This window comes from Bufo bufo, chromosome 9 (genome assembly GCF_905171765.1).
Source record: "Bufo bufo chromosome 9, aBufBuf1.1, whole genome shotgun sequence".
Classification (NCBI taxonomy): Eukaryota; Metazoa; Chordata; class Amphibia; order Anura; family Bufonidae; genus Bufo; species Bufo bufo.
In genome coordinates, this window is record NC_053397.1 from 62550234 (window position 1) to 62804237 (window position 254004).

At 44.6% G+C, this 254004-nt stretch overlaps 1 protein-coding gene across 1 annotated transcript; it reads right to left on the reverse strand.

Moving 5' to 3' along the window:
• Positions 1–29047: 29047 nt before the first annotated feature.
• LOC120978990 (calcium-activated chloride channel regulator 1-like) lies at positions 29048–155567 on the reverse strand. Its single transcript, XM_040407475.1, has 14 exons — positions 155409–155567; positions 150452–150592; positions 150188–150338; positions 134554–134662; positions 131346–131517; positions 131036–131263; positions 127847–128071; positions 100964–101144; positions 91571–91677; positions 50038–50259; positions 44237–44507; positions 35556–35723; positions 34836–35075; positions 29048–29502 (listed from the first exon to the last, which is right to left on the reverse strand). The coding sequence occupies exons 1-14, from the start codon at positions 155565–155567 to the stop codon at positions 29048–29050; spliced, it is 2829 nt and encodes a 942-aa protein (XP_040263409.1).
• Between the last annotated feature and the right edge of the window lie 98437 nt (positions 155568–254004).

Sequence of the window (254004 nt, forward strand, 5' to 3'; positions counted from 1 at the left end):
GCCAGGTACAATTGTGGCCAGACAGGGCCCACTACTGGAGGACGAGGAGGACGAGGATGAGGAGGAGGTGGAGGAGGATGAGGATGAAGCATGTTCACAGCGGGGTGGCACCCAAAGCAGCTCGGGCCCATCACTGGTGCGTGGCTGGGGGGAAACACAGGACGATGACGATACAACTCCCACAGAGGACAGCTTGTCCTTACCTCTGGGCAGCCTGGCACACATGAGCGACTACATGCTGCAGTGCCTGCGCAACGACAGCAGAGTTGCCCACATTTTAACTGTGCGTACTACTGGGTTGCCACCCTGCTGGATCCCCGGTACAAAGACAATGTGCCCACCTTACTTCCTACACTGGAGCGTGATAGGAAGATGCGCGAATACAAGCGCACGTTGGTAGACGCGCTACTGAGAGCATTCCCAAATGTCACAGGGGAACCAGTGGAAGCCCAAGGCGAAGGCAGAGGAGGAGCAAGAGGTCGCCAACACAGCTGTGTCACGCCCAGCTCCTCTGAGGGCAGGGTTAGCATGGCAGAGATGTGGAAATGTTTTGTCAACACGCCACAGCTAAGTGCACCACCACCTGATACGGAACGTGTTAGCAGGAGGCAACATTTCACTAACATGGTGGAACAGTACCTGTGCACACCCCTCCACGTACTGACTGATGGTTCGGCCCCATTCAACTTCTGGGTTTCCAAATTGTCCACGTGGCCAGAGCTAGCCTTTTATGCCTTGGAGGTGCTGGCCTGCCCGGCGGCCAGCGTTTTGTCTGAACGTGTATTCAGCACGGCAGGGGGCGTCATTACAGACAAACGCAGCCGCCTGTCTACAGCCAATGTGGACAAGCTGACGTTCATAAAAATGAACCAGGCATGGATCCCACAGGACCTGTCCATCCCTTGTGCAGATTAGATATTAACTACCTCCCCTTAACAATATATTATTCTACTCCAGGGCACTTCCTCATTCATTACTATTTTTAATTTCATTTTACCATTATATTGCGGGGCAACCCAAAGTTGAATGAACCTCTCCTCTGTCTGGGTGCCGGGGCCTAAATGTGTGACAGTGGCCTGTTCCAGTGGTGGGTGACGTGAAGCCTGATTCTCTGCTATGACATGAATACAGATTCTGCGCTGACATAAGGCCAGATTCTCTGTTACGGGACCGCTCTCCTCTGCCTGGGTGCCTGGGCCTAAATGTGTGACAGTGGCCTGTTCCAGTGGTGGGTGACGTGAAGCCTGATTCTCTGCTATGACATGAATACAGATTCTGTGCTGACATAAGGCCAGATTCTCTGTTACGGGACCTCTCTCCTCTGCCTGGGTGCCTCGGCCTAAATGTGTGACAGTGGCCTGTTCCAGTGGTGGGTGACGTGAAGCCTGATTCTCTGCTATGACATGAAGACTGATTCTGCGCTGACATAAGGCCAGATTCTCTGTTACGGGACCTCTCTCCTCTGCCTGGGTGCCTGGGCCTAAATGTGTGACAGTGGCCTGTTCCAGTGGTGGGTGACGTGAAGCCTGATTCTCTGCTATGACATGAAGACAGATTCTGCGCTGACATAAGGCCAGATTCTCTGTTACGGGACCTCTCTCCTCTGCCTGGGTGCCTGGGCCTAAATGTGTGACAGTGGCCTGTTCCAGTGGTGGGTGACGTGAAGCCTGATTCTCTGCTATGACATGAAGACAGATTCTGCGCTGACATAAGACCAGATTCTCTGTTACGGGACCTCTCTCCTCTGCCTGGGTGCCTGGGCCTAAATGTGTGACAGTAGCCTGTTCCAGTGGTGGGTGACGTGAAGCCTGATTCTCTGCTATGACATGAAGACAGATTCTGCGCTGACATAAGGCCAGATTCTCTGTTACGGGACCTCTCTCCTCTGCCTGGGTGCCTGGGCCTAAATGTGTGACAGTGGCCTGTTCCATGGGTGGGTGACGTGAAGCCTGATTCTCTGCTATGACATGAAGACAGATTCTGCGCTGACATAAGGCCAGATTCTCTGTTACGGGACCTCTCTCCTCTGCCTGGGTGCCTGGGCCTAAATGTGTGACAGTGGCCTGTTCCAGTGGTGGGTGACGTGAAGCCTGATTCTCTGCTATGACATGAAGACAGATTCTGCGCTGACATAAGGCCAGATTCTCTGTTACGGGACCGCTCTCCTCTGTCTGGGTGCCGGGGCCTAAATGTGTGACAGTGGCCTGTTCCAGTGGTGGGTGACGTGAAGCCTGATTCTCTGCTATGACATGAATACAGATTCTGCGCTGACATAAGGCCAGATTCTCTGTTACGGGACCTCTCTCCTCTGCCTGGGTGCCTGGGCCTAAATGTGTGACAGTGGCCTGTTCCAGTGGTGGCTGACGTGAAGCCTGATTCTCTGCTATGACATGAAGACAGATTCTGCGCTGACATAAGGCCAGATTCTCTGTTACGGGACCGCTCTCCTCTGTCTGGGTGCCGGGGCCTAAATGTGTGACAGTGGCCTGTTCCAGTGGTGGGTGACGTGAAGCCTGATTCTCTGCTATGACATGAATACAGATTCTGCGCTGACATAAGGCCAGATTCTCTGTTACGGGACCTCTCTCCTCTGCCTGGGTGCCTGGGCCTAAATGTGTGACAGTGGCCTGTTCCAGTGGTGGGTGACGTGAAGCCTGATTCTCTGCTATGACATGAAGACAGATTCTGCGCTGACATAAGGCCATATTCTCTGTTACGGGACCTCTCTCCTCTGCCTGGGTGCCTGGGCCTAATTGTGTGACAGTGGCCTGTTCCAGTGGTGGGTGACGTGAAGCCTGATTCTCTGCTATGACATGAAGACAGATTCTGCGCTGACATAAGGCCAGATTCTCTGTTACGGGACCTCTCTCCTCTGCCTGGGTGCCTGGGCCTAAATGTGTGACAGTGGCCTGTTCCAGTGGTGGCTGACGTGAAGCCTGATTCTCTGCTATGACATGAAGACAGATTCTGCGCTGACATAAGGCCAGATTCTCTGTTACGGGACCGCTCTCCTCTGTCTGGGTGCCGGGGCCTAAATGTGTGACAGTGGCCTGTTCCAGTGGTGGGTGACGTGAAGCCTGATTCTCTGCTATGACATGAATACAGATTCTGCGCTGACATAAGGCCAGATTCTCTGTTACGGGACCTCTCTCCTCTGCCTGGGTGCCTGGGCCTAAATGTGTGACAGTGGCCTGTTCCAGTGGTGGGTGACGTGAAGCCTGATTCTCTGCTATGACATGAAGACAGATTCTGCGCTGACATAAGGCCAGATTCTCTGTTACGGGACCGCTCTCCTCTGTCTGGGTGCCGGGGCCTAAATGTGTGACAGTGGCCTGTTCCAGTGGTGGGTGACGTGAAGCCTGATTCTCTGCTATGACATGAAGACAGATTCTGCGCTGACATAGGGGCCAGATTCTCTGTTACGGGACCGCTCTCCTCTGTCTGGGTGCCGGGGCCTAAATGTGTGACAGTGGCCTGTTCCAGTGGTGGGTGACGTGAAGCCTGATTCTCTGCTATGACATGAAGACAGATTCTGCGCTGACATAAGGCCAGATTCTCTGTTACGGGACCGCTCTCCTCTGTCTGGGTGCCGGGGCCTAAATGTGTGACAGTGGCCTGTTCCAGTGGTGGGTGACGTGAAGCCTGATTCTCTGCTATGACATGAATACAGATTCTGCGCTGACATAAGGCCAGATTCTGTGTTACGGGACCTCTCTCCTCTGCCTGGGTGCCTGGGCCTAAATGTGTGACAGTGGCCTGTTCCAGTGGTGGGTGACGTGAAGCTTGATTCTCTGCTATGACATGAAGACAGATTCTGCGCTGACATAAGGCCAGATTCTCTGTTACGGGACCTCTCTCCTCTGCCTGGGTGCCTGGGCCTAAATGTGTGACAGTGGCCTGTTCCAGTGGTGGGTGACGCGAAGCCTGATTCTCTGCTATGACATGAAGACAGATTCTGCGCTGACATAAGGCCAGATTCTCTGTTACGGGACCTCTCTCCTCTGCCTGGGTGCCTGGGCCTAAATGTGTGACAGTGGCCTGTTCCAGTGGTGGGTGACGTGAAGCCTGATTCTCTGCTATGACATGAAGACAGATTCTGCGCTGACATAAGGCCAGATTCTCTGTTACGGGACCGCTCTCCTCTGTCTGGGTGCCGGGGCCTAAATGTGTGACAGTGGCCTGTTCCAGTGGTGGGTGACGTGAAGCCTGATTCTCTGCTATGACATGAATACAGATTCTGCGCTGACATAAGGCCAGATTCTCTGTTACGGGACCTCTCTCCTCTGCCTGGGTGCCTGGGCCTAAATGTGTGACAGTGGCCTGTTCCAGTGGTGGGTGACGTGAAGCCTGATTCTCTGCTATGACATGAAGACAGATTCTGCGCTGACATAAGGCCAGATTCTCTGTTACGGGACCGCTCTCCTCTGTCTGGGTGCCGGGGCCTAAATGTGTGACAGTGGCCTGTTCCAGTGGTGGGTGACGTGAAGCCTGATTCTCTGCTATGACATGAATACAGATTCTGCGCTGACATAAGGCCAGATTCTCTGTTACGGGACCTCTCTCCTCTGCCAGGGTGCCTGGGCCTAAATGTGTGACAGTGGCCTGTTCCAGTGGTGGCTGACGTGAAGCCTGATTCTCTGCTATGACATGAAGACAGATTCTGCGCTGACATAAGGCCAGATTCTCTGTTACGGGACCGCTCTCCTCTGTCTGGGTGCTGGGGCCTAAATGTGTGACAGTGGCCTGTTCCAGTGGTGGGTGACGTGAAGCCTGATTCTCTGCTATGACATGAATACAGATTCTGCGCTGACATAAGGCCAGATTCTCTGTTACGGGACCTCTCTCCTCTGCCTGGGTGCCTGGGCCTAAATGTGTGACAGTGGCCTGTTCCAGTGGTGGGTGACGTGAAGCCTGATTCTCTGCTATGACATGAAGACAGATTCTGCGCTGACATAAGGCCAGATTCTCTGTTACGGGACCTCTCTCCTCTGCCTGGGTGCCTGGGCCTAAATGTGTGACAGTGGCCTGTTCCAGTGGTGGGTGACGTGAAGCCTGATTCTCTGCTATGACATGAAGACAGATTCTGCGCTGACATAAGGCCAGATTCTGTGTTACGGGACCTCTCTCCTCTGCCTGGGTGCCTGGGCCTAAATGTGTGACAGTGGCCTGTTCCAGTGGTGGGTGACGTGAAGCCTGATTCTCTGCTATGACATGAAGACAGATTCTGCGCTGACATAAGGCCAGATTCTCTGTTACGGGACCGCTCTCCTCTGTCTGGGTGCCGGGGCCTAAATGTGTGACAGTGGCCTGTTCCAGTGGTGGGTGACGTGAAGCCTGATTCTCTGCTATGACATGAAGACTGATTCTGCGCTGACATGAAGCCAGATTCTCTGCTATGGCATGAAGAGACTGATTCTCTGCTGACATGAAGCCAGATTCTTTGCTATGGCATGAAGAGACTGATTCTCTGCTGACGTGAAGCCAGATTCTCTGCTATGGGACCTCTGTCCAATTGATATTGGTTCATTTTTATTTTTTTTATTTTAATTTTAATTCATTTCCCTATCCACATTTGTTTGCAGGGGATTTACCTACATGTTGCTGCCTTTTGCAGCCCTCTAGCTCTTTCCTGGGCTGTTTTACAGCCTTTTTAGTGCCCAAAAGTTCGGGTCCCCATTGACTTCAATGGGGTTCGGGTTCGGGACGAAGTTCGGTTCGGGTTCGGATCCCGAACCCGAACATTTACGGGAAGTTTGGCCGAACTTCTCGAACCCGAACATCCAGGTGTTCGCTCAACTCTAAATATAGAGCATGCTGCGATTTTCACGCAACGCACAAGAGATGCGTGAAAATCACCGCTCATGTGAACGGCCCCATAGAAATGAATGGGTCGGTATTCAGTGCGGGTGCAATGCGTTCAACTCACGCATCGCATCCACACGGAATACTCGCCCTTGTGAAAGGGGCCTTAGGGTTTAACCTCTGGGACTCCCAGTGATCAGGAGAACAGAAGTCCTGAAGTGCCGCATGAGAATGGAGTGGTAGTGCACATGCATGGACACTACTCTTTTCACTTATATGGGACTGCATTCTCGTGATTGATGGGGGTTCCAGTGATTGGAACCAAGTAGATAATTTTACCCCATCCTCTAGATTTGTTACTAAAAACAAGTGTCTTCCTGTTGCTTCATGTTCACCTAGTCACTAACTTTGTTTGGGCAGCTACTACGCAGCTGCCTTGCATCTGAAGTTGGTTCTGGTTATCATTTAGCCTTGAAATCAACAAAATAAATAATTCAAGAGAACAGAATACTGCTTTATTGTGACCGGAGATTCTCCAAATCCTTCCCTCAAATGGCATATAGAAGTCACAACCATTAGGAAATGTATACATTTCATTTTTAGCAGCATACATCGGTAATTTCCATTGATCAAATATGAAAAAAGTGCACTGTCCATAAAAATCAGAACTTATCAGTCCAATGTACAAGAAGACAGTTTGTCTAGAGGTGGAGAGATAGCGTGCCCACATGCTGAACCAGGTGGACATGCTATCTCTCTACCTCTGGAGGAACTGTCTTCTTGTACATTGGACTCATAAGTACTGATTTGTATGGACACTGCACTTTTTTATATTTGATCAATTGGAATTACTGATGTTTCCTGCTATAAATATTGATATAAAATGAACACATATACCTAAAGGTTGTGTCTTCTGTATATCGTCTACACTTGCCTAGTTAATAAAGGTGGAGTGCTGATTGTTGATTCTTCAGTATTTATATCCAAGTCTCATTTCATTCTGGTTGTCAGACATAGAGTTTGCCATGTGCATTTTCCACCAGATTCTATTGTTATGATCTTTTTCTTGCTTAATTTGTATTCTGGAATCTGTAGTTACACATAGTCTAGTGTGTTTCTGTGTTTTTTGGAATCTGTAGTTCCACTGAATTTGGTGTGTTTGGAATTTGTTTGCTGCTGTGTTGTATTGTATTGCCCTGGTTGTGTACAATTCAAATAGGGTAATTGGTGGAGAATTATTGCTAGTGGAGTAACTCCATTAAAGGAAATCCTTGTCTTTAGACTGGTCAAAAGTCTGGAATAATTCAAATATTGTTAAGGCAACTAATGGGTCGGTGGGAAAACAATGGAGATGATGCAGACCAAACACATCCATTGAAGTCCATGGGTCTGTGAAAAACACTGACAGAACATGGCTAACATCCATGTTCTGTCAGGGGTTTTCATGGACCATTGGTGGGAAATCCTCTAGAAATCCTTTTTTAGCTATCAGTTCATGTGGGAATGTATGACACATGTAAGACATAAAAAATGGACATATAGAACAAACACAGACATTGTCATCGACGAATCACAGACCAACTTGTCACGCACATCGTCATGGACGTGTGAAGGATACTTTACGTATATATTTAAATGTCCTGGTCTGCTGTAAGGGGTGAGTTTAAAGGAGTGTGGATCATGAGAAGGAGTCAGGTTAGAGAAAGAGACCGAACCTCTTCAGAGTCAAGTAGGATGCTACGAGCTGCTGTTACGATGGGCTTGAGGAGAGACCGCTATGATGAGATGGATTGCAAAAGGTGCCCACTGAATGATCGTAGGTCCTGGGACAAGCTGAAATGTGACAGACATGCAACACAGACATGAGTCACAATGTCACTGAAAGACTGACCTGCTGTGGATGGAACACAACCAAACTCAATAGATAGGTACCATTATGGTATTAGAATGTACTATAAATTTGTGACCCTCTTTACAAACTGTAAAAGTATGTGCCTCTTTGTACCATTTCCAACAAAACCAGCCTGTATCAATACTTTCTATGGGTTAATGTAACCTGAGATTTATGCAGAGTTTTCTAAGTAACTTGTGAAGTTGGGTTTGTCTTTTTCTATATTATTAATAGTACAAGACACGAAAACTGGAGAAGACTGTTTGATTGACAACTAGATCATGGGGTCTCATTTGTGTCACAGGCATAGAATAATTTCAGTAGAGTACCATCTAAATTATGCCACTGGATCCAAATAGAAAACCACCCAAGATGGATTTCAGCTTCACTCTGTCATAAGAAGGAAGTTAAAAGAAAATTCTCAAGAGGACTAATCACATAGAGAACTTATTGTTTACGATAAGATTAATTTCTTATTTACAAGGTCCAAAGTTAATCTCAGTCTGGAACTTCATTCCTCATGCTTCTTCCTGCTATGATCCAATAGAGAATATATTATTACAATGACCTGTGATTGCTATGAGATGCCTTTATCTATTAAAGTACTGGACTAGTTAATTGAAAACTACAGTATTTTGAAGAGTACAGTACAGAATTCCCAATCTTGGGTTGTCGTCTGTCACCCTAGTTGCTCGCTTTGAGAACAGATCCATTAGCTGTGATGATAATAATTAATAAGAAAATTTAAGTTTTTGGATATGGATCTCACTCTGAAAAAAATGTTGTATGCTGATGATATACGGTTATTGTCAGGAGACGCAGATATGTCCCTTACAAGGGTGCAAGTATCCATAAGAAATCTTGGTTAAATATCAGGAATCAAAATTGATGCCAAAAAATCTGTACTGATGCCCATTTATGTGGAAGGGCCTTCCCACATGTTTTACTTTTGGCTTCTTCAAGATCATGGTGGTCGTTACATCATCGGTAGTTATTACTACTAATTCTTTATACTTGTTTAAAGGGTAGCTGTCATATTTTTATTTATTTGCTAGATTATTAGAGCTAGGCATGTATACCTGTTAGTCTGTCAATGATTGTCCAAAGATCTGTAATTACCTTATAATAACAGCTTTCATTAATGTTCCCTGTCCCTTTCCACTGCTCCCTTAAAAGACCGTTGCTATGGCTCATCTGTCTCCGGCTAGGAAGACAGAGGGGCGGTCCTTCACGCTGCATGCCTGCATTAGGCTTCAGAGTGAGGAGGCGTGTCTCTCAGTAATCCAATCTGATTGGCTGGCAGGGAGCTGCTGGCTACAGCAAGTGTGTATGTGAAGTGAGGGAAGGCAGTTTTGGCCTCAGAGAACTGGCAGAGGAGCTATCTTGAGAAGGTCCTCATATTGTAAAAGTTTAAACAGCTGTAACTAAGAGGAAAAACTCAAGGAAAACAGTGGTATGTGAAGAAACTAAAGATTGCTTTATGCATAATGCTGCTGCAGCAGTAACATATGCTAAAATTGATTTTTTTGGTGAAAACATGACAGTTACCCTTTAACGGTTGATAGTCTGATCCTATCCTTTTTTTTTAGGGTATCTTGTATATCACTATTGTAGAATATACATTATAGAGACTGCACTGTGGTGGATTCTTCTGAATATTGAATCCCCTTTTTATAATTTTTATATTTGTATTTTCGTTTTTCCTTTTTTGGATTTTTAATAAAGTTTATTTTAGTACAAACAGTTGGTGCATCATTTCTATATATTGTAACACCTTCTCTACAGAAGAAGAACGCCATGAAAAAAATAAGTAATGGTAACACTGGGGGAGATTTATCAAAACTGGTTTAAAGGAAAACTGGCTTAGTTGCCCATAGCAACCAGTTAGATTCCATCTTTTATTTTCCAAAGAAGCTCGGAAAGATGAAAGGTGGAATTTGATTGGTTGCTTTGAGCAACTAAGCCAGTTTTCCTTTACTTCAGTTTTGATAACTCTCCCACAATGTTTGCAAAAAAAGACATTAAAAAAACACCACAAAACAGCAATAAATGCAAATGCTTATTCTCTTGTTTTTTTTTTTTTTTTTTACTGAAAACACCAGAGCCGAATTCACATGTGTAGGGACAGTTACAGAGTTAAATGAGGAGATCAATGATTATGTATTGCCAGCACAAAAACATTCAGCTGCCATGTCCACATTACAGTGTACACGTGAGTCCTGTATTCATTATTTGCCAAATAAGATAATCTACTTACCTGGGAAAATTTTATTACAAACATCAGAAGTATTTTCTTCTTTCAACTTGAAAGTACATTTTATTCCGCTTCCCTGATTTTTTTTTTATTGTTATTGCTGCATATTATAAAGGCGTCATATCAGACATTAAGCAAAAAACTTTGACCTTTAGTACCTTTTAAGTCAGTTTTTGTAATCTCTTACATCTCTGACTTCTTCGACCCATAACTTTCTTTCACACTGTATATGGAGAGGCATGGAGGGATAAATCCTGTCTACACCTGATCATAGGAAACACCCTGATAGTGGGTGAACTCTGCACAGGAACCTACCTCTAAGGCCTCATGCACACGACCGTATGTATTTTGCGGTCCGCAAAAAACGAATCCGCAAAAAATACAGATGACATCCATGTGCATTCCGTATTTTGCGGAAAGGAACAGCTGGCCCCTAATAGAACATTACTATCCTTGTTCGTAATGTGGACAATAACAGGACATGTTCTATTTTTTTCCAGAACGGAAATACGGACATACGGAAACGGAATGCACACCAGTCCAGTACACATCTATAAAGTGGTAGACAATGCCCAGATAAATACCAACAAGAAAAATAATGCCCAAGGAGTATAACATATCACACCACTATCAAATCAGTCGGTGTTTACTATAGACGGCGCATGACTGTGTCCACAGGCAGGATAAATAATTGTAGGCGCAGGCAGATTTCAACAATCAAGGACGCCAGTTAAGCATATGCTTATTTTTGAACATCTTTTTTAGAATTGAACGAATCAAAGTTTCAAACTTCTCACGCTTCGTGGTAACGAATTGCATTTTGGCTGCTGCTAAAATGGCTGCTGCATGTGGTAGGACATGGAGCAAGGAACTCTGGGAACGAGAGATCACCGACAATGCCATGCATGCAGCCAATCAGCAGCCACCCAGCCCTGTGATGTCACAGCCCTAAAAATAGCCTCAGCCATCTTGGATTCAGCCAGTTTACAGTGTACTTAGTGCAGGGAGAGATGTCAGCAGGCGCTAGGGACAGTGGTAGATAACACTTTAAAACTTTAACTTTGCTGTATAGAAGTTCAGGGAAAGGATAGGGAGGAATTATTCCACAGTATTGAAGCAGAACAGGGTTCAGTAGGGGAGGTTACAGCCTGGGTAATAGGAATAATCCTATTACACCTTGCTGCCCTCACTGCGGATCCAAATTGCCATTATACAGCTCTGTAATTCCAGCAAACCGTTCTTATTATTGGGGTGCAAGTGCAGTGTCCCACTACGTGGCCGTGGGCAACGCAAACTTGTTTTATTGTGATTTATTTGCCATATATTATGCCTGTATGCTGTAATTGGCTCCACAGTCCAGGGTTAAAGCCTACAAGATTCAGCCCAGAGGTGAGAAGTCCACTTCTACAGCTCGCTCCTCCAGGGTGACCAGTGAGAAGCTGCTACAGCAAGTATTCAAGGGGATTTTTATATTGTCTTAAAGTCAAAGGATAGCAGATGGCCATACTTAAAGGCTTCCCAGGCACCTTTGCAAGCAGGTGTAGGACACAGCTTCTGGCATCCACACCTCCAGTTTAAACCCTGAGGACAGATAGGCCATCTGTCAGAAAAGCACTGGAAAATAGAGGTTCAAGGATTTTGCAAACCACCATCAAGTCAGGTTAGAGTCAGGCGAGAGTTTTCACCAGCCTAAGGCCTCTTTCACACGGGCGTTGCGGAAAAAATGTGGGTGCGTTGCGGGAACACCCGCGATTTTTCCGCACGAGTGCAAAACATTGTAATGCGTTTTGCACTCGCGTGAGAAAAATCGCTCGTGTTTGGTACCCAAACCCGAACTTCTTCACAGAAGTTCGGGCTTGGGATCGGCGTTCTGTAGATTGTATTATTTTCCCTTATAACATGGTTATAAGGGAAAATAATAGCATTCTGAATACAGAATGCATAGTAAAACAGCGCTGGAGGGGTTAAAAAATAATAATAATAATTTAACTCACCTTAATCCACTTGTTCGCGCAGCCGGCTTCTCCTTCTGTCTTCATTTGATCTCTGTGCAGCAACAGGACCTTTGATGACGTCACTCCAGTCATCACATGGTACGTCACATGATCTTTTACCCATGGTGATGGATCATGTGATGACCAGAATGACGTCACCAAAGGTCCTGTTGCTGCACAGAGATCAGATGAAGCCAGAAGAAGATGCCGGCTACGCGAACAAGTGGATTAAGGGGAGTTAAATTATTTTATTTATTTTTTTAACCCCCTCCAGCGATGTTTTACTATGCATTCTGTATTCAGAATGCTATTATTTTCCCTTATAACCATGTTATAAGGGAAAATAATAATGATCGGGTCCCCATCCCGATCGTCTCCTAGCAACCGTGCGTGAAAATCGCACCGCATCCGCATTTGCTTGCAAATGCTAGCGATTTTCACGCAACCCCATTCACTTCTATGGGGCCTGCGTTGCGTGAAAAACGCAGAATATAGAGCATGCTGCGATTTTCACGCAACGCACAAGTGATGCGTGAAAAAATCACCGCTCATGTGCACAGCCCCATAGAAATGAATGGGTCAGTATTCAGTGCGGGTGCAATGCGTTCACCTCCCGCATCACATCCACGCAGAATACTCGCTCGTGTGAAAGGGGCCTAAGACTTTTATACTTCAAGAGCCTAGTCTGAAGCAGTAGCTTTTATATATAAAGACTAAGAGCCTGTTTCTATCTGAGGACTTACATCACCCTACCCCCGTATGCATGCGACTGTATTTTATACATGGATGGCAAAGACTGTTTATTCCTTGGATGTAATGTTACCAAGAGCAATGTTCAGTAAAAGTTCTGAGTTGGATTGCACCATCCTTGTCTCAGTCTCCAATTCCTCAGTTAACACTACAGTAAATGGTTGTACCACCACAAAAGGTACTGGCGTCACGACTACAAGGGACCTTGCCATAGGCACATTAATACAGACCATCAAGGGCACCTCGAACCACCATCTGGCCTGTGTCCCTTACACCAGAGTGTGCCCCAGAGAATCCTTGTGCCGTTCTCCTCGTCACTTATGCGAGCCTGCCCAGGGACGACATAACCATGAGTAACCAGAACTGTATGTAACTCGGCCCACCTATTGCTCACACCGTGACCTCACGTATATTTTCCCTGTCGGTCTGGCATACTGCACAAGTGCTGTTTGATACAGCCATTAACAGAGTGTATTACAAGAAAATATTTCTATGTCTTATTTGCCCTTGTGCGGTGCAGTTATATGTTCTAAAGCATTTTTTGGGGTGTATTAGTGGAAAAATGGGCTTATTAGCAGTTGTGTGGTGAAGTGAGAAAATTACAGCCCTTTTTGGTGTGTATTAGTGGCACAAAAATATATATTATTTGCCGTTCAGCAGTGCAGTTATATGTTCTAAAGCCCTTTATTTTTGCGTGTATTAGCGGCACCAAAAAAAAGTATTTGCCGTTGTGTGGTGAAGTGAGAAAATTACATCTTATTAAAATTTTAGTCAAAGGTTTAGTTACTCTTTAAGCCTGTAAGACACTGGATGATTGTTGGACCGATCATCACCCGCGATGATCTGGCGGTGTAATACTGTCGCCGATTACCCGATGAACAGGCAATCAGAATTTTTCAGCAGGTTTAAAAATCATTTGCCAGTGGCAGATCCTGCTGTTTAATCACGGTGTGCTGCAGGCAAACAATGATTCAGTATGGGGATGAATGATGGCATTAGCGATCACTCCTCCCCATGATGGGCATGAGATCGCTGCATGTAATACCAGCAGTCTCCTCTGATAATAAGCTGGTGACTGCCGGGAAGGAACACTTCTCGACAATCATCTGCCTGATTGACTAATGTATTATAGCCCTTAGTCAACATTTTTGCTGCCTGTTTCCAACATTAACATTTTGTGAATGCAGGTAGGTGTTAGTACTTAGGAACTATACGAGATAATTAAAGCAGTGTGATGTGTGAATTACTACTGTTGAGCTGCGGGTAGCCGTGAAGCCATAGTCTTAATCGAACAGAACGACAATCTAGAGACGCAGAGAGCAGGAGGACAGAGAGGAGTGCAGCATCCAATGCACTTGAGAAACAAGCATCCACCAACTTTTCAATTACTGTATCCAGGTTAGACTATGGACGTAACAGCCTGCCAGATGTAACAAGCGCTAGTGTGAAACTAGCCTTACATAGTTTAGTTTGGGGGGTGTTTTTGGAGCTGACAGATTCCCTTTAATTATCTTAGAAAACCTCTTTAAATCACTTTAAACTTTTTATCATAGGTTCAATGAACCTTACTGACTAAAACTTTTAATTTATTTTAAAAAAGACAGTTTTTACCTATTTCTGGATCTTTACGATCCACCTTGGCTCCATCTTTAATAAATGTATCTGTCATTTTTATTGCGAATATCGTCACTTAGAGTATTCGCGAAAATCTAGAATATAGTGCTATCTCTTCATGATCGCGAACATTCTAGATTTTTTTTTCATCAGTAACCTCCCTTCTTGCTTGTGGGCCAATGAGAAGGCTGCAATATCTTTGTCAGAGCTTAGCAACATCCTTAGCAACCAATAGGAAAGTTGCCTACCCCTTACTATATAAGAACCTCCCTAGCAGCCATTTTCTGCTGTTTTTTGCAGTTCTGAGAGAGACAGCAGCAGTGGTGGATTATAATTGGGGTGTTTGGGTCGGCAGTCCCAGGCCCAGCATCGCTGGGGGGCCCCAACACCGACCCAAACGCCCACAAACTATGGCGGGGCACTGGAGCCTCAGGCCATAGGGTTCAAGCCTAGTAGGCCTGAGGCCTATGTGGTGGTAGAAGACCAGTGCGGCGTGTGTCATGACATCATAGCGCGCCTACATAGGGGCACGTGCAGGGCTTTAACATACGCGCGCCTGACTCACCATTCCGGACACAGGTAAGTATTAGCCTTTTTTTTTTTGTGTGTGTGGCAACTTTGGGTGGCAGAGGAGGACATATTACTACAGGGACAGTGGGGGAAAATGTTTCCATGGGGCAAATTACTTAATGGGGGGCAGTGTGGGGGCACATTACTTAATTAAAGGCAGTGTGGGGGTAAATTACTTAATTGAAGGCAGTGTAGGGGTCAAATTACTTAATGAAGGACAGTGTGGGGGCAAATCACTTAATGAAGGGCAGTGTAGGGGCAAATTACTTAATGAAGGGCAGTGTCGGGACAAATTACTTAATGAGGGGCAGTGTGGGGGGTTATTACTTGATGGGGGGCAGTGTGAGGGGCAAATTACTTTGTGGGGGCAAACTACTACATGGGGAACAGTGTGGGGAGAAGTACTACATGGGAGGCAGTGTGGAAGAAATAACTGTATGGAGCAGTGTTGGGGAAATTACTATATGGGGCAGTGTGGGGGAAATTACTATATGGGGGTGGTGTGGGGGAAATTACTGTATGGTGGTAGTGTGGGGGCGTTGCTATTAGGGGACATTATTTTTGGGGACACTATACAGGCATTATTACCTGGAGCACAATATAGGGTGTTATTATTACTGGGGGCACTCTAGGGGACATTATAATTGCTGTAGACACTATGGGGACCTTTGGGGTAATTTATCAAACTGGTGTAAAGTACAACTGGGTTTGTTACCCATAGCAACAGATTCCACCTTTCATTTTTGACAGCTCCTTTGGAAAATGAAAGGTGGAGTCTGATTGGTTGCTATGGACACCTAAGCCAGTTCTACTTTACACTAGTTTGATAAATGACCCCAATTTTGAGAAATCTAGCGTGTCTGTGTAACAAACTCTGTAGAGACGAGATGCGGCAGAAAGATTTTGTCATGGCATTCTGGGTCAAACGGGGAGAAGAGGAAAGAGAAGGTCTACATGACAGGAGATGTCCCTGGATGTAACAGGTAGGTGGTGCTGTATTCCTCTATATGTAGAGCCGGCTCACTACTGTGATCTGTGTCTCATCTTCTCCTCCAAGTCTTTTTTTATCATAATCATATGTATTTTAAATTTGGCAACTAAAATTTAAATTTTTCACCTGCAGTCCTCTGTAACAGCCCAGATAACAGTGATAACTTTCTGTGTGCAGATAATGTAGTAGATGTTCCATGCAGTCCTATGTAACACCCCACATAACACAAAAGTTCAATGTGTTATGTGGGGTGTTACATAGGACTGCAGGTAACAGCTATGACATCTGTACTCAGAGTTATGAGATGGTGGGGGTCAGACTCCTGGCACCCCCACCAATCCGCTGTTTGACGAGACCGCGATGTCCCAGTGAGCGCCGCAGCCTCTTTGCTCCTTACCAAGCACAGCTCTGTCCATTTGATAGCACTGTGCTTGGTATTACAGCTCAGCGCCAATCACTCAGATGGGACAGAGCTGCACCTAGACCATGTGAACAATGTCATATGGCCTAGGAAGAGACCGTGACACTTACGAAGCACCGAAGCCTCTTCATACAGAAAAAAAACTAAAACTAAATTGGAGGGGGGGGGGGGGGGGGGGGGGGGGGGGGGGCCTAGTTGGGTAGACAGCCCCGGGCCTATCATGCACTTAATCCGCCCCATTACTGTGCTCTGTGCTTTGCTGTGTTATTATATTAGATAGTTAGTTAGTTAGCTTATATATATATATATATATATATATAATACAGATAGTTAATGGGAGATAGTCAGTGTAGGCTAGATCGTGATATAGTGTAGCTGATAGGTTCCAGTGCAGGGTGTTAGGTAGTGTGATAGGAATTACTGTTTCTCTGCTGTCCATACATACATTCTACAGACATAGTGCACCAATCAGTAATATCTACTCAGACCTGATAAAATGGCAAGTTGCATGTATTGCGGCAAAAAAATATGCACATCATTAGTGCCGATTTGCGAAAATAATGACTGGAGATCACAAATTCGATAATATGAGAATTTATTGCGAATATTATGCAAAAAAAGTTGTGAAATATTGCGAAAACTAATATTGCCTATGCTGCTCAGTCATTTGTCAAAGGCACATTCCTAACCCCTGGCTATTTCTTTCTCGTACTTTACTGTGATGTCTTCAGAAACGCATGTCTTACCTACTGTAGGTTTACAACTTAATAATATTTAGTTTCTAGTTTCTTCTTGTTCTTACTCAGGGAACGGGAAGAGCTCCAATATGGAGGCAGAACACTTCATGAATTGCCCTGCTTTGGAAAGAACAATGTTTTTTAGTTCTCTAGAACTTTTCTCTGGCACGATCAAAACAGTAGATTATTCTTATGATGTGGTAATAACAGTACAAAGGATAAGAACTGTTTATTGTAGCATTTTATCATGTATTACATGTCATATTCATTAGGCATTTTGTGCCATATGTGCGGATTCGCTCTGGTAGGCAGGTTAGCGGGCGCAGTGTAGAGGCAACAACAAAGTCTTTAACTTAAACAGTTCAGTGTTTATTCACACTTGGCAGGTCAACAAAATATAAACAAAGTCACTTTAGTTTAAATCCTGGTGTTCCATTCTCACCTTGCTGCAGGTACCGCATAAGAAGGTCAAGTTCTTGTGTTCACTTCACACCATGCTGCGGGTACCGCTTAAAAAGTCCCAGTCCTAGATGTCGTTCCCTTGTCCTCCCAAACAGGTCACAGGCATGCATCCAGCCACAAGCCTCATACACAGACACAGCAATAACTCTGAGCCCAGCTGCCTATTAACCCCATAGGGACACAGCCTTATTTCACCTTAAAGGGAACCTGTCATGTGGATATTTGATTATAATCTAACTAATTATATACAATCATTAACTACTAAAAAGTGCCTTAGATGTATTCACTTACTGGTGTGACAGATGGTTACCTCATAATATACACACAAAGATGCCGCAAGCTAATGAGCTGATTGGAGTCCGGCGTGATGTCATTGAGTCCAGCGTATATTTAATTCAGAGCTATAGCCACTCCCCTGCCCACCTGCTGCTGGTTCATATGGAAACAAACTGTCATTCAGCAGCAGGTGGGCGGGGAGAGTCAGGAGCTCATGAATATTCAGGACTCATCATTTTTGTCTAATTTTCCATTTTAACCCATTTTTCCACTAACAAAGCAAGGGTTAACAGCCAAACAAGACTGTATCTTTATTGCCCTGACTCTGCCGTTTACAGAAACACCCAATATGTGGCCATAAACTACTGTACGGCCACACAGTGGGGCGTAGAGTGAAAGGTGCGCCGTTTGGTTTTTGGAGGGCTGATTTTTATGGACCGGTTTATTTACACCGTGTCCTGTTTCAACCCCCCTGATGCACCCCTGGAGTAGAAACTCCCTAAAAGTGACACCATCTAAGAAAGTACACCCCTCAAGGTATTCAAAACCGATTTTACATACGTCGTTAACCCTTTAGGTGTTGCACAAGAGTTATTGGCAAATGGGGATGAAATTTGAAAATTTAATTTTTTTTGCCTTATTTTCCATTTTAACCCATTTTTTCCACTAACAAAGCAAGGGTTAACAGCCAAACAAGACTGTATCTTTATTGCCCTGACTCTGCCGTTTACAGAAACACCCAATATGTGGCCGTAAACTACTGTACGGCCACAAAGCGGGGCGTAGAGTGAAAGGTGCGCCGTTTGGTTTTTGGAGGGCTGATTTTTATGGACCGGTTTATTTACACCATGTCCTGTTTCAACCCCCCTGATGCACCCCTGGAGTATAAACTCCCTAAAAGTGACCCCATTTTGGAAACTACGGGATAAGGTGGCATTTTTTGGGGGACTATTTTTAGGGTACATATGATTTTTGGTTGTTCTATATTACATTTTTGTGAGGCAAGGTTACCAAAAATTGAAATTCTGAAATTTCATCTCCATTTGCCATTAACTGTTGAGGAACACCTAAAGGGTTAATAAAGTTTGTATAATCAGTTTTGAATACCTTGAGGGGTGTAGTTTCTTAGATGGGGTCACTTTTAGGGAGTTTTTACTCTAGGGGGGCATCAGGGGGGCTTCAAAAGGGACATGGTGTCAATAAAAAAGGCCATCAAAATCGGCCTTCCAGAAACCATGTCGGTCCTTTCATTTGCGGCCTCCCTTTTACTGATACAGCAGTTTACGACCACAAATGTGGCATTTCTGTAAACTGCAGTATCAGGGTAATAAATATTAACTTTTGTTTGGTTGTTAACCCTTGTTTTGTTACCGGAAAAAACGGATTGAAATGGAAAAGTGCCAAAAATAGCGTTTTTGGCACCGTTTTTTTTTTTTTTAACCGTGTTAATCTGGGGGGTTAGGTCATGGGATATTTTTATAGAGGAGATTCTTACAGATGCGGCGATACCTAATAAGTCTACTTTTATTTTACAATTATTTAGATTTTTTACTATATTATCCTTTTTGATACAAAAAAAAATGTTTTGTATCTCTAAAGTCTAAGTGTCATATTTTTTTATTTTTTTATCCGATTATCTTATGTGGGGGCTCATTTTTTGCGGGACGAGCGGACGGTTTTATTGGCACTATTTTGGGGGCTATATGAATTTTTTATCGCTTGCTATTAAACTTTTTATTATGTAAAATGACAGAAAAAAATCTTTTTTTTGCACTTTTTTTTTTTTTTTTCTGGACCGTGTTAATCTGGGGGGTTAGGTCATGGGGTATTTTTATAGAGGAGATTATTACCGACGCGGAAATACCTAATATGTCTACTTTTAATAAATTATTTTAGTTATTTTGGGTGTCTCAAGTCTGAGAACCAGTTTTTTTTATCCGATGTCAGTGCTAAATTGGGATATAAATTTAGTACTCCATGGAAGTGTGATACTCCCTGAAGCAACCAATAATGCAGAGGCCCGGATGATCGGGGCACGTGTCACATTGAGTTGTGGTGTCCTTCCGTATCCCCCTCCTGTAACACACTCTGCACCTTTTTTGGGTTCGTCCCTTCTTTCCAGTATGGGGGACCACACCTGGAAAGTGTTGGCCAGGGACGATCCGGGCGCCTACAGTTCCCGAGGTACTCCGGCCTGCTCTTTCCCGGTCCGAAAAGATCAGGGCCTTGAGGACTGCCTCATAAAACTGGAGGAATGTCCCGTTGCTGCCAGCGCTTCGGGATAGTACAAAAGAGTTGTACATGGCAACCTGTACCAAGTAGACCTCAACTTTTTTGTACCATGCCCGGGTTTTGCGCATGGCGTTATATGGCTTGAGGACTTGATCAGAGAGATCAACTCCTCCCATCTACCGATTGTAGTCGACGATACAATCGGGCTTGAGGACCGTTGCCGCGGTACCTCGCACAGGGACAGGGGTGATGCCGTTACCATGAATTGTGGACAGCATAAGGACATCCCTCTTGTCCTTATACCTGACCAGCAACAGGTTTCCAGTAGTAAGGGCACGGGTCTCACTCCTGGGGATAGGTACCTGGAGGGGGAGGGCAGGGAGGCCGCGTTGATTTTTCCGCACGGTCCCACAAGCGGACGTGGATCTGGCGGCAAGGGACTGGAACAAGGGGATACTGGTATAAAAGCTATCCACGTACAGGTGGTAACCCTTATCCAGCAGTGGGTACATAAGGTCCCACACAAGTTTCCCGGTAACACCCAGAGTGGGGGGACATTCTGGGGGTTGAATCCGGGAATCTCGCCCCTCGTATATACAAAATTTGTAAGTGTACCCTGAGGTACTCTCACAAATTTTGTATAGCTTCACGCCATACCTCGCCCGCTTGGAGGGCACATACTGGCGGAAAATGAGTCTCCCCTTGAACGCAATGAGAGACTCATCAACCGCGACCTCCCTTCCAGGTACATAGGCCTCCATGAATTTGGCCCCAAAGTGATCGATGACCGGCCGTATCTTATACAGACGGTCATAGGCAGGATGACCTCGGGGGGGACATGCTGCATTATCGGAATAATGCAGACATTTCCGGATGGCCTCAAACCGGGAGCGTGTCATGGCCGTACTGTAAAGTGGGGTCTGGTATAGGACGTCCCCACTCCAGTAATGCCTGACACTGGGTTTCTTGACCAGGCCCATATGCAGCACGAGGCCCCAAAATGTCCTCATTTCGGCTGCACTGACCCGCGTCCAGCCACCGGGCCTGGCCAAAAAGGAGCCCGGGTGTTGAGCAACGAACTGTTGGGCGTACAGATTCGTCTGCTCCACCATCAGATTTACCAGTGGGTCACTGAAAAAATGACCAAAAAAAGTCATATTCAGTGTAGCCCACTGTGGAAATCTGGATTCCGGATTGGCCTACAAAATCAGGAATCACGGGCTCGTATCGCTCTGGGCTACACCAGACTAGTTCACCGGCAGGGTACTCCGGTGGATTTAACTGGTGGGCCGGGAAACCAGTACGAGGTTTTAACTGGTGGGCCACAGGGTCCCTAACATGGCGATCCCCTTGCTCCGCCTGGCGGCGTCTCCGCCGCCTTGGGGGCTCATCATCATCGCTGGATGATGAGGAGGACGCGGATGACAACAGGAATGTGGGGTCATTCTCGTCCTCACTGGGACTCTCGGAGTCAGAGGCAAGCTGGGCGTATGCCTCCTCGGCCGAGAACATCCAGCGGGCCATAGGGGAGTGTGTGTCTGCGTGTGTATGTGCGTGTGTGGAAATCTTTATTTTGTGTGCGTGTGTGTGGGGGCACGGGTGTTCACAAACTCACCCTAAAACTAACAGAAAAAAAATTCAAAACTAACAAAAAAAAGGCCAAAAAATTTGGGAAAAAAATTCTAAACTGCTGATCAACCGTCCGATCAGCGGTGGGGTGTGCGATGCGCTAACAGTGGCCGGACGCTAAGAGTGCCGGCCACAGTCAGCGTACACAAAAAAAATAAAAAAATCCTGCACCCCAAAAAAGTGGGGGGGCAAGCGGCAGCTGTGGACCCCAGACACCCTAACTTAGGGTGATGAAATCAAAGTTGAACAAACTAACTTTCCCTTTTTTTCCCCTGCCTAACCCAAACTTTCCCTATGCTTTCCCTATGTACCTGCTGTTCAGATGGGGGGTGCTGGGGCACCGATCGGGTCCTGGGTGGCACAGATGGGGCGATGCTGGCATAGACTGACGACGTGCAGGCAGCGCCTCTCTACTCCGGCTCCGGAACACAAAAGGAGGAGGAGAGGAGCTCCTGCATCTTTTGAATCTGCCGCCGTCCCGCCCACAGACCAATCAGAGGCGATCCTGAGTGGTGATGTCACCATCACCACTCAGGATCGCTGGATGGTGATTGGTGGGGTGAAATCACACCATCATCACCATCCTGTTCCGGGTTATCGGGTCTTCAGAGACCTGAATAACCCGGAAACGCAGAAAACCGCAGGTCTGAATTGACCTGCGGTTTTCTGCGATCGCCGACAGGGGGGGGTCACAGGACCCCCTGGCGCATTTAGCCTAGGTGCCTGCGGCAGTGATCGGAACCATACATGACGTACCGGTACGTCATGTGTCCTTAAGAGGTTAAAGAACTCCGGTCTGGTATTTGAGCTCACATGGCTGGAAACCAGCCCAGCTGCACATGTTGGGAGAAAAATACCTGCCTTCCCATACAAAACCCCTCGCTGTGTCACATATCCCCCCCTTTGTTCAACCCTGAGGGGGTGAACACACGTCAGACAGTGTACCCGAGACAGGGCATCCGCGTTCCCCTGTAACCGGCCTGCTCTATGTTCCACTGAAAACTTAAAGAACCATCTGGTGACCCGAGCATTCCTCTATTTGGCCTGGCTCATCCACTTCAGAGGGGAGTGGTTGGTCACCAGACAGAACTTTCTTCCCAAAAGATAATAGTGGAGAGACTTGAGTGCCCATTTGATGGCCAGGCACTCTCTCTCCACTATACTGTACCTGGTCTCGGCTGGGTTAAGCTTCCGGCTGAGGAAGACAACGGGATGCTCCTCCCCGTTGACCTCCTGAGACAATACAGCACCGAGACCTACCTCAGAAGCATCGGTCTGCACCATAAACTCCATTTTAACCCCTTAAGAACCCTGCCATTTTTCGCCTTAAGGACTAGGCCATTTTTAGCAAATCTGACTAGTGTCCCTTTATGTGGTGATAACATTAAAACGCTTTTACTTATCCAGGCCATTCTGAGAGTGTTTTCTCGTCACATATTGTACATCATGACAGTGGTAAAATTGAGTAATTTTTTTTTTATTTATTAAAAAATTCCAAATTTACCAGAAATTTGGAAAAATTAGCAAATTTCCAAATTTCTATTTCTCTACTTTTATAATAAATATTAATACCTCCAAAAATAGTTATTACTTTACATTCCCCATATATCATGTTTGGATCATTTTGTAAATGCCATTTTATCTTTTGGGGACGTTAGAAGGCTTAGAAGTTTAGAAGCAAATCTTGAAATTTTTCAGAAAACTTCTAAAGCCCACTTTTTCAGGACCAGTTCAGGTCTGAAGTCACTTTATGAGGCTTACATAATAGAAACCACCCAAAAATGACCCCATTTTACAAACTACACCCTCAAGGTATTCAAAACTGATTTTACAAACTTTGTTAACCCTTTAGGTGTTCCACAAGAATTAATGGAAAATAGAGATAACATTTCCAAATTTCCCTTTTTTGGCAGATTTTCCATTTGAATCCATTTTTTTTCTGTTTCAGAAAGCAAGGGTTAACAGCCAAACAAAACTCAATATTTATGGCCCTGATTCTGTAGTTTACAGAAACACCCCATATATGGTCGTAAACTGCTGTACGGGCACACGGCAGGGTGCAGAAGGAAAGGAATGCTATACGGTTTTTGGAAGGCAGATTTTGCTAGACTGTTTTTTTTTACACCATGTCCCTTTGAAGCCCCCCTGATGCACCCCTAGAGTAGAAACTCCAAAAAAGTGACCACAATTTAGAAACTACTGGATAGGGTGGCAGTTTTGTTGGTACTATTTTAGGGTACATATGATTTTTGGTTGCTCTATATTACACTTTTTGCGAGGCAAGGTAACAAGAAATCTTTTTTGTTATTTACAACATTCCTCTGACAGGTTAGATCATGTGGTATTTTTATAGAGCAGGTTGTCACGGATGCGACAATACCAAATATAACTACTTTTTTTGGTTGTTTGTTTCAGTTTTACATACCAAAGCATTTAAAAAAAAAAAAATAAGATTCTTTAGTGTCTCCACATTCTGAAAGCCATAGTTTTATTTATTTTTTGGGCGACTGTCTTGTGTATGGGCTCATTTTTTTCGGGATGAGATGACGGTTTGATTGGCACTATTTTGGGGTGCGTAGGACTTTTTAATTGCTTGCTATTACACTTTTTGTGATGTAAGGTGACAAAAAAATTGCTTTTTTTTTTACAGAGTTTTTTTTTACGCTAAAGGGGTTAGGTCATGTGATATTTTTATAGAGCAGGTTATTATGGACGCGGTGATACCTAACATGTATATTTTTTTTATTTATGTAGGTTTTACACAATGATTTCATTTTTGAAACAAAAAAAATAATGTTTTAGTGTCTCCATAGTTTGAGAGCCATAGTTTTTTAAGTTTTTGGGCGATTATCTTAGATAGGGTATGAATTTTGCAGGATGAGATGATGGTTTGATTGGCAGTATTTTGGGTGCGTATGACTTTTTGATCGCTTGCTATTACGCTTTTTGTGATGTAAGGTGACAAAAAGATGCTTTTTTTTACAGTTTTTATTTTAATTTTTTTACGGTGTTCATCTGAGGGGTTAGGTCATGTGGTATTTTTATACAGCCGGTCGTTACGACGTGGCAATACCTTATATGTATATTTATTTTTATTTATTTAAGTTTTACACAATAATATCATTTTTGAAACCCAAAAAAAAAAATCATGTTTTAGTGTTTCCTTTTTCTGAGAGCCATAGTTTTTTCAGTTTTTGGGCGATTATCTTGGGTAGGGTATGATTTTTGCGGGATGAGATGACGGTTTGATTGGCACTATTTTGGGGTGCATATGACTTTTTGATCGCTTGGTATTACACTTTTTGTGATGTAAGGTGACAAAAAAAAATTTTTTTTACACCGTTTTTTATTTTTCTTTTTTACGGTGTTCACCTGAGGGGTTAGGTCATGTGATATTTTTATAGAGCAGGTTAATACAGATGCGGCGATACCTAATATGTATACTTTTTTAAATTTACTTAAGTTTTATACAATAACAGCTTTTTTAGAAAAAAAAAAAAGATGTTTTAGTGTCTCCATATTCTGAGCCATAGTTTTTTTTATTTTTGGGGCGATTGTCTTAAGTAGGAGCTCATTTTTTGCGGGATGAGGTGACGGTTAGATTGGTACTATTTTGGCGGGCATACGCCTTTTTGATCGCTTGGTGTTGTACTTTTAGGCCTCTTTCACACGGGCGTTGCGGAAAAATGTGCGGGTACGTTGCGGGAACACCCGCGTTTTTTCCGCACGAGTGCAAAACATTGTAGTGCGTTTTGCACTCGCGTGAGAAAAATCGTGCGTGTTTGGTACCCAAACCCGAACTTCTTCACAGAAGTTCGGGCTTGGGATCGGTGTTCTGTGGATTGTATTATTTTCCCTTATAACATGGTTATAAGGGAAAATAATAGCATTCTGAATACAGAATGTAAAGTAAAATAGCACTGGAGGGGTTAAAAAAAAATAAAAAAAATCATTTAACTCACCTTAATCCACTTGCTCGCGTAGCCCGGCATCTCCTTGTGTCTCCTTTGTTGAAGGACCTGTGATGACGTCACTCCGGTCATCACATGGTACGTCACATGATCTTTTACCATGGTGCTGTTGTGCAAATGGGATAGACAACAGGTGGAAATTATAGGCAATTAGCAAGACACCCCCAATAAAGGAGTGGTTCTGCAGGTGGTGACCACAGACCACTTCTCAGTTCCTATGCTTCCTGGCTGATGTTTTGGTCACTTTTGAATGCTGGCGGAGCTTTCACTCTAGTGGTAGCATGAGACGGAGTCTACAACCCACACAAGTGGCTCAGGTAGTGCAGCTTATCCAGGATGGCACATCAATGCGAGCTGTGGCAAGAAGGTTTGCTGTGTCTGTCAGCGTAGTGTCCAGAGCATGGAGGCGCTACCAGGAGACAGGCCAGTACATCAGGAGACGTGGATAAGGCCGTAGGAGGGCAACAACCCAGCAGCAGGACCGCTACCTCTGCCTTTGTGCAAGGGTGAACAGGAGGAGCACTGCCAGAGCCCTGCAAAATGACCTCCAGCAGGCCACAAATGTGCATGTGTCTGCTCAAACGGTCAGAAACAGACTCCATGAGGGTGATATGAGGGCCCGACGTCCACAGGTGGGGGTTGTGCTTACAGCCCAACACCGTGCAGGACGTTTGGCATTTGCCAGAGAACACCAAGATTGGCAAATTCGCCACTGGCGCCCTGTGCTCTTCACAGATGAAAGCAGGTTCAGCACATGTGACAGACGTGACAGAGTCTGGAGACGCCGTGGAGAACGTTCTGCCGCCTGCAACATCCTCCAGCATGACCGGTTTGGCATTGGGTCAGTAATGGTGTGGGGTGGCATTTCTTTGGAGGGCCGCACAGCCCTCCATGTGCTCGCCAGAGGTAGCCTGACTGCCATTAGGTACCGAGATGAGATCCTCAGACCCCTTGTGCGACCATATGCTGGTGCGGTTGGCCCTGGGTTCCTCCTAATGCAAGACAATGCTAGACCTCATGTGGCTGGAGTGTGTCAGCAGTTCCTGCAAGACGAAGGCATTGATGCTATGGACTGGCCCGCCCGTTCCCCAGACCTGAATCCAATTGAGCACATCTGGGACATCATTTCTCGCTCTATCCACCAATGTCACGTTGCACCACAGACTGTCCAGGAGTTGGCAGATGCTTTAGTCCAGGTCTGGGAGGAGATCCCTCAGGAGACCGTCCGCCACCTCATCAGGAGCATGCACAGGCGTTGTAGGGAGGTCATACAGGCACGTGGAGGCCACACACACTACTGAGCCTCATTTTGACTTGTTTTAAGGACATTACATCAAAGTTGGATCAGCCTGTAGAGTGTTTTTCCACTTTAATTTTGAGGGTGACTCCAAATCCAGACCTCCATGGGTTGAAAAGCTTGATTTCCATTTTTTTATTTTTGTGTGATTTTGTTGTCAGCACATTCAACTATGTAAAGAACAAAGTATTTCAGAAGAATATTTAATTAATTCAGATCTAGGAGGTGTTATTTTTGTGTTCCCTTTATTTTTTTGAGCAGTGTATAAAGCTGAGTGTATGTGTGTGTGTGTGTGTGTGTGTGTGTATGTATGTATGTATGCTAAAGGAATCCGCACAGTCACAATCACAAAATTTGGCACACATGTACATCAGGTGTCCGGGAAGGTTTTAGACCAGGTCTCAGCTCTCTAGGACGTACTGTTCCTGAGATATTCCCAAAAAATGCATTAGCCCTTAGAAGCTTTGTCACATGACCATTATCAGCCAATAGAAGCTCGCAGGTCCTCCAGCCTCCACATACACAGTTTTACTCCAGGTTTCCATAACAACCCAGCCATTTATCTTCACTGCTGTAGGAGAGCTTTAAAGGAAATCTGTCACAAGGATAATCGCTATTGAAGTAAAACCATGGCCTAATAGCACTTAGTACCTTATTTTAAGATGTGCCTTTATTCCAGCAATAGATGTTTTTATCCTCTGAAAATCCAGTTTATTTGGTATGCAAATGAGCCAGTAAGTTGACCAGAGGGGTGTCACTCTTGCAGGAAGGCGCCAAGACACGCCCCCTGCCACAATGTGTCCACCCTCAAAAGACTTAAAACCCCGCCCCCAGGTCCCGCTAAGCCACGCTCCTTATTTGGTTAGGCCACGCCCCCTCCCACTCCTGAGCCGACAAGGATTGAAAAAAATGAAGGTAAAAATCAAATTCTATCAACTGCAGGGGTGGGAGGGAGGATGACTTTCTCCCTGCAGCTCAGTACAGTGCTGCTGTCTTAAAGTGAGCTGTTCAAAAGAACTTGCCCCCAATCCAGTAAAAGCCACTGTTAAGGGGGCGGGCCCCTGTGGAGGTCGCTGTGAAGGGGGTGGTATGCTGTGAAAGTCACTGTTAAAGGGGAAGGCTGCTGTAAAGGTCAAAGTTAAGGGGGTGGGGGGCAGTGGAGGTCACTGTTTTGGGGGCGCGGTCCTGTAGATGTCATTGTTATAGTGTTTAGTGTTGGTATCTTTTAACGACATACACAAACATTAAATGAAATTGATTAAATATACCCGAGCGAAGCCAGGTCCTTCAGCTAGTTACATTATAAATGTGAATTACATTATTAGTTGCATACATTTTTCTTTCCACAAAAACATTTTCTAGATTCGCATTTTGTCTTACACAGGCACGTTAAGGGTGGGTTCGCACTTGCGTTAGGGTTATAGGTTCTGTTATAACAGAGTTATAAAGGAATATAACAGAATTCGTAAGACAGAATGCAACACGGAAGCCTTTAAGAGGCATTCAATTTTGATCCGTCATAATAGAAGTCTATGGGCAAGCATAACGGATCCGCCTGGTTTCTGTTATGCAGGACGGAAAACAAAGTTCTGTCGACAGGACTTTGTTTTCCGTCCTGTATAGCGGAAACCAGACGGATCTGTTATGCTTGTCCATAGACTTCTATTATGACGGATCAAAACGGAATGCCATTCGTCTTACGAATTCCGTTAAATTCTGTTATAACTCTGTTATAACGAAAAACTATAACTGAATACCCTGACACAAGAGCGAACCCACTTTAACTGGTATATGAGGCATCAACTTCTGATTTATTGACAAATTGAAACCTGTGAAACACAAATTACAACTGAGAGCTAAGAAAATATTATGATGAAACTATTTCTGAAATCGAACATTGTATCATTTGTCTTTTATTGAGATTAGGAAATGGGCACAGATGTATTAATTTTATACAGGTTTTAGGCTTCAGTTTGCTCATTTTCATACATTGCCTTAAGAGAAGCTAGACATTCTATCATACCTAAGGAATGTATTAAAAATATTTTGCCTCAACATTTTAGGCATTCTACAAAATGCTTTACACCTCACCTGTAATATTTATACAATGCAATGAAATTGACATTTTAACATACAAAGAGAGGTAGTTTTCCGTTTCATACTCTCACTTCTGGATTACGTTTCCTTCTTTGACAGCTGACAATGCAGACAGTAATACTTATAATGATACAGATGGCAATAACAGCTGCACACACTATCAGTGTAATTTCTGTTACGTTCAGTCCATCAGAGCTGTCATTAGAGGGGGGATCAGCAGGTTTTGTCAATGGTGTAGTGGATTCAGTTGTAGGAGCTGGTGTTGGGGGGATGAGGAGAGCGGCCTGGGCTATGTTTGATACATCTGACCATTGAGCAACTTTATCAACAGCAACTAAAGCAAAGAAAAGGACAGTGCCATTTTTTATAACAACATTTTGAGGCACAAATGAGAATGTTTCTCTGGATCCGGCAGGTAAGGGAGTAAGAGCGGCAATGTTGACAGGTGCTGATCCAGTAAAATTGGTTCTGAGGTCACTGGGGTTGGTGCTCATTCTTAGTTCATAGCTTGAAGCTGGAGAACAGAGTGAAATAGGTCATTCATATCATATGGTGGAGTCATTTACATTACATGCTGCTACCACATTTAATTTAATTACTGGACAACTCCTTTAATTTTGCGATCTATTTGATTCAAGGGCATTATGTTTTGCCTGATTTGAGGATGAGATGTTGGGTTGTAAAAAGGGGCAGAATGCAAATCCCTAAATACACTGTGTACAGAATTATTAGGCAAATTAGTATTTTGACCACATCATCCTCTTTATGCATGTTGTCTTACTCCAAGCTGTATAGGCTCGAAAGCCTACTACCAATTAAGCATATTAGGTGATGTGCATCTCTGTAATGAGAAGGGGTGTGGTCTAATGACATCAACACCCTATATTAGGTGTGCATAATTATTAGGCAACTTCCTTTCCTTTGGCAAAATGGGTCAAAAGAAGGACTTGACAGGCTCAGAAAAGTCAAAAATAGTGAGATATCTTGCAGAGGGATGCAGCACTCTTAAAATTGCAAAGCTTCTGAAGCGTGATCATCGAACAATCAAGCGTTTCATTCAAAATAGTCAACAGGGTCGCAAGAAGCGTGTGGAAAAACCAAGGCGCAAAATAACTGCCCATGAACTGAGAAAAGTCAAGCGTGCAGCTGCCAAGATGCCACTTGCCACCAGTTTGGCCATATTTCAGAGCTGCAACATCAGTGGAGTGCCCAAAAGCACAAGGTGTGCAATACTCAGAGACATGGCCAAGGTAAGAAAGGCTGAAAGACGACCACCACTGAACAAGACACACAAGCTGAAACGTCAAGACTGGGCCAAGAAATATCTCAAGACTGATTTTTCTAAGGTTTTATGGACTGATGAAATGAGAGTGAGTCTTGATGGGCCAGATGGATGGGCCCGTGGCTGGATTGGTAAAGGGCAGAGAGCTCCAGTCCGACTCAGACGCCAGCAAGGTGGAGGTGGAGTACTGGTTTGGGCTGGTATCATCAAAGATGAGCTTGTGGGGCCTTTTCGGGTTGAGGATGGAGTCAAGCTCAACTCCCAGTCCTACTGCCAGTTTCTGGAAGACACCTTCTTCAAGCAGTGGTACAGGAAGAAGTCTGCATCCTTCAAGAAAAACATGATTTTCATGCAGGACAATGCTCCATCACACGCGTCCAAGTACTCCACAGCGTGGCTGGCAAGAAAGGGTATAAAAGAAGAAAATCTAATGACATGGCCTCCTTGTTCACCTGATCTGAACCCCATTGAGAACCTGTGGTCCATCATCAAATGTGAGATTTACAAGGAGGGAAAACAGTACACCTCTCTGAACAGTGTCTGGGAGGCTGTGGTTGCTGCTGCACGCAATGTTGATGGTGAACAGATCAAAACACTGATAGAATCCATGGATGGCAGGCTTTTGAGTGTCCTTGCAAAGAAAGGTGGCTATATTGGTCACTGATTTGTTTTTGTTTTGTTTTTGAATGTCAGAAATGTATATTTGTGAATGTTGAGATGTTATATTGGTTTCACTGGTAAAAATAAATAATTGAAATGGGTATATATTTGTTTTTTGTTAAGTTGCCTAATAATTATGCACAGTAATAGTCACCTGCACACACAGATATCCCCCTAAAATAGCTAAAACTAAAAACAAACTAAAAACTACTTCCAAAAATATTCAGCTTTGATATTAATGAGTTTTTTGGGTTCATTGAGAACATGGTTGTTGTTCAATAATAAAATTAATCCTCAAAAATACAACTTGCCTAATAATTCTGCACTCCTTGTATGTTGGCCCTGGGTGATTTTTGGTTCAGTTGTCCAGAAAAAAATGAAATGGAGATAGGTTATTCTGTATCTATTGGGACTCGGGATCAACGTCAAGCTGGTTGACACCCTCAACTTTTTGTTTGCCAAAGTTTTGCTACCTCTTGCATTGCTAAAAATATATACTATATATACAGGGTGGGTCATTTATATGGATACACCTTAATAAAATGGGAATGGTTTGTGATATTAACTTCCTGTTTGTGGCACATTAGTATATGTGAGGGGGGAACTTTTCAAGATGGGTGGTGACCATGGCGGCCATTTTGAAGTCTGCCATTTTGAATCCAACTTTTGTTTTTTCAATAGGAAGAGGGTCATGTGACATCAAACTTATTGGGAATTTCACAAGAAAAACAATGGTGTGCATGGTTGTAACTTTATTCTTTCATGAGTTATTTACAAGTTTCTGACCACTTATAAAATGTGTTCAATGTGCTGCCCATTGTGTTGGATTGTCAATGCAACCCTCTTCTCCCACTCTTCACACACTGATAGCAACACCGCAGGAAAAATGCTAGCACAGGCTTCCAGTATCCGTAGTTTCAGGTGCTGCACATCTCGTATCTTCACAGCATAGACAATTGCCTTCAGATGACCCCAATTGCCTTCAGATGGCCTTTTTATTGAAAAAACAAAAGTTGGATTCAAAATGTCCGACTTCAAAATGGCCGCCATGGTCACCACCCATCTTGAAAAGTTTTCCCCCTCACATATACTAATGTGCCACAAACAGGAAGTTAATATCACCAACCATTCCCATTTTATTAAGGTGTATCCATATAAATGGCCCACCCTGTATGTATATATATATATATATATATATATATATATATATTAAAGATGAGCACAAATTGAATTCATTATAAATCCAAAACTTTTGGGATTTGTCCCACACAAATCGCTCAAAATGGTAGCATTTTATAGTTCAGAAAAAAAGAGAAGACTTTTTTGGTCCTTTTTTAACTTAAAAAAAAATCTGACAGCCCAGTGTGTGTTCAAACCAGCTGCTTACCATCTGTTTACCCATCATCATTTATATGGATGTCACTTTGGTTTTTCTTATTCTGTCTTAGCATTAATATGCTGGGAACTGGCTGGACACAGTCCTAGGAGACCTCAGAGTGTCATACACAACTTTTTTGAGGAAATTCCCTATCTCTAATATACATTTTTCAAGTGTAGAATTTAATTCCTTCCTGACACAGATATTTGTTTTTCCGTTATAGTTTTTCATCCTCATGTTTCAGAAGCCAATCATGTTTTTTTTCCATCAGCATACGGATGTAGCAGGGTAACACACATGCTTTATGAGACATGTTATCTAAACTAAATGCAACTAAATGCGTTAAGCAATTGCTTTTCAATGGCTTTTGTTTCAAGGTAATGCAATGAGTTAAGACATTTGAGTTAAGAGTGTGTGTTACCCCTGCTACATCTGTAACTAAGTGAGGTTTGTTTCTGCTGAACAATAATAATAATATAAACAAAAAAAAAAACATAATTTGCATTGCCACATCCATAAAAGTCCAAACTATTAAAATATTGTGGTGAGCAAAAGGGTAACAATGTTTTGAACTTTCGACTTTCAGGCTCCATATGTCACCATCCACTACAGCTTCAAATGTGAGACTACCATCATTTTATAGACAATCATCTTGGCTATCTCATACATAAATTGGACTTGCAACTATTTAGTATATTATTAGTTTTGCAGATTCGTGTCATATAACTGCATTGTTACTGTTTTGCTCCTGGTGTTGGAACAATCTTTTTCTTCTTGTTTACTACAAATTACATCCTGTTCTCAGATTCCCTAATAGCTCAGTGTGTTATTAGGTTGATTCCCAAATGAAAGGTCACAGGTTTGTGCAGGAGCAGCCGGGAAGAAGATTTCCCAAGAAAAGAAAAACAGCATCATCCAGCTCATCGATAGCAGTATCTCAGCCAAGAAAATTGCCAAACTGCATCATGTGAGTGAGTGCCATGACAATTGGAAGAATATGAAAATGAAGTTTGTCCATCCATTCCAAAGCCAAGAGGTGGACATCCAGGCAAACGATCGGAGTCAACAAATCGGCTCATCACAAGGTCTATCAGACAAAACGCAACAAGCAAAACATATGCTTCATACTAGGGAGATCACAGATGTCCATGCAAACACAGTGTGATGCGCATTAAACAAGTCTGGAATGGTGGCCAGGAAAAAAGTTGAAGAAGCCTTAACTTCAATATCGTCATCAGAAGCATCGGCTTAAGTATGCAAAAAAGTACGAACAGTGGACAGTAGAAGATTGGAAACTGCAAATTTGGAGTGATGAGATGAAGGTCAATAAACTGGACTCTGATGTGTGCAAATGGGTCTGGAAGAAACAAGGAAAAGGGGGCTAAAGGATCGAGAAATTGAAGGAATCACAGCCAAAGGCGTTAGACTCTTGACCAGGATCAATGGTGATCTCAGTGCTGAGCGATATGTGAGTATCCTACAAGACGAGTTACTTTGTACCCTCGAGTATTATGAGAACAAAAAGGACAACATAGTGTTCCAGCAGGACAAGGACCTGAAACATACATCGAGATTGGCGAGGAAATGCTTTAATGACAATGAAGAAGAGGTGCTGGATTGGCCCCCCCACAGTCCACAGACCTCAACCTAATCAAACACTTGTGGTTAGAGTTGAAGAAAAATTTCTATTCGTACCCAAGTGACTCAACCAGTATGCATCAAAATTAGGAACATGTAGAAGAGACCTAGGAATAGATTTCGGTCTCAACTTGCTTGAATCTGATCGAGAGCATGCCTAGATGGATACAGGCAGTGTCGAAAGCCAAAGGTGGATTTACAAACTAACTAACAAAATACTAAAAGTTAAAATGTATAATTTTAGCAGCAAAACAGTAACATCGCAGTTACATGACAAGAATCTGCAAAACTAATAATATACAAAATAGTTGCAAGTCCAATTTATGTATGAGATAGCCAAGATGATTGTCTATAAAATGATAATAGTCTCACAGCTGTAGTGGAAGGTGAGATATGGAGCCTGAAAGTCAAAAGTTCAAAACATTGTTACCCTTTTGCTCATCAGAGTATTTTAATAGTTTAGACTTTTATGGATGTGGCAATGCAAATTATGTTTTTGTTTTGTTTATGTTATTATTTAAGAAATAGGAAAAGGGAATAATGTAATTTTTAATTATTTTAAACATTTTTAAAACTTTTCTACTTTTTTTAGACCCACTAAGGGACTTTATAATATGATTGGTTTTACTGTATGGCGCCTTGTTCCTGACAGTACTTGGATGACAGACTTGGGGCTTTCACTAGGTTTCTGGCTGCCATGACAATCTCTTATAACAGGGGACCAATGGGATGACAGAGTTATATCCGATCCTGGCTATTGCAGACGGGTGTCAGCTGAATAACACAACCAGTACCCATTGAGTGGTTGACCTGGCTCATTCCACTCCATTCACACCCTGGAAATTCTGCTGTACAGATGTCGAAAGGGATTAATAAACATATTACTCACCATTCCCCTGGTCCAGATCATCACCAGTGGCAGTCCAAGATAACACAATCGTATCATTATCAATTTTTGCCTCTAAATCACTTATTCTATCAGGTTTATAGAGATCTTGCTGAGGAGGAGGACCACCTGAGGGCACATTAGATACCACAAAAGATCCTCCTGAAGCTGTTCTGCTGAATTCTCCAACATTAAGATCTTCATCTGCAATTTCAGGGCGTGGAGGGTTCATGACAACAGTGCCTACAAAGAGATTTCCAGCAAGAGATCTGTTTTATTTCAACTAATATGGAAATTAGAGGATAATTGAATCATTTGGGTGTACATGGAGTTGGTTTTCATTTGCATTCTCCAGGTAATGACATGTGAACTGTGTCAACAGAATGTCATATGTGCTGCCGTTGATGGCACTGCAGGATGTCAAAGTGAAAATGGAGTTCTAAACATGAGAAGAATATACCTGACAAACAGTGCTGCAATGACTATAACGATCACAAACAAAGCAGAGCACCATGACCCTATGGATCCTATCAGCTTCTCGATGCCAAATGCAGTCAAGAAAGATCAATGATAACTTTGTACAAATTTCTATAACATCAGATGCTCTCTATAACTGAAAGCACGTCTTCTAAATGGTTGCCTGGCGTGCTCTGAAGATAGTTAAATTGTTGAGGAATAATTTTCTAATTTCTATATTAATAAATTGTCTCAAATCTCTCTTACCATTTATTATATATCCTGGAACATAGAGAGCGCGGTTCTTGGGGAGGACCAATCGACTTTTGCCCTTAGCATTGTTTTCAACTCGTACTTTTAAACCATATCTTCCATTTGCTGAGAATTGCGTGAAATATTTTGAATATATTCCATCATTTTTTATAATATCAGGACCTGAAAAAAAGATTATGAAGATATTTACTTGCATTTGTTTGCATCTTGGTTCTAAGGATGTTTTTATTCCCATTGTTACTACTGTAAGAAAATCTGTTGAAATCTAATTATTATTAATCTTAAAGGGGTTATCCTGGAAAAGATAACGATGACCTCTCCTCAGGGTCCCAGTTCTAGCACCACCGCCAGCTATTTCACGGAGCTGTTGTGATCACCAGAGCTCTCATGAGCGCCGTGGGATCCTGGCAGCTTTTCAAGCAGAGTGCTGTCATTATACAGTGCAAGTGCTTGGTATTGCAGCTCAGCCTCATTGATTTGAATAGAGCTGAGCTGCAACTGGGACACGGGAGCAATGTACGGTGATGTCACTGGCCTCAGAAAAGGCCACAGCATTCACAGAGCGCTCAGCCTCTTCTAACAGCTTATAGGTGGGGATCCTGGGTGTTGGACTGCAGCAGATCTGAAATTGATGACCTATCCTAAGGATCGGCTCATAAATGTCTTTCCCCAGATAACCTCTTTAAATATAATTTGAGCTTTTATATTATTAGAAAGCCCATTCTCAAAGAAACTATCAAAGATGAGAAATATCAGTGTTCTTAACCAGGGATGTCAAAAACTGAAATGGCGATATCCCCCCACCACCAATGCCAATTTCTTAACCAAACCCCTCCAGCCCTACTGTTAACAACATACTTGGAAAACATTACATACAGAGCTACAAAACATACAGGGTAATACAGCGCCACATGCTTCTTACATCCAGTGATGTGTTCTCTGATGTAGACGTTCTATTTCTTTATCTTCTCCATTCAGACCAGACCGCCATAATGATTTCTTTCTTATGTGCCAGTACAAAAAATGCTCCCTTATAATGTGTGTCAGTACAAAAAATGACCCCCTTTTAGTGCTGCCAGTACAATGAATTTCCCCCAAAAAATTACCCCTTATAATGTTTGCCAGTACAAAAACAACCTCTCATGTGTTCCGATACTAAAAAATGATCCCTTGCAATGTGCGCTAAGTACAAAAAATGCCCCCTTATAATGTGTCAGTACAAAAAATGACCCCCTTTTAGTGCTGCCAGTACAACGAATTTCCCCACAGTGGCCCCCTTATAATGTGTGCCAGTACAAAAATGCTCCTTTTTACACCCTCAATGTCCCCATAGTGCTTTCTCCAGTTACAAAATAATGACCCCCCACTCCATTGTGGCCCAACAGCATGCTGTCAAATAAAAAAAATAAACTCAAATACTTACCTCCATTCTGCTATCGGCAATGCAGTGCAAGACACAGACCTCTTCTAGTCTGTGCCCTGAGCTCTATGCTGACAGCGATGCAGTTGAATATGTAGAGATAAATGTTTCCACAATGGAAGCGCTCTTTTCCCATGGCCCTTCTGCTGCCCCCCTCTTCCTACTGCTGCCTGAGGCAATCGCCTCACCTCACCTCATTGGAGGTGCACCCCTGCTCTTAACACAGTATCCAGTGTGTAGAAATAAGTAGTCACATTCTATATTCCATATACAGGTGAGCTGTGCAACAATGGAAATGGAAGAATTATTATCTTTGATATTATTTATAGCTAGGAGCACTCCATACTTACCATATTCTCTACAGAATACATGAAATCTCTTGTGTTACTCTTTTACCTTTAAAGGGATTGTCAAGGATTTTTATAACTTACCTCCCCACCCACCCAGCTGTACCTGTGAAGAAATCTCTACTTACCTTCTCTCTACCTATCCGTTCTGGCTCCTGGGCTGCTTTCACTGTCATTTTGGTCCCTACCTGTCAACTTCCACATGGACGAGGTCACCTGCGCTGCTGTAGTCAGCAATGTTGACATGTCCCCAAAAAATTTAAAATAAAAATCCTGGCCAGTCCCTTTAAATTTCACAGCTTATTCACAATGTACTTCATGTAACCAAATCAGTTGCTCAAAATGTACAAATTAACTTGTGATTAAAATAAATCGATTACATCCTATTGTCATTTTTAGCAGGTGGCTAAACCATAAGCAGAGTATTTGCTATTGAATCCTCCTACTGCCCTATGTTGTAGGCAGGTCTAAATTGACAGAATAAGGGCCAACACAAGTAGTCAGAGACAACAGAAGTAGGCAGGGACTAAAATACTGTAGTGTAACACAAAATACTGCCCCAGCAAAAGCAAATAGAACAGTGCAGCACAAAATACTGCTGCCTTCACCACAGTATTCAACTGTATCACCGTCCGGGGGAGTTCAGGAGGACACCTATGGATGTTGGCAAGATGCATAAGTACCTGATGTTCCTAGCATTAATTAATGCTAAGACCATCAGATAGTTCTCTACCTGTCTGGCAGCCTTGAAGAGGGCTCAGGCATCTCCCTGGGCATCCGTCCACATGGAAAGTTCCCTGTAGTGTCCATGGCCAGTCTACCCCTGCCTGCAAGCTGAGAAGGTGCATTAATCTTGTGACCGAGTTGCAAAAGTGACGAGAAATTCAATTTCTTTGGCATGCTCAATTAGTTGGACTTACTGTTCTGTGCTTTTCCAGTATGTGTGTGTGAAAGAGATTCTCCCTTAAGAAATGTCTCTGTACAAACAGGGGCGGACTGAGAACCCTCAGGGCCCCCGGACAAAATAAATCAAGGGCCCCCTTCCAGGACCCACCCATGTTCCACCTTCAGCCACGCCCATGTCCCACCTCCAGCCATGCCCCTATCCCGCCTCCAGCCACGCACAACACTACGAACAAAAGTGCAATAATTTATCAATCTGGGGCTCTGGCTGAGGGCGGCTGACACACAGTCAGTCAGCTCACCTCTAGGTAGGACCTGCGGCTGCACTCCTGCTTCCCGCCGTTGTGGCACCGCTCGTCACGCCCCCGTGGCCTGCCCTGAGCCCATGTTGCTGAGGCAGAGGGCAGTGCCAGTGGCGGCCGGGCTACCTATCACAAGCAGCAGGCTGGGGACAGTGGCGGATCCAGGATTTAAAATTAGTCAGTGAGGTTGCAAAGTTACGCTCAGGTCCTAGTGACCACCTAATTTCAAAACAATTAATAGAATAGCGTAGCAACCTCCTGAGGGATTTCCCCGTTTGTCATATTCAAGTGGTCTCGGGAGGGGCACTTCCAGATTTTTTTCTGTCCGCCGCCACAAAACAATGGTGCTTATAGAACAGACTATACAGTGTAGCGGTATACTGTATAACAAACATATTTCACATGAAAACTTACAATTACTTGACTTGGCCCTTGGGGATCTCAGACTCCACTTCAACGCTTTGGCTGGGGGCTCGGTGGAGCTGATGTTGTGTTTTATCCTAATGAGAAAGATTTCATAATAAGGATTTGGAGAAGGGGCAGAGGGATAGTAGAGCAGGGAGAGGCTGGTGCTGCTACCACGTGGCTCATACCATGGGGGAGTAATAAATCCAACTATAATTCCCCCCCCTTCCCGTCAAAATAATTCTCCTTATAATGTGACAGTGCAAAAAATACCCCCTTGTAATGCCCCCAGTTGAGCTAATGTCCCCATAGTACCCCCATAATGTCCCAGTATAAAATACCCCTATATAGTGCCCCTAGTAAATGCCCCCATAGTGCTCCACACCCTCCTTACTCCTAGTGTCCCCCATAATGTACCAGTATAAAATGCTCCAGTAGATGCCCTCAGTGTCCCCATAATTTGCAAGTATAAAATACCCCTTCTTAGTGCCCCCCGTAGATGATCCCATAGTACTCCTCTCCCCCCTTCCCCATAGTACCCACCATAATGTGTCCCAGTATAAAATTGTACTGTACAGAGCGCCCATATAAAATACCCCTTCTTTGTGGCCTCAGTAGATGCCCCTATAGTGCCCCCAATCATGTCCCAGTATTAATAACAGCCCCATGTGCCAGTATTAATAACAGCCCCCCATGCCAGTATTAATAACAGCCCCCCCCGTGCCAGTATTAATAACAGCCCCCCCGCCAGTAATAGCCCCCCTGTGCCAGTAATAACAGCCCCCCGTGCCAGTAATAACAGCCACCCCATGCCAGTAATAACAGCCCCCCCGTGCAAGTAATAACAGCCCCCCGTGCCAGTATAAATAGCCCCCCCGTGCCAGTAATAGCCCCCCCCGTGCCAGTAATAGCCCCCCTGTGCCAGTAATAACAGCATTGTATATATATAAAAAAAAAAAACACACATACTTACCTCCATGTGAGCGATGCAATGCAGGCCTCCTTTGGCCTGTTTCCCGCGCTGTATGGTTTAGGCGGTGCAGCCTATCAGAGGAAGGGAAAGGGACATGCCTCTCCCTCCCCTGCCGCAGCACAGGCATCTGTATCGCTGTCCTGAGGGCAGCGATACAGATGACTGGAGATGAGCGCTTCCACAATGGAAGCGCTCATCTCCCTGTGGCCCACCGCCGCCAGCTCCGCGCCGCACAAGTGAGGTAAAGGACCGTGCCCTGCGCACACCTTGCCCCTGTGTACAAATGACCAGGACGCTAACTTTTTGGTGTGGGACACTTAGTGGTGCGGGGGAAAGTCTTCTTGGTTGCAACATGACTTTCTGAGGAACTAGTGGTGGGGAGCATGGTCCTTTTTGTCCCAGTAAAGGATTTCTATACATAAGGTAAATTGTTGTCAAGCAACTGTTCAAGTAATTTGTTGAACATTTGTTGCAAAGTGTTTTGCAAGTGTTTGCAAAATGCCATCAGACTGCCACCACTTACTAGTCACTATTATCTTCAGGCATATTGGTTTCAAGGTTAGACTGGCCCTTTGTAGTAGACTCTGGCATGGACCTCTACTAATAATTATATTTATTTATATAGTGTCACCATATTCTGCAACACTTTACAAATTCAGAGGGTTCATGTACAAAACAAAATACATCACAATGTAACTGGCTAATATATAACTGAACCACTAGGAGTGAGAGCGCTACTTGTAAGAGTTTACAATCTATGAGAAAGTGGGGGTGACACAAGAGGTAGTTGATTGTGATATGTAGTAGTCAAGCCATTTATGTACTGAAAGCAGTGGTGTAGGTCGATCTGTTTCTGGTGTGGGGCAGTTAGAAGATCAAGTTCAGGTCTGAGGTGTTGGGGGGGAAGGGTTACTAGAAGAACAGTCAGTTTAGGAAGCTTGATAAGCCTGCCTGAAAAGATGTGTTTTTAGGAAACGTTTGAAGGTAGGGAAGTTGGGAATTGACCTGATATTCCGGGGCGATCATCCCAGAGAGTAGGTGCAGCTCGAGAAAAGTCTTGAAGACCGGAGTGAGAAGTACGAATTATGGAGGATTTTAATCTTGGATCACTAACAGAATGGAGAGCACGAGTAGGGTGGTAGATGGAAATGAGGGAGGAGATGTATGGAAGTGCAGCAATGTGGAGAGTTTTGTGGGTGAGGGTGAGAAGTTTGAACTGTATTCTGTGGTGGATGGGCAACCAGTGAAGTGACCCGCACAGACTAGTATCATCAGTATAGCGGGTGGATAAAATAGATGAAGGGGGTGGATAAATAGATGAGCCTGGCTGCAGCATTTAGGACAGACTGAAGGGGGAGAGTTTAGTAAGAGGGAGACCAATTAGTAATGAGTTATAGTAGTCAAGACAATAATGAATCAAAGCAACAACAAGACTTTTGACCATTTCCACCGTAAGAAAAGGGAGGATTCTGAAGATATTTTTGGGGTGCAGACAACAAGAGCGAGTAAGTGATTGAATATTGGGAACAAGGGAAATATCCAAGTCAAACATGGCACCAAGACAGCAGGTGCGCTGCCCAGGAGTTATGATAGTTGCCGCAGACTGAAATTGAAATATTTATTTTAGGTGGGTTAATAGATGGGGGAAAGACAAAAAGTTCAGTTTTTATTACAGAGAGGACATGATGTTAGAGACAGCTGCCAGACAATTGCTGGTGTTTTGGAGTAAAGCAGGGGTAATGTCAGGGGATGAAGTGTATAGTTGGGTGTTGTTAGCATAGAGATGGTACTGAAAGCCAAATTTACTGATAGTCTGTATGATGGGGGCTGTGTAGAGAGAAGAGTAGAGGACCTAGGACTGAACCCTGAGGAACATCAAGAGGAAGAGTAAAAGTAGCCAGCAAATGATACACTAAAGGAGTAGCCAGAGAGGTAGGAAGAGAACCAGGAGAGCCCAATGTCCTTAAAGCCAATTGAGTGGAGCATGGTGAGGAGGAGTTTGTGGTCTACTGTATCAAATGCTGCAGAGAAATCCAGAATAATCAGTAGAGAATAGTCACCATTCTCTTTTTTCTGTCAGGAGATCATTAAACACTTTAGTAAGGACAGTTTCTGTAGAACGGCAGGTTGTAAGGGATCAAGAAGAGTCTTAGCTTACAAAGCGAGAGTGGATGAGACGTTCAAGGTGTTTAGAGATGAAGGGAAGGTTTTTTCTATTACTGGAGTTATTACAGAATGTTTAAAAGAGGATGCAAAGATACTGTACCAGTAGTACTGGAGTTATAACAGAATGTTTAAAAGAGAATGCAAAGATACTGTACCAGTAGAACTGGAGTTATAACATAATGTTTAAAAGAGGATGCAAAGATACTGTACCAGTAGAACTGGAGTTATAACAGAATGTTTAAAAAAGGATGCAAAGATACTGTACCAGAAGAGTGAGGTTAAATATTGAAATAAGGTGAGTGGTGATAGCTGGGGAGAGGAACTGAAGAAGATGTGAGGGAATAGGATCACTGCTGCAGGTCATGGGTCGAGAAGAAGAGAGAAGCCTGCAGATTTCATCATCTGTTATAAGGTCAAAAGAGGAGAGAGAGAATGTTGAAGTGGGAGGGAGCAGGATTGAAATTTGTTGGGGCCTGGGAGATTATTTCCTTCCAGATATTGCCAATCTTATCTCTGAAGTAAGTGACTATGTCATCAATGCAGAGGTCAGTGACAAGTTCTTAAACTTTAGGGCTTAGAAGGGAATGAAAAGTTTCAAAGAGTCATTTTGGGTTGAGAGTTAAGAGATGAGAGAGGTGAAGTACTTCTGTTTGGCAATGTTCAGGGCTAAATTGTTTTAAGCTAAATTTATAATGGAGGAAGTCTGCTGATATTCATGATTTTCTCCATAAGCGTTCTGCACATCTGGAGCACTGCTGGAGAAAAAGTGTTTCAGGTGTGTGACGGGGTTGCCGTGTTCTGTGTCGGGAGGGTCGGAATGATATTGGAGCTGCTTCATCTAGGGTGGTTTTGAGGGTATGGTTGTAAAGATTGGCAACCAGGTCTGGACAGTAGAGGGAAGAGATTAGGGTAAGAGCTAACTGTAGGGTGTCAGTGAGTTGCTGGCAGTTAATGGTGTGTAGGTTTCTAGAAGTGTGAAAAGTAGGATTGTCGTGAGAAGAGTGAGAAGTCTTAATAGTAAAAGAAAGAAGATTGTGGTCAGAAAGTGGGAAGGATGAGTTAATAAAGTTTGAGGCTGAGCAGTAACGGAAGAATACTAGATGAAGTGTATTGTCCTGTTCATGCGTGACAGAGGACGTAAGTTGTGAGGAGGTTATAGAGAGAAAGTGAGAGGCTGATGGGGACATAGGATCATCAATGGGGATATTAAAATCGCCCATAATAAGAGTTGGTGATTCATGAATCGGTGGGGGGAGCCTGGGGGACGATAGACAACTGCAACTCGCAGAGGGAATGGGCGGAAGAGTCTCATAGTATGGACTTTAAAAGAGGGGAATGTGAGAGAGGGTACAGGGGGAATGATCTGAAACGTGCACTGTGGAGAAAGTACTGTAGTATGCCTACTCCTCCACCATGCCTGTCATCAGGTCTGGGAGTATGGGAGAAGTGAGGTCCCCCGGCAGGGGCAGCAATGTCAGAATGTTGAAGACAGGTTTCTGTAAGGGTCAGCAAGTTCAGAGAGTGTGAGAGGAAAAACTTGTGGATTGTGGGGAGTTTCTAACAAACCAACTGTGTGTTCCACAGTTAAAAGAGTCTGGAAAAAATATACAGTGAATATTGAGGCGCTAAAGTTCCAGCAGAAGACAACCATATTGTAAGCTGATTTTAGAAGTAACAATTGCGGTTAGGGTCTTTCTTATTACTTCACAAATAACCTAATCAACATTACGTAACATTTGAGTATGTTATTATAACAGTATACTGTAGGTTCACCATGTAAGTAAAAGTGGATAGGCACATGTTCTGTATAGAACTGCAAGTTAGATCTCACAGTCATTTTCTCTGGTAGTCCCTAGAGAACTGCAGTCTGAAAGTAGTCAATAGGTCTGGGTACTCTAAGAGCACAGTATTGAGATTACAAGGTCATGGTCCCAAGTGGTGGACTTACAGTTAAATTTTAAATACCATAGCTGCAAATGATTACTTTGCTCCTAAAAATACAGTTAACCACCACCTCTTCTATATATATGAAACTGTACAGTCTTATGATATAGAAGTATTAGCACTATAGTATAAGTACAGTATGCATATTCGTCTGAAGATGAACATCCATTACAAACAACGGGCCATGATAACACTTGGTAAACACATATAGTTACCTGCTCCGTTGTCCAGAAGTTCTAGGGTCACTATTGCTCCACTGACAGGTTCAATCATTGCAGTAACCTTTGCTCCAGTCACAGGCATCAGTCCTTGACTTACTGATGCATAGATAACCATAGGGTTGGGATACTGGTTTGTGTCTTGGTTCATATGAGCATTTACAACGATTGGAGGAACGTTTGCATCTGAAGCTTTAGAATTTACAACTAAACCTAAAACCTCAACGGAATTACGTGAATTGCAGATACTATAATTCCAGGGTCCTCTCTAAAAGATAAGGAAAGCCTTGTCATAATCAAATTTAGCACAATTACCACAACAAAAATGTAAATATTCAAACAGGTACATTTAACTAGTAGAAGTAGCCGTTAGCTAATCTTTTCCATTGCAATGGCTGCAGCAGTGGGAAATATAGTATGACATACATAGGGGCCACTCGCATGAATGGTTGCCCATGTAATAAGCGGCCAAAGCTATGTTCACCACAGCCTACTGTGTCTCATAGTGAAGGTTCTGAGCAGGAACCCCCCTATGTTGTCCATATGCCCACATATGAAGTGAATCAATTGAGTTGTCCCATTGAAGTGAACGGGGATGGCTGAGATGTAATTACATCGTATAAGCGCTGCAGTCTCTTCAAACAGCTTTTAGGCAGTGGTGCCTGGTGTTAACACCCCCCCCAAACTACCACCAATCTGCTATTAGTGTCCTATATATATACACTGCTCAAAAAAATAAAGGGAACACAAAAATAACATCCTAGATCTGAGTTAATTAAATATTCTTCTGAAATACTTTGTTCTTTACATAGTTGAATGTGCTGACAACAAAATCACACAAAAATAAAAAAATGGAAATCAAATTTTTAACCCATGGAGGTCTGGATTTGGAGTCACACTCAAATTTAAAGTGGAAAAACACACTACAGGCTGATCCAACTTTGATGTAATGTCCTTAAAACAAGTCAAAATGAGGCTCAGTAGTGTGTGTGGCCTCCACGTGCCTGTATGACCTCCCTACAACGCCTGTGCATGCTCCTGATGAGGTGGCGGACGGTCTCCTGAGGGATCTCCTCCCAGACCTGGACTAAAGCATCTGCCAACTCCTGGACAGTCTGTGGTGCAACGTGACGTTGGTGGATAGAGCGAGACATGATGTCCCAGATGTGCTCAATTGGATTCAGGTCTGGGGAACGGGCGGGCCAGTCCATAGCATCAATGCCTTCGTCTTGCAGGAACTGCTGACACACTCCAGCCACATGAGGTCTAGCATTGTCTTGCATTAGGAGGAACCCAGGGCCAACCGCACCAGCATATGGTCTCACAAGGGGTCTGAGGATCTCATCTCGGTACCTAATGGCAGTCAGGCTACCTCTGGCGAGCACATGGAGGGCTGTGCGGCCCTCCAAAGAAATGCCACCCCACACCATTACTGACCCAATGCCAAACCGGTCATGCTGGAGGATGTTGCAGGCAGCAGAACGTTCTCCACGGCGTCTCCAGACTCTGTCACGTCTGTCACATGTGCTCAGTGTGAACCTGCTTTCATCTGTGAAGAGCACAGGGCGCCAGTGGCGAATTTGCCAATCTTGGTGTTCTCTGGCAAATGCCAAACATCCTGCACGGTGTTGGGCTGTAAGCACAACCCCCACCTGTGGACGTCGGGCCCTCATATCACCCTCATGGAGTCTGTTTCTGACCGTTTGAGCAGACACATGCACATTTGTGGCCTGCTGGAGGTCATTTTGCAGGGCTCTGGCAGTGCTCCTCCTGTTCCTCCTTGCACAAAGGCGGAGGTAGCGGTCCTGCTGCTGGGTTGTTGCCCTCCTACGGCCTCCTCCACGTCTCCTGATGTACTGGCCTGTCTCCTGGTAGCGCCTCCATGCTCTGGACACTACGCTGACAGACACAGCAAACCTTCTTGCCACAGCTCGCATTGATGTGCCATCCTGGATAAGCTGCACTACCTGAGCCACTTGTGTGGGTTGTAGACTCCGTCTCATGCTACCACTAGAGTGAAAGCACCGCTAGCATTCAAAAGTGATCAAAATATCAGCCAGGAAGCATAGGAACTGAGAAGTGGTCTGTGGTCACCACCTGCAGAACCACTCCTTTATTGGGGGTGTCTTGCTAATTGCCTATAATTTCCACCTGTTGTCTATCCCATTTGCACAACAGCATGTGAAATTGATTGTCACTCAGTGTTGCTTCCTAAGTGGACAGTTTGATTTCACAGAAGTGTGATTGACTTGGAGTTACATTGTGTTGTTTAAGTGTTCCCTTTATTTTTTTGAGCAGTGTATATATATATATATATATATATAAAAAAATGAAAAAATTCCACAGCACTTCCAAGGCGTAAAAAGGTAGAAAAGGCTTTATTTACCAGACCCGCGACATTTCGATCCGCTTTCTGGGATCTTTCTCAAGCAGTGACGATCACTGCTTGAGAAAGATCCCAGAAAGCGGATCGAAACGTCGCGGGTCTAGTGAATAAAGCCTTTTCTACCTTTTTACGCCTTGGAAGTGCTGTGGAATTTTTTCATTTATCTACATTGGAGGTGGATCGCCCCCACAGCCACTGGCACTCCGACTGCACCTTACAGACAGCTGTGCTGCCCACACCTTTCTACTTTATATATATATATATATATATATATATATATATATATTTATATATATATTTGAACTCTGTTTCTCTGATATACATTTCCAAATCTACAGCAAAGAAATAGAACTGACCTGAATAATATTAGTTAATGCATACAGTCTATACCAGGGGTGCACAACCTTTTTTGGTCTGAGGGCCGCATTGTCACATCGCTCAATTTCAAGGGGCCGCAAATAAGAGGACAGTTATTACCACCTCCTGCTAGTTACAGACGCCATGCAATAACCAGTAAGCATTTTCCATTACTAGTGGGGAAAGCACTTATTGGTTAACACTTTAATAACCAGGCCTGAACAGACACTTTTTTTTTGTGATTGAGCGCACGTGGTGGCTCGAACGGTTGTAACTTTTTAATGTGTTGGGAATACTAAAATATTTTTTGCAACAATTTTTCCCTTGATACATAGGCCCTTATAATTTATTTTTTAGATTTATTTTGGGAAACTGTACAAAACATTTTTAAAAAGTTATTTTTTTTCAAACTATAGCTCCTTATTCTTTAATATGCAAACTGTCACCAAAATGAATTATTATAATTAGTTCCCTATTTTGTGTCTGTTGTTTTGTTATATAATACGTATAGTTTCAAGTTAATGGGGCGATAATGGCCACGGTTTTGGTTGATGTGATGTATTTTATTATTTTTTATCTTTTTTAACTTTATTTTAATTTTAATTTTAAAAAGACCTCTAGGGGTCACTGACACTTTTAGTTAATTTTTCACTTTTTCCTTTTTATTTTTTGCTTTTATTTGTATTCTATTAATATTTTATTGTATTATTATTTTTTATAATTGGTTTATTACTTATTATTTAAATATATTTTTGCCACAAAATATGTCCCCCAAGATGTAATAAAAAGACTGTTGGGGGACAATGAGCACTCCACTATTTTGCACTTTTTATTTTTTTATTTTATTTGTATTTTATTAGATTTTTTTATTTTCAATTTTCTATTATTTTTTTTTAAATATATTTTTGCCACATAATGTGTCCCCCAAGGGATTATAAAAAGACTGTTAGGGGACACTTTTATTTAGCAATTTTTCCTTTTACTTTTTTCTTTTATTTGTATTTTATTTTTGTATTTTTACATAATTTTCTATTTTTTTGCCACATTGTATTTTATTTGTTTTTTATTTTATTTGTGTTTTATTTATTTTTTTTCCAATTTTATTTTAAACAAATTTTTTAACTTATATACTTTATATATTTTTTCCACATAATTAGTCCCCAAGAGGTCACTGAAAGATCTTTGTGGACACATACTTTTTTTTTTGCACTATTTCCACGGTAACTGGGGCATCTAAAGGAGCCCCAGTTACAGGGGAAACCAGTCTGCTGTGGGGGCATTGTACACAAGCAGAGCTGATCAGGGTCTCCTCACCCTGCAGCTCTGCACTCCTCTGACCCCAAGCTGGGTCCACGCTGCACATTGCGCCGCTCACCTATATGAGGGGAAGGCAGAAGCGCTGATACACTGCTTCTGCCTTCTCCTCAGCTCCCCCGCTGTCACCGACAGCTGGGAGCAGACCTGCTCCTGCTACAGTGCGGGAGCAGGAGCTGCAATGATCCATCGTGCGGCGCTGCTGGCATAAACACAGCTGATCTCACGATCAGCTGTGTTTCTGTCCAGGAGGACGGGGGCCGCAAGCCTTGGCTCTGGGGGCCGCATGCTGCCCGCGAGCTACTAGGCTTATCCTATTGATGACTGCAGGCAGACTGAGTTTTATCATTTAACTGTATTTTTATAAAGAGGATTTGGAGCTTTTTACTAGAAAAATAGAACAATAACTGCTAAAAGATAATTTAAGAAATGGAGATATGTTAAACTTTCCATGCCGGTCTTAAGTCCATCTGAGCTGCTGGAGGAAGCGCTAAAGTTATGTAGAGACACAAGCTTCTACATAGGTTTGGCGCTTCCTCCAGCAGGCTGTGTGACAGACTTAAATCTACACCAGCTCCCTTGCTGGCTTAGATTTAAACCACTTCCAAAGTAAAAACTGCCATAGAAAATAATCAATGAGCTAGGCCTGCCTGCCCGCTTCCCTACCCACGCCCTTTTTCTTGCTACTTCAGAAAAGTGGTGTTAGCGATTTTGCCACAAAATTGTGTGCGACAAAAACTGCAACTTAAAATGGCTTATTTCTATGTCAGCTAGGGAGTTGTAGATTTAAAGGGTTTCTGTCACCCCGCAAAACTCATTTTTTTTTTTTTGGATAGTTAGATTCCTCATAGTGCGATATAGGAGAATATAATGGTATTACTTACTTTCATGCGGCCGATTCTTTATAAAACGAACTTTTATAATATGTAAATGAGGGCTCTACCAGCAAGTAGGGCGTCTACTTGCTGGTAGCTGCTGCAGAAATCCGCCCCCTCGCCGTGTTGATTGACAGGGCCAGCCGTGATCTTCTCCTCCGGCCGGCCCTGTCAGTAATTCAAAAATCGCGCGCCTCGCGTCATTCGGCGCAGGCGCTCTGAGATGAGGAGGCTCGTATCCTCAGCACTCCCTCAGTGCGCCTGTGCCGATGACGTCTTCTCTTTCGGTGATGTCATCGGCGCAGGCGCACTGAGGGAGTGCTGAGGATACGAACCTCCTCATCTCAGAGCGCCTGCGCCGAATGACGCGAGGCGCGCGATTTTTGAATTACTGACAGGGCCGGCCGGAGGAGGAGATCACGGCTGGCCCTGTCAATCAACACGGCGAGGGGGCGGATTTCTGCAGCAGCTACCAGCAAGTAGACGCCCTACTTGCTGGTAGAGCCCTCATTTACATATTATAAAAGTTCGTTTTATAAAGAATCGGCCGCATGAAAGTAAGTAAGAGCATTATATTCTGCTATATCGCACTATGAGGAATCTAACTATCCAAAAAAAAAAAAAAGAGTTTTGCGGGGTGACAGAAACCCTTTAAGTCTGTCGCACGGCCTGCTGGAGGAAGAGCCAAACTTATGTAGAGGACTGGGCCCCCACATAACTTTGGCGCTTCCTCCAGCAACGCAGAGGGACTTAAGACTGGCCTGGAAAACACCAGTTTTAATAATTTCCCCCTTAATATTTGTTGTAAGACTATTTTAGTTGAAATACAATTGATTACTTTGAAATTAGAAATGGGAAAGTGTTACCTCTGCTGTTCCTGGGATGGCAAGCCTTGATGATTTAGAAGTGGTGTCACTGGCGAATTGTGATGCAGTATATTTAATCCCTTTTGGATCTTCCAAATTAATATTCGGTACCGCAGTTTGCCAAGTTACCAGAAAGAAAGTGTCATTGCCCACTGTGCTATCAATGAAAACAGTGCCATTCAAACATTGAGCCGGTGAAAGACTTGAGGCAGTGCTTTCCAGCTGTCAAAATAAGAAAATTTAATGTGAGGTTGAAGTAATTGAACCTGTGCTGTGAATATGGCTAGAAAGTTATTAGGGCAAAGTGTTATACACAAAAAAATTACGGCAGAACAATGTCCTTATTTCCTTTCTTTTTACTCTTAAGACAGATACAGGTTTATCTCTGGCATGTATACATTCACTTACTTTTGATTTTCCAACCACATCTGCTAGATGTTTGTTCCACGTATCTGCTACTCTTTCAGTAAAATAAAATTTTCACTCATTATTTCACCTCCCCCAACTCATTTTAGAGAACGTTAAAATATTGCTTGTTATGAGAACGAGAGTTCTTGCCTTCCTCTGGATCAACACTGTAGATTAATTCTTCCACCATTTATTTTCACCGATTCATCTCATTCAGTCAGCAGCAGCAGCCTTATCTCCATTATTATGTTATCTATTTTAAATGTTGGTAATTCTACAGTTCTTTCTCTCATTCAAGGTTTTAATGAGGGTCCAACCACTGGTACTCCTATCAGCCCTGAGAAGGGGAGTCGCATTCTCCAATCTGATGGAGTGGCAGGTCAGGCATGCTCCATTCTCTATGAATGCACTGAATATAGCCGTATTGCACTCCATCAGATCGGGTGGAACGGGACCCCCATTCTCTGGATCAGATGGGGTCTCAGCTATTGGACCTCCAGCAATCAATTAGCGATCCCCTAACCTATGGATAAGGGATAACTTTTAAACTTAGCACAACCCTTATAATTTACCCGAAAAGGCTTTATTCCTTTTTTCTGCCCTATCCCCAGATCCTTGCAGTAAGCCCTTCTCTGGTATACACCACCATGGATAACTACCCAAGATTACCAGAATTGAAGACATTAACCATTGTCTCTTTCTTCAGGGAGGAATTTATTGAAATTTGTTTCTGATTCAGCATATTTTTTTTTTTTAACAATTAGTGGCCAAATTGATTCTATACTAATTGAAGTTGCTCAAATTTCCCCTGAAAATTGGTATAAAACACCCTCCAATCTCCTAGGATTCAGATACTCAGATTTTTTATGAAAATGTTATTTCTGTAATGCCTGTAGGTAGGGACAGACATGTACAGAGAGCCCTGACCTGGAACCCAGCCCACTTTCCCTAGCTACTTGAACTTGAAGCCCTAGGCAGCAATACCCCAACTGGTCGACAATCCCTATGCTACTAAAGTGCAGAGACAGACAGACACCAAGAGACAAAGACAACACACAGATATAGTCATACGAAAATGTGTCAGAACCAGGCAGACAACGCAGTGCAAAACAATAGACAGAGAGTAGTCAAAAGACAAGCCAAGATTAAATATCAGACGGGATGCACAGTAGAAATAAAGTGAGACAGAGAGTGGTCAAAAGACAAGCCAAAGTCAAAAGCACAAACAAATTCAAATGATTTCAAGAACTCGGAACCGAGCTAGTGAGCCCCCCAAAAAACTATTACTGGTATATGGCCAGGAAGGGGTTTAAATAGAACACCAAGTCCCAGAATCAGAACCTGATAGGTCATGACTCACACACTTCATTAGTCAGAACACTAGCACACAAGAACAGAACAGCTGAGCAATCAGCCCACAGCACACTCCCGCTGTGGGGAGAAAGAGTATTGCATCCTGTTGCTAAGGATGCTGTCGTGTCACCAGGGGGCATGGCTTAGCAGCGCATCTCTCCCAGCGCAGGTGCTCCAAGGCTGGAGATCTCGCCGCTGGAGCCCGGACAGGAAAATTTGTGACTATCTCTTTTTGTAAATTTTTTGCTAATTTTTGCTCTTTTTGCCCGCCCAAGCTCTTGAATTTAATGAGAGCAATAGAAATAGTGACACTGACATACACAGTTGTGGGTAAATGCGTGTTTGTGTTAACAAACAACATTTAAAATCACACCAACACCATCGCATCTTTTATGCTTTATCATATTAGAAAGCGTCCATTTGGGAGCAAATGTTGTTTGAACCCACACGGTGTTATGGGAAAAATACAGTTACTTGTTGGGACTAAGCATCCAAAAATTAGGCCTCAACAGTTGCAAATCCCTGTTGTTTATGCACACTCACATGTCAATGTAAGAAGAAAGACTGGCTTGTTCTGCAAAAGTATCTAAAAATTATGCATTATTGGGGGCAGAATACCTGCCTGTATTTATACATGAACAAGTATTATTTGTCAGAAGAATGAGTGGTATGTTCGGAACAAGCATGGAAAAATTCTGCCTTTTAATTGGGAGCAGCAGCATTACCGAGTGTCTGTGGGAAGAGTATGGTAATAGTGGTGTGTGGTTACACATGTAGCAGCACAACATGGAACAGTCAAGGCAGTAGATGTGTGTAGCAGAAGTAATTGCGACTGTTTAGCAGTAATGGAAGTGACAGTAGGGGATTAGCAGCAGGGAATAGTGTTGGTAGCAGCAGCATCATCCATACAGTACAAAACACGAACATAGGCAGACAGACAGCACAGTGACATGATGGCAGCAACAGCAGTAGCAGCTATACGGTATGGAACATGATGATAGGCAGCCAGAAAGACATTTTCAGTTTTATGAGGGTGGCAGCAGTAGTAGCCACACGGTACAGAACATAATGGAAGGTAAGCATACAGCGGCAGTTGTATGATGGGGCACTGTTAGCAAGGGCAGATCTCATTGGCCTCAGTCTCAGTAGTGTAAAAATCCTCATGGATCCATGCCTCGTTCAAGTGATGTTTTGTACCCTGGTCAAAGGCAACTTGGTCCATTTGGGCTTCACAACCCATCCTGTTGCTCTAAAAACCCTCTCTGAGATAACATTGGAAGCTGGGCAAGAGAGAAGAGAGAGAGCATGCTGGGCCAGTTCGGGCCACTGTTCCAGCCTGCCTGCCCAGAAGCCCATGTGGTCAAAGAACACGGTATGTACCAGAGAAAGGCCAGAGTCCAGGTAGGACTGAACCTGAGTGTTAAGGCGGTACATTCCCATTTGCTGATTTGCCGCAGCCTGGTGTAGCATATTGAAATTTTCTCCAACGTTTTGATGATACCGAACTGACTGCTTGTGCGGCTTCTGCTGCTTTTAGTAGCAGGGACAGCAGAAACATAGAAACATAGAATGTGTCGGCAGATAAGAACCATTTGGCCCATCTAGTCTGCCCAATATACTAAATACTATGAATAGCCCCTGGCCCTATCTTATATGAAGGATGGCCTTATGCCTATCCCATGTATGCTTAAACTCCTTCACTGTATTTGCAGCTACCACTTCTGCAGGAAGGCTATTCCATGCATCCACTACTCTCTCAGTAAAGTAATACTTCCTGATATTACTTTTAAACCTTTGCCCCTCTAATTTAAAACTATGTCCTCTTGTAGCAGTTTTTCTTCTTTTATAATATTCTCTCCTCTTTTACCTTGTTGATTCCTTTATGTATTAAAAGTTTCTATCATATCCCCTCGGTCTCTTCTTTCTTCCAAGCTATACATGTTAAGGTCCTTTAATCTTTCCTGGTAAGTTTTATCCTGCAATCCATGTACTAGTTTAGTAGCTCTTCTCTGTACTCTCTCCAAAGTATCAATATCCTTCTGGAGATATGGTCTCCAGTACTGAGCACAATACTCCAAATGAGGTCTCACTAGTGCTCTGTAGAGCGGCATGAGCACCTCCCTCTTTCTACTAGTAATGCCTCTCCCTATACACCCAAGCATTCTGCTAGCATTTCCTGCTGCTCTATGACATTGTCTGCCTACCTTTAAGTCTTCTGAAATAATGACCCCTAAATCCCTTTCCTCAGATACTGAGGTTAGGACTGTATCACTGATTTTATATTCTGCTCTTGGGTTTTTACGCCCCAGGTGCATTATCTTGCACTTATCAACATTAAATTTTAGTTGCCAGATTTTTGACCATTCCTCTAGTTTTCCTAAATCCTTTTCCATTTGGTGTATCCCTCCAGGAACATCAACCATGTTACAAATCTTTGTGTCATCAGCAAAAAGACACACCTTACCATCGAGGCTTTCTGCAATTTTGCTGATAAAGATTGTAAGGGGTTACACTCTCAGGCTGGGCGGCGATGACAGATTCTCTTGCAGACCACAGGGTTAAAGTCCAAATGCTGCTTTATTTATCACACTCCGGCAATAAAGGCAACCCCAGTTATAATTCACTGGGTAAGGTGAAGGTCCAGCACCACAAAACATAAATCAAACTGAAAAAAACACCTGCCCGTCTGGGCCCTGGCTAATACAGTGAGGATCCTAGCTCACCTATTGAACACAGGTCACACAGAGAACTCGGCTTCTCTAGCCAGCAGGGCAGCCAGCTTCCCAGGCTTTCTCCAGGCATTCCTCTCCCCAGACTGACAGCCTGGACTGGGCTTTATTTCCCCTTGATGATCCCAGCTGGCTTCAGCTGGGATCCCTCAGGCTAGGGGAAAACCTGTCCTGGATTTTATTTACCTCACCCAGTTGAGGAAGCTGGGTGGGATATACACCCCTTCCAGAACTTTACCATACACTTTTCTGTTCACCTTACCACATATCCCCCCCCCCCCTCTTCTCCAGACCGGAGGTCTGGATATTTTTAGCCAACAAGCAGTGTATCCTGGACAAAGCATCTGCGTTCCCCTGTAATTTCCCCGGCCTATGTTCAACCTTGAAATTAAGATTTTGCAGGGAGAGAAACCACCTGGTCACTCTTGCGTTTTTCTCCCTGTTTCGTTTTATCCAAGTTAAAGGAGCGTGATCTGTTACCAACAGAAATTTCCTACCCAGCAGGTAATATTTAAGTGACTCCAGAGCCCATTTAATGGCTAGACACTCTCGTTCCACTATGGCATAATTTTTCTCTGCTGGCGTCAACTTCCTACTTAGGTACATCACTGGGTGCTCCTCCCCATTTATCACTTGTGACAGGACCGCTCCCAAGCCTGTCTCAGATGCATCAGTCTGGACCAGAAACTCTTTTCTGAAATCCGGGGAAATGAGCACCGGCTGTTGACAGAGAGCGGACTTTAGGCTTTGAAAGGCCTTTTTCTGCCTCTGGGGTCCACTTTACCATTACTGACTTAGGGCCTTTCATTAAGTCAGTCAATGGTGCTGCCATCGAGGCAAAATTCGGTACGAACCGGCGGTAGTACCCTGTCATGCCAAGGAAGGCCCTGACTTGTTTCTTCGTTAAGGGCCTAGGCCAGTCTTGTATCGCCTCTACTTTATTGATCTGGGGTTTAACCAGCCCTTTACCAATAATGTAGCCCAGATATTTTGCTTCCTCTAGACACACTGCACACTTCTCAGGGTTTATGGTTAGGCCAGCATCACTAATGGAGTCTATAACGGCCTGTACTTACCATAAAAGAATGCAAGGACAGTCATCTGGAACATGGCAGCACCTTCTGCAAGAAAGTGTACTTTTCTAAAAAGTGCTGCATGACTAAATTCATCATATGCTCTATTGTTGATCGAGCACCAAAGTGCTCGGGTGCTTGGGCCAAACACATCGGGATGCTCGGGTGCTCTACAGAGCACCCGAATATAATGGAAGTCAATGGGAGAACCCGAGCATTAAACCACGCACCCCCTGCTCTGAAGAGGGGAGGGTGCCTGGTTCATAGGAAAAGTTCAGAAATTAGAAACATAGAAACATAGAATGTGTCGGCAGATAAGAACCATTTGGCCCATCTAGTCTGCCCAATATATCTGAATACTATGGATAGCCCCTGGCCCTATCTTATATGAAGGATAGCCATATGCCTATCCCATGCACGCTTAAACCCCTTCACTGTATTTGCAGCTACCACTTCTGCAGGAAGGCTATTCTATGCATCCACTACTCTCTCAGTAAAGTAATACTTCCTTATATTACTTTTAAACCTTTGCCCCTCTAATTTAAAACTGTGTCCTCTTGTGGTAGTTTTTCTTCTTTTAAATATGCTCTCCTCCTTTACCGAGTTGATTCCCTTTATGTATTTAAAAGTTTCTATCATATCCCCTCTGTCTCTTCTTTCTTCCAAGCTATACATGTTAAGGTCCTTTAACCTTTCCTGGTAAGTTTTATCCTGCAATCCATGTACTAGTTTAGTAGCTCTTCTCTGAACTCTCTCTAGATTATCTATATCCTTCTGGAGATATGGCCTCCAGTACTGCGCACAATACTCCAAGTGAGGTCTCACCAGTGTTCTGTACAGCGGCATAAGCACTTCACTCTTTCTACTGCTTATACCTCTCCCTATACATACAAGCATTCTGCTGGCATTTCGTGCTGCCCTATTACATTGTCTTCCCACCTTTAAGTCTTCTGAAATAATTACTCCTAAATCCCTTTCCTCAGATACTGAGGTCAGGACTGTGTCAAATATTCTATATTCTGCCCTTGGGTTTTTACGCCCTAGGTGCATTATCTTGCACTTATCCACATTAAATTTTAGTTGCCAGAGTTCTGACCATTCTTCTAGTTTTCCTAAATCCTTTTCCATTTGGCGTTTCCCTCCAGGAACATCAACCCTGTTACATATCTTTGTGTCATCAGCAAAAAGACACACCTTCCCATCCAGGCCTTTTGCAATATCACTTATGAAGATATTAAACAAAATTGGTCCCAGTACAGATCCCTGTGGAACCCCACTGGTAACATGACCTTGTTTTGAATGTTCTCCATTGACTACAACCCTCTGTTGTCTGTCACTCAGCCACTGCCTAATCCACTCAACAATATGGGAGTCCATGCTCAATGACTGCAGTTTATTGATAAGTCTTCTATGTGGGACAGTGTCAAAAGCCTTACTAAAATCTAGATATGCGATGTCTACTGCACCTCCGCCGTCTATTATTTTAGTCACCCAGTCAAAAAAATCTATAAGATTTGTTTGACATGATCTCCCTGAAGTAAACCCATGTTGTTTTTCATCTTGCAATCCATGGGATTTTAGATGTTCCACAATCCTATCCTTTAATAGGGTTTCCATTAATTTGCCTACTATTGATGTCAGACTCACTGGTCTATAGTTGCTCGATTCCTCCCTACTACCTTTCTTGTGAATGGGCACGACATTTGCCAATTTCCAATCTTCCGGGACGACTCCTGTTACTAATGATTGGTTAAATAAATCTGTTAGCGGTTTTGCCAGCTCACCACTAAGCTCTTTTAATAATTTTGGGTGTATTTCATCAGGCCCCTGTGACTTATTTGTCTTCACCTTAGACAGCAAACTTAGAACATCTTCCTCTGTAAAGATACATGCATCAAATGATTTATTAGTCATCCTTTCTAGTGGAGGTCCTTCTCCTTTTTCTTTTGTAAAAACTGAACAGAAGTATTCATTAAGGCAGTCGGCTAGCCCTTTATTCTCTTCTACATACCTTCCGTCCTTTGTTTTTAATTTAGTTATTCCTTGTTTTAATTTCCTTTTTTCATTTATATATCTGAAGAATGTCTTATCCCCTTTTTTCATAGACTGAACTAGTTTTTCTTCTGCCTGCGCTTTAGAAGTTCTTATAACTTGCTTGGCCTCTCTCTGCCTAATCTTGTAGATTTCCTTATCTTCATTGCTCTGGTTTTTTTTATAATTCCAAAATGCTAGCTTTTTATTTTTAATGATTTGTGCCACTTCTGCTGAGTACCACAGTGGTCTCTTCCTTTTTTTGCTTTTACTGACAAGTCTAATGCAATTTTGCAAAATTGATGGAAACACCACCGAAATGGTTCGGGAACAGCATGGGGGGGATATCTGGATGCATCTTGGGCTCCCAGGTCGCTGCTGGGAACGATGTTGTCCGATGCTTTACAGACTGACAATAATACGCACAAAACCAAATATAAAATCGATTTTAGAGGGAAAATTGTTAGGAAACATTATATTTACATGTATATTTACTTGTATATAATGTACAAATGCTGCCAAAAATTTGTGGGCATGTAAAACATTTTGTGGGGGGGCGGAGCCTAGCAGCAGAGTCGGATGCACGCACCCGTGTGAGGTCTGCAGAGGATCGTTGGTGTGCAGGCATATTAGCTAAGGAGACCCCTGGGACCGGCAAATCGCTACCAGGGCAAGGAGATCTGGACCGTTTTGTGAGGAAAGCGGGTCCCCAGAGCATGAGCAGAGCTGACAAGATGGCGCCGAGAGCAGAGACGCCGGAGGCTTCCGACTCCGATGAAGGGGACGGCAGTGAAGCGGCTGCTCCTGCTGTAAAAGAGGACTTGCCTGTCTCTAGGGCTTTCATGAGACAGCTTTTAGCGGAGGCACTAGACCCACTGGTCCTGGAGCTTAAAGAACTAAAACAGGATCTCAAGCAGCAAAGTGACCGAGTGGAAGTGCTGGAAACTGCACAAGCGTCCATTGTGGACTTTAACACTGCGATCTCCCATAGACCATGTGCAGGCCCACCTGAACTCTCTGTACAGTCAGATTGAGGATCAGGACAACCGGGGCAGGCGGAATAACCTCAGACTCAGAGGTTTCCCGGAATCCATACAGGCGGACGCCATTATGCCCACGCTGGCGGACTTTTTCAAAAGTTTAATACAGGAGGGCGAAAACCTGGACTTCACATTGGAGAGAGCTCACAGAGCCCTGGCGCCGCCAGGCCCAACTGAACCCCCAAGAGATATAGTGTGAAAACTGAACAGCTTCCAGGCAAAAGAAAGCATACTTAAAGCAGCCAGATCTACGCCGCTTGTCTCTTTCGCAGGCTCCAATATCCTGATATACCAGGACCTTTCACCGCTGACCCTGAGAAAGAGGAAAGCGCTCAAACCATTATTGGACATCTTGAGAGACCGCAAGATAACCTACCGATGGCTGTATTCCTTTGGTCTGCTGATAAAATTCCCAGATAGGACGATCACGGTCAGATCACCAGCAGACCTAAGAAGAATCTACGACAAGCTGGACATTGCGGACCTGCAGATAGAGGATTGGAACCCGGTTTAAGAACTTACTCAGCTTCCAGCTTTGCCATTGATTACCCCCTGGACACCGATGAGTTCGGGGCGACCACAGCGTCAGAGGAGAAGATTTGAGAAACACTGTTCCTGCAGTCCTACACTTGAAAAAGACTGAGTATATATTGCATAAGCCTAAGGTTTAATAACATATGTGCCTTATGTTATCTCTACTTTGCACTTTGGTTAGATTAATGCCATTTAACCCTTTGTTGATCCTGTATTGCATTAGCTGCCTGCCCACCCCTCTAGATCCTCTAGGTGGCAGCCTACGCCCACGATTCTCATAACTACTCATGAGAACCACCAGTTGTTCCTTAAAGGGCTTCTGTCACCCCACTAAACAGTTTTTTTTTTTTTGGTTACTTTTAATCCCTATACTGCGATTTATGAATACATACTGTAATTAATCATTTTGGTTCAGCAGATTATGTTAAAAACGTACTTTTAAAATATGCAAATTACCTTGCTACCAGCAAGTAGGGCGGCTACTTGCTGGTAGCAGCCGCATCCTCCTATCCTAAAGACACCCCCTCCGCATGTTGATTGACAGGGCCAGCGGACGGGATCTCTCTCTGCTGGCCCTGTTTGCATTCGAAATCTGGCTCCTGCGCCGTACCTGTCTTCAGTCGGCGCAGGCGCACTGAGAGGCGGACACTCGCTCGGCCGCTCCATCCTTAATGTCACATCTACACCCGGCGCATTGAGGAAGGAGCGCAGAGCGAGCGTCCCCCTTCTCAATGCGCCTGCGCCGGGTGTAGATGTGATGTCATCGGCGCAGGCGCATTGAGGATGGAGCGGCCGAGCGAGCGTCCGCCTCTCAGTGCGCCTGCGCCGACTGAAGACAGGTACGGCGCAGTACGTTTTTAACATAATCTGCTGAACCAAAATGATTAATTACAGTATGTATGCATAAATCGCAGTATAGGGATTAAAAGTAACCAAAAAAAAAACAAAAACAGTTTAGTGGGGTGACACCAGTGGTTTCATAGTACCTCACCGACTTCTGCCTCTAAAGGGGTTAGCATAGCAATCCACAGGCATGTTCCCTTTGAGGTGCTTTCATCCCTTGTCGACACAGAGGGCAGGTATATCTTTTTTAAGGGAGTAATAGGACAGCAGGTATGTACACTGCTCAAAAAAATAAAAGGAACACAAAAATAACACATCCTAGATCTGAGTTAATTAAAAATTCTTCTGAAATACTTTGTTCTTTACATAGTTGAATGTGCTGACAACAAAATCACACAAAAATAAAAAAATGGAAATCAAATTTTTAACCCATGGAGGTCTGGATTTGGAGTCACACTCAAATTTAAAGTGGAAAAACACACTACAGGCTGATCCAACTTTGATGTAATGTCCTTAAAACAAGTCAAAATGAGGCTCAGTAGTGTGTGTGGCCTCCACGTGCCTGTATGACCTCCCTACAACGCCTGTGCATGCTCCTGATGAGGTGGCGGACGGTCTCCTGAGGGATCTCCTCCCAGACCTGGACTAAAGCATCTGCCAACTCCTGGACAGTCTGTGGTGCAACGTGACGTTGGTGGATAGAGCGAGACATGATGTCCCAGATGTGCTCAATTGGATTCAGGTCTGGGGAACGGGCGGGCCAGTCCATAGCATCAATGCCTTCGTCTTGCAGGAACTGCTGACACACTCCAGCCACATGAGGTCTAGCATTGTCTTGCATTAGGAGGAACCCAGGGCCAACCGCACCAGCATATGGTCTCACAAGGGGTCTGAGGATCTCATCTCGGTACCTAATGGCAGTCAGGCTACCTCTGGCGAGCACATGGAGGGCTGTGCGGCCCTCCAAAGAAATGCCACCCCACACCATTACTGACCCAATGCCAAACCGGTCATGCTGGAGGATGTTGCAGGCAGCAGAACGTTCTCCACGGCGTCTCCAGACTCTGTCACATCTGTCACATGTGCTCAGTGTGAACCTGCTTTTATCTGTGAAGAGCACAGGGCGCCAGTGGCGATTTTGCCAATCTTGATGTTCTCTGGCAAATGCCAAACGTCCTGCACGGTGTTGGGCTGTAAGAACAACCCCCACCTGTGGACGTCGGGCCCTCATATCACCCTCATGGAGTCTGTTTCTGACCGTTTGAGCAGACACATGCACATTTGTGGCCTGCTGGAGGTCATTTTGCAGTGCTCTGGCACTGCTCCTCCTGTTCCTCCTTGCACAAAGGCGGAGTTAGTGGTCCTGCTGCTGGGTTGTTGCCCTCCTACGGCCTCCTCCACGTCTCCTGATGTACTGGCCTGTCTCCTGGTAGCGCCTCCATGCTCTGGACACTACGCTGACAGACACAGCAAACCTTCTTGCCACAGCTCGCATTGATGGGCCATCCTGGATAAGCTGCACTACCTGAGCCACTTGTGTGGGTTGTAGACTCCGTCTCATGCTACCACTAGAGTGAAAGCACCGCCAGCATTCAAAAGTGACCAAAACATCAGCCAGGAAGCATAGGAACTGAGAAGTGGTCTGTGGTTACCACTCCAGAACCACTCCTTTATTGGGGGTGTCTTGCTAATTGCCTATAATTTCCACCTGTTGTCTATCCCATTTGCACAACAGCATGTGAAATTGATTGTCACTCAGTGTTGCTTCCTAAGTGGACAGTTTGATTTCACAGAAGTGTGATTGACTTGGAGTTACATTGTGTTGTTTAAGTGTTCCCTTTATTTTTTTGAGCAGTGTACATTTGGAAGTATATATGTACCGAATACGGCACAGGCGGCCTGGTTAGGAAATACACTGGCACTACTCCAGGGGTTCGCAGAACAATTTTAGGTGGAGATTTGAACGTGGCTATTTTCCCAGACATGGATACTTCCCTCGGGAGGTCATCGATTTCACATGTAGCGTTGAGGTCTATCAGAAGAAACATTACCAACATAGGACTAGTTGATAGTTGGAGGGCCCTTCACCCGAGACAAAAAGACTATACTTATTACTCACCGGCGCACAAATCCTACCAAAGGTTTGATTATATCTTTGTGTCCACCTCACTGCTGCCTTACTGTACTAAGACATCAATTGGCTCCATATTGTTGTCGGATCATGCACCAGTTTTCATGAGCTTCCAATTGACTAATGTCCCAAAAAAAGAAATGATTTGGAGACTCAATGAAACTCTCCTGCACACTCCGCAACATTTGGAGAGCATAAAGGAGAAGATTGAAGAGTATTTTGCTCTCAATGACTCCCCAGAAATATCCCTTGGAACGGTTTGGGAAGCGCATAAGGCAGTGGTGAGGGGACACTTTATTTCCCTAGGCTCATACCTCAAAAAGCGCAGAGAGGCAGACATAATTGATCTACAGAGCCAGATATTCAGGGCGGAATCCCTGCATAAAAAAAGACAGACATCTGAAGCACTAAAGCAACTTGATCTTCTTAGATCACAAATGAAAAACTTGCTGAACACTAAGTCGGCAAAGCTATTCTTGTCAGCCAAGTTTAAATACTGTGCTCATGGCGACAAGGCCTCTAAATTTATGCTGTCCCAACGGAAAGCCCACTCCTATATCCAAAAAATACAGCCCTCTCCGGCACAAACGGTTTACCAAACTGAGCAAATAGCGACATGTTTCACAGAATATTATACCCAGCTACAGTACAGACCAAAAGTTTGGACACACCTTCTCATTCAAAGAGTTTTCTTTATTTTCATGACTATGAAGGCATCAAAACTATGAATTAACACATGTGGAATTATATACATAACAAACAAGTGTGAAACAACTGAAAATATGTCATATTCTAGGTTCTTCAAAGTAGCCACCTTTTGCTTTGATTACTGCTTTACACACTCTTGGCATTCTCTTGATGAGCTTCAAGAGGTAGTCCCCCGAAATGGTCTTCCAACAGTCTTGAAGGAGTTCCCAGAGATGCTTAGCACTTGTTGGCCCTTTTGCCTTCACTCTGCGGTCCAGCTCACCCCAAACCATCTCGATTGGGTTCAGGTCCGGTGACTGTGGAGGCCAGGTCATCTGGCGCAGCACCCCATCACTCTCCTTCATGGTCAAATAGCCCTTACTTTCAAAGTTTTCCCAATTTTTCGGCTGACTGACTGACCTTCATTTCTTAAAGTAATGATGGCCACTAGTTTTTCTTTACTTTGCTGCTATTTTCTTGCCATAAAACAAATTCTAACAGTCTATTCAGTAGGACTATCAGCTGTGTATCCACCTGACTTCTCCTCAACGCAACTGATGGTCCCAACCCCATTTATAAGGCAAGAAATCCCACTTATTAAACCTGACAGGGCACACCTGTGAAGTGAAAACCATTTCAGGGGACTACCTCTTGAAGCTCATCAAGAGAATGCCAAGAGTGTGCAAAGCAGTAATCAAAGCAAAAGGTGGCTACTTTGAAGAACCTAGAATATGACATATTTTCAGTTGTTTCACACTTGTTTGTTATGTATATAATTCCACATGTGTTAATTCATAGTTTTGATGCCTTCAGTGTGAATCTACAATTTTCATAGTCATGAAAATAAAGAAAACTCTTTGAACGAGAAGGTGTGTCCAAACTTTTGGTCTGTACTGTATATAATCTAAGCCTGGGGATATCCACCTCTGAAAGCCAAGCTAAACTCTCAGACATGACGCAATGTCTCTCAAAACTTGAGCTGCCCAAGCTAAAGTGAGAGCAATCACAGGCACTGTCCCGTCCTTTTAACATTGTTGAACTGAGGAAAGCCCTTAAAGACTCACCCCTCCATAAAAGCCCAGGCCCGGGGACGGACTACCGATGAAGTACTACGAATAGAGTTGAGCGAACACCTGGATGTTCGGGTTCGACGAGTTCGGCCGAACTTTCGAAAAATGTTCGGGTTCGGGATCCGAACTCGACCCGAACTTCATCCCGAACCCGAACCCCATAGAAGTCAATGGGGACCCGAACTTTTGGGCACTAAAAAGGCTGTAAAACACACCCGGAAAGGGCTAGAGGGCTGCAAAAGGCAGCAAAATGTAGTTAAATCCCCTGCAAACAAATGTAGATAGGGAAATGATGAGTTAACATAAAATAAATAAAAATTAAACAATATTAATTGGAGTGAGGTCCCATAGCACAGAATCAGGCTTCAAGTCACCCACCAATGGAGAAGGTCACTTACTATTATTTTGACCACAGCACCCAGACAAAGGAGAGAGGTCCCACAGCAGAGAACCAGGCATCATATCACCCACCACAGGAGTAGGCCACCATTTAGTTACTTTGACCCCTACACCCAGACGGAGGAGAGAGGTTACACAGCAGAGAATCAGGCATTTAGATCACCCACCACAGGAGTAGGCCACCATTGAATCAGACCCCGGCAACCATGTCAGATGGCACAAGCATAAGCTTTATATCAATCAGCACAGGAGAAGGCGACTTTGACAGACTTTGACCCCTACACCCGGACGGAGGAGAGAGGTTTCAAAGCAGAGAATCAGGCATTTAGATCACCCACCACAGGAGTAGGCCCCAATTTAATGGGACCCCGGCAACCATGTCAGATGGCACAACCATCAGCTTCATATCAATCAGCACAGGAGAAGGCGACTTTGAAAGACTTTGACCCCTACACCCAGACGGAGGAGAGAGGTTTCACAGCAGAGAATCAGGCATTTAGATCACCCACCACAGGAGTAGGCCCCCATTGAATCAGACCCTGGCAACCATGTCAGATGGCACAACCATCAGCTTTATATCAATCAGCACAGGAGAAGGCGACTTTGAAAGACTTTGACCCCTACACCCAGATGGAGGAGAGAGGTTTCACAGCAGAGAATCAGGCATCATATCAACCACCACAGGAGAAGCCACCATTTAGTTACTTTGACCCCTGCACCCAGGAAGAGGAGAGAGGCACCACAGCACATATTCTGGCATCATATCAGCCACCACAGGAGAAGCCACCATTGAGTTACTTTGACCCCCGCACCCAGGAAGAGGAGAGAGGCACCACAGCACATATTCTGGCATCATATCAGCCACCACAGGAGAAGCCACCATTGAGTTACTTTGACCCCCGCACCCAGGAAGAGGAGAGAGGCACCACAGCACATATTCTGGCATCATATCAGCCACCACAGGAGAAGCCACCATTTAGTTACTTTGACCCCTTCACCCAAACAGAGGAGAGAGGTTCCACATCAGAGAATCAGGCATCATATCAACCACCACAGGAGTAGGCCACAATTTAGTTTATTTGACCCCTGCACCCAGGAAGAGGAGAGAGGCCCCACAGCACATATTCTGGCATCATATCACACACCACAGGAGAAGGCCTCTTTCAGTGATTTAGGCCTTTGGACCCAGACAGAGGAGAGAGGTCAGAGATTAGCTTCATATCCCCCAGCACAGCAGAAGACCGCTTTATTTGACTTAGGCCTCAGCACCCAGACAGAAGACAGAGGTAGCATGGCAGAGGTTATGGCTTCATGTCACCCGTTAGTTTAACCGGCCACTTTCATCTGGTTAGGCCCCGGCGCCCAGACAGAGAAGAGTTTCATTCAACTGTGGGTTTCATAAAATTTGTATCAAATAAAGAAGTGGCCCGTAGCACAACAAGACATGTTTTAGGCAGTTAATAAGGACTACTCTGCACAAGGGAGGGACAGGTCCTGTGGGATCCATGCCTGGTTCATCTTTATGAAGGTCAGCTTGTCCACGTTGGCTGTGGACAGGCGGCTGCGCTTGTCAGTAATGACGCCCCCTGCCGTGCTGAATACGCGTTCAGATAAAACGCTGGCCGCCGGGCAGGAAAGCACCTCCAAGGCATAACATGCTAACTCTGGCCACGTGGACAATTTCGAAACCCAGTAGTTGAATGGGGCCGAACCATCCGTCAGGATGTGGAGGGGTGTGCAGACATACTGTTCAACCATGTTAGTGAAATGCTGCCTCCTGCTAACACGTTCCGTATCAGGTGTCGGTGCAGATAGCTGTGGCGTGGAGACAAAACTTTTCCACATTTCTGCCATGCTAACCCTGCCCTCAGATGAGCTGGCCGTGACACAGCTGCGTTGGCGACCTCTTGCCACTCCTCTGCCTTCACCTTCCACCTGTTCCCCTGTGACATGTGGGAATGCTCTCAAGAGCGCCTCTATCAGCGTGCGCTTGTACTCGCGCATCTTACGGTCGCGCTCCAGTTCAGGAATTAAAGTGGGCACATTGTCTTTATACCGGGGATCCAGCAGGGTGGCCACCCAGTAGTCTGCACACGTTAAAACGTGGGCAACTCTGCTGTCGTTGCGCAGGCATTGGAGCATATATTCGCTCATGTGGGCCAGGCTACCCATGGGTAAGGACAAGCTGTCCTCTGTGGGAGGCGTATCGTCATCGTCCACCGTATCCCCCCAGCCACGCACCAGTGATGGGCCTGGGCTGCCACCCCGCTGTGAACTTGCGTCATCCTCGTCCCCCTCCACCTCCTCCTCCTCATCCTCCTCGTCCTCCAGTACAGTGCCTTGGCTGGCGACTTGTGAACTTGTCCTCTGCTGCTTAAACAAACCTCCCTCTGAGCCACTTCGAACAGACTGGCCCGAAAGTGTTAGAAACGAGCCCTCATCCTCCTCCTCCTCCTCCACCTGGGCCACCTCCTCTAACATCATTGCCCTAAGTGTTTTCTCAAGGAGACATAGAAGTGGTATTGTAACGCTGATAACAGTGTCATCGCCACTGGCCATGTTGGTGGAGTACTCGAAACAGCGCAGCAGGGCACACAGGTCTCGCATGGAGGCCCAATCATTGGTGGTGAAGTGGTGCTGTTCGGCAGTACGACTGACGCGAGCGTGCTGCAGCTGAAACTCCACTATGGCCTGCTGCTGCTCGCACAGTCTCTCCAGCATGTGCAAGGTGGAGTTCCACCGGGTGGGCACGTCGCATATGAGGCGGTGAGCGGGAAGGCCGAAGTTCCGCTGTAGCGCAGACAGGCGAGCAGCGGCAGGATGTGAACGGCGGAAGCGCGCACAGACGGCCCGCACTTTATGCAGCAGCTCTGACATGTTGGGGTAGTGGTGAATGAACCTCTGCACCACCAAGTTCAGCACATGCGCCAGGCAAGGGATGTGCGTCAAACCGGCTAGTCCCAGAGCTGCCACGAGATTTCGCCCATTATCGCATACCACCAGGCCTGGCTTGAGGCCCACCGGCAGAAACCACTCGTCGGTCTGTTGTTCAATACCCCGCCACAACTCCTTTGCGCTGTGGGGCCTGTCCCCCAAACATATGAGTTTCAGAATGGCCTGCTGACGTTTACCCCGAGCTATGCTGAAGTTGGTGGTGAAGGTGTGTGGCTGACCGGATGAGCTGGTGGAAGCAGTGGAGGAGGAAGCCGAGTAGGAGGAGGAGGCTACAGGAGGCAGAGAATGATGCCCTGCGATCCTAGGGGGCGGAAGGACGTGCGCCAAGGAACTGTCCGCCGGGGGCCCAGCCGCCACTACATTCATCCAGTGTGCAGTTAGTGAGATATAGCGTCCCTGGCCGTGCTTACTGGTCCACGTATCTGTGGTTAGGTGGACCTTGCCACAAATGGCGTTGCGCAGTGCACACTTGATTTTATCGGACACTTGCATGTGCAGGGAAGGCACGGCTGTCTTGGAGAAGTAGTGGCGGCTGGGAACCACATACTGCGGGACAGCCATGGCCATCAGCTGTTTGAAGCTGTCTGTGTCCACCAGCCGGAATGACAGCATTTCAAAGGCCAGCAGTTTAGAAATGCTGGCGTTCAGGCCAAGGGCTCGAGGGTGACTCGGGGGGAATTTGCGCTTCCTCTCTAAGGTTTGAGATATTGAGAGCTGAACGCTGCTGTGTGATATAGTGGAGACGCTAGTTGACGGTGGCGGTGGTGGTGGTGTCGGTGGCACATCCTCTGTTTGCTGCTCGGCAGGTGGCAACATTCCTCTCGAGGCGGAAGCCGAGGCAGCAGCGGTAGAGGGAGCAGGGGGAGCCTCAGCGAGTGCCTGGTTTTTAAGGTGTGTACCCCACTGCAGTTCATGCTTTGCATGTAGATGCCTGGTCATGCAGGTTGTGCTGAGGTTCAGAACGTTAATGCCTCGCCTCAGGCTCTGATGGCAGAGCGTGCAAGTCACTCGGGTCTTGTCGGTAGGACATTGTTTAAAGAAGTGCCATGCCAGGGAACTCTTTGAAGCTGCCTTTGTGGGGCTGGGTCCCTGTTGGCGATGTCCAGTAGCAGGCGAACTCTGGGGGCGGCGGCTCGTCTGCTTTGGCCCCCTGCTCCCTCTTTGGCTTCGCTGTTGTCTCGGTCTCACCACTACCTCTTCCTCTGAACTGTGAAAGTCATCGCCACGACCTTCAGTCCATGTGGGGTCTAAGACCTCATCGTCCTCTGCATCGTCTTCCACCCAGTCTCCCTCCCTGACCTCCTCCTGTTCAGTCTGCACACTGCAAAAAGACGCGGCAGTGGGCACCTGTGTTTCGTCATCATCAGAGAGTCGGTGACTCTGCTGTGGTGGTATTCCCATGTCCTCTTCATCTGGAGACATAAGTGGTTGTGCGTCAGTGCATGGTATGTCTTCCTCCACTGGGGAAGGGCTAGGTGGACGCCCCTGGGAAACCCTGGAAGCAGAGTCTTCAAACAGAAGAAGAGACTGCTGCATAACTTGTGGCTCAGACCGTTTCCCTGATATGCTTGGGGGTGATGTGACAGACTGATGGGCTTGGTTTTCAGGTGCCACCTGTGCGCTTTCCGCAGAAGACTGGGTGGAAGACCATGTGGTGAACGTGCTGGAAGCACTGTCGGCCACCCAATCGATTAATGCCTGTACCTGCTCAGGCCTTACCATCCTAAGAGTGGCATTGGGCCCCACGAGATATTGCGGTACATTCTGCCGGCTAGTTGAGGGAGTTCGTTCCCTACTGTGTGCGCCTGGGGCCGAACGGCCACGTCCTCTACCAGCAACAGAGGCTCCACGGACACAACCACGACCGCGTCCTCGTCCCTTAATAGTATTTTTCTTCATTGTTGCGATTCAACTCGCACCACAATGAAATATATTATTTTTTATAAGCAAAATCCCCTCACTGGAATACTTTCAGTCTTTTGACTGTATGGATTACAGATGGAATGACTGTTATATGTGAGTACCGCTTTCTTTGACAGATTCTAGTATGGGTACATATATGTTTTCCCAACCCCAGCATATTAGTTTGCTAATTCCAGATGTATGAAACGCAGGCCTAACTGTATCTAGTATATTGAACGCCAGATAAACTAACTTGGCCTTTTTTAAATAAAAAAAAAATTCCCTCACTGGAATACTTTCAGTCTTTTAACTGTATGGATTACAGATGGAATGACTGTTATATGTGAGTACCGCTTTCTTTGACAGATTCTAGTATGGGTACATATATGTTTTCCCAACCCCAGCACATTAGTTTGCTAATTCCAGATGTATGAAACGCAGGCCTAACTGTATCTAGTATATTGAACGCCAGATAAACTAACTTGGCCTTTTTTAAATAAAAAAAAAATTCCCTCACTGGAATACTTTCAGTCTTTTGACTGTATGGATTACAGATGGAATGACTGTTATATGTGAGTACCGCTTTCTTTGACAGATTCTAGTATGGGTACATATATGTTTTCCCAACCCCAGCACATTAGTTTGCTAATTCCAGATGTATGAAACGCAGGCCTAACTGTATCTAGTATATTGAACGCCAGATAAACTAACTTGGCCTTTTTTAAATAAAAAAAATCCCCTCACTGGAATACTTTCAGTCTTTTGACTGTATGGATTACAGATGGAATGACTGTTATATGTGAGTACCGCTTTCTTTGACAGATTCTAGTATGGGTACATATATGTTTTCCCAACCCCAGCACATTAGTTTGCTAATTCCAGATGTATGAAACGCAGGCCTAACTGTATCTAGTATATTGAACGCCAGATAAACTAACTTGGCCTTTTTTAAATAAAAAAAATTCCCTCACTGGAATACTTTCAGTCTTTTGACTGTATGGATTACAGATGGAATGACTGTTATATGTGAGTACCGCTTTCTTTGACAGATTCTAGTATGGGTACATATATGTTTTCCCAACCCCAGCACATTAGTTTGCTAATTCCAGATGTATGAAACGCAGGCCTAACTGTATCTAGTATATTGAACGCCAGATAAACTAACTTGGCCTTTTTTAAATAAAAAAAATTCCCTCACTGGAATACTTTCAGTCTTTTGACTGTATGGATTACAGATGGAATGACTGTTATATGTGAGTACCGCTTTCTTTGACAGATTCTAGTATGGGTACATATATGTTTTCCCAACCCCAGCACATTAGTTTGCTAATTCCAGATGTATGAAACGCAGGCCTAACTGTATCTAGTATATTGAACGCCAGATAAACTAACTTGGCCTTTTTTAAATAAAAAAAATTCCCTCACTGGAATACTTTCAGTCTTTTGACTGTATGGATTACAGATGGAATGACTGTTATATGTGAGTACCGCTTTCTTTGACAGATTCTAGTATGGGTACATATATGTTTTCCCAACCCCAGCACATTAGTTTGCTAATTCCAGATGTATGAAACGCAGGCCTAACTGTATCTAGTATATTGAACGCCAGATAAACTAACTTGGCCTTTTTTAAATAAAAAAAAAATTCCCTCACTGGAATACTTTATGGCTTTTCACTGTATGGATTACAGGTGGACTGGTATTAGTAGGGGTGACACAAGCACACCCAAGTCCCTGATGTAGGATTTCTATGGCACAGACCACTATTACAAGTGATTAATGGACGTTGGGAGAGATAGTGCTGCAGCACTAGTCCCAAGATGGCCGCCGCCTATCAGCCCAGTAACATGTGCCACAAAATGGTCTGCACAACCTTTAAAAAAAATAGCCTTGGACTGTGCTGCTAAATCGCTATTGGTCTGAATCCCAGGTGTAGATGTCTGACTTGTTTGGAGCTTTGGAATGCACACTGTGGCAGCTTCTGCTGCAGCACTACAAGTCGCAAAATGGCGGCCGGCGGTCAGCCCAGGTACATGTGGATGGAAAAATCACTCTGGCCACTCTAAAAATAGCCAATCCCTATCAAAAAAGCAGCTCAGCTGCAGTTGTTCAGATGAATCACAGGTGGAGGAGATAAATTTGCTTCCAGTTATTCAATTATCCCTGCCTATTCTCGCCCTAGCATCAGCTGCGTCTATCCCTGTTCTATTCACATCGGGAGTGAGCACGTCCCGACGTGCGCACAAGCTTATAAAGAGGCTGAGTCACATGCTGCACTTGGCCAATCACAGCCTTGCCAATAGTAGGCATGGCTGCGATGGCATCTTAGGGCAAGTAGTATGATGCATGTTGATTGGCTGCTTTGCAGCCTTTCAAAATGCGCCAAAATACATGCCGAACGTCGAACCCGTGTCACGAACACCCCAAAATTCGGTACGGACCCGAACTATGCTCGAACTGTTCGCTCAACACTAACTACGAATCCTTCCAAACATCCCTCTTGCCTAGATTCTTACTTGTATGCAACTCACTATGGGAAGGAAGACCCCTGCATCCACATATGCTAGCAGCCCAAATAACAATTATCCCCACGGAAGGGAAAGATCCCTCATTATGCACTAGCTATAGACCGATATCCTTGCTCAATACAGACCTGAAATTACTAGCTAAGATGCTGGCCTCTCGCCTCCAGTCGCTCTTACCCCAGTTGATCCATATGGAGCAAGTAGGTTTTGTCAGAGGACGTGAGGGGAGAATGAACATAAGTCGTCTGATCAATATTATACACCATGCCCACTCTACTTCCACTCCATTAGTTCTTCTCGGCACGGATGTCGAGAAGGCTTTTGATAGAGTGAACTGGTCTTTTATGTGTGCAGCGCTGAAAGCCTTTGGCATACCTGATAGCTTTATTGAGGTGGTAATGGCTATGTATAGTAACCCAAGCGCAAGAGTCCTGGTAAATAACACACTTTCTCCCCCTTTCACAATTAGTAATGGCATTAGGCAGGGCTGTCCTCTCTCCCCGCTCCTTTTCATTCTGTCAGTAGAGCCATTATTACAGGCTGTACGGCGGGATCAAAAGATTCAGGGATTGACCATAAAAGGGAAAACCCACTCCCTTGCTGCATTCGCAGACGACCTCCTTCTCATTATCACGAACCCCATAGAAGCCTTCCCAGCGATTCATACTTTGTTGGAGTACTTTGGATCCCTATCTAATTTTAAGGTCAACCTCTCCAAGTCACAAGTCTTGAACATATCGCTAGATACACAAACACAAACCCTCTTAGAACTGAACACTCCCTTCACATGGTCCAACAGCAGCATCCCCTTCCTGGGTGTGAATATCACTTCCCACTACTCAGAATTTTATGCAGAAAAATTTAAAAACATTCCGCGCAATATTAAAGATCTTATGACATCATGGGACCTACCGTTTACCTCCTGGTTCGGCCGCAGAACGATAGTCCTCCCGAAGGTGCTCTACTATCTACAAGCACTGCCAATCTGTATACCTAGAGCATTTTTCCTACAGCTAAAAGGGATACTGACGCGCTTCCTCTGGAGTAGTGCCAGGCCTAGACTGCCTTACAGCCAAGTGATTAAACCCCAGAAACTAGGTGGTTTAGGAGTACCAGACTTTCTTCTTTACTATAAATCAATCCAGGGCCTAAGGGTCTTAGAATGGTTACGTAATCCGCCAGAGAGGCTAGATGTGGTGTTAGAACAAGACCTAGCGGGACTCCCTTTGCGCTCCCTAGCTTTACTCATAGACAGGAGACCATGAGACAAATAACCAATCCCCTTACACGTAATACCCTCAAAGTATGGTTCGCGGGAGTTTTGGGGAAACTGATATCAGAGCAAACCTCACCACTATTACAAGTTAGAGCTGTTTTGTGGGACTCCACCCCCGAGTTTAGATCCACGTTAGGCGACGGGCCTAAAGCAAATTCCACCCCAATACATGATATATTTTGTACCCACCACGAGGGAGATGAAGTAGCCCTGGAGCATCCCCAAATAGGGAATCTAACCCACTTTCAGTACGCCCACATCTTAAAAGCCACTACAGGGAGACTGTTTCAGAGCCAGAGCACCCCCACTCAATTCGAACAAATGATCTTGGGGAAGAATGAACCAAGTAAGAAAATCTCCAAAATCTATATCTCCCTCCTTGAAGCTCCCCAAACAATTACTCCCCCTTTCATTAGGAGCTGGGAGAAGGATCTAGATATCAAGTTCTCCCCTGACGAAATAAAAACAATGCTATCACAAACCAACAAAATATCTAGATGTGTACGCCTGCAAGAGAATTACTATAAGTTGGTTACTAGATGGTACTATACTCCGACAAGGCTACATAAGATTTTCCCCTCCTCCTCATCGAAGTGTTGGAGATGCTTAGACACTGAGGGCTCATTCATACACATATGGTGGGATTGCCATCTAGTGAAACCCTTCTGGATAGGAGTGTGTGACATTATTTCCAAACTGCAGGGTGGAACTTTCCTGCTTTTGCCACAATACTGCCTTATAGGTCTGAAACCACCGAGTTGTCGCTCTCCACATGCCAACCGCCTACATCAACACCTTCTGGCAGTAGCTAGATTCCTCATAGCCTCAAATTGGAAGTCGAGAATAGTGCCTAATGTCCCCCAATGGATGGCTCGCTGCGATCAGGTGTACCGGTTGGAACAAATAGCACATTGGGAGATTAATAATACCCCTCTATTTGAAAAGGTGTGGGGGTCTTGGAAGAAATTCTGGGATTTTACTTACTTGCAGGGTGTTCGTGTTCGCCATTCACTATAGGATCTACTCAGATCATCACTTTATGACAATACCTAAGCAGATTAAAATTGATGGTAGACCATGCAGATGATAGGAAGTCATTATCTGTCGCTTGTTGATGTTGATGTTATTTATTGCATTATAAAATTACTTCACAATGTCTATGTAAATGTCTGATTCTATGTCGCAGTGTGCGTGAGCACAATTTGATGTAACTCATATGTCTAAGATGATGACATTCTCAATTTTATTTACAATAAAATATTTTACAAACTAAAACATTTTGTGGGCAAGGGCCTGCTGCTGATCTGACCATCTAAAACATTATGGGCAAGGGCCTGCTGCCGCTTTGGTGACTCTAGATAACCTCGGGCCGATCGCACGTCCCTGTGACGCCGACAATCCATTCAGATGTCTGCCCTATCAACTTTCGATGGTACCTTCTGCGCCTACCATCGTGACCATGGGTAGCGGGGAATCAGGGTTCGATTCCGAAGAGGGAGCCTGGGAAATGGCTACCACATCCAAAAAAGGCAGCAGGCGCGCAAATTACCCACTCCCGACTCGGGGAGGTAGTGACGACATAACAATACAGGACTCTTTCTAGGCCCTGTAATTGGAATGAGTAAAGTTTAAATCCTTCAACGAGGATCTATTAGAGGGCAAGTCTGGTGCCAGCCTCCACAACGATCACCCAGTGTGCCGTCAGGCTGAGGATTGTGTTGACCAGACTCTTAGATAGTGAGACTGGACTTGTAGATGAGGGCCTGCTGGTGAGTTGACCCTCTAAAAGATTGTAGGTGAGGGCCTGCAGGTGAGCTGACCCTCTAAAACATTATATGCGAGGGCCTGCAGGTGAGCTGACCATCTAAAACATTATATGCGAGGGCTTTCAGGTGAGCTGACCCTGTAAAAGTTTGTAGGTGAGGGACTGCTGGTGAGCTGACCCTCTAAAAGGTTGTAGGTGAGAGCCTGCAGGAGAGCTGACCCTGTAAAACATTATATGCGAGGTCCTGCAGGTGAGCTGACCCTGTGAAAGATTGTAGGTGAGGGCCTGCAGGTGAGCTGACCCTGTAAAACATTATATGCGAGGGCCTGCAGGTGAGCTGACCCTGTAAAAAATTGTAGGTGAGGGTCTGCTGGTGAGCTGACCCTCTAAGAGGTTGTAGGTGAGGGCCTGCAGGTGAGCTGACCCTCTAAAACATTATATGGAAGGGCCTGCAGGTGAGCTGACCCTGTAAAAGATCGTAGGTGAGGGCCTGCAGGTGAGCTAACCCTGTAAAAGATTGTAGGTGAGGGCCTGCAGGTGAGCTGACCCTGTAAAACATTATATGCGACAAATAAGCATGTTGATATGATGGAAGAGGAGGAGGGGGATGAGAAAAGGAAAATTCAACCATGTACCCTTTTTTGTGTTGGAAGGGGTACATGGGAATTCAGTGTATTCAGTACATTATAAACAACACATTTAAAGTGCCTTTATGTTCAGCCGCTTTCCTCTGGTGGAGTCGAGAAGTCAGGGGCAATCCAGGCCTTGGTAATTTTTATAAGAGTCAACTTGTCAGCATTAATCAGTTGATAGGCGGCTACGCATATCTGTTATAATGCCACCAGCAGCACTAAATACCCGCTCAGACAAAACGCTGGCGGCAGGGCAGGCCAGCACCTCCAAGGCGTAGAGCGGCAGTTCATGCCACATTTTCAGCTTGGACACCCAGTAGTTGTAAGGCACTGAGGGATCATTGAGGATGCTGATACGGTCTGCTATGTTCTCCTTCACCATCTTCCAAAAATTTTCCCTTCTTGTAATACTAGGCCACGCATCAGGGTGAGGGTACTGGCGGGGTGTAATGAAATTGTCCCAGGCTTTGGAGAGTGTTGCCCTGCCTCTTTTGGAACTGCTGTGTGTTCCCCTTGTCTCCCCTCCTCGGTTGGCCAAGGAACTATGGACTCTGCCGCCAGCGTTGTCAGATGGAAATTTTTGGAGTGATTTTTCAACAAGGATCTTCTGGTATTGCACCGTTTTGCTTGTCCTCTCCACCAGAGGAATGAGAGATGAGAAGTTCTCTTTGTAGTGGGGGTCGAAAAGGATGAACAACCAGTAATCAGTGTTGTCTAAAATGCGTATAATGGGCGGGTCGCGGGAAAGGCAGCCTAACATGAAGTCAGCCATGTATGACAGAGTAACAACAGGCAAGACTTTGCTGTCGTCATTAGGAGGATCACTCTCAATCTCCTCCTCTTCCTACTCTTCTGCCCACCCACGCAAAACAGATGGAATTAAACTTCCATGGGTGCTACCCTCTGTAGCGGAGGCAACCGTCTCTTGCTCCTCCTCCTCTTCATCGTCTAATTTGCGCTGAGAAGACGAACTGAGGGTGGTCTGGCTATCACCCTGTGTAATGTCTTCCCCCATTTCCACCTCTTCCACATGCAAAGCGTCGTCCTTAATTGTGAGCAGCAAGCGTTTGAGTAGACACAGAAGTGGGATGGTTACACTGATAATAGCGTTATTGCCGCTCACCATCTGCGTTGATTCCTCAAAGTTTCTTAAAACCTCACAGAGGTCAAACATCCATGCCCACTCCTCGCTTGTGAATAGTGGAAGCTGACTGGAAAGGAGACGACCATGTTGCAGCTGGTATTGCACTACTGCGCTCTGCTGCTCACAAAGCCTGGCCAACATGTGAAAAGTCGAGTTCCAGCGCATGCTCACTTCGCACAACAGCCGGTGAGTTGGCAATTTCCAGCGCTGCTGCAGCTTTTACAGACCGGCTGAAGCTGTCAATGACTTGCGGAAATGTGCACACACGTGGCGAACCTTCACCAGTAGCTCAGGCAAATTGGGGTAGGTTTGGAGAAATCGCTGAACCACTAAGTTTAAGATGTGGGCTAGGCATGGGATGTGTCTGAGCTTGCCAAGCTCCAAAGCCGCCACCAAGTTAACGCCATTATCAGACACAACCATGCCTGGTTCTAGGTTGAGTGGCAAGAGCCACAGCTCAGTCTGTTCTCAACTTCTCTTATCCCCTGCCACAGCTCTGCGGCGGTGTGCTGTTTGTCACCTAAGCATATCACCTTCAGCACGGCCTGTTGCCGCTTCCCTACTGCAGTGCTACACTGCTTCCAGCTACGGACTGATGGCTGACTGGTGCTGCGCGCAGATAATTCGGAAGTTGGAAGTGGAGGAGGATGCGGAGGAGGAGGAGAAGTGGGGGTTGGAAGAAGTAACGTAGGTGCTGGTGGAAACCCTGATCGACGTAGGGCCTACAATCCTTGGCGTCTGTAGCACCTGTGCCATCCCAGGGTACAACTCACTCCCGGCCTCCACAACATTCACCCAGTTTGCTGTCAGGGAAATGTAGCGTCCCTGGCCGAATGCACTTGTCCATGTGTCCGTGGTTAAGTGGACCTTCCCAGTAACTGCGTTGGTCAGGGCACATGTGATGTTACAGGACACATTTTGGTGTAAGGCGGGCACGGCACACCTTGAAAAATAGTGGCGGCTGGGGACTGTGTAATGCGAGACGGCCGCTGACATCAAGCCTAAATGGCAACATTTCCAGGGCCAGTAATTTAGAAAGCTGTGCATTTAGTGCTATGGCCTGTGGGTGGGTGGCTGGGTATTTGCGCTTGCGTTCAAAGGCATGGGGTAAGGACATTTGGATGCTGTGCTGGGACACGGAAGTTGATGTGGTCGCTGATGGTGCTTGCGAAGGTCCAGGTGTAGAGCGGGAGGCCTCCGGGCCTGCGCCTTCGACAGGGGATTGGCCAGCACGTAACATAGGGGAAGAGGAGGCAGTGGTGTGACCTGCAGACACAGTTTGTGGACCCATGCGTTCGTTCCACTAATTACGGTGCTTGGATGCCATGTAGTGGATCATGCTGGTGGTGGTGAGGTTGCTAGTGTTTACACCCCGGCTCATTTTGGTACGGCACAGGTTGCAAACTACTATTCTTTTGTTGTCCGCACTACCCCTTGGCAAGGGAGATTTACGCAAGGGGGTGCTCCGTGGAACAGTTGTGGGCCCGCCTTCTCCCTTTTACCACCCCACTGCCTCTTCTAGCCTGTTGCGGTTCTGCACATCTCTTCCTCTCTATACTGGTGTCCTTGCTCGGCTTTCCACCTTCCCAGGTTGGGCCAGTGACTTCGTCTGCCACCTCCTCTTCTACTTTCTCACTCGGCTCATCCTCCTGACTTGTTGACCTAACCACAACCTCAGTGATTGACAACTGTGTCTCATCCTCTTCATCAATCTCTTGAGACACTAATTGCCGTGGACTTATTGGCAACTGTGTCTCATCATCATCCACCTCATTAAACAGTAATTGCCGTTCCCCGCCGTCATCTTCTTGTGACTGTGGATGCTCAAGAGTTTGGGAATCAGGGCACAAGATCTGTCCCTCTTCAAGCATGCTTGGCAAGAGGGCCAAATCAAGGAATGGCGATGAAAAGAGGTCCTCGGAATATCTGAGTGTGGGATCACTTGTTTGCCCAGACTCTCCATGGTGGGAGGAAGGAGGATCAAAACTGGACTTGGTGGAAAACAGGGTGGTGCTTAACCGACTGGAAGCATTATCTGCTGCAATCCAACCGACCATCTGGTCGCACTAGTCTGACTTCAAGAGTGGCGTCCTGCGCCGTCCTGCAAACTGGGACATGAAGCTAGGTATCGTTGGATGATTGTTTTTCTTGTGCTCTGGCAGCAGGCTCAGTTTCAACGCGCCCAGGGCCACGGCCTCTGCGTGCACCATCAGCATCACGGCCACTTCCCCATCCCTTACTGCTCGCCTTCTTCATATCAAATGTTATATATGCTTGAAAGTATGTCACACGTACAGTAGCGTAGGATCTGGAAGTGTATTTGCCAAAAAATGTAAAAAGGTATTTGGGATGTGGAAATGTCACACAGTAGATATCCCGCAGATAATGTCAATGCTGTCACCAGCGGCCTAATAGAAAATTACAGGGAATTTCACAGGTATTTGGGATGAGGAAACGTTATACAGGAGAGGTACCACTGGTAATGTCACTGTCTGCAGCGTCTACGGAAAAAGTACACTGTATGTCACAGATAAAATGTTTAGGCGCACACTTTACACTGGAGATGTGGCACTAGTAATGTCACTGTCCGCAGCAGACACTATCTATGGAAAAAGTACACTGTATGTCAGAGATATTTTTTGGATGCGCACACTTTACACTGGAGATGTGGCGCAGCTAATGTCACTGTCCGCAGCGGACATCGTCTACGGAAAAAGTACACTGGATGTCACAGATATTTTTGGGATGCGCACACTTTACACTGGAGATGTGGCGCAGCTAATGTCACTGTCTGCAGCGGCCTAACTATTGCACGCTATTTTTAAAAATAGATATTGCTGCCACACACAATAGTCCTTAAAAGGACTTTTGGGTCTGTAAAATTTTAGCTATTTAGCGCAGTTTGCGCTAAAAATAGATATTTCTGCTGCCACACACAATAGTCCTTAAAAGGATTTTTGGGTCTCTGAAAAGTTTTTGTAATAAAAATATTCTTATATCACTCCCTACACTGTCTGTCCCTTCCTCAGCACAGCTCTCCCTGACTAAGACTGAGCTGAACATGCGTCATCGGGTGCTATACATGTTCCGGCCAGCCAATAACTCTAATGCCAGCAGCCAACATGGCTACAGCATTACAGTGAGGGCAGTAATTACCTGTATGTTTATTGGCAAGGAACAAGCGGGGAGGAGACTTGAGCATTGCGCTCGAGCACATGCGGTATTCGGCCGAATACTACCATGTGCCGAGCATTGAGATGCTCAAGCCAAACTGGTGTTCGGTCGAGCATGCTCAATCAACACTAATATGCACCATTTAGGGAGAAGATGTTATTTCCCCCAATAAACCATGGCCATCATATTCTTTTTATTGTTGCTGACCACCTTGCCCCATTGGAGTTGGCAGGGAGACAGCCAGCAGGATATTTGCATGATGCAGACTAGCTAGTGATTGGCTGTGTGGCTACTCTTACACATTTGATAGAAGGGAGAGTGGGAGCAAAACTCTGACCTGCTGCTGTTGGCGGCAGGATGATGTCCATGGAGCAGGAGGAGGTGAAAAAGGGGCTGGTGTGGGAATCAGACCGTGACTAATTGGATGTGTCAAGAGGACCTTGCCTTCTTGCTGCGGTGCTGCACAGCCAGAATGCAACAGATGGCCAACATTCTCCGCCAGGTTTTAGATCTCTGTCTTAATAACCCCTTTACCTGGCCTCTACATAACATTCGATGCATCCACCGCTGGTCTAAATGTAAGAAAATGATAAATGAGACGGGCCTGCCGGCCTGTCCCCTTCAGCCCGCATGTGCCACGCCCCCTTTTTTAGACCTGACGTGATCAGGGAAAAGTCGCAGATTGTGGCTCAACTAACCTTTGTGCCGCAATCTGCGACAGATATACGCCAGAAAACTGGCATATATCACTTAGTAAAGAACCCCCATAGGTTTTATTATCCAAATAAAATGACAAAGATACAAAATAAAAGACTATAACAAAATGTAAACAACTAAAAACAGTTTTTAAAAGTCTATATAATGCATTTCAGGGCTTGGACCATTATTCAGAAGCTGAACAATGATTTGTGTTAGGTGCTTACGGTAGTACAGAGAAGAGCCCTGGAATGCAGGGAAAGAAATGCAGTCGGTTGTGGTGTGCCGAAACCGAGGATGAGGTAGGCCTAAGAAAGAAGAGGGCCCACCCAAGGAAAAGACATAAAAGAAATGAGTTGTAAATGAGTGGAGTGGTGGGAGGGACAAAGCTCAGACCTCAGACGGTGCAGGAGCCAGGTAAGGGGGGTGCCCTAAATAGGCTGGAGGCGGACCTCAGCCCCTCCCACAAATCCAGGCAAATGCCTTAATACTTGTGTTAGGTGCTTACGGTAGTACAGAGAAGAGCCCTGGAATGCAGGGACAGAAATGCAGTCGGTTGTGGTGTGCCGAAACCGAGGATGAGGTAGGCCTAAGAAAGAAGAGGGCAAAAATGGAAATAAACCAGTTTATTTGAAGCCAATAAAACACGTGAATAGCTCAACCCGACATGCTTTGGAAAGCCACTCTTAACTCTTGTGCTGGATTGGGAATGTATCGTGCGTAAGCGGATGACTTCCAGCGTCCCAATTTCTTGATAACATGGGTAGGGATGTTGGCACTGGAGGCCGTGGATGCAGCTCCGATGCGAAAGGAGTGCCCTGAGTAGTTGGCAGCGTTGAGGCCCAGTTGGGTGAGAAATGACCTGACATCGATCATGAAGGTGGTCGTGGTGAGCACCGACCATGAAGTTGGAGTAGCGGTTGAGAGGGTAGGAACTTGTGAAGCTGACTGTAGGTGTCCAGAACCCTCACCGGACACCATTTATTGTGCGTGGGGTAATATGAGATGTTGACGGGTGAATGCTGACTACTCTTGGAGTAGGGTAAGGTCAGGACGTAGTGATCCAGGTGTTTAGATAAGTGGGAGACAAGACGACAAGGTGAGGTTTGGGACGTGGAGGTTGTAGTGAATTCCCCGGGCCTCAGGAACCCGTAGAAGGCTAGGTAAATTGCAGTTTTGATGACAGCGTTGGTATTTGTATCAAAAGGCGTGGCGTCCAGCAAGTCGGATAATGCTTTGAAAACATGACTGTTGATGGGCAGCCTCTGGGCTGGACGTGCGGGTTCCGTCTTCTGAATGCCTCTGAGTATTGTTTTGATTTGGTGGGAGGCCATGAAGCTGGTGTAGTTAGGGTGCAAGATTAGCATATGATGTTGAATGCCAGTAAGATATAGTTTGATGGTGTTGTATGACATTTTGAGTTTGAGGTGGCAGAAAGAAGCAAATCCCAAAACAGACGTCATGATGAAAGGGTGCGTGATGTTGTGCTCTACCAGGAATCTGTTGAATAGCGTGAACGCTCTGTTGTATGTTCTATGTGTATTGACTGATAGTGAAAAGTGGGACAAAGACTGGCCATGCCGCATGATGGCCTTTAGTCCAGAATGAGTTGCTGAAATGACGGGGTGCTGGAGGCAGTGGGTGATGCTGATGGGAGATCCTGATGAAATGCCTGAAATTTGAAGTGAGATAAATTGTCAGCAGCCGAATTGCACACCCCCGGGACATGGAAACAATGCAAGAAAAAATTATTGCAGGCGGCCAGCCAAGTAAGTCTTCGCATGAACCTCATGATTGTGAGGGATTTAGAACGACCTTTGTTGATGATCTGGCAGGTTGCTTGGTTGTCTGAGTAGCAGCGGACCGCCAGATTTGCCCATAAATGACCCCACGCCACGGCAGCCGCTACGATGGGATAGATCTCAAAAAGCGCTGAGGTAGTGGAGAATCCTTCCAGACCCTGGACCTCAGGAGGCCAGCTGCCCCACAGCCAATCGTCCCCAAATATGGCCGCAAAGCCTGTGGTAGATGCCGCATCTGACCAGATAGAGGGGGAAGAGTCCGACAGCTGAGGGAGAAACAAGCTCCTGCCATTCCAGGTGGACAGAAATCTCCTCCACATTCCCAGATCAGCCGCAGCGTGGGCATCCAGGGACAATCTGTGCGAGTCGTGTAGGAACAAGGGGAAGAGGTGCAGAAGCCGTGAAATAAATGAGCGACCCTGGGGTATGATGCGCATGGCAAAGTTCAGGGAGCCCAGCAGGGACTGTAGTTCTCTGCGTTTGCAGGTGCCGAGTTGAAGGTAGCCGTCTATGTGGGTGAGAATGTCCTGGATTTTCCCGGACGGCAAACTGGCTTGCATTGAAGCTGAATCCAACTGGATACCCAGGAAGGTGATGATCGTGTCCGGCCCCTCTGTCTTCTTGGTGGAGAGGGGGACCCCAGTTCCTTGAACAGCTTGATGGTGGCTCTGAGGCTGGAAGGAGGGGAAGTGTTTCCTTCCACCAATAGGAAGTCATCAAGGTAATGTAAAACCAGCGAGCATCTTGCTACATTCAATAGCAACCAGCATAATGCTTCTGCAAACACGTCGAAGATGGCCGGGCTGCTTTTGGACCCGAAGGTCAATCGGGAGAAAAAATAATATGCCCCTGACCACTTGATGCCGTGCAGGTGCTACAGTGTAGGGTGAATCGGTAGTAATTTGAAGGCGTTGGCGATGTCGGTTTTGCTGAGCCACGCCCCCACCCCTGCTTGACTGATGGCCGTGATGGCGTGATCTATGGTGGTGTACTGCAGAGAGAATTCCTCTGAGGGAATGAGGGAGTTGAGACTGGGGTTGCCTGTCCCGTGAGGCGCCGATAGGTCGATGATGAGCCTCTGTTTCTGGGAAGATTTCCCAGTGACGATGCCAATGGGGTTGGTGCGCCATGTGGCGAATGGGGGAGTCTTGAAAGGACCTAGCACAAAACCCTCCGTTACTTCTTGGGCTATGAGGGCGTTAATGGCGGTGGGGTTGTGTAGAGCGGATAGAAGATTGGGACATTCCAGGGTGCCAGTTGGCATATACAGGATGCCCGTGTGGAATCCTTCTGTCAACCCTGAAACGAGTAAATCTGAGAGATGCCTGGAGGGGTGTTGCGACATGAGCGCGGTAAAAACTGGCATGTTGATGGTTGTTAGATACGGTTTTGTAAACATTTTATTTGGACACATGGACTTGGCATGTGCCCGGAAACATTTGGTGCATATATGTAACAACTTACACCCGTTGTAATTACAGGACCCCTCATTGAAATTATTGCAAATCATGGATTTGCCTAGAAATTTGATCGGCCGACCCAGTTTGTCCCGGGCCAGTCTTTCCGGGACCCCGGAGGGACCAGCTGCCTGGGAGAGGCCCTGTCTGACCGACGTGTTCGGGCAGAAATTGGTGGTGTGGGCCGTGGAGGAGCAGTGCGCACAGGCTGGGGTCCTAAGGCCTGCGAAGTGGCGACAGAATATGACCGTGTCGATCCTCGCCCAGTTGGAGCGGACTCCGTACTGGGAGAAAGCCCCCGCCACCTTCGCCGAAAAAGACCTGTGATAGTCATAAAACGCTGACCCTCCGTATTTGTTGCCCAAGTCCACCAGTTTGTGTAAGTAGAGGTCGAATTCCTCCCTTCTGTTGGGGTAGACCGCACAGATGACCTCTCTATAGATTCCGAAGGCCAACACGAATTCGGGAATGGTCAATTTCCTATTGAGCCGGGCATCCCTGGACTTGACCACAACTGACACCCCAGTTCCTTGAACAGCTTGATGGTGGCTCTGAGGCTGGAAGGAGGGGAAGTGTTTCCTTCCACCAATAGGAAGTCATCAAGGTAATGTAAAACCAGCGGGCATCTTGCTACATTCAATAGCAACCAGCATAATGCTTCTGCAAACACGTCGAAGATGGCCGGGCTGCTTTTGGACCCGAAGGTCAATCGGGAGAAAAAATAATATGCCCCTGACCACTTGATGCCGTGCAGGTGCTACAGTGTAGGGTGAATCGGTAGTAATTTGAAGGCGTTGGCGATGTCGGTTTTGCTGAGCCACGCCCCCACCCCTGCTTGACTGATGGCCGTGATGGCGTGATCTATGGTGGTGTACTGCAGAGAGAATTCCTCCGAGGGAATGAGGGAGTTGAGACTGGGGTTGCCTGTCCCGTGAGGCGCCGATAGGTCGATGATGAGCCTCTGTTTCTGGGAAGATTTCCCAGTGACGATGCCAATGGGGTTGGTGCGCCATGTGGCGAATGGGGGAGTCTTGAAAGGACCTAGCACAAAACCCTCCGTTACTTCTTGGGCTATGAGGGCGTTAATGGCGGTGGGGTTGTGTAGAGCGGATAGAAGATTGGGACATTCCAGGGTGCCAGTTGGCATATACAGGATGCCCGTGTGGAATCCTTCTGTCAACCCTGAAACGAGTAAATCTGAGAGATGCCTGGAGGGGTGTTGCGACATGAGCGCGGTAAAAACTGGCATGTTGATGGTTGTTAGATACGGTTTTGTAAACATTTTATTTGGACACATGGACTTGGCATGTGCCCGGAAACATTTGGTGCATATATGTAACAACTTACACCCGTTGTAATTACAGGACCCCTCATTGAAATTATTGCAAATCATGGATTTGCCTAGAAATTTGATCGGCCGACCCAGTTTGTCCCGGGCCAGTCTTTCCGGGACCCCGGAGGGACCAGCTGCCTGGGAGAGGCCCTGTCTGACCGACGTGTTCGGGCAGAAATTGGTGGTGTGGGCCGTGGAGGAGCAGTGCGCACAGGCTGGGGTCCTAAGGCCTGCGAAGTGGCGACAGAATATGACCGTGTCGATCCTCGCCCAGTTGGAGCGGACTCCGTACTGGGAGAAAGCCCCCGCCACCTTCGCCGAAAAAGACCTGTGATAGTCATAAAACGCTGACCCTCCGTATTTGTTGCCCAAGTCCACCAGTTTGTGTAAGTAGAGGTCGAATTCCTCCCTTCTGTTGGGGTAGACCGCACAGATGACCTCTCTATAGATTCCGAAGGCCAACACGAATTCGGGAATGGTCAATTTCCTATTGAGCCGGGCATCCCTGGACTTGACCACAACTGACACCTCGTCATAGGCGTAAGTCTTGTTTTCAACCACGTCCTGGGAGGCAATCAGAAGGGAGGCCAGGTTTACATCCTTACCTTCCAGGATATCCCGTTTCAAGTGCTCAGGAATCATATGCGCCGGGTTGACTTCCTGGTCCTCCACGCTAATGGACGGCGTGATCACCGGTAAACCGGCCGGTGCCGGTGATGCCGCCGGTGGCGGACCTGCCAAGGAGAGGGTCGTGGTGACCGATTCTAGCCTCTCCAACCTGGCGTTGACTGTTGACATAGATGTCATCAGAGAGGCCAGCATGGCATGGATGTCCCCGGTGCCGGACTGGCTGGGTCCTTCCCCCGCATCCCTGTTATTGGTTGATGCGCGCAGCAGCCGGAACAGTTCCGCTTTCCTTGCCGTGGCGGGGAAGGGAACATGCCGTTTCCTCAACTCCGCCGTGATGCGTGGAATTGTCCAGGACCGGATGGACGCTGAACTGGCTAGATCGTCTCCCGGAGTAGCAGTGACAGATCTAGCAGGGGTGCCAGGTAGGGAGAAGTTTTCTAACCCATCCAGCGACATACTAAAATAAAAAAAGTTGATTAGTTTGAGGACACGCGGGATCGTGCTGGCTAGCTAGGCCGAACGGCGAAAAAATTACACTTGCATGGTGACAGATGAGGCCCTGCTAATTGCCAAGTGGCTTTGAGAGGCTCTACCTATGATTTGGCGCGAGGGGATACTGAGGCCACTCGTGGTAGTGGCAGGAGCGTTGGCCTCTCGGTGACTGTAAGACAGGACTAGGGGAAGGGAGTGAAAGGTGAGGCCCTCTCTATGCAACACGCGAGGCGGCTTACTAACGAGGTGGCGCGTTGGGCAGGTGCCTCTGTACGTTTGAGGCGGGGTGTCGGCCTCGCGGGACCACTAACTGCCGGCGAAGCCAAAGAAGGGGGGGTACCTAGTGGGATGATAGTGCCCCTAAAGCCAGCACGTTGACCCTAACGGGACCATCCAAAATGTAAGGAAGATTTTGGTAAATGAGCAGGTGGACGTACCTGGTAGCAAGAAAAAATTCTACACGGTAGTGTAAAATACAGTATAGGTTGACCGCCTGAAAAAGGGGGAGGGTAGACATAACATAGTGTGATGAAATGTGCAAATGCATATGGTACATATACATGACCGGGAGGATCATGGCGGTTGTTCATGAAATGACAGCTTGCGCCTGGTGTGAAAAGAGACCAGCGCGGGCCGTGTGGCCATGCCCAGGCGGAATGCGCGTGCCTGCAATTTAATGGAACATTTTGGTCCGTGTCCCTGCAATTCCCTCCTATTTATTTATTATGACGCAACAAATTTAATATATATTATTTTTTTTTTTTTTTTTTTTTTCCTTGATGACCAGACGATAACTCCTCCCCCCTGTGCTTTTATTGTTATTTATTATTATTTATTTTTTTATTTTTTATTTTTTTTGTTGGGGCTGCTGGGGTGTTATATGACTGGAGGGGCGTGCTGGAAGGCCCCCCCTGCCGCCCGACGGCGGCCCCCCGCAACGGATGCGACGCGCACGGCCGCCGGGACACCGCGCATGCGCCGACGGAATCGCCGCGCATGCGCAGAACCCCGGCCGCGCATGCGCAGACCAGGCACCAGGACGCGGCCGGGCGCCATCGGCCGTGCGGCAGGAGGAGCGGTAAACAGGCAGGAGGCGGTTGGGAGGGGATGTCTGCGCAGCGGTCAGCCCAGAGGAGGTTGGAATGAATAGGGGGTGTGCCGGTTGCACCGCTGCTGGCCCCTGTAGCTGCGCATGAGAATATCCGGGGGGGGGGGGGGCTATGAACGTTGTTGGTGAAGTCAGTGAAACATGAAGATCATGCTTGCAGTTTATATGATTGTTGTGAGGAGTAACCTTTGGAGCATAGGAAAACAAAACCCCTTTATTTTGATCCCATTCGTCCGAAGTCCCCCCACGGCCGCCGGGACACCGCGCTTGCGACGACGAAAATGCCGCGCATGCGCAGACCAGGCACCAGAACGCGGCCGGGCGCCATCGGCTGCGCGGCAGGAGGAGCGGTAACCAGGCAGGAGGCGGTGGGGAGGGGATGTCAGTGCAGCGGTAAGCCCAGTGGAGGTTGAAAATGAATGGGGGGTGTACCGCAGCTGGCCCCTGTGCTGTGTACATGAATACGAGGAGGGGAGGGGGAGGAGGGCATGAATGTTGGATGTTGAGGGGTGCAATGAAATGACCAGAAAATGGGGAATGGGCTGGAACCATCAGGGAGCTGACCGGAGTGACGGTCCTGTGGGGAGACGCCAGAATAGGCACGAGCAATGAGCTGCCGGTGATTGCTGCGAGCAGCCGTGACATGGATGCAGTGTGTGTGAAAAGAACCACAGAAAAAGGGGGGATTTAATCCACGAACCATTGGTCGCATGCTGCCAGAGCTGTTGACCGGAATGGTGGTGCGGTTTGTGAATGAATATGCATGAAACAGGTGTGACAGAAATGAATGCTGGTGACTTGCATGAAAACCGTGACATTGCTGCGCATTGATGAAATGAGATGAACCGGTAAAGGGGCAACCGTGAGGCCCTGCTGACCCGCACGAAATAACTCACAGTTTGACGGGCAAACGCGACCCACAGTGAACCGAGTGAAGCTGGGAAAAGAACAGCAATGCTTCAAAACCAGAACCAGACGGCGACGAAAGCTCTCAGAAAATCAGCGGCTCGCAGGTAAATTCCTCAGAACTCCAACAAGCGACTTCCTCTCACAAAGCTCAGACCTCAGACGGTGCAGGAGCCAGGTAAGGGGGGTGCCCTAAATAGGCTGAAGGCGGACCTCAGCCCCTCCCACAAATCCAGGCAAATGCCTTAATACATGTCATAATGAGCTCTTTACCCCCCTCCTAATTCATGTATTTGAAACTGTTACTACCATTTCCCCTACTGCCACCAATTAGTGATGAGCGGCAGGGGCTATATTCGAATTTGCGATATTTCACAAATATTTTGTAGAATATTCGTCATATATTCGCGAATTTCGCGAATTTTTGATTATTATATTGAGTGCGAAAAATCAGCAATGTAAAAATCACATAATGTAAATTTGTAACGCGAAATACAGGCGTGGGTCACTTTGGCTACATTTTTCAAGCTGTTAGAAGTTTCCTGAGACTGGAGAAAATGGCTGGCACGGCAGAACATTACAATAGCTTTATATGCAGATAGAGTCAAGTCCTCCAATATATTCGCAATTGCGCTAATCGGCAGTGATTAGTATATTTTTTCGCACTACGTGCAACTTCACATTTTAATCTGACTACAGATTACTGATTGGTGCACTAAGTATTGTTGTGAACTTGACATTGCTTCCTTCTCATTGGCCCACAAGCAAGAAGCAGATTCGAATCATGTGTTCAGATGGAAAAAAATGCTGAATATTCGATATAACGAATATATAGCACTACATTCTAAATATTCCCGAATTCTCTAAGTGGCGATATTCGCAATAAAAATTCGCTATTCGAATATTCGTGCTCAACACTACCACCAATGTGGGTACAGGTGCCACTACTACCACCACCACCAACACAGCTATGCAAGGGGTTCCCCGACTCCCCCTGAATCTCCTCCTCAGGGCAGTCCAAAAACTTCTCACACAACTCATCAACAAGGAGACACTCTGACTATCTTCCATAGTGCATGGTGGGGTTTTGTTGCCTCTTCTTAGGAAAAAAGAAGGTGCCCCACTAGAAGGGGACAGTGATGACAGAGCACATGCAACTGAAAGGCTTCTCTGTGGTTGCAAGGAGGAGAATCAGGGGAAATGCCTACCCTTGGCCGCAAGGCATGGTGTCAAACAGAGGTAACCACCACATCCTGCTGTAACTGAGAGGAGAAGTAAGCCATGCAGTTCACAATCTCATCCTCTTTATCCAAATGGGGTGGAGTTATAAAAAACCATAATACCTCCACAGTTTTATAGGTTTCGTTTTTACAGCGTTTTCTATCTGGTAAAACTGACCTATTACTTTCATTCTCTGGGTCAGTACGATTACAACAATTACACATATGTATAGTTTTTCTTGCATTTTAATACTAGAAAATTATTTGGAAAAAAGCTAATTTTTTTCTTTGCATTGCCATATTCTGAGCCCCATAACTTTTTTATTTTTATGTGGGTGCCATTTTTAAATACCCGACAGCCAATGTAAATCTACGTGAGGCGGTCAGGAAGGTCACAAACACAATTCCCACTGCTATTGCCATTAATAATAGTAATAATGCAATGATTGCAGTGAAATGTGGTTGAACTACACGATCTGTTGCAGTAATACTGGCCTTCACTAAAACTCAGATGTGACAATGCAATTTTTTTGTAGAGATGTGAAAAACTCTTTTAAACTATACACCGTGATGCAGTAATACCTTCACTAACACAGTTATAATTTGCGTTACTGATGTCAAATGCGACTTAGTTGCTGTATTCTACCCATTATCTTTGCTGCAATGTCCAAAGTGTTCAGTAATACAGCTATCATAAAGACATTATGATTGCCATATTATTATTGCGGTTAAATAATTGAATTTTTTTTTTTTTACAAAAAATAACATGTTCACTAAAATTCTAGTGTGACAATCCAATATTTTTGCTGTGATTATAAACTTCTTTTGAACTAATCAGTTTTATTTTGAAACACAATATGACATAATCCTGGATTGTACAGGATGTATTATGAGAAAAAACGCATCTGAGTTGAAAAACCGCAACTGAACCGCATGAAAACCGCAATGATGGAATCTTGCTAAAATGAACCCAGGATCCGGATTTTTGAGATTACCTAATAGACTATAAAAGGTGGAGAGGTATGAGTGGCGCTTCAACCACTGAGGAAGGGGTGCAGACGCCCCGAAACGCGTCTGGTGCTAAGGAGAGAAGCGTCCACCTAATCTTTTGGATCTCCGTTGCATGGCCATGCGATAAGAAGTTATAAAGGAGAAATATTTGCATAGAGACCGCTCTACTATACAGACTACGGATCTGACTAAGGTACCACCACTGCCTGTTTAATCCCGCGATAGTACGACGTCATCAGTACGGGACGGCTGACGCTAGACGCCGAAGCAGCCGGCGCAGCTCGCCTCTCGTGGAAGATTCTGAGACGCGGTAGCGGGAGCGGACATCAAGAACCAGGTAGGAACCTTTTTCTCCGAGTGAAGTAGTTGCAGTATACTACCCTGAGCGGCTGTATTTCTATTTATGAACCGGGAAGGAGTGTAATACTATTTACAAACAATCACGGAGCACTATATGGGACATTGAATCCACTATATTGGTACAAGACTTTTTGCAAACTGTCCGTGATAACTACTTTTCTGAGAAGCGGTCTGCGGTCATACAGGGTCCGCTTGTGGCCTTTTACTCTGGACACTTTTCGTGGTACTACCAGTACCAGGAGCAACTTGAATGTTATAATGGTCTGCTGAATTGTGTTATTTATCCCTTGTCAGTGTATACATCGGTACCGATCAGTTTTATTTTCATTTTCTGGTCAATTTTAGTGTTTTTATTGAATCAATTGTATTATATGTATGTGATTGGATCCATTAGGTCCTATTAAATATCATATTGATCCCAATATCCTGTGGTCCGAGTGTTGTGAGTGCTCACTCCCCTTCTTTTTGTAGATGCAGTAGCGCCTTCACTAACATGGTTATGTAGAAAGGATCAGCTAAACGGCCTTTTCTTAACAAGCATGCTCCACAGCGGTACGTGAACAATTCACAAACTGCTCAATTTTCTGAAATACTGCCACCCTAGGCTCAAAAATCGCCCCTTTTACCCATAACAGCGAGGGATATGTGTACAGCCTATTGCACACCATAAATACCCACCACGCCATCCCTTTTATGACCTATGCGCTGCCAATGTCGAAAATGGTAAATGGTTATAATAGTATGACTCGACTGTGTATGTTGACCAAAATGGTTGCATTGGAAAACTTGTGCTAGGTCTGATATAGGCTCAAAAATATTATACTATAGAGCAAACTGAAACATTCACCTGTATAGACCGTTTAATAATATCTCCATCACTTGCTGTGATTGAACTGAAGGCATCAATTAAACCATTTGCATCCACTTTATCGGAGCATAAGAACGTTTTTCCACCTGAAAGAAATCCAGAATTGCATTATTCCTCTGTGCACAGATTATCTGTCCGTTGAAAACCATATGCATGGTACTTGTTATTAATGAGTTGCCATATTTTTCAGACAATATTATTCCTTGGACTAAAAGACATTTCCCATAATAAGGGTCACATGCGCACGACCATATGTTCAGGCTACATCCGATCTGCGCTTTTTGTGGATTAGATGCGGGCCCACTCTTTTCGAAGGGGCCACAAAAGATGTGGACAGCACATGGTATGTCCGTTGTGGAGTGCCACAAAAAATATTTTGCAGACAAAGATAGGACGTTTCTAAAAGAGTTTGAAGAAAATGGTGGCATGCACCTGACTGGAATCCATGTTTTGCGGATCTGCAATTTGCGGACTATGAAACGGATAAGGTCATATGCACAAGCCCTAAGAAGCATGAAAGAAGAGAAAATATTTTTTTTTCTATACATTTCCCATGGATAATATTCAGGTGATATGGCACATGTACACTACCACAGTACCCCACAACATTGCCTGTCATGGAGCCCACACTGCAATGCCAGCATAGTGCCCCACCACATTGCTATTGGTGTGGAGAGGAAGGAGTAAACGAGGCTAGACAAAGCGCAGACCACACCGAATGGCCGTCGCTGCTCTATGATGTTGCCCGCATACCTAAACTGTATGGATATTTCATTGCAATAAGGGCTCGTTCACACAAACGTTTTTTGCGTTCCGTATACGAAACCATTCATTTTAATAGTTCCACAAAAAAAACTGAATGTACTCCGTATGCATTCCGTATTTCCGTTTTTCCATTCCGTTCAAAGATAGAACATGTCCTATTATTCCTCGCAAATTACGTTCCGTGGCTCCATTCAAGTCAATGGGTCCGCAAAAAAAAAAACTCATATGGAACTTACTCCATATGTCTTCCGTATCCGTTCCGTTTTTGCGGAACCATCTATTGAAAATTTTATGCCCAGCCCAATTTTTTCTATGTAATTACTGTTAATGCCATACGGAAAAACAGAACAAAAACGGAATGGAACCAGGAACACTACTGAAACAAAACACTGAAAAAGCCATATGGTCGTGTGAACGAGCCCTAAAGGATTGCAATTTTGTTGGTGAGTGCTGCTACTTTCTTTCTTCTTAGGGCTTGTTCACACGACCGTATGGCTTATTCTTTCGTGGGCTGTTTTTAACGGATACGTTTTTCCGTTTTTTGTTTTAGGAGTGTTTCCGGTTCAATTCCATTTTTCTGTTCTGTTTTTCAGTATGGCATATATAGTATACAGTAATTACATAGAAAAAATTTGTCTGGGCATAAAATTTTCAAAAGATGGTTCCGCAAAAAGGGAACAGATACTGAAGACATACGGAGTACATTCCGTATGTGTTCCGTTTTTTTTGGCGGACCCATTGACTTAAATAGAGCCACGGAATGTGATTTGCGGTCAATAATAGGACATGTTCTATCTTTGAACGGAATGGAAATATGGAAACGGAATGCATACGGAGTACATTCCGTTTTTTTTTGCGGAACCATTGAAATGAATGGTTCCATATACAGACCGTATACGGAACTCAAAAAACGGCCTGTATACGGAACGCAAAAACGTTTGTGTGAACGAGCCCTTATGGAAAGGGTTAACAATTCATCTGCTCTGAACTGTTAAAGAAGCACTCCTGCACATATAATACTAATTCTCCAGCAATATTCTTGCAGTTTAACTTGTTTTATCCCAGCTTAGTAGCATCCATACATTTTGAACCCATTCATCATGGCAGCTGTGTCATGTGATCCCTGTCTGACTACCAGCCCACAACTAGTCCTTTTGTAGACTGCAGGTCGGTCACTACTGTGGGTAAAGTATGGGCTTTCCCACATTAAGCAGTCACATGATGCCGAGAGAGGTGATGGTGAAAAGCGGCATTAAAGAAGTTTTCTGGGATTATCAAATTGATGACCTATCTTCAGGCCCATTTGATAGCAGCTGTGCTTTGTATAACAGCTCAGGGCCATTTACTTGAATGGGATTGAGCTGCTCCTAGGGCATTATCAAATGTGATCTGAGTATACCTTAAAAGGTTAAACCGTAACTTTCAATTACAGTTATTAAGATAAATCGGATGGTAATTGTTTAAAAGAATAATAATGGGGGTGACTAGGTGTAACTAGGTCAGCATATATTTTTTCGGTTCGCTGGGTAGGTCTAATAATCAATGTTGGTGGATGTCTCCTAAGTATCTCTACAGCCTAGATCTGCTGTCCCTAAAAGAATCTGGTCTAGAATCGGGAAAACTAGCGTGGCTGTATTTGAAGCACCCGGCATGTGACCTATAAACGGGACGTCACTGGTCTACAAAGAGGCCTCAGCACTCACTGAGCACCACAGCGTCTCTATACAATGGATCGGTGGGGGTCCCTGGAGTCTGACCCCACTAATCTCATATTGATGACCAATCTGAAAATAGTGTTGATCGCGAATATTCTAATCGCAAATTTTTATCGCGAATATCGGCACTTCGAGAATTCTCAAAAATCTAGAATATAGTGCTATATATTCGTGCAGTGTCCCACTGCCCACGTGGGTACTGCAAAGTTGTAGTGGTATGCTTTGTATGCTTTATACAGTCCTGATCAAAAGTTTAAGACCACTTGAAAAGTGGCAAAAAAATCATATTTAGCATGGCTGGATCTTAACAAGGTTCCAAGTAGAGCTTCAACATGCAACAAGAAGAAATGGGAGTGAGACAAAATTTTTTTTGAGCATTCAATTTAATGAAAACAACAAATAAACTGAAGCAGGCTGTTTTTCAGGTGATCAAAAGTTTAGGACCACATGCCTTTAAAAGGCTAAATCTGTGCAAAGATGTGGATTCATTGTCATTTTCTGTCAGGTAGTCACATGTTGTGATGGCAAAGGCAAAAAAACTCTCCCTTTTTGAACGTGGTCGGGTTGTTGAACTGCATAAGCAGGGTCTCTCACAGCGCGTCATCGCTGCTGAGGTGGGACGCAGTAAGACAGTCATTTGGAATTTCTTAAATGATCCTGAGGGTTAGGCCTCATGCACACGACCGTATTTTTTTGCGGTCCGCAAAACGGGGTTCCGTTTTCCCGTGATCCGTGACCGTTTTTTCGTCCGTGGGTCTTCCTTGATTTTTGGAGGATCCACGGACATGAAAAAAAAGTCGTTTTGGTGTCCGCCTGGCCGTGCGGAGCCAAACGGATCCGTCCTGAATTACAATGCAAGTCAATGGGGACGGATCCGTTTGACGTTGACACAATATGGTGCCATTTCAAACGGATCCGTCCCCATTGACTTTCAATGTAAAGTCTGGAGTCCCTTTTATACCATCGGATCGGAGTTTTCTCCAATCCGATGGTATATTTTAACTTGAAGCGTCCCCATCACCATGGGAACGCCTCTATGTTAGAATATACTGTCGGATATGAGTTAGATCGTGAAACCTCATTTCCGACAGTATATTCTAACACAGAAGCGTTCCCATGGTGATGGGGACGCTTCTAGTTAGGCCTCATGCACACGACCGTTGTGTGCATCCGCGGCCGTTGTTCCGTTTTCCGTTTTTTTCGCGGACCCATTGACTTTCAATGGGTCCGTGGAAAAATCGGAAAATGCACCGTTTGGCTTCCGCGTCCGTGATCCGTTTTTCCAGTCAGTGAAAAAAATATGACCTGTCCTATTTTTTTCACGGACAACGGTTCACTGACCCATTCAAGTCAATGGGTCCGTGAAAAATCACGGATGCACATAAGATAGTCATCCGTGTCCGTGATCCGTGTCCGTGATCCGTGTCCGTTTTTCCTATCATTTTCAATGCAAACTTGACTTAGTTTTTTTTTTCACTTTTCATGTCCGTGGATCCTCCAAAAATCAAGGAAGACCCACGGATGAAAAAACGGACACGGATCACGGAACAACGGAAACCCTTTTTGCGGACCGCAAAAAAAAAAAACGGTCGTGTGCATGAGGCCTTAGAATACACTACAAACTGTGTACAAGACTGCCCCCTGCTGCCTGGTAGCACCCGATCTCTTACAGGGGGCCGTGATCAGCACAATTAACCCCTCAAGTGCCGCACCTGAAGGGGTTAATTGTACTATCATATCCCTCTGTAAGAGATCAGGGCTGCCAGGCAGCAGGGGGCAGACCCCCCCCTCCCCAGTTTGAATATCATTGGTGGCCAGTGCGGCCCCCCCCCCGCCTTCCTCCCTCTATTGTAATAATTCGTTGGTGGCACAGTGTGCGCCCCCCCGCCCCCCCCTTCCTCCCTCTATTGTAATAAATCGTTGGTGGCACAGTGTGCGCCCCCCCCTTCCTCCCTCTATTGTAATAAATCGTTGGTGGCACAGTGTGCGCCCCCCCCCTTCCTCCCTCTATTGTAATAAATCGTTGGTGGCACAGTGTGCGCCCCCACCTCCCCCCCCTCCCTCCCTCTATTGTAATAAATCGTTGGTGGCACAGTGTGCGCCCCCCATCGGCCCCCCCTCCCTCTATAGCATTAACAACATTGGTGGCCAGTGTGCGGCCTCCCATCCCCCCCCCCCCCCCCGATCATTGGTGGCAGCGGGTTACTAGCAATAGTACAATAGTAAAAGATTCATACTTACCTGGGAGCTGCGATGTTCGTGTCCGGCCGGGAGCTCCTCCTACTGGTAAGTGACAGTTCATTTAGCAATGCGACGCACAGACCTGAGGCTGTCACTTACCAGTAGGTGGAGCTCCCGGCCGGACACGAACATCGCAGCAGCAGGTAAGTATGAATCTTCTACTATTGTACTATTGCTAAGTAACCATGGCAACCAGGACTGTAGTAGCGTCCTGGTTGCCATGGTTACCGATCGGAGCCCCAGCGATTAAACTGGGACTCCGATCGGAACTCCGCTGCCACCAATGATGGGGGGGGGGGGAGATGGAAGGCCGCACACTGGCCACCAATGTTGTTAATGCTATAGAGGGAGGGGGGGCCGATGGGGGGCGCACACTGTGCCACCAACGAATTATTACAATAGAGGGAGGGAGGGGGGGGCGCACACTGTGCCACCAACGAATTATTACAATAGAGGGAGGGGGGGGCCGCACTGGCCACCAACCTATTATTACAATAGAGGGGGGGGGGCCGCACTGGCCATCAATGATATTCAAACTGGGGAGGGGGGGGGGGGTCTGCCCCCTGCTGCCTGGCAGCCCTGATCTCTTACAGGGGGATATGATAGTACAATTAACCCTTTCAGGTGCCGCACCTGAAGGGGTTAATTGTGCTGATCACGGCCCCCTGTAAGAGATCGGGTGCTGCCAGGCAGCAGGGGGCAGTCTTGTACACAGTTTGTAGTGTATTCTAACTAGAAGGGTCCCCATCACCATGGGAACGCTTCTGTGTTAGAATATACTGTCGGTTCTGAGTTTTCACGAAGTGAAAACTCAGCTTTGAAAAAGCTTTATGCAGACGGATCTTCGGATCCGTCTGTATAAAAACTAACCTACGGCCACGGATCACGGACACGGATGCCAATCTTGTGTGCATCCGTGTTCTTTCACGGACCCATTGACTTGAATGGGTCCGTGAACCGTTGGCCGTGAAAAAAATAGGACAGGTCATATTTTTTTCACGGCCAGGAAACACGGATCACGGATGCGGCTGCAAAACGGTGCATTTTCCGATTTTTCCACGGACCCATTGAAAGTCAATGGGTCCGCGAAAAAAAAACGGAAAACGGCACAACGGCCACTGGTGCACACAACGGTCGTGTGCATGAGGCCTTATGGAACTAAAAAGTCAAGTGGAAGACCCAAAAAAATTTCATCAGCACTGAGCCGGAGGATCCAATTGGCTGCCCGTCAAGACACTGGACGATCCTCGACCCCAATTAAGGCCCTTACTGGTGCTGACTGCAGCCCCATAACCATCAGACGGCATCTGAGACTAAAGGGCTTCAAAAACAAAAAACGTCTTCAAAGACCTCGTCTCCTTGAACGCCACAGAACTGCTCGTTTGGACTTTGCAAGAGAGCACCAAACATGGGACATTCAAAGGTGGAAGAAAGTTTTATTGTCTGATGAGAAAAAATTTAACCTTGATGGTCCTGATGGTTTCCAACGTTACTGGCATGACAAGCAGATACCACCTGAGATGTTTTCTACGCGCCACAGTGGAGGGGGCGCCATAATGGTCTGGGGTGCTTTTTCCTTCAGTGGAACAATGGAGCTTAGTGCAGGGGCGTCAAACGGCCACTGGCTATGTCCAGATGTTGCAGAGAGCATTCCTCAGGACGGAGGGCCCTCGTCTGTGTGGTAACGACTGGGTTTTTTAACAGGACAACGCTACAGTACACAATGCCCGCAGGACAAGGGACTTCTTCCAGGAGAATAACATCACTCTTTTGGCCCATCCTGCGTGTTCCCCTGATCTAAATCCAATTGAGAACCTTTGGGGATGGATGGATGGCAAGAGAAGTTTACAAAAATGGACAACAGTTCCAGACAGTAGATGGCCTTTGTGCGGCCGTCTTTACCACTTGGAGAAATGTTCCCACTTACCTCATGGAAACGCTTGCATCAAGCATGCCGAAACGAATTTTGGAAGTGATAAACAATAACGGCGGAGCTACTCATTACTGAGTTCATGTTTGGAAGTTGGATTTCTGTTTTGGGGGGGGTTTAGTTTTTTTTTTGGAGGTGTGGTCCTAAACTTTTGATCAGCTGAAAAACAGCCTGTTTCAGTTTATTCGTTGTTTTCATTAAATTGAATGCTCAAAAATTTTTTGTCTCACTCCCATTTCTTCTTGTTGCATGTTGAAGCTCTACTTGAAACCTAGTTAAGATCCAGCCATGCTAAATATGATTTTTTGCCATTTTTCAAGTGGTCTTAAACTTTTGATCAGAACTGTATAACCTGTTTTATGCTGCAGTGCATCTTTATGCATAATCCCTGCCTACAGGTGTGTTAGATTCTATTACACTGAGCCTACCACTAGGGGGAGACAACACATCCCATATATATACTGTATATAGCCCAGCTCAGGCCTAGTTAGGCAGTGTGTGTCTTAGTTTTCAGTCTTGAGTCTTCAGCCCTGAGCTGAAGTGGTCCACATCCAGCTCAGAACTCTGCTAAGAGTTAGTGGACATCAGCTAGAAGTTTAGCTTCAGAAAAGGATATTAATCCAGAAAGCACTAAAGAAATAGAGACCCAAAGGGTTACAGCCATCGCTATACGCGCCTTAGGACCTTTGGAGTTAAAAGTGAAGGATTTACCAGCCTCCGGCAGCCTCACTAACCTGCACTGGGATAATAAGGACCAGCATAGAAGTCCTCTACCAGTAAGCATAAAACCTATATCATTAATAGCCTGAGAGACAGACATCACACCTGTGAGCAGTGTACCTCTTGCAGCTTTACCTCTGTCTCTCTTAAAGAGACTGTATTTCATATCTGGATGTACTAGAGACTGTTTTATACTTGGATGTAACCGTTGCCAGGAGCAAGTAAAAGTTATAAGCTGGATTGTATCATCCTTGTCTCAGTCTAGAATTCCTCAGTTAACACTACAGTAAATGGTTGTACCACCATAAAAGGTACTGGCGTCACGACTACAAGGGACCTTGCCATAGGCACATTAATACAGACCATCAAGGGCACCTCGAACCACCATCTGGCCTGTGTCCCTTACACCAGAGTGTGCCCCAGAGAATTCCTGTGTCATTCTCCTCATCACTTGTGCAGGCCTGCCCAGGGACGACATAACCGTGAGTAACCAGAACTGTATTTACCTCGGCCCACCTAATGCTCACAGGAAAGGAAAGTTGCCTACCCCTTACTATATAAGAACCTCCCCAGCAGCCATTTTCTGCAGTCTTTTGCAGATCTGAGAGAGAGCAGTGTCATTGCTGTGCTCTGTTCTTTGCTGTGTCATTACATTAGACAGTTAGATAGCTTATATATATAATACAGATAGTTAGTGGGAGATAGTCAGTGTAGGTTAGATCGTGATATAGTGTAGCTGTGCAGGGTGTTAGGTAGTGTGATAGGAATTACAGTTTCTCTGCTGTCCATACATACATACATGCTACAGACATAGGGCCAGATTTATCATTGCTCTGACAGCTCACTCCACTTTCACATATGGCTAAAGTCAGTTTTAGCCAAGTCAGATTTATGATCGGCCCTTTAAGACTGTAATAAATGTGGTTTGACAGTAGCAGTTTATCCGTCAGTAAGCAGCTTTACAAAAGTCGCACATCTTTACGAAAATGTCGCACGTTTTTATGAAAAAGTCGCATGTTCTATTAAAAAGTCTCATAAGATAAGCATGGTCCTCACTGGAGTGAAATTGCGACTTTTTTGCGACTTTTTTGAGACTTTTTAAATAGTCCCAATAGTAAATCTGTCTAGAGATTCATTTACATAAGAAAACACGCCCACTTTCAGAAAACTGGCGAGCATAGTGCAGAGCAGAAAAAAGTCGCAAATTTGTGCGCAGTTTTAGCGTTTGGGACTTTTTTGGGACTTTTTCACTCCATTATTCTGACCTGAGCTAATGATAAATCTGGCCCATAGTGCTGTTATGTCACAACAATACTTGACAGACCTGATAAAATGTGAAGTTGCATGTATTGCGCAAAAAATATACGCATCATTAGTGCTGATTTGCGCAATTGTGAAAATAATGACTGGAGATTGTGAATTCTAGAATTAATTGTGAATATTATTCGGAAAATTTGCAAAATATCGTGAAAACTAATATTGCCTATGCCGCTCATCACTATCTGAGAATAGCTCATTAATATGATAATCCCAGAAACCCCTTTAAGGAAAGTGCTACATTTTTTTTTTAAGCAGTTCTGTGTCGTATGTTTCTATGGTCATTACTTGCATTTTATGCCAGTTTTCTGGTGGTCAATATAAGCAAGTTTCCAGTGTACAGAAAGTGTAATATGACTCTGCCAGTCTTAGTAAACCTTCTCCATAGACTTTAGTGATTGCCGGCAGCAGTTACATGACTAGTTGTAGACCATCATCAATGGCGGTCCTGTGGGGACAACCCATTTAATATGGGATCTAATGGAAAAAACTTTGTCAGATTCATATGTAATCTGTGAGATCAAAGGCATACATAATTAGGGTAAGGACTCTTAGATTTCTATGGCTGCCATAATATGCCTCCATACAGTACAACTCAGAGGGCATGTAGTTATATTACACTGGTAGTGCATGAGATCTAGTACAAACTGTAGATTTTTTATAAAAAATAAATTGAGCGCTCACCTGTAGTTTTTGCAATGTCTTGAAGTTTTGGTTCTTCATTAGGTCCGACGAATATTACATGAATTATGGCACCGCTCGCTAAAATTTGTTGGACGCAAGCGTTGGTATCATAATTATCTTCTCCATCTGATAGTAATATGACTTCAGTTCCATCAGATGGGCCATACAGCGCTTTATTTACCTGTGCAGCAACATGAGATATGAAGGATACATGTTAACCATTTCTTTTGTTTTATATGAAGAATATAACATTTAGAAAACATTTTTGCTCCTTTCTCGCTCAGTTTCAGAAGTGAACCATAGTTAACCCTTTCATGGCCAATGGTCATTAATGCCCCAGTGTCCAGGTCAAAATTTACAAATCTGACATGCACCACTTTATGAGGTAATAGTTTTGGAACACTTTTATTTATCTAAGCCATTCTGAGATTGTTTTCTCGTGACACATTGTACTTCATGACAGTCATAAAGTTGAGTCAATATATTTCACCTTTATTTATGAAAAAATCCAAAATTTACCAAAAATTTTAAAAAATTTGCATTTTTCTAAATTTCAATTTCTCTGCTTTTAAAACAGAAAGTGATACATCATCAAATATTTATTACTTAACAATTCCCATATGTCTACTTCATGTTGGCATCATTTTGTAAATGTCATTTTATTTCTTTAGGATGTTAGAAGGCTTAGAAGTTTAGAAGCAATTCTTAAGGCTGGGTTCAGACCTGAGCGTATTCGATATGCGCCGTTTACAGGCGTTTTTATCGGGCGAATTTTGGGGCGTTTTTGTATTTTGGAAACGCGCGTCGTACGCCCCAAAGAAGCTCCTGTACTTCTTTGGGCGTAGGGTGTTTTACAGCGCGTTCGTACGCGCTGTAAAACGCTCAGGTGAGAGCCATGCCCATAGGGAAACATTGGTTTTTGCCTGTTGAGCGTTTTACAGCGCGTAGGAACGTGCTATAAAACGCTCAGGTGTGAACCCAGCCTCAAACTTTTAAGAAAATTGCCAAAACCCATTTTTTAAGTACCAGTTCAGGTCTGAAGTCACTTTGTGGGGCTCACATAGTGAATTCCCCCATGAATTACCCTATTGTAGAAACTACACCCCTCAAGTTACTCAAAACTGATTTTAGAAACTTTGTTAACCCTTTAGGTGTTCCACAAGAAGTAAAGGAAAATGGTGATGAAATTTAAAAAAAAAATTGCCAGATTTTTCATTTTAATCCATTTTATTCTTTAACACATTGAGGGTTAACAGCCAAACAAAACTTAATGTTTATTACCCTGATTCTGTGGTTTACAGAAACACCCCACATGTGGTCGTAAACTGATGTAAGGGCACACGGCAGGGTGCAGAAGAAAAGGAATGCCATATGGTTTTTGGAAGGCAGATTGAGCTGAATTGGTTTTTAGATGCCATGTCCCCCCTGATGCACCCTTACAGTAGAAACTCCCAAAAATTTTGGACACTAGGGGATAAGGTGCCAGTTTAATTGGTACTATTTTGGGGTACATATGATTTTTAATTGCTCTATATTATGTTTTCTGTGAGGCAAGGTAACCAAAAAATGGCTGTTTTGGCACCGTTTATTTATTTATTTTATTACAAGATTCATCTGACAGGGTAGATCATGTGCTATTTTAATAGAGCAGGTTGTTACAGACACAATGATATCAAATATGTCTACTTTCTTTGTTTGTTAGTTTCAGTTTTACATAATAAAGCATTTTTGAAAAATAAATTATGTTTTTGTGTCTCCATTTTCTGAACTCCATATTTTTTTATTTTTCTGCCGATCGTACCATTTTTGGGTACATAGGATTTTTTGATCATTTATTATTACACTTTATGGGGCAAGGTGACCAAAAAATTGGTTGTTGTGGAATGGTTTTCAGTATTTTTACAGCATTCATCTGAGGGGTTAGGTCATGTGACAGTTTTATAGAGTAGATCGTTACGGACAAGGCAATACCTAATATTTATACTTTTTCTTATTTATTTAAGTTTTACACAATAATAGCATTTTTGAAACCCAAAAAATTATGTTTTAGTGTCTCCACAATCTGAGAGCCACAGCTGTTTTATATTTTGGGCGATTGTCTTAAGTAGGGTATAATTTTTTGAGGGATGAGGTGATGGTTTGATTGGAACTATTTTAGGGGGCATACGCCTTTTTGATCACTTGGTGTTGCACTTTTTGTGATGTAAGGTGTTTTAACGGTGTTCATCTGAGGGGTTAGGTCATGTGATATTTTCATCAAGCATGTTGTTACGGACGCGGCGATACCTAATATGTACACATTTTTTTTTTATTTCACTTTAACACAATAATAGCATATTTGAAATAAAAAAATTATGTTTTAGTGTCTCCATCTTCTGAGAGCTATAGTTTTTTTTATTTCTTGAGTAATTTTCTTATGTAGGGTCTCATTTTTGCGGGATGAGGTGACGTTTTTATTGGTACCATTTTATTTGACATATGCCTTTTTTTATGGTGTTTATCGGACGGGGTGGATCATGTGATATATTTATAGAGACTGTCATTACGGACGCGGTGATACCTAACATGTCTATTTTATTTTTTCATTTTTTATAGGAAAAGGCAATTTATTTTATTTTCAATTTACATTTTTATTTATTTATTTTCACTTTTTTTTTATCAAGTCTCACTTGGATCTTGAAGATCCAGTGGGGCTGATGGCTGTACTATACTTTGTAATGCTCTTGCATTGCAAAGTATAGTACTATCAGATTTCCTGTAGATGGCAACACCGGACGCCTTTGCAAAGCGTCTGGTTGCCATGGCAACCATCGGGCACTGCCATCGCAGCACAGCAGCCCCAATGGTTAAGAGAGGGAGCCCCCTCCCTCTATTAACCCCATGGATGCCACTGAATCTAAGGGGTTAAAGCAGATTGTCAGCATATACAGCAGGTGTACCGCATCGGGGCAGGGGGCACAGGATACATGGATGGGGGTGGTACCGCATCAGGGGCACAGTTGGGGGCAGGATACATGGATGGGGACACGCATCAGGGGCAGGCGGGGACAGATGGCGAATGGGAGCAAAGAGGCAGGGATCACGGGGGGTTAAAGGCGCACAGGGAGGGCACAGATGGGGCCCACAGATCCGGGAGCATGAGGGCACATTACCTGATTTCAGGCTCTGATCTGCAGAGTGCAGATCAAAGCCTGGAACAGACACTTTTAGGCTGGGTTCACACGGGCGTTGCGGTAAAATGTGCGGGTGCGTTGACGGAACACCCGCGATTTTTCAGCGCGAGTGCAAAACATTGTAATGCGTTTTGCACTCACGTGAGAAAAATCGCGCATGTTTGGTACCCAAACCCGAACTTCTTCACAAAAGTTCGGGATTGGGATCGGTGTTCTGTAGATTGTATTATTTCCCCTTATAACATAGTTATAAGGGAAAATAATAGCATTCTGAATACAGAATGCATAGTAAACTAGCGCTGGAGGGGTTAAAAAAAATATAATTATTATTTAACTCACCTTAGTCCACTTGATCGCGATGCCCGGCATCTCCTTCTGTCTCCTTCTGTGGTGAGCATTCATTACAGGTAAAGGACCTTTGGTGACGTCACTCCAGTCATCACATGATCCATCACCATGGTAAAAGATCATGTGATGGATCATGTGATGACCGGAGTGACGTCACCAAAGGTCCTTTACCTGTAATTAATGCTCACCACAGGTCCTGTTCAGCAAAGGAGACAGAAGGAGATGCCGGGCTACGCGATCAAGTGGACTAAGGTAAGTTAAATTTTTATTATTATTTTTTTAACCCCTCCAGCGCTAGTTTACTATTCAGAATGCTATTATTTTCCCTTATAACCATGTTATAAGGGAAAATAATAATGATCGGGTCTCCATCCCGATCGTCTCCTAGCAACCGTGCGTGAAAAATCGCACCGCATCCGCACTTGCTTGCGGATGCTTGCGATTTTCACGCAACCCCATTCACTTCTATGGGGCCTGCGTTGCGTGAAAAACGCAGAATATAGAGCATGCTGCGATTTTCACGCAAGTGATGCGTGAAAATCACCGCTCATGTGCACAGCCCCATAGAAATTAATGGGTCGGGATTCAGTTCGGGTGCAATGCGTTCAACTCACGCATCACATCCGCCGGAATACTCGCCCGTGTGAAAGGGGCCTAATAGCGTTTTTTAAACAAAAAATTTATGTTTTAATGTCTCCATGTTCTGAGAGCTTTTATTTTCTTATGTAAGGGCTAATTTTTTGTGGGATGAGGTGACGGTTAAATTGGTACCATTTTGTGAGACGTACGCCTTTTGGATTGCTTGGTGTTGCACTTTTTGTGATGTAAGGTGACAAAAATGTTTTTTTTTTTTACATATATTTTTCTTTTTTTTATGGTGTTTATCGGACGGGGAGGATCATGTGATATATTTAGCCGGTTGTCACGGACGCGGCGATACCTAATATGTGTGTTTTTTCTTTTTTTTCTATTTTTTATTATAAAATCTGGGCATAGAGGCGTTTTTTATTTTTTTACTTGAAACTTTTTTTTTTTTAAATTATATATTATATTTTTATTTTTAAACTTTATTTCTGCCCCACTTTTGGGGGTCTGATCCCCTCTCCAATGCATTCCTATAGTGTTCAAGCACGACCACCGCTGATGGATTGTAGGGTGGTCGTAACCATGAGCGGTGATTTTTACGCATCACTTATGCGTTGCGTGAAAATCGCAGCATGCTCCTCTTTGTGTGTTTTTCACGTAACGCAGGCCCCATAGAAATTAATGGGGTTGCGTGAAAATCGCAAGCATCCGCAAGCAAGTGCGGATGCGGTGCAATTTTCACGCACGGTTGCTAGGAGACGATCGGGATGGAGACCCGATCATTATTATTTTCCCTTATAACATGGTTATAAGGAAAAATAATAGCATTCTGAATACAGAATGCATAGTGAAATAGCGCTGGAGGGGTTAAAAAAATTAAAATAAAATTTAACTCACCTTAGTCCACTTGATCGCGCAGCCCGGGTTCTCGTCTGTCTCCTTTGCTGAACAGGACCTGTGGTGAGCATTCATTGCAGGAACAGGACCTGTGGTGACGTCACTCCAGTTATCACATGGTCCATCACATGATCTTTCACCATGGTGATGGCTCATGTGATGGATCATGTGATGACCGGAGTGACGTCCCCACAGGTCCTGTTCCTGCAATGAATGCTCACCACAGGTCCTGTTGAGCAAAGAAGACAGAAGAGATGCCGGGCTGCACGATCAAGTGGACTAAGGTGAGTTAAATTATTATTATTTTTTTTTAACCCCACCAGCGCTATTTTACTTTACATTCTGTATTCAGAATGCTATTATTTTCCCTTATAACCATGTTATAAGGGAAAATAATACAATCTACAGAACACCGATCCCAAGTTCGGGTTTGGGTACCAAACAAGCGCGATTCTTCTCACACGAGTGCAAAACGCATTACAATGTTTTGCACTCGCGCAGAAAAATCGTGCGTGTTCCCGCAACGCACCCGCACATTTTCCCGCAGCGCCCGTGTGAAAGAGGCCTTATTGTGTTAAAGTGAATTGCCGAGTCCGTAAGAACCAGCTCTATAGAAATATCACATGACCTAACCCCTCAGATGAACACCGTAAAAAAAATAAAAACTGTGCCAAAAAAAGTCATTTTTGTCACCTTACATCACAAAAATTGCAACACCAAGCGATCAAAAAGGCATATGCCCCCCAAAACAGTACCAAAAAAGAGCCATTTTTTGTCACCTTACATCACAAAAATTGCAACACCAAGCGATCAAAAAGGCATATGCCCCCCAAAATAGTACCAATTAAACCGTCACCTCATCCCACAAAAAATGAGACCTTAACTAAGACAAAAAATAAACTATAACTCTCAGACAATGGAGACACTAAAATAAGATTTTTTTGCTTCAAAACTGCTATTATTGTGTTAAAGTGAAATAAATAAAAAAAGTAGACATATTAAGTATTGCCGCATCTGTAACAACCTGCTCTATAAAAATATCACATGACCTAACCCCTCAGTTGAACACCGTAAAAAAAAAAAATTTAAAACAGTGCCAAAAAAGCTATTTTTTTTCACCTAACATCACATAAAGTGCAACACCAAGCAATCAAAAAGGCGTATGCCCCCCAAATTTGTTGCAATAAAACAGTCACCTCATCCCGCAAAAAATTATACCCTAACTAAGACAATTGGTCAAAAAATAAAAAGCTTTGGCTCTCAGACCATAGTCATTTTTTTTGTTTCAAAAATGCTATTATTGTGTAAAATTTAAATAAATAAGAAAATGTATACATATTAGGTATTTCCACGTTCGTAACGATCTGCTCTATAAAAATGTCACATGACCTAACCCCTCAGATAAACGCTGTCAAAATAAATAAATAAAAACTGCTAAAACAACCAATTTTTGGGTCACCTTGCCCTATAAAGTGTAATAATGAATGATCAAAAAATCATATGTACCCAAAAATGGTATCAATAAAACCATCAACTCTTCCTGCAAAAAACGAGCCCCTGCACAAGACGATCGGCAGAAAAATAAAAAAAAATCTGGAGTTCAGAAAGTAGAGACACAAAAACATAACATTTTTCTCAAAAATGCTTAATTATGTAAAACTGAAACAAACAAAGAAAGTAGTCATGTTTGATATTATTGCGTCAGTAACAACCTGCTCTATAAAATAGCATAATCTACCCTGTCAGATGAATGTTGTAAAAAATTAAAAATTAAAACGGTGCCAAAGCAGCCATTTTTTGGTTACCTTGCCTTGCAAAAAACATAATATAGAGCAATTAAAAATCATATGTACCCCAAAATAGTACCAATTAAACTGGCACCTTATCCCTTTAGTTTCCATAATTGGGTAACTTTTTGGGAGTTTCTACTGTAAGGGTGCATCAGGGGGGCTTCAAATGGGACATGGCATCTAAAAACCAGTTCAGCAAAATCTGCCTTCCAAAAACCATATGGCGCATCTTTTATTCTGCGCCCTGCCGTGTGCCCTTACATGAGTTTATGACCACATGTGGGGTGTTTATGTAAACCGCAGAACCAGGGTAATAAATATAAAGTTTTTTTCTTGCTCTTAACCCTCGATCTGTTAAAGGAAAAAAATGGATTAAAATGGAAAATCTGCCCAAAAAGGGAAATTTTGAAATTTCATCTCCATTTTCCTATAATTCTAAAGGGTTAACAAAGTTTGTAAAATCATTTTGAGTAGCTTGAGGGGTATAGTTTCTACAATGGGGTCATTTATTGGGGGTTTCCACTATGTAAGCCCCACAAAGTGACTTCAGACCTGAACTGGTCCTTAAAAAAGTGGGTTTTTGGAAATTGCTTCTAAAATTCTAAGCCTTCTAATATCCTAAAATTACAAAATGATGCCAACATAAAGTAGATATATGGGGAATGTTAAATAATAAATAGTTTATGAAGTAACACTTTCTGTTTTAAAAGCAGAGAAATAGAAATTTTGAAAATTGCAAATTTTTCGAAATATTTGGTAAATTTGGGATTTTTTCGTAAATAAAGGTGAAAGATATTGACTCAAATTTATGACTGTCATGAAGTACAATGTGTCACTAGAGATGTCGCGAACATAAAATTTTCCGTTCGCAAACGGCGAATGCAAATTTCCGCAAATGTTCGCGAACGGGCGAACCGGGCGAACCGCCATAGACTTCAATAGGCAGGCGAATTTTAAAACCCACAGGGACTCTTTCTGGCCACAATAGTGATGGAAAAGTTGTTTCAAGGGGACTAACACCTGGACTGTGGCATGCCGGAGGGGGATCCATGGCAAAACTCCCATGGAAAATTACATAGTTTACGCAGAGTGTGGTAAGTTGAATTCACAATGCGATTAATATAACCTGTATTAATCGCATTGCGATTACAACTTAGATCTGAGTTCCTAATGGTTGTATTGCTAGAATTGACGAATATAACGAATATAGCACTATATTCTCAATCTTGGTTATATTCTAGCAATACAACCATTAGGAACCCAGCTCTAAGTTGAATTCGCAAAGCGATTAATATAACCTGTATTAATCGCATTGCGATTACAACTTAGTCAAATTTGTGACACTGCAGCTTCAGAATGAATCTAAGATGGATGCTGTCCTTGCTTTTTGATAGGCGGTGGGAGGGTCTGGGAGGGAGGGTATGCTGATTGGCTGGAATGTGTCCGCTGACTGTGAGGTACAGGGTCAAAGTTTGCTCAATGATGATGTATAGGGGGCGGACCGAACATCGCATATGTTCGCCCGCCGCGGCGAACGCAAACAAGCTATGTTCGCCGGGAACTGTTCGCCGGCGAATAGTTCGGGACATCACTATGTGTACGAGAAAACAATCTCTGAATGGCTTGGATAAGTAAAAGCGTTCCAAAGTTATTACCACATGAAGTGACACATGTCAGATTTGCAAAAATCAGTCTGGTCCTTAAGGTGAAAAATAGCCCGGTCCTTAAGGGGTTAAACCAGATTCATTGGAATACAATTTCTGAAATTCGTGATATTTTCTACATTCTTGGTAGTAATAGGAAATACACTATGCATTTAATAATGGGAATTTAAAGGGGTATTCAGTAAAATATATTAATGACCTATCCTCAGGATAGTGTTGAGTGTGTCAAAGTTACCAATTTTCTCATGTTTAGTGGTAACGAATTGATTTTCCCTGAAATGGCAGTAAAAATAAAAAATAAATCATATTTATCTCATCCATTTGAGCGCAAATAGGCAGCCGCAGCCATCTTGCTTGAAGATCCTGCACAGAATCTCGTGCACGGTGACGTATCAGGTCACCACGCTGGCCAGTGTGATGACGTCATCATGCGCTGGGCAAGATTTTTTACTGGATCTTCAAGCAAGATTGGCGTGTTAGCCTCTTCACGCTCAATTGGATGAGGTAAGTACAATTTTTTTTTTTTAGGAGAAACCACAAATGCTTTAAAAGGGTATTCCCTTCTTGCTATTTCATCCTCATCTGCAGCCAGCTCTGCTGTTCACTTCCTGGTTTGATGTTTCTAAGGCTGGGCGGGCTTAAGCAGTTTGAGTGAAGGCCGGCCATGCCTGTTTATGACATCAAACTGTGAACTCAGTCTTTGCATGCTCATTCATGTGGATATAATGAGTCCTCAGTCTGGCAGCCTGCAGTGTCTTTGAGGCCCCTCCCCCCTTCTGGGGAATCGTCACTCAGAGAGCTGTGATAAGTGAGCTCAGTAGACAGTAACATGTGGCTTTCCTGCAGTCTAATACAGTTTTATACACAGAACTTGTCTTATCTTTTACAAACTCGATCTGTGTCGCAAAACAATAATTCACTAATATACTTTAGCCCAAAAGCATCTGTCTTCCCCAGTCCCCTACCAGCACTGTGGCTGAACCGCTTCTGATACAGCTTAGCTACATCTGTCTTCCCCTCCCCCAATAGCACTGTGGCTGAACGGCTTCATATACAGCTCTGCTACTTCTGTCTTCCCTGAACCGCTTCTTACACAGCTCTGCTACATGTCTTCCCTGAACCGCTTCTTATACAGCTCTGCTACATCTGTTTTCCCCAGTCCCCTACCAGCACTGTGGCTAAACCGCTTCTAATACAGCTCTGCTACATCTGTCTTCCCTGAACCGCTTCATATACAGCTCTGCTACATCTATCTTCCTCTGCACTACCAGCATTGAGTTTCAATCACTTCAAATACAGCTGTGCTACATCTATCTTCCCTGAACCGCTTCATATACAGCTCTGCTACATCTGTCTTTCCTGAATTGATTCTTATACAGCTCTGCTACATCTGTCTACCTCTCCACTACCAGCACTGTGTTTGAATCACTTCAAATACAGCTCTGCTACATCTGTCTTCCCTGAACCGCTTCATATAGAGCTCTGCTACAGCTGTCTTCCTCTCTACTACCAGCACTGAGTTTGAATCACTTTAAATACAGCTCTGCTACATCTGTCTTCCCTGAACCGCTTCTGGGGTGCTAAAATGTGTGGGATTGTATGAAGGGGGGAGGGGCTGCTGTGTGAGATTGTATGAAGGGGAATGTCTTGTGGAATTATGCTGGGGGGGGGGGGGAGTTGTGTGTGGGATTGTATGCTAAGACTTATTTGCATATTAATAAAATGATGGATTTCTGTGCATCCGATCTGTGTAGTTAGTTTACTATGGGTAAGGGTACAATCCCACACAGGGCCACCCCAGCATATAATCTCACACAGCAGCCCCCCAGTATATACTCTCACACAGTAGCCCCCCAACATACAATCTCACACAGCAGCCCCTCCAGTATATAATCTCACACAGCAGCCCCCCAGTATATACTCCCACACAGCAGCCCCCCAACATACAATCTCACACAGCAGCCCCTCCAGTATATTATCTCACACAGCAGCCCCCAGTATATAATTTCACACAGCAGCCCCCAGCATACAATCTCACACAGCAGCCCCCCCAGTATATAATCTCACACAGCAGCCCCCAGTATATAATTTCACACAGCAGCCCCCAGCATACAATCTCACACAGCAGCCCCCCAGTATATAATTTCACACAGCAGCCCCCAGCATACAATCTCACACAGCAGCCCCTCCAGTATATTATCTCACACAGCAGCCCCCAGTATATAATTTCACACAGCAGCCCCCAGCATACAATCTCACACAGCAGCCCCCCCAGTATATAATCTCACACAGCAGCCCCCAGTATATAATTTCACACAGCAGCCCCCAGCATACAATCTCACACAGCAGCCCCCCCAGTTTATAATCTCACACAGCAGCCCCCCACAGTATATAATCTCACACAGCGCCCCCCCAGCATATAATCTTATGCAGCAGCCCCCCCCCCCAGTATATAATCTCACACAGCAGCCCCCAGTATACAGGTCCTTCTCAAAAAATTAGCATATTGTGATAAAGTTCATTATTTTCTGTAATGTACTGATAAACATTAGACTTTCATATATTTTAGATTCATTACACACAACTGAAGTAGTTCAAGCCTTTTCTTGTTTTAATATTGATGATTTTGGCATACAGCTCATGAAAACCCAAAATTCCTATCTCAAAAATTAGCATATCATGAAAAGGTTCTCTAAACGAGCTATTAACCTAATCGTCTGAATCAACTAATTAACTCTAAACACCTGCAAAAGATTCCTGAGGCTTTTAAAAACTCCCAGCCTGGTTCATTACTCAAAACCGCAATCATGGGTAAGACTGCCGACCTGACTGCTGTCCAGAAGGCCATCATTGACACCCTCAAGCAAGAGGGTAAGACACAGAAAGAAATTTCTGAACGAATAGGCTTTTCCCAGAGTGCTGTATCAAGGCACCTCAGTGGGAAGTCTGTGGGAAGGAAAAAGTATGGCAGAAAACGCTGCACAACGAGAAGAGGTGACCGGACCCTGAGGAAGATTGTGGAGAAGGACCGATTCCAGACCTTGGGGGACCTTAGGAAGCAGTGGACTGAGTCTGGAGTAGAAACATCCAGAGCCACCGTGTACAGGCGTGTGCAGGAAATGGGCTACAGGTTCCGCATTCCCCAGGTCAAGCCACTTTTGAACCAGAAACAGCGGCAGAAGCGCCTGACCTGGGCTACAGAGAAGCAGCACTGGACTGTTGCTCAGTGGTCCAAAGTACTTTTTTCGGATGAAAGCAAATTTTGCATGTCATTCGGAAATCAAGGTGCTAGAGTCTGGAGGAAGACTGGGGAGAGGGAAATGCCAAAATGCCTGAAGTCCAGTGTCAAGTACCCACAGTCAGTGATGGTCTGGGGTGCCATGTCAGCTGCTGGTGTTGGTCCACTGTGTTTTATCAAGGGCAGGGTCAATGCAGCTAGCTATCAGGAGATTTTGGAGCACTTCATGCTTCCATCTGCTGAAAAGCTTTATAGAGATGAAGATTTCATTTTTCAGCACGACCTGGCACCTGCTCACAGTGCCAAAACCACTGGTAAATGGTTTACTGACCATGGTATTACTGTGCTCAATTGGCCTGCCAACTCTCCTGACCTGAATCCCATAGAGAATCTATGGGATATTGGGAAGAGAAAGTTGAGAGACGCAAGACCCAACACTCTGGATGAGCTTAAGGCCGCTATCGAAGCATCCTGGGCCTCCATAACACCTCAGCAGTGCCACAGGCTGATTGCCTCCATGCCACGCCGCATTGAAGCAGTCATTTCTGCAAAAGGATTCCCGACCAAGTATTGAGTATTGAGTGCATAACTGAACTTAATTATTTGAAGGTTGACTTTTTTGTATTAAAAACACTTTTCTTTTATTGGTCGGATGAAATATGCAAATTTTTTGAGATAGGAATTTTGGGTTTTCATGAGCTGTATGCCAAAATCATCAATATTAAAACAAGAAAAGGCTTGAACTACTTCAGTTGTGTGTAATGAATCTAAAATATATGAAAGTCTAATGTTTATCAGTACATTACAGAAAATAATGAACTTTATCACAATATGCTAATTTTTTTAGAAGGACCTGTAAAATCTCACACAGCAGCCCCCCAGCATACAATCTCACACAGCAGCCCCCCAGTATATAATCTCACACAGCAGCCCCCAGTATATAATCTCACACAGCAGCCCTCCCAGTATATAATCTCACACAGCACCCGCCCAGTATATAATCTCACACAGCAGCCCCCCAGTATATAATCTCACACAGCAGTCCCCAGCATACAATCTCACACAGCAGCCCCCCCAGTATATTATCTCACACAGCAGCCCCCCTCAGTATATAATCTCACAGAGCACCCCCCCAGCATATAATCTTATACAGCAGCCCCCCCCCAGTATATAATCTCACACAGCAGCCCCCAGTATATAATCTCACACAGCAGGCTCCCCAGTATTTAATCTCACACAGCAGCCCCCCCAGTATATAATCTCACACAGCAGCCCTCCAGTATATAATCTCACACAGCAGCCCCCAGTATATAATCTCACACAGCAGGCTCCCCAGTATTTAATCTCACACAGCAGCCCCCCCAGTATATAATCTCACACAGCAGCCCTCCAGTATATAATCTCACACAGCAGCCCCCAGTATATAATCTCACACAGCAGCCCCCAGTATATAATCTCACACAGCAGCCCTCCCAGTATATAATCTCACACAGCACCCCCCCTATATAGAATCTCACACAGCAGCCCCCCAGTATATATTCTCACACAGCAGCCCCACAGCATACAATCTCACACAGCAGCCCCCCAGTATATAATCTTATACAGCACCCTCCCAGTATATAATCTCACACAGCACCCTCCCAGTATATAATCTTATACAGCAGCCCCCCCAGTATATAATCTCACACAGCACCCCCCCAGTATATAATCTCACACAGCACTCTCCCAGTATATAATCTTATACAGCAGCCCCCCAGTATATAATCTCACACAGCACCCCTCCAGTATATAATCTCACACAGAATCACCCCCCAGTATATAATCTCACACAGCAGCCCCCCAACATACAATCTCACACATCAGCCCCCCAACATACAATCTCACACATCAGCCCCCCAGTATATAATCTCACACAGCAGCCCCCCAGCATACAATCTCACACAGCAGCCCCCCAGTATATAATCTCACACAGCAACCCCCAGCATACAATCTCACACAGCAGCCCCCCCAGTATATAATCTCACACAGCAGCCCCCAGTATATAATCTCACACAGCACCCCCCCAGTATATAATCTCACACAGCACCCCTCCAGTATATAATCTCACACAGCAGCCCCCCAGTAGATACTCTCACACAGCAGCCCCCCAACATACAATCTCACACAGCAGCCCCCCAGTATATAATCTCACACAGCAGCCCCCCAGCATACAATCTCACACAGCAGCCCCCCAGTATATAATCTCACACAGCAACCCCCAGCATACAATCTCACACAGCAGCCCCCCCAGTATATAATCTCACACAGCAGCCCCCAGTATATAATCTCACACAGCACCCCCCAGTATATAATCTCACACAGCACCCCTCCAGTATATAATCTCACACAGCAGCCCCCCAGTAGATACTCTCACACAGCAGCCCCCCAACATACAATCTCACACAGCAGCCCCCCAGTATATAATCTCACACAGCACTCTCCCAGTATATAATCTTATACAGCAGCCCCCCCAGTATATAATCTCACACAGCACCCCTCCAGTATATAATCTCACACAGAATCACCCCCCCAATATATAATCTCACACAGCAGCCCCCAACATACAATCTCACACATTAGCCCCCCAGTATATAATCTCACACAGCAGCCCCCCAGCATACAATCTCACACAGCAGCCCCCCAGTATATAATCTCACACAGCACCCCCCCAGTATATAATCTCACACAGCACCCCTCCAGTATATAATCTCACACAGCAGCCCCCCAGTAGATACTCTCACACAGCAGCCCCCCAACATACAATCTCACACAGCAACCCCCCAGTATATAATCTCACACAGCAGCCCCCCAGCATACAATCTCACACAGCAGCCCCCCAGTATATAATCTCACACAGCAACCCCCAGTATACAATCTCACACAGCAGCCCCCCCAGTATATAATCTCACACAGCAGCCCCCAGTATATAATCTCACACAGCACCCCCCAGTATATAATCTCACACAGCACCCCTCCAGTATATAATCTCACACAGCAGCCCCCCAGTAGATACTCTCACACAGCAGCCCCCCAACATACAATCTCACACAGCAGCCCCCCAGTATATAATCTCACACAGCAGCCCCCAGCATACAATCTCACACAGCAGCCCCCCAGTATATAATCTCACACAGCACCCCTCCAGTATATAATCTCACACAGAATCACCCCCCCCAGTATATAATCTCACACAGCAGCCCCCAACATACAATCTCACACATCAGCCCCCCAGTATATAATCTCACACAGCAGCCCCCCAGCATACAATCTCACACAGCAGCCCCCCAGTATATAATCTCACACAGCAACCCCCAGCATACAATCTCACACAGCAGCCCCCCCAGTATATAATCTCACACAGCAGCCACCCAGTATATAATCTCACACAGCACCCCCCCAGTATATAATCTCACACAGCACTCTCCCTGTATATAATCTTATACAGCAGCCCCCCCCAGTATATAATCTCACACAGCACCCCTCCAGTATATAATCTCACACAGCAGCCCCCCAGTTGATACTCTCACACAGCAGCCCCCCAACATACAATCTCACACAGCAGCCCCCCAGTATATAATCTCACACAGCAGCCCCAGCATACAATCTCACACAGCAGCCCCCCCAGTATATAATCTCACACAGCAGCCCCAGCATACAATCTCACACAGCAGCCCCCCCAGTATATAATCTCACACAGCAGCCCTCCCAGTATATAATCTCACACAGCACTCTCCCTGTATATAATCTTATACAGCAGCCCCCCCCCAGTATATAATCTCACACAGCACCCCTCCAGTATATAATCTCACACAGCAGCCCCCCAGTTGATACTCTCACACAGCAGCCCCCCAACATACAATCTCACACAGCAGCCCCCCAGTATATAATCTCACACAGCAGCCCCCAGCATACAATCTCACACAGCAGCCCCCCAGTATATAATCTCACACAGCAACCCCCAGCATACAATCTCACACAGCAGCCCCCCCAGTATATAATCTCACACAGCAGCCACCCAGTATATAATCTCACACAGCACCCCCCCAGTATATAATCTCACACAGCACTCTCCCTGTATATAATCTTATACAGCAGCCCCCCCCCAGTATATAATCTCACCCAGCACCCCTCCAGTATATAATCTCACACAGCAGCCCCCCAGTTGATACTCTCACACAGCAGCCCCCCAACATACAATCTCACACAGCAGCCCCCCAGTATATAATCTCACACAGCAGCCCCCAGCATACAATCTCACACAGCAGCCCCCCCAGTATATAATCTCACACAGCAGCCCCCAGCATACAATCTCACACAGCAGCCCCCCCAGTATATAATCTCACACAGCAGCCCTCCCAGTATATAATCTCACACAGCAGCCCCCCAGTATATATTCTCACAGAGCAGCCCCCCAGCATACAATCTCACACAGCAGCCCCCAGTATATTATCTCACACAGCGCCCCCTCAGTATATAATCTCACAGAGCACCCCCAGCATATAATCTTATACAGCAGCCCCCCCAGTATATAATCTCACACAGCAGCCCCCAGTATATAATCTCACACAGCAGGCTCCCCAGTATTTAATCTCACACAGCAGCCCCCCAGTATATAATCTCACACAGCAGCCCCCCCAGCATACAATCCCACACAGAATCACTCCCCCAGTATATAATCTCACACAGCAGCCCCCAGTATATAATCTCCCACAGCAGCTCTCCCAGTGTATAATCTCACACAGCACCCCCCAGTATATAATCTCACACAGCAGCCCCCCAGTAGATATTCTCACAGAGCAGCCCCCAGCATACAATCTCACACAGCAGCTCCCCCAGTATATAATCTTATACAGCGCCCCCTCAGTATATTATCTCACACAGCAGCCCCCCCAGTATATTATCTCACACAGCAGCCCCCCCCAGTATATAATCTCACACAGCAGCCCCCCAGCATACAATCTCACACAGCAGCCCCCCCAGTATATAATCTCACACAGCAGACCCCCTCAACAGCCCCCCCAGCATATAATATTATGCAGCAGCCCCCCCCCAGTATATAATCTCACACAGCAGCCCCAGTATATAATCTCACACAGCAGCCCTCCCAGTATATAATCTCACACAGCACCCCCCCAGTATATAATCTCACACAGCAGCCCCCCAGTATATATTCTCACAGAGCAGCCCCCCAGTATACAATCTCACACAGCAGCCCCCAGTATATTATCTCACACAGCAGCCCCCCTCAGTATATAATCTCACAGAGCACCCCCCCAGCATATAATCTTATACAGCAGCCCCCCCCCCCAGTAAATAATCTCACACAGCAGCCCCCAGTATATAATCTCACACAGCAGGCTCCCCAGTATTTAATCTCACACAGCAGCCCCCCCAGTATATAATCTCACACAGCAGGCTCCCCAGTATTTAATCTCACACAGCAGCCCCCCCAGTATATAATCTCACACAGCAGCCCCCCCCAGCATACAATCCTACACAGAATCACCCCCCCAGTAAATAATCTCACACAGCAGCCCCCCAGTATATAATCTCACACAGCACCCCCCCAGTATATAATCTCACACAGCAGTCCCCCAGTAGATATTCTCACAGAGCAGCCCCCAGCATACAATCTCACACAGCAGCCCCCCCCCAGTATATTATCTCACACAGAAGCCCCCCCAGTATATTATCTCACACAGCAGCCCCCCTCAGTATATAATCTCACACAGCACCCTCCCAGTATATAATCTTATACAGCAGGCCCCCCCAGTATATAATATCACACAGCACCCCTCCAGTATATAATCTCACACAGCAGCCCCCCAGTATATATTCTCACAGAGCAGCCCCCCAGCATACAATCTCACACAGCAGCCCCCCCCAGCATACAATCCCAGCAGCCCCCCTCAGTATATAATCTCACACAGCACCCCCCTAGCATATAATCTTATACAGCAGCCCCCCCAGTATATAATCTCACACAGCACCCTCCCAGTATATAATCTTATACAGCAGGCCCCCCCAGTATATAATATCACACAGCGCCCCCCCAGTATATAATATCACACAGCACCCCTCCAGTATATAATCTCACACAGCAGCCCCCCAGTATATATTCTCACAGAGCAGCCCCCCAGCATACAATCTCACACAGCAGCCCCCCCCAGCATACAATCCCAGCAGCCCCCCTCAGTATATAATCTCACACAGCACCCCCCTAGCATATAATCTTATACAGCAGCCCCCCAGTATATAATCTCACACAGCAGCCCCCAGTATATAATCTCACACAGCAGGCTCCCCAGTATTTAATCTCACACAGCAGCCCCCCAGTATATAATCTCACACAGCAGCCCCCCCCCCCAGCATTCAATCCCACACAGAATCACCCCCCCAGTATATAATCTCACACAGCAGCCCCCCAGTATATAATCTCACACAGCAGCCCCCCAGTATATAATCTCACACAGCACCCCCCAGTATATAATCTCACACAGCAGCCCCCCAGTAGATATTCTCACAGAGCAGCCCCCAGCATACAATCTCACACAGCAGCCCCCCCAATATATTATCTCACACAGCAGCCCCCCCAGTATATTATCTCACACAGCAGCCCCCCTCAGTATATAATCTCACACAGCACCCTCCCAGTATATAATCTTATACAGCAGCCCCCCCAGTATATAATCTCACACAGCACCCCTCCAGTATATAATCTCACACAGCAGCCCCCCAGTATATATTCTCACAGAGCAGCCCCCCAGCATACAATCTCACACAGCAGCCCCCCAGTATATTATCTCACACAGCGCCCCCCAGCATATAATCTTATACAGAAGCCCCCCAGTATATAATCTCACACAGCAGCCCCCAATATATAATCTCACACAGCAGCCCCCAGTATATAATCTCACACAGCAGCCATCAGTATATAATATCCCACAGCAGCCCCCAGTATATCATCTCCCACAGCAGCCCCCAGTATATAATCTCACACAGCAGCCCCCCCTAGTATATAATCTCACACAGCAGGCTCCCCAGTATTTAATCTCACACAGCAGCCCCCCCAGCATACAATCCCACACAGAATCACCCCCCAGTATATAATCTCACACAGCAGCCCCCCAGTATATATTCTCACACAGCACTCTCCCCATTATACAGTCCCACACAGAATCCCCCCTCCCTACATACAATTCTCAGACCCTCCCCAGTAGTTACATCCACCTCTCCAGCACTGTCAGACTCTCTCCTCTCTCAGTGCTGTAGACCTTCCTACTCTGTAAACATGTGGCCGGTGCCTGTGATAACAGAGCGCTTCGGCTGCCGACCCACGTGATTTAGGGATGCCACGTGATATTGTGACCTCAGAAGGTTCTTACAGAGTCTCTGAAGTCTGCCCTGCAAACAGAGTATGAGCGTCTCTGTTTCAGACGGCGTGCTCATTCATGAATGAAATGAGAGGCCGACCACTGGATGGATATGGTTCATCTGCGCAGGCGCTGCCCATGGAATCGTCAGGCAGCTGAGGGCGTAAGTATGGGAGACCAAAGGACAACAATGAGGTAGGAGGGAAAGAATTTGATTAAGAAGGGTGGGCATTTGCTTATACAATATATTTACAAAAATTATCACTGGCACCCTATTAACAGATTAAACTGTGATCATTGTGATGGGAATACCCCTTTAACCTCTTCAGGACACATGACGTACCGGTACGTCATGTGTATTTCCGATTACCGCCGCCCGGCGAACGGTGATCGGAACAAGGTGCCTGCTCAAATCATTGAGCAGGCACCTTGGCTAAATGCGCAGGGGGGTCAATTCAGACGTGCGGTTTGCGGCTTTTACCTGCGGTTTGCGGCGGGCAGTGCCATCGGGTCCCCATGAGGCTGTAGGGGGGACCCGATGGCATGGAAGACAGAGCGATGCCTAACAAAGGCATCACGCTGCCTTCCGGTGACGAGCCAGTGAGATCCAGCCCCCTGGATCTCACAGGCCGGAAGCTGTATGAGTAATACTCACTGTATTACTCATACAGCCAATGCATTCCAATACAGAAGTATTGGAATGCACTGTAAAGGGATTAGACCCCCAAAAGTTCAAGTCCCAAAGTGGGACAAAAAATAAAGTGAAAAAAAAGTTGAAAAAATAAAGTTTTCCCCCCAAAAATGTAAAGTTTTAAGTAAAAATAAACAAAAATTTAATTTTCCGCAAATAAAGTTAAAAAAAATAGGGGGGAAAAAAAAGTATACATATTAGGTATCGCCGCGTCCGTATCGACTGGCTCTATAAAAATATCACATGACCTAACCCCTCAGATGAACACCGTAAAAGATTTAAAATAAAAACTGTGCTAAATAAACAATTTTTTGTCACCTTACATCACAAAAAGTGTAATAGCAAGCGATCAAAAAGTCACACGCACCCCAAAATAGTGCCAATAAAACCGTCATCTCATCCCGCAAAAATCACACGCTACCTATGGTAATCGCCCAAAAACTGAAAAAATTATGGGTCTCAGACTATGGCAAACACTAAAACATGATTTTTTTTGCTTCAAAAATGAAATTATTGTGTAAAACTTACATAAATAAAAAAAAAGTATACATATTAGGTATCGCAGCGTTTGTAATAACTTTCTCTATAAAAATATCACATGACCTAACCCCTCAGGTGAATACCGTAAAAAACTAAAAATAAAAACAGATATTTCTTGTTACCTTGCCTCACAAAAAGTGTAATATAGAGCAACCAAAAATCATATGTACCCTAAACTAGTACCAACAATACTGCCACCCTATCCCGTAGTTTCTAAAATGGGGTCACTTTTTTGGAGTTTCTACTCTAGGGGTGCATCAGGGGGGCTTCAAATGGGACATGGTGTCAAAAAACCAGTCCAGCAAAATCTGCCTTCCAAAAACCATATGGCATTCCTTTCCTTCAGCGCCCTGCCGTGAGCCCGTACAGCAGTTCACAACCACATATGGGGTGTTTCTGTAAACTACAGAATCCGGGCCATAAATATTGAGTTTTGTTTGGCTGTTAACCCTTGCTTTGTTACTGGAAAAAATGGATTAAAATGTAAAATTTGCCAAAAAATCAAAATTCTGAAATTTCATCTCCATTTGCCAATAACTCTTGTGGAACACCTAAAGGGTTAACGACATTTGTAAAATCAGTTTTGAACACCTTGAGGGATGTAGTTTCTTAGATGAGGTCACTTTTATGGAGTTTCTACTCTAGGGGTGCATCAGGGGGCTTCAAATGGGACATGGTGCCCGTATGTCACGACTGTGACTGATCCAGACAGGTCTGGGAGGAGAAGGTCGCAGCGACTTGCTACTCGCGATAGCTTGTGAGTTTGCTCCGTTGTTCAGGGTATGTCATCTGGGTTTTGCCTTGTGAACCTTTTTGTCCTGACTGGGAGTTTATAGGCATCCTTCTCAGGTGAGTCCTGTCTGCCACTCCCAGCTACTATAGAGCTACTGTGGAGCTCTTGTCCAGCGTGGTCTGTCGTGATTGGGATCGCCTTCTCTGCTTGTGACTGGATAAGTCTATCTCTGCTATAGTTTGTTTGTTGCTGTCTTCCCCTGCTGTTCTCCTAGACATGAGTGATGGTGACTAGTGCTCCCATCGGCCTTTCCCCACTCTAGGCTTGTTAGGGTGACTGAGGGTTTAGGCATCCTGCTCGCCGCACGGGTTCACACCCCGTCTAGGGTATCAGGGCAGACAGGTGCCAGCTTAGGGTTAGTCAGGGGTGGCCATACTATTCCCATCCGTAGATAAGGGTCCCCCTTCCCCTCCGTCTGGTGCGACACGACTGCTGCTGGGATAGCAGTCGTGACACCATACAGCGGTTTACAACCACATATGGGGTAATTCTGTAAACTACAGAATAAGGGCCATAAATATTGAGTTTGGTTTTGCTGTTAACCCTTGTTTTGTAACTGGAAAAAAAATTATTAAAATGGAAAATCTGCCAAAAAAGTGAAATTTTGAAATTGTATCTCTATTTTCCATTAATTCTTGTGGAACACCTAAAGGGTTAACAACGTTTGTAAAATCAGTTTTGAATACTTTGAGGGGTGTAGTTTCTAGAATGGGATCATTTTTGGGTGGTTTCTATTATGTAAGCCTCGCAAAGTGACTTCAGACCTGAACTGGTCCCTAAAAATTGGGTTTTTGAAAATTTAAGAAAAATTTCAAGATTTGCTTCTAAACTTCTAAGCCTTGTAACATCCCCAAAAAATAAAATATCATTCCCAAAATGATCCAAACATGAAATAGACATATGGGGAATGTAAAGTAATAACTATTTTTGGAGATATTACTATTTATTATAGAAGTAGAGAAATTGAAACTTGGAAATTTGCAGTTTTTTGCAAATTTTGGGGGAAATTTGGTATTTTTTTATAAATAAAAATATATATTTTTTGACTTCATTTTACCAGTGTCATGAAGTACAATATGTGACGAAAAAACAATCTCAGAATGGCCTGGATAAGTCAAAGCATTTTAAAGTTATCAGCACTTAAAGTGACACTGGTCAGGTTTGCAAAAAATGGCCTGGTCCTTAAGGTGAATAAGGCTGTGTCCCTAAGGGGTTAATATTGATCTTAGATGCTGCAATCAGCAATGAATGCGGCCTCTGAGGGGTCCAATGACAGGGGTCAGCGTAATTGCTGTTTTCTGTCATTGCACCCGCTACTTACAAAAAAATGTAAACTTCAGCGAAGCAGCCAAATCAAATTTTTAAGAACTTTGCTCATGTCTAGTTATCTTAAATAAAGTAAATAGTTTTTCCTGCATTTGCCTACTCAATAGTAATAGGATAGGTCAGGGTTAAACACTTTGATTCAGCCCCTTTTTGGTTTTCAGGATTTCCAGTCGTGCTACAGAGAGGACCTATGTTTTGTGAGTTATTCAGAGCTAGGTCCAAGTTTCAGTAAACCATCATATCTGAGACTATAACTACTCAAGTAGGCTACTAGACCACCAAAAGTGCTACAGAGAGAGAGAGAAAGGAAATTAGAAGGTCTAGAATCTGCAAGGCCATGCATTTGAGTCAGACAGCAAGGTATTGTGCACTTTTATGGCTTAGAGAGATTTTGCTGCTGTGAGCGAAAACACAGCTAATTCACCTTTTTAAATTTGAGACAGTTTGGCCAGTCACGTCTTAAATCTGTACCCCTCAGCTGAGAATTACAGAACCTATACCAAAAACCTCAAATACATTCCTAAGGTTCACCAGACAGACTTTAAAAAGACAAAGTGAAGGAGTACCACAACCCCCATTATTGATGCTATCCATCCCTACATTTCTATTGCGAATGAACTGTGGACTATTGTTGGAACTGTGCCTTTATACTGCTAAATGTATTACTATACCTATTCTGCACTTTAATATAAACAGATCTCCTAATTTGCACAAACTGACCTGGTCACTGACTTCATCACCATTCGCCGGCAATTGCACCTGCATTCACACCCATGGATTACACCCTGACAAAATATTTAACACCAAGTGAAATTAAACTACCACCAGGCAGGAATCTTAACCCCATGGTGTGCCCTTAGGAAAGTAAGGGTACATTCTCCGATCACTGCACGGCCCTAGGTAGCATGGATTGCCATTGTGATCTATGTGTACAACCATCCTTGCTAGGGTAATAACTACCACTCTTATCCTCCACTGCCGCTGTACCCGTAGCCTGCCTCTGCTATAGAAAGAATCATTCATACCTACTACTCACTTCTCTGGTCCTGCATGCTGGTTTCCATCTGTCCATCTTCTGGTCCATAGTTTGTTTACTTCCTCTCAGGCATGGGGATGAACATCTGCTCCACTGCAGCCAGTGACAGGCTCCACAAGAAATACATCACTGACAAAACCAGTTTTTGGCTGCAGTGGATTAGAAGATCATGCCCATGCCAGGGATTAACTAAACACGCCGCAGACCAAAAGATGGACACACGGGAGCCAGCACGGAGAACCAGAGCAGTAGGGAGTAGGTAAGCATGATTATTTCTATAGTAGAGGCAGGTATCGGGCACTTGTGAAAAGTCACTTACTCCTGGACAGCTCCTTTAATGCTGTCTTTCTGTTCTGTCTAGCAGTTCTGAGATGACTACAGGCATGCCCAGTAGTAAATGCCCTCCCCTGGTCTTTAGAGGAGGAACTTACCACTATGCATGTGCAGCACAGTTTCATGCATTGTAACTAAGGGGCCTTGGACCAGCATGAAGATACCTAGCAAAAGGGACAGAAGAGAACACATGAGAGGTGAGAACTGATTTTCTATAATCACTGGAACACTCTTGTTATCGTTCTTTATAGTATACGTGACAGTAGAGAACACAGGAGAGGTTAGGACTGATTTTCTATCACCACTAAAACACACTGCTTATCACTGTTTATAGTATAAAGATAGTAAAGCTGAGAACTGATTATCTATCACCACTAGAACACCCTGCTAATCACTGTTTATAGTATAAGGAAAGGAAAGAACACAGGATAGCTGAGAACTGCTTATCCATCACCATTAGAACACCCTGCTTATTCCTGTTTAAAGTATAAGGGACAGGAGGAAACACAGGAGAGGTTAGAACTGATTATCTGTCATCACCAGGACACCCTGCTTATCACTGTTTATAGTATAAGGACAGTAGAGAACACTGGAAAGGTGAGAACAGATTATTTATCGCCTCCGGAATACCCTGCTTATTACTGTTTATAGTAAAAGGTCAGGGAAGAACACAGGAGAGACGATAACTGATTATCTATTACCACTAGAACACGCTGCTTATCACTGTCTATAATATAAGGATGGGAAGAACTCAGGTGAGGTGAGAACTGATTATCTGTCTCTAGAACACCTGTTTTTCACTGTTTATAGTATATGGAACAGGTGAGAACACAGGAGAGGTGAGAACTGATTCTTTATCACCACTAGCACACCCTGCTTATCACTGTTTATAGTATAAGGACAGGGGCTAACTCAGGAGAGGGGAGAACTGATTATCATCTCTAGAACACCATGCTTATCACTTTTTATAGTATAAGTACAGGGGGAACACAGGAGAGGTGAGAACTGATAATCTATCACTATTATAACACCTTCCTCATCATTGTTGATAGCGTAAGGGACATGAGAGACCACAGAAGAGAGAAGAACTCATTATCTATCACAACTAGAACACCCTGCTTATCACTGTTTATAGTATAAAGGACAGGGGAGAATTCAGGAGAGGGAAGAACTGATCATCTTCACAACTAGAAACCCTACTTATCACTGTTTATAGTATAAGGACAGGGGAGAACTCAGGAGAGGTGAGAACTGATCATCTATAATCTCTAGAACACCTGCTCATTGTTGTTTATAATATAAGGACAGAAGAGAATACAGGGGAAGGAAGAATGTATTATCTATCACCACTAGAGCACCCTGCTTATCACTGTTTATAATATAAGGACAGGAGAGAACAAATGAGAGGTGAGAACTGATTCTCTGTCACCACTAAAACACCCTGCCTATCACTGTTTATAGTATGACAGGGGAGAACACAGGAGAATTGAGTACTGATAATCTATCAGTACTAGAACACCCTGCTTATCACTGTTTATAGTAAAAGCACAGGGGAGAACACAGAAGTGAGTACTGATAATATGTGACTACTAGAACACCCTCCTCATCATTGTTTATAGTGTAAAAGACAGCAGAGAACACAGGAGAGGTGAGAACTGATTCTTAATCACCACTAGCACACCCTGCTTTTCACTGTTTATAGTATAAGGAAAGGGGATAATTCAGGAATGGAGAGAACTGATTATGATCTCTAGAACACCCTGCTTATCACTGTTTATAGTATAAGGACAGGAGAGAACACAGGAGAAGGAAGAACTCTTTATCTATCACCACTAGAACACTCTGCTTATCACTGGTTTTGATAAATATGCCTTTAGATTGAGAGAAAAAAATATATTTATATGGAACATGTCTAAACATTTGTAAATATAGATATGAAAGTTAATAAATTAATTACACAATATTAATAACGGATACATTTTTAAGCTGGAGTCTATACATTTCTACTGACTCTGACGCCACCTCTGACAGCTGATATCCTATGGTCTACATTTGAACCCTCTACTTTAATTTAGTATATGTATTATCCTATTTAGTATTTTTCTAAAAGAAAATCCTATTTTAGTATTTTTCTAAAAGACGAGCCTCATAGTCAATTATGTTTTAAATCTTCTGTTTCACTGGTGGAAGCTCCTGGCAGCCATTCATTTTAACCATGTTGACTTGGGGTGATCTCTAGAGATGGCCCGAACTATTCGCCGGCGAACAGTTTCCGGCGAACATAGCTTGTTCGCGTTCGCCGCGGCTGACGAACATATGCGATGTTCGGTCCGCCCCCTATACATCATCATTGATCAAACTTTGACCCTGTACCTCACAGTCAGCAGACACATTCCAGCCAATCAGCAGCAGACCCTCCCTCCCAGACCCTCCCACCTCCTATCAGAAAACAATGACAGCATCCATCTTAGATTCATTCTGAAGCTGCAGTGTCACAAATTTGACTAAGTTGTAATCGCAATGCGATTAATACAGGTTATATTAATCACATTGCGAATTCAACTTAGAGCTGGGTTCCTAATGGTTGTATTGCTAGAATATAACGAAGATTGAGAATATAGTGCTATATTCGTTATATTCGTCAATTCTAGCAATACAACCATTAGGAACTCAGATCTAAATTGTAATCGCAATGCGATTAATACAGGTTTTATTAATCGCATTGCGAATTCAACTTACCACACTCTGCGTCAACTACATAATTTTCCATGGGAGTGTTGCCATGGACCCCCCTCCGGCATGCCACAGTCCAGGTGTTAGTCCCCTTGAAACAACTTTTCCATCACTATTGTAGCCAGAAAGAGTCCCTGTGGGTTTTAAAATTTGCCTGCCTATTGAAGTCTATGGCGGTTCGTCCGTTCGCGAACATTTGTAGAAATTCGCGTTCGCCGTTCGCGAACGGAAAATTTTATGTTCGCGACATCTCTAGTGATCTCTTTAGACATAACATTTCCATACTATGGTAATACAGAGAGCAGGTGCCTTCATGTACATTACCTGAATGCCAGTCAGAAGTCCAGAACATATATGCGTCCCTCCACTTGCTACTTTTGGCAGAAGTTTTTTTAGCCGCTCACGATCTGCAGTACTTTTTATTTGGGCTAACTGTGATATTACAGTGGAAGAACTTGAAAATGTCACCATTCCAACATAAGAATCAGTCTCGAAAATTTGCATAAGGAAAACTTCTGCAGCCTGGTACAAACGTCCAATCCGATTTTCCTAAAAATAAAAAAAATGCTAAAATACTGTACATATTTATTGAAAATATTACAGAGTTTATCGAATCACATGTGAATAAAATGTATGTCACATGATCAACAAATGTGTCAAAAGAGGGAAAGGCGCTCATAGGGTAGTATGTATTTAAAAGAATTTTAAAAGTAGAATGTGCCAGTGGTTATGCTCACCTTTTGGTGTTGTGCATGCATAGGCAAAACACTCGTGAAAGCGGGTGGTCGGTGCTGCCGGTATCTCTCAGTCCTCATTGATGGAGTGACCAGTTCTCCAAAGGAGTGATATAGTGGACAATGGGGGTGTGTGCACTGTAATAGTACATAGGGTACGATATCTCTTGGCACAAAGACACGACCTCAATGGATAGATGATCAGTCTTTTTTATAATTGAAACACAAGTGACAACGCGTTTCAGAGCTGATACACTCCTTTCTGTCAGCCTCCTCACAGCCTTGAGAAAGGAGCGTATCAGCTCCGAAACGCGTTGTCACTTGTGTTTCAATAAAAAAAGACTGATCATCTATCCATTGAGGTCGTGTCTATGCGCCAAGAGGTATCGTACCCTGTGTACTATTAGGCCCCTTTCACACGGGCAAATATTCCGCGCGGATGCGATGCGTGAGTTGAACGCATTGCACCCGCACTGAATACCGACCCATTCATTTCTATGGGGCTGTTCACATGAGCGGTGATTTTCACGCATCACTTGTGCGTTGCGTGAAAATCGCAGCATGCTCTATATTCTGCATTTTTCACGCAACGCAGGCCCCATAGAAGTGAATGGGGTTGAGTGAAAATCGCAAGCATCCGCAAGCAAGTGCGGATGCGGTGCGATTTTCACGCATGGTTGCTAGGTGACAGTCTATTCACTGTAATTTAGAAAGACTCCTGTACTCCACTTGAGTTTCAGTATAATACAATCGATATGTCATGTGCTAAATGTCTATCGCGCACTTATTTGCAACAATATATATACTGTACGACTATTCTATACTTATTGTGACACTTTATATACCGTAATTTTTTGTACACGTATTGTGATACCTTATATACCTACGATTACTGTACATTTACTGTGATACTTTATATGCCTTTCCAGTTGTACTGAAGAAGGCTATTCAGCCTAAAACGTTCTTTGACTGGAACCACACAAAATAAAAGCTTTATACTGAAACTCAAGTGGAGTACAGGAGTCTTTCTAAATTGCATGTATCTGGTTTGGGAACCATCTCCTAACACCCACGCAATCCAATTGGAGAACTATCCAACCTTATATAGTCTATTCACTGTATTATTTTCCCTTATAACATGGTTATAAGGGAAAATAATAGCATTCTGAATACAGAATGCTTAGTAGGTGATCAATTGAGGGTTAAAAAAAAAATAAAAAAATTAACTCACCTTCTCCTCTTGTTTGCGTAGTTCCCGGTCTCTTCTTTACTTCTTAAAAGATGAACTACCGGCTAGGACCTGTGGTGACGTCAGATCACATGCTCCAATCACATGGTCCATCACCACGGTGATGGACCATGTGATTGGAGCATGTGATCTGACATCACCAAAGGTCCTTTAGCCGACAGCTCATCATTAAAGTAAAGAAGAGATCGGGAACTACGCGAACATGAGGAGAAGGTGAGTTAATTTTTTTATTTTTTTTTTAACCCTCAATTGATCACCTACTATGCATTCTGTATTCAGAATGCTATTATTTTCCCTTATAACCATGTTATAAGGGAAAATAATAACATCTACACAACACCTAACCCAAGCCCGAACTTCTGTGAAAAAGTTCGGGTTTGGGTACCAAACATGCGTGATTTTACAATGTTTTGCACTCGCGCGGAAAAATCACGGGTTTTCCCGCAACGCACCCGCACATTTTCCCGCAACGCCCGTGTGAAAGAGGCCTTACAGTGCACACCCCTCCCATTATCACATGATCAAGACAGGTTTTCAGAATTTGGATGGAAACATGAATACTCCCATAACTGACAACAAAGACCTTGACATAGTAGAAAGTTGCTACATTTTTATTATTCAATGAATAATCTGTGGGCCAGCCACAGTACAGTAAATTCTTCTGACACAACAGAGATACATCAAGGGCATACAGAGATCTCATAGTGCCGCATAGCGAAACTTAGTATGCACCCCCTACCTCACCCAGTTACCCATGCAACAATGAGTACCAGGCAATGCAGGATTCAACATGCAACACTCTAGATTTCTGACTAATTTATATATTTTTTTTATTTAGCAGAAGAAATTTTTATTAAAAAAAATGTAATAAGAAAGTCACCCTCTGCCACTAGAATAGGTACTTCATAAATATGGCGCTCATTCTGAGCAGCATATTTATCAATGTACTTGTAGCAGATAACAGACAAAAATACATTGATAAATCTGCGTCCCTTCTATTACAAAACTGGCTGCCTGCAGCCACCACTAGAGGGAGCTCAGTGCTTAGTAATTTATACAGTTACCATTTACTGGAATGGAAATAATCCTAATGCATTGTGCTCTTCCTAGTGGTAGTTGCATGAAAATTCAGTGTTTTCTTGTCATGAAAAGGAGTTCAACGTCGGGCCCCACTCCCCCAGGTCCCCATAGCAGTTGCATGGTTTTCCTCCATTGAAGGTACTCCACTAAGATGCAGTAAAATATAGAATCAGAAGACTCTAGATTTGGAGAGGTGCTGCCAGGTCATATACTCTGAGGGCATATAATTTCTATCCCAAGAGAAGACAACAGAACAAAAGGACCAAGGCACTCTATTGAGCATTGCAGCCTCTTTGTTCTATAGATTGGCATTCTCAGCACCCAGAATTGCTTTATTCCGACACATGTCTATGAAACTTGAGGCATCTGCTGACAAACACTTGGTTTTGTTGTTAGTCTACATTTAAAACATTCTATAATTACGAGACAGATGCCATAGAGATCACTTACGGCACCCATGCTTCCAGAGACGTCCAGCACTAATGTCGCCACTCTCTGTGAATAATAATGCAAAAGTGTGACTGTAGGGACAGGAATACTGAGGCCAGGATTTGTATTTGTGGACTTCATATCATTGGAGCTCATGATCACATCCCATGTGCTACGGTAATTGCACATTTTATTTTGCATGTTTGGAGCTTCAGTGTTGTGGTTACTTCCATCACAGAACTTAGTGATCTAAAAGAGAAATCACAGCGCTCAGATATTCCAAAAGAAAATGCCTTACACATTGTAGACGTCAGGCTTTACTTATACTTACATCGGGAAGAGCCTGCATGTACATTAATGATTCTGTGACAAACTGAAACTGGTCAGGCACAAAAAGACAACCTGCTTCAAAGAGTCCGGTGTTGGGGTCAAAATCACACGAAGTAACCTGACATGCTTGACATTTCTGAATTTTGTTCTCACCAAAAATATCAACAGAGCACCTGAAAATTACAGTTACAATGCAAAATGTAGTATTAACTCATGTGTTATGTCATAATTATTAGGATACAGGACTAGTCTTAGGGTATATCTTAAATTCCACATTTTTCGTTTTGATTCCATGTGAAAAACAGCTTAAAAAAACCTCTATGTGAACTGGCCCTTACATTGAATGATACCCTGTGCAGTACCCACTGTTGTCATACAGTGTCTCATGATAACTGCTATACAGTAGGGTGCCCAAGGGTCAGTGCTGTATCATGCTGCCACCCCCAAACACCACAAAGGAGCCCTCAAATACTACCGACACACACTGACCAAATGACAGCTCAATACATAAAGTAATCTGAAAACAGTGCTACATTTAAATAATATTGCCATACAATTATTAGCTTTCAGAATTATAGTGTTTGCAAGTCTTGAGGGCCAGGCAATCTGTAGTGCCTTTTGCAATAGGAGAAGCTGATATACTCCCCAGGACACTTGCTGCTTGATATATTATCAGATGTGAGTATTATTTGATGACACAATCAGTTACAGAACACCCAGCTGCTGGACTTCCTACGGTCTGCAGTACCACTGCTCTGCTCATCTGCTCATCTGCTCCCAGGTTCTGGTGGCTCTGATCTGCCTGCATCTCCCTCCTCCCACCCAGCGGGCCAGGCTACCAGAGTAGTTCTGCTGCCTCTCTCCACACAGGCTGCAGCCTGCTTGTTTCCAGCTATGCCTCTCACTGCTCGTAGGGCACGCACTCCCTCTCTTTCTTAAAAGGCCAGCATGTGCGCACCTTAATCTTTCCCACCCAATGGCTCACTACCCTGGGATACTTAAGACACCTTTCTCTATGAGAAGGTGCATGATCAATAGGTCTAAATATGCTAGGTTCCTGCAAAGGTGTGCTGTTTACATTTGTCTGCCCATGTACCGACTTCTACCTATTTCCTGGATTTGACCCTTTGCAGCATGACCTGAAGCTTGCCTCCATCTGACTCTGAGCTTCCTACCACAACCTTTGACTGTTTCCTGGATCGCATAAACTCTGCTGGCCCTTACCTCGACCTGTCCCTGACTACAGTTTTGTCTGATTGCATGATGCTCTGCACTAATATTTCTTGAAATCCATGGGTCAGCAGTCACTTGAATAGAGAATACTCCAAGAAGTAGCAGCCTGGTGGTTCCCGTGCAATGCAGTGCAGATTCCTGTACAAGAGTTAAAAGTTGAAGGCCAAAGCATTGCTGGAGAAGCAATTATTTGGCCTTCAATATAAGGCCCTTCAGACAAGCCCCAAGCTAATTCTTGTCAAGTGACACAGCAGATGCACATCCGCTTCATAACAACTACTGAAGCAATATACTATAAGTATATTTTTACTCAAAGAGTACCTATAATTTAGATAATAGATAAGGTTAACACTATATCTGGCCATTATATGACTTGCATTATGCATTTTTTAGCAGTTTGATTTTACCTCTGTAGGCTCCATCTCTAAACCAAAATTTTCCTGGAGCAAGTTGGTGGGTGGCTAGCTGCTATTTCCCATAGAATATATATGGAGGAAACAGGAGATTTTTCTCCCTATCTCTCTCACACAGAAGCTGCATTAAGACCATATAAGGCATGATGGAGACGTACTGGGCAGTATCAATGTGAATAAAGCACTTACGGGGAAATAGAAAACACATCATGAACTGCAGCAGCTTCTGTGTGTCTCTCAACTTCTCTCACTCAGCTCCATTTTATCCTTTGCCCTCCCCTCCACATAGACTTCTATGAGCAGCATGTGTGTGCTTGTTGGTCTGTCTGCAGCTCCTCCTTTCTCCTTCCCCTCCCCAAAATTCAATTGGCAGCATTTAATTTGACCCTTCAGTGAGCTGAAAGTCTATCTTGGGAGACCAAGATGATTTTACTGAAAATTCAGAGTGAATGAAAATGTTAGGAGGGGGGGGGGGGGGGGGGGGAGAGGAAGATAGGAGCATGATCAGTGGAACAAAATGCATTTTACTGTAATAAGATATATTACAAAGTTTCTTACATCCGTCTGTACTGTGTAATGTTTGTTGAAGGCTTAGTGTATATTTAAACATTGTATGTCTTACCATAGAGGACTTAGCCAATAAGAAAATCCACTATTAGAAATCTGAAAGTGGACAAGCTTACAATCCTATTTCCCAAGGAGCATGTGAGATTTCTTTTTTTATGAGTGATTTCTCAAGTTCTATTCATTTTTCTGACTTGTTGCTAACTTATATATGGCAGGTCGGCAACAAGTATGGGGCAGACAGCAGGAAGTACAGTATGTCCTCAGGATCAGACTACACATAATTTTTTTGTAGTCTGTTACCATGGATACAAATAGGTCTGCATAGGAGATGTGCACCAGAAATAGTTGGGTATTTTAAACCCCTTTCCACCAATTGATATATCATTATCTGTAAAATGTGATTTTCTTTCTGCAAATGGATGAAAGGGTGATGATGCCATATCAGTAGGGTGTCAGCTGTACTGTATACTACAGCTGGCACCTGATGCAAAAGGCAAGGAGTCACTTCTTATTCTGTCTGTTTTCGTAATAGCAACCACCACTTCTAAGGAGTATGACAGTGGGAAGGGGCAGATTGGCACCAATCCAAGGTTAACGATGGGTTATCATGGCATATATGGTGTCTAACAATGACCTCTAGGTCTGTCATGGGTGGAAGACTATATTAATTTAAATATTCACATTTTTGAATGCCAAAAAAATAATGCATAACACAACCACAATCGTGAAAAAAAGAGCAAAAACAATTGCATAATAGCTAATTTTTCCCCTTTGCCTCTGTGATAAAATTATAAAAGTCAAACAATAAATTATATTCACCCTTAAAATAGTGCACATCCCAGAAAATAAAATGATGGGGAAAAAATGAACAAAAACAAAAATGGTTTTCAGTGAAACTTGTTTATTAACCAAAAGTACTAAATAAAAAAAAAAATCGTTGAGTTACGTGTGCCAGGTTTGTCAACTTCATGCAATATATGCATTTAAAAAGCTCACCTTGTAGCCTCCACTTTAAGATTTCCTGCAATATAGTAAGGTGTATCTGAGCTGTACTCATCAAAAACACCCCAACGAAGGTGAGCCCATTCATGGACAAACACTCTGCCTAAAAATTAAATAATAAAAATAAATCAATTTACAAATCTTTTATTTTAATTACAGTATAATATACCTTTACATTTTTGAGAATTATTCTTTTAAAGGGAGTCTGTAGAAAAATTGGCGAGAAGCTTGTGCAGTTTACCACCTGGCCTGCGCATTCGCACTGTAATGACCACTGTGGGCATTGGCACCGTTCCCAGCAGTGCGCATGCACCGCAGCTATCGGCATTCTTCTAGGCATAGCTGGTGCCGAGCCTGGCAGTGAACTGAGCATGCGCGGGATCTCGGCCACTCAACAGAATGGCGCAATGATTACAGGGCGGGCCAGAAAGGGGGGCCCGGGGCTAGGAAAGAGTTAGGCATGCAGCAGGCAGAGAGACCTGGACACTTACTGCCTAAATGCCGCCCCTGGGCACTTGCAAGCACTCAATTGCATATCATTAAAATCGTTTTTTACTGCTTATGAACACCAGAGGCAAAGAACAAAGGTACCATTTGAATCATGTTTATTTGTGCTTCAGCGTTATGTAAGTAGCATAGAAGGTGACATTTTGGTGACAGACTCCCATTAAAGCTTCTTGAATCAGGATGCATAATTTTTAACACTAGTCCCCAACTATAGTGAAATGACATAGTTACATACATTCTCATGTATATTAGCAGCTGCCAGAAACATTTAAATATCATGGATCTGATAATGACTTTTGACAAAAGCTGCGTCCATTCTTGCCTTAGCTCTTTTGGGTAAAGGGGTTCTCCAGGAAACAAAGAAAAAACACTTGAAAATATTGAAAACAAAATGTGTTATCATTAATAAACTCCTAAATTCCTTTAATTATTCATAATGGCTCATTATGTCTAGGGGGCAATCAGTGGAGAAATTAAAACGGCTGCTGTCAGATTCCTTCACATGGAATCTGTCCTAATGACACAGCAGAACAGCCTGTGTCAGAATGCAGAGCACAGAGTAGTAGTCCTATGTAAGCTCTGTTCTCTGCCTGTATCAGCCCTCTAAAGCACTGTACTATCTACAGATAACAGCTCTGATACTCTCTCGTCTGTGTCTGTCTGCCCAGGAATGAAGTTCTCCAAGCTGGAATGAGGACCAGACATGCCGTGGGGGATGTGTGTCATTAGAAAACAAAATGGGCCATTATAAATAAAGGCATTTAGGAGTTTATCAATAATAACATATTTGTTTTCATTATTTTAAGAACCACTTTTAAACAAATTTAATACAATATAGTGACATGTTAGCAAAACACTTCACAGGGAACTATTCATTACACAACCACTGGGTAGCTGCCCATTGACTTATATAGGACAGAAATCTTGTGACACAATATCTTAAAAGCAATGTTTTGAAAAGATGGTCATCCTGTGACTCAGCACATTCTCAGTCAAGAGGAAAGGTACATCTGTGCATGAATGTTGTCAATGGTAAGTAGTTTCTGCAAAATTGTGAAAATGTGCAACTTGGTGATCATGGGGGAATTGAAGCCTCCCATAAAATGTCATATGTGCTCCAAAATGGTGTCAATAATAATTACAGATCCTCTCACCAAAAACAAACCCTCTCACAACCCTGTCAAATAAAAAGTTATGGCACTGTTCTGCCATCTTCCGTTCTCAAGCTTGTTTACTTCTGGCCAGGAACGGACATAATCATGAGCTCCACTGAAACCAATGGACGGCTTTAACAGCAACATCTCACCAAGTGGCACATCACTGATGACAAATGACAAAGTTGAAAGTAGGTGGATAGTCCTTAAAAATTATTTTAGGGATTTTGGTCGCAAGCTCAGGGCAATAACCTCAAAGATAGTATTTTCTGAAATGCTACCAGTACCACGAGCCACACCAGAAAGGCAGCGAGAGATTAGGGAGGTAAACAAATGGCTCAAGAGCTAGTGTAGGAGGGAGGGATTTGGGTTCCTAGAGAACTGGGCTGACCTCTCTGTTGGCTACAGACCTTTACCTTTCCCAACTGGTTCAGGACCTGAATAGAGAGACATCCATACTGGAATTAGTATTAACCATAGACCTGATAGATCAACTGATGTGCAGGTTGGGGGACACCTGGGAAATAATGACCATAAAATAATAAACTTCCCATTGTCATTCAAAAGAGTGTTTCTTCAGGGAGGCACAAAAATACCGAACAAAAGCAAAATTTGACGAGCTAAGAGAGACCATTAGCCTCACTAACAGGGACAATGTCCTCAAAAGTAGAAAGTAAGGCACAAAATGGCACAAACATAGCCTGCGTGTGCCGGCCATATTCCATACCCGGGCTCTGTGACTGAACGCTGCTATCCACCGCAATTAAACCCTCAGGACCTGAGGGGTTAATTACGGAGGATCGCTGTGTGCAGTCATAGAGGCCGGGGGCCGGGTATGGGATATGGCCAGCACACACAGGCTACGTTTGTATTTAAGTATTAACAATATTCATTGGTGGCGCAGTGGCCACAGTCCCCCCCTTCTACTCCTGTTTTCATTGGTGGCCAGCAGCAGCCGCACACAGTGGGGAGGGAGCTTAACCCTTCAAGCATCAGGCCGCTGCCAGGGCAGAGCAGCGTCCAGATGGTTAGCCCCTTCCAGACAGCGGTCCCTAAGGATCGCGGCATGGAAGGGGTTAAACAGTTATGGAGCGCTGTGTGTGTGTGTGGAGCGCTGTGTCCTGATTGGACGCCCCACCATGCATGCCCAGTGCAAAACTGGTGACACACACGGACACAGTGCACGCACACAGGGCTTTTAGTATGTAGGATTACCATAAGAAACTTTATAGTTATCAATGAAAATGTCTAATTGTATTGTTATCAACTGTTTATCAACAGGTAGAATTGTTTATCTCTTCCTGTCTGCTGCTGTATGTCTATGCGACAGCAGCAGGCAGGAAGACAGAAGGGAGATGGCACAGCTCACTTCGCGCGTCGTCTCCCCATACAACTGATCGGTGGTGGTGCCGGGTGTCGGACCCCTGCCTATCTGTTATTGATTACCTATCCTGAGGATAGGTCATCAAAATTAAAAAGCCTGGACAGCCCCTTTAAGAACTCATTTGCATCCCTTTCTTCCCAGAATTGCAGAGGAATATGTATTGCTTATAAGCTTCTTCACACCAATTAAGTCGCTCTCCCCCAAATACTGTTACTATACTGTGGTACTATTTTTGTGTACAGTATAGTTGCACTATTTAAACTGCATTTATCTAAGCTACAGTGGAATTAATTATGTGTATAGTATTATTATATTATGTTCAAATTACAATTGTATTATTTATGTGTCCAGTATGGGGGTATTTAGAGATGAGCAAATATTTGAAAGATTAGATTCTACAACTTCGTCAAAGTTAGCCAAGAAATTTGATTAGTTACGAATTAATTCATTACAATCCGCTATAAATCAGGTATACCCAGGCCACTCTGCCTTGGGGTATGGCCCGATGGAGCGGCCGTGCTGCGGGCTGGTTGTGGCAATGCTGCGGTGAAGAACCACGTGGCCAATTTGCTTGCAGCTGCCTTTCATTTTAAGGCTATTTATACCTTTTATTATTGTTATTATTGCATTGTACTCATTTTGAGCTAAAAATCTTTTTTTTAAATTGTCTTTTATTAAAATATGGAGCCCTTTTTTCTGTACAGAACTGACATGCTCTAACAGAGGAATCTGAATTTTCTTTCTGCTCCGTCAGCTAGCTAATCTGACAGGCTCCTTATTTCTGAAGGTCCTTCTATCTTCATTCAGCAGGACCTGCGCTGAAATCAGTGAAGGTCCTTTTGCAGGTCCTTCAAGAAGAACAAAGAAGAGGATCCCGGCTGCGCGATCAAGTGGATGAGGTGAGTAATGTTTTTATTATTTTTTAACCCTCAATTGACATTGGACTTTGCATTCTGTATTAGAGAATGCTATTATTTTCCATTATAACTATGTTATAATGGAAAATAATAAAGTAAATGGGGTCTCCGGTCGCTCATCCCTCGTCTCCTTAGCAACCATGCGTGAAAATCGCACCGCATCCGCACTTGCTTGCAGATGCAAGGCGATTTTCACGCAGCCCCATTCATTTCTATGGGGCCTGCATTGCGTGAAAAACGCAGAATATAGAAAATGCTGCGATTTTCACACAACGCACAAGTGATGCGTGAAAAACATCGCTCATGTACACAGCCCCATTGAAATGAATGGGTCAGGATTCAGTGCAGGTGCAATGCGTTCACCTCACGCATTGCACCCGCGCGGAATACTGGCCCATGTGAAAGTGGCCTTATAGTTGTTACTATTTCACTGCTTATAGCACATTTACCAAACGCGTTTCGGAACTACATGCTCCTTCAGTGGCCTGCAGTGAATAGTTTCATACATCTTTTTAAAGGGTATTCCATCATTGAGGGGAGGTGCCTTTTTGAAGTCCAAGTTTTGATAAAAAAATTTACTGGATTGGTTCACCCCATGTCCATATATAATATAATAAGGAACACGATCCCCCATTACACTGTACATATCCATATATAATGTTCAAAAAATACATTATAAACAGATGATCAAAAAGATCGTAATATGGGATATATAATAAGGAGCCGCTGTTCAGACTCAAACAATTACAGAGGAGAACATTATCATAATCATATTCTTATTCACATTATATACAAATTTATATACAAAATTGCCCATGTGTATCAAATTTTGCAGCATATATATATATATATATATATATATATATACACTGCTCAAAAAAATAAAGGGAACACTTAAACAACACAATGTAACTCCAAGTCAATCACACTTCTGTGAAATCAAACTGTCCACTTAGGAAGCAACACTGAGTGACAATCAATTTCACATGCTGTTGTGCAAATGGGATAGACAACAGGTGGAAATTATAGGCAATTAGCAAGACACCCCCAATAAAGGAGTGGTTCTGCAGGTGGTGACCTCAGACCACTTCTCAGTTCCTATGCTTCCTGGCTGATGTTTTGGTCACTTTTGAATGCTGGCGGTGCTTTCACTCTAGTGGTAGCATGAGACTGAGTCTACAACCCACACAAGTGGCTCAGGTAGTGCAGCTTATCCAGGATGGCACATCAATGCGAGCTGTGGCAAGAAGGTTTGCTGTGTCTGTCAGCGTAGTGTCCAGAGCATGGAGGCGCTACCAGGAGAGAGGCCAGTACATCAGGAGACGTGGAGGAGGCCGTAGGAGGGCAACAACCCAGCAGCAGGACCGCTACCTCCGCCTTTGTGCAAGGAGGAACAGGAGGAGCACTGCTAGAGCCCTGCAAAATGACCTCCAGCAGGCCACAAATGTGCATGTGTCTCTTCAAACGGTCAGAAACAGACTCCATGAGGGTGATATGAGGGCCCGACGTCCACAGGTGGGGGTTGTGCTTACAGCCCAACACCATGCAGGACGCTTGGCATTTGCCAGAGAAAACCAAGATTGGCAAATTCGCCACTGTCGCCCTGTGCTCTTCACAGATGAAAGCAGGTTCACACTGAGCACATGTGACAGACGTGACAGAGTCTGGAGACGCCGTGGAGAACGTTCTGCTGCCTGCAACATCCTCCAGCATGACCGGTTTGGCATTGGGTCAGTAATGGTGTGGGCTGGCATTTCTTTGGAGGGCCGCACAGCCCTCCATGTGCTCGCCAGAGGTAGCCTGACTGCCATTAGGTACCGAGATGAGATCCTCAGACCCCTTGTGAGACCATATGCTGGTGCGGTTGGCCCTGGGTTCCTCCTAATGCAAGACAATGCTAGACCTCATGTGGCTGGAGTGTGTCAGCATTTCCTGCAAGACTAAGGCATTGATGCTATGGACTGGCCCGCCCGTTCCCCAGACCTGAATCCAATTAAGCACATCTGGGACATCATGTCTCGCTGTATCCACCAACGTCACGTTGCATCACAGACTGTCCAGGAGTTGGCAGATGCTTTAGTCCAGGTCTGGGAGGAGATCCCTCAGGAGACCGTCCGCCACCTCATCAGGAGCATGCACAGGCGTTGTAGGGAGGTCATACAGGCACGTGGAGGCCACACACACTACTGAGCCTCATTTTGACTTGCTTTAAGGACATTACATCAAAGTTGGATCAGCCTGTAGTGTGTTTTTCCACTTTGATTTTGAGTGTGACTCCAAATCCAGACCTCCATGGGTTGAAAATTTTGATTTCCATTTTTAAATTTTTGTGTGATTTTGTTGTCAGCACATTCAACTATGTAAAGAACAAAGTATTTCAGAAGAATATTTAATTAACTCAGATCTAGGATGTGTTATTTTTGTGTTCCCTTTATTTTTTTGAGCAGTGTATATATATATATATATATATATATATATATATATATATATTATAAAAAGCGGGCAGCACTCTAGAAATGTGACAAAAAATAAAAGGACTTTATTCACCCATATGGCAAGGCAAGGTTTGAAAGGCTCTTGTATAGAGCCGAAACGTTGCCTTGCATTATGGGTGAATAAAGTCCTTTTATTTTTAGTCACATTTCTGGAGTGCTGCCCGCTTTTTATATTTTGTATATTGGGTGAGCTTATTACCATTGGGCTGTGCACCTAAGGTGGTTCATTATTTTTCTTTTTCCGGTGCTGCCTTTTTTCCTTATTTGTATATATACAGTCAGGTCCATAAATATTGGGACATCGACACAATTCTAACATTTTTGGCTCTATACACCACCACAATGGATTTGAAATGAAACAAACAAGATGTGCTTTAACTGCAGACTGTCAGCTTTAATTTGAAGGTATTTACATCCAAATCAGGTGAACGGTGTAGGAATTACAACAGTTTGCATATGTGCCTCCCACTTGTTAAGGAACCAAAAGTAATGGGACAGAAAAATAATCATAAATCAAACTTTCACTTTTTAATACTTGGTTGCAAATCCTTTGCAGTCAATTACAGCCGGAAGTCTGGAATGCATAGACATCACCAGACGCTGGGTTTCATCCCTGGTGATGCTCTGCCAGGCCTCTACTGCAACTGTCTTCAGTTCCTGCTTGTTCTTGGGGCATTTTCCCTTTAGTTTTGTCTTCAGCAAGTGAAATGCATGCTCAATGGGATTCAGGGCAGGTGATTGACTTGGCCATTGCATAACATTTCACTTCTTTCCCTTAAAAAACTCTTTGGTTGCTTTTGCAGTATGCTTTGGGTCATTGTCCATCTGCACTGTGAAGCGCCATCCAATGAGTTCTGAAGCATTTGGCTGAATATGAGCAGATAATATTGCCCGAAACACTTCAGAATTTATCCTGCTGCTTTTGTCAGCAGTCACATCATCAATAAATACAACAGAACCAGTTCTATTGGCAGCCATACATGCCCACGCCATGACACTACCACCACCATGCTTCACTGATGAGGTGGTATGCTTAGGATCATGAGCAGTTTCTTTCCTTCTCCATACTCTTCTCTTCCCATCACTCTGGTACAAGTTGATCTTGGTCTCATCTGTCCATACGATGTTGTTTCAGAACTGTGAAGGCTTTTTTAGATGTCGTTTGGCTAACTCTAATCTGGCCTTCCTGTTTTTGAGGCTCACCAATGGTTTACATCTTGTGGTGAACCCTCTGTATTCACTCTGGGGAAGTCTTCTCTTGATTGTTGACTTTGACACACATACACCTACCTCCTGGGGAGTGTTCTTGATCTGGCCAACTGTTGTGAAGGGTGTTTTCTTCACCAGGGAAAGAATTATCCGGTCATTCACCACAGTTGTTTTCCATGGTCTTCTGGGTCTTTTGGTGTTGCAGAGCTCGCCGGTGCGTTCCTTCTTTTTAAGAATGTTCCAAACAGTTGTTTTGGCCACGCCTAATGTTTTTCCTATCTCTCTGATGGGCTTGTTGTGTTTTTTCAGCCTAATCATGGCTTGCTTCACTGATAGTGACAGCTCTTTGGATCTCATCTTGAGAGTTGACGGCAACAGATTCCAAATGCAAATAGCACACTTGAAATGAACTCTGGACCTTTTATCTGCTCATTGTAAATGGGATAATGAGGGAATAACACACACCTGGCCATGGGACAGCTGAGCCAATTGTCCCATTACTTTTGGTCCCTTAACAAGTGGGAGGCACATATGCAAACTGTTGTAATTCCTACACTGTTCACCTGATTTGGATGTAAATACCCTCAAATTAAAGCTGACAGTCTGCAGTTAAAGCACATCTTGTTCGTTTAATTTCAAATCCATTGTGGTGGTGTATAGAGCCAAAAATGTTAGAATTGTGTTGATGTCCCAATATTTATTCACCTGACTGTGTGTGTGTGTGTATATAAATATATATATATATATATATATATATATATATATAATACCACAAATATTGCAGCAGCACAGTCAGATGTGGTGCACTGGGTGCAAAAAATCCTCACAGAGGCTGGCTTCTCCTCCAGGATATATATTCAACGAATAAAGAGGCAGCACTTCCAGTAGTTCGGTGATAGGGTGACGACCCCAAACTTTATTCCAGCTACGTTTCTGCCTTCTCAATGAGGCCTTTGTCAAGCTTGACAAAGGCCTCATTGAGAAGGCAGAAACGTAGCTGGAATAAAGTTTGGGGTCGTCACCCTATCACCGAACTACTGGAAGTGCTGCCTCTTTATTCGTTGAATATATATATATATATATATATATATTCTAATGAAAAAAGTAATATAATTATCAAGGAGACGCATCTTCATAAATGGTGCATTTCTAATGCTTTTTTATCAGTAGTGTTGCTAATGACGAATAAAATCAATCGTAGATATACTCTTTAATTCCAATTGTTAATTTATTTTCAAACTATTGATAAAAAAAAGGGGATCCATATGCTATCTTTGCTCTATTTCTGTTTCTGTTATTCATTATCTTTTTATTTGCTATACTGCGTTAATGGTGCGTTTCTGATGCATTTTTATCGCCAAGAATTCTAATTGCAAAATATTATTGGCGATTCATGCAAGAGACATAGATATGTTTATGTATATATTTTTACTTAATTTATTTTTTTATTTTGAATCTTCTATCCTGGCAAGACGCATCGCTTCCTTTTTAACCATCCGGATGTATTGGAAGCAATCTACATCTCAAGACCTATTACTTGCGAATTAGCCTCCTGTGTTTGAACAACGCTACAACTCTGGACCACTTGGGCCCCTTTCACACGAGCGAGTTTTCCGCGCGGATGCGTTGCGGGAGGTGAACGCACAGCATCCGCACGGAATCCTGACCCATTCATTTCTATGGGGCTGTTCACATGAGCGGTGATTTTCACGCATCACTTGTGCGTTGCGTGAAAATCGCAGCATGCTCCTCTTTGTGCGTTTTTCACGTAACGCAAGCCCTATAGAAATGAATGGGGTTGTGTGAAAATCGCAAGCATCCGCAAGCAAGTTGGTTATAAGGGAAAATAATAGCATTCTGAATACAGAATGCACAGTAAAACATCGCTGGAGGGGTTAAAAAAAACAACAACATTTAACTCACCTTAGTCCACTTGCTTGCGTAGCCCGGCATCTGCTTCTGTCCCCTTTACTGAATAGGACCTGTGGTGAGCATTAATTATAGGTCAAGGACCTGTGATGACGTCACTCCGGTCATCACATGGTACGTCACATGAATCACCATGGTAAAAGATCATGTGACGTACCATGTGATGACCGGAATGACGTCACCACAGGTCCTGTTGCTGCACAGAGATCAGATGAAGCCAGAAGGAGATGCCGGGCCGCAAACAAGTGGATTAAGGTGAGTTAAACATTTTTTTATTTTTTTTTAACCCCTCCAGCGATGTTTTACTATGCATTCTGTATTCAGAATGCTATTATTTTCCCTTATAACCATGTTATAAGGGAAAATAATACTATTTACAGAACACCGATCCCAAGCCTGAACTTCTGTGAAGAAGTTCGGGTTTGGGTACCAAACACGCGCGATTTTTCTCACGCGTGTGCAAAACGCATTACAATGTTTTGCACTCGCGCGGAAAAATCGCGGGTGTTCCCGGAACGCACCCGCACATTTTTCCGCAACGCCCGTGTGAAAGAGGCCTTGGGACGCCACGTGGTAAGCTAGCGTACAGAGCTGCAAACACACAGTGAGCGTAGCAACAAAGTTGCTGTTTGGAGATACCAGCTATCATCCACGGGACTGGTAATGTACTGTTAATTGGCTATACAGTCATTATTAATAAGAGAGTATTTATCACTGTGGTATATTGATTTATGAACTATTAGACATTGCCACATACAAAGAGGATTTCCAACTCTTTAACATCCAAAAAGATACCGGTGCCTTTTTTGAATACAACTATAAATGGTCACCAGTATCTAGGCAACCCAGCGCAATACTAATATAGACCAATCCAACAATTACATCGTTTGGAGCTTTAAATAGACGCTGTATTTGCCATTTATATAATACAATCGTATATGCCAGTAGGCCTAATATACATCGGAACACTGGAATTGAATAATTGGGACACTGCAACGGAGCTACAACTGCATTTTTTAACCATTTTTAATTATAATTTTATGGATTTTTATTTTTTCATTATTCGCAATTTTCTAGTTGATTAACTATAGATATCCATTATACCTATCTACATTAAGTTTAATGTATATTATGTATTTTTGATGATGTATGTGGTGGTTGTCCACTAGGGTGACAAACTAGGCATCCACATATTAAATTTTTATATATTGCAACATTGCAGTTTTTGAATAAATTCTATTCTTTCTATATTAGCTGATCCTTTAGAAATCCATACAGCACTAGATAGTAGAGTGCCCCCCAACCATTTATTTTTCTTCTACTTTGTTCCTCATCGACAGTGTCGTGGGGAGTACACCAAACCTATTTTTTCTCAGGTTGGTTAAGCCACTGCTTTTCTACTATTACTTTATTTTATGTTGCATTTTTTGCAAACCTCTTTAACAGTTTTTATCCTGTGAACTAATAACGTTTTTTTTAATTATTAACTATTGTAATTTTGCATGGTCTGGCAATTTTTGTAGGTTTGTATATCTTTTTCCTCAGTATTATGGGTGGGGTACAGATTGTACATCAGGCTTTGTTTTACCATACTGTGCTGTTTGTGCATATTTATCGTTGTTATTGTTATTCATATGACCCCTCCCTAGATATCTTGTATACAATTTTATAGTTTTTAACTTTGGTTTTGTGTCTGTTTTTATTTGACCTAATGAACATTCATTGATATTATTTTTTATGACTATACACATAAAAGGAATAGCTCATCTCAGACAGTGATGGCATGTTGCTAGTATATGCCATCAATGTCAGATAAGTGCCGTTCCTACCTCTGGAACCAATTGATATCTCCAAAATGGGGCCCTCAAAGTGAAGGACGGCACACCTCACATGAGTGGCATACTCTCCATTGCTGTAGGAGCTCCAAAAATAGCCAAGTTAGTGCGCTGACAGTATTGGGTCCGTGTCCCCACCGCAGGGTGACAGATCCCTGTCTGCACATCTCAGCGCCATGGGTCCAAGGGCTGGCTTACCTTGCACGAGATGCAGACATCTGCCAGCATATCGCCGCATCCATCCTTACTGCCAGGGGTCATCGCGCCCCTCTCCCTGTCTTATGGGAGTAGGCAGCTGGGTCTATGCCCAAAGGCGGGGCATTGAGTATTTAAAGAGGACCTTTCACCGGATTTTATTAATGGAGATAAGTGCCTGTACTTGCGGGGTACCCCCCACTGATGCTACCACCCTGCCTGTTTTGCTAAAATAATGCTCCTTCCCAGCTCAGTATGTTAATACTGGGCATCGGAACAGGGAGGAGGAGATGCCAGGGTATCTGAATGGGCGTCTCCTTCTCCCTGGCTGTAGCGCTGTCCAATCATAGCAGAGAGCGTCACAGCCAGGAAGAAAAAAAACTCCCTGGCTGTGACGCTCTGCACTTTGATTGGACAGCCCTATAGCCAGGTAGAAGGAGACGCCCACTGAGAAACCGTGGCGTCCCCCCCTTATTGCTCCGATGCTCAGTATGTGCATACTGAGCGGGGAATATACTGGGGGGGCACAGCGCAGCGTAGGAGAGTTATTTTAACAAAACAGGCAGGGTGGCAGCATCAGCGGGGGATACCCCGCAAGTACAGGCACTTATCTCCATTATTAAAATACGGTGAAAGGTCCTCTTTAAGGCAGCTTCACTTAGGAGGAAGTGCCCAAGCATGGATTACCGACCTCTACACCGTCTGACTACGCATCTGCCCATCGCCACCTGTAAGTCTGCCTGGATTCCTGACCCTACAACACCTGACAATGAGACCACTTTCATCTACACACTGCATTACTCTGATTTGTCTTTGCCTGTACTGCAAGTGACTATTGTTTTCCGTTGACTAGTAAAGTTCTTCTGTTCCGCTTACCTGCCTGTGCTAGACTCTGTTCACACTGCTGTGGTTGCAGCGTCCTGGGTGACTGGTGCAAACACCAGTATCCTGACTCTGAGAGTCAGCAGTCAGCAATACAGGGCTAAAGTCCAGTCCTCTATCCGCTGAGCCAAAGGATCCACATCCTCTGGTCGTAACATGCGCTCAGTTATTTTCGGCCATCCCTAAGCGGTGAATGGAGGGTGGCGCATGTGAGGCCCCATTCTGGAAATAGAAGGTGGGAAATGCACCTATCTGACATTGATGACATATCCTAGCCATATGCCATCAATGTGTAAGATGAGCCGACACCTTTAATTATATTTCCTCTTCCTTATTGTTTCTATTAAGTTGGTTCTAAACATATATTGCACCTCAAATTATTTGGACACATCTATATAGGTCATATACACATATATATATATATATATATATAGATAGGTGACAGGTCATAAGTATTAAAGAAAAGCAATGCCTGAAAGAATTAATCCACTATTGAACCTATGCCGAAACATTGTAGTCCTTTTTGGCATATGCGAAGGCCATTGGTCTATTTATAATGATTGTTCCATCAGGGCAATCCCTCTCCATATGCCCTAGTAAGGCGTACAGATCTCATAGAGGGGGTCTTCCGAGACAAAGTTGGAAGGAGCAGATGTGGATCCACTGTTCCAAATAACTGGTTTAACTTTTCCTGAGGACATTGTCCTAGCAGTCCCCATTAACTCCTACACAAGGATCTGGAATTTACTGTGGGGGAGCCACTAGGCCGGGACCTCTTGGAATAGTCCAGGTGTATTTGGCAGCTTTCCCACAACCACCAGCAGAGAAATTGGTGCAAAATACCAAGGGATCAGGCTATACTTATAGTCAGGAAGCAGACTGAGGTCAGGGAAGGCAGAAGATGTGCAAATCGGGATACAGTCCAAAGGTCAGGCAGCTGAGGGTCAGCACGGTGAGCAGGCATAGGTCAGGTAAGATGGCAGAGAATCAAATTCCAGGAGACAGCAGAGGTTGTTAAACAGGCAAACAAATGGATTCAGATTTTTTTACAGGGTCAAGCAGACCAGAGGACCTGACAGGATCTGTAGAGACATATAGCGCAGGCAACCACTGAAGAAAACAGCAAGTTATATATAGGAGCAGCTGATAAGCAATTTAATACCGCCATGCAGGAGCTCACAGAACAGGAGAAGATTAACCCTTGCAGTATTAAAGACTACGGTTCCAAGAATAGATATTCTAATACACAAAGAATACTGATGCCTTGCCTGCTGCCAAGGTGCTGGAACTAAGATAGACATAGGGTACATTTAGCAGCACACACTCTGACCTGGAAGAACAGGACGGCAGTGGACATGGGCCACCAGCATAACATGTCAATGTACTATATAGACAGCCATTCATTTGAATGGCCATGTATGATAAGCTGGAGCTACACTCATAATACCCAATGATAGGCTGGCTTCATTATAGGATGTTCAAAGTCATATTGAGACAACCCCTTTAACATGAGGTTAGATCTTCCTTTACCTGATTTGTTTTCTCTGGGTTGTCTAGTTAATGATTTTTAAAATCCCTATTGGTTCAAGTTTTCAAGAAAAATGTAATGTATTAAACATTTCAAGTATTAAAACATCGCACTTAAAGAGAAACAGTCACCATGAAATGCAGTGCAATCTACAGGCAGCAGGTTATAGAGCAGGAGGAGCTGAGCAGATTGATATCTAGTTTTGTGGGAAAAGATTTAGTAAAACTTATAATTTATACATTTAAACCTTTGTTCTTTCTGAGCTCAAGATGGCCTATTCAGCTATTATCAGTGATTGACATTATTCTCTGCATATGTATATAGCCAACAGTCAGGGGCAGACTGGCCATAGTCCCTACAGGGAAATTTCCTGGTGGGCCGATGCCCCCAAGCCCTCCTTTCTGCCGCTGGCCAGGTACATAACAAGCTCTCCACGTTAATTAATGCTGTGAGAATCAGGTGCTCATATACCCTGCCATTGACCGCATATGGCTTCCTGAATTCAACAGCTGTGGCCTGCATCTCACCTCCTTGCCCCCATCACCATATTTTTAACATGGAAGAGGACCGAAAATAGCAGCTATTGATGGCCACCTCAGAGGGACAGCTTTTGGGACAGTATATTGAGCTGCACTGTGGTATTTGGTTCTGCTGGGGCGGTATTTTGAGCTATGATATTGCTGACTCCGCCTACTTGAATTGGACCACCTTCTGTCAATTTGGACCCACCTACGACATGGGGCCACTTTTTTTTTTTCCAGGGTCACTTTAAGTTCCCAATCTGCCACTGATAGGACAACCCCTGTGTATTACTGAACTTAGGAAAATGAGAGACATAAATGAATTTTTTTACCACAAAAATATATATTAAACTGCTCAGCTCCTCGTGCTCTATAACCTTTTGCCTGCAGATTACACTGTATTTCATGGTGACAGGTAGTGTTGAGTAAATCGAAGTATGCAAAGTAAAATTTGATTCGAATTTCAGTAAAAATTTGATCGGCCGCAAAGTCGAATTTCCTTGCAATTCGTGGTACTAATAAAGAATAAATTTTCCCTGAAATGGGAAAAAAAACATATTCACCTCATCCATTTGCGCGCAAAGAGGCTGCCGCAGCCATCTTGATTGGAGAAACCGCTGGCCGGTCTAATGACGTCATTACATGACTGCGTGAGATTTTGCTTGATGTCTTCAATCAAGATGTCCATGGCAGCCTTTACACTATCAAGTGGATAAGGTGAGTATTTTTTATTATTTTTTCTTTTGTACCGGATTAATCCCTGAATGATCATTTCTGATGCCACCATCAGAGATGAAAGCGGCATCTGAGGGGCTCAATGACAGGTCTGAGGGGCTCAATGACAGGGGTGGAGTGGCGCCATCGCTGTTCCCTGACATTGCGCCCGCTACATAGAAAGAAATGCACTTCTTGACGAAGCAAATTTCTTTGTTTAATTCGGTGAAGCAGCCGAATCGAAGTTTTCAGAACTTCACTCATCTCTAGTGACAGGTTCTCTGTAACAACATTAAAAGTGAAAAAGACAATATACAATAATTTTTTATCAAAGAAAAGTAAAGAAATCTATGTTCACCTCGGGGCCCATACACTGAGATAAACCAGTCATCAGTTATGAAATCTGGTGTAAGGTGAATGTATTTGCCTGGATCTCCACACTTTCCATACTGTTGGGTATAAGGGTCATCTGCATGCTGCACGATAGGGTCAGCGATGATAATATCTGCCTAACAATACAAACACACAAATACATTATATTTGCAGATTTACAGATAAATACAAATAAAACTTCTAAAATACATCAACCGTTTCTTAAAAATCATCCTGCCATTTACTGTACCGCATCATAGGTTTCCGTTTTGGGTCTCGTATAGTTCTTATTTGCAGACCAGGACTTGGGAATCAAAATCTTCACACTTCGTATGTAGAACCTTTTGTCTGTGGCATCAAATAGAAACTCTGTAGCTTCTTCCACCATAGCCTTAGGGGAAAATAAATAAAATGTCATACAATCTTGTTACTTGTTGTAACTGTTTAGTTGATGGGGTATTCCGGTTTGTTAAAGTAATCCCCTGTCCACTGGATAGGGGATAACTATTAGGCTCCATTCACACGTCCGCAAAATGGGTCCGCATCCGTTCCGCAATTTTGCGGAACAGGTGCGGACCATTCATTTTCAATTGGGCCGGAATGTGCTGTCCGCATTTGCGGAACCGCACTTCTGTTCCGCCAAAAAATACAACATGTCCTATTCTTGTCCGCAATTGCGGACAAGAAAAGGCATTTTCTATGAGAGTGCCGGCGATGTGCGGTGTCCGCAAAACACATACGTACATGTGAATGGACGCTTAGATTGGTGGGGGTCCTACCGCTGGGACCCCACCGATTATGAGAACAGGGGCCTGGTATCCCCTGCAGTCCTCCTGAAAAGTGGTGCCAGCTACATTAATTTCTATGGGAATTCCGGAGATAGGTCAGCGCTGTACTCCCAATAGAATTGAATGGAGCAGCCACACGCATGTGCAACCAGCCGCTCCATTCTTTTCAGGTGGGCTGCCGGGGTACAGATCTAATAGTTATCCCCTGTCCTGTAAGTTAACTTTAACCAACCAGAATGCACCTTTAATGAAGCCATTGCCAGTCTTTTACAGACTGTGCAGGCCCACACAGAAATGTAAACATGTGCCTTCCAATATTTTAGCAAGCCACAGGATGACATCACTGGAAAGAAAATGTAAATGAAAACAACGAACATAATTTTTTTTTGGCCTTGGAGCTTCACATATTCCTTTATTAGGTCGCCAATATTATACAGCTTACAGGCTCCATTGTAGTCAACAGGAGCGAAGCTCTGTCCCTTTTCCCAATATTCTTGTTTCATAGAAATCATGCTGGTGCAACCAGTCTCCAGCTGAAGATGGAAAAGTATGTACAGAAAGGGGACTTTTGGTGCAGTACTGCAGAAGGACTACTGAAATGGGTAAACATGTTCGCTACCAGCTCTATCGTTGAAGCGATGGGCAAACATGGTGCCCATTCACGAGTGCAGCGGGCGTCATTGCCGGCTCAAACAATAGAGACCCACGGCTAATCACCGCAACCAACAATAATTTCGATCACTGTCATTAAAACCTTTAGATGTGCTTCTGGGCTTTACTGGCATCCTCTGCAGCCAATGAATGCAGCTGGTAATTGAATTCAATATGCCGGGTCTCTCTGAAGATACCCAGAGTATTGAAGCTGTAATTCTTATTTTGGCCAGCAGGTGGCCGGCCAACATAAGAAATTAGCAATTCTGTACAAATAATGGGTTTAAAAGACCTATGATTGCTAAAAAATAAAAAATATTGATTTTGTAGGCTCAAATATGAGCTTCAAAATCATAAAAATTCAAATGAAAACTGTTAAAAAATGTATAACAATTTTTTAAAATATGAAAGTTTAAATCACCCCCCTTTCTGTAGAATACAAAAATAAATACATAAATAACAAAAAATATAAACATCATGGGCATCATCATGTCTGAAAATGATGATATTAAAATATAAAAATATTTTTCCAATATGGCATAATGGAAAAAAGGGTCAAAATGGCCAATTTTGACATTTTTTTTTATCACTTCTCTTACCCAAAATTTTTTTATAAAATGTGATTTAAAAAGTCACACACACTCCAAAATGGTATCAATAGAAAACTACAGATTGTCCGGCAAAAAATGAGCTCCTATACAGCTCAATAGATAAAACTATAAAAAAGTTATGGGGGTTAGGATATGGTGATGTAAAACAAATCAGTTTTTTTAAAGTTAAAATTTATATTTACACTATTTAGACATAAAAAAACCTATACATATGTGGTATTGTTGTAATCTTATTGACCCAAAAAACTTAAGGGCACAGGTCAGTTTTGCCACAAAGTGAACACCGTGGGAACAAAACCCATAAAACTGAAGAATTCATATATTTTTTTCCAATAACACCCAATTTGGAATTTTTTTCCTGCCTCCCGCTACATTGTATGCCATATTAAATGGTGGCATTAGAAAGTAAAACTTGTCCTGCAAACTATAAGCCCTCATACAGCTATGTGAACATAAAAATAAAAAAAAGTTATGGCTTAAGGAAGATAGGGGAAAAAATTAAAATGCAAAAACGAAAAAACCTTCGGTATCCTAAGGGTTTATTTTTATTACAAGAGTTAATGCAATGTTATTGAATAAAAAGTTGTGATTTATATTGTTTTATATTTTTCTAAAGGAGTTATCCAGCCCATAATATTGATGACCAATCCTCAGCATAGGTCATCAATTTCTGATCGGCAGGGATCTGACACCTGGGACACGTTCCGATAAGCTGTGAGACGAGGAGGTGATGCTCCATGGGAGAACCACTTGCTCGTCATTACACTACGACTCATCTCCAATGGAGCGGTGGCGTAGTATAATTACAGGCACCCGCTCCATTTACTTGAATGTAGTGGGTGCCTGTATTACACCGCACTTCAGAGATGAAGTGCAGTGTAATGAAGAGGAAGTGGCGCACACATGGAGCACTGCCTCCTCTTCAAACAGCAGATTGACTGGGGTGTCGGGTGACGGATCCCCGCCGGTCTGATATTGATGACCTATCCGTAGGATAGGTCCTCAATATTATGGGCTTGATAACCCTGTAATAGCGATGTATAGGAAACCAAATGATTAATATATTGGCAGACTTTTTAATTCACCAGGGTGATGGACTGGGTCGCCACCTGCTTAGAGGGGAGTCTGGTCTGAACAGAGCAAGGAAGAGCACATGTCTCTGAAAGGCCCTGCTATCTGGGCAACCTCTGCAAAAGAATCAACTCCACTACCACTACTGCTGCTGCTGATACTGATATTTTAATACATTATTTGCTATACTAATAAAGGATAAATTAATAATGAATTGTAGTACTGTGTATGTTATTTCTTGTTGCTGTGACCACAACATCACAAACATGAAAAATACAATATTAAATGGTAATTTAAAATCCCAGAGAGACAGGAGGGTCTATACATATCCTCAAACACTCCCAGAAAAGGAATGAATGTGTCAAAGGAATTTTTGTCCTTCTACATCTCTTAAGAAATGTGGTTTGCGTTGTTGTAAGAAAGCATCATAAAACTGTATTCATTTTAACCACAATTGCTGTCGTTTTGTGGTGTGATAATTGATTTAACACTTTCATCTGTAAAAGCCAAAATTGTGTTACATAGTTACATAGTTGATACGGTTGACAAAAGACATGAGTCCATCAAGTTCAACCAAGGGATAGGTGGGGACGCGATTAGATTAGCATAGGCTGGATTTTATTGTGGAAGCATTGTGTGCAATAATCGCATGGTGCAAGTGACATAAGATTATTTTTGCGAATATATTATTTCGAATATATAAGGACTGCTTTATATGCCTACTGTTGCGAATATTTTATTCTGAATATATAAGGATTGCTTCATATGCTTTTTATCCTTTTTAGTACAGATTTATCCAAAATTGCGTACATGCAGACTATTATCTATATTATATTTTTAAACAACTTATATAGTTGTGTACACAATTTTATCAAATACCGTTTTTATTCGGAATTTATTGTTATATTGGCATTGTATTTACTAATAATTTGATTATACTATATTTTAAGTTTTTGGAGTGAATCCAGAGAGAGTGCCAATCATTTTCTGAACAATTCTCAACCTTATGTGTGGGTGAACCATACTGATTTGAGCACCTGCATCCTGCTGGTGAATAGGTGAGCCACCCTATTCACTCCTTCATATGTATATTTTATATGCAACCACTCAATCAATCCTAGGAATCATACTGAGCACCAACAATAAAATGTGAAAAGGTGAACAGGAAATTGATACTGGGATGATGAGCCCAATACATTTCCAAGGGAAACATGAAGATGGGGCAGGACAAATCAATCTCCTTGCATCCTGGTTTCACTTTGGCTTTTTGTTAAAAGCTATTGATCAATTTTGGCAATCCGCTGTGCCCTAAGCACAAAGTTCACATTTGTCTCCTGTCTTGTTCTCCAGGCTGACCTTCTAACCAGTCTTACACATTGTAACAAGAAGGATCTGGCCACAAATGATTTTCAGCTTCTGTATGAAAATACTGAATTAACTGGCCACAATCTGAAATCTTTAAAACAAACATGGTAGGACTACTGCGTTGAAATATCTGATCACTAGAGTTGAAAAATCCCTCAATATGAGAAGATATACGTAGGGGTGGCTGAGCATACGTATGGCTCACTCAGTACAAGTGCATAGAACAAACCATATTTGTTCTCTGTGTTTCTTCATCTTCCATAGACTTGCATGGAGTGGGGAATGTGTATGCTCAACCACTTATGAATGCATCATTCTCCTTCAAGTAATTAAGAAGATGGTCTCTTGATCTAGTATCTAACTGAGTACCCAGCATTTGGACCCGCATTTATCACCTGTTTTATCCAAGGGCAAAATAGAAAACACAGAAAAGAAATCACTTAACTTCTCGCTAGATACTTCATGACACTATTGAAAAAGTCCCTGATTTATCAAGACCAGTGTGTACAAATAAATGCCATAAAAGGCGTAGGTGAATGATACCTTTCCACCATAGTTTGCAACTAGCAAAACATTATAACATTCTGTAGTTAATTCTGTGTTCTTAGACACTGGCTGGCATTGCCTTTCTACTTCAAAGAAAGATAAATGAGCAGCTTTTTTAGGTTAATAAATATCATGCATACCATCCACTAAAGCTTAAATTAATTCTGATTCTTACCTTAATATTCTCAATGATCTGCAGATCTTCCTTGACACTAGGATTGATAGCAATAACTATATCTTCGTATCCCCCATTATTGAGCTTTACCATGGAAGTCTCACTTTTAGCAAAGAGGTGAAAAACTAAAATCAATACAAACAAAATTCTTGGTGTCATTATCAACAATTTCGCCCACTGTGCAAACATGCTATGAACAGTACTTCCTCATATGTAGCATTTATACTGTATATCTTATCAATAATTGTATGTGAACTTTGTTTCAAGTTGATTCTCTTAACAACCTTGTAATTTGTGTTGAGTGATCAACATTGGTTGAAGGAAGAAATCTAGTTTCCTTATTGTCCCTCCTGAGATAATAAGTCTATTATAGCATGTACTAATATTATGAGATTTGAAGCAGTTTATGGTTCATAGGATGAGTCACAAACCACTATCTATGTGTAAGAAATGTGTAAAATAGTTATTGCTGGATTAATTAGACCATACAAATCCATAACACGTGATCTATTGGTCTCAGACTACAATATTTTCAAGTTACAGTGGTCTTCCATGGGCTATCATAACTTGAAATCATATAAAAAATTATATGCCACAGGTATTTTAATGGTAATGAAGTGCAGAAAAAAAACTGGGTGTCTAGTGGCACTTCTAAACAGTCCAGTCCAGTATTACATGTTCTGAACTGCTCTTTACCTGAGTCAGGATGAGCTGCTCCTTTTGGTACCAGATACATTACATTTTGTGGTACACTGTGTCCTGTACTAGACCTTGACAAAGCTCCTGCCTGCTTTAAGCAGTTCATTCTGGCTTTTATATATGAGGACTTGACTTGTCTGTTTATCACCTTCTTCACCCAGGCAGCCCCTCTAAAATAGGTATAGTAGCTAAATCGTGCAGGGCAAAACCTATTCTATTAGATCTGGTGATATACCGGGTCTCTGCTAGGCGGAGGCTAGGACAGCACTAAAGCCTGCCCATTAGTGCTGGTGATGTCACTGGGAACACTGCTAGGTATAAGGCTCCACCTAGCAGTGTAAGCTTCTAAACAAAAAAGCCTTGCCCTGCACTATACAGCGCAGTGCTAGGGAGAGCATCGGAGCATGAAAGAGGGGCTGCCTGGGTGAAGATGGGGATATGTCCGGGTTGAGCTCTGAATCCGGACAACCCCTTTTATGTGATTTTATTTTCATGTTTTTTTTATTTTGGGTTGACATTTTGGAGGCATCTGAACCAATTTCTAGTTTCCCAAAGAGTTGTGATCTCAAGTAACAGTATTTTTGAATCAATATGATCATCCTGGAATTAATAAATATTGTTATTTGAGAGACTGTTGTATTATCTTAAAAGTGTACCTGCTCACTATTTCCTGGTTCTGTATCCTTCGTCCCAGCAATGTGTTCACAGCACTCAAGTCCCTGCTTGTACACTTTTGACATGGGTGGAGGCCACTTTGGCTACTGCAACCAATGACTTGATGCAGCTGTGATGCAACCTGTAAGTAGCATGTGCAGTGTGCAGAGGATGGAAGTGGTAGAGGCTCTGATGAAATACTGTGCCATGGTGTACTCCCTCAGGCCGTTGCTCATGGGGATCAGTGCAGTAGAAATGTAGTTTGAGGAATCAGGCCAGAAGTAAACATATAAAAGTCTGTCATGGTCCCTCCCATGACAGAGGTGAGAAGATCTGAGAGACTGGCAGCACGTGAGGGTATCTGACAGTCTCTCTGTTTTCTCCTTACAGTGTTATTGTTTGGTAATGACCACACCTCTTGTCAGGTGCAGCTTGTGGTCATAACTCTATAGGCTCTATTTAGTTCTGACACATTTCCTGCTGGAGTTGGTTGAGGTGGTGTGTTGTTCCTTTGGATCTCCTGCTCCTCCATTTTTCTTTAAGCTAAGTGCATTTTGTTTTGCATATAGTTGTTCGCTTGTGTTTGTTGTTTTCTAGGCCTCATGGAGACGCTGGTTCCTTCATCTGGGAAGGAACCAGTAGTCTCATTCCCTGCCACCACTTCGAGGACTTTCCAGGGTCTCCAGGGCTAAGGTTCCGGTGTATGAGTATTTGCACCTTCAGGGTCTACTCATATTGTCAGGAGTCAGGGAGAGGTCTAGCGATTCCTAGAAGGTCACAATTCCTCTCCCTTAGCTTTGAGGCCTAGACTCCGGTCTTGTAATTGGCCAGCTAAGACCTGTCTTAGGTTGCTAATATGCCTTATATGTGTATACAGAGAGACCTGCCAATAACCTTAATACAGTTCCTATGTTTATATGTTAAAGACAAAGCATACTATAGTTATTTACTGTGACTTCATGTTCTTAAATGTCATGTAACAGTTATATATTGTGTTCACAGAAGCAGAAAAGATAATATGCCTTTAAGATTCATTATATAAATGTAAGGTAAGCTCAATGACACAGCAGACACAACAGAAAGCATAGAGTTAAACTGTTGTTACTGCCCGTTAAACTGTTGTTACTGCCCAGGAGTCTTGACTAGAGTTGAGCGGACACCTGGATGTTCGGGTTCGACAGGTTCGGCCGAACTTCAGAAAAAAGTTCGAGTTCGGGACCCGAACTCGACCCCGAACCCGAACCCCATTGAAGTCAATGGGGACCCGAACTTTTGAGCACTAAAATGTCTGCAAAAATGTAATGGAAAGGGCTAGAGGGCTGAAAATGTCATCAAAATGTGGTTAAGAGCATGGCAAGTGCTCTGCAAACAAATGTGGATAGGGAAATGACTTTAAATAACATAAAATATATAAAAATAAAAAATAATAATCTTGATCTAGGAGGACGAGTGTGCTGTTCTTGTCAAATTGAATTTCTGCACTGCATTATTATCTCTTCTTTTACCTATCGTTAATTTCTAACGATAATTTGTTTTCCCTTAGTCCTAACAGCAGCACAGATGGGGTTAACTGCCCCTGTGGACTGGTAGGACCGGTGGAATTTTAATGAGCCCAAGAACCAATAAACGATCTTCAGCTCCCTGAAAGGGAGGAGATCACCCCCCAGCCCACCGTGTTTTAAACAAGCATAATGTATTTAGGGTGGGATATTTGTGTGCTGCTGTTAGGACTAAGGGAAAACAAATTATCGTTAGAAATTAACGATTCCCTTACGTCCTCAACAGCAGCACAGATGGGGAGATAGCAAGAAGAATCCCCTAGGGAGGGTCCTCATGCCTGGCAGAACTAAGAACAGTCTGCCCAAAAGCCGAAAACTCTGCCATCCTAGCATCTATCCTATAATGGGAGATGAAGGTTGACTCAGAGCTCCAGGAGGCCGCCTTACAGATCAACTCTAAGGGGAGGAGTCTTCTCTCCGCAACCGAGGTGGAGACCGCCCTAGTAGAATGGGCCCTCACAAACTCAGGAGGATCTAAGGATTGGGAGACGAAAGCTTCCATAATGGCCTCCTTGATCCAGCGACTAATGGTGGCTTTAGACGCTTTACGGCCTTTAGACTTACCGGCAAACAGGATAAGAAGATTCTCATCTATCCTGAACTCACTAGATCTATCCACATAGATCTGGAGGCATCTTGAAATATCCAGCGGGTCTCTAGCTGGAGTATCAGAGGAGGAGGCTGTAAATAAAACTGGTAAAGATATTACCTGATTGATGTTCTGGAAAGTAGGTACCTTAGGCCTGAAGTAAGGTAAAAACTTCAGGAGTACTCTATCCTGTAGAAAAATAATGTACGGGTGAATTGCGGAGAAAGCCTGCAATTCAGAAACTCTTTTGGCTGAAGCTATAGCCAGAAGAAAGACCATCTTTAAAGTCAAAAATTTAAAATTTACCTCCTCCAAGGGCTCGAAGGGGGGAGATGCTAGCCCCCTGAGCACTACTGAAAGATCCCACTGGGGGATAGGTTTCAGTATAGTAGGCTTTAGTCTTTCAGCTCCCTTCAGGAAGCGTTTGATGAGTGGGTCCCGAGAATGTGGCCTGTTGAGACAGGCCGAGATGGCAAAAAACCTGTACCTTCAAGGTAGCTGGAGATAGGCCTCTATCTAATCCATCCTGAAGAAATTGAAGTATCGCAGGAAGGGGCGGATCTGCAGACGCCACCTGTCTGGAATCACACCATGCCTCGAAGATTCTCATGATCCTGGAGTAGGCCTTCTTTGTAGACTCTGCTCGGGAATGCGACAAAGTTCTCAGGACCGACTCGGAAAGCCCTTCTATGTTGGGAAGGGACTGATTAACCTCCAGGCTGTCAGGTTGAACCTGTGCAGATCTGGGCAGAGGTGAGTGTCCCACGACACCAGGGTCTGCTCCGGGGGGAGTCTCCAGTATTGTCCCCGACTCATCTGAATGAGCTGGGTAAACCAGGATCTTCTGGGCCAAAACGGTATGATGGCTATTACCGAGGCCTGATCCTGACGGATTTTCATCAATACCCTCGGTATCATGGAAAAGGGAGGGAAGATGTAAGCCAGCCTGAACCTCCACGGTATTGACAGAGCATCTATCGCCAGGGGGTTGTCTTTCCTGTAGAGGGAACAGAACCTCATCACCTTGGCGTTGAACCTGGTTTCCATGAGATCCACTTCTGGCATACCCCATCTGTGAACTAGCTGCCTGAAGATCTCCGGATGCAGAGACCACTCCATGGTCGGTAATCCTCGACTTAAGCGGTCCGCTATCATATTGAGGGAGCCTCGAATATGAACGGCAGATAGATGGGAAAGGTTCAGCTCTGCCCACCGAAGAATTACCCCGATCTCTGACAGAAGGGGCAATGATCTTGTGCCTCCCTGTTTGTTTATATAGAGAACTGCAGTCATATTGTCTGACTGGACTTTCACTGCTTTGCCCCGGATCTGAGGCGCAAAGTGAAGGAGGGCTAGCTGGATAGCTCGCATCTCGCGAAGATTGGAGGAAAGATGCCGCTCCAGAGGAGACCAAGATCCCTGAATTGGGGATCCATCCAGTTGAGCGCCCCAGCCTACAAGGGACGAGTCTGTAGTCAATATGACCCAAGCTGGTTGGGTCATAGACTTCCCTGCTGGTAGCTGAAACCACCATCTGAGGGAATTTCGGGTTTGACCGGACAGGGAGCACAGGGAATCTAGCCCCGCAGGGCTGCCGTTCCATAGGTGTAAGACCTCCGACTGAAGAGGACGGAGGTGCCATAGCGCCCAAGGGACCGCATCCGCAGCCGCTGACATGAGCCCCAGCATCTTCATGAGAGTCTGGATAGAGACTCGACGAGGGACATAAAGGACCTTTGCCAGGTCCTGAATCCGCGCTCTCCTTTCTGGAGTCAACCGGAGGGACATCTCCACAGAGTCGACCACGAATCCTAAGTAATGGATTGAAGTCGATGGGCTCACATTCGACTTCTGCCAGTTGATAATCCAGCCTAGGCGGAAGAGAAAAGAGACTGCGACCTGAAGATGGTGGGTAAGGATCGGAACTGAAGAGGCTATGAAAAGCCAATCGTCCAGATAAGGAATAATAGTCAGTCCTTGGAGTCTCAAAGCTGCCACCACCGAAACCACTACCTTGGTGAAGATGAGGGGGGCAGAAGAGATTCCGAAGGGAAGCACGGCGAACTGAAAGTGCCTGCAAACCCCTGAAATCTGGACCGCGATCCTGAGGAGTTTCCGGGAAGCGGAATGGATCGGAATGTGAAGGTACGCATCCTTGAGGTCCAGAGTAGCCATGATGTCCCCAGGATTGAGGATATGGCTGACTGACCTTATGGTTTCCATGCGAAACCTTGTCTTCCTTATAAATCGATTGAGGAATCTCAAATCGATGATCATCCGGAGATCTCCTGTCTTCTTGGGAACCAGGAACACTGGTGAATAAATCCCTAGGCCCCTCTCCCCTGCCGGTACCTCCTCTAGGGCTCCCTTGGAAATATAGTCCTGAATGTAAGATTCTAGGACCACCTGTTTGGCAGACCCGAAGTTTCGTGTGGCGATGAATCTCTCTGGGGGGAGAGAGATAAGATCTACCCGGTACCCGGCGGAAACTATGTCCTGGACCCAGGGGTCTGCAATCAACCGGCTCCAAGAGTCTTTGAAATGGGTAAGACGGCCCCCCACGGGAATCTGGGGGAGGGGTACGGGAAAATCTAGAGGAGACACTGCAGGGGCAGCAGGGCTTATCCAAGAGCCTCGAGGAGGCCCATAGTCAGGAGGGTTTTGCCTCCCTGGTGGGTTTGCGGGGGCGTCTCGGATATTTACGAGACGGCCCCCCCCAATCTCTGCGCCTAGACTGCTGCACAGGACGACCTCCGCCCTTCTTTTCCTGTCTGGGGCGTCCCCGAAAGGGCTGCTGGGGGAGGCTCTTCCCTTTTTTATCGGAGAGCCCCTCCATTATTTTGTCCAATTCGGACCCGAATAACCTATCTGGTTCGAAGGGGAGCCCACAAAGGTTAAACTTGGATGCGTTATCCGCGATCCACGGTTTCAGCCAGAGTGGTCTGCGGGCAGCTGAAACTAGGGCCATAGTTTTGGCGGCCAGCTTCAGCTGCATCTGGGAGGAATCAACTAAAAAGTCCATAGCCAGGTTGGCTGACTTGAAGGCTGCCAGGATGTCGTCTCTTGATACGCTCTGGTCCACATCCGTCTGGATTTAATTAAGCCTAGAGCGTAGATAGGTGGCTACCTCAGTGGCCGCAATGGAAGTAGATGCGGAGGCAGCGGCCGCCGCGTAACCCCTCCTAAGGGTGCACTCTGCCCTCCGGTCTAGAGGGTCCTGCAGGCTAGACCCATCGTCTGCAGGGACTAGAGTGCGCCGGGACAACTTGGCTATAGCCATGTCCACCTTGGGAACGGAACCCCCCACGATTCCACCAAGGGTTTAGCCATCGGGTACATGAGTCTGAATTTTCTGGTAAGCACTGGACCCTTCTCAGGCTTTTTCCACTCTGTGCGCATCACAGAGAGGAGGGTCTCATCCGCTCTAAAGACACGCTGTGTCCGACCGGCGGGATCGGAGGACTCCCCCATGTCAACATCCTGGTCCCCCGACCTGATGGACTTGAGTAACTTCTGCGTCTTTTCTGGAGGGAAAAAGCAAGAAGTAGATTCTTCTTCCTCAGAAGAAGAAGACCCCACTGAACAGGGGGTAGGTCTTTCGACCGGTGCGACCACCTCCATGGGAGTTTGAGAGGGACCTGGTAGCCTCTCATTAAGTAGCTGAACTACTCCCTTGATGGAATCATCCACGTATGTCCACGTCCACTCCCTTTTTTTTATTTTATTTTTTTCTTGTAGAAAAACCAGAGCCTATACTGGCTCTACCTATACGAAAATTGTCTCCCCAGACTAATCCTAAGTCCAGGATGTCCTTCTAGGGAGCCAGTTTAAAAGAAAGGTGAGTTTTTTACATCACTGCAACGCTACGGAAAACCGGAAGTGACGTAGCGCACCTAGGGCGCGTCACTTCCGGAAAATGGCGGCGCGCATAGCGCCGCACACATGCGGTAACGGAGGGACGGAGCACCGTCTACAGATGATGAGAGAAGAGGGGAGGGGACGCCCCCCTCCCCGACGGTACCCCAGACCGAAATCGCTATGATCAGGCCTAAAATAAAGGCACTGAGATCCATAGAAAGCGAGCTAAGCTTAAGGAGGGGAAAAGAACCCCTAAGCAATCTTCAGCTCCCAGAGAGGGAGCGACACGCCAGTCCACCTGTCCAGAGGACAGAAAAAAACACGGTGGGCTGGGGGGCGATCTCCTCCCTTTCAGGGAGCTGAAGATCGTTTATTGGTTCTTGGGCTCATTAAAATTCCGCCGGTCCTACCAGTCCACAGGGGCAGTTAACCCCATCTGTGCTGCTGTTGAGGACGTAAGGGAATGTTGTTTTAATCTATTGTTCTCTGCTGCCATCTGCTGGCCGGAATTCGTATGCAGCACGCCTTGCTCTTGTTAAATAAAGTTTTTATCTCTGGGCGTGGTTTAGCAGCCTTGGTCCTTGTCACTTCCTGTAGCCATTTTCAGTGCTGCATTCCTTTGTGACTGGAGACACACACCTCGGCTTGTGTAGGCATCAGTTTTTGACCAGCAGTAGCCTCAGCAGTTAGCCTCAGGAAAGACATCCACATGACAGCATCTACTGCATTCCTGTATTGCATCACCGTATGTCACTGCTCTGGATGAAATAAACCCACGTTTGATTGCATCCTCATGTCTACGTCTGGATCCATCTAACCTGAGCATCTGCCGGTCCGGTCTGCTCCACTGCTTGGATACGAAGGTAGGACAGTCACGAAGTCATTATCAGTTACACCTTCATTCGCCTTCATGTGGGGACAGAACAGTCAAAAACTGCCTTAAAGCCTTATACCCCAGTCAATATCCTTCTGAATGTCTAACGCCGGCTACAGATTCCCTCAGAGCCCAGTGCCACACTCAGGAACCTCCCCTGCAACAGGCCCACTCGCAGCAAATCTGCCCAGCAACAGTGCATGTCCCATAAGCCTAAGGGGAGCACGGCGTGTCTGCAGTAGATATACTCTCGCCTGGAAGTCCTCCACTACTCGCCAAGACACTTTCTACATCCTATATTAACCTTTGCTCGCATGATATAAGAACTGTTCACGCACGCGGGGCCTCCCTCAAACCAAAACCCTGCAATTCACTCAAAACACCATGGGAAACTCATTGGGGTGCCTCATCTGAGCCGCACTGCAATTTTCAGCCCCCAATTCAAAAGTTCGATTTCTCAAAGAGATAGCGCACCTTAAATCAAAATGGCCGAAAAGGACCTCGTACAGTTCCCCAGTGATGAAATAAAGCAAATGCAACCTGATACTGATCATTATGAAGAGCTGGTGGTAGAACCCACACTTCCAGCAAACCAAGTCACGCGACCAAGGCGCTCTCTCAAACCAACTATAAAGATCACAGAAAACTATCACACCATGAAAGATGAGCTATGTGACAACCTGGAAGAGCTATGGGGACGAGTTTCCGCCCTCATATCAGGACTTAAGTCCTCCTCAGGCGATGCCACCAGTTTACAAGTTGCCATCGGGCGGCTGAACGCAGGCCATGAAAGATACAAGAGACTGTTTACAAGGTATATAACCTTTCTAAAAGACTCTAATATAGAAGAAGCCCCGTCAGAATTGTGCATGGCAGAATCAATAGACAGACAAAGAGACGCCATGGTGATGGATGCTAAAGATAAAGTGGAACTCTGCATCTCTCATTTGCAAGAAACTAGATCACACAGATCGCATTCATCCAAACATTCCTCACGGTCCTACAGATCGTCATGCTCTAGAAGCTCCACCCTGAGCAACAGATTACTAGAGGCCCGCATAAATGCAGAGCAATCCAAAGTGAGGCGTTCCTTCGTCGAAAAAGAAGTCCTTGCGAGGGCAGAAGCACAGGCGGCGGAGGCAGAAGCCAAGAGGGCAGAAGCGGAGGCAGAAGCCAAGAGGGCAGAAGCGGAGGCAGAAGCCAAGAGGGAAGAAGCGGAGGCAGAAGCCAAGAGGGCAGAAGCAGAAGCAGAGGCTCGAATAAAGATCCTCGAATCAGAGAGGGAAGAGGAAATCGCATTAGCAAAAGTAAGACTACTTGAGCAAGCTTTGAGCCAAGGCCTTGATTCAGTCTGCTTACCACCAGAGGAGATAGACGATCCAGCTGATCACACCAGCGACTATGTACTGAAACAGTTATCTGCACCACCCCCAGTGTGCAGTACTGTCCAAGCCAACAACACTGAAACCTCCAAGTCAGCTCTACCCACAGCACCCGAGCAATCCAATAACAGTCGCCCAGATGCGCCCTCTCAAGGGCAGTTATTACAGCAAGATGGCTACCAGGTGTTTCCTGGCCTACCTCCACAGCTCAAGCAGCAGTCATCAAAATCTACAGAGGCTAAACCACAGCTCAACCCTGCAGCAACATCATTCTACCCGGAAGCATCTCACCCTTTAACGCCACGCAGCCTATACGCCCCAGGGGCATCACAAGTTGTCATGGCAACAAGCAGTGAGAAATCAGATATGTCTGAGTTTGCCAGGTTTATGGTGAGCAGAGAGCTAATTAACACCAGTCTCTCAAAATTTGATGACCGTGCGGAGAGATACAGAGTCTGGAAGGCAACCTTCAAAGCCGCCATCGCCAACCTCAACCTAACCGCAGAGCAGGAGCTCGACCTCTTGATCAAATGGCTGGGCTCAGGCTCCACAAATCGCATCAAGAGCCTTAGAACTGTCTATGTGGGACAAGCAGAAGCAGGTCTCACTGCAGCCTGGCAGAGACTCGTACGCACCTTTGGCAGTGCAGAAGCAATAGAGAAGGCACTATTCAGGAGACTGCAGAACGTCCCCAAGATCAGTCTCAAAGATGTCCATAAGCTTCAGGATTTAAGTGATTTGCTCATGGAACTGGAGTTCGCCAAAAGAGACCCTCGTCTGTCCGGGCTGTGCTACCTGGATACAGCCCATGGGGTGAACCCAATTGTCGTGAAGTTACCATACAGCCTGCAAGAGAAGTGGGTGGCATCAGTCTCAAGGTACAAAAGAGTGCATGACGTCACTTTTCCCCCATTTATTCATTTCTGTAGATTCATCGATGAACAGTCCCAGATGAGCAATGACCCCAGCCTCGACTTCCTGGAGTTCAATACTACAGCCTCAGTGACACCATCATCAAGGTATGAACGTATTGTACATAAACACAGAGACTTTAAGAGCAGTGTGAATGTTAGAAAGACTAACCTACCATCATCTGCAGTACCCACTGGTAGACAGTACACTACCTCATCAGGAGACAAGGCCTTCAATCGTGAATGTCCCATTCATAAAAAACCACACTCACTGAACAAATGCAGAGGATTTAGATCCAAAACCATACAGGAGCGCAAGAAAGTCCTCACCGAGCTTGGGGTATGTTTCAGATGCTGCGCCTCATTGGAGCACATGGCTAAGGACTGTAAATCCATTATCAAATGTGAGGAGTGTCATAGTGATAGACATGCCTCAGCTATGCACCCAGCTACACTCACAAGGGATTCACCTGCTGCTGTCACCACCAGTCCTGCTCAAAGTAATGGCGGGGAGCCCCAGAACCACGCTAACACAGCCACTGCTGTTTCCTGCTCATGCTTGAACGTATGTGGGGAGGGCCAGAGTGAGAAATGTTGTGCCCGCATATGCCTAATCAAGGTCTACCCGGAGGGGCTACAAGAAAAGGCAGTAAAAATGTACGCCATCATTGACGCCCAAAGCAACCGCTCCCTAGCAGGACCTAAATTCTTTGAAGCCTTTGGAATAAAGGGACCGTCAGAACCCTACATCTTAAACACCTGCTCGGGTCGCATAGAGACTAGCGGCAGGAGGGCACAAGGATTCATCGCTTGTTCCGTCAGTGGAAATACGGAAATACCTCTACCGACGCTGATCGAATGCGATCAAATACCCAACCATAGGGATGAAATTCCTACCCCAGAAGCTGCATTTCACCATCCACACCTAAGGCACTTAGCCAACGTTATCCCACCTATGGACAACAACGCCGAGATTCTACTCCTGCTAGGCAGAGACAATCTAAGGGTACACAAGGTGCGTCAACAGTGTAATGGTCCCGACTATGCACCATACGCCCAGAGACTGGACTTGGGATGGGTGGTCATAGGAAATGTATGCTTGGATCATCCACGAATCCGCTCTTTCAAAACGTACGTGCGTGGAGATGGACGCACAACTTGCATTAAGCCTTGCCCTCATCACTATGAGGTGAAAGAGAAGCCTCCAGACCTCATACAACCACCTGACGACATTCCTCCCTTCCTTGCCGACAACTTGGGAAGATTAGTCTTTCACACAAGCAAGGACGATGATAAAGTAGCTTTGTCAGTAGAGGACAGAGAATTTATCAAGATAATGGACAATAAGTTCCTTAAAGACGAAACCAATCACTGGGTTTCTCCATTACCCTTCCGAGCTACCAGGGTGAGACTCCCGAACAATAGGGAACAAGCTCTGTCTAGATTTAACTCTCTTCAGCGTACCATGAACAGTAAGCCTGAGATGAGAGAACACATCGTTGCCTTTATCGACAAAATATTCCGCAACAACCATGCAGAACTAGCTCCCTCCTTAGGGAAGAACGACGAGTGCTGGTACTTGCCTTCATTTGGAGTGTATCACCCACGGAAACCTAATCAAATTAGGTTTTTTTTTTGACTCAAGCGCCAAACATCAAGGTGTATCTCTTAACGATGTCCTTCTCACAGGTCCTAATCTGACGAATAACCTAGTCGGAGTGCTGATGAGGTTCAGAAAAGAGCTCGTTGCCATCACCGCTGACATTGAACAGATGTTCCACTGTTTCGTAGTCAGAGAGGACCACCGGAATTTCCTCAGGTTTCTGTGGTACAAGAATAATGACACCAACGCAGAGGTGGCAGAATATCGAATGAGTGTACACGTATTTGGAAACAGCCCTTCACCTGCCGTGGCAACTTACGGCCTTCGGCGAACTGCATTAGAGGGAGAATCCGAGTACAGTAAAGACGCCAGAGACTTTGTAGAAAAGGACTTCTACGTAGACGATAGACTCAAATCACTACCGACTGAAGAAGCGGCTATCGATCTGCTCAAAAGGACTCAAAGTATGTTGTACCAAGCTAAACTTAGACTACACAAAATTGCTTCAAACAGCCTGGCCGTTATGAGGGCCTTCGAATCAGGCGATCATGCACCAGGATTCAAGGACATTAACTTGGGACTGGACAGTCCACCTGTGCAGAGGAGCTTGGGCTTCAGATGGGATCTCTCGGCTGACTCCTTTGGTTTTCAAATAAGTTGTGCAGACAAGCCATTCACAAAACGAGACGTCCTATCAGTGGTAAACAGCCTATTTGATCCGCTGGGATTTGTAACGCCCATCACCATACAAGGTAAATCTCTACTGAGACAGTTTTCTGAAACAGTCAAGGATTGGGATACCCCACTTCCCTCCGAGAAAGAGCAAAAAAGGGAAGCCTGGAAGCGATCCTTGTGTGCCTTGGATGAGATCCACATCCCGAGATGCTATATTAAAACCTCACTTTCCTCTAGCATAAAGAAAGAACTCCACGTGTTCTCGGACGCCTCCACGGAGGCCATCGCAGCGGTTGCCTATCTGAAGGTGACAGAACCCAACAACCAAAATCACGTTGGATTCGTCTTTGGTAAGGCTAAGTTAGCCCCCAAGCCCGATCATACTATTCCCAGACTGGAACTCTGTGGGACTGTGTTGGCAGTGGAGATTGCGGATTTCGTACAACAAGTACAACTGGGTGTCGACATAGCTGAAGTCCAGTATTACACCGACAGTAAGGTCGTTTTAGGTTACATCCACAATCGGACCGAGCGATTTTATGTGTACGTTAGTAACCGCATAGAGAGAATCAGGAGGTCCTCCAAACCTGAACAATGGCACTATGTACCATCCGAACTTAATCCAGCAGATCACGCCACTAGGCCTATGTCTATAGGTTCCTTTACTAACTCTACTTGGCTTACAGGTCCAGAGTTTCTGCTTGGAGAGGCAGACAAAAGTGTACAGGAAGTTTTCAGCATCCAGGATCTGGATAATGATCCAGAAATCCGCGCTGAAGTTAGTGCATTAGTCACTGGGACAAAGCAAACCGCCAGCTTCGGTTGTCAGCGCTTTGAACGTTTCTCCAGCTGGATGAGACTAGTCAGAACTATTGCAAGGTTAGTGCATATTGCAAGATGTTATCATAATATTCACCAAGATAAAGATTGTCATGGTTGGCATGCCTGTCATAAACCCTTCTCTGCTGAGAACATCTCTCATAGTGAGTTACCTCATAATACGTCACGTCCAGCAGGAAAATTTCAACATAGAATGGAAGTGCTTGTACAACAAACAGCAGATTCCTTTAAAAAGTCCTCTTGCCAACTTAAATCCAGTTATCAACAGTTCTGGCTTGCTGAGAGTTGGTGGTCGTTTGAATCAAGCCCACCTGGGAATTGCGGAACAAAATCCTCTCATCATTCCCAACAAACATCATATCACTGTCTTGCTAATCCGACACTACCACGAAAGGGCCGAACACCAAGGCAGACAAATTACTGAGGGCAAATTACGGTCTGCAGGCCTTTGGATTATAGGTATGAAAAAACGTGTGGCCCAAGTACTGCATAAATGTGTGCACTGTCGTAAAGCAAGAGAAAAACAACTACACCAACAAATGGCCGACTTGCCTGCAGACAGAGTATGTACAGAGCCACCTTTCACCTATGTTGGTCTAGATGTCTTTGGGCCATGGATGGTGTCCGCACGCAGGACCCGCGGCTGTCACGCAAACAGTAAGTGTTGGGCTGTACTATTTACTTGCATGAGTGTGCGAGCAGTTCACATAGAGGTGATACAATCTATGGACACATCCAGCCTTATCAATGCCTTAAGACGGTTCTTCGCTATCAGAGGACCAGTTAAACAATCGAGGTCTGACCAGGGAAGCAACTTCATCGGAGCTTGTAGAGAACTTAACATCGACACCAAGTCCATTCAAGATCAGTTGGCGGAAAAAGGTTGCACCTGGATTTTCAATCCTCCTCATAGTTCCCACATGGGGGGATCCTGGGAGAGAATGATCGGCATCTCACGCAACATCTTAAATTCTATGCTGATGGATGTAAACTCGTCAAGACTCACACATGAGACTCTAGTCACCCTTCTCGCCGAAGTTTCGGCCATTATCAATTCAAGACCCCTTGTGCCAGTGTCTATGGATCCTGAAACACCAGCCATACTGACTCCGACTATTCTACTTACCCAAAAAACTGAGAGTACGCTAATACCTAGTGGAGAATTTACTCATGCCAACATCTATCAAAAACACTAGAAACGTGTACAATACCTAGCAGATTACTTCTGGAACAGGTGGCGAAAGGAGTACCTCAGTATTCTTCAAGGAAGAAGAAAATGGCAACACAACAAAACAAACTTGAAGGAAGGAGACCTCGTATTGATGAAAGAGCAACAAACCGAAAGGATTGACTGGCCTATCGGACTAATTTCGAAGGTTTTCCCTAGCAAGGATGGCAAGGTCCGAAGGTGGAGTTGAAGATCTTCAGGAAAGGCGAGCTTAAAACGTTCTCAAGACCAATCAACGAACTCATTTTAATATTACCCATCAAGAACGTCACTGCAGGGTGAACAGGACTGTATCTAGCTTCGCAGATCTTCTCCATTCCAAGTTGGAAAACAGGACTAATCTATGTTTGCATTCTAACATGTTTTTCTTTTACAGGTTGTTTATATTTTATGGACATTTGTCATAGTGAAATCCCCGAAGTGAATTTCAGACGGGGAGTGTGCTGTTCTTGTCAAATTGAATTTCTGCACTGCATTATTATCTCCTTCTTTTACCTATGTTGTTTTAATCTATTGTTCTCTGCTGCCATCTGCTGGCCGGAATTCGTATGCTGCACGCCTTGCTCTTGTTAAATAAAGTTTTTATCTCTGGGCGTGGTTTTAGCGGCCTTGGTCCTTGTCACTTCCTGTAGCCATTTTCAGTGCTGCATTCCTTTGTGACTGGAGACACACACCTCAGCTTGTGTAGGCATCAGTTTTTGACCAGCAGTTAGCCTCAGGAAAGACATCCACATGACAGCATCTACTGCATTCCTGTATTGCATCACCGTATGTCACTGCTCTGGATCAATTAAACCCACGTTTGATTGCATCCTCATGTCTATGTCTGGATCCATCTAACCTGAGCATCTGCCGGTCCGGTCTGCTCCACTGCTTGGATACGAAGGTAGGACAGTCACAAAGTCATTATCAGTTACACCTTCATTCGCCTTCATGTGGGGACAGAACAACGAGGTCCATATGGAGTAGGAGGTTGAGGAGGCTGTGGATGTGGCGGTGTAGGTGGAAGTGGCGGTGGAGGAGGAGGAGGTAGTCTACACTGCTTTTTGGTTAAAATGTATTTATATTTTTTTAAATTAGGGTGCACCCCAAAACATTGGGAAATATAACCCTCCAGTCATGCTAAACACACGTTCAGACAATACACTGGCTGCAGGGCAGGCCAGCACCTCCAAGGGGTAAAGGGCAAGCTCAGGCCATGTGCCCAATTTGGAAACTCCAGAAGTTACAGGGGCTGACCCCTGTCAGTCCGTTCGTGTAGGCGTGTGCATACTTACTGACCCACCATGTCGCACGTCCCCGTGATGTTCACGATCCAACTTCATATCTGCTCTATCAACTTTTGATGTTCTTTTCTGCGCCTACCATGGTGATCACGGGTGGCGGGGAATCAGGGTTTCAGGCCGGACAGGGACCGTGAGAAAGAGAGACGACATCCAAGTGAGGATTAATTTTTTCTAATTTAAAATTATACAGCGGAAATATGGGACAAAGTATTAAAGCGTAAAAGTGGGACAACTTTTTAAAGTTTAAGCATTGAATGAAAGGATGTGTCGCGCATCAATTAATGAAGAATTTCTTACATTTTATTCCCTGTCAACTATGCAGAGCAGGGGTTTCTATCCGGCAAAATTTGAAAAATGTCAACTGACAATGTAATTGACGATTGTTTTATTTTCCTGTCACCTATGTAGAGGTGCCCCAGTGACATACACCATCCATTTGGATATCTTCTCTATCAACTTTCGATGTTCTTTTCTGAGCTTACCATGTTGATCACGGTTATCGGCGAATCAAGGTTCCACGCCAGAGAGGGCGTGTGAGAAAAAGAGACCAAATTTATAAAAAAAAATTGGGATCAAGCAGAAATGTGGGAAAAGCTATTGAGGCGCAAATGTGGGACAAATTACAGAAGCCCAAATGTGGGCTAAAAGAGTCAAGCGGAAATGTGGGAAAAGCTATTAAGGCGCAAATGTTGTACAAATGACAGAAGCCCAAATGTGGACCAAAAGAGTCAAGCGGAAATGTGGGAAAAGCTATTGAGGTGCAAATGTTGGCCAAAAGAGTATAGCGGAAATGTGGGACAAATTATTGAAGTGGAAATGTGGTACAACTTATTTAATTTAAGTATTGAATCAAAGGATGTGGTGCACATCAATTAAAGAAGCATTTCAGAAATTTTATTCCCTGTCACCTATGCAGAGCAGGGGTTTATTCATGTCTAAAATTGTATAATGTCAACCCAAGAATGTAACAGAAAAATTACAGAAATGTATTAACCTGTCTACTTGGTAGAGCAGGGGTCTATGACAGAAAAAAATTGTTTATTGTCACCCGAAAATGTAAAATAAAAATTATTGAAATTTATAAAGCTGTCAGCTAGGTAGTGGAGGGGTATATTATACCCAAAAATTGGTGAATTTGACCCTAAACTGTAACTGACAAATGTTTTTTTTTTTTTTTTACCGGTCTAATAGGTATAGAAGTGGTACTTCACACCCAAAAATTGTTGAATTACAACTGAAAATGTAACTGACAATTATTATTATTATTTTTTTAACTGGTCTACTAGGTATAGAAGTGGTACTTCACACCCAAAAATTTGTGAATTTCACCCAAAAATGTAACTGACAATTATTATTATTATTTTTTTTACCTGTCTACTAGGTATAGAAGTGGTACATCACACCCAAAAATTTCACCAGAAAATGTAACAAACACTTTTTTTTATTGTTTAACCTGTCTACTAGGTATAGCAGTGGTATATCACACCAGAAAATGTAACAGACAATTTTTTTTATTGTTTAACCTGTCTACTAGGTATAGCAGTGGTACTATACACCCAAAAATTTGTGAATTTCACCATAAAATGTAATTGACAATTTATTTATTTTTTTACCGGTCTACTAGGTAGAGCAGTGGTACTATACACCCAAAAATTGGTGAATTTCACCTGAAAATGTAAATGACAAATATTTTTTTTTAACCTGTCTACAAGGTATAGCAGTGGTACTATACACCCAAAAATTGGTGAATTTCACCATAAAATGTAACTGACAATTTTTATTTTTTTACCGGTCTACTAGGTAGAGCAGTGGTACTATACACCCAAAAATTGGTGAATTTCACCCGAAAATGTAACAAAGTAGTGAAATGCTAAAATACGTACAAATAAAAAAAATTTGATTTATGAGGTGGAGTTCCATAAGGAGTAGCAGTTTGAGGAGGCGGTGGACGTAGCGGTGTAGGTGGAAGCTGCGGTGGAGGAGGACGAGGTAGCCAACACAGGTTTTTGGTTTTAATTCAATTTTTTAAAATTAGGGTACACTCTAAAAGAGTGTGAAATATCCATTATACAAGAATGAGCAATTGCGCTGCAGTATAACAATAGCTGGTTAGTGCCGGTATACATGTCTATTCTGCACAAGGTACGGACAAGTCCTGAGGAATCCATGCCTGGTTCATTTTAATGAACGTGAGCTTGTCCACATTAGCTGTGGACAGGCGGCTGCGCTTGTCTGTGATGACACCCCCTGTCGTGCTAAACACACGTTCAGATAATACACTGGCTGCAGGGCAGGCCAGCACCTCCAAGGCGTATAGGGCAAGCTCAGGCCATGTGCCCAATTTGGAGACCCAGAAGTTGAAGGGGGCAGACCTGTCATTCAGTACGTGTAGGGGTGTGCACACATACTGCTCCACCATGTTGGTGAAATACTGCCTCCTACTAAGACGTTCCTTATCAGCTGGTGGTGCTGGTTGTTGTGGCATGCTGACAAAGCTTTTCCACATTTCGGCCATGCTAACCCTACCTTCTGAGGTGCTGGCGGTGCCCCAGCTGCGTTGGCGACCTCTTCCTCGTCCTCTGCCTTCGCCTTGTGCTTCCACTGTGCCCCTGCTGTCAGGTGGGAATGCCACCAGCAGCGCGTTTACCAGCGTGTGCTTGTACTCGCGCATCTTACGATCATGCTCCAGTGAGGGAATTAAGGATGGTATGTTGTCCTTGTAACGGGAATCCAGCAGCGTGGCCACCCAGTAATCAGCACAAGTTAGAATGTGGGCAACTCGGCAGTCATTGCGGAGCCACTGCAGCATGTAATCGCTCATGTGTGCCAGGCTGCCCAGAGGCAACGAAAAAGCTGTCCTCTGTGGAAGGTGTATCGTCTGTGTCCTATTTATCCCCCCAGGCACGCACCACTGATGGCCATGAGCTGGTCTGGGTGCCACCCTGCTGTGAACATGGTTCCTCCTCCTCGTCATCCTCCAGAACTGTGCCCTGGCTGGACAATTGTGTACCTGGCGTTTGTGGGTGCAGGAACCCACCCTCAGAGCCACTTGTGAATGACTGGCCGGAAACCCTACGAAATGATCCCTCTTCCTCCTCCTCCTGTGCCACATCCTCTTCCATCATCGCCAGGAGCGTTTTTTCAAGGAGGCATAGAAGTGGGATAGTAACGCTGAGAACGGCGTTATCGGCACTGGCCATGTTGGTGGAGTACTCGAAACAGCGCAACAATGAACACAGGTCTCGCATGGAGGCCCAGTCATTGGTGGTGAAGTGGTGCTGTTCCACCAAGTGACTCACCCGTGCGTGCTGCAGCTGAAACTCCACTATCGACTGTTGCTGCTCACAGTCTGGCCAGCATGTGCAAGGTGGAGTTCCACCTTGTGGGCACGTCGCATATGAGGCGGTGAGCGGAAAGGCCGAAGTTACACTGCAGCGCTGACAGGCGAGCAGCAGCAGGGTGAGAACGCCAAAAGCGCGCACAGACAGCCTGCACTTTCTGCAGCAGCTCTGACATATCGAGGTAATTTTTAAGCAATCTCTGCACCACCAAATTCAGCACATGCGCCAGGCAAGGGATGTGCGTCAAACCGGCTAGTCCCAGAGCTGCTACGAGATTTCGCCCATTATCGCACACCACCAGGCCGGGCTTGAGGCTGACTGGCACAAACCACTCATCGTTCTGCTGTTCAAGGCCCGTCCACAGCTCCTGCGCGGTGTGGGGTTTGTCCCCCAAACAGATAAGTTTTAAAACTGCCTGCTGTCGTTTACCCCTGGCTGTGCTGAAGTTGGTGGTGAAGATGTTACGCTGACCGGATGAGGAGCTGGTAGAGGATGAGGAAGCAGAGTAGGAAGAGGAAGCAACAGGAGGCAAACTAAAGCGCCCTGCAATCCTCAGTGGTGGAAGGACATGCGCCAAACTGCTATCCGCCTCAGGCCCAGCCGCCACTGCATTTACCCAGTGTGCTGTTATGGAGATATAACATCCCTGACTTTGCTTACTAGTCCACGTATCCTTAGTGAGGTGCACCTTGCCACAGATGGCGTTGCGCAGTGCACACCTGATTTTGTCCCCTACTTGGTTGTGCAGGAAAGGGATGGCTCTCCTGGAAAAGTAGTGGCGGCTGGGCACGACGTACTCTGGGACAGCCACTGCCATAAGGCCTTTAAAACTTTCCGTCTCCACCAGACGGAATGACAGCATTTCAAAGGCCAGTAATTTAGAAATGCTGGCATTCAGGGCTAGGGATCGCGGCTGGGTAGGGGGTACTTCCTCTTCCTCTCCAGCGTTTGGGAGATGGAGAGCTGAACGCTTCCGTGGGACATTGTGGAGATGCTTGGTGACCCAGGTGTTGGTGTTGCTGGCAGATCCTCTGTTTGCGGGGTGGCAGGTGGCAATGTCACTCCAGAGGTGGATGAAGAGGCAGAGACTGCAGCAGAAGAGGAAGCAGGAGGAGCCAGAGACCTTTCTTGGTTTTTGAGGCGTCTACTCCACTGCAGCTCATGCTTTGCACTTAAATGTCTGGTCATGCAGGTTGTGCTCGGGTTGAGAACGTTTATGCCTCGCTTCAGGCTCTGATTGCACAGCGTGCAAACCACTTGTGTCTTGTCGTCAGCACATTGTCTGAAGAACTGCCACGCCAGGGAACTCCTTGGAGCTGGCTTTGGTGCGGTGGGCAGTAGCAGGCGTACTGTCTAGAGGACGGCCGCTCTGCTTTTGCACCCTGCTCCCTCTTCTGCTGTGCTGGTGGCTCTGTGCGACCACCGCCTCTTCCTCTTAACTACATAGGTCACTCGCATGACCTTGATTCCATGTGGGGTCGAGGACCTCATCGTCCTCCACATCATCTTCCATTCAGTCTTCACCCCTGCCTTCCTTGTCGGTCTGCACACTTTCGAAAGCCCCAGCAGTTGGCACCTGTGTTTCGTCATCATCCGAGACGTGCTGCGATGGTCCTACCTTGTACTCATCTTGAAAGATAAGTGGTTGAGCATCGGTGCACTCAATCTCTCTTCCACTTCTGGGGCAGGGCTAGGTGGATGGCCCTGGGAAACCCTGCTAACAGAGTCATCAAAAAGCAGAAGAGACTGATGCATGACTTGGGGCTCAGAGTGCTTGGCTGAGGTGAAAAACTGATGGACATCGGCTGCAGGTGCCAACTGTGGTCTTTCAGCAGGAGACTGGGTGGGAGACAATGTGAAGGAACTGGATCCACTGTCAGCAACCCAATCTACTATCGCCTGTACTTGTTCAGGCCTCACCATTCGTAGAGCCGCATTAGGCCCAACCAAATACCGCTGCAGATTCTGTCGCCTACTCGCACCTGAGGAAGGGTTTTCCCTTGTGCATGTAGCTGGCACAGATCGACCACGTCCTCTCCCTGCAACAGGAGCTCCACCAGAAGCACCACGACCTGGGCCACATCCCTTATTTGACGCTCTCCTATTTCTCGAATTTAGGATCTTGCCCTAAATGGGTGTTTAATTAATAGTAGAATAGAACGACAGTATGTAAAGGGTGTATCTCACACGGCCTGAACCAGACTAGGCCTCAATAAAAGATTTGTTTGCCCAAAATGGCTGTATTACAAATACCTGAATCAAACCCCTGTATTTAAAGGGTGTATCTCACATGGCCTGAACAAGACTAGGCCTCAATTAAAAATTTGTTTGCTCAAAATGGCTGTATTTCAAATACCTGAATCAAACCCCTGTATTTAAAGGGTGTATCTCACACGGCCTGACCCACAGTAGGCCTGAATTAAAGATTTGTGCACCAAATGGTGGTATTTCAAATATCTGAATATAACCCAAATGTATAAAGGGTCTATCTCACAATGACATATGCAGCAAATGCTGCCAAATAAACGTTTTTTTGCCCAAACGGGTGTTTGTTTAATAACTGAATATGGCAGCAGTATATAACCCTGGAATTTCAAACGTCAAGATGCTGCAAGGCCTGAGATATTGTGTATTTTGCCCCAAAAAGGGTATTTTATTAATGAAAGAATATAAGCCCTGTATATACAGGGTGTATCTCACACTGCCTGACCCACAGTAGGCCTGAATTAAAGATTTGTGCACCAAATGGCGGTATTTCAAATATCCGAATATAACCCAAATGTATAAAGGGTGTATCTCACAATGACATATGCAGCAAAGGCTGCCAAATAAACTTTTTTTTTTCCCAAACAGGTATTTGTTTAATAACTGATTATGGCAGCAGTATATAACTCTGGAATTTCAAACGTCAAGATGCTGCAAGGCCTGAAATATTGTGTATTTCGCCCCAAAAAGGGTTTTTTATTAATGAAAGAATATAAGCCCTGTATATACAGGGTGTATCTCACACGGCCTGACCCACAGTAGGCCACAATTAACCCCTTCAGGACACAGCCTTATTTCACCTTAAGGACCAGGCCATTTTTTGCAAATCTGAACAGTGTCAATTTATGTGGTGATAACTTTAAAACGCTTTTACTTAGCCAGGCCATTCTGAGACTGTTTTTTCGTCACATATTATACTTCATGACACTGGAATAATTGAGTAAAAAAAAAACAACATTTTTATTTATAAAAAAATACCAAATTTTCAAAAATGTTGGAAAAATTAGCAAATTTATAACTTTCAATTTCTCTACTTCTACAATACATAGTAATAACTCCCAAAAAAGTTATTAATTTACATACCCCATATGTCTACTTCATGTTTGGATCATTTTGGGAATGATATTTTATTTTTTGGGGATGTTACAAGGCTTAGAAGTTTAGAAGAAGTTTAAACCCAATTTTTAGGGACCAGTTCAGGTCTGTAGTCACTTTCGAGGCTTACATAATAGAAACCACCCAAAAATGACCCCATTCTATAAACTACACCCTTCAAGGTATTCAAAACTGATTTTATAAACTTTGTTAACCCTTTAGCTGTTCCACAAGAATTAATGGAAAATAGAGATACAATTTTAAAATTTCACTGTTTTTTTTGACACCATGTCCCATTTGAAGCCCCCCTGATGCACCCCTAGAGAAGAAACTCCATAAAAGTGACCCTATCTAAGAAACTACACCCCTCAAGGTATTCAAAACTGATTTTACAAACGTCGTTAACCCTTTAGGTGTTCTACAAAAGTTATTGGCAAATGGAGATGTAATTTTAGAATTAAAATTTTTTGGCACATTTTCAATTTTAATCCATTTTTTCCAGTAACAAAGCAAGGGTTAACAGCCAAACAAAACTCAATATTTATGGCCCTGATTCTGTAGTTTACAGAAACACCCCATATGTGGTCGTAAACTGCTGTACGGGCACACGGCAGGGCGCAGAAGGAAAGGAATGCCATACGGTTTTTGGAAGCAGATTTGCTGGACAGTTTTTTTTACACCATGTCCCATTTGAAGCCCCCCTGATGCACCCCTAGAGTAGAAACTCCAAAAAAGTGACCTCATTTTTAGAGATGGCCCGAATAGTTCGCCGGCGAATAGTTCCCAGCGAACATAGCTTGCTCGCGTTCGCCGCGGCGGGCGAACATATGCGATGTTCGGTCCGCCCCCTATACATCATCATTAAGTAAACTTTGACCCTGTACCTCACAGTCAGCAGACACATTCCAGCCAATCAGCAGCAGACCCTCCCTCCCAGACCCTCCCACCTCCTGGACAGCATCCATTTTAGATTCATTCGGAAGCTGCATTCTCAGTGGGAGGAGGGACAGTGCTGCTGCTGCTGATTCAATAGGGAAAGCGTTAGCTAGGGCAGTGTTCTGTGTCCACAGACTCATCTGCTGTAAGGACAGCGTCCTGACAGCACCCCAAAAAGCCCTTTTCAGGGCTGGTACATCAGTCTGCTTTTCTTTTCTTTTCTTTTTTATATATATACAGTACAGACCAAAAGTTTGGACACACCTTCTCATTCAAAGAGTTTTCTTTATTTTCATGACTATGAAAATTTTTGATTCACACTGAAGGAATCAAAACTATGAATTAACACAAGTGGAATTATATACATAACAAACAAGTGTGAAACAACTGAAAATATGTCATATTCTAGGTTCTTCAAAGTAGCCACCTTTTGCTTTGATTACTGCTTTGCATACTCTTGGCATTCTCTTGATGAGCTTCAAGAGGTAGTCCCCTGAAATGGTTTACACTTCACAGGTGTGCCCTGTCAGGTTTAATAAGTGGGATTTCTTGCCTTATAAATGGGGTTGGGACCATCAGTTGCGTTGAGGAGAAGTCAGGTGGATACACAGCTGATAGTCCTACTGAATAGACTGTTAGAATTGGTATTATGGCAAGAAAAAAGCAGCTAAGTAAAGAAAAACGAGTGGCCATCATTACTTTAAGAAATGAAGGTCAGTCAGTCAGCCGAAAAATTAGGAAAACGTTGAAAGTAAGGGCTATTTGACCATGAAGGAGAGTGATGGGGTGCTGCGCCAGATGACCTGGCCTCCACAGTCACCGGACCTGAATCCAATAGAGATGGTTTGGGGTGAGCTGGACCGCAGAGTGAAGGCAAAAGGGCCAACAAGTGCTAAGCATCTCTGGGAACTCCTTCAAGACTGTTGGAAGACCATTTCAGGGGACTACCTCTTGAAGCTCATCAAGAGAATGCCAAGAGTGTGCAAAGCAGTAATCAAAGCAAAAGGTGGCTACTTTGAAGAACCTAGGATATGCCATATTTTCAGTTGTTTCACACTTGTTTGTTATGTATATAATTCCACATGTGTTAATTCATAGTTTTGATGCCTTCATAGTCATGAAAATAAAAAAAACTCTTTGAATGAGAAGGTGTGTCCAAACTTTTGGTCTGTACTGTATATATATTGCAGTTGCCTGCCCATGTGTGAGAGGCTGCAGGATCAGTCACAGACAGTACTGTGTGCACACCATTCATACAGGGTGTGACAGAAAATACCTTGCAGATAAAAAAAAATTATATTTAATATTTTTCTGTTATATAATCACAGTTGCAAGCCAGTGTGTGTCAGGCCCACACAGACTGTATTGTGGCCACTGGCTAGGCCTCCACTCATACCGTTACAGGGTGTCACTCACTCACAAATACCTCGCAGATAAAAATAAATTATTTTTTATATTTTTCTGTGATATAATTACATTTGCAAGCCTGTGTGTGTCAGGCCCACACAGACTGTACTGTGCCCACTGCCCACCACTTATATAGGGTGGCACAGTACCTTGCATGCATAGTAACACTTATCTAATAAAAAATGACAGGCAGAGGCAGGCCACGCCGCAGGGGCCGTCGTGGTGCTGTGATTTCCACTGGCCCTGGAATAATGCCCAGTGTTCAGAGGCCACGTACCCTGAACCCAAAAAATTCAGAGAAAATAGTTGACTGGCTTACACAGGACACCCAATCTTCAACAGCTTCCGTTAAGAACCTTGACGCACCATCCTCCTCCAGCTCAGCTTCGGTCACCTGCTCTCAAGTTACCACTCTCCCGTCCGCCGCCACCACCGCCACTACCACCACAGCCACCACAGCCGCTTCACTTGATCCCTCAGAGGAGTTATTTACACATCAGTTGGATGAAATTAGTGATGCGCAACCATTATTGCCAGAGGATGGAGATAACAGGGATATGTCTCAGTCAGGCAGCATTACACACATGGACGTACAGTGTGATGATGATGATGATGTTGTACCCGGTGCTGCTTCCTTTGCTGAGGTGTCTGATACAAGTGAAGTGGTTGATGATGACGATGTGTCCGTGGATGCCACGTGGGTGCCTGCTCAAAGAGAAGAAGAAGAGGGGGAAAGATCAGAAGGGGAGACAGAGAGAAGGAGGAGACGAGTTGGAAGCAGGGGGAGGGCGTCGCAAGGAGCTAGTGGCACAGTCAGACAGCATGTATCGGCACCCGGGGTCAGCCAGACAGCACGCCAATCAACACATGCTGTTGCCACCACCAGAATGCCGTCATTGCAAAGCTCAGCAGTGTGGCATTTTTTTTGTGTGTCTGCCTCTGACAACAGCGATGCCATTTGCAACCTGTGCCAAAAGAAACTGAGTCGTGGGAAATCCAACACCCACCTAGGTACAACTGCTTTGCGAAGGCACATGATCACACATCACAAACGCCTGTGGGATCAACACATGATGACGAGTAGAAGCAGCACACAAGCTCAAAGCCACCATCCTCCTCCTGGTCCAGCATCTTCAGCCACGTCAACCACTGCTGTCCTCCTTGCCCCCTCTCAACCACCCGCCACTCCGCCTCTCACCTTCAGCAGTTCTATCTCATCTGCCCACAGTCAGGTGTCTGTAAAGGAAATGTTTGAGCGTAGGAAGCCAATGTCACAGAGTCACCCCCTTGCCCGGCGTCTGACAGCTGGCTTGACGGAACTCTTAGCCCTCCAGCTTTTACCATACCAGCTGGTGGAGTCTGAGGCCTTCAAAAAATTTGTCGCTATTGGGACACCACAGTGGAAGGTACCTGGACGAAATTTTTTTTCAAAAAAGGCAATCCCAAACCTCTACTCAGTGATTGAAAAGGAAGTCATGACATCTCTGGCATACAGTGTTGGGGCAAGGGTCCATCTGACCACTGATACCTGGTCTGCAAAGCACGGTCAGGGCAGGTATATCACTGTGCATTGGGTCAACCTGCTGACGGCTGCCAAGCATGGAATGCGTGGCTCTGCAGCGGAGTTGGTGACACCGCTACGACTTGCAGGCAGGCCTACTGCCACCTCCTCTACTCCTCCTACTCCATCCTCTTCCATAACCTCCTCGGCTGAGTCCTCTTCTGCTGCGGTGTCTGGCTGCACATCAACTGAATCCCCCCAGCTCCCCAGGGGCTATTCCACATCCCGGATACGACAGTGTCACGCTGTCTTGGGGTTGACTTGCCTGAAAGCAGAGAGCCACACCGGACCAGCACTCTTGTCCGCCCTGAATGCACAGGTGGATCAGTGGTTAACCCCGCACCAACTGGAGATCGGCAAAGTGGTGTGTGACAATGGAATCAATTTGTTGGCGGCATTGAATTTGGGCAAGTTGTCACATGTGCCGTGCATGGCACATGTGTTGAATCTCATCGTACAACGCTTTGTGTCTAAGTACCTAGGCTTACAGGACGTCCTCAAGCAGGCCAGGAAGGTGTGTGGCCATTTTAGGCGTTCCTACGCGGCCATGGCGCACTTTTCAGACATTCAGCGCCAAAACAACATGCTAGTGAGGCGCTTGATTTGCGACAGCCCGACACGTTGGAATTCAACACTCCTAATGTTCGACCGCCTGCTCCAACAACAAAAAGCCGTCAAAGAGTATTTGTATGACCGGGGTGCTAGGACAGCCTCTGCGGAGCTGGGAATTTTTTGTGCCACGTTACTGGACGCTCATGCGCAATGCCTGTAGGCTCATGCGTCCTTTTGAGTAGGTGACAAACCTAGTCAGTCGCACCAAAGGCACCATCAGCGACCTCATCCCATTTGTTTTCTTCCTGGAGCGTGCCCTGCGAAGAGTGCTGGATCAGGCTGTAGATGAGCGTGAAGAGGAAGAGGAAGAGTTGTGGTCACCATCACCACCAGAAACAGCCTTGTCATCATCGCTTGCCGGACCTGCGGCAACACTGCAAGAGGAGTATGAGGAAGAGGAGTCAGAGGAGGAATGTGGCTTTGAGGAGGAGGAAGACCAACCACAGCAGGCATCCCAGGGTGCTCGTTGTTGTCACCTATCTGGGACCCGTGGTGTTGTACGTGGCTGGGGTAAAGAACAGACCGTCAATGACATCAGTGAGGACGAGGAACGGGAAATGAGTAGCTCGGCATCCAACCTTGTGCAAATGGGGTCTTTCATGCTGTCATGTCTGTTGAGGGACCCTCGTATAAAAAGGATGAAGGAGAACGACCTGTACTGGGTGGCCACGCTACTAGACCCCCAGTATAAGCAGAAAGTGGCGGAAATGTTACCAAATTACCGAAAGTCAGAAAGGATGCAGCAGTTCAAAACAAAACTAAAAAATATGCTTTACACAGCGTATAAGGGGGATGTCACAGCACAATGGGAATCTAACAGGGGAAGAGGTGAAAGTAATCCTCCTACCACGGCGGCAGGGACAGGACGCTTTACAGATGTGTTGTTGATGGAGGACATGCAGAGCTTTTTCAGTCCTACACATCGCCACAGCCCTTCGGGACCCAGCCTTAGAGAACGACTCGACCGACAGGTAGCAGACTACCTCGCCTTAACTGCAGATATAGACACTCTGAGGAGCGATGAACCCCTTGACTACTGGGTGTGCAGGCTTGACCTGTGGCCTGAGCTATCCCAGTTTGCGATAGAACTTCTGGCCTGCCCCGCTTCAAGTGTCCTGTCAGAAAGGACCTTCAGTGCAGCAGGAGGCATTGTCACTGACAAAAGAAGTTGCCTCGGTCAAAAAAGTGTTGATTACCTCACCTTCATTAAGATGAATGAGGCATGGATCCCGAAGGGACTGACAGTGGGGGATACGTTTGACTAACAAAAGGCCTGATGACATGCCTTGGCCTCAAAATGGTCCCCATGCTGCTGTATTTAATGTCTGCATACCGGATGACTTTCGTGAATTCTCCGCCACCAACTAGGGTTCAAGCCGCAATGTTTTAGTCACCTTTCTGCCTTGAAAACATCAATTTTTCTGGCCGCTGCTACAACAGCGGCTGCAACAATAACATTATTTTTCAGGCATGTGTACATGCCTAAATTTTCTGGCCTCTGGTGCTGCACTGTGGCTGCAAAAACAAAACAAAAAAAAAGGCACATACAAGTGTCAATTCCCCTTCATGATCGTTACCTTGTTGTGGTGAAGGGGCTTGCGCATCACAATGAAGCAATCATCACCTCTATGAGTGTGTTGGCAATGTTGCCATACCCCAGATGATAAGGCAGTTGCTTCATTATGATCAGACCAAAAGCGATCGGCTGAATAATTTTTCATAGAAAAAACATACATTTTTTTTTAAGTTGTATGGGTGGGTTTTTAATACATTAAATAAAAAAATCATAATAAAGTCTCTTAATAGTTTATTAGAAATAATGCAGACAATTTAAACAATCCCCATCAATTCCAATACAAAGCAAGTACAAAGCTCAGAACTAAATTATTTCAGGATGTCGTAATGGTTCGTTAATGGTTAATCAATTGGACACACGTCCCCGGATAGGGGACGTAACAGGGATTAAACTGATAGAAATAGTACTAGTTAAGAAACCACTTATATAGGGTGTCATAGCACATTGCTCCGTGCACGCGCAGTGCCCCAACTTGGGAGTAAGAGGACCGACCAAGCTGCTTGTTCCATCTCCCGGTTCCTAAAATCAATTCAGTTTGGTGTATCACAGTTTGGTCTGTCACTGTGAAGGCAGTCGAAGGTACCCGGCCGAATTTTTTTTTTCACAAAAGGCAATCCCACCCTGATATGGGACGTAACAGGGATTAAACTGATGAGAATAGTACTACAGAAAATACCACTCATATCGGGTGTGACAGTAAATTGCACGGCGCAGATGCAGTGACCGTGGCGTGGATTCAAACAAAGGGGAGGGAGCCAGCGTTTTTTTTAACCATCTCCCCGTTCAAAAAATCAATTTAATAAATGGACCCCAGATTGGGGACGTAACAGGGATTAAACTGATGAGAAGAGAGAACTGCAGAAAATACCACTCATATCGGGTGTGAGAGTAAATTGCACGGCGCAGACGCAGTGACCGTGGCGTGGATTCAAACAAAGGGGAGGGAGCCAGCGTTTTTTTAACCATCTCCCCGTTCGAAAAATCAATTTAATAAATGGACCCCAGATTGGGGACGTAACAGGGATTAAACTGATGAGAATAGTACTACAGAAAATACCACTCACGGGTGTGACAATAAATAGCACGGCGCAGACGCAGTGACCGTGGCGTAGATTCAAACAAAGGGGAGGGAGCCAGCATTTTTTTAACCATCTCCCCGTTCGAAAAAATTAATTTAATAAATGGACCCCAGATTGGGGACATAACAGGGATTAAACTGATGAGAAGAGAGAACTACAGAAAATACCATTAATATCGGGTGTAAGAGTAAATTGACGGCGCAGACGCAGTGACCGTGGCGTGGATTTAAATTCACTTCACCTTTCGGGGACCCTTGGTGTTGTACGTGGCTGGGTGGAGGAAGAAACCTTCAATGACATCAACGGGACATGGCTAACTTGATATCCAACCTTGTGCAAATGGGAAGTTTGCGGTTGGGCAAATGGACTGTTTGCGGTGCATTAAAAGGGGAGTTTGGTCTGTCAATGTCTGTGAAGCGGGCGTAACCCTTACACTACCTGATCTATACAACATCATACCTGATCGTATACACACACTGGTTGTTTTAAACCACGTTGTTCAAAAAAAATTTGGGATTGTTAGGTGATTTATGCCCTTTATGGATTAAAATCCAACTCTGCGTCAATTATGTAATTTTCCATGGGAGTTTTGCCATTGATCCCCCTCCGGCATGCCACAGTCCAGGTGTTAGTCCCCTTGAAACAACTTTTTCATCACTACTGTGGCTATAAAGAGTCCCTGTGGGTTTTAAAATTCGCCTGCCTATTGAAGTCTATGGCGGTTCGCCCGGTTCGCCTTTTTGCGAACATTTGCAGAAATTCGCGTTCGCCGTTTGCGAACGGAAAATTTTATGTTTGCGATATCTCTACTCATTTTAGAAACTATGGGATAGGGTGGCAGTATTGTTGGAACTAGTTTAGGGTACATATGATTTTTGGTTGCTCTATATTACACTTTTTGTGAGGCAAGGTAACAAGAAATAGCTGTTTTGGCGACGTTTTAATTTTTTGTTATTTACAACATTCATCTGACAGGTTAGATCATGTGATATTTTTATAGACCAGGTTGTCACGGATGCGGCGATACCTAATATGTATACTTTTTTTATTTATGTACGTTTTACACAATGATTTATTTTTTGAAAAAATCATGTTTTAGTATTTACATTGTTTGAGAGCCATAATTTATTCAGTTTTTGGGAGATTACCTTGGGTAGGGTATAATTTTTGTGGGATGAGATGATTTTATTGGCACTATTTTTGGGTGCGTGTGACTTTTTGATCGCTTGCTATTACACTTTTTGTGATGTAAGGTGCCAAAAAAATAGCTTTTTTTACTCCATTTTTATTTTTTACGGTATTCACCTGAGGGGTTAGGTCATGTGATATTTTTATAGAGCAAGTTATTACGGATGCTGCGATACCTAATATGTACAGTCGTGGCCAAAAGTTTTGAGAATGACACAAATATTAGTTTTCACAAAGTTTGCTGCTAAACTGCTTTTATATTTTTGTTTCAGTTGTTTCTGTGATGTAGTGAAATATAATTACACACACTTCATACGTTTCAAAGGCTTTTATCGACAATTACATGACATTTATGCAAAGAGTCAGTATTTGCAGTGTTGGCCCTTCTTTTTCAGGACCTCTGCAATTCGACTGGGCATGCTCTCAATCAACTTCTGGGCCAATTCCTGACTGATAGCAACCCATTCTTTCATAATCACTTGTTGGAGTTTGTCAGAATTAGTGGGTTTTTGTTTGTCCATCCGCCTCTTGAGGATTGACCACAAGTTCTCAATGGGATTAAGATCTGGGGAGTTTCCAGGCCATGGACCCAAAATGTCAACGTTTTGGTCCCCGAGCCACTTAGTTATCATTTTTGCCTTATGGCACGGTGCTCCATCTTGCTGGAAAATGCATTGTTCTTCACCAAACTGTTGTTGGATTGTTGGAAGAAGTTGCTGTTGGAGGGTGTTTTGGTACCATTCTTTATTCATGGCTGTGTTTTTGGGCAAAATTGTGAGTGAGCCCACTCCCTTGGATGAGAAGCAACCCCACACATGAATGGTCTCAGGATGCTTTACTGTTGGCATGACACAGGACTGATGGTAGCGCTCACCTTTTCTTCTCCGGACAAGCCTTTTTCCAGATGCCCCAAACAATCGGAAAGAGGCTTCATCGGAGAATATGACTTTGCCCCAGTCCTCAGCAGTCCATTCACCATACTTTCTGCAGAAGATCAATTTGTCCCTGATGTTTTTTTTGGAGAGAAGTGGCTTCTTCGCTGCATTCTTGACACCAGGCCATCTTCCAAAAGTCTTCACCTCACTGTGCGTGCAGATGCGCTCACACCTGCCTGCTGCCATTCCTGAGCAAGCTCTGCACTGGTGGCACTCCGATCCCGCAGCTGAATCCTCTTTAGGAGACGATCCTGGCGCTTGCTGGACTTTCTTGGACGCCCTGAAGCCTTCTTAACAAGAATTGAACCTCTTTCCTTGAACTTCTTAATGATCCTCTAAATTGTTGATTGAGGTGCAATCTTAGTAGCCACAATATCCTTGCCTGTGAAGCCATTTTTATGCAACGTAATGATGGCTGCACGCGTTTCTTTGCAGGTCACCATGGTTAACAATGGAAGAACAATGATTTCAAGCATCACCCTCCTTTTAACATGTCAAGTCTGACATTTTAACCCAATCAGCCTGACATAATGATCTCCAGCCTTGTGCTCGTCAACATTCTCAACTGAGTTAACAAGACGATTACTGAAATGATCTCAGCAGGTCCTTTAATGACAGCAATGAAATGCAGTGGAAAGCATTTTTTTGGGATTAAGTTAATTTTCATGGCAAAGAAGGACTATGCAATTCATCTGATCACTCTTCATAACATTCTGGAGTATATGCAAATTGCTATTATAAAAACTTAAGCAGCAACTTTTCCAATTTCCAATATTTGTGTCATTCTCAAAACTTTTGGCCACGACTGTATACTTTTTTTAATTTATGTAAGTTTTACACAATGATTTCATTTTTGAAGCAAAAAAAAACATGTTTTAGTGTTTCCATAGTCTGAGAGCCATAATTTTTTCAGTTTTTGGGCGATTACCTTGGGTAGGGTATGATTTTTGCGGGATGAGATGACAGTCTTATTGGCACTATTTTGGGGTGCGTGTGACTTTTTGATCGCTTGCTATTACACTTTTTGTGATGTAAGGTGACACATTTTTTTTTATTTAGCACAGTTTTTATTAGAAATTTTTTACGGTGTTCATCTGAACGGTTAGGTCATGTGATATTTTTATAGAGCCGGACGATACGGATGTGGCGATACCTAATATGTATACTCTTTTTTATTTATGTAAGTTTTACACAATAATATCATTTTTTGAAACAAAAAAAAATAATGTTTTAGTGTCTCCATATTCTGAGAGCCAAAATCTTTTCAGTTTTTGGGCGATTATCTTAGGTAGGGTCTCATTTTTTGCAGGATGAGATGACGGCTTGATTGGCACTATTTTGGGGTGCATATGACTTTTTGATCGCTGGCTATTACACTTTTTCTGATGTAAGGTGACAAAAAATGGTTTATTTAGCACAGTTTTTATTTTTTATTTTTTACGGTGTTCATCTCTGGGGTTAGGTCATGTGATATTTTTATAGAGCTGATCGATACGGACGCGGCGATACCTAAAATGTATACTTTCTTTTTATTTATGTAAGTTTTACACAATAACAGCTTTTATAAAACAAAAAATGATGTTTTAGTGTCTCAATATTCTGAGCCATAGTTTTTTTTATTTTTTGGGTGATTGTCTCAGGTAGGGGCTAATTTTTTGCGGGATGAGGTGACGGTTAGATTGGTACTATTTTGGTGGGCAAACGCCTTTTTGATCGCTTGCTGTTGTACTTTGTGATGTAAGGTGACAAAAATTTTTTTTATTTAGCACAGTTTTTATTTTTAATTTTTTTACGGTGTTCATCTGAGGGGTTAGGTCATGTGATATATTTATAGAGCCGGTCGATACATACGCGGCGATATCTAATATGTATACTTTTCTTCCCCCCTATCTTTTACCAATTTTTTTTAACTTTATTTGGGGAAAATGACGTTTTTGTTTATTTTTACTTGAAACTTTAAACTTTTTTGAGGGAAAACTTTATTTTTTCAACTTTTTTTTTCACTTTGGGACTTGAACTTTTGGGGGTCTAATCCTTTACAATGCATTCCAATACTTCTGTATTGGAATGCATTGGCTGTATGAGTAATATTGTGTGTATACTCATACAGCTTCCGGCCTGTGAGATCCAGGGGGCTGGATCTCACAGGCTCGTCACCGGAGCGCTGCCTTCCATGCCATCGGGTCCCCCCTACAGCCCCATGGGGACCCGATGGCACCGCCGATCGCCGCCGCAAACCGCAGCTAAAGCCGCAAACCGCAGGTCTAAATTGACCTGCGGTTTGCGGCGATCGCTGACACGGGGGGGGGGGGGGGGTCACGGGAACCCCCCGCGCATTTAGCCAAGGTGCCTGCTCAATGATTTGAGCAGGCACAGGGTTCGGATCACCGCCTGCCGGGCGGCGGTAATCGGAAATACACAGGACGTGCCCTGATGCCCTGTGTCCTTAAGTACCAGGACATCAGGGCGTACCGGTACGCCCTGTGTCCTGAAGAGGTTAAAGATTTGTGCACTAAATGGCGGTATTTCAAATATCTGAATATAACCCAAATATATAAAGGGTATATCTCACTATTATATATGCAGCAAAGGCTGCCAAATAAACTTTTTTTGCCCAAACGGGCGTTTGTTTAATAACTGAATATGGCAGCAGTATATAACACTGGAATTTAAAACGTCAAGATGCTGCAAGGCCTGAAATATTGTGTATTTTGCCACAAAAAGGGTGTTTTATTAATAGAAGAATATAAGCCCTGTGTATACAGGGTGTATCTCACACGGCCTGACCCACAGTAGGCCTCAATTAAAGATTTGTGCACCAAATGGTGGTATTTCAAATATCTGAATATAACCCAAATAAATAAAGGGTGTATCTCACAATTACATATGCAGCAAAGGCTGCCAAATAAACTTTTTTTGCCCAAACGGGTGTTTGTTTAATAACTGAATATGGCAGCAGTATATAACCCTGGAATTTCAAACGTCAAGATGCTGCTGTCACGGCGGACAGGATACAAGATACACCGAAAATAAACAAACAAGTGTCTAGGCGAGAAGCTGGGGATCAAGGTCACCTCCTGACAAATCCCTACCAGCTCCCCCTAGACTTCTATGCCCATGTTCAGACCCTGAAGGTGGAAATAACGTGTCCTCGTGCCTAGGCTGAAAATTCCCTAAAATCCCTAAGATGGTGAAAGGGGGATAGAGGCAGCCTGCTCCCTCAGGACCTGGAGGGGGCAGGCGTCTCTCTAACAGCCTAGACAGAAAACCACAAGAAAACAAAAACCAACTTATCTTTTATGAGCAGGAACAGAAAATCCTTCCTTCCTTCCTTTCACAGAGCCAGACAGAGACTATAACCCGCACAGGACACTGGGCGTGGGTGTAATTTAAACTCAAACCAACGACCCCACCCAGTGCACCTGAAGGGAGGCGGATATAGCTCAACTCCAAAACCAAAACAAAAGGCTACACACGTGCTGCTAACCTGGCAGACCTCCGCACATAGCCTGAGCAGGGCATGACAGCTGCAAGGCCTGAAATATTGTGTATTTTGCCCCAAAAAGGGTGTTTTATTAATAAAAGAATATAAGCCCTGTATATACAGGGTGTTTCTCACTCGGCCTGACCCACAGTAGGCCTCAATTAAAGATTTGAGCACCAAATGGCGGTATTTCTAATATCTGAATATAACCCAAATGTATAAAGGGTGTATCTCACAATTACATATGCAGCAAAGGCTGCCAAATAAACATTTTTTGCCCAAACGGGTGTTTGTTTAATAACTGAATATGGCAGCAGTATATAACCCTGGAATTTCAAACGTCAAGATTCTGCAAGGCCTGAAATAATGTGTATTTTGCCCCAAAAAGGGTGTTTTATTAATAGAAGAATATAAGCCCTGTATATACAGGGTGTATCTCACAATGCCTGACCCACAGTAGGCCTTAATAAAAGATTTGTGCACCAAATGGCGGTATTTAAAATATCTGAATATACCCCTGTATATACAGGGTGTATCTCACACGCCCTGATCCACACTAGGACGCTATCAAAGAATTGTGCCCAAAATGGCTTTATTTCAAATAACTGAATAGAAAGACAGTATGTAAAGGCGGTATCTCACAATGACATCTGCAGCAAAGGCTGCCAACTATTTTTTTTTTGCCCAAACGGGGGTTTGTTTAATAACTGAATTTGACAGCTGTATATAACCCTGGAATTTCACACGTGCTGATGCTGCAAGGCCAGAAAAATTTTGGAATTTGGCAAAAAAAAATGTGTTTTTAAAAATCAAGAAAATGAAGGCTGTATTTCTAGCTTAAATTGCACACCGACTAATCCAGATGTTGTATATTGCCAAAAAAGTGTTTTTTTGGTAACAGAATATGAAAGCTGTATATATTAAACTTGAATTTAACACTTGCAGATCTGGAAAATAGTGTTTTTTTGGCACAAAGTGTGTTTTTAAAAACCCAGAAAATGATGGCTGTAGTTCTAGCTTAAATTGCACGCTGACTAAGCCTGCAAATGCACCAGATGTTGTAAATTGCCCCAAAAAATTGGGATTTTCAATGTCCCAAAAGCTCAGATGCAGTGCTAGTGCACTAAGCTTGCATAAAATGGCTGCCGCCGCCGCCCACCTAACTGACTTATTAAAGTTATTTTTTTTCAGTCACTGGGCTCAGGACAGGATAACAAAAATTGTGCCCTGCACCCACAAAACCCAATATATGTAGATCGCTGAGTTAGATTCAGATTTTGAGCAAAGATTCAGTCCTATTCTCTCCCTGAAATCACCAGCAGCATCCTCTCCCTACACTAAGCACAGCAGAGTGACTGCAGCGCTACGTGACTCCAGCTTATATAGAGGCTGGGCCACATGCTACACTGGCCTATCACAGCCATGCCATTAGTAGGCATGGCTGTGATGGCTTCTAAGGTCAGACAGTTAATCGCTTGTTGATTGGCTGCTCTGAAGCCTTTCAAAAAGCGCCAAGAAAGCGCCAAACTTTTACTGAAATGTTCGGGTTCGTGTCCGAGGTCCAAAAACCCTACAGTTCGGTACAAACTCAAACTTTACAGTTCGGGTTCGCTCAACCCTAGTCTTGACCAATCACAGCCAGCCTCACACACAGTCTGTGTGGGAAATCCCCTAGCTGGAATAATTATTTACCAGAGGAAAGGAGCTGAACAGACATTCACTCTACTGAGAGCTGTGTTTTATGGAAGCAAAGAGGCCAAAATAGGTATTTAGAACAGATATATAATGTTCCTATTGTTCCTATTAGTAGCCTAATTCTGACATGTATATAAGTGCCTAAAGTTACAAACAGCACTAATGTGAATAAGACTGCAACAAAGAGGCATGGACATTATATTATCTGCCCATATTAGATGAATGAATTATCTAATATAAAGATATATGGTAAAAGGAAATATTGTTGAAACCCAAAACACAAGCCCAAATACTAGTGTACAACCACACCATTTAAATTTTTATTTTTAATATTTCATGCGTGAGCTCCACATTGTATAAGGATCAGTTCTATAGATTTATGAATTTATTGTGAATATAATCTGGGGGATTTATAATACATTGTTTGCTTAAAGCCTCATGCACACGTCCGTGAAACATGGGCCGTGTGATACCGGCCTGGATTTCTTCTGAATGCAGGAGGCGCACAGTGTCATTAGTTGTTATGACGCCGTGCGCTTCCTGCTGCCGCCGCAGTACATTAATACACTGGTATGATCTATATGCCACAGTACAGTAATACACTGGTATGATCTATACCAGTGTATTACTGTATTGCGGCGGCAGCAGGAAGCGCATGGTGTCATAGCAACTAATGACGCCGTGCACTCCTGCACTCCACGGCGGTATCACACGGTCCATGTTTCACGGACGTGTGCATGAGGCTTAAATGTGATTAAATGTTTTTATGCATACATTTTAAGTAAAAAATACTTGCAAAATATTGTGAGCCAGGAATTCTTTGTGTAAATTTGTTTGACTCTTTAGACTGGTGGGTGACCAGCAGGCCGGGCTCCAATTAACCGGTGAGCGTCCGCAATTTATGTATATTGTATACTGAACTAGTTATGTGTTTACTTACAGTTCCACCAAATTGCAAATTACAAACTGCTCATACCAGATCATACTGAGCCATAGAAAGGAAATCAATCCAAATTGCAAATTGCAAAAAGCAAACTGCTCAAAGCAAATGTATAGACTAATCTGCAAACCAAGTAGAGCAAGTCGAAACCTCAGATATACCTCTCAGAGAGATCATAAAGTGCTTAAATAACTTAAAGTGAGAGTACAGATACTGAAGAGAGAAATATATCCACCATTTTATGTTGAATGACAAGATTGAACAGTTGAACCACTGGTGTGCTCTTTAAACCTGCTGCTTCCATAGAACGACGCTATAGGAATTACAGAGTAATAGACAGTCTGGTTAGACTAAAAAGTCAGAGATATCAAAATTCTTCTAATGCCACAGCGCAAAAGGCACTTCATAGTTCTGTGCCTGCCACAAGTCTATTTCCTTCTCTTTGTTATCTGGTGTTTTCCCCTCCCCGTTACCTGTGACAAAGTCTCTCTTTACTTAGTGCAAAATATAACTTGTGGTACTTGTAGCAAAATTAAGCACAAAGTACAGTTTGACACACCCAATGAGAAGTTATGTTGGCAGGTTGTGTTGCAATTTAATGGCACTTGCAGACACTTGTCCACTGTGATACAGATATATATGTATTATAATAGGTTTGTTTGTATTTGGTTCTATAATGGATCATTGATAACTCAGACGCTGTAGTAATGTATGAATGTAGATACATACTCTGCCGGATCTTGTTTCTTTTCCATTGATTGAGTTCTGTTTATAATGAGTTACATAGCAACATGACGCCGCGATCAGGTGACTGGTCATGTGGCTGGGGGCGTATACCTTCAATTACAGCCACATGGCCGCTCACATGATGAGGGGCGGGTTATCCAAAAGGTGTATTTAAATGGTGCATTGTATATGTTGTATTGAGCTATCATCATCTGTATTTGAGAAAGGCAAATTTTATGCCGAAACGTATGTCACATGGGTGACGAATAAAGAAGTTTTCAGCTCAGCAAAACGGAGTGCTGGTCTTTCTAATATATTACTACAGGTTGGATGTTAGTCTGGCCTGGTTGTTAGCTAGGTGATGGATGTCTCACTTGTTCATTTCGCTGATCACTCTGTGATCACTCAGTGTGCTGTCTTGGCACGCTGATGCTTTTTGGAAGCAGTTTTCTGGATTCTGAAGATCTTTCTGGAGTATTGGTCTCGCAAGAGAATTGGGTACTGTTCCTAGGAGTAGGAGATGTCTCATGTGCTTCCCCTTTCTTCACTGTCTACTTAAGAACTCCTCTTCCTGGTAGGAAGTAGGACCAGCCCAATCCTACCAAGAGGCGAGGAACAGGGTGGTTAGCCCTGTTTCTACCAACCATACTTTCTCTGCTGGAATTAATGGCTTGAACATGACATAACAATACTTTCTAAACATTTTCAGACACCCTCATGTCTGGAGTACTGCACACCGCCTTGTTGAAAGGCAAGCCATCCCTGATCTACACTCACCTAAAGAATTATTAGGAACACCATACTAATACGGTGTTGGACCCCCTTTTGCCTTAAGAACTGCCTTAATTCTACGTGGCATTTATTCAAGAAGGTGCTGATAGCATTCTTTAGAAATGTTGGCCCATATTAATAGGATAGCATCTTGCAGTTGATGGAGATTTGAGGGATGCACATCCAGGGCCGAAGCTCCCGTTCCACCACATCCCAAAGATGCTCTATTGGGTTGAGATCTTGTGACTGTGGGGGCCATTTTAGTACAATGAACTCATTGTCATGTTCAAGAAACCAATTTGAAATGATTGGAGCTTTGTGACATGGTGCATTATCCTGCTGGAAGTAGTCATCAGAGGATGGGTACATGGTGGTCATGAAGGGATAGACATGGTCAGAAACAATGCTCAGGTAGCCCGTGGCATTTAAACGATGCCCAATTGGCACTAAGGGGCCTAAAGTGTCCCCAGAAAACATCCGACACACCATTACACCACCACCACCAGCCTGCACAGTGGTAACAAGGCATGATGGATACATGTTCTCATTCTGTTTACGCCAAATTCGGACTCTACCATTTGAATGTCTCAACAGAAATCGAGACTCATCAGACCAGGCAACATTTTTCCAGTCTTCAACAGTCCAATTTTGGTGAGCTTGTGCAAATTGTAGCCTCTTTTTCCTATTTGTAGTGGAGATGAGTGGTACCCAGTGGGGTCTTCTGCTGTTGTAGCCCATCCGCCTCAAGGTTGTGAGTGTTGTGGCTTCACAAATGCTTTGCTGCATACCTCGGTTGTAACGAGTGGTTATTTCAGTCAACGTTGCTCTTCTATCAGCTTGAATCAGTCGGCCCATTCTCCTCTGACCTCTAGCATCCACAAGGCATTTTTGCCCACAGGACTGCCGCATACTGGATGTTTTTCCCTTTTCACACCATTCTTTGTAAACCCTAAAAATGGTTGTGCGTGAAAATCCCAGTAACTGAGCAGATTGTGAAATACTCAGACCGGCCAGTCTGACACCAACAACCATGCCACGCTCAAAATTGCTTAAATCACCTTTCTTTCCCATTCTGACATTCAGTTTGGAGTTCAGGAGATTGTCTTGACCAGGACCACCCCCCTAAATGCATTGAAGCAACTGCCATGTGATTTGTTGACTAGATAATTGCATTAATGAGAAATAGAACAGGTGTTCCTAATAATTCTTTAGGTTAGTGTATGATTAGAGTCGTCCCTGGTAGCCTGGCAATAGCTGTGCAAAAATGCAGATCAAGCAGGATCACTCCCTCCCAATATAAATAAAATAAATACATGCATATAATACAATGCCTAGGCTAAAAACTCTAGCTACCAGTGGGATAAAATGCCACAACAGGCCTGAGGGGCAGTTCTTGGTGTGGACAAGGAGGTGGCCAAACTAATGTAGCCTATCTAAAACCTAACAAAGTTCAAAGAGGTCTTAGACCCCGTAATGGGCAGATGGTCTGCCCTTGTTACATTGCTGATATCTCCGCAGCTGGAGTCCTCTGCCTCATCTGGAAGGTCAGAAACTCTTGTTTAGTTCTGACAGAGCTGCAGCATTTTGGCTTGATGCAAAGACCCAAATTTTAGGTTGAAGGAACCACTATAGAGGGTCTGACATAGGCATCAGCTCTGTTGGAGTCTTGTTATGGAATATAAATCGACACTTGCTTGTCACTTACACAATGGTGTCTGTCCGAGAGACAACCCCCAGTATGCATTCTATGATTGAAACTATTTGCAGCAAAGACTTGAAACTGTCAGGAATTCCTCTCAGTCTATTATACATATGCCTGAAACTTATTTCCTGTTTACATTCCTTCTTGCTAAAAGACCAATCATGTGAGCCCACTCCTTCCACTAATATGGAGGGTATATAATGTGAAGCCCCCACCTAATAAATTAGAGTTATGCTTTGACCTTATCTAGTGTCAGTGTTATTTCTCTCGCCGTGCATGCACGTATCTATCTATCTAATTTGGAGCAGTGTATCAACCTACCTGACCCTTGATCAGAACCAGAACATTCTCAGGAAGTGGGACTAATGGTAACATCAGTTGGTGTGACTTATCCACTTCTTTCAACTGCTCTTCAACTGATTCCTGCAGGAATTTCTTGGGTCGGTTGTGGTGCACCAGATGCTTACCCTTGTCCTCCCAATGAATCTCATAGATAGTGATGGACGAACATCTGCCGGGACGGTTCGCGAACGCGATCAAATCTTCGCGAACCGCAAGTTCGCGGCGGGTCCCATTCATTTTAATGGCAGGCGAACCTGAAAAACCTTCAGCTCATATTTGCAGCCAAGAAATAATTACTAGAAGTGCACAAATAGTCCCACAACATGGACAGTGACATACCAGATGTATTATTCGAATTTGCGATCTCCATTCATTATTTTTTTCAATGTGAAATATCGGCAATATAACTTTCCCGTACGCGCATGCGCAAATGCACTATACATTACCCAAATGCACTATAAAGAAAGTATATTGGTATATAACACCCCGCTTCAATCAGTTTTTTGGGGGGCGACTGGTATATCACACCAGTAGAAATGATTTGTTCCAATAACGCTTGTCCCTCTATCTACCTGCAGTATCGCAGCAGAACCGCACACAACTGCCGCACAATACAAATGCACTATAATATACTTTCTAACATAGAAAGTATATTATAACATTGTACAAGGAAGGCAATCCATTAGAATATACAGTACAGACCAAAAGTTTGGACACACCTTCTCAAAGAGTTTTCTTTATTTTCATGACTATGAAGGCATCAAAACTATGAATTAACACATGTGGAATTATATAGATAACAAACAAGTGTGAAACAACTGAAAATATGTAATATTCTAGGTTCTTCAAAGTAGCCACCTTTTGCTTTGATTACTGCTTTGCACACTCTTGGCATTCTCTTGATGAGCTTCAAGAGGTAGTCCCCTGAAATTGTCTTCCAACAGTCTTGAAGGAGTTCCCAGAGATGCTTAGCACTTGTTGGCCCTTTTGCCTTCACTCTGCGGTCCAGCTCACCCCAAACCATCTCGATTGGGTTCAGGTCCGGTGACTGTGGAGGCCAGGTCATCTGGCGCAGCACCCCATCACTCTCCTTCATGGTCAAATAGCCCTTACTTTCAAAGTTTTCCCAATTTTTTGGCTGACTGACTGACCTTCATTTCTTAAAGTAATGATGGCCACTCATTTTTCTTTACTTAGCTGCTTTTTTCTTGCCATAATCTATTCAGTAGGACTATCAGCTGTGTATCCACCTGACTTCTCCTCAACACCACTGATGGTCCCAACCCCATTTATAAGGCAAGAAATCCCACTTATTAAACCTGACAGGGCACACCTGTGAAGTGAAAACCATTTCAGGGGACTACCTCTTGAAGCTCATCAAGAGAATGCCAAGAGTGTGCAAAGCAGTAATCTAAACAAAAGGTGGCTACTTTGAAGAACCTAGAATATGACATATTTTCAGTTGTTTCACACTTGTTTGTTATGAATATAATTCCACATGTGTTAATTCATAGTTTTGATGCCTTCAGTGTGAATCTACAATTTTCATAGTCATGAAAATAAAGAAAACTCTTTGAATGAGAAGGTGTGTCCAAACTTTTGGTCTGTACTGTACATAAACATAAAACGTAACCTTTAATAATTTTACTATGAGGGTCCATTCACCCGTCCGTAAGTGTTTTGCACGGACACCGGCAATGTGCATTCCGCAATTTGTGGACCGCACATCGCCGGCACTATAATAGAAAATGCCTAATCTTGTCTGCAATTGCGGACAAGAATAGGACGTGTTCTATTTTTTTGCGGAAACGGAAGCACAGATGCGGAAGTGCGAATCCGCGAATGCGGATGTGGATCCGCAAATGCAGATGCGGACAGCACATTCCGGCCCCATTGAAAATGAATGGGTCTGCACCTGTTCCGCAAAATTGCGGAACGGATGCGGACCCATTTTGCGGACGTGTGAATGGAAAAGATATCCCTCAAAATGAAAATAAGATGTGGTAGGCAATAACAAGTGCTCGGCAGCACTAAATCAGGTGCTCGGCGGCACCAAATCAGAAACCATATGTCCTACCACAATCCGGGGGTTCCAGTGCGCATCCATGAATCCCGGATGGAAAGCAAAAAACATCTATCCCTGGGCTAGATGATGATGTGGTATTGAAGGACAGGGTGGGCAAAGAACTGTCCCTGATATTGTCCTACAGGGGGGTGCTATTCTGGCCCTGATAGCCTAACCACAGACCACCCGCCCTGATAAGAGCGACCCTGTCCGGAATCTTACCCTATATAAAAATGGCCCTAGTAACCCCTAGGCCCCTGACTTCCAGGTGATCACTATATAGATCTATGTGTTTTTGACTCATTATAAAAGTATATTATAAGTATATCGCACCCCTCTGTGTATCACACATATCGATAGTACACCTATACCAGTCTTTAAAAGGACTTTTGTGGCCCTATTAGCTAGCGTTTGGTGTCCCTAACAACCTGTCCCTGCTGCACACCGCAACCTCTCCCTACACTGGCAAAACACTGAATGTAAAATGGCGGCCAGATCAGGTTTATTTATAAGGTAGGGGGTATGTCCAGGTGCTGAAATGTCTCAATTGGCTGTCCAGTACCACCTGATGGATGTGTCATGGGTCAAAGTACTTCATAATGTAAATGAATATGGCGGGCGCGAATTTCTCCATATGTTCGCATGTTCGGTGAATCACGAACACGCAAAGTTCGCCGCGAAACGACCGCCGGGCGAACCGCAAGGCCATCTCTACTCATAGACTTGGGGCAAGAATACAGCCACAGCTGTATATGGTTCTTGTAGACTTGGTCTCCAGTTTGCAAAGGTATGGCCATGGCATGGAGATCAAAGTCCTGCTTTTGTTTCTGTTGGACGTTTGCTGTTCTGGAGTCAACTATAGTATTTCTTTTGTGTCCTCCAGACACCTCTGATGCTCCTTGACCCACTCAGTTTGTGGAAGCGGTTGCTGTGAGTCTGGCACAGGGATGTCAAGGGCATTGTACACAGGCAGTCGGCCATGTCATCCGATTATGAGGTAATAGGGAGTGTACCCAGTAGAGCAATGAGTTGTATTAATATTAGTAATGCGCGAAACAAGCTTCTGATCGTAGATTCGAAGTCGCTTCGCTCAAAACTTTGCATTAATGCTGTACAGAGATCCTTCTTCGTACAGCATTAAAATTTATGGCCTCCAATGAGGCGAAGTTGGTTATTCGCAAACTTTGGTAGTCAATTTTTAAAGTGGAAAACTACTTTAAAACTTAAATCTGAACTCGGCTTTGGCTCCGACTAGTACTTCGGAACCAAAGATAAGCATGCTCATGAGTGTCTGATTCATTTTTTCACACAACCCATTCCCCTGAGGGTGGTAAACGGTCGCCCTCAGCTTTTGCAATGATAAACAGCACAAAGTTCATAGAACAACTGAGAATCAAACACTGATCCTTGATCAGTGAGCATCTTGTCAGGATTCACATATGACAATTTTCCAGAGTGCAGCGACTGTTTTAGCAGTCATGTCTTTCATGGGTACTGATTACGAACCTTGTCTAGTGATCTATAATAGTCATTGCATATGTATACCCTGATCTACAGCGTCCTAACTTCATGTGGTCAATGGTCACAATTTCCAGAGGGCTTTTGCTCACTATTGGGAGCTTGCTGGTCATATTTCTCTTCTCTAGTGATAGCGCATGTCGGACACTCACTGCACCAGGTCTCAATGTCAGGCCTCATGCCAATCCAATAGAAGCTCCTAGTGTGAATGAGCAGTAATTCTGATTATTTTATTCCTAGTCTCTCAAACATCTGCTGGCTTATGCAATGATTTTCTGTCCCACCTTGGACCTGAGACAGTAAAGCTTCTAAACCTTTCTTACTGTAATCTGTCTATAGATGGAATCATAGTACAGTTAGCCAAGGATTGGTGGCTTGGTGAGTTTCTTCTTGAGATGCTTGAAAGCTATTTCTCACTCTTTACTACATTCAATTATTATTTTTGGCCACTGTACGGATACATTCAAATATCACCTGCGCACACAGCAGCAAGACACTACAAGAAGATTTATAATAGAGGAACGTGTGGCGACTTTGAGAAGGAAGATCCCTGGGAAAGGAAGATACCGGCTGGCCTGTCTCTGTACCTAGTCACCTCAGCCACCTGTTTGCATCTATAATAATATACTGGATACAGTAGTTTCATAATTATATGAACTTAGACTGGCTGAGGTGTTGTAAGATGCCAATCTGTAAGTCTACTGTGTTATGTGCCACTTGTATAGGGGGCGGGGGACTAGGGGCCCACATTGTTTAGGGTCCCACTGGTGGGATTCACCTGTACCTATATAGGCCAGTCCGAGCCTTCATAAGATAAAGATGTTAACTTAATTTTCAATGGATTTCAATGGCTTTTGTCACAAGATAACCAAAATAACACTGTGCCATGTGTTATCAGAGTCAATTTTAGCCCGGCTACATCTGTAGGTCATCAATTCAGATCATTAGGGATCCGACACCCCCACTAATCAGCCTTTTTTAGGCAGCCATCAGATCCAGAAATGTTACAGTTGACTGAACAAGAACACAAGGTTCTGTCCACTTTGTAATGGCCTTGAATGGAAACTGAGCTGCAGTACACCCACTGATCAGGTCAAATCCAAATTTTGGGCAATTCAATTCAGTCATGTTTCTCAATTTGGCATCAGCCTTTTTTCAGATCAGAAGATAAGAAAGATGAAGAAGTGGAATCATATGAACCCAAGTTATATTTTAAAAAGAGACATTTTTTCCAGACCATTTAAAAAAAAATAAAAAAATCCTATGGTGCAATTTATTTTTAAAGAATTTGTTTGCCACCAGCAGCCATGCATTTACCCACAGCCATGTATGTCACTGTCATTATAAAATTAACTAATGGTGTCTTGGCATTAGACAACTTGAAAGCAGTTGCACAAGCAGAACTCAGAGTACAATCCACAACTTTTCAAGGCAATCGGAACACTTTTACTGTATGGACCTGAATCCAATTGGCCGAACTGAGCCAAATTGAATCTCAAGAAATTGAGATAGGCCATCGGTATCTAAGTTTTGGAAAGCTCCCTTTATGTGAATATATTATGAGCTGAAAGTGATTAGAACTCATCCTTTAGAAACAGCTACTCATTAAACATTGATGTCATAGTGCTCCACAATCTTGTATGTAGTTTCAGTACATTACATAGTTCAGTCCGAATGTGTTTGTTCTAAGAAAACCAAGGCAGGTTATAGTCAAAGGTTACAAGTTATCTGGATATATTTAAACACTTTCTTCCTGTTATAAAGAATCAAACTATAGAAGGTTTACACTTTAGCTTCTTCTCTGTAGTTAACATACAGTATATTGCCTCCTACGCTAATTGGTGTCTGTTTCTATTTCCGTGAAGCAAGATGGTGCACTGCTGTACTGCAGAGATGACAAGGGACTGTTGCATCTGTGAATGGGGCATGTTCCATACAGATGTAGCAGAGGCAACAGACACACTTGGTGAGCTATTGAATCAAGTTAACGTGTTATAACTGTGATGTTAACTCTGATGCATATATATTTTTCGCTTTTTAAGTCACACTGGATAATAAGATGCACCTAGGGTTTAGAGGAGGAAAATAAAAATACAAATATTTATCATCACACCCCCAATATTCATCAGACCTCAGATCAGACCTCAGATCAGACCCCCATATCAGATCTCAGGTCAGACCCCCATATCAGACCTTAGATCAGACCAAAAATAACTAAAAGAACATAACTCTCTGGAGGGGGACTGCATTCCGAACATCCCACTGCTCTTCCTGATCTCTGTTTTTCTCCGGACCTGTGCTCCACTGTGACCCGACGTCGCACAGAGCTCTACGTTGTACACATTCAGGACTGTGCAGTGCAGGAACAGGAAGTGGTGAGTACAGACAGCACCAGGAGCGCTGGAAGCGCACACTAATATTCTATTTATAAGATGTACTGCCATTTCCCCCATGCACACACACTTTTGGGGGAAAAAGGTGCTTTTTATTCAGCATTTTATATATGGTCATTATATTTATTTTATTGGTACTGTATCTATTGTTTTATTAGAAGAACTACCATAAATTAACAATAATCTTCTTTAAAGGGAATGTGTCACAAAAAAAGTTTTCTGCCAGTTAAAACCAGAAGGCTGCCATTATGGAGGCTGCCATTTTGTTTGACCTGTGCTTTTTTTGTTTTTGTTTTAATAAATATGCCCCTAAGTATATGCTTGTCTGGAAAATGTTCAGTTGTGGGTCACCTTGGTAAAAGAAGTGGAAAAGGGGGCCTAGAAAGGTTCATGCTTGAAGTTAGTGTTGAGCAAATCAAAAAATCCAAAGTAGTATTCGATCCGAAGTTTCGGAAAATTTTTGTTGTGCTTCATAGTACCAAATCATTTTTCCTAAAATGGTGGCTGACGTTGTCTTAGACAGAACGGGAGAAAAATATATATATTCTCACCTCATCCACGTGCTCACGTAGAGGCTGTCCACTCTTGAGTAGAAAAGACCAGCTGAAGGAGATGCCCTGAGCATGATGACGTCAACGTGCGCCCCCGCCATGATCACATGGTGACGTCATCAGTGATGACGTCACCACGTGATCGTGCTGGGAGCATGTGGTGACATCATTACGCTCAGCACAGGTCTTTTCCATTCAAGAGCAGACTGCCACTGTGCAAGGGAGTGGATGAGGTGAAAATTTTATTTTTTTTACCCAAAAGGAATATTGCACTAGCATACTACCATTTTTAATGGCCATTAGATGGGTGCACTTCTGTCTAAACGGCTGTTAAAAACAGTCCCATTGATTGATAGGCTGAATAGGGTTTTAACATAGCAATCCATGACAAATTAATTCATAACAAATTAAATTTCTTGTTTAAGTCCGCCAAAGTGAATTTTTCAAAACTTCGCTCATGTCTGCTTGAGGTGAGAGTAGTTTCAACGCAGCTTAAAATGGGGGGTCTCATTGCTCTGATTTTTCAAGTGGTAACATGGGCGGACAAAGCTGGTGGAGGTGAGTTAAGCTGAGGATGAGGGCTATGGGATTGGAAGGCCAGCCAGAGTTTTTGAAATTAGCACAAGGTTCCTATGACAATGCTTAAAATGGTTGTCTAATTCTTAAAACTCATATTCAAGTATCACATTAGTGAATTTAGAGGAGATACATAGGAGTCCCTCATGACAACAGGGGTGGACAGCATCTAAACAGACTATCTATTCTGTAGGGCCTCATGGGACTGGTCATACATGTTCAGCAAGGTTTCATTCACGTTTCTGGGTCAGATTTTTGATTTTTTTTTTTTAAAAACACATGCAATTTTTCAATCAGTATTGAAACTGTAAACTCATGTTGTGGGAACACTGAACTAAACTGTGAACTCATGTTACAAAGACTTGTGGGAACACTCTGGTCACCTGCACACTCTCTCCATTTCCCTACCATCTCAGGTCACCAGGAGCCGACTCAGACTTGCCTACAACTGTTCCATAAGATACCAATCTGTGGGGGTGAAATTGCTCAATTTCTGTTATACAGTACTTCCTAAAGAAATGTTTTGTACACTTTTCATTAGCTCTTTTCATCTCAAAGTGTATTATAGTAAAAGATGTTTCAGTATTCAGTTGCTCTAAGATTGTCAGCAGAGTAGACCTGCTAGGCTGAAGCCAACACTGTAATAAACACCTTCTGGTAACTAGATGTATGATGTGGAATAATTTAGTAGGAGAGCGATGAAAATTTCCTGTGGTTTCATTCCTGTCCTGAAACAGATGCAAAAGAGCCTGTCCTGCCCTACATCTTTTCAATCAGATGTCCTACCCCCTCTACAAAGCCTGAACCAAGTCATACTTCCATTATCCGTGCAGTAGGCCAAGTCAATATGCTATATGGACACTGGAATATCTGCAGCGCAGTGGCGTGCCTAGGGTATTTGGCACCTGGGCTGGGTACTTCCTCTGGCACCCCCTTCCCCCCGCCAAAACCATAAGAAACGTTATTTTTACATTTAAATATACTAAAATATTTATTTTGTCTGAAATAAAAAAAAATATTGCTTGTAAACAGAAAATTGCTCGCAAATGTGAGGGAAGGTGAAGAAAAAAAACTGCTGTTCTTGCACAGCTTTTATATTTTTTTTTACAGATGCACCTGACGGGCGGATCAAGTTATATTTTTATAGAGCGGGCTGGAGTTTTCACTGATGCCGATGCACCCTGCCCTGATAGTAGGGGCTCCTGCACCTGCCCGATCAGACAGCCATACCTGTACAGCGCTGGGACTCAAGTCACGTCCTGCAGCGCCATATAGGTACAGAATTGGTATCCTACAGGTTAATAAGCCTTGTCCTTTCCCACCCATATTTAGGCCCCTTGCAAATTTCTGCCCTGGCACTGGCTGGCAGCAGCCTTGTGACTCCTCAACACCCCTCCCCCCCATTGAAAATACAACGCAGCAAGGCTCTTAACTGAAAAAATACCTCTCTAGTCTGTCTAGTCTGCTGCCTCTTGCCTGCACACTGTTCTGCCACAGTGCCACTGTCTGCACCACTCCTAACTGCCACACACCACAGTGCCACTGTGACTGTCTGCACCACTCCTAACTGCCACACACCACAGTGCCACTGAGACTGTCTGCACCACTCCTAACTGCCACACACCACAAAGCCACTGTGACTGTCTGCACCACTCCTAACTGCCACACACCACAAAGCCACTGTGACTGTCTGCACCACTCCTAACTGCCACACACCACAGTGCCACTGAGACTGTCTGTTCCACTCCTAATTGCCACACACCACAGTGCCACTGTGACTGTCTGCACCACTCCTATCTGCCACACACCACAGTGCTTTTTGCAGGCTCAGCTCGGCAGCAGTGTATCTGCAGACACACACTGACACACACAACACTGGTGAGGTGATCACTGCGCTAGAAGGCACAGGCCGCACAGCACAGCCGTTTTCTTGCTCAGGAGCACTGGAGCAAGTGACTACAAGAAAGATGGGAGGTTTTTCCGCCTGAAGGGTGAGCAGCGGCCGGCGGCGAGCATACAAGTGAGATATGCGTGAGAGCGCGCCCACAGGGGCGGATTAAGTATATCATAGGCCGGGGGCTGTTTACCCATCTTGGGTCTCCTCTGTCCATTTGCCCTGACCGTCCCCTCTTTCACATTGTGCCCCATGTTTATTTTTTTCTGGTAAATATTAAAGAAAACTATGACACATATATAGTGTCGTTGCCCATTACCCCTGAGAATGCCAGGGAACTGGCAAACATTATGGGGGCAGCGTATGAAGCAATTTTAGAGGACAGCTATCGTCAGTGCTGACCCTAAACCATATAATCAATGCGATTAATCAATGAAAAGGAAGCAATAGAGGGATGAGTGGTGACAGTGCACAGAACCAGATCCCTGGTGCAGGAGTGAACGCAGAATAATACACTACGATAGCTCGCCGGTGTTTAGTGGTCAGAGGACTTTTAATAAAATAGGGTGGAATTATTATTACAGATTATAGGATAAATGTAAATTGGGGGCTATCAGCCGTAGGGGGGCAGTTTTTATTTAGGAGAACCTAATACCCTTCATTTATCTAGGTCAGATTTGTTGAATTGATGTCTATCATATACACCCCCAGCCCCTCATAGTGTATAGCGTACAACACTCTGCAGTATACAGTACAGTGTAATACCCCACAGTATACAGTATATAACATCGCCCAGTATACAGCACCCCACAGTATGCAGTATAGCACCCTATAGTATACAGCAACTCACAGTATGCAGTATAGCACCCTATAGTATACAGCACCCCACAGTATGCAGTATAGCACCCTATAGTATACAACACCCCACAGTATAGCACCCTATAGTATACAACACCCCACAGTATAGCACCCTATAGTATACAGCACACCACAGTATGCAGTATAGCACCCTATAGTATACAGCACCCCACAGTATGCGGTATAGCACCCTATGGTATATAGCACCCCACAGTATGCAGTATAGCACCCTATATTATACAGCACCCCACAGTATGCAGTATAGCACCCTATAGTATACAGAACCCCACAGTATGCGGTATAGCACCCTATGGTATACAGCACCCCACAGTATGCAGTATAGCACCCTATATTATACAGCACCCCACAGTATGCAGTATAGCACCCTATAGGAACAGCACCCCGCAGTATGCAGTATAGCACCCTATAGTATACGGCACCCCACAGTATGCAGTATAGCATACTATAATATACAGCACCCCACAGTATGCAGTATAGCACCCTATAGTATACAGCACCCCACAGTATGCGAATATAGCACCATATAGTATACAGCACCCCACAGTATGCAGCATAGCACCCTATAGTATACAACACCCTACAGTATGCAGTATAGAACCCTATAGTATGCAGCACCCCACAGTATGCAGTATATAGTATAACACCCCACAGTATACAGTGCCCCACAGTATATAGTACCCCACAGTATGCAGTATAGCATCCTATAGCATACAGTATAGCACCCCACAGCATACAGTAGAGCAGTATAGCACCCTACAATATACAGCACCCCACAGTATACAACATCCCACAGTATACAGTACCCCACAGTATACTGCACTCCACAGTAAGAATCCAAAGGAGAAAAAATCCAGCTTCTAAAAATCTGATCCTTTATTACATAAAGTCAAAAACGTTTTCCAGACACAGGATAAAAGTACACGGACACTCATATTACGGTCCTTACTCATGACAAGTGCACATAGTAGAGATTACTCCATATGAACCTACACACCTCCCCCTCAGGAGGAGGGGCAGGTAATGCGGCTCACCAGGAGTGAAAATTTAGACAGTCACCAACAGTTAACCCTTAATATAATATACATCTAAGATTGAAATACCCTAAAAAAAGGAAAAAACTATAGATATATGGCACATATATACTGACATAAATGGCAGGAAGGATAGGTGACATCAATATTGTAGGATTAAATCTTGTCTCCTATTCAATCCTTTCGGGACCCAGGTGCTGAGCTCATACATCCAGAAAACTTCTCTATTCAAAAGTTTTTATGGTCTCCTCCCCTTATTGGTGCAGTTACCCTTTCAATTCCCTGTACATAGAGACCTGACGTATTGCCTTGGTGCGTTACCGCAAAGTGTGTACTAACTGCTGAGACATTTCTTGTCTTGTAGTGCGGTATGTCAGAAATGTGTTTACGCACTCTTGTTTTTATTGCATTAGATGTGCATCCCACTTATTGTAAATTGCATATTGTACATGTGATAAGGTAAATAGCAAACTGAGTATTGCAATTTAAATGTGACCGTATTTTGTAAGTATTCCCATTAGCTGTGGAATTGTATGTGGTGCTCACCTGCATATGATTGCAGCAGAAGCATTTATTATGTCCACATCTATAACTTCCAATGGTTTTAAGCCAGCTGGGTTTTGTAGTAGGACGGTCATAAAAAAGGCTTGGGCTCAATATTTGACCTAGGTTGGGTGCCCTACGGGCAACACATCTGATGCCATCAGATACTATTCCATTCTAATCTTTGTCAAAGTTGAGCAATGGTAAATGACATTTTATAATCTTGCAAATATCTGTGTATTCTTTGCTAAACTGTGTGACAAAAGGAACTTGGTTGTGTTTGGAATAATGTGTATTCTGCCTCAGTTTTGATCGTTCCCCTGAGAAAACCAGAGAGCGTCTATCCAAAGGAAGGGTCTGATTAAGTGCCCTCTGTACAGACTGTGCGGTATATTTCCTGTGACAAAGTCGTTCTTTTATATATTTTGCAGTGATCCAAGTATATCCTTTCTTCCACTGGAAATCCATAAATGACTGTAAGACTCTATTAGTATCCTTGATATAACACGAGATGGATGAAATCAAGGGTTGTAGAAGGGAGTCCACCCACTCACCAAAGCGCTCTGAATACGCACCTATGCCGGCAACAATAGGTCTCAAAGGTGGGGGGAATCCCTTCTTATGCACTTTAGGTAGAGCATGAAAGATGGCAGTAATGGATATTTGACATGCATATAATCAATCTCTTTCTGAGACAAAATACCAAGAGAAAACCCTTTTTGTAGTATTTGTGATAGAAGTTTCTGATATGCAGGGAGGGGGTCACAAGCCAGTGGATGATAGGTGGTGGTATCCTCCAACATCGAGAACACTTGCATTTTATACACCTGGTGATCTAATATCACGACAGCCCCCCCTTTATATACCGCACAGTCTGTACAGAGGGCGCTTAATCCAACCCTTCCTTTGGATAGACGCTCTCTGGTTTTATCAGGGGAACGATCAAAACAGAGGCAGAATACACATTATTCCAAACACAACCAAGTTCCTTTTGTCACACAGTTTAGCAAAGAATACACAGATATTTGCAAGATTATAAAAAGTCATTTACCATTGCTCAACTTTGACAAAGATTAGAATGGAATAGTATCTGATGGCATCAGATGTGTTGCCCGTAGGCCACCCAACCTAGGTCGAATATTGAGCCCAAGCCTTTTTTATGACCGTCCTACTACAAAACCCAGCTGGCTTAAAACCATTGGAAGTTATAGATGTGGACATAACAAATGCATCTGCTGCAATCATATGCAGGTGAGCACCACATACAATTCCACAGCTAATGGGAATAAGGTCGTATTTAAATTGCAATGCTCAGTTTGCTATTTTCCTTATCACATGTACAATATGCAATTTACAATACGTGGGATGCACATCTAATGCAATAAAAACAAGAGTGCGTAAACACATTTCTGACATACCGCACTACAAGACAATAAATGTCTCAGCAGTTAGTACACACTTTGCGGTAACGCACCAAGGCAATACGTCAGGTCTCTATGTACAGGGAATTGAAAGGGTAACTGCACCAATAAGGGGAGGAGACCATAAGAAAAGACTTTTGAATAGAGAAGTTTTCTGGATGCATGAGCTCAGCACCTGTGTCCCGAAAGGATTGAATAGGAGACAAGATTTAATCCTACAATATTGATGTCACCTATCCTTCCTGCCATTTATGTCAGTATATATGTGCCATATATGTATAGTTTTTCCTTTTTTTAGGGTATTTTAATCTTAGATGTTTGTTATATTAAGGGTTAACTGTTGGTGACTGTCTAAATTTTCACTCCTGGTGAGCCGCATTACCTGCCCCTCCTCCTGAGGGGGAGGTGTGTAGGTTTATATGGAGGACCATAATATGAGTGTCCGAAACATGTAGACCATGTACTTTTATCCTGTGTCTGGAAAACGTTTTTGACTTTATGGAATAAAGGATCTGATTTTTAGAAGCTGGATTTTTTCTCCTCCACAGTATACAGCACCCCACAGTATACATTATACAGCAACCCACACTATATAGCACTCCACAGTATACAGTAGAGCAGTATAGCACCCCACAGTATATAGCACCCCAAAGTATACAGTATAAAGCACCCCACAGTATAAAGTACCCCACAGTATACAGCACCCCACAGTACACAGCACCCCACAGTATACAGTAGAGCAGTATAGCACTCCACAATATACAGCACCCCACAGTATAGAGTATACAGCACCCCACAGTATACAGTAGAGCAATATAGCACTCCACTATATACAGAACCCCACAGTATACAGCAGCCCACAGTATACAGTAGAGCAATATAGCACTCCACAATATACAGTACCCCACAATATAAAGTATACAGCATCCCACAGTATACAGTAGAGCACTTCACAATGTACAGCACCCCACAGTATACAGTAGAGCACTTCACAATGTACAGCACCCCACAGTATACAGTAGAGCAATATAGCACTCCACTCTATACAGTACCCAACAGTATACAGTAGAGCAATATAGCACCCCACACTATACAGTAGCTTACAGTATAATAGCATAACAGTCCATGTCACCTTTTCCTGATGTAATCACACTAAAAACAAAAAGCTCCAGTTATGGCAAACTTCTGCAGCAACACTCCTGGCAGAGAGAAAGGACCTTTGATTACCTCATAGCCATGTGACCAGTAATATCAATATGTTACTGGTCAAATGGTGATGATGTCATCAAAGGTCCTTTCTCCTAGGAGAATCACAGCTCTGCTTCCTTGCAGAGACATTGGGCTTGGCACTGCTGCTCATATTTGCTGAGGCATTCATTAAATGATTCAATGAATGGCAATGGCAGGATGCGCTAGTGCCTCTAGACTCTCAGTCAGAGGCTGCCGCCTGCCTCTGATTTCTGAATTCTTTCACAGTCCCTGACAGCTTGATACCCAGGGAGGATCACCCCTCCTAGCAGGGCCGGGCCGACACAGAGGCTGGGGAGGCTCCAGCCTCAGGGCGCAGCCTGGGGTGGGCGGAAAAACAAACCTCTTTTTTTTTTTTTTTATCACTTACTTGCTGCCGGGCGCCCTCCCCTCCCCTCCCCAGCCAGTGTTCACTCTAAGCTGCGCTTCTAGATAGGAGCAGGAGGCTGCTGATTGGCCAGTATCAGCTAGCTGCCCTGCCATTGGTCCATCCTTTCACACCCCCTTCTCTCTGGAGCTGAACACAGCAGGAGGTTGTGAAGCCTGCGTTCTCACAGTGGATCATGTGACCATGAAGGAGCATGTGACCAGTGACGTCACAGACCTCCTTCTAACAAATCCATTCTAGCATCTACCCAGCATGTATTGCAGGACTCTGCTGAGAAAAGACCATGTGCCCAGGTGAGGTGACCACAGAAGTGCCCTGGCATCTGTCTGCTGCTGGAAGCTCAATGTGGAGCTTTATGAATGTAAAAACTAATACCCAAGAGGCTAAACAAAACCCTGCTTGTCTGCTTCTGACCCTAATTTTAACACATAACGTTCATTTGATTGCAATTTACTCTAACACCTAAAGGAATTTTTTTTAAAGCCTGCTGTTTCTCTAGAAGATGACCTTATGCTGATAGTAGTGTTAATAGAGTCTCAAAGGTCTGTAAAAATAGGGTAACTGATTTTATAGACCCTTGAGACTCTATTAACACTACTATAAACATAAGGTCGCCTAGAGAAAGAGCAAGTTTTTTAAATTATCTTTTTCCTTTAGGTGTTAAAACATAACTTATTTGATTGCTAAAGGAAAACAAATAAAAAACCTGCTGTTTCTCAAGATGACCTTATGTTGATAGCAGTGGTAATAGAGTCTGAAAGGTCTATAGAAGCAGTTACCCTATTTTTACAGACCTTTGAGGCTCTATTAACACTACTATCAACATAAGGTCATCTAGAGACACAGCAGATTTTTTAAAAGATTTTTCCTTTAGGTGTTACAGCAATCAAATGAAAGTTATGTTTTAACACCTAAAGGAAAAACATAATTAAAAAAACATGCTGTTTCTCTAAATGACCTCATGTTGATAGTAGTGTTAATAGAGTCTCAAAGGTTTGTAAAAATATTGTACCTGCTTCTATAGACCTTTGAGACTCTATTACCATGACTTTTAGCATAAGATCATCTGGAGAAACATCAGGTTTTAAAAAAAAAAAAAAAATTTCTTTAGGTGTTAGAGCACTCAAATGGAGGGGGAGAAATGTGACATGGGTGAGGATGGGGTTACATGATGGGCCGGAGACAATGTCTGTAGTCTGTCTGTGCCATGGACGGGGAGAAATATGACATGGAGGGCTGATGGCTGACATGGGGGTCTGATCTGAGGCATTGGGGCTGTGCTTGTGAGCTGGGGTCTGATGGCTGGTCTGACCTGAGGTGGAATGAAAAATATTGTTTCCTATTATCCTCCTTTAAAACCTAGGTGCGTCTTATGGGACGAACCTACATTTTGACGCACCCCCCCCCCCCTTCCCCCAGGTGAGCTGAAGGGGGAGGGGGGGGTCGGGGGCGCCAAAATGTAGGTTCGCTTGTGTTGGTAAAAAACCTTGCACCGGCCCTGGGTGCAGGCAAGGGGGGTGGGGGGGGGCGCACTTGGGCAGCTCAGCCTCTGTTGGTGGTGGACCTTGTCCCAGCCCTGCCTCCTAGGCTCGCCACTGCTGCAGCGAGCCACTGAGGAGCCAGTGCAGAGGACTGGAGAGGTAGTGGCCCTGATTATTTGCTTCACGGTGTACTCCCTCTGGCCGTTGTTCCCTGGGGATCAGTGTAGTGGAAAGGTAGTTGGAAGAATCAAGCCAGAAATAAATGTATAAAAGTATATCTTTACTTAGGGCAACTAATAAGTTGCGGCCAGGGACATACATAGATATCATTGGGCACCATAGCAAGAATCTAAATTGGGCCCCTTGACCCATTCATAGCCCCTCCTATTACTCATTCCTGGACCCCCCTCATGCTCCATGAACTGTGCTTGCTGATGTGTGTTACATTGTGTGCTGGACTGGGAGTACAAAACAGCCCTGGCACACAAACCCCACCAGCCCACATATAATATTGCATAGAAATAATGGAGGTGCATTTGTGTAAACCATCAATACAAGACAGGAAACAAAAGTGGAACACAAAAATGCCTAATCACCAAGTCAGGTACATAAGTACCCTCCCTAACACCAACACATACCATGATGAAGCTCAAAATACCTCACCAGCAGCATCTGAAAGCAGCATGCATCCCCCCCCCCCCAAATACTTCACCATATAAATACAACTTTGCAACACAAACTATCTCCCCAACAGCACCAAATAAATACCACCATGAAATACAAAATACGCAGCATTATTGTCCTCCGACAACCCCTCCCCTGCTGGAAACAGAATTATTTCCATTTAAATGTTCACCTCAGTTTGGGACTTACAGGACAGGACCAGTAAGGCTAGATTTGGAGAGAGAGCCTTCTGGTATAAGGTAGAATGGAGTAAGTAAAAGGAGTGGTGACGTCATAGATGTCATGTTGCCATCAGTCAGATAATAAGAAGTATAACAGATATAGTGTATATTGATATATAGTATATAAAGGAGTGTACTGATAAGTGAAGTATGAAGTATAAATTACTCCTCGTACCTTAAATATCAGTAATTATATACGTATATACCGCCTGTCTAAATCTATGCCAGCTCCCTTGCTAATGTAGATTTAGACCATTTTCTATGCCTAAAACAGGGGTAGAAAATGACAAATGAGATGGTCCTAGTTTAAAAAAAATTGCTGTGATGCGTGCCGGAATATATTGGCCCTCTTTGCGATTTTCACAAGTTGCGAGGTATGTTAATGTACAGTATGAGAATCAATAAGCCACGAGGTGCTGCTTCTGAGTTAAAAAAGAGAACGAGGGTGGGTCCTGTGAAGGACCTGTAATAATGTCATCACAGGTCCTGGCAGATTCACCTTCCTAATCTGGGCAACTACACCAGAGGCGGCTCTAGACTTTGTGAGGCCTTAGGCGAAACTCGAACATGAGGCCCCCACGAACACAAGATATGCAAGCGCTAATAAAGATTTACTACAAACAAAACCACTTGGTATAGTATCCTTAGTCTGTCTCCCTCCATGAGGCTGGCAGCACATCTTAGGCTACTTTCACACTAGCGTTCGGAGCGGGTCCGTCTGATGTTTCATCAGACGGATCCGCTCCTATAAGGCCCCTTTCACACGGGCGAGTTTTCCGCGCGGGTGCAATGTGGGAGGTGAACGCATTGCACCCGCACTGAATCCGGACCCATTCATTTCTATGAGGCTGTGCACACGAGCGGTGATTTTCACGCATCACTATGTTGTGATTTTCACGCATGCTCTATATTCTGCGTTTTTCACGCAACGCAGGCCCCATAGAAGTGAATGGGGTTGCGTGAAAATCGCAAGCATCTGCAAGCAAGTGCGGATGCGGTGCGATTTTCACGCACGGTTGCTAGAAGACGATCAGGATGGAGACCCGATCATTATTATTTTCCCTTATAACATGGCATCTCCTTGTGTCTCCTTTGTTGAAGGACCTGTGATGACGTCACTCCGGTCATCACATGGTACGTCACAAGGAGATGTCGGGCTACGCGAGCAAGTGGATTAAGGTGAGTTAATTTTATTTTTTTTATTTTTTAACCCCTCCAGCGCTACTTTACTTTGCATTCTGTATTCAGAATGCTATTATTTTCCCTTATAACCATGTTATAAGGGAAAATAATACAATCCACAGAACACCGATCCCAAGCCCGAACTTCTGTGATGAAGTTCGGGTTTGGGTACCAAACACGCACGATTTTTCTCACGCGAGTGCAAAACGCATTACAATGTTTTGCACTCGTGCGGAAAAATCGCGGGTGTTCCCGCAACGCACCCGCACATTTTTCCGCAACGCCCGTCTGAAAGGGGCCTAAATGCAGACGTTTGCATCCGTTCAGAACGGATCCGTCTGCATTATAACTTAGAAAAATTTCCAAGTGTGAAAGTAGCCTGAGCGGATCCGTCCAGACTTTACATTGAAAGTCAATGGGGGACAGATCCGCTTGAAGATTGAGCCATATGGTGTCATCTTCAAACGGATCCGTCCCCATTGACTTCCATTAAGTGTGGACGGATACGCTCGCCTCCGCACGGCCAGGCGGACACCCGAACGCTGCAAGCAGCGTTCAGGTGTCCGCTTGCTGAGCGGAGCGGAGGCTGAACGCCGCCAGACGGATGCATTCTCAGCGGATCCGCCTCCACTGAGAATGCATTAGGGCTGGACGGCTGCGTTCGGGGCCGCTTGTGAGCCCCTTCAAACGGAGCTCACGAGCAGACACCTGAACGCAGGTGTGAAAGTAAATTACACATCCTACCCCCCCCCCCCCTCCCAAATTGCACGGGTAATTGTGCTGCCAGGCACTCCTTATGGAGGGGGACTGAGAAATGTGCAATTGGGGGGGGGGGGGGGGGGGGGTAAGATGTGCTGCCAGGCAAGCCTCATGGAGGGGGTTTAGGGGACTGAGAAAGGCCCCCCCATTGCACATTTCTCAGTCCCCTAGACCCCCTCCATCATGAGGCTTGCCTTGCAGCAACATCTTACCACCCCCCAAATGCACATTTCTCAGTCCCCAACTTATTCTCTCTCTTAATATCAGATCAGGCGACAGCCAGGGAGGGGGGACTCGGAGGAGGGGTTAGGGGTACAGCGGCCAGCAGGACAGGGAGTGGGACACACACCTGACCACCTTGGTCCTTGAAGGATTCTAATTCTTCCACAATCCACAGTGACAGACAGTCCAGTGAGTCCACCACCACTGACACTGTCTTCAGGGCGGCGCTGGCGGCAGCCAGAACAGTTGGGTCGGCGTCGGGTCACCGGACAACAGACTCAGGCACACAGCCGGTGGCGGTGAGGTGAGATGGCGCTTCTGAACAGCGCTCTGAGGGAAGGGGGCGTGTCTGCTGTTGCATAGAGACGTGCCTGTGCGGCGGCACGCTCTGAGCCGGCCAGCAGCCTCTGCTCTCTTAAAGAGCAGAGAGCAGAGGGGCTCGAGCGGCCTGGCCGCGGCGGCTCGTCTAACTTAGTTACTACTAGTGTGTGTGTTAGGTGACGGAGGAGCAGACAATTAAATTGCGGCGGTGTCAGGTGCTGGTGGGAGCCAGAGCGAGGCCCCCACCAGCGCGAGGCCTTAGGCGGCTGCCTAAGTGGCCTAATGGAAGAGCCGCCTCTGAACTACACCATTCTCTGTGCAGTTTCTTTACTAGATAGTACAGTACCTCTGACAACATCATCACAAGTCCTTTAGCTTTCTGCTCTGATGACAGGAACAATGGACTGGAGCCAGACTACAGACTGTATTGAATGTAATTAGGGGACGAGGCCTTTCATACACTCTGGGGCTCCCTTCCCCATAGCAGATGCATGGTCTGCCTCCATTGGAGACTTGTGGCACATTCAGTACAAAATGCAGATTATGGCACCAGATGAGGAGGTATGGTGGCTGGTTGTGTGGCAATTTTATGGCACTTGCGGATATAGGTGTCCACTATGATATAGGCTTGATTTGTGTCTGGCTTAGTCGTTTATCTAGGGAATGGATCTCTGAACCGCAGTCCCTCTCCTGAAGCAGTGTCTGTAAAGCTGTTACACTGTTAACTCTTCTGTCTCGACACACTGATGATTTCTGGCAGCAGTGTTCTAGATACTGAAGTTCTCTTTGGAGTGATTGTCTTACAGGAGAATTTGACATATTTCCTAGGAGTACAAGGTCTGATGTAATTTCTTTCCCTTCACTCTCTGGACTGGAACTCCCCCTTCTGGCAGGAAGCAGAACCAGTCCACTCCTACCTAGAGGGGAGAAACAGGGTGGTTAGCCCTGTTCCTTCCAACCATTGCCAACCATTCCTCCTCTGGGATCATTTAAATAAGGCTTCACATTAAGATTTTGGCCTAGAAAAGTTGCACCATTTTCACACCAATTTTCAGAAAAATGGGTGGCACATAAGGCGCAACACATTAACCATAATTTACAAAAAAAAAGAAAAGAAAATTATATCTGAAATCTACTCCAACTCCTGGCTGTAGATTTCAGTTTGTGGTGCACAAACTACACAGATGAAACATGTGCTTCTTAATAAATTAGACATATCTTATTCTGGCAGCCACAATTGTAGGAATGACATGTGAAACAACATTCTCTATTAAAGGTCTAGAAAAATTAGCAAATTTCCTAAAATTTGTCTTGAGTCCAATTCAACTTGAAACAAAAGTGCCCCAGGTGCCTTGAAAAGTTGTATATGACTATATCCAACCCCTATCAAGCTCTTTAATGCCAAGACAGCACAAGTAATGTCAAAGTGAGAGCAACATATATGGCTATGGGTAAATGGATGGTAGCTGGTGGTAGCAAACAGTCTACTGTGTTTAAAGGGAATCATCAACTTTATGCTGACCTCATCAAGGAGGTGGTAGCAGTATGAGGAGGCCACTGAGTGGCACAATGACAGAGTCTGGAGGTGGCGGATGCAGCAGCAGCATCATGAGAAGGCCACCGAGTGGCACAATGACAGAGTCTGTAGATGTCAGCAGTGGCAAGGTGACATAGTGTGGATATGGCAGCAGCATGAAGAGACCACAGAGTGGCACAGTGACGTAGTGTGGAGATGGCAGCAGCAGGAGGCGACCACAGAGTGGCAAGGTGACACAGTGTGCAGATGGCAGCAGCAGGATCCCACAGAGTGGCAAGGTTACATACTGTGGAGATGGCAGCAGCAGCAGCATCAGTGGGATACCATAGAGTGGCAAAGTGACATAGTGTGGAGATGGCAGCAGCAACAAGATCCCAAAGAGTGGCAAGGTGACATTGTGTGGAGATGGCGGCAGCAGCATGATGAGACCACAGAGTGGCAAAGTGACATAGTTTGGATATGGCAATACCAGCAGCAGCATGAGGAGACCAGAGAGTGGCAAGTTGACATAGTGTGTAGATGGCAGCAGCAGCATGAGGAGACCACAGAGTGGCAAGTTGACATAGTGTAGAGGTGGCAGCAACAGCATCAGAAGGATACCATAGAGTGGAAAGGTGACATAGTGTGGAGATGGCAGCAGCAGGATGTGACCACAGAGTGGCAAGGTGACATAGTTTGGAGATGGCAGCAGAAGCTACATCAGGAGACCTGAAATAAGGAGCTCTTGGCATCAGATGTGTGGCATCAGGCGGGTTGCAGCATCAAAGTAGTAGCTGAGGCAGGTAGTCAGAAAAAAAGGTTCTCTCTTGTATCAAAGTATTGGTGTGGCACCATGGATGATCTAGTCTGATGTATAAGGAATTGGTGGTTGGAAATCCTGGCTGATCCACGCCCGATTCATCTTGACAAATTTTCTCCACAATTTGGGTGGACAGGCGAGTACTCCTTGGGGTAACTATGGCCCCGGCCACACTAAACACCCTCTCTGATGCCACCCTCTCTGATGCCACTGGCCGGGCAGGACAGCTTTTCCAGGGAAAACTCTGCTAGCTGCGGCCACAAATCCAGTTTAGCTACCCAGTAGTCTGGCGGATCTTCAATGTGGGGTGGCAGGGTACTGTCAAAGTATGCCACCACCTGCTGGTTCAGGTTCTGCTCCAGGTCTAGCTACTGCTGGTGAGTAGTTCCTTCACTATGCGGGTAAAGAAAGCTACTCATCAGAGACTCTAGACTCAGGCTGCTGCTGATGGAGCTGGTACTGCTCCTGCCACCCCACCCCTCCCCAGCAGCCATGGCAGTGGAACGTGAGCGCTGAGGGCCCACCAGTCAGACCTGCAAGAAGATCGACGATGGGGACAATAGGCAGCGTCCAACTGACTAAATAGGATGTCTCTGTAGTAGTTTAGTTTGTCCTCTCTCTCGGTGGGTGTAAAAAAGGATCCCATTCTGGACTGGTAGCGAGGGTCCAAGGTGGGGAGCCAGAAGTCATCCCTCTGCCGAATGGTGACAATTGAACTGTATTCGTGAAGTCTGAGTGCCATTCACTTAATAATTTGCACTCAGACCTGAGCTGTCTGGGGATATGTTAAATGTCTATGTTTTATGCAATAGCTGCACAGTTAAATATTTTTATGTCTCTTATTGTCTTTTGCTACCATGTGGCTAATGAAGTTTTGCCTCTGCCCTTGGAGATAAATTGGATTACTTCCCAATTGTCTCCAGGACAGAACACATTGTATAAAACTGTGTATTCTCCTGCCTGTGATAATTACATTAACACATTGTGTAAGGTAATTGTATCACATGCAGAGGGGAGGATTTTGTGTGGGAGTGTCTGAGTGTATTGTACATGTTTACAGGTTGTTTTACAAAACCCTGTGGGTGGTACTAATGTGTATAAGAACAATAAACACACAGCTCTGGCTGCCCACTGCTTTACCCTCAACACAGAGCTTGGTCTCGTTCTTGGGGGGAGTGTATGCTGTCCCAGTTCGATTGCTAGGAGTGTAAACCTTTCATATGGTTTTTCCCATTCGGCTGTATGCAGCATTCATGGTTCCCAGTTCGGGGTTTCACTCTCTCCTGCCAAGAGGATCATAACACTGCCTTCCTAAGGGAGTCCACTACAGCCTGCACCTTAGGTAAATTACTCTCCCAGTCGGTACTGTGGACGAGTATATCGTCCAAGTAGGCTGAGGCGTACTGACGATGGGGTCGCAGCTCAATATCCATTAATCTTTGGAAAGTGGCGGGGGCTCCATGCAGACCAAAGGGTAATACCTTATACTGATACTGGCCTTGCGGTGAAACAAAAGCCGTTTTTTCTTTGGCAGACTCCGTTAAGGGTACCTGCCAGTACCCTTTGGTGAGGTCTAGCACAGAAAAATACCGGGCTTGTTCTAGTTCTCAATCATCTCATCCACACGGGGCATAGGGTACGGGTCAAATTTGGAGACTTCATTTAGTCTGCGGAAGTCATTACAGAAGCGTAGGGTCCCGTCTGGCTTGGGCACCAAGACTATTGGACTAGCCCACTCGCTTTTCGACTCCTCAATGACATCTAATTGTAACATCCGTTGCACCTCTTCCAAAATGGCTTGTCGGTGGGCCTCAGGTACCCGATATGGTCTCAACCGGACACTGACCCGAGGATCTATGTCAATGTCATGGCGGACAACAGAGGTGCATCCCGGAAGGTCCGAGAACACATCCGTGTTCCTGCTAACGAACTCCTTGACCTCTTGAGCCTGTTTAGAGGACAGATTGTTAGCAACCTTTATCGTGGCAACAGCTTCCCCCGAGTAAGACCGGGAAACTGGACACTCTAACCCTAAAAACCCCGGCCGAGGACGGCCGTCCGGACTGGTCTCCATATCTCGCCAGGGCTTTAATAAATTCACATGGTACACCTGCTCCGGCTTCCTCCGTCCGGGCTGGTGTACCTTGTAGGTCACCGTTCCCATTTTCTCAAGTATTTTGTATGGACCCTGCCACCTAGCCAAGAATTTACTGTCGACCAGTGCCAGAACCGGGTCTCCAGGGTTAAAGTTCCGCACCCGAGCCTGGAGATTATATACCCCCCCCTTGGGCTCGCTGGGCGGCTTCCATATGTTCCCTTACCAGTGGCAGCACTGTCTCCATCCGTTCCTGCATCTGGGTGACATACTCAATCATGCTCTTATGGGGAGTAGGTTGTTGTTACCACGCCTCTTTGGCTATGTCCAGCAGACCTCGCGGATGCCGACCATACAACAGTTCGAAGGGCGAGAACCCCGTCGACGCCTGGGGCACTTCTCGCACCGCGAACATAAGATAGGGCAGCAGAAGATCTCAATCGTTCCCATCCTTAGATACCACCCATTTTAACATATTTTTTAGAGTCTGGTTGAACCTTTCTACGAGGCCGTCTGTCTGCGGGTGGTACACGGATGTCCGCAACTGTTTTATGCGGAACAATTTACATAGCTCCCTCATGACCTTGGACATAAACGGGGTCCCCTGGTCAGTCAACACCTCTTTAGGGAGTCCCACTCGGGAGAACATCTCCATTAACTCCCGGGCTATTAACTTAGCTGACGTATGACGAAGTGGCACCGCCTCGGGGTACCGTGTGGCATAATCCAAGATTACCAGGATGTGTTGGTGACCCCTAGCGGACTTCGGGATGGGGCCTACGAGGTCCATTGCGATACGCTCAAACGGTACCTCGATGATCGGGAGGGGTACCAAGGGACTACAGAAATGGGGCTGGGGGCTAGTAATCTGGCAAGTTGGGCAAGACTCACAATACTGTGCCACCTCTTTAAACACACTGGGCCAGTAAAACCACTGTACAACTCGGTCCTGTGTTTTCTGCTGGCCCAGGTGACCCCCAAGAACATGTTGGTGGGCTAATTCTAATACGAGCTTACGGTAAAGCTTGGGCACCACCAACTGTTCAATTTGCTCCCCCCGTAACTGATTTTCCCGGTATAGCAATTCTTGGCGAACGACAAACCGGGGAAACATAGATTCCGCCCCCAGTTGTTGCGGCTCACCCTCTACTATCACCACATTTTCCCAGGCCCAAGTCAGGGTGGGATCCCGGTGCTGTGCAATACCAAAATTTTCACCAGAGATGTTGAGGTCTGCCAACTCCGGTCCTGGTGGCAACTCCTCCACGTCTCCCACCATCACATTTAGTGGGGTTGTCTCCTCCTCCTCAGAGGTGGATACCCCCACTGCAGGCCCTTCGGCCTCAGGTTCCCAGGGCTCTAGGTTCCCCCCTGAGCAGGGCCACTCTGGTGGGGCTACCCCTGACCTGTGTGTATCATCACATTTAACCTCTGGCCACAGGGACGGGAAATCGGGGAAGTCTCTCCCTATTACTAGTTTGTGTGGGATGGTGGTGGCTACGGCCACCTCGTGAGTCCACTTGCCGGCGACCGTGGACAAGGTCACCTGGGCGATGGGATAATCTTTCAAGTCCCCATGAATACATACCACCCCCACCTTTCGGCCCGTGTACTCGACGGGCAGCACCAGGGCAGCGCTAACCAGGGTCACCAGGCTCCCTGAGTCCAGCAGCACCACTGCCAAAGTATCTCCCACCTTCACTTGGCACAGGTGGCTTGTGTCTAAGGTCTCAAGGGCACCGGCTGCACACAGTCTCCTGGCATACAACGACTGCCGATAGCCATAGTTGGTGTCCATGGGTTTGTCTTGACGGGGACAGTCAGCTCTTATGTGACCCGGTTCCTGGCACCGCCAGCAGATAATGGGCTTTGCTGGAAACGGCCGTCAGGTCGAAGGCGGGGCTTTCCTGGCTTTAACCGGCCCCCTCCCAATAGAACCCTTTTATATATTTTTAGTGGCCTCAAAACGCTCTACCAGGTCGACCATCTCTAGGGCGTTACCCGGCGATACCTGGCCTACACAGTGTTGGAGAGTGTATGGCAAAGCCCTCCAGAAGATGTCAGCCAACAACCGGTCCAGCATAGCAGCGGGGCTCAGTGTCTCTGGCTGCAGCCACTTTTGTAAACGATGCAACAAGTCATAGTACTGGGCAGGGCTAGGACAAGGTCCACCACCAACAGAGGCTGAGCTGCCCAAGTGCGCCCCCCCCCCCCCAACTTGTGGAGTCTTTACTAAATACTTACTGTTGTAATCACACATAAATATGCACAGTTTAATGTACCAATTAACTATAGCTGTAAACAAATGCACAACCTCTTTAGATCCATATAAAGATAGAAATAAAGTGCAAAAACAAGTCATATAAGACAATAATTACATAATCTTAATATAAATAAACATAATCCTGTCAACAAGACAGAATAAAAACTAGCAAGTTTTGCATCAAAAACTGTATAATTTTGTGGTCATTTATCTCCAAAGAAGTGAGAGCAAAATTCCAAGTGCAAAACAGATACGTGTGTAAATTACAGTGCAATTTTTCTTGCCTTCATTCAATGGGGGGTCTGTGAATGAGACACTGTTATGGGGGATCTGTGGATGACACTGTTATGGGGGGTCTGTGAATGAGACACTGTTATGGGGGATCTGTGAATGAGACACTGTTATGGGGGATCTGTGGATGACACTGTTATGGGGATCTGTGGATGACACTGTTATGGGGGATCTGTGGAGAACACTGTTATGGGGGATCTGTGGATGACACACTTATGGGGGACCTGTGGATGACACTGTTATGGGGGATCTGTGGATGACACTGTTATAGGGGGATCTGTGGATGACACACTGTTATGGGGGATCTGTGGATGACACACTGTTATGGGGGATCTGTGGATGACACTCTTATGGGGGGGATCTGTGGATGACACTCTTATGGGGGGATCTGTGGATGACACTCTTATGGGGGGATCTGTGGATGACACTGTTATGGGGGATCTGTGGATGACACTGTTATGGGGGATCTGTGGATGACATACAGTGTTATGGGGGATCTGTGGATGACACACTTATGGGGGACCTGTGGAGGACACACTGTTATGAGGGGATCTGTGGATAACACTGTTATGGGGGGAGGATCTGTGGATAATACTGTTATGGGGGGATCTGTGGATGACACTGTTATGGGGGGATCTGTGGATGACACTGTTATGGGGGATCTGTGGAGGACACTGTTATGGGGGATCTGTGGAGGACACTGTTATGGGGATCTGTGGATGACACTATTATGGGGGATCTATGTATGACACTGTTATGGGGGGATCTGTGGATGACACTGTTATGGGGGGATCTGTGGATGACACTGTTATGGATTGTGATTCACAATGGATATTGGGGGCCAGCAAATTACAAGGAAGGCAGCGGTGGGGGGGAAGGGTGATGATTGATAACATACATATCTAAATGGCTGGGGGGGGGGGGTTGAGGGCTTGACTTGAGTCATCTACTGATCAGAGCATTAGAATTGCAGGAAAAAATAACATCTAAATGTCTGGTGGGGTAGATGGGGGAAGGGGGGCTGGGTTAGATCATCTAACCCCCCCTCCTTCCACCAGCCCTCGACACCCCCCCCCCCCCCCCATCTACCCCACCAGACATTTAGATGTTATTTATTCCTGCAGCTCTAATGCGCTGATGATCACTGATCAGTAGATGACTCAAGTCAAGCCCCCCCCGCCATTTAGATATGTATGTTTGTTATTAATCAGACATCCACCCCAACCCATACTTGCAGCCATACTAAGTATTAAGTGTACATTCACACGACCGTATATTTTTATCCGCATCCATTCCGCATTTTGCGGAATAGATGTGGATCCATTCATTTCTATGGTGGAATATAATGTGCGGACAACGTTCAGTATGTTGTCCGCATCCGTGGTTCCGCATTTCTATTCCGCAAAAATATGAAGCTTGTCCTACTATTGTCCGCAGACCTCGGTCCGCAGCCCCATTCAAGTCAATGGATCCGCAAAATGCGGAAGACATACGGAATTGTTTCCGTATGTCATCCGCATTTTGCGGATCCGTTTCCGTTTTTTTATTTACATATATAATTGTAGGTTCTGCCCTGAGGGGTTGTTGCTCAAAATTCATATCTAGCTAGCCATAACGATTTGAGCACACCAAAATCAATATGTCTAGAATAGATGTTTCCAAACTCACTGTTTTGATTCAAGAAAGGCCCGAAATTTGACTCCAGACAGGATATATACCATGACCGTATCAGAAAGGACCGGTAATGGGAAGAGGTCGCCCAGGAGCTGGTGCCTGATGAACGGGCGAGATGCAGATCTGACAAGTGTTTTGGACTTAGTAAGTATACATCATTTTTAAGAATTCATGTAATTTCATTCTTTGTATAAAATCTGTAGTTATTATCAAGTACTGTAGCATCCCTGATTGCTATCTCTAGGGCAGTGTTCAGACGTCTGCACAAGAAATTATCATGGGTCTAGCTAAGTGACATAGCAGACTTTAGATTTGTAGAAAATCCTTTGATGCCTATCAGGGGCGTCGCTAGGTTAAAACATTCAGGCCTGGCTGCCATGTCCTGCCCGTACACAGAACAGCAATACAATTGAATCTAATACACTGGGAAGAGCTGAAGGACCTGTGGTGACATCACAGGTCCTGTGATCAGCAAAACAGGCTGTGATAGGATGACCTGGATGATGTCACCATCATGTGACCAGTACAGGGTTGGACCGGAGTGAAGAGGAGAAGGAACCTAATGGTGATGTCTGTACACGAGAAAAGGTAAGTGAAGGGAGAGCAATGCTGGGAGTTGTAGTTATTTAACTGGGATCTATGTTAGGGCTGAAGGGAGGGACTCAAGTCTGCCCGATACCCCTGTTGCAGCCAGATTAGCTGGCGAAACATGTTGGGGGGCGGATGTTAGGTTTTTTAACTTGCTGACCCTATTGTGATCTTACAGTGTTTTTGTGTGCCTGATACCACAATATATGATACTTTTAAGTTCATCCAACCTTGGTGTGTTATTCCCCAGACATGGGGGCCAAGCAGTTATCAGGCATTTTTTGAACCTGTTTATACAACTGGGAATATGATGTATGACTGAGCGGTGTTAGTGCACTCCCGCCAACTCATACACCCAGTGATTCTTTATATACAGTAAGCCACATGGGGTACAGTGTTTTTTAACCCTATAGGTAGCTCACAATATATATATTTTTGTTTTTTAAACATGATTAAGTAAAAGTTACATTTTTTTAGTCTGGGACAAGAGTGGTTAGATAGCCGAGTAGGCAATAGTGTTTAAGTATACACTAAGGACTTACAGTTCCTGTTGCCAGTAATGAACCTGCGACCGTAAGTTTTCAGTAACTGAATGCAAACCGTGGAACATGGACGTGAGCAGTCCATCGTATCCTAGCCTGTCATCCTGTTGAGAGCTTGAGCGCACAGCGTCATTGTTTTCTATGACGCCGCGCGCTTTGTGCAGCCGCTGCAGTACAGTAATACACTCGTATAGATCATATGAGTGTATTACTGTAATGCAGGGGGGTCACGAAGCGCACGGCGTCATAGCAAACTATAACACCGTGCACTCCTGCTCTCTGCAGGATGCCAGGCCAGGAAACCACAGACCACTTACATCCGTGTTCAAAGGCCGTGTGCGTTTGGCCTAAAAATTGATGTTGATCTAATGTTGCTCTATCAGCATAAATCATTACCATATGATATTCTTCAGTTTTAAAAACGTGAACACCACCAATCGACAGTTTTGGAATGTAACGTCACTAGAGTAGCGTGATGACATATTTTTTTATTTAATCTGACCCTTAGATCATAGTAATGACATCACTAGGCAACAGTGAAACAGAGAAAAGGCATTTTTCAAGCGTCACTGCCTTGTCAAACAGCTGATTAGTGATGGTCATGATTGATCTATCAATAGCTTAATCTTTTGACAACAAAATATTTATATGTAGCTTTGATCTATTTCAGGACTGTGGACAATCTTCAGGTTGAAGAAGAATCATCATCCACAGATATAGACGAGCAGACAACACCACCAGCATCATGCCAAACCCCTGCTGGAGAACCAGAGGCTGAGGAAAGACCGGATGAAGAAAGTCACCTGGAGACTTCACCGCAACAGCCAACCAGGCGGCAAAGTAAAAGAAGGAGGGGAGCAAGTAGTAATCAACCTGCCTCGCAGATGTCCCGGATAGACTTTATAGATTCTCAAGTGTTCGAATATTTGAACAAAAATAAATCAGAGACACCTGAGGATAAAATCCTACGTAGCCTGGCCCCAGGTTTAGCTAGGATTCCTCCAGACCGTCATATGATGGTATTAAATGTTTTATCCTCTGTATTGTATCTTTTCGAGGGGGATAATATGCCTCTCGAGATGATTCAATTCATTGATAAAGAAAAATTGCGCGAGGCTCATATTCGTTAGCAAATTAGGTCCCAAATACCATCTAAAACACAGAAATATAGTGGCATGTGGACCGCAGCAAACGACTATCCCCAGCAAAAAATGCATACGGTGGAGGATGTCGGCGCGGTCCACATGCACCACAAAGGCATCCTACACAAAACGGAGCATTGTGCGGATGAAAATATAATCATATAAATCACAGAAAAAATGCACCAAACGGATATGCCAGTGACTATACTAGCTAGTCATAAATGCAGATATTAAAAGCTGAGACTTTCGCCAATATATTCCTGTCAGGAAAATATCGGAGCCCATCATGCACCACGTCACGGTCACTCAGCATGGCAAAGGGTCCTACCACTACGCTAACTATGGTGTGAACAGGGTCTGAAGGTGATGTAATCCAGCTCACAGCCAAACTTCCACACAACCGCCTAGCAGGACAACTAGTGCAATATGAACAAAGCCAGACTGTAAGCCACACCCATATCAGACTATGTGCTGGAGGTTACCAGGTGCAAAATCGGTAGTTAGTCTTACCGGTAACGTTCTTTCCAGGAGTCCAACATGACAGCACATGGGAGGATGTCCAATCCAATCTCTGTAGGGACAGGAAGTGAGACAGGTTATAAGCCTCCCCCTTCCCTCCAATCTCCAGTGTCTTTTAAATTACTACACCGGATGGATGCAACTCAATTTTATTTTTATTGTGATAAACAATGTTAACTTCACACTGAACCACATATTTAGGGAGGGAATTAGGAGTGCTGTCATGTTGGACTCCTGGAAAGAACGTTACCGTTAAGACTAACTACCGATTTCCAGGACGTCCCCCATGACAGCACATGGGAGAGTTACCAACTTAACCATCAGGGAGGGACCACAGTCTGTAGAACCTTTCGCCCAAAGGAAAGCTGACGATTGGACGCCAGGTTCAACCTGTAGTGTTTATAAAAGGTGTTATAACTTGTCCATGTGGCTGCCTGACAAATCTGATCTATAGAGGCGTTCGCTTTCTCCGCCCAGGAAGCTGCGACTGCTCTAGTGGAATGTACTCTGATAGAAATAGGACAGGGACTATTCTGAAGGCGATATGCTTCCTCAATTGTTGACTTGATCCACTGTGTCAGAGTCCTCTTAGACACTTTCTTCCCTTTTCCTGCTTTACCGAACTGTACGAAAAGATTTGAGTCCTTTCTATCTGGTTCCGTTCGGCGAAGATATTCAAGGACTGCCCGACGGACGTCTAGGCAATGGAACTTCTCCTCTTCTGGATCTCTAGGAGAGGTGTAAAAAGAGGGTAAGAATATTTCTTGTTCTCTATGGAAGGTAGATACGACCTTTGGGAGGAATCCTGGGTCTAGCTGTAGAATTATTCGATCCGGGAAGACTCTTAAAAAAGGTTCCTTCATCGATAAGGCCTGAAGTTCACCAATTCTGCGTGCTGAAGTGATGGCTACTAAGAAGGCCGTCTTCCAGGAGAGTAGTTTTAACGGGATGGTGTCCAATGGTTCAAAGGGCACTTTACAGAGGGTATCTAGAACTACAGATAAGTCCCAAGGAGGGACAGACTGTCTCAGAGTGGGTCTTAGTCTGAGTATAGCTTTTACAAACCTTTTTATCCAACGATGCTCTGCTAGAGGGTAGTCCAGAAAGGATGATAATGCTGCTATTTGCACCTTGATTGTGCTAGGACGTAGCCCTAGGTCAAAGCCCCTCTGTAGGAAGTCAAGAATCTGAGCGATGGAAGGAGTTGATCTGGACGGATGTGTATCTTCCCGCCAGGAATTGAATTTGCTCCAGATCTTTTTATAAATAGCATTTGTCACAGGTTTCCTAATTTTTTGTAACGTGGAGATCACTGCATGTGACAAGCCCTGCCTACTCAGCATTCTCCTTTCAGGATCCAGGCTTTCAGATTCCATTTCTCTAGATTCGGGTGGAGAAGGGACCCCTGAGTGAGAAGGTCTGGCCTCAGAGGGAGTGATATTGGTTCTTCCATCTTTAGCCTGTCTAACAGGGGATACCAGCTCCTATTCGGCCAAGCTGGACCTATGAAGATAAATTTCCCCGAACTCTCGCTGATCTTCCTCAAGGTGGCCGGGATAAGCGGGATTGGCGGGAAGACATAAGCTAGATCCATATCCCATGTTTTTGACATGGCATCTATCCCCAGAGGATCTCCGCTGGGATCCAGGGAAAAAAACTGAGACGCCTGGGCATTCTCTCTGGAGGCTAGAAGGTCCACCTGGGGGTACCCCCATTTCCTGCAGATCTGATGAAAGACCTGCCTGTTCAGCATCCATTCTCCTGGATAGAATCTTCTTCTGCTCAGATAGTCTGCAGTAACGTTGTCCTTCCCTCTGATATGGAGGGCTGAGATAGATAGGACGCTTTCCTGTGCCCAAAGAAAGATCTTTTCTGCGACCTCCTGAAGCCCTGGGTTCTGAGTCCCCCCTTGATGTCTTATATAACAGACTGTAGTTATATTGTCTGATAGAATTTGTACGTGATTTCCTCTTAGGAGAAGTTCTGCTGCCTGGAGAGACTTTAGTACCGCCATTAGTTCCCTTACGTTTGAGGAACGCTGACTCTCTGCTAAGGACCATGAACCTTGACAGAAATGGTCTTCTATGTGTGAACCCCAACCGGTCATGCTGGCATCGGTTACCACTGTCAAGCAAGGTCTTCTCAACCAGTGTACCCCTCCCTGCAGGTTGATGGGAGTTATCCACCAGTTCAAGGACTCCTTTATGGACATTGGAATCTTGATCTTCCTGTCTAGAGACCTCTGTTCTTTGTCCCACTTGGTAAGAACTAGACCTTGTAGAGGCCTCGAGTGGATCTGAGCCCACTGGACCATCTGAATACAGGATGTCATCAAGCCTAGTATCCGCATAGCCTCTCTGATGGAGCAGATGTTTCTTCTTTGGAAGGAGGATATTTCTTCTATAAATGCGTTGCGTTTTGATTCTGGACAAAAAGACATCTGTCTCTGGGAGTCCAGAAGGGTTCCTAGAAAGATCTTTCTTACGCTCATGCTGAGATCTGATTTCTCTAGGTTGATTATCCAGCCTAATTTTTGTAGAACCTCTAACGTTGTCTGTAGATGGTTCTGTAGAAGGACCTCTGAGGATGCTGTTAGGAGGAAGTCGTCTAAGTATGGAATTATTGTTATTTCTTGTTGTCTCAGGAAAGCCATTATCTCTACTATTAATTTTGTGAAAATGCGTGGAGCACTTGAGATCCCGAATGGAAGACATTGGAACTGAAAGTGATGAATTATGCCATCTAACATGACTGCAAACCTGAGGAACTGGTGGTGGTTTCGATGTATGGGGGCATGATAGTAGGCATCTTTGAGATCGATGGTGCACATTAATGCCCCTGCTGGAATCAGTGGAATTGTTGAACGTATTGACTCCATCTTGAACCTGAAATATCGAATCCATTTGTTCAGGCACTTGAGGTTTATAATAGTTCTCAGCGAACCGTCAGTTTTTTTTACCCAGAACAGCTTGGAGTAGTGGCCTCTGCCCTGTTGGGGCTTTGGAACCGGCACTATTGCTTCCATAGTGCAAAGCTTTTCCAAGTCCTGGACCATCTGATTTTTTTGTGACGGAGACTGGGGTGTGGTAACACAAAATCTTTGAGGAGGAAGATGACTGAACTCTATCTGGTACCCTTCTCCACCTGCCCGACTTGCCTTTCCCTCTACCTGAAAAATACTGTGGCTGTCCCTGGCCTGGATTTTTCCGAAAGGACTGCGTTTTTTTAGATTTCTCCTCTGGAAAACCTTTCTTCTTGTCTGCAGCACTTTCAAGGATTGTATCTAAGACTGGGCCAAACACATGTGAACCTGAGAAAGGGATCGAACAGAGCTTGTTTTTTGAAGCCATGTCCCCTGACCAACTTCTTAGCCAAAGGGCTCTCCTAGCTGTATTTGCCAGGGTGCTGTTTCTAGCCGAAATCCTAATAGATTCGGCCGAGGCGTCCGCCAGATAGGCCGTAGCCATCTTAAGAAGGGGAATGGATTCTAGTATGTCCTCCCTTGGGGTTTTTAATCTGAGGTGGTTCTCTAGCTGATTCAGCCATAACCCCATAGACCTGGCTACCGAGGTGGCAATAATATTGGTATTAATGAGTGCAGATGAACACTCCCAGGCTTTTTTAAGAAGACTCTCCGTCTTCCTATCCATAGGATCTCTTAAATTTGAGGAGTCCTCAAAGGGAATGGAGGTCTTTCTTGTGACCTTAGCCACTTGAATGTCTATTTTAGGAACTTCATCCCATAATCTAGTATCCTCAGGATTAAATATCAGGCGATTTTTAAATTCCTTAGGTATAATTAATTTCTTTTCAGCCTCCTTCCATTCCTCCAGAATTATTTCCTTCAGATGAGAATTTACTGGGAATAGGTGAGTCTTTTTTGCCCCTAACCCCCCAAACATTTCATCCTGAATGGATAGGAGAGGGCTAGCTTCCTCTATTTGCATGGTATCCCTAACCACATGGAGGAGGGCATCTAGGTCTTCAGTAGAAAATAAAAATCTTCTAGTGTGATCCGAAGAACCTGAAGCAGAGGTGGTGAGTTCCTCAATCTCTCTGTCTGAGACTTCTTGATTATCAGAATCAGAGTCCTCCTGAGTCCTCCTTCTTTTTGAGGGAGGGGAGTCGGGCTGAGAAGGGGGTGGCAGAGGGTTTAGAGAAGAAACCGTAGCCTGCACCTCTTCACGAACAATGTTCCTAAGCTCTGTGAGAAAGGACGGCTGTTCCTCCTTCATTAACTTGGCAATGCAATAGACACACAACTGTTTTTTGTAGGATGTATGCATTTTTTCCCCACAAGTCGCACATTTTCTCGGTCTATTTTTGGAATCCTGGAGGGCCGACTGCCCAGAACTCTTTTTATCCTAGGAAAAAATCAGAGAAAGGGCCGTGCTTAAATGACTGGGGGGAGTACACCAAGGAAATAGGGATAAGAACACTTACATGGGCTGCAGCAGAGGAGTCAGACACAATCTCAAATTTGGCTGACATCTGGGGCTCCATGGTGGCTAAGGAAACACACAGCAGCTTAGACTTCCCCACTGGGGCTTACCTTCCACCTCTGCTGCCGCGCTGCTCCTTTCTTATAAGGGTGACTCAACCCCCAAAGGGGGGGGGGTTCAACCCCTGAGCGCGAGACCGGGATTCCGGGTCTCTAGCGCTTGAACTGGGCGCCGCCATCTTGTTTCCGGATGACCCCGGAAGTGATGTCATAGTCGCGTCACGTGAGCCGCGTCGCAGGGCAGGAGCGCGCCGCTGAGCCCAGAGCTCCCGGAGGAGAAGCGGCTGCAGCGTCCCGGCTACCGCCGTCCCTAGTAGGCCGGGACAGAGCTAGAGAACCCCTGAAGGGGGAGCTAGCAGGGCCATGCGGGACGCCGCCCGACCTGGTACTGTGAGGAGAGTGCGGGACCCCCGACCAGACCTAGCCCCTGGTGCCTGGGTAAGCACCCTGAATCCGCTGGAAAAAAATCCTGTCTCAGCATCCTATCCCGGTAGGGACAGGAAGACACTGGAGATTGGAGGGAAGGGGGGGGGGCTTATAACCTGTCTCACTTCCTGTCCCTACAGAGATTGGATTGGACATCCTCCCATGTGCTGTCATGGGGGACGTCCTGGAAAGAGTGTTTGAATGCCAGGTAAAGGCACATACACTACATATAAAACAAGACAAAAACACAGAAATATAGTGGCAATTCTGGAGGAGCTGCTCAACCCCTAACACTGTAGCGTGTTTTTCATTGGGGGAGCAGCCCCACCGCATGTGGACCGCAGCAAACGACTATCCCCAGCAAAAAATGCATACGGTGGAGGATGTCGGCGCGGTCCACATGCACCACAAAGGCATCCTACACAAAACGGAGCATTGTGCGGATGAAAATATAATCATATAAATCACAGAAAAAAATGCACCAAACGATATGCCACTGACTATACTGACTAGTCATAAATGCAGATATTAAAAGCTGAGACTTTCGCCAATATATTCCTGTCAGGAAAATATCGGAGCCCATCATGCACCACGTCACGGTCACTCAGCATGGCAAAGGGTCCTACCACTACGCTAACTATGGTGTGAACAGGGTCTGAAGGTGATGTAATCCAGCTCACAGCCAAACTTCCACACAACCGCCTAGCAGGACAACTAGTGCAATGTGAACAAAGCCAGACTGTAAGCCACACCCATATCAGACCATGTGATGGAGGTTACCAGGTGCAAAAGAGTGTTTGAATGCCAGGTAAAGGCACATACACTACATATAAAACAAGACAAAAACACAGAAATATAGTGGCAATTCTGGAGGAGCTGCTCAACCCCTAACACTGTAGCGTGTTTTTCATTGGGGGAGCAGCCCCACCGCATGTGGACCGCAGCAAACGACTATCCCCAGCAAAAAATGCATACGGTGGAGGATGTCGGCGCGGTCCACATGCACCACAAAGGCATCCTACACAAAACGGAGCATTGTGTGGATGAAAATATAATCATATAAATCACAGAAAAAATGCACCAAACGGATATGCCACTGACTATACTGGCTAGTCATAAATGCAGATATTAAAAGCTAAGACTTTCGCCAATATATTCCTGTCAGGAAAATATCGGAGCCCATCATGCACCACGTCACGGTCACTCAGCATGGCAAAGGATCCTACCACTACGCTAACTATGGTGTGAACAGGGTCTGAAGGTGATGTAATCCAGCTCACAGCCAAACTTCCACACAACCGCCTAACAGGACAACTAGTGCAATGTGAACAAAGCCAGACTGTAAGCCACACCCATATCAGACCATGTGATGGAGGTTACCAGGTGCAAAAGAGTGTTTGAATGCCAGGTAAAGGCACATACACTACATATAAAACAAGACAAAAACACAGAAATATAGTGGCAATTCTGGAGGAGCTGCTCAACCCCTAACACTGTAGCGTGTTTTTCATTGGGGGAGCAGCACAGTTTTGTGTAGGATGCCTTTGTGGTGCATGTGGACATCCTCCACCGTATGCATTTTTTGCTGGGGATAGTCGTTTGCTGCGGTCCACATGCGGTGGGGCTGCTCCCACAATGAAAAACACGCTACAGTGTTAGGGGTTGAGCAGCTCCTCCAGAATTGCCACTATATTTCTGTGTTTTTGTCTTGTTTTATATGTAGTGTATGTGCCTTTACCTGGCATTCAAACACTCTTTTGCACCTGGTAACCTCCATCACATGGTCTGATATGGGTGTGGCTTACAGTCTGGCTTTGTTCACATTGCACTAGTTGTCCTGCTAGGCGGTTGTGTGGAAGTTTGGCTGTGAGCTGGATTACATCACCTTCAGACCCTGTTCACACCATAGTTAGCGTAGTGGTAGGACCATTTGCCATGCTGAGTGACCGTGACGTGGTGCATGTTGGGCTCCGATATTTTCCTGACAGGAATATATTGGCGAAAGTCTCAGCTTTTAATATCTGCATTTATGACTAGCCAGTATAGTCAGTTGCATATCCGTTTGGTGCATTTTTTCTGTGATTTATACCCAAATACCATCTAAGGCTACATTCACACGTCAGTATTTTTCTATATCCCGATTTTCGGTCTGTTTTTTGCAGATCCGTTGTTCCTGAAAATGTTTCCGTATGTCATCCGTTTTTTGCGGATCCGCAAAAAACGGAAACATGTATAAATTTCAATAAGCAAATAAAGTTGTTTGGATTTCTTTGAAAAAAAAAAAGTGAATAAAAGTTTATAAAATAAAAATTTAATTTCCAGGAACGGAATCCGCATAAAACGGATGACATACATAATGACATACGAATGTCTTCCATTTTTTGCGGATCCATTCACTTTGTATTGTACCAGGATCCGATTTTTGCGGAAAAGAATAGGACAAGTTTTATATTTTTTCGGACATGCGGAACGGAACAATGGAAACGGACAGCACACATTGTGCTGTCCGATTTTTTTCCAGGACCCATTGAAAATGAATGGCTACAGAACTGGTCCAGATCTGTTCCGCATAAAACGGAACACATCAGGAAAGAAAAAACGGACGTGTGAATGGACCCCTAGTATGGCACATCTTGATTTATAATTTATATTTTTTTTGCACCAGCCCCCGGGCAAGTGCCAGGGTCCCTGTTCTTCTAGGGAGGCCCACACCGGTGTTAGAGAGTGTACTCCTCACAATCGGGTTTAGCACACAATCTCATACCTCCTCCTGTTGTGGTGATGGTGTAGGTTGAGGCTCTGGGTTCATCATTATAAAAAAAAAATTTTTAATTTAGTGAATGGGGAGAAGTAGTGTAGCCAATAGTCGGTCAAGTGCTATTTGAAATTAGCTTTTTATAACATCCACATTTTATATTAGAAATAGTCAATATATAGTAAGGGGCTTGACTTTACATCAAATGTTTTATTTTTTTGTTTAAAAAAAATACTTTTAGAAAATTGGTTAATACTAGAGATGGGACGGGGGATTCGTCGAATCCACGAATCCCTCGAATCTTGCTGGATTCGTGGGATTCGTGGACTCGAATCCCGACGTAATTTACCTGATACGAATCCGACGAATCCCGGTGGGAGGGACTGGGAGGAGGAGCTGGGGGCCGGTGTGTTCACTGTGCTCCGGCCCCTCCGCTCCATTATAGTTATAAAATGTGTAATTCTGATTAATAATGATTCATGCTGCCCCCTCTGTCTGTAGTATAACATTCAATATCTCCTACTCACAGGGCTACTGATATCGTAATGCAGGCCGGCCGGGCAGACGAGCGGCAGAGTGACTGACTGACGTCACGTGCCTGCGCCGCCTGCTTTATGAATGAAGCAGGCGGCGCAGGCAAGTGACGTCAGTCAGTCACTCTGCCGCTCGTCTGCCCGGCCGGCCTGCATTACGATATCAGTAGCCCTGTGAATAGGAGATATTGAATGTTATACTACAGACAGAGGGGGCAGCATGAATCATTATTAATCAGAATTACACATTTTATAACTGTACTGGAGCGGCAATGGGGGGTCTGTGGATGACACTGTTATGGGGTGGGGGGGTCTGTGGATGGCACTGTTATGGGGTGGGGGGGGGTCTGTGGATGGCACCGTTATGGGGTGGGGGGGTCTGTGGATGGCACTGTTATAGGATGGGGGGTCTGTGGATGGAACTGTTATGGGGTGGGGGGGTCTGTGGATGGCACTGTTATGGGGTGGGGGGGGTCTGTGGATGGCACTGTTATAGGATGGGGGATCTGTGGATGCCAGGGGGAGAGGTGAGAGGCACTATGATACTACTGGTACATTGGGGGGGGGGAAGAGGCACTATGATACTGGCACATTATGGGGGGAGATGGCACTATGATACTACTGGCACATTGGGGGGGAGTCACTATGACACTGGCACATTATGGGGGGAGATGGCACTGATACTACTGGCACATTGGGGGGAGGCACTATGATACTGGCACATTATGAGGGGAGATGGCACTATGATACTGGCACATTATGGGGGGAGATGGCACTATGATACTGGCACATTATGGGGGGAGATGGCACTATGATACTGGCACATTATGGGGGGAGCTGGCACTATGATACTGGCACATTATGGGGGGAGGTGGCACTATAATACTGGCACATTATGGGGGAGATGGCACTATGATACTGGCACATTATGGGGGGAGGTGGCACTATGATACTGGCACATTATGGGGGAGATGGCACTATAATACTGGCACATTGGGGGGGAGATGGCACTATGATACCGGCACATTGGGGGGAGGAGAGAGGCACTCCGCACTTGATACTGGCACATTATTAGGGGGGCATCTATGGGGACACTTACTGGCACATTATTGGGTGGCACTGTGGGGCCACTTCTTATTGGCACATTATTGGGGGGCACTATGGGGGCATCTACTGAGGCCACAAAGAAGGGGTATTTTATATGGGGGGCTCTGTGTGGTACTAGTATTATCAGGGGTATTATCTGTTTCTGCAGTATAGTATTGGGGAGCACAGCGGCACAGTATTGGGGGTGTTAGGATGATTTGTCCAGAAGATGGGAGGATGATGGAAAAGTATTAAGATTTTTTTTTGTCAAACTGCAGAGACGAAAAATGGCTGAAAAATGGTGGTCTGGTCTGAAGGTCTGAAAGGAGAAGATGAGGAAAGAGTACATGTACATCAAAGAGACGTCACTGAATGTAAGAGCTATGGGGCTGTATTACCCTGTATGTTCTGTAGTGATATGAGCAGGGGTCATCGCGGTCATATAGGGTGCGACCGTGACTGGGAGGTGGAGGTTCAGACAAACTGACGCGGTCTGACTTTGTTTCTTACACCGTTCACACAATTATGTACAGGATTCGTAGGATTCGAGATTCGAAAGATTCGATATATTCGAGAACCTTTTCGGATTCGGATTCGAAAAAAATTGGATTTGTCCCACCTCTAGTTAATACCAATGTGGTATTAGAGGGTATTTTTGTAATTTAGTTTAATTTAAACTCAAAATCTTAGAGTAATTTATATTAAAATATTACATGGTCTATATTGTTAGATAATTTTGAAAAGTGCATAGAAACATAGAAACATAGAATGTGTCGGCAGATAAGAACCATTTGGCCCATCCAGTCTGCCCAATATACTAAATACTATGGATAGCCCCTGGCCCTATCTTATATGAAGGATGGCCTTATGCCTATCCCATGCATGCTTAAACTCCTCCACTGTATTTGCAGCTACCACTTCTGCAGGAAGGCTATTCCATGCATCCACTACTCTCTCAGTAAAGTAATACTTCCTGATATTACTTTTAAACCTTTGCCCCTCTAATTTAAAACTATGTCCTCTTGTAGCAGTTTTTCTTCTTTTAAATATTCTCTCCTCCTTTTCCTCTTTTTCCATATAGGCCATGAATAGTTTTAATAAATATTAATAAAGCAAATATTAAAAATAATACCCCAGCCCGCAAGCCCACGTCAAGGGTCCACAAGCCCACGTTTAGTCCCTAAACTATCACTAAAAATAAAGTGGGAACTAACTAAAAAAAGGTATTGAATTTATTTCATTTTAACACAGAGACCAGATTTAATCAACGACCACCACGGATGGCATCCATCTGCCACGACAATGCACCCTCTGGACTGCAAAAGAACCAGCTGTTCCAGGTCTTCCATGTCGGACTTGTTCAAAATTGACAGATATGGTAGTCAAGTTTTGAAGCTGTTCTGCATCCAAGGGAACATCGTGGATCCTGGTGAAATTGTGTAAAACTAACAAGCTTGGATCACCTTGGTGATATTTTCTGGATCCATTTGCATTGACGACATGAATACTCTCCACAGAAAGTATACCAAATGCGCACTCAACATACCGACGGGCACGAGTCAGTCGATAGTTGAATATGAGCTTTTGGTTGACTAAATTGGGTCTGGGGAAGGGGCGCATCAGATTGGGTGATAATGCAAACCCTTCATCAGCAACGATTACAAATGGAACCGGGGGACCTGCAGATCCGGGTAGTGTTCTGGGCTCTGGTAGGGCTAACTGATTGTCGCAAAGTCGCTCACCCATTCTGGAGGCACATAAGATGCGGGAGTCTGATGCACTTCCATAGGCCCCGATATCAACAATTACAAACCACAGAAAAGTACTGTTTGTAATTAAAGTACCGGGACCCTGAGTGGTCAGGCTTCTTAACACGTATGTGTTTGCCATCAAGTGCCCGAATGCAGTTTGGAAACTGCACAGAATTTTGAAAACCCTCAGCGATATGTAGCCAATCTTCCCCCTTGGGGGTGGGCATCACTGCTTCCCTGAGATGTTGCCATAAGATTTTACAAGTTTGGCTGACTATCCCCGAGATAGTAGAGACTCCCAGCAGGAACTCAAAGTGTAGCGAAGCGAAGGAGTTTCCAGTAGCCAGGAATCTGTAAGATATAAAAAAATAATAATAATAATAATAAATACATACATTTTATAATAATATGTGATAAAGTATTAAATGGGTATTCTCATCTCAGACAATGTGGGCATATCGCTACGATATGCTCCCATTTCCCAATAGGTGCTGGTCCCACTTCTTGGAACCACAACTATATTGAGAAAGGAGAGCTGTGGCTTGAGTACCCCAGATTTCACGGGCTCCGTCCACTACCAAGCACTTCTCCACGCCTCTCCCATAGAATTGAATTTGAGCATAGTGCGCATGTGCGGCCCATGCTCCAAATCATTTCAATGAGGTCGACGGAAATAGCCAAGCCAACGCTCGGCTATTTGTGGTGGCCCTATATAAATTAATAGAGGTCGGCTGCGCATGCCCTGTGCACCCTCCGTCACTTTCTGGGCTCCATTATCAATATCGGTGTTGGTCCCAGCAGTTGCACCGGCAAGTACTAGACAATGGGGACATATCCTAGCAATATGCCAACATGGTCTGAGATGTGAAAATCCCTTTACAAAAATTATGCCAGTGTTTAACCAATACATTCGAGTACTTACATAGCATCATAAAAAATCTAAATGTTATGTGACCACTGGCAGTGCTGGGAGTTCAGGCCAGGAGCTCTGTAGCTGCGGGAGGAACGCTCGTCTGCAAGGGGCTTTACGGGTACTTTCAAACAGGCATTAGTACTTTCAATTGCAATGCATTAGTCCTCCTGCACACGGCCGTTTTTTTTCCCCGTTTACTGGCCGTTTTTTGCGTTCCGTATATAGTCCGTATACGGAACTATTCATTTCAATGGTTCCGCAAAAAAACGGAATGTACTCCGTATGAATTCCATTTCCGTATTTCCGTTTTTCCGTTTTAACATAGAACATGTCCTATTATTGCCCGCAAATCACGGTCCGTGGCTCCATTCAAGTCAATGTGTCCGCAAAAAAAACGGAACACATACGGAAATGCATCCGTATGTCTTCCGTTTCCGTTCCGTTTTTTGCTGAACCATCTGTTGAAAATGTTATGCCCAGCCCAATTTTATCTATGTAATTACTGTATACTGTATATGCCATACGGAAAAACGGAACGGAAAAACTGAACAGAAACGGAAGCACAACGGAAACAAAAAACGGAACAACGGATCCGTGAAAAACGGACCGCAAAACACTGAAAAAGCCATACGGCCGTGTGCAATATGCCTTACTGCTGGATCAGGCATTAAATAAACCTCAGTGACGGATCCTGCTTTCTAGCCTGCGCATGCACATACCTTTTCAAAGGTCAAAAATGTATAGACTGATCCGTCTGTCCACATGAGAAGCAAGGAGATGGGTCCACATTTGCAAGGCATTTGTGAGATGTATCCATATCTGGATCCGTATACAAATGCATAATGTCCTCAGGCATATTGCCGGATCACTCTGCCACTAGTGTGAGAGTACCATAAGAATATAAAAAAACTATAATAATCATATCTTAAACCAATAATTATTTAAAAAAAATATTTAAAAAGTATTAAAAAATTATATTAAAATTAAAAAAAATTCACTAAAATACTTTTATTACCTCAAAGTGACAATGAGTCTTTCTTCCGGTCCATTGCTGCGCCTCATATTCGTATCCTGAAAGGTTAGGTACGGACGAAGAGATGCAAGGAGGCGATCGAATCAATCCACAGACATACGACTGAAGTTCAGAAATTTTGTAGGGTCCTGCCGCAGGTCTGCATACAACGTATGGAAGTGTCCCTTCCTGAGCCTTTGTGAGACAATAGGATGCACCCATTGCCTCCGTCTCATCCTTGGTTCTTTTGTCACCCCACTAAAGTCATATTTTTTTTTTGGGCTAGTTAAATTACTTATACTGCGATATCTGAAAATATAATGCTCTTACTTACTTTGATTCAGCAGTTTCTTCTAAAAACAAACTTTTATAATATGTAAATTAGGTCTCTACCAGCAAGTAGGGCGGCTACTTGCTGGTAGCAGCTGCAGAAAACCGCCCCCTCCTCTTGTTGATTGACAGGGCCAGCCGCGATCTCCTCCTCCGGCCAGCCCTGTCGGCATTTCAAAAATCGCGCACCTGTGTTCATTCGGCGCAGGCGCTCTGAGATGAGAAGGCTCGTCTCCTCAGCGATCCCTCAGTGCGCCTGCGCCGATGACGTCTTCTATTTCGGTGATGTCATCGGCGCAGGCGCACTGAGGGAGTTCTGAGGAGGTGAGCCTCCTCATCTCAGAGCGCCTGCGCCGAATGAACACAGGCGCGCGATTTTTGAAATGCCGACAGGGCTGGCCGGAGGAGGAGATCCCGGCTGGCCCTGTCAATCAACACGACGAGGGGGCGGTTTTCTGCAGCTGCTACCAGCAAGTAGCCGCCCTACTTGCTGGTAGAGACCTCATTTACATATTATAAAAGTTTGTTTTTAGAAGAAACTGCTGAATCAAAGTAAGTAAGAGCATTATATTTTCAGATATCGCAGTATAACTAATTTAACTAGCCCAAAAAAAAAAATGACTTTAGTGGGGTGACAGAAGCCCTTTAACCCCTTAAGGACGCAGGGCGTATCGGTACGCCCTATTTCCCGAGTCCTTAAGGACTCAGGGCGTACCGGTACGTCCTAACTTGAAATCGGCATTCCGGCGCCCCAGGGGTTAATCGGAACGGGATTTCGGCTGAAATCATTCAGCCGGCATCCCGTAACAATGCAGGGGGGGGTCATTTGACCCCCCCGCATCGACGATCGCAGAAAACCGCAGGTCAATTCAGACCTGCGGTTTTCTGCGTTTCCGGTCCATTCGGGTGTCCTGTGACCCGATGAACCGGAAAAAGACTGCGATCGGTGGCGTAATTTTACACCACCTATCGCAGTCCGAGGATTTGGAGAGGCGGTGCTGGCCCTGGTACTGAACGCCGCTGTCCAGGGTGCTGATTGGAGCAGGGGAGAGAGGCGCGAGATTCAAACTTCCTGCGCTCCTCTCTCCCCTCCTCTTCCTGTCCAGCACCCTGACCGTGCAGCACCGTCCAGAACGAGCTCCTGTGTCCCCACAATCGGCATCCATCACCCTCCTGCACCCATCGCCACCCAGGTAGGTTAGGGTCAGTGAGGGAGAGGCACCGTTAGGCAGGGAAAGAAGGGAAAAGTTAGTTAGAAAAAAAAAAAAAAAAAAAACTTTTATTTCCAAACTTTCTTTGATCCATCCATCAGACCCCAGATCCCCCCCTGCCACTTGCCCCCCCCCACCAGACCCCCCCCACCACCAGACCCCCACCCCACCCCCCCTTCCCCACCACCAGCCCCCCACCACCAGCCCCCCCCCCTCCCCTGACCACCAGCCCCCTTACCACCACTTTTTTTTTCTGCGTGCGCTGACTGGCCGGCACTTTTTAGCGTCCGTCCAGTGTTAGCGCATCGCCCGCCCCACCACCCCACCGACCGCTGATCAGCGTTGTACCGCTGATCAGCAAGTTTGAACTTTTTTTTTCCTAACACTTGCTCTTTCTTTTTTTGCCTTTTTTAGTACGCGAACACCCGTTGCCCCCACACACACGCACATATAATAAAGGTTTCCACACACGCACACATACACGCACACACACCCATGGCCCGCCGGATGTTCTCGGCCGAGGAGGCATACGCCCAGATTGCCTCCGACTCTGAGAGCCCCAGTGAGGATGAGGATGACCCCACGTTCCTTTTATCATCCGCATCCTCCTCATCATCATCTGATGACGATGAGCCACCAAGGCGGCGGAGACGCCGCCAGGCGGAGCCAGGGGCCCCACATGCTAGGGATCCTGTGGCCCACCCTAGTACGAGCCGCCCTGGGGTTCGTACTGGTTTCCCGGCCCACCAAATAAGTCCACCGGAGCCCCCTGCCGATGAACTTAGCTGGTGTCCCCCAGTGGACTTTGAGCCTGAGATTCCGGATTTTGCTGGCAATCCTGGAATCCAGATTCCCACAGTGGGGTTTACTGAAATAGACTATTTTAGTTTTTTTTTCAGTAACCCACTGGTGAATCTGATGGTGGAGCAGACGAATCTGTACGCCCAACAGTTCGTCGCTCAAAACCCAGGCTCATTTTTGGCTAGACCCGGTGGCTGGACGCCGGTCAGTGCAGCCGAGATGAGGACATTTTGGGGCCTCGTGCTGCATATGGGTCTAGTCCAAAAACCCAGTGTCAGGCAATACTGGAGTGGGGACGTCCTATACCAGACCCCACTGTACAGTATGGTCATGACACGTCCCCGGTTTGAGGCCATCCGGAAATGTCTGCATTATTCCGATAATGCAGCATGTCCCCCCCGAAGTGATCCTGCCTATGACCGGCTGTACAAGATACGGCCGGTCATCGATCACTTTGGGGCCACATTTCAGCAGGCCTACGTACCTGGAAGGGAGGTCGCGGTTGATGAGTCTCTCGTTGCGTTCAAGGGGAGACTCAGTTTCCGCCAATATATTCCCACAAAGCGGGCGAGGTATGGCGTGAAGCTATACAAAATTTGTGAGAGTACCTCAGGGTACACTTACAAATTTCGTGTGTACGAGGGGCGAGATTCCCGGATTCAACCCCCAGAATGTCCCCCCACTCTGGGTGTTACCGGGAAACTCGTGTGGGACCTTATGTACCCACTGCTGGATAAGGGTTACCACTTGTAAGTGGACAACTTTTATACCAGCATTCCCTTGTTCAGGTCCCTTGCCGCCAGATCCACGTTCGCTTGTGGGACCGTGCGGAAAAATCAACGCGGCCTCCCTGCCTACCCCCTCCAGGTACCTATCCCCAGGGGTGAGACCCGTGCACTTACCAGTGGAAACCTGTTGCTGGTCAGGTATAAGGACAAGAGGGATGTCCTTATGCTGTCCACAATCCACGGTAACGGCATCACCCCAGTCCCTGTGCGAGGTACCGCGGCAACGGTCCTCAAGCCCGATTGTATCGTCGCCTACAATCGGTATATGGGAGGAGTTGATCTCTCGGATCAAGTCCTCAAGCCATATAACGCCATGCGCAAAACCCGGGCATGGTACAAAAAAGTTGCGGTCTACTTGGTGCAGGTTGCCATGTACAACTCTTTTGTACTATCCCGAAGCGCTGGCAGCACAGGGACATTCCTCCAATTCTATGAGGCAGTCCTCAAGGACCTGATCTTTTCGGACCGGGAAAGAGCAGGCCGGAGTACCTCGGGAATTGGAGGCGCCCGGATCGTCCCTGGCCAACACTTTCCAGGTGTGGTCCCCCATACTGGAAAGAAGGGACGAACCCAAAAAAAGTGCAGAGTGTGTCGCAGGAGGGGGATACGGAAGGACACCACCACTCAGTGCGACACTTGCCCCGATCATCCGGGCCTCTGCGTTATCGATTGCTTCAGGGAGTATCACACTTCCATGGAGTACTAAATTTTTATAATCCCCAACAGTCCACTAGAGAACATAAAAAACTATGGCTCTCAGACTTTGGAGACACGGAAACATTTTTTTTTTCCCAAAAAAATATTAGTTTTAGTGCAGGCATCCTCAAACTGCGGCCCTCCAGATGTTGTAAAACTATAACTCCCAGCATGCCCAGACAACCTACAGCCATCAGCAGGGCATGGTGGGAATTGTAGTTTTACAACATCTGGAGGGCCGCAGTTTTTAGGATGCCTGCTTAGTGTCTCCAAAGTCTGAGAACCATACATATTGGGCATCGTCGCGTGCGTAAAAGTCGTCGCTATAAAAATAACTTTTGCCCAAACGCCTCGGATGAACGGTGTTAAAAATATAAAATAAAAACGGTGCCAAAACACTCATTTTTGGGCAAAATTTCCATTTGAATCCTTTTTGCCGGTAATAAAGCAAGGGTTAACCGCCAAACAAAACTCAATATTTATGGCCCTGATTCTGTAGTTTGCAGAAACACCCCATATGTGGTCGTAAATGGCTATATAGCCGCACGGCAGGGCATAGAACGAAGGGAACTCCATATGGTTTCTAGAAGGCAGATTTTGATGGACAGTTTTTTTTTTGACACCATGTCCCATTAGAAGCCCCCCCTGATGTAGCCTAGACTAGAAACTCCAAAAAAGTGACCCCATCTAAGAAACTACACCCCTCAAGGTATTCAAAAGTTACTTTACAAACTATGTTAACCCTTTAGGTGTTCCACAAAACTAAATAGCGAATGTAGAAACAATTTTAGAATTTTTTTTTTGTTACATTGCCTCAAAAAAGAGTAATATAGAGCAACCAAAAATCATATTTACCCCTAAAATAGTCCCAAAACAACAACCACCTTATCCCGTAGTTTCCTAGATGGGGTCACTTTTGTGGAGTTTCTACTCTAGGGGTGCATCAGGGGGCTTGAAAGGGTACATGGTGTAAATAAACCAGTCCAGCAAAATCTGCCTTCCAAAAACCATATGACGTTCCCCTTCTTCTATGTCCTGCCGTTTAGCCAAATAGTAGTTTACGACCACATATGGGGTGTTTCTGCAAACTACAGAATCGGGGCAACCCATTTTGTGTTTTGTTTGGCAGTTAACCCTTGTTTTACTCCTGGAAAAAATTGATTATTTTGGAAAATTTTCCAAAAAATAGAAATTTCAAAATTGTTTCTCCATCTGCCATCAACTCTTGTGGAACACCTAAAGGGTTAACAAAGTTTGTAAACCCATTTTTGAATACCTTGAGGGGTGTACTTTCTTAGATGGAGTCACTTTTTTGAAATTTCTATTCTAGGGGTGCAACAGGGGGCTTCAAATGGGACATGGTATAAACAAAACCAGTCCTGCAAAATCTGCCTTCCAAAACCCATATGGTGTTCCCCTCCTTCTATGTGCTCCCGTTCGGCCAAACAGTAGTTTACGACCACATATGGGGTGTTTCTGCAAACTACAGAATCGGGGCAACCCATTTTGAGTTTTGTTTGGCAGTTAACCCTTGTTTTACTCCTGGAAAAAATTGATTATATTGGAAAATTTTCCAAAAAATAGAAATTTCTAAATTGTTTCTCCATCTGCCATCAACTCTTGTGGAACACCTAAAGGGTTAACAAAGTTTGTAAACCCAGTTTTGAATACCTTGAGGGGTGTACTTTCTTAGATGGAGTCACTTTTTTGAAATTTCTATTCTAGGGGTGCAACAGGGGGCTTCAAATGGGACATGGTATAAACAAAACCAGTCCTGCAAAATCTGCCTTCCAAAACCCATATGGTGTTCCCCTCCTTCTATGTGCTCCCGTTCGGCCAAACAGTAGTTTACGACCACATATGGGGTGTTTCTGCAAACTACAGAATCAGGGCAACCCATTTTGAGTTTTGTTTGGCAGTTAACCCTTGTTTTACTCCTGGAAAAAATTGATTATATTGGAAAATTTTCCAAAAAATAGAAATTTCTAAATTGTTTCTCCATCTGCCATCAACTCTTGTGGAACACCTAAAGGGTTAACAAAGTTTGTAAACCCAGTTTTGAATACCTTGAGGGGTGTACTTTCTTAGATGGAGTCACTTTTTTGAAATTTCTATTCTAGGGGTGCAACAGGGGGCTTCAAATGGGACATGGTATAAACAAAACCAGTCCTGCAAAATCTGCCTTCCAAAACCCATATGGTGTTCCCCTCCTTCTATGTGCTCCCGTTCGGCCAAACAGTAGTTTACGACCACATATGGGGTGTTTCTGCAAACTACAGAATCGGGGCAACCCATTTTGAGTTTTGTTAGGCAGTTAACCCTTGTTTTACTACTGGAAAAAATTGATTATATTGGAAAATTTTCCAAAAAATATAAATTTCAAAATTGTTTCTCCATCTGCCATTAACTCTTGTGGAAGACCTAAAGGGTTAATAAAGTTTGAAAAAACAGTTTTGAATACCTTGAGGGGTGTAGTTTCTAGAATGGGGTCATTTTTGGGAGGTTTCTATTATCTAAGCCTCACAATATGACTTCAAACCTGAACTGGTCCATAAAAAGTGGGATTTTGAAGATTTCAGAAAATTTCAAAATTTGCTTCTAAACTTCTAAGCCTTGTAACATCCCCAAAAAATAAAATATCATTCCCAAAATGCTACAAACATGAAGTAGACATATGGGGAATGTAAAATCATCACAATTTTTGGGGGTATTACTATGTATTACAGAAGTAGAGAAACTGAAAGTTGGAAATTTCCTAATTTTTCAAAATTTTTGGTAAAAATTGTATTTTTTTATGCAAAAAAATTAACTTTTTTGACCCAATTTTAGCAGTGTCATGAAGTACAATATGTGACGAAAAAACAATCTCAGAACGGCCTGGGTAAGTCAAAGCGTTTTAAAGTTATCAGCACTTAAAGTGACAGTGGTCAGATTTGCAAAAAATGTCCAAGTCCTTAAGGTGAAATATGGTCGTGTCCTTAAGGGGTTAAGCATTTGCGAATGCCTTCCAAAGCGCCGAGAAAGGAGCCAGCGTAGAAGCAGTTCTCGTTCCAAATAATTTGCCATGATTGTCGCACAGAAAACAGTAAGAATCAAATACCAGCAAGCCACAAGATACCCACTAACCTCTATCCGACTAGCAAAGCACATAAAAATGGCCCCTGAATAACTGAACATGTGACTTTTCTACATTTGTTTCCTTGACAACTATAAATATATAATCATTTTTAAATCTCTTTTTTATTTTTTTATCGTTTTTTGCATGGACATCAAGAGTTAATATTATCTACATTTTACCTTGCACCTGCACTGCCCACATTTCTTAACATTTTCAATTGATTTCATTCCCTTTTTTTCTTAACTCCTTAAGGACCGGGCTCATTTTCACCTTAAGGACCAGGCCATTTTTTGCAAATCTGACCTGTGTCACTTTATGTGGTGATAACTTTAAAACGCTTTGACTTATCCAGGCCATTCTGAGATACTTTTTTCGTCACATATTGTACTTCATGACACTGGTAAAATGGAGTAAAAAAATAATAATTTTTATTTATAAAAAAAATACAAAATTTTCCAAAAATTTAGAAAAATTTGCAAATTTCCAAGTTTCAATTTCTCTACTTCTATAATACATAGTAATACCTACAAAAATAGTTATTACTTTACATTCCCCATATGTCTTCTTCATGTTTGGATCATTTTGGAAATTACATTTTATTTTTTGGGGATGTTACAAGGCTTAGAAGTTTAGAAGCAAATCAGATCTGAAGTCACATAATAGAAACCACCCAAAAATGACCCCATTCTAGAAACTACACCCCTCAAGGTATTCAAAACTGATTTTACAAACTTTGTTAACCCTTTAGGTGTTCCACAAGAATTAATGGAAAATAGAGATACAATTTCAAAATTTCACTTTTTTGGCAGATTTTCAATTTAAATATTTTTTTTTTCCAGTTACAAAGCAAGGGTTAACAGCCAAACAAAACTCAATTTTTATGGCTCTGATTCTTTAGTTTACAGAAACACCCCATATGTGGTCGTAAACCACTGTACGGGCACACGGTTTTTGGAAGGCAGATTTTGCTGGACTGGTTTTTTGTCCCATTTGAAGCCCCCCTGATGCACCCCTAGAGTAGAAACTCCCAAAAAGTGACCCCATTTTAGAAACTACGGGATAGGGTGGCAGTTTTGTTGGTACTATTTTAGGGTACATATGATTTTTGGTTGCTCTATATTACACTTTTTGTGAGACAAGGTAACAAGAAATAGCTGATTTGGCACCGTTTTTATTTTTTGTTATTTACAACATTCATCTGACAGATTAGATCATAAGGTATTTTTATAGACCAGGTTGTCACGGACGCGGCGATTCCATAATATGTATACTTTTTTATTTTATTTATGTAAGTTTTACACAAAGATTTCATTTTTGAAACAAAAAAAATCATGTTTTAGTGTTTCCATTGTCTGAGAGCCATAGTTTTTTCAGTTTTTGGGCAATTATCTTGGGTAGGGTATGATTTTTGCGGGATGAGATGACAGTTTGATTGACACAATTTTGGTGTGCATATGACTTTTTGATCGCTTGCTATTACACTTTTTGTGATGTAAGGTGAAAAAAATTGTTTATTTAGCACAGTTTTTATTTTTTATTTTTTACAGTGTTCATCTGAGGGGTTAGGTCATGTGATATTGTTATAGAGCCGGTCGATACGGATGTGGCGATACCTAATATGTATACTTTTTTTATTTATGAAAGTTTTACACAATAACAGCTTTTTTAAAACAAAAAAATGATGTTTTAGTGTCTCCATATTCTGAGCCATAGTTTTTTTAATTTTTGGGTGATTTTCTTAGATAGGGGATCATTTTTTGCGGGATGTGGTGACAGTTAGATTGGTACTATTTTGGTGGGCATACGCCTTTTTTATCGCTTGCTGTTGTACTTTTTGTGATGTAAGGTGACAAAAAAATTGTTTATTTTGCAGTTTTTATTTTTTATTTTTTACGGTGTTCATCTGAGGGGTTAGGTCATGTCATATGTTTATAGAGACGGTCGATACGGACACGGCGATACCTAATATGTCTACTTTTATTTTTTTCCCTATTTTTTCCCATTTTTTTAAAAACTTTATTTGGGGAAAATGACGTTTTTGTTTATTTTTACTTGAAACTTTAAATTTTTTGGGGGGAAAACTTTATTTTTTCAACTTTTTTTCACTTAATTTTTTGTCCCACTTTGGGACTTCAACTTTTGGGGGTCTAATCCTTTACAATGCATTCCAATACTTCTGTATTGGAATACATTGGCTGTATGAGTAATACAGTGAGTATTACTCATACAGCTTCCGGCCTGTGAGATCCTGGGGGCTGGATCTCACAGGCTTATCATAGGAAGGCAGCGCCGATACCTCAGGAAGGCATCGCGCTGCCTTCCATGCCATCGGGTCCCCCCTACACTCGCATGGGGACCCGATGGCACTGCCGCCCGCCACCAGGTAAAAGACGCAAACCGCAGGTCTGGATTGACCCCCCCGCGCATTGACCCAAGGTGCCTGCTCAATGATTTGAGCAGGCACCTTGTTTCGATCACCGCCCACCACGCGGCGGTGATCGGAAATGCACAGGACGTACCGGTACGTCCTGTGTCCTTAAGTACCGGGACATCAGGGCGTACCGGTACGCCCTGTGTCCGGAAGAGGTTAAAAAGCAGTCAAGTGTCTGTACCTGAATACTTTACACTATGAATCCATGAAGAAGACCTGTCTAACGGTTGAAACGCGTTGATTTTATGCAGAAGGATTACTTTTTTTTTTTTTAAAGGAATAAATAAATAATCATTGATTTTGCTCGCTGGATCCATTTGGACTTTATTGCTGCATCTACGTTGGGGGTGAACACAGCCCGGATCCGTGATGAGCAGGTCAGAGCACCTTTACCACTTGAAAGCGGGACTTTGTTCTATTTACAAGACACAGGAACACAAGCAGAGAAATCAGCAACCTTTGCAGGACACAAGGACCTTGACACTCAGGCATCTGGGAAGGGGGCTGAGCCACTTATATACATGCAGGGGGGCTAGGATTGGTCAGCGAGGTAAAATAATCTAACCCATAAAGCACAGGAAGTGATCTGCGCCGGCCCTTAAGGAAGTGCTGCAGGGAAGAAGCAGCAAGCATGCTGTGGCCAGGGCTGAAAGGAAACTGTGGAGCGGATCCCAGAAGAAACAGTACTGGCCCACCTTCTGCTCAACATACGTGTGCAGGGCTAGTACAGCTTTTTTAGAGAAGTAATGATGGCTTGGGACTCTCCACCTTGGGTGGGCACAAGCCATTAGTTCTCTGAAATTTTCAGAGTCTGTAGCACGAGCAACTTGGCTAGGTGCATGCATACACTTTGCAATCGTCTGTGCATGTTGACTCTTTGCAATCGTCTTGGTGATCGATTGCTGGTGAAACACGTTATGAGGAGTAGGAAGAGCATCAGGAGCAAGAGACAAAGAAGTTTTTCCAGGCCACTTTGTAGTGACGCTCCATGTGATGACACAAGGCCATGTTGCCAACAACAGCACAGTGGTCGCGCTTCACCTTCTGCCCACATATCCTGCATACCGCCACGCTAACCTCTTCCAGCGACTTGTTAATAAATTCACACAACCATCCTGCTGTTGTCTCATGAGCCTGCTACCCTCACCCCCTGATGATGATGATGCACCCTCTTTACCTGGCTCCTATCGGCTACATCATCATCCACTGTCTGTTCGTCACTGATGTAACACTTGCCAGTCTTGTGGCCCCGTCTCTGACCGCTTGCAACACTTGCTCCCACCCAGACTGTAATGATTGCTAGTTGCAGGTCTAAGGGAGGACGCAGCGGACCTCTTCTCTAAGTCTGTGCTGGCCTGTGGCTGCTGACAGTCCTGACTATGCTCATAGTCGCTGATAAAAACGGCGCAAAGCCATCAGCATACATTACTTCCCGAGCAGAAGGAGCAGCAAAAGAAAAAAGGCAGTCGCAGGTCCAGGATAGGTGAGGGCACAGAGGTTGTTCCTGTGCCATGCCATGTTTCTATGTTGTAATGTCTTTTTGTCTTTATCTGTCTGTGAATGCCATGATTCCTGTTCAGTACAGGTTTCAGGCATGTTTGTATTTCTGTCTGTGAACTCCATGCTTCCTGTTCCGCATGTTTGTATTTCTTTAAATGCCATGTTCCTTGTACCCTAATCCACATGGGTTTCAGGCTATGTAAACATGTTTCTATATTGCTCTGTCTTCAGGTCAGGTCTATGAACACCATGCTTCTGGTTTCTCATGTCTGTCTGAGAATGCCATTCTTCCTGTTCCGCATGGGTTCCAGACACGCTTGCTTTTCTCTGATTATGTTCTGAACTGTCTATGTTCGCCATGCTCTGTGTATCTTGACTAGCATGGGTTACTAGCTATGTGGCTCTGTCTGTGATCCTGTATCCTGGTCTTGTGTCTGAACAGTGTTCTGTAATGTATTCCGGGATTCCTGGTGCCTTGCACCAGCATCTCTGTTTCCTTGCCGGTCAGCTGCCAAATTTACTGAGACCATCCCAGGAGGTAGCGATTTGGTCGTCGCCCTGTGGCGAAGACCAGATCTCTTAGGGTTTGGCTCAAAGTCAAATTGGTCACATGGCAAAGTGGTTAGACTTCTGCCACTGATCTGTACAGCTGTCCATCTTAGTTGCTATTCCTTCCTGTCCTGATTTATTCTGATTGTTTGTGTCTGGTACTTTTGTTTAAAGAGGACCTTTCACCACTCCTGACATATCTGTTTTAATAGCTACATACATTTCCCATGTAATAACAATTCTGGAGCATCTATTCTTATGTCTGTATGTTGTGCCATTCCTCTGTTATTTCTACTAGAAGTTATGAATGAATTGCTGTTAGCCTTCAGTAAGGGTATAGGGGGGAGGTAACCAGTTGGGGGGCTGTACCTGCATAGACTTACTCTATCCAATCAGTGCTGCCATTTTCAGACTGTGCACGTACACCCCCCCAACTTGTTACCTCCCCCTGTACCCTTACTGCAGACTGCTAGCAATTATTCATAACTTCCAGTAGAAAAAATAGAGGAATGGGACAACATGCAGACATAAGAATAGATGCTCCAGAATTGTTAGCACGTGGGGAATGCATGAAGCTATTAAAACAGACATGTCAGGAGTGGTGAAAGGTCCTCTTTAATAAAACATTAATTTTGGCTTTCTCTGGATCTTGTTCTCTTTTCTATGTATGCTTGGGATATGTGCAGGGGCTTTCCTGACTCCTGAACCAGACAGATTGACAGTGAAGCAGATAGCAACAGTTCGCAGATGCACTGAAAGTGAAAGCTATAGGCCCCTTTCACACGGGCGTTGCGGGAAAATGTGCGGGTGCGTTGCGGGAACACGTGCGATTTTTCCGCGCGAGTGCAAAACATTGTAATGCGTTTTGCACTCGCGTGAGAAAAATCACGCATGCTTGGTACCCAAACCCGAACTTCTTCACAGAAGTTCGGGCTTGGGATCGGGGTTGTGTAGATTGTATTATTTTCCCTTATAACATGGTTATAAGGGAAAATAATAGCATTCTGAATACAGAATGCATATTAAAATAGCACTGGAGGGGTTAAAAAAAAATTAAATAAAATTTAACTCACCTTAGTCCACTTGATCGCGCAGCCCGGCATCTCCTTCTGTCCCCTTTGCTGAACAGGACCTGTGGTGAGCATTCATTGCAGGAACAGGACCTGTGGTGACGTCACTCCGGTCATCACATGATCCATCACATGATCCATCACCATGGTAAAAGATCATGTGATGGATCATGTGATGACCGGAGTGACGTCACCACAGGTCCTGCTCAGCAAAGAAGGAGACAAACGAGATGCCGGCAGCGCGAGCAAGTGGATTAAGGTGAGTTAAATTATTTTTTTATTTTTTTTAACCCCTCCAGCGCTATTTTACTATGCATTCTGTTTTCAGAATGCTATTATTTTCCCTTATAACCATGTTATAAGGGAAAATAATAATGATCGGGTCTCCATCCCGATCGTCTCCTAGCAACCGTGCGCATCCGCACTTGCTTGCGGATGCTTGCGATTTTCACGCAACCCCATTCACTTCTATGGGGCCTGCGTTG

Coding starts and splice junctions, on each gene's coding strand:
- LOC120978990 (XM_040407475.1), bottom strand. CDS start 155,567: ATGACACCAAGAATTTTGTTTGTATTGATTTTAGTTTTTCACCTCTTT. Junction 128,072..131,035: donor TCTCTGGAAGCATGGGTGCC/GTAAGTGATCTC, acceptor TTTTATTTTTAG/GAAAATCGGATTGGACGTTT. Junction 44,508..50,037: donor CCATCCCAGGAACAGCAGAG/GTAACACTTTCC, acceptor CTTATCTTTTAG/AGAGGACCCTGGAATTATAG.